This window comes from Bos javanicus, chromosome 23, assembly GCF_032452875.1.
Source record: "Bos javanicus breed banteng chromosome 23, ARS-OSU_banteng_1.0, whole genome shotgun sequence".
Taxonomy (NCBI): Eukaryota; Metazoa; Chordata; class Mammalia; order Artiodactyla; family Bovidae; genus Bos; species Bos javanicus.
In genome coordinates this window covers 14,975,103-15,259,413 of record NC_083890.1, presented here as the reverse complement: position 1 = coordinate 15,259,413, position 284,311 = coordinate 14,975,103, and the positions used below count along the sequence as shown (strand labels likewise).

Here is a 284,311-nt window from a genome sequence, read left to right as displayed (position 1 = left end):
TTCCACTCCATTTCTTTATTTTTAACTCACTGTATTTTTTATGAGGACATATTTAAAAATAAATTGCAGATATCCTGACACTCCACCTTTAAATAATTCAGTAGGCAACTCTAAAAAAAGAGCCTCTTGCTACATAGGAAATTAATATTATCACAGCCAATGCAATTAAAAACCATTTCTCAATAGCCTGCATTCCCCAGTTGGTTTTCAGATTTTCCCAGTAAATTCAGCACTCTAACCTTGAGCAGGAACCCATCTGACTGAGACCTCTGGCTTCTCTAGAACCCCCTACCTTGGATCCGGAGGGGAGCCTGGTCCCCAGAGGAGCTCAGAAAGAAGGCGGAGAACTGGAAAGAAGAAGTGGAAGACTGGGGTTTCTGAGGAAAAGACCTCAAACCCGTGAGCCCAAATTGCCCCCTGGACACCTGGCCTGCTGCCAGACTCTTAGAGGTGAGTGTCAATGGAGTGGTGGGTTCGGCACCTTCCTGGGACTGTGTACCCTCTCTTGCAAACTGTTAAAAGAAAAAAGAGGCATATTAAAATGTTTAAGAGTTTATTTGTGCAAAAATCAATTTGAATTGGGTAGCATCCAATCTAGCAGACGATGAAAGACTTTCACAGAGGAGTGGAAACAAGGAAGTTATACTGGCAGAAAAGCAGGTTGGTTACTGCAAAGCTGCTTTCCTCTGGCAGGGGTCTATCAGGCAGATTGCTTAAATAGGGCTCATTGGATGACTCCTGATTGATTAGGTTAAGATTTCGTTTCTGGGAGAGCTGAAAATACAGATTAAGTCTCACTTTGGTGACATGGGGCTTAGCATAAGTGACTCATTTGGGGCCTGTGTCTTGTTTGTAACTGACCTCATGTGAAGTCATGGCTGCTCTGACTTATCTTCATCCCACCCATTTTCCAGAGAAAGAAACAGAGGTTCAGAGAGGGGCAGTGACCTGCCCAAGCCCACACATGGCTGAGCTAAGAAACTAGCCTGGGTCTTGGGTCCAGGCCTTGATCACCCTGGGCCCTTCTACTCACTGGGCTTATGTACAGAGTCCTTCCCGGCTCCCAACAGCACCCAAGGGGCTGGAAGTCTTCTGGTTGGTTGGCCAACAAGAGAACTGAGAATCCAAAAGGGGGATGATGGGAAAACAGAGGGCAAAGTGAAGAAGGTGGCCCCTTCAAAGAGCTCAAAGGTGGGAACGCAGGGCAGAGTTTTAGAGCCTGGAGGAAACGTGTTGTTCAGTCTCCAGGTCATGTCCAGCACTTTGCAACTCCTCAGACTGTAGCACACCAGGAAATGTAGGCAGCGATATATCAATATATTCATATAATTCTATAATTTACAAGGCTCGTTCATTTGCATTACTTATTATAACCCTCACAACAACAGTATGGAGGTAATATTCCTTTCCCTATGGGTGAGGAGGGCTTCCCAGGTGGCACAGTGGTAAAGAATCTGCCTGCCAATGCAGGAGATGTAGGATCCCTGGGTGGGAAAGATCCCCTGGAGAAGGGAATGGCAACCCACTCCAGTATTGTTGCCTGGAAAATTCCCTGGACAGAGGAGCCTGGCAGGCTACAGTCCATGGAGCTGCAAAGAGTCGGACATGACTGAGCACACACATACCACACACGTGGGTGAGGAAAGAGGTCCAGAGCAGGCCTGCTGAAAGTGGCAGGTGGCTTTGGACTGGTGTCCGGGGCTCCTGAGTTCCGTCAGGATTTTCCACTGTGTGTCTCCCTGCAGTCAGAGCGGTGCTAGTGGTAAAGAACCCGCCTGCCAATGCAGGAGACAAGGAGAGGAGGGTCAGGAAGATGCCTTGGAGGAGGAAATGGCAACACAACCCACTCCAGTATTCTTGCCTGGAAAATTCCATGGTCAGAGGAGCCTGGCGGGCTATAGTCCATGGGGTCGAAAAGAGCTGAACATGACTGAGCACACACACAGACACACAGACACACACACACAGACACACACACACACACAAACCCCTGCAGTCAGAACAGGAAGCCAGGAGGAGGTTGAGGTTGGGGCAGATTGGCACACAAATGCAGAGGCAACCCCATCCCCTTCCCACCGTGTAGCAGGTTGACAGCCACAGCCTCCTGGCAAGAAGGAAGGCTGCCCCTGGCTGCTGCGGGTCAGAAAGAGGTGTCAACAAGGATGTATGTGCTGTGGGCTCAGGTTGGTCCTCTTTCTCACCCTCATCCTTTCCTGTGTCCCGTCTGCTGTCCACGGAGAAGAGGAGCCAACTTCCCGTAGTTCTGGAGTTCACCGTCTGCCCACACATGATTGTCTGTCCCTCCGGCTGAGATCCGTCCCGAGTTGTCTGCTGTGTCACAGGCCAGTCCTCTCCTACATCTCACTCCCTCGGAAGCTCTGCATTCATTCTGTGTCCTCCAAGTGTCTGATGCTTATTGATGATCCTACTTATTAACAGTAATCCAGATAGCTTGGTAATGTGGATAGTATTAGTCCTGTTTTTAGCAGTGAGGAGATTGGAGGTGGACACCATAAGAACGGGGACAAGGTTCACTTAGCCAGGAGGTGAGGAGGAAAGGGGTCCTTGTCATGTGGTGGCAAAAATGTTGGCAGCATTGCCACCTTCAGTAATGTGAAAAGTGGGAAATGTGCCTGATGAACTGGGTGGTGTGGCCAAGATCTCCAGGCAAATCGTTAAGGGCGCTGCCTTGTTTCTCCCTGTGACTTATGCAATGTGAGCGAAAAGAAACTACAGGCAGTGCTATTAAATGTGAAGGGAGCTGGTACTTGATGGCTTTGAAAATTCCCAGCCTCTCCAGACAGTCAGTCAGTCAGTCAGTTCAGTCGCTCAGTCATGTCTGACTCTTTGTGACCCATGGACTGCAGCACACCAGGCCTCCCTGTCCATCACCAACTCCCAGAGCTTGCTCAAATTCATGTCTATCAAGTTGGTGAATTGGTCCATCCAACCATCTCATCCTCTGTCGTCCTCTTCTCCTCCTGCCCTCAATCTTTCCCAGTATCAGGGTCTTTTCCAATGAGTGAGCTCTTTGCATCAGGTGGCCAAAGTATTGGAGTTTCAACTTCAACATCAGTCCTTCCAATGAATATTCAGAACTGATCTCCTTTAGGATGGACTGGTTGGATCTCCTTGCAGTCCAAGGGACTCTCAAGAGTCTTCTCCAACACCACAGTTCAAAAGCATCAATTCTTCAGCACTCTGCTTTCTTTATAGTCCAAATCTCACATCCATACATGACTACTGGAAAAACCATAGCTTTGACTAGACAGACCTTTGTTGGCAAAGTAACACCTCTGCTTTTTCATATGCTGGCTAGGTTTATATAGCTTTTCTTTCAAGAAGCAAGCATCGTTTAATTTCATGGGTGCATTCACCATCTGCAGTGATTTTGGAGCCCAAGAAAATAAGGTCTGTCATCACTGTTTCCATTGTTTCCCTCTCTAATTGCCATGAAATGATGGGACCGGATGCCATGATGTTCAATTTTTGAATGTTGAGTTTTAAAGCCAGCTTTTTCACTCTTTCACTTTCATCAAGAGGCTCCTTAAATGATGCTAAAATCAAATCCAGAGCACTCTCAGGAAAATCTGGTCTAAAGATGAAACCAAGGGTGTGACTATAAATCCCTTGTGAAGACCTCAGAAAGATGAAAGATAGTGCCTCAGACCAAAGGACTTTAATGAGTTTAAGGGCTCTTGCCTCACAGATTCGTTCAATCAAACATGAGGTCTCCTAAGAAGCTTAAACACAGTCTGGATGGTTCTAAGAAGCTAAAAATAGAATTACCATATGACTCATCAATTCCACTTCTGGGTAAACATCTGAAAAAACAGAACCAAACCACGAATTTGACAAGATACATCACACCAATGTTCATAGCAGCAGTTTTTAGAGTTGCCAAGGTAAGGAAATGGCCTAAGCTTCTATCAACAGATAAACCGAGAAAGAAGATGTGATTAATACATACATACAAACATACAATGGAATACTACTTAGCCTTAAAAAGAAGGAATTTTGCTATTTACAACAGTATGGAGGGTTTGGAGGTATGGTTAGTAAAATAAGTCAGACAGAGAAAGAAAAATACTTTGTAACATCACTTATATGTGGAAGCTGAAAAATACAACAACCTAGTAAGTGTAACAAAAAAGAAGCATAATATATAGAGAACAAACCAGTGGCTACTGCTGGGGAGAGGGAAGGGTAGAGGGGCACCACAGGGGTAGGAGAGTAAGAGCTACAAATTATTCTGTACAAAATAAGCTACAAGGATACTGTATAAAATCGGGAATAGAGCCAATATTTCAAAGTAACTATCAATGGAGTATAACCTTAAAAAATTGTGAATCACTGTGTTGTATGCCTGTAACTTATATAAATTATATATCAACTATACTTCAATTTAAAATAGAGGGGAAAAAGCATTATGACTCAGCAGCAGAATCCCAAGGTATAGAAGAGATCCTGTCTTGAAGAGATTTGTGGGAGTGGCTTTTGCCTAATTGAGTGAATCCCAATAAGATACACAGGAGACCCACACTGTTTTGTTTTGTTTTTTTTTTTTTTAAAGAGAAATGACATTCACAAACACTGCCAGCTTGACTGAAAGGAACAAGGGGGCACAGAATTTTAAAAGGCATTTGTAGCTCCCAAGGAGGGGCAGGAAGCAGGCTGAGAAAAGGTTATACTACACCTGTAGTATTCCTTTGCTATACTACAAAGGAATAAGCATGGGTTGCCTTTCATGGAAAGTGAAGGATGACTCAGAGGGCAGGACTGAGAGCCCGAAAAGAGAAGCCAAGAGCCATGGGGAATTATTTTCAGGTAGGAGCAGGGCAGAGTCCTCATGTAGGAATTTCCAACACTTGTCCAGCTGATTTTCAGCTTTTCTGGACTGGAAGAAACACAAACTGGAATCAAGATTGCCGGGAGAAATATCAATAACCTCAGGTATGCAGATGACACCACCCTTATGGCAGAAAGTGAAGAGGAACTCAAAAGCCTCTTGATGAAAGTGAAAGTGGAGAGTGAAAAAGTTGGCTTAAAGCTCAACATTCAGAAAACGAAGATCGTGGCATCCAGTCCTATCACTTCATGGGAAATAGATGTGGAAACAACGTCAGATTTTATTTTTCTGGGCTCCAAAATCACTGCAGATGGTGACTGCAGCCATGAAATTAAAAGACGCTTACTCCTTGGAAGGAAAGTTATGACCAACCTAGACAGCATATTCAAAAGCAGAGACATTACTTTGCCACAAAGGTCCATCTAGTCAAGGCTATGGTTTTTCCTGTGGTCATGTATGGATGTGAGAGTTGGACTGTGAAGAAGGCTGAGCGCCAAAGAATTGATGCTTTTGAACTGTGGTGTTGGAGAAGACTCTTGAGAGTCCCTTGGACTGCAAGGAGATCCAACCAGTCCATTCTGAAGGAGATCAGCCCTGGGATTTCTTTGGAGGGAATGATGCTAAAGCTGAAACTCCAGTACTTTGGCCACCTCATGTGAAGAGTTGACTCATTGGAAAAGACTCTGATGCTGGGAGGGATTGGGGGCAGGAGGAGAAGGGGACGACAGAGGATGAGATGGCTGGATGGCATCACCGACTGAATGGACGTGAGTCTGGGTGAACTCCGGGAGATGGTGATGGACAGGGAGGCCTGGCGTGCTGTGAGTCATGGGGTCGCAAAGAGTCGGACATGACTGAGCGACTGATCTGATCTGATCTGATGGATCTGTGGTTCCTTTTGCCTCCTATTTCCCATATATATATATATACACTTTTTTTTTTCTTTTTTGATGGCACTGCATCTTCTTTGTGGCTCGTAGTCTTTTTGCTGAAGCATGAGGGGCTTCTCTAGTTGCAGGGCATGGGCTCTAAAGCATGAGGGCTCTCTAGTTGCAGGGCGTGGGCTCTAAAGCATGAGGGCTCTCTAGTTGCAGGGCGTGGGCTCTAAAGCATGAGGGCTCTCTAGTTGCAGTGAGCAGGTTTAGCTGCCCCACAGCATGTGGAATCTTAGTTCCCTGACCAGGGATCAAACCCACATCCTCTGCATTGGAAGGCAGATTCTTAACCACTGGACTACCAAGAAAGTCCTTTTTTCTAGGATCTCACTCTATTGAATAAGCACTTCTATCAGGGTTATCCCATGCCTGAAGCACCTTTGTCTGTTGGCTGTATGTCTGATAACTTATCTCTCTAGGTCACAGGTCTGCATATTCGGAACTGTACCTGAGGAGTTTCATCCACACCTGGGCCTGATTCAAATGGCAATTTCCTGGATCTCATTCTGATGAAATTTTTGATGGCCTTTTGAAGGCATGAGCATATTTTGCATGTGGGAGAAGCATAAATATCTTGTGGCCAGAGTATGCATTGTGGCAGTTTCTGAGCAGTCCACAGAATCTTTAATATACCTTTCTTCAAGAGATGGAGCCGAATCCCTCTCCTTTTGAGTGTGGGCTGGACCCAGTGACCAGCTTCTAATGAACAGAATACAGCAGAAGTAGTGGTGTGTGACTTCAGAGATTAGGTTGTACAAGGCACTGGAAATTCATCTCCACCCTCTCCGGCATCGATCATTCTGGATAAGGTCCTTGGTCCTACATCCACATGGGGAGCTGCCTGCCAAGTGGTCCTCCAGGGATGGCCAGGCTCTCAGGTGACTGCAGCTCATGCTGACACCCCGACTGCCACCACAGGAGAGAGTCTGAACCGGGAACACCCAGTTATGATGGACGTCCCCAGGGTGCTCTGTGAGTTAATACATGTGTCATTTGTTGTTTTGACTTTCTAAATTTGGGGGCAACTTATCATGCAGCCTCAAATGAGTTAGGAAGGAAACCACGAGTCTTTTTTCTTTTCATTAGAAGCCAATGGACGATTGCATTTCAAGAAGGAAGGAGAGGTGAGCTGTACCCACTGCTGCTTATTTGTCCGATATGATGATGTTTGAGCATTGGCCAGTGGATTTAGCAATGTGGAAGCTGCTGGAGACTGACGAGATGTTTCAGGGAGTGAGCCATGAAATTAAATGACACTTGCTCCTTGAAGAAAAGCTATGACCAACCTAGACAGCATATTAAAAAGCAGAGACATTACTTTGCCAACAAAGGTACGTCTAGTCAAAACTATGGTTTTTCCAGTGGTCATGTATGGATGTGAGAGTTGGACCATAAAGAAAGCTGAGTGCCAAAGGATTGATGCTTTTGAACTGTGATGTTGGAGAAGACTCTTAAGAGTCCCTTGGACTGCAAGTAAATCCAACCAGTTCATCCTTAAGGAAATCAGTCCTGAATATTCATTGGAAGGACTGATGCTGAAGCTGAAACTCCAATACTTTGGCCACCTGATGCAAAGAACTGACTCATTTGAAAAGACCCTGATGCTGGGAAAGATTGAAGGCGAGAGAAGAAGGGGATGACAGAGGATGAGATGGTTGGATGGCATCACTGACTCAATGGACATGAGTCTGAGTAAACTCCAGGAGTTGGTGATGGATAGGGAGGCCTAGCATGCTGCGGTCCATGGGGTGGCAAAGAGTCTGACACAACTGAGTGACTGAGCTGAACTGAACTGAAACAAATTGGAGTGGGTTCAAGAGAGAACAGAAAGACAAATACCACAGGCTGAGAGTGTATTCAGTCTTTATGAGGGAGTTGCTGGATTTTACTATGTCTGTAGCCCATTGTATCATAATTGTTACAACATGTGAGAGAGGGAGAAAAAATGTTGCAGAAGAGAGGGGAGAACTTCTGGAGTAATTTTTTTCCAGAAAGAGGGGATTTAGGGCTGATGTGGCTACATCACCTGAGATGCGAGCAGGAGAGTAACGGGAAGAAGAGCTTGTGTTGATGACTCTGGGCTTCAGAAGGCACAGTGAGAAGACCTGGGGATTTGGGGACGGGGTTAGTTTAATGAATCTGTAAGGCCTTATGGAGACGTGATTCTGGGTGATGAGGAAGGACCAGGGAACCCTGGGCATCTTGTCCTGACTGGAGGAGACGGATGGATGTAGGTGTGAAGAGGCTGGTCTGGGGGTCCCAGAGTTTTCACAGGAACAACTGGAGATCTGAGGTCTTGCTTACTCCTGCCCTTGGTGGTGGGTGGTGGGAGGGGTGGTTTGATGGAAAACCTGGGGTCCCTCTCTGCTCCTTCTAAGAAGGTGTGGAAGCTGTGTGAGGTAGGTGGCAGTAAATGGGTAAAAATTGCCTGAATCCATCCTGAAGGATAAAGAGAGAGCTCCATAAATGTTTTTCGTTGCTTTAATTTTTATTTATGCATTTATTAATTATTTGTTTGGGGACTGAGCTGGGTTGGGTCTTCGTTGCTGTGTGTGGGCTTTTCTCGAGTTGCAGTGAGTGGAGGGCAAGCTTCAGTCCCACTTACGCCTCATGTTGATGGTTCCTTTCTGGAGCTAGACGCATGTTCCCATCTTTGAAAATTTGCAACGTGAAGGTTTGTATGTAGGGAACTCACTGTATTGATTTCCTATTGAGGCTTAAACAACCAACATCTATTGTTTACAGTTCTGGAGGCCAGGAAGTCCAAGATCAAAGCAGAGGGAAATTCCATGTCAGGGAGGGCTTCCTGGTTCATAGAGGGTGGTCCACACGCTATGTCCCCACGTGGCAGAAGGGGCAAGGGTGCTTTGTAGGGTCTCTTTTATAAGAGTGCTAATTCCATTCACGAGGGCTCCACTCTCAGGACCCAGTCACTCCCAAAGGCCCCACCTCCTAATACCATCAACTTGGGGGTTAGGATTTCAGTATACAAATTTTTGGTGGAGACATTCAGTCTAATCCACACACCTCTGTAACACACTGTCAGAGTTTCTCAATATGGACAGGCTGCTGAGAAGTAGCAGAGGTTTCCAGAAAGTTCTGAGGAAAGACAGAGGCCAGTGAACACAAGACACCAAAGGGCACTTGGAAGAAACAGAAAGCACACAAGCTTGGGGGAAAAAAACCCCCAAACTTTCAAAGTGAAAAGTTTCCTATTGCCAGAGGAGAGAGGGCATCTCAAATAAAACAGGCATGCTGTGTAAGTGGTGCTGGTGGTAAAGAACCCGTCTGCCAATGCAGGAGACATAAGAGACTCGGGTTCGATCCCTGGGTCAGGAAGATCCAATGGAGGAGGGCATGTTAACCCACTCCAGTATTCTTGCCTGGAGAATCCCATGGACAGAGGAGCCTCACGGGCTAGAGTCCACCAGGTTGCAAAGAGTCAGACACGACTGAGCGACTAAGCACACACACAGACACATACAGACACACACAGACACACACAGACACACACACACACACAGAGTGTTCCTCAGCTCTAGTCAGAGAGTGAAATGCGTGAGAAGGAAGCTTGGCTTTGAAGATGGAGGAAGGGAGCCATGAGCCAAGGAGTGTGGCAGACTCTAGAAGTCAGCAAGAAAACAGCACTGCAGTTGTACAGCTACAAGGAATTGAATTCTGCCCAAGAAGCTAATGAGCAATAAAATAATTTTCTCTAAGAGCCTCCAGAAAGGAACACTGCTGACTGGCTCTTTGATTTTAGTCCAGTGAGACCCATACTGAACTTCTGATCTACATAACTCAGGTCATAAACGTCTGTCATTTTAAGCCACTGTGTTTGTGGCAGTTTGTTGTTGCAGCAGTAGGTAACGATGGCACTCAGAGTGAGTGAGTTTTGTAATTATACTTGATGGTGCAGTACTAAAACCCAGTGAGTTATTTGTTAAGTTGTAGTGAAGCAAACATGAACTGTGAACTTCCTGATGTTCAAGCTGGTTTTAGAAAAGGCAGAGGAACCAGAAATCAAATTGCCAACATCCGCTGGATCATCGAAAAAGCAAGAGAGTTCTAGAAAAACATCTACTTCTGCTTTATTGACTATGCCAAAGCCTTTGACTGTGTGGATCACAATAAACTGTGGAAAATTCTGAAAGAAGTGGAAATACCATACCACATGACCTGCCTCTTGAGAAACCTATATGCAGGTCAGGAAGCAATAGTTAGAACTGGACATGGAACAACAGACTGATTCCAAATAGGAAAAGGAGTACGTCAAGGCTGTATATTGTCACCCTGCTCACTTAACTTCTATGCGGAGTACATTATGAGAAACGCTGGGCTGGAAGAAGCACAAGCTGGAATCAAGATTGCCAGGAGAAATATCAATAACCTCAGATATTCAGATGACACCACCCTTATGGAAGAAAGTGAAGAACTAAAGAGCCTCTTGATGAAAGTGAAAGAGGAGAGTGAAAAAGTTGGCTTAAAGCTCAACATTCAGAAAACTAAGATCATGGCATCTGGTCCCATCACCTCATGGCAAATAGATGGGGAAACAGTGGCTGACTTTATTTTTCTGGGCTCCAAAATCACTGCAGATGGTGATTGCAGCCATGAAATTAAAAGATGCTTACTCCTTGGAAGGAAAGTTATGACCAACCTAGATAGCATATTCAAAAGCAGAGATATTACTTTGCCAACAAAGGTCTGTCTAGTCAAGGCTATGGTTTTTCTGGTGGTCATGTATGGATGTGAGAGTTGGACTATAAAGAAAGCTGAGAGCTGAAGAACTGATGCTTTTGAACTGTGGTGTTGGAGAAGACTGTTGAGAGTCCCTTGGACTGCAAGGAGATCCAACCAGTCCATCCTAAAGGAGATCAGTCCTGGGTGTTCATTGGAAGGACTGATGTTGAAGCTGAAACTCCAATAGTTTGGCCACGTGATGCGAAGAGCTGACTCATTTGAAAAGACCCTGATGCTGGGAAAGATTGAGGGCAGGAGGAGAAGGGGATGACAGAAGATGAGATGGTTGGATGGCATCATTGATTCAATGGACATGGGTTTGGGTAGATTCCGGGAGTTGGTGATGGACAGGGAGGCCTGGCGTGCTGTGGTTCATGGGGTCGCAAAGAGTCGGACACGACTGAGCACTGAACGGAACTGAATAAAGCAAATATATCATAAAACAAGTGGCATGTAAGACATGCAAAGAATAAAAACACAAGTTCAAAACATACTTATTTTTAAAAAAGCATATTGAATTAAAAAGCTCTTGAACACATAAATTCTAGTGTTTTGTGAGCTTCTTGTGAAGTAACACTTTCTGTTGCTAAGACTAAAAATCTGTCTGCAGTTGCTAAACATGACTGAAAGACTGAAACAGACAAGTTTGGTCCACAATACTGGGTTAATCCATGGCAAAGAAGGGAGCTTAAGCATCACTCTCCATTGATCTTTAGTTCCATGTATTCAGGAATTGGCTGTTATAGAAGACCAACTCTGAAAATAAATAAACCTAGCACAGTGTTTTTGGAGTAACTTGGAAAAGGCATACATATTGCCAACATATCTCTTCTTTCACTACAGGTGCAACTTGAACACAATGATATGAAGGAATTCTTTTATATTTACTTTAAGCTTCATTGCCTAAAACACAACTAACCCTGACCTTTATAAAACTATGAAGAGTTACATTGCTGACAAGTGGTTTGGGGTTTAAGTTTTATGTGGGAGTATGATCTGATGGCTGTGGCTGCTGTTAACAGGAAAACATCCTGGAATCAACATTCAGATTAAGGAGCTTTGGGCCACAGTGTAATGCAATGCACTGCTTCCTTCATCGAGAAACTCTTGCTATGAAAAAAGCCATCAGCACAACTGAACAGGGTCTTTGCCAAAGTGGTAAAAACTGTGAATTGCATAAAGATGAGTGTTTGGCTCTGTTTGAGCATCTTTGAGAAGGCTTGTAAACCATGGAGACAGTGTGTGAAGTGTGTGTGTGTGTGTGTGTGTGCGCGCGCGCGTGCACACATGAGAGTCCCCAGGGCACGTGTTCCCTACAACGTCCCCAGTTGACCCAGCTAGGGGAGGGCAGCCTGGCTTCCATGCCTCGGTAATCAGGAGAAACCAAAAGGGAGCGAGGGGATCCCAGGGAAGGGGCTCACTTAGTGATACCCCCGGATAGAACTGCACGGACTTGGAGACAGAGCGGCCGGAAGCATGGTAGATGCGATACCAGTAGTGGCCCGAGTCTTCCTCCCTCAGACCAGTCATGGTGACTGGTCGTCTGTGTGCACAGGTTGGGAAAGAATTTCCAGACACAGAGTATTTCAGCAAGGAGTGAGTTTACCAAGAACAGAGAGCAGAGATAATGAGGGCGCTGCAAGCACAGCGGGTTGACCTCCTGACAGACCAGGGAGAGCAGACTGGATGCTGTTAGAACATTGGGTCGGCTCAAGGGAGCGCGGATGCTTTTTGTGGGTTAGTAGCCAATTTTTATAGAAAAAGGAAATTCCTGCCATAGGGTAAGCATTAGGTGGTTGATTAGGGTCCTATAGGGTGAGTACCAGGGTAGGCATTTTTACCTAATACCCTGGCCAGTTTAGATCAGGGGGGCTCATAGCAACAGTTGCCATGGGGCTCAGTCAGTTCTGGAGATGATGCAGGGCTCAGCATCTGTGGCCTTGGTACTTGTGACCTTGGTATAGGGCTCCACATTGACAAGAAGCCAGAGCTCGGATTGTCCCAGATGGAGAACCAAGAGCCCTGGGCACAGAGCTAGTGACCAGCCTGGTGCACAAGAGCTTGGACGCCTTACACTAGCCCGTCGTCTCATAGGGCCTGGCCTTGTGTGGGTACTGGCACCTCACCAAGAGGGCCTGCCCTGATACTTTTTGAAGGTGCTGACCCTTTGAGAGCTCCCACTGGTGGAGAAAAGGCCACTGGTTAGGGCCACGTGGCCTACCCACAGCCCCCTGCCCATCCAGCCCCCTGCTCTGCATTCTCTCCTCTCCTCCCCTAGTTCCCTGCTCCCTCCTCTCCTGGGAAGAGCAGCGCAGCAGCAATTGCGGGGCCGGGGGTGGGGGGTGGTCTCCGGGCCACATGGCCCTTCTCCAGCGTGCTAGCGGGAGGCAACACGTGGGGTCTCTGGGGAACTGGAAGCTGGGCTGGATTCTACTTGGCTCTTTTAGCGCCTCTGAGATGGACAGAATGAAAGAGATAAGGGCTGGCCTGGGGAGAGGGAGACGTGGGGGGTCAGATCCTGAGGGCAGAGGGAAGGGGGGCCCCTTGGCCGCAACCGTGGCTCTGAACCTAGAGGCTGAAGCCCGCTTAGCACGCAGCCCCCAGCCTCTGTAGAGGCTGCTCCTCTCCTCTGTACTCACCTGCCCCTTCCCCACCATGATCTGCCCCTGGGGGAGGAGCTGAGGAGGCCAGGAGGAAACTGGTCAGGTGATGGGCTGTGCCCTCTTTCTCTTCTTCCTCTCTCTGCACCCTGCGGGCTCCTGGTTCTACCCTCCTCTCTGGGGTGAGTCATGCTGAAGGCAGGTAACAGCCTCCACAGGCCCTCAGGGGACTGAGCAGGAGCTGTTAGCTCCACAGACCTCCAGGGTGGTCAGAATCTTCATGCCTGGTCAGGGAAGGCCTGTCTTGTGGGTCAAGAAGGTTTTATGGGTGCTGAAGGGGACAGGAGAGAGGAGGCAGAGATTGAATTCCAGCAAGGAAGTACAGGGAGGGCCCCTGGCAAAGGAGCAGGAGAGGGAAGCTGAGAGTAAAGAGATCAGGAGTCCTCAGTGGGGCTGTGGGGGACAAGGATCAGTGGTCACAGATAAGGAGGGAAGGGAACACAGGAGCTGGGGGACTTGGCGTCATCTCTGCACCCTCACCTGTCTACCTGTGGACACCAGAGAAACATTGGTGTAACTGATACATAAAGACCCTAATATCTTTTCCTTTAGCAAGTGTTAGCACTTTTAAGATTTATTTATCCTAATTAATTAATTATTTTGACCATGCTGCACGGCTTGTGGGATCTTAGTTCCCAGACCAGGGATTGAAACTGGATCCTTGGCGTAAAAGTGCAGAGTCCTAACCACTGGACCACCAGGGAATTCCCTAGGATTTAATTATAAAAAGATGCAATTTAGGAACTTCCTTGGTGGTGCAGTGGTTAAGACTCTGTGCTCCCAACGCAAGGGGCCTGGTCCGAGAACTAGATCTCAGATGCTGCAACTAAAGCCCAGTGCAGCCAAATAAATAAAATGTCTTTGAAAATAAAATTTACAAAGAAAGAGAAAGAGAGAAGAGAGACGGAGAGTTTGAGATTTATTAGGACGCTGGCCTGTGCTTCCCAGGTGGCTCAGAGGTAAAGAATCCACCTGCCTATGCGGGAGATTCAGGAGCCTCGGGTTCGATCCCTGGGTGGGGAAGATCCCCAGAGAAGGAAATGGCAACCCACTCCAGTATTCTTGAAAAATCTCATGCCCAGAGGAGCCAGCAGGCTGCAGTCCATAGGGTCGTAAAGAGTCAAGATAGCATTGACCAGACCAAGTATGCACCCACCCACCCACGGCTTGTGCTTTATGGGCGTGTAATTTCAGTTGTGGCCACTAGGGGCTCTGCAGCCTAACACCTGTGCCGGGAACCCTGTACAGTTAATGACTGACCTGGGAATTGGAACCTATCAAGGGGACTTGGCTCTAAGTCCACTGCTTTGCCTCCCCCGCCTCTCCCCTGACTCCCGCTCCTCCTTTGTGCAGTGGCCTCCTCCTTGCAGTAGGAATGAGCTGAGACCGAGGATAAGAGCAAAGGGACAGACAAAAGATGCACACATTAGGAACTTGGCCTGTGAGGGCCCGTGGATCCACAGGTGGGAAAGCAGGATGGAGCTTCAGAGCGAGGAGAAACCAAGGAGCAGCGCCAGCCCTCTCACACAGTGCTACTTTCCGAAGCGTTTTCCTGTCCCCGCAATAGGTTTGCGATGGAAGTGTTGCTTTTCTCTCTCACACACGTCTGCCCAGAAACACCAGTGACCTGCTGAAAGTCGGACAGTGAGGGACGGATGGAACCAGACCAGGCCCCCTGACTTCCGACCGCACCTGACTCTCAGCTGAAGTCGGGCCCACAGACGGGACGGGAGACAGAATTCCATGGCACAGGAGTAGTAGCGCCCCCTCCAGGAACCTAATGACACGCCACACGGGGAGGCACCCTCCTGAGGGGAGGAAGGGGAAACTGGCTGATATAAAGGAGGGTCATCGTGTGTCAGGGTGTGTAGCCGCTCCTTCCCACGCAATATTCCCCTTGTCTGGCCACTGTGAACACTGGCAGGGCCACCCATCTGGTGTAAGAAAAAGGATCGAAATGCCTTCAGTTAGTCTATACTCCCAAGCCCACGAAATGGGTCAAATACTCTCACTATGCAATCTGGGATGACCCTGGCTCTGGCTTCACTAATGTCACCATGGCTGGGCTGAAAGAGGAGGATTCAGGAACTTACCAGGGTGAAGCCAAGGACTCCAAAGGTGGCACTATTCCGTACAAGAAAATCCTCCTGCAGGTTTGCCCAGGTGAGCTCTTTGCTGAGGGACGGGACCTTCCTGGGGTGTCCAGGGACATAAGGCCACTCAGGCCCTTTGCCAGCCTCCGTCACCCCAGATCCCAGCAGCTCCCTGCTCCCTCCCACACTGACTGTGGGCAGTTGGGTCCCCAGTCCCCAGACACAGGCTGACACTTGCATCTTTGGGTGTCCTAACTCAACAGCTAGAAGCTGCACCGGAGGCCCACTGGGGATCCACACAGTGACTCAGACACAAGCTCACCCTGCCTGGAGCTGGCCACCCCGTGTGAGCAAGGAGGCCTGGGTGAGTCCTGGGGTCTAGGGTCTCCTGCAGGCTGTTTTGGCCCCGGGTCTGAGGATCAGAAGGAGCGGGGCCTTGGGGACGAGTGCCTGTGCTGTCTGCCTCCACAGGAGCCTCTGGCTCTCCCCTCCATTGCGACGAGCTCAGCGTCAGGCTCTCTCCCCAGCCCCGTCTCTCTCTTCCCACCAGCTCTGGGGAGGCGCCTTCCCCTGGGGCCCCAGTCAGCTCTAGCCTGAAGGACCCTGAGGGGCTGGCTCTTGCCCCTCCCCCTCTTCCTCTTAGGACTTTGGGGTCTGGCCACTCTCCTGGGGACCCTGGGTGGTCATCGCCTTCTCTGTGTTGTCATCAGTCGCATTTGCTGTTCTGGTGATATCCAGGCCAATCCCCATCAGTGTCTCTGAGCACAGGTAGGTCTGGGGGTCTCATTGGAAGGGAAGGGTCTGGGAAGGGCTGGACAGGTGACTGTGTGGCCTCTGATTCAGGAAGGGGGAGACTGGGGGTGGGCGTAGAGGTCTGAATGGGGTCCCAGGTCTCATCTCAGAGCTGGGTTGGCAGGGGAGAAGGAGGGGTTAAACTTCACGTATGATGATGCTGAGAGATGGCTGTTAATACATGTCAGGAGTGACAGGACTTCCGTGAGTGCTGGTTTCACATGTGAGGGACGTGAGGTCTGTCTTCAGTCACGTGGCTACTTCCGGGAGATTCTCGGCAGGCACCTCTGGGTAGTGCCCCTCCCCTTCTGTCTATTGCAGATCTAGGGTCTTTTGCAATAGGCAGATCTGGTACCCCAACTGGTCTGTTTGTACCTCTGGCCCCAGTGGCTCTCTGCTCTCACTCCAGCCCAGTCTCTCTGCCACCACCCCTCTTGGCAGGGTCATTCTTGTCTCCATGACCAACGGGCTCTGGTCCCTTCCTGGTCCCTTGGAAGCCTCTGACTCTCTTGGGGTGTCAGCTTCCCCCAGACTTGGGCTCAGAGCAGGTAATTCCCCACGAGTCAGAGGAACTGTAGGTATTGCTCCATGTCCTGGCGGCGTGAGCCCATGGCTCCTTGGCAGTGGTTTGGGTGGATCAGGTACAGAATTAGGCTCCAGTTCCACGAGTCCCAGGGCCTGGACTTGGGGAGTACCCAAGGCAGCGATCACCTCAGCCTGGGCCCTGCCAGCTTCTTCTCCCTCTTCTCTCCATGGATCCAAAGCTCTGTCTCCTCTGGCTTGGCTGCCCCTGGACACCTGGTCAACTTGCTGTGTGGCCACATCATGGCCAAGGGCCTGCTGCTGCCAGACCTGAAGACAGACCTCACGTCCCTCACATGTGAAACCAGCACTCACGGAAGTCCTGTCACTCCTGACATGTATTAACAGCCATCTCCCACACACAGCACGTGTGTTCCTGTGCTCTGGCCGTTGGGTAGGTGGGTGGGTTTGGCTTGGGCACAGGGGGCAGGGGCAGAAGGAGATGGTGACGGCTCTGCTGGGAAAGATGATAAGGGGGCAAGGCGGCAGGCACAGAGGTGAGGTTTCCAATCTATTTGAGGTTTCCAATCTATTTGATCCTGATTTGAACACCCTGAGGCTCTGCCCATCTCTGGCTACTTCTTGGCTTCTCATAAGCCACCAAGATCCTCTACCTCCAAACTCGCAGGTCTCTTGTCTAAACATTGCCACACTCACACAGATGCACACTCATCTCGCATTCACTCATTCAATATGACATCTGTTGAGCTGGAGTCAGTCTCTTAAGAGAATGACTGGCACCTGGAGAGGCGGGGCAGACTTGGGAAAGGAGTAGGACCAGGCAGTGTCTGTACTTCACTTGGAGAAATTCCTTCTCACTCCCCAGGGCTGGAAGAACACTTTGGGGACAGCAGCAGTGAAGGTTTCTGATGGCCCCACTAACGCAGTCCAGGGCCCTGGAGTGACACCCACTCACCCACATCTACTCTCAACCCTCCCTGTTCACTGTGATCCTTCCTGAGCAAAGACTGTTCTGCGCTCGGAGAAGACAGCTCCCAGCCCAGGATCCACTGTGTTGCAGCGCAGACCCACCCTCGCTGGACCACTCCAGGTGGGCATCCGCTCCCATGTCCCAGCCTCTTTCTCCCCAACCCTAGAATCTTTCTCCTCCAGGGCTCCTCCTCCTGCTTTGGGGTTCAGAAACCACCCAGACCATCACCTCCATCAGCACTGGCTCCCTCCTCCCTCCCCCTCCTCCCTCCTGTATCTCCACCCAATTCAGGCCATTCTACCTCACAGCCTATCCGGGTGTCTCTCCCTTACCGGTCCTTTACTCTCAGCCTCTACCTCCCCAGGGGCTCAATAGATGGTGAATCATTCCTGGGCAGAGCCTGACATTGCTTGCACCTGTTAGGGTTTCTATTCTACAGGAAATTCATTCCAGCTTCCTCGAGGCCTGCCGCCTCCAGCCCGAATGAGCCTCTGCAAACACAGAGAAAACCTCAGTCTCAAAAAGACAGGTGGTGTGTGTTTCCCATGCATCCACTCATGCGGGGAAGAAAGGACTAGGCTCACTGGTGTTTCTCTCTTCTCACCCCCAATCTTTGAGAATGGCAGAAAACAAATAGAAAAAGAAGGTAAATCCAAATTAAGAAAACTGACCATCAACAGATTCGATTTCTGAGGGTTAAAAATTGAGATCAGCAAAATTAGAATGTTCAGAGCAGAAAGCTCAACAGCCTGAGATACAAGTGGGAGAATATTCCCTTCATTCCACTTGAGGAAAATCTGGAGCATTGTTAACAAGTCCAGGCTCAGTCTGCTCGCCTCACAGAAAAGGTATTGGGGTAAGAAATAATCATTTTATTTGGAAAGCTGGGAGTCTGGGAAGATGGCAGACTAATGTCCTAGAGAACCAGCTTGCAGGCTAAGCTGCTTTAGTTTTTGTCTGATTCTTTGTGACTCTACGGACTGTAGCTCCCCAGGCTGCTCTGTCAATGGGATTCTCCAGGCAAGAATACTGGAGTGGGATGCCATGCCCTCCTCAGGGGACCTTCCTCATGCATGGATCCAACCCATGTTTCTTAGGTCTTCTGCATTGACAGGTGGGTTCTTTACCATTAGCTGCATCTGGGAAGCCCATAGAACCATCTTACCCAAGCAGAATTCAAGCTTCTTTTACACTAAAAAAGGCGGTGGGTGGCTGGTTACTGTGAACTCTTAGGTGTTGGACTCCTTTGTTCTTGCAGCTGTCCCCATGGTCAGGTCACCATATTCCTGCAAATCTCCAATAAGACAAATGTTATTCTCTGTTCTGCAAATGTTTATATGAATGGGAAAGTGTTACAGCTTTAAAGGTCAGAGCCTTGTTCTGTGACAATCGAGAAGGATGGGATGGGGAGGGATGTTTGGGAGGGAGGGGACATGGGTATACCTATGGCTGATTCTTGGTGATGTATAACAAAAAACCACAAAATTCTGTAAAGCAATTATCCTTCAATTAAAAAAAAAAAAAGGTTGGAGCCTTGAGAATGGCTATCCTGTATATTTCAGGCTGTAGGCAACATTCTTAACTTGAAACAAAAGCAATAGAATACACAGGTTAAAGTAAAAGAAACTAATCCCATATATACTTTCCTACTACACACAGAGGTAAAGATTTAACACAAGCATACAGAATGTTTGAATTTAGAATTAATGGCAATAATTCATGGGACAGAAGAGAAACTTCAAATAACTGGAATAAATATCCTCACAGACATCGTACCTTTTTACTAGTCAGGCATTGACAAAATAAAGCAAATGGCAATATTACTTTAATTTATTAATTTGACAAATCGTTAAAAAGATTTTCATATCAGTGCTGGCGAGGGTCTTGCGAAGTAGGTGTTATCTGCGTTCATGGCAGAATATAAGTTGATCAGCATTTTTTAAGGTGAATAGGGAGGATCTATGAAGTTTAACATGTATACTTTTTGACTTGTCAGTTCTACTTGTAGGTCCTCAGCTCTGAGACACACACACACACACACACACACACAGGAGCGTGCTCAGAAAGACAAAAATGCTCATCACACATTGTTTGTAATTGTGAGCCCTTGTCAAGGGTTTAGCTAAGCTCTTCTGGGATCTTGATGCCTAGACATCCATGTTTGGCCAGGAGGCTTGCCGGGGTCTTAAACTGACACTAACCCCCTCCTAGAGAGCAGCCCTTGGAGTCACAAAAATAAGTTCCTGATTGACTTCTCCAGTAGCCCTGCGGTCAAGAGCCTTCTCTGCGGCCCAGAGCCTTCCCTTCACCAAAACCCCGCTCATTTTGGTTTGAAGTGACCAATTTGGTCTCAGCCCAGGTACCCCAAAGCACTCCATCCATGGGCCCTAACAAAAGCTTGGGCCCCAGGTCCTGACTCTGTGCTCTGCCTTGACCTCCCCACGTGGCCTCTTGAGGCACCTGAGTGATAACTTCACTATTTGTATTTCCCTTGTCATCTTCTTGTTGAACCCTATCCAGCACTCTTAACATGTGTTAATCTAACAAAGTCACAGCAGCCCCGTGGGGCAGTAATAAGGTAATGGCGCATCTCTTCTGTTCGGTACCACAGAGCAGTTCAAAAAGAATGGGGCTCATCCTTACGGTTGCCAGTGGAAAGGATGGGGGGAGGGACAGTTAGGGAGTGTGGGATGGACATGTACCCACTGCTATATTTAAAATGGATAACCAACAAGGACCTACTGTATAGCACAAGGAACTCTGCTCAATGCTATGTGGCAGCTTGGATGGGAGTGGCGTTTGGGGGAGAATGGATACATGTATATGTGTGGCTGAGTCCCTTTGCTATTCACCTGAAGCTATCACAACATTGTTTATTAATCAGCTATACCCCAATACAAAATAAAAAGTTTTTTTAAAAAAAATAAGGAAAGAAAAAGAATGGGGCTCATCTTAGATGTGAACATAGCTTCGGGTCCAGACTTCATATTGGATGTAATTGTTAGTGCAGAATGGCATGGGCTTCCCTGGTGGCTCAGTGGTAAAGAATCTGCCTGCAATGCAGGAGATGCTGGTTGGATCCCCGGGTCAGTAAAATCTCCTGGAGGAGGGTACGACAACCCATTCCAGTATTCTTGCCTGGAGAATCCCATGGACAGAGGAGCCTGGTGGGCTACATACAGTCCATAGGGTCACAAAGAGTTGGACACAGCTGAAGCGACTGAGCACGCATGCATGCAGAGTGGCATGGAGTGTATAATCTCATCTCTGCAAAGAAGGATCAACTCAGACGGTACATTTGTTTGCTCACGTAAGCCTACAGTTATTGAAACCCAGGAACTGCCTAAAAATCTACACATCCATCAAACAACAGGGCTACCTATTGAGGGGAGGAGCCTGGTTAGTGTTGGGGGAAGGAGTGGAGAAGGGAACTTCATCTGTTAACCAGTGTGGTGCTTGTTTTTAAGAAAGAATCTTTATGAACACAATTGCATGTGTTGCTGCGTAATGAAGATAATATTTTAAATATTATATTGTGCTATATTTTAAATGGTCAAGGAGGTGGGGTGGGGAAAATGGGCATCCAGAGAAACCAGCATCTGTGTTCCCAAGGCCAGTGCAGGAGGGGCGGGTGGTGACAGCCCTGGGTCTGCACACCCTGCCGAGGTGAGGGGCTCGTCTGAAGGTCGAGAGGAAGGTATATATGGAATGAAAGCACAGGAGACCCAGAGAGAACACAGTACTCAGGAGATGGCCTGGGGAGAGCGGCTTCAGGTGACCTTGGGGCCAGGAAATGCCACGGGGACAGGAATTCTTGGTGACAGGCAGGAGGGCTGGTGAAGGGTGTGGTCAGTGGTGATGGGGTTAGCACTGGCTGCCCCCAAATATGCCACTTTGGCTTACTGGTTATTTTGAATGAAAGTTGCTTGGAAAACAGCTGGCATGGGAACACTCTGACCCACCTTTGTCCCCCTGAAAGCAGGAAATTAATATCCCATGTGATGGTATTCTCCATGCACGAGGAGGGTAGGAAGCATGCTTATCACCGGAGACAGGGAGTTCAAGGCCGAGAAAGCTGTGGAAACAACTTTTGTTACTTCTTCTTTGATTTGCGATCCCAAGCCCAAACCCCTTTGTTCTGTCAAACCTTCACAGGTAATTGTTGTTGTTGTTATTGTTTTTTGTCTGAAAGGTATAAAAGGTGCCTACTTTGGTCACTTCTTTGAGTCTCGAATCTTTGGAGTTCCCATACGTATGAAATTAAATTTATTTTCTCCTGTTGATCCGGCTTCTGTCAATTCAATTATTGGACCAGCCAAAAAGAACCTAGAAGGGTAGAAGAAAATCCTTCCCCTACTACGGTGGCCTGCTGGATTCTACCTGGCAGAGGCAGAGAAATCTGCAGAAAGGATGCCCACAGAGGAGCCGAAGCGTTAGCAGGCCCTGCCCCAGGCCGCGGGGACTCTTTCCAAGCATGTTGGAGAGCCTCTGACTTGAGCCTGGGCTTGTCCAGACTCTTCAGATGCGTCCTGTGTTGTTCAGACATCCTGAGTGAGAGGAAGTGAGAGCGGAGGCCAGATGAGGGGTGGGCACAAGCTCCGAGATCTGGGACTAGAGGGGACAGGGCTCTCTGCAGATGGCAGCCTGAGAGAGAAAGAGGGAAGAGAGAGCAGTGGAAGCCTGGGCTGGTGTTATGCCAGAGTGACCATCCCTTATTCTGCCTGTGTCTGACTTGTCTTGGTCATTTCACAGACAAGGAATTCATGTGCTTGTTGGAGTCAAAGTTAGAGGCAAGTTCAGTTCTTAAATGATTGCTTGAGGTTCCCCATGCAAATGTTTAATTAATTAATTTTTGGCCCCACGCATGACTCGCAGAATCTTAGTTCCCAGGCTAAGGATTGAACCTGGACCACAGAAGTGACACAGGCCAAGTCTTAACCCCTGGGCTGCTGAGAAATTCCCCCCTGCCCTACCACATAAGTTTTAAACCCTTGCAATGGTCAAGATGGAACAAAAATAATAAAGTTCTATAAATAAGGAAGAACCCCTCCAAGTACTTGTATTTTTCTCTATTGTAGAATATTGTAAAACTTTGATAAATATGTAACTTGAGTCAACTGTGTTAGAACTTCAGGTCTGTCCCAGTCTGTGTTGAACATCAACATTATAAGGGCTTCTCTGGTGGCTCAGATGGTAAAGAATCTGCCTGCGATGAGGAGACCCAGATTTGATCACTGGGTCAGGAAGATCCCCTGGAGAAGGGAAGGGCAACACACTCCAGTATTCTTGTCTGGAGAATTTCAGGGACAGAGGAGCCTGGTGGGCTACAGTCAATGGGGTCGCAAAGAGTCGGACATGACTGAGCAATTAATACAACAGGCAACTCAACATTATAAATGGCTTTTAAATATGTGATTTCCTTAGGGACATCTTTTTCAATTTCTAGAACCCTTTTTCCTGCCTCAGAGTTTCTGGAATCCTTGCTGTCTCTGCCCAGATCTTACTCCTTCCACCTGGCTGATGGGCAGAGTCACTCCACTGGAATCCCTTCCTTTGGGGTTTCCACCTGCAGTTCCAGCTGGGCCTCCTCTACTTGCTCTCTGGAGGTCACCGAATTCATGCTGAGCTTTAGAAGGAGTGTGGAGGAGTGGAAAAAGTCCTGATTCAGTCTGATCCTGTGTGTGTGTTTGGGGGTTGGAGGGAGTGGTAGGAGGTATTCGGAAAGAAGTTCAGAAGATCTGGCCCTAAGCATACTTTTCTGCAGGAGACCAGAGCAGAGCGCCCCAGGCAGGAAGACTTTAGAAAAAAAATCTCAGGGAAGGCCATTGGAAGTCTAGCCAGAGCTGTCGACCTCATAGACTTGATGGGAGAGAAGGTGTAATATTCCCATTTGACAGACAGGGAGACTGAGTCCCCTCTGTCCCTGCAGTCACGCAGAGAGGAGGAGCAGGCAGATGGAGCTGCCTTTCCTCACCCTTCCTGGGACTACTGTGGTCTCAGCTTCTCCCAGATACTTCTCATGTCCTGAATCTTGGGGTTGAGGGGTGGGGAAGAAGACAGGTACCCCCTAGAAGGTCAACAGAGTAATGGGGGCCATCCCGCGCTGTTTTCTGTAACAGGGCCACAGACTATGCCATTGCCTGAGCACAGTTCCCAGAGCCATCTGCCCCCAGCTCCTCCTGGGAGAGCTCGTGTGAAGACGAGATGGGACTCAGGACTGGGGACAGAGACTGACCTGGGGCGTGAGCGTTCTCTCGGCAGGTTCTGTTCCCCGAGGTCCCACTGAGCTCTCCACAAAGGTCCAGATTCTCAGCAAAGACTGCACCATGGGAGCTCCGAGACCCCCAGCTCTGCACGGAAGATGCTCACCCAACGACATGGAGAAACGGCAGTGAAGGGAAACGGTGATTCCACTGTCGGCGGCGAAGGGAGGGCCCCTTTTCAAACAGCAAAGCGCAAGTCCGGAGGACGGAGGGCTGCGGAGAGTAAGTGTGGGCAGAACGCGATCTTGGAAGGAATCGGAGGGGAGCTGCGGCGCGGTTCACACACAAGCGCAGCCTGGAGGGCCTATAGCGCACTTTGGCCAGCAGGGGGCGGGGCAGCCCGTCCATCACCCGAGCACGCTCCCGGCTCCCGGCCCTGCCCTGCTCCTCCGCGGACCAGCGTGGCTGCGCTCCCTGATTAGCCGCGGCTCGACTCCGGCAGAAGGAGCTCTGAGCCTGGAGTCCTGTGGGCCCCCGTGATGCCACTAATTCACGGGGGAACCTTAAGAGAATCACGAGACTCCCCGTGCCTCGGTTTCCTCAGTGTGAAAGAGGAGAGTGACGACTGCTTCACTTTTTAGGCCAGTGATTTGCAGGCTTACCTGCATCCGGGGATCGCCAGGGGATCTTCAAACACACTGATGCCTGGTCCCACCCCAGGGGGATCTTTTCATTGGTCTGTGTCTGGCGTGGGCCTTGGCATCTTCTCATACCTTCCAGATGATTCTAAGGTGCCGACAAGTTTGAGAATTCCAGAGATAGGTACTCTGGTGACAAGGCCTCGGAAACTAAGTCGCAGGTGTGTTTTTAACTCTTTCTCCTAAGGCAATGGCACCCCACTCCAGTACTCTTGCCTGGAAAATCCCATGGACGGAGGAGCCTGGTAGGCTGCAGTCCGTAAGGTCGCACAGAGTCGGACACGACTGAAGCGACTTAGCAGCAGCAGCAGCAGCCTAAGGTCCCCTTTTTACTGTCTTGTTTTCTTAAAATTGAAATTGGGTCTCCTTTCTGTGTCTTCCTAGCTCCTGTATAACCTGTATAAGTGGAAAATGTAGATTTCCCTCACAATCTGAACTAAAAAGACCCAAATATTCACTTCTCTCACCTATGATGTAAATAAACCTGTGATGCAAAAACCCATGCAATCTGAGTAAGCTTGAGCTGAGGGCATCTTTCCTAGGCTTCTGGGTGGTGTGGGCTGTGCAGGGGCAGAGAGTTGTGAAATATCCGTGCTTCTCCCAGGAAGACGAGTATAAGAACAAAACCTGGGTTAAAGAAGTGGCTCCAGGTTAGTCACCAGCTCCAGGCCCCAGGAAATGGCTCAGAAGCCTCCACATTTTATCTGGGACGACCATAAATCTGATGAGGATGACAGACTTCAGTGGGAAGGAGAGATTTCAAGAAATGAAAAGGGACCTGGGCCAGGAAGCAGGTCTGATGGAGGGGAAGGCATGGAACAGAACTTCCCATTCCTGAATTCCCTCCCACTGCCTGCCCCGGACTCCTCACTTCTCAGGGCTGTGCCAATACTGGGGGAGAGGAGTATTGCCGCGGCTCCCAGCGGGGCCTGTGGGAACTCCTCCCTGAACCCGGGGTCCCCCACTTCCTCCTGCTCCTTTATGAGCCTGAGATCTGGGGCCTCGCAGGAAACGGCACTCCCGTGTCTCTGGAAGAGGCTTCTCAGCATCTGAGCGCAATGCTATGGGGATGCTTCTCCCCTCCCAGAGCTGAGGACCCCCAGATTGCCTTCTCTCAATACAATTCCAAGTCTCCAAAGCGTGGGTCTCCCACCTGTGGGACTCTCCCTGAGCATCTAGGCCACCCCCTCCCACCCAGCTCACCTCAGTGGGACCAAACACAACTGACAGGCATTCTCCCCTCCCCTGCCCCTCTCCCCCTCTCTCCCACTCCCCTCCCCTCCCCCTCTCCCCCTCTCTCCCTCTTCCCAACCCTCCCCCTCTCCTTCTCCATCACCCAGCAGATCCGGTTGGTCCCCATTGCCCACTGCAGTCAGCTTTGACTCCCCTTTTTCTAGTTAAAGGACATATCTTATTTCATACCACATAAAAATGGTATTTTATATACCATATAAAAATGTAATATTTGATATTTCCAAAAAGCACATGCATTTTAAAAGCCTATGGCAATGAAAGAAAGTTATTCCCATCCTATATGCCAGATAAAGGGTTAATAGCTTTTGTACATAAACATCTTTTTTTAAATAAATAATTTTTAAAAAAGTAAATAAGAATCAAACACTTCCATTTTTAAAAAGGCTTAGGATATGAACAAGTGATTCATTAAAGAATAAAGAAGAAACAATATGAATACATGTATGAACGTGTTCAAAACGGCTGATAAAGAAACATGAAATGAATGCTCTCACGCTTGGTCCATCCACTCAAAGACGATGAAAATAAATGGTAATCACCTTCTGTGCTAGAGAGGAGTAGGGCAAAGGGAATTCTGGTGAATTGTTGGGAGGACAAAATTGATAGCCTCTTCCTGGAGTGAATTAAAAGGCAGAGAAAATCATTCATTCATTCATTCCATCATTTGGGTTGTTTCTAAGATTTGGCTGCTGTGAATAAACCTGTTGTGAACAGTTTTGTTCAGAGGCAGCAAAAGGAAAACAAAAGAAGCAGCTACTTAGTGAAGCAGTTTGTGAAATTTTTTCTAAATAACTTGACATGTGTGATGATTGCTGTTTAAAAAGACACAGGGCTTTCCTGATAGCTCAATTGGTAAAAGAATCCACGTGCAATGTAGGAGGCCCCGGTTCGATTCCTAGGTCGGAAGATCCCCTGGAGAAGGGAACGGCTACCCACTCCAGTATTCTGGCCTGGAGAATTCCATGGATTGTATAGTCCATGGGGTCGCAAAGAGCTGAACATGACTGAGCGACTTTCACAGCTCACATCTCAAAAAGACACAAAATTGTACAAGATTCAAAAAGCCAAAAAGACTCCTCTTCTCCATCATTCTAAGCCTCAGTTTCCATTCCCCTGAAGGAATCACTTAAAATCTCTTATCTATTTATTCAGATGTTTACTTCTATATTCTGGGGAAAGAAAATATAGAAGAGAGAGAAACGTAAAGTTTATAGTGTTATTTATTGATTTTCCAGTTTTACATATTATCTGTTAATCTATTAATGAAGATGATAATTGAATCATTTAATGCATCACTATCCCTCCCAATCCCACTTCCTCTACCTGTAAACCCACAGTCAATCACAACTGCCCATAAAAGATGGATATTCAGATTTTACATTTTCTGATCCTGTAAATATTTTTTATAGCCTAGCCATGGAAACAACATACTATGATCATGTTTTCTTTTCAGTAAAAGTCATTCCCCCCTCCCCCAATGAATCTTCTAACATTCCTATCTGGCGTGGGGGAAGGGTATATGCCTGTCTTCTAATCCTCTTGAATCCTAGTTGCTGCTGTGGTAAGTCATTATTGAAATGGGATAATAACTATCTTCCAGAATGTAGAGAGAAAAAGGAATTTGATTTTAAAATGCTGATTTACAGGGCTTCCCTGGCGGCTTAGATGGTCAAGAATCCACTGCCAAGGCAGGGGGCACAGTCTCAACCCCCGGTCTGGGAAGATTCCCACTCAAGTCCGTGGGCCAATCTACTGAGCCCAGGTGCTGCAGCTACTGCAGCTCTCAATTCTAGAGCCCGAGCTCCACAGCAGAAGCCGCTGCAGTGAGAAGCCGGTGCACCACCCCGAGAGAGCAGCCCCGCGCTCCACAACTAGAGAAAGCCCGCTGGAGCAACAAAGGCTCAGCACAGCCACAAACAAACGAAGCAGTGTGCACATGCCAAAAAAATAGGTGATTTACAAAGCCATCAGGAAGAGGGAAACAACTTGGTGTTTTTCCCGAAGGACAGAAGAATAAGAAAAGAACTTTCTTAAGCTGGTTTTAGAAAAGGCAGAGGAACCAGAGATCAAATTGCCAACATATGCTGGATCATCGGAAAAGTAAGAGCGTTCCAGAAAAACATCTATTTCTGCTTTATTGACTATGCCAAAGCCTTTGACTGTGTGGAACACAATAAACTGTAGGAAATTCTGAAAGAGATGGGAATACCAGACCACCTGACCTGCCTCCTGAGAAACCTGTATGCAGGTCAGGAAGCAACAGTTAGAACTGGACATGGAACAACAGACTGCTTCCAAATAGGAAAAGGAGTACGTCAAGGCTGTATATTGTCACCCTGCTTATTTAACTTATATGCAGAGTACATCATGAGAAATGCTGGGCTGGATGAAGCACAAGCTGGAATCAAGATTGCTGGGAGAAATATCAATAACCTCAGATATGCAGATGACACCACCCTTACGGCAGAAAGCAAAGAAGAACTAAAGAGCCTCTTGATGAAAGTGAAAGAGGAGAGTGAAAAAGCTTAAAGCTTAAAGCTTTAAAGGCTTAAAGCTCAACATTCAGAAAACAAAGATCATGGCATCTGGTCCCGTCACTTCATGGCAAATAAATGGGGAAACAGTGGAAACAGTGGAAACGGCTCCAAAATCACTGCAGATGGTGATTGCAGCCATGAAATTAAAAGACGCTTAAAAAATAAAATAAAAAAAAATAAAAGACACTTACTCCTTGGAAGGAAAGTTATGACCAACCTAGATAGCATATTCAAAAGCAGAGACATTGCTTTGCCAACAAAGGTCTGTCTAGTCAAGGCTATGGTTTTTCTGGTAGTCATGTATGGATGTGAGAGTTGGACTATAAAGAAAGCTGAGTGCCAAAGAATTGATGCTTTTAAACTGTGGTGTTGGAGAAGACTCTTGAGAGTCCCTTGGATGGCAAGGAGATCCAACCAGTCAGTTGGATCAGTCCAACTCTCTAAAGGAGATCAGTCCTGGGTGTTCATTGGAAGGACTGATGCTAAAGTTGAAACTCCAATACTTTGGCCACCTGATGCAAAGAGCTGACTCATTTGAAAAGATCCTGATGCTAGGAAAGATTGAGGGCAGGAGAAGGGGATGACAGAGGATGAGATGGTTGGATGGCATCACCGGCTCAATGGACATGAGTTTGGGTGGACTCCGGGAGTTGATGATGGACAGGGAGGTCTGGCATGCTGCAGGTTCATGGGGTTGCAAAGAGTTGGACACTACTGAGTGACTGAACTGAACTGGACTGAAAATGGAGAAGAAAATTTTGTTGAAGTGAAGGGAAACGGAGAGTGCTGATTAAAAGGGCTTCCTGTATTCCAGACAGAATTAATGAAAAGAGAGCTATGTTCTGTCTGTCAGGATCAGCTCATTTATGCTGGAGTCATAAACATCCTCTACCCTTCAGCGGCTTTGCAGGACAAATTTTGACTTCTCTCCAGTACGCTGAGTGTCCCTGGTGAACTTTCAAGGCATTGTCCTTGGAGACTGCCTCCGAGTTCCAGGCTGCTTCAGTCTGATGGCCTGTCCAAATCAACAAGTACCTCTCTAGCAGAAGAAAGTGCCAGAAAGAGAAGCAATGAAATGTTCTCACCCGGAACTGACAAAGTACAGTTCTTTCGACAAAACCAATATAATATTGCCTTGCGCAATCTCAAGGGAGCTGAAAATGATGATTCTCCCAATGTCTAGAAATAAAAATAAACAATACCACCAAGCAGTTGTAATGTCAACCATACACCTGTATGCCAAAAAAAAAAAAAAAAGTTTATCTACAATAACTAAGAGAAAATTCTTACAATAACTAAGAGAAAATCAGTGTTGGAGGGAAGAAAGGGTTACTTCTAAAGCACTTAATAAAAACAATCTTGGCTTCAGAGTTTTCTGCTGCAGCATGAATGCCAGAAGACAACAAATTACTTTTTCTTGAGAATAGAGGGAAATATTGTGATCCAGTAATTTCATGCCTCATTAAATTGTCCTCATTGTGTAAAGACAACCCAGAGTTTTCATGTGAAAGAAACTAGGTACCTTTCTTTGAAAATATAGATTGAAAGTTTACTGGGTTCACTGAGATAGAAAGTAAAAAACAAGATGACAAATGAGGAAGCTGTGGTTTACAAATACGTTTAATCAGAAACCAGTCAGGCTGAAGATAAGCTAACTGCTGTAATTCTGTCTTAAAGGTAAACAAAACTTAACGTTTGTAACTGTTGCTAGCTAGGGCATAGAAATGTAATTGAGTTTTACATTTTGATTTTCTATTTAGTGACTTGATAATTTCTCCTATTAACTCTAGTCATATACGTTTGGAATTTCTAACACAGATAATCATATCACTGCAAACAATGTTAGTTTCATCACCTGCTTCGGATACTTATGGCTTCCTTTTTTTCCCTAGTCTTAAGGCATTGCCTTGGCTTTTCAGTAGGATGATGGCTAGAAGAGATGAATGTGTGCATGCCTGTCTTGCTCCTGGATTTGGAGGGAAAGCATTCCCTTTTCCAAAGTCAGGATTCCCATCATACGCTACATTGCTCTGAACACTGGTAATTTTGTGACACGTGCATGCTCAGTCACTCAGTCTTGTCTGACTGGTTACGACCCCATGGACTGTAGCCCACCAGGCTCTTCTGTCCATGGGATTCTCCAGGCAAGAATAGTGGAGCGGGTTACCATTTCCTACTCCAGGGGATCTTCCCGACCCAGGGATCGAACCTGTGTCTCCTGCATTGGCAGGCAGATTCTTTACCACTAGTGCCACCTGGGAAGCCCTCAGGTCTATAATAGGTACATTTCTAGCAGTGGAGCTGCTGGGTTGATGGGAACATGCATTTCTACTGAAGTTGTCAAAATTGCCTTCATCAGAGGTTACGCTTGGGCCTCCGAGGGTAAGCCTGTAGTCCCAATGAGCAACAGTGAGTGAGGGTGCCCACAGCTAATGCTAGGTCAGTGTCAGTGACTGTTCGCTTTCTGTCAATCTGTGGGGTCCGGGTTACATCTTGTTGTTTTGTTTTGTGCCTTGTCAGTGATAAGGAAGGGTGATCGGTTTTTTGAGCACTGATGCACTGTTTGCATTGCTGGTTTTCTGTGACCTGCCTGTTCCTGTGCATTTTTCTTTAGGTTACTGGCCCTTTTCTTACTGATCTCTTTGAACCACAAATGGTTTCCTAAAGCTAAGCAATGCAAACAGACGTGCTTCAGGAAGAATGGCCTGAGAACTGTGAGCAGAAAGAACATGAAGAAGGATCAGCTCCCAGCGGTGCCAATGGTGACCTGGTGAGAACTGGCAGTGTGGGGAGAGGGAGGTGGGACCTGGGGGTGGTGTGAGGTGGAAGAGCATTAGGTTGAGAGGGAACTGACTGTTGTTGATGGCAGAGAGAGGATGTAGGAGGTGAGGGAGAGAGCAGCTGGGATGCCTGGCAGATGCGTGGGGCCAGTGACAGAAGGAGAGCCCGGGGAGGGAGGGGTTGGCCTGAGGAGGAGGTCTGAGAACCACCCCCGCCCCCGTGGGGTGAGGAATGCACCCCAGGTGCTAGGCGTCGTTCTTCATGAATATAAGGTCAAAGACTTTCTTTCAGGAAGTGTATGGTTCACTGGTTGTGGGGCTTGCCAGCATAACCAAAAGTGGGGTCTGGCTGCTCACCACTCAAAAAGCTAAGAGGCAAGGTTGATGGAAAAGGAAAGTTTGTTTTATCTTGGATGCTGGCAACTGTGGGGAGCGAGGGTGGACACCTGTCCAAAGGCTGACTCCCCCGACCTGACAATCAGGGGGCAAGAGCTTTTATAGACAGAAGGAGGGGGCTACAGAAAGAAACAGCAGTCAGGTCTGATAGTCACCTTGACATTGGTCATCTGTGGTCTGACCAGTGTCATCTTGATTGTTTTAAGTGCAATTAATCTTAGGTTTTGTTTTCATTTCTTGAGTCTAGCTCTTGGAATTGGGCAGCTTAAGTCATGGCTTCAGTTTGTCCATCACGTAGTTAACTTCTCCCCATGATGGGTGTTTCAGTATGTGTCAGACAGCTCACAGGATATGGCTCAGAGTATTATCTGTAGCCCTTGTAGAGCAACTAAAGGTCCTTGATTATGCTTAAGGACTACATCATTATTATTTGGTTTCCTTTGACTGTTTTCCTTTTTATTCTGCATTTTCTCACTTGTTTAACTTATCCTTTGGCCAAAGTCTTTGCACAGACAGAAGGCAGACAGAGGACCCAAGGGGCAAGGACTATAGGGTCCTGCTCCGTTTCACCAGTGGACGTGCAGGGAAGGGAGTGAGTGTGCCTCCTGGGTGTCCAGGCTGGCTGAAGATGCTCATGCACTCTGCGGTCCAGACTGAACGGGAAGCAGTTCCATTGATGTTCTCTTTTATTTCTGTATGACCTGGGGAGAAAGGAGGGGGAGGAAGTTCTGAACTGGAGTGAATCCACTCCCTGACTCTCTCTGAGGCCCTCGCCGGCCTCCCCAGCTCCACCAAGCCTGCACCTTTCCTCCGTCCCTTCTCCCTCCTGTTCTTGCCTGCTTACTGGGGCCCAGGAGCAGAGACAATGAGAAGATGTCTATTTTCCTGTGACCAGCCTCTGCATCGCCCTCCCAGTACCCTGGTCACTCTCTCTTGTGTTTTCAGGGCCCCTGCCCACAGTCCAGAGACCCTCCTGAGAACACCAGTCATAACGACATGTAAGAGCATCCCTGACCCTTGTTTCAGAATGGGTCTGGTGGTGGGAGGCTGGGGAAGCCCCCAGAAGTCAGCCCTTGAGAGCAGTGGGAGCTCCTTTTGGTCTGTGATGAGGACTTGTCTTCGGGTGAACTCTGGAGGAGACAAATGAGGAGCATCCAGGGAGGAAGGCTTTGTGTGAGTTTAGAAGGATGGAAGGCACTGACGGCAGCTGGAATAGTGTCTCCAAGCCTGGGGAGATCAACAGGCAACGACTGCTCTGTGAACCTCTCAGATGCGCTGCAGTCTATAGGGAAGGAGGGTGAAGGTCCCTGGTTCTACTCCCACCACCACCAGGATGTAAGTTCAAGGTTAGATCATTCCTCTAGACTTTGAACCACAACTCCCAGCAGTGTGTCAGACCAACAGCATTTGATAAAATCTGTTACATGCTGACACAAGCCCCAGTTTTTATTTTATAAAAAGATTGCTTCCTTGTTCCATGACTGTCATTTTCTTTAGAGAGAAGGCACTTTTTTATTGCCTTGGATCAGGAGTGTAAGGACCACATCTGGCAACGGCAGGACGCAGAGGGAGGAAACCGGGGGCCCGAGAGCATCATGCAGCCCAGCCCCCCGCCCAGCCCTTAGACTGCAGAGCTTGGTTTTACACGAGATGGAAATAAACCCCTAAGCTGTGTTAAGCACCGTCATTTGGAGCTTTTCTGTTCTTTAGAACTGAACCCAGTGCCAACGAATACAGCTGTCTGTGGAGAGTTTTGTTAGGTGAATGGTTTCAGTTCAGCAGTTTTTCCTCCTAAGCATTTTGATGATGTTGATTCCACTGCCTCCTGGCTGGTGTTGTTGCAGGTGAGAAGTCTGCTATTTAAAATCCTTCATCAGTGAAGACTGCTTCCTCTCAGTTTTATGTTCTGCAATTTCTCGACAATATGCCAAGCTGAGGGTTTCTTTTTGTTTATGTTGCTTGGTTTGTGATAGCTTGTGTCTGTGGCTTAAAGACTTTTCATAACTCTGGAAAATTCTCAGTCTCTTCACATATTGCCTCTTCAGTTACGCCCAGGATGCAGAGACCTGCTCCCATCCGGACAAGAAGAAAGAGCCAGGTAAACTACAGAGTCACAAATTTTCCTGGATCTCCAAGGAGTTGAGGTTGTAAGACAACTGAATAAACTATAACCCAAAGGAAGAGAGGCCACTCCACATAGACAAGACGTTGTCACTGGCTCACCTGTCCTCAGCAGGGGAGGAAAAGATGCAGAATACCAAACAAGTGGGTCAGAACAATTCAGCTGTTTTACCAAATTATCAAAGATTAAGTGCAGGCTAGCATGACAGTATAGAACTCCTGGGATCCCAAGACCCAGGAGGAGTGTTCGCACCAACTTGTGACTTCTCGTCTAGGTGCTCATGGGAAGGATGGAAGACGGAAAGTCTCCCTCAGTGGGGAGGACCTGGAGCAAGGGAGTGGGAAAATAGATCCCTATTCTCTATGGAACAAAAGGATCAAGCAGCTGGGGTAGGGGCAACAAGTCTTGTCATCCCCAGGGAAGAGGTGGAGACCCACTGAAGCTAAGGAAGTGTACAGAAAATACTGTCTGGCTGCCAAGAGCACAAATGTGAGGGCTGGAGCTCCAGCAGTCATTTTGGCCACAAGATGATAGACTTTGGAGGCCGTGAATAGGATGGTGGGGCAGAGAGAAGGAACCAAATTCCCTGATGATGATCAGCCCAGCCCTAGGTGTCTATCTCTGAACTTTTTAGCAAAAGATAATAAACTCTTATTGGAATTTTCTATGGTATTCAGTATGCTAATTTTGAATGAATATGTACAGGATGAATTTATTCATGTACATGAATAAGTACAACTCATTTAGCAAGGACCTGCATCTTTCTGGGACTTCCCTAGATCATAAACCCTACCCGTAAACAAGGATTCAGCCAGGCTACAAGGTAACCTTGTTTTCATGGGTAGACCTCCTTGCAAACTTCAGCAACTATTAAAAAAAATTCTAGGTTAAAATTATTTTAGTGTGAAACACATTACTAGGATAACACCTTTTAAGTATTGAGGGCTGAGGACACAGAGTCTAAAATCTACTGCCGCTTAGAATGCTACCTCCACATAATTGGTGAGAAGTTACAGAAGCACATCCAAAGATAAACTGAGTAAATTGCTCCCTCTAGTGGTGCCTTTGCATTTATACATGACTGAGATGACTGCAGCCATGAAAGTAAAAGCCGCTTACTCCTTGGAGATGGAGAAGGCAATGGTAACCCACTCCAGTACTCTTGCCTTGAAAATCCCATGGACGGAGGAGCCTGGTAGGCTGCAGTCCAGGGGGTCTCGAAGAGTCGGACACGACTGAGCGACTTCACTTTCACTTTTCACTTTCATGCATTGGAGAAGGAAATGGCAACCCACTCCAGTGTTCTTGCCTGGAGAATCCCAGGGACGCGGGAGCCTGGTGGGCTGCCGTCTATGGGGTCGCACAGAATCAGACATGACTGAAGTGACTTAGCAGTACTCCTTGGAAGAAAAGTTATGACCAACCTAGATAGCATATTCAAAAGCAGAGACATTATTTTGCCAACAAAGGTCTGTCTAGTCAAGACTATGGTTTTTCCAGTAGTCATGTATGGATGTGAGAGTTGGACTGTAAAGAGAGCTGAGCGCCGAAGAATTGATGCTTTTGAACTGTGGTGTTGGAGAAGACTCTTGAGAGTCCCTTGGACTGCAAGGAGATCCAACCAGTCCATTCTGAAGAAGATCAGTCCTGGGTGTTTTTTTGAAGGAATGATGCTAAAGCTGAAACTCCAGTACTTTGGCCACCTCATGCAAAGAGTTGACTCTTTGGAAAAGACTGATGCTGGGAGGGATTGGGGGCAGGAGGAAAAGGGGACAACAGAGGATGAGATGGCTGGATGGCATCACCGACTCGATGGACGTGAGTTTTGAGTGAACTCCGGGAGTTGGTGATGGACAGGGAGGCCTGATGTGCTGCAGTTCATGGAGTCACAAAGAGTCGGACACGACTGATCGACTGAATTGACTGAACTGAACTGAGATGACTGGATTTATTGTTTTGTTTTGTGATCCAAAAAAAAAAATAGTCTGAGTTTGGAAATTTTTAAATTGATTTTTTTAACTTTTTTTTTTCTTGAAAAAATGAGTTTGTGTTTTTTCTATTTGAAAATAGTGCAGTTACTGTGGAATGAATGGCATTTTCCCCCATTAAAACTTACATGATTAAGGGTTTCTAACATAATTATTTTATGACAGGTCTGCCATTAACAGACTGGTTATTGTACAAATAGCTGGTGTCTATGTAAACTGGCTTTTGCAATCCATATGAAATTTAAAATCGTGAGAACCTGTGCTATCATTCCACTAGCACATTTTGAAAAAGTATTAAAAGCATAACATTTTGATAATAATTCTTCACATAATTGAATCATTAATAGTACTATAATCATTTTATGAGCTTATTAATAAACTCTGGACTAATACAATACTGATGAGGCAGGAGATAAATGGGCTCCAGGTCAGACTTTTACAGTTGGCCTCCTGTTTGCATTTCATGGGGCAGGAAGCAGTGGGCTTCAGGCTGGATACTTACAACTGTTCACATTTCCTGAGACAAGAGATAGATGGGCTCCAGTTGAGGAATTTACAATCAGCCTCCTGTTTGCCCTCCAAAATGGAAGTAACAACAGAAGCAGGGTAAGTAACCAGTCTTTGTCTCTTGTAGACACTAAGAGTCATGGCAATAGTCAAGGTAGAAGTCATGGCAAGGATAAAGAGGGGCAAAATTCTGTTTGAGTAAAGGATTAAGGGATCTCCGCTCTCACCTTTTTGGGACAAAGGAGACACTACACGAGCACAAAAAGGCCCCTTGTGGGTCAGAAGTCAGGGGATAATGCCAGGCCATAATGAATGAGTCTTGTACCTCCCAGAAGCCTTCACTTTGAGATGGATCTTGGCTGAGGTCTGCGTGTGTGTGCCCAGGGGAGGGCCTCAGGGGAGGTCATGTGTGGACAAAGAGACCAGATAATTGGCTAAAGGTAAACAAAGACCCAGAAGAACTGACCTATATACATGACTCAACTGCCTCTTTACTGAGCTCCTCCTCACTAAGAAGGCTGCCCACACCCTTTCTCTGCGGGTGTGAATCCCCGTTTTGCTGCTGTCTTAACTAAAACTGTCACCCTGTATGCTCTCCCACTTGTTGTCGTGCTATGTCTTCAGTAATAAACTTTGTATTCCTGCATTTACAGTTTTTGTCTCTACGATAAATGCATTTTTCACTGGGGGCAAAGATCCAGGGCAAAATAGCTTCTAGCCTCTAGTGCTTGCTGGGATTCTTGGTTCTCATCCAGGCTACCTAGGTCTAATTTCTGGGCAGGGAATTAAGATCTTGCTTCATGCCACTATTTACTGCTGCCAAGCCAAAATCGGACAATGAATGTTTCTATCTAAATATTTTTGAGAAACTAGAGTTCAAAATGTAAGCAAACTACGGTCAAAGGAAATGCTAGTATATATCATGGACTGAATCTAAATTAAAGATCTAATATATATCATTCATATATGAATATAAGTAATGCACATGTACACAGACTCATACCTATATGGTTTTGAGCAATGAAATAAAGAACTTAGTGGATTTTAGGTAAGGCTTCAAAAACTTGTACTTGTCTGTATTATCTTTTTCATTTATCATATGAAATTCTCCCTAAAATTATTAGATACTCTCCCTAATCTCTTCCTGAGGTTAGAATGGAAGTGATTCTCTACAGTTCATTGACATCTGCCAAGGTCATACAGTTAATATCAGGAGGATACTCTGGACAAGGCTTCCAGGTGCCGCCAGTGGCAAAGACTCCTCCTGCCAGAGCAGGAGACAAAGAGATGCTGGTTCGATCCTTGAGTTGGGAAGATCTCTTGGAGGACCGCATGGGAACCCACTCCAGTATTCTTCCCAGGAGAATCCCATGGACAGAGGAGCCTGACGAGCTAAAATCCATAGGATCACAAAGGGTCGGACAGGACTGAAGCAGCTTAGCACTCATCCACTCTGGACAGTCAGTTCAGTTCAGTCGCTCAGTCGTGTCCGACTCTTTGCAACCCTATGGTCTGCAACACGTCAGTCCTCCCTGTTCATCACCAACTCCCAGAGCTTGCTCAAACTCATGTCCATCGAGTCAGTGATGCCATCCAACCTTCTCATCCTCTGTTGTGCTCTTCTCCTCCTGCCTTCAATCTTTCCCAGCATCAGGGTCTTTTCCAATGAGTCAGTTCTTCCATCAGGTGGCCAAAGTATTGGAGTTTCAGCTTTAGCATCAGTCCTTCCAATGAATATTCAGGACTGATTTCCTTTAGGATGGATTGGTTGGATCTCCTTGCAGTCCAAGGGACTCTCAAGAGTCTTCTCCAACACCATAGTGCAAAAGCATCAATTCTTTGGCATTCAGCTTTCTTTACAGTCCAACTCTCACATCTATACATGACCAGTGGAAAAACCATAGCCTTGACTAGATGGACCTTTGTTGGCAAAGTAATATCTCTGCTTTTTAATATGTTGTCAAGGTTGGTCATACCTCTTCTTCCAAGGAGCAAGCTTATTTTAATTTCATGGATGCAGTCACCATCTGCAGTGATTTTGGAGCCCCCAAAAATAAAGTCTGACACTGTTTCCATTGTTTCCCCATCTATTTGCCATGAAGTGATGGGACCAGATGCCATGATGTTTGTTTTCTGAATGTTGAGCTTTAAGCCAACTTTTTCACTCTCCTCTTTCACTTTCATCAAGAGGCTCTTTGGTTCTTCTTCACTTTCTGCCATAACGGTGGTGTCATCTGCATATTTGAGGTTATTGATATTTCTCCCGGCAATCTTGACTCCAGCTTGTGCTTTATCCAGCTTGGCATTTTGTATGATGTACACTGCATATAAGTTAAATAAGCAGGATAACAATAAACAGCCTTGACATACTCCTTTCCCAATTTGGAACCAGTCTGTTGTTCCATGTCCAGTTCTAACTGTTGCTCCTTGACCTGCATACAGATTTCTCAGGAGGCAGGTCAGGTGGTCTGGTATTCCCATCTCTTCCAGAATTTCCCACAGTTTATTGTGATCCACACAGTCAAAGGCTTTGGCATAGTCAATAAAGCAGAAGTAAATGTTTTTCTGGAACTCTCTTGCTTTTTCGATGATCTAGCGTATGTTGGCAATTTGATCTCTTGTTCCTCTGCCTTTTTTAAATCCAGCTTGAACATCTGGAAGTTCTTGGTTCACATACTGTTGAAGTCTGACTTGGAGAATTTTGAGCATTACTTTGCTAGCGTGTGAAATGAGTGAAATTGTGTGGTAGTTTGAACATTATTTGACATTGCCTTTCTTTGGGATTGGAATGAAAATTGACCTTTTCCAGTCCTGTGGCCACTGCTGAGTTTTCCAAATTTGCTGGCATATTGACTGCAGCACTTTCACAGCTTCATCTTTTAGGATTTGAAATAGCTCAACTGGAATTCCATCACCTCCATTAGCTTTGTTCCTAGTGATGCTTCAACTGATTCAATAATCATTCATTTCTCCCACCTGGAGGGGGTTTCAGTATTTGTAAAACAACTCAAAACTATTGTGTGTATCCGTTGATGGGGAACCAGGACATTGCCCCAAGGCTACTCTCTTATTTCTCTAGGCTGTCTCTCCCTGGTCTGACAGTGCCTCCCTTTCCTAAACTGCAAGTGCTCAAATCTCCCTGTTAGGGCTCAGGGAAGGTTGTGGAGGCTGAGTGCAGACTGTTTCCTGTAATTAAAGAAATGAAAGTCACAGAAAGGCCGTGTGCCCAGGAGCACCCGGGGCCCTGTACTCCCTGTTTTCCCTGTACTCCCATTTCTTGTCTTTTTTAACTTTTTATTCCATATTGGAGTATAGACAATTAACAATGTTGGGATAGTTTGTACTCCCGTGTCTGATGCAAATGAACCATCAAAGCTCTGCTCACTGAAGCTTTAGAGACGTGGCTGATAGAAGCTTCTACAGCCACGTTAGAGAAAGGAGAAATGTGAATTCTGTGCTGACTCTTAAAGCCTCAGTCTACATGGTATGCATGAAATATTCATTTCATGAGTGACTGAACTGAACTGAAGGCTAAGAAACTGATTTTGACAAGAAAGGAAAAGTTAATAAAAGAAGGAAATCTAAATAATATGCTTTCATGTTAAGATTCAATAGGAAATGATAGACAGCGGTGTTAAAATTGAATTGGGAACCTTTAAAAGTCCATTTGAAGAGTGTATATTCAATTTTTTGTTTTGTTTTGCCCTTAACCGGGATGCCAATTTGCGTTTGTGTCAAAGTTAATACCAGTGATTTTGAAGGTTCACTTATAAATTTATATTTCAGTCTTACTGCTAGGATTCCAGTTGCCTTGGATAGTCAATGCAAAAAGAGTGTGTACAGCAAGGCATTTTGTTGCCGTTGAGTGAGGAAGCATTTAATAATCTTGTGGGATAGTGAAAAAACATGGGGCCCAGCTGAAAAGACTCTCATAGCCAAAATGGGATTAGTGAGCATCAGAAATGAAACAGCAGGGGATTCCCTGGTGGTCCAGTGGTTACAACTCCGGGCTACTGCAGGGGGTGCAGGCTCCATTGCTGGGGGTGTGAGTTTGATCCTTGGTCGGAGAACTCAGATCCCACATGCTGCAACATGTGGTGTTAATAGTGTTAGTCGCTGCGTAGTATCCGACTCTTTGTGACCTCATAGACCGTAGCCCTCCAGGCTCCTCTGTCCATGGGATTCTCCAGGAGAGAACACCGGAGTGGGTCGCCATTCCCTTCTCCAGGGGATCTTTCAGACCCAGAGACTGAACCTGGGTCTCCCCACTGCTTCCCCCTCAAAATAGCAGCCTGTCTATCAAGACAAATTGATAGACAAATATAATTATATTCAAAATGGAAGAACAGAATATCTTTTTCTTTATGGATAGTAAGTGCTATATATAGGTTGGGTTTTTTACCCTGATTAAAAAAAAAGGTTCATATTTAACTGCATGGATGTTTGAAGCGTGGGTAGAAGTGTTCTCATGCCCAAAGGCTAGTATAGTCACTGTCAGCAAGGCTGATAAAGCTACCCCCACCCCCCATTATCAGGATGGCTTTGTCGGGCTATTCAGGCGGCTGGCGCTCTGATGAGCACTTCTCTACCCTGGTCTGAGTTGAGATGCTGCAGCCAGATTTCTCCTTTGTGCTCTGTCAACAGGGGGACAAGAGGGGACCAGGCGCTGGAGGAAGGGACAGGGTTGCGTCTTCCTGTTTGCTTCTGTTCCTGTGAGTGTTGCCCAAACAATGCATTTCAACTGGGGCAAGGGCAGTTGTTCCAGTGTGCAGTTTTTCCTGCTCCTGGTAACAGTCTTGTTGAGGCATTCTGAGGTTGGAAAAGAATTTCCAAATACAGAGCATTTCAGAGGGGAGTGAGTTTATTAAGAACAAAGAGCAGAGATACTGTGGGCACTGCGAGCGCAGCGGGCCAACCTCCTGACAGACAGGGGAGAGCCGACCATTTCCATTGGTTAGTAGATGATTTTTATAGCCTCAAGACAAAATTCCTGCTGGAAGGATGGCATTAGGTGACTCTTTAGGGCAAAGTCGGACACGACTTAAGCGACTGAACACGCATGCACATAGGGTGCTTTAGGGTAACTACCCGGGTGAGCATTTTTGCCTAATTTGGGGTCAGGAAGCCTGTTGATGATGATCAGGGGGGCTTTTGGCAGTGGTTACGAAGGGGCTAAGTCAGCCTTGGAGGTGACCTCGCTTCTGGGCTCTACTTCTGTGGCCTTGGTACAAGGTCTCACGCCTGTGGCCTTGGGGTGTGCGTGCATGCTAAGTTGCTTCAGTCATGTCCGACTCTTTGTGACCGTATGGACTATAGCCTGCCAGGCTCCTCTGTCCAAGGGATTCTGCAAGCAAGAATATTGGAGTAGGTTGTCGTGCCCTCCTTCAGGGGGTCTTCCTGACCCAGGGATTGAACCCAGTCTCCAGCAACTCCTGCGTTGCAGGCAGATTCTTTACCATCTGAGCCACCAGGGAAGGCCTTGGGGGCAGGACTCAACAAGTCTCATTGGGCTTCTTCAGAAACACCAGCACCAGAATTCAGAGATCTGGGTCCTGGACCCATAAGGCCCTCCTTTGAGCCAAAAAGAAGACATGCACATTCTCATTGTTAAAAGATGTCACACATATATTCTAGCTAGATTAGAACAGATATGTGATTAACCAATCCATGTTAAGAAAGAAACTGTTACCAATCTTATTGTGAAGATTGGAACCTATTGACATGGGCCAGTGACTTACTTACTAAAGTAGAAAAAGAACCCAACCAGAATCATATTTACACAGGCTTTCATAATAGTACTAAAAATAATGTTTGAAGAATAAAACCAAAAAGACTCATGGTACCTTAAAAATAAACCCTCCTGGTGCTGGGGCCTCTGAAGGAGGAACTTTGAACTGAACCTTAATAAAATGAAAAGAGATCCTAGGTCACAAGTCCCAAGACTATTTAATGAGAAGCCATAAGAGACAGTAGCTTGTTGGGAGAAGTAGTTTGAGAATTTAAAATCCTGGCTGCAGTAAAGTTAGGACTCCACACTGCAGGGGGCCCAGGTTTCATCCCTGGTCAGGGAACTAAGATCTTGCAAGCCATACGATGAAGCTTCACCCATGGCCTCCCAAAAAAAAGAAAGAAAAAATAATGGATGGGTCACTGAACTCTTCAGAAAAACAGTGGGTTAAAAAATGAGAGGATACTTTACGTTCTGTTTACCTCAAGTACACAAAGCGATCAGACAGGTAGAGAAAGCCTTCTCTCATTTAAATGCACTCAGGTGCTGCCTCTGGTTAGGACATCATGAAGGAGCCATCACTTCCCTGTGATACTCAAGTTAAGTTAGAAATCCTTCTCGGGCTATTTAATGAAAAGTTCCCAAGAGAGAAACAGAGAAATGAGAACCAGAGGACAGAAACAAAACCAGCAATAAGATAGTAAAGTGCTAACCCATCAATATTTACCTTAGATGTAAATCATTGTCACACCCTTACAAAAGACACAAAGTGGATAAAACACCACAATCCAGGTAGATACTGCTTGTAAGAATCTCACTTCAAAGACAACGACTAGGTAAGTTGAAGGGAAAAGGATGGAACAAGATATAGAAACATGAATTTTTTAAAAAGCAGAAGTGGCCACATTAACAGGGCTTCCCTGGTGGCTCAGGCAGTAAAGAATCTGCCTGCACTGGAGGAGACCTGGGTTTGATCCCTGGGTTGGGAAGCTCCCCAGGAAAAGGGAACGGCTACCTATTCCAGTATTCTTGCCCAGAGAATTCCATAGACAGAGGAGCCTGGCTATATCAATGTCTGATTAGACTGCAGAGCAAAGAAAAGAGCTAGAGACAAAGAGAGGCATTCTATATGATAAAAGCATCAATCAACCTGGAAGACTTAATGATCTTGTAAGAATATACAGCTAATAACAGAACTTCAAAGGACATGAAGCAAAAACTAGTGGAAAAAAAAAGGTTTCTCTTAATCTTCCAGGGATATGACCCTGAACACTGACCCTGAACCCTGAAAGTAGGCAAAGACACAAAAAATTGGCATGTGTTGTAGTATTCATTTAGGTCTGGAAGACATATCTTGTAAGGAGAGGGATCTGTTAAATTAACTGTGCAAATCTGACTCATCCTTGGAAAAATCAAATAGACGCCTCACTGAGTCAGAAAATTTCAAAACCTCTCTTTCTCCTTCCCCTCCCTGTGGGCCAGACAAATACGACAATAGTGCTTCTGGCAGATTTCAATCCGAGTGCAGTTGCAAGCCTGGTTTCTGATATCATTTATAGAACCAAGAAGAGAACAAAATTTTAGTAAAATCTTACCTACAATGATCTCTGCAGGGTGTAATAGTAGGATTTAAATTTCTTCATAATTGTTGATGTCTTAGAAGTTGCTGCATTCAACAGATTTAATTTAAAATGTTAAAGTTAACCTTAGAGGGTTTTTTTTTTTTTTCTTTTTTAATTTGCAGACATGATAGTACTTTTTTGCTGCTTTCATACTTGAATAGCAATCAGCTTTTGTATACAATTCTAGAGGCAGATTTTCTTTACACATCATCCCACTGTGTCTCAGTATTTGTTACTCGGTGGAAGAAATTCGAGTCCCACTCAGTTCAATCCTTTTGAAGGAATCAAGTTGTCTTTTCCTGTTTGTTTAGCAGCAGGAGCTTTTATTTAAAATTGAAATTTCTCACCTGGAAACTGTCCAGTCTTGATTTTTTCTTCATGCATTTTTCCTTGCCAATGTTAAAAATTCTCTCAACTTCCAATTTCAGATATCTTTCAGATCTCAAGAGTAGGTCTTTTTGTTTCTAATTTTTATGGAAGTGTAGTTGATTTACAATGCTGTGTTAGTTTCTTGTATACAGTGAAGTGATCCATGATCCAGTGTATATATAATTTTTCAGATATGTGTATATATATTTTCAGATTCTTTTCTGTTAAAGTTTATTGCAAAATATTGAATGTAGTTCCCTATACTATACAGTAAGACCTTCTCTTAAAAAATTTATTTTATATATAGTAGTTTGTATCTACTAATCCCAAACTCCTAATTTATCCCTCCCTCCCCTATTTTCCCCTTTGGTAACTGTAAGTTTGTTTTCTATGTCTGCAAGTCTATTTTTTGTTTTGTAAATAAGTTCATTTGTATCATATTTTAGATTTCACATATAAGTGAGATCATATGGTATTTGTCTTTGTCTGACTACTTCAGTTAGTATGATAATCTCTAGGCCCATTCCAGTTGCTGCAAATAGCATTATTTCATTCTTTATTATGGCTGAATAGTATTCCTATATATTTGCATATATACCACATTTTCTTTATCCATTCATCTGTTCGTGAACATTTAGGTTATTTCCATATTTTGGGCATTGTAATTGCGCTGCTCTGAACATTAGGGTACTTGTATCTTGGAAAGTGTTTTTACTTAAAATACACTTTTAATCTTGTTTGTGATCCACTGTCCCATGTTAATCTTCAAGGACATTTCTTATTTGTAGATGATGTTTAGATTGGATTTCTATGCTTTGTCCTCTAGTATATTTCTGAGCTCTTTAATGTGTTCTATTCATTTTACATTTGGGATTATTTCTGAAGTGAATCTTTTCTGTTATTGACTTTTCACATTGTCAAATCTGCCTTTCATTGCTTCTATCTAGTAAGGAACCTTTTGGATTTCTTTCTTCTTTTTTTAATGTTTTGTACTATATCATCCTGCATCTTTTCTGGTCTATGAATGAGCCCAGTCTTGGATCCTTATGTTGTCCTTGACGTCTGGAGCCAAGATAACCAGTGATGAAACGCAGCATCAGACTCAGCACCTCTCAGCGATGGCATAACATCCTGTTGTGCAACTTTCTGGAGCCTCTGGGGTAGAGTGTCCCTCTGTAGCTGTGCCAGGAGCCACAGAACAGTTGGAGTCAGTGCACATGAAGGATGAGGAAGGCCAGGCTCTGGGGGCTGCTCTGGATGCTCTTCATCGCAGGTAAGATGCGGAGGAGGCGTGAGCAGGTGAGCTCTTTGCCCAGGACCTGGGGTTGGGGCCAAGCCTTCCACAAGAAAGGTCTCCCTTTTCCTCTGAAGCTCCAGGGGATGTGGCCACCCAAGACAGAACCATCCAGTAGATATGCCACACTGGGTTTCTCCACCCAAACTTAAAAGAATCAGGAGAACACACAGGGCCTGAGAACAGAACTAAAGGGGGTGGGTTAGGGAAGCAAGATGCCTGGGCCTTTTGATGTTGTCAGGGACATGCAAAACCCTGAGTGGGAAACTAATGGTAGAGAAAAACCTCACCTTGACATGATCTAAAGGAATTTTGTTTTTGAGTTTGACATTTTTTCCCCTTTATATTCCATCACGGTGCTTTGGATGTTGAAAGAAGTGTTGGTCACTCAGTTGTGTCCAACTCTTTGTGACCCCATGTCTATCCATGGAATTCTCCAGGCAAGAATACTGGAATGGGTTGCCATTTCCTTCTCCAGGGGATCTTCCCCACCCAGGGATCGAACCTGGGTCTCTCACATTGAAGGCAGACTTTTTACCAACTGAGCCACCAGGGAAGCCTAAACCCCAAAGACATAGTCCATTCAATATATATCTCCCAGTGGCCAAGCTTGGGCCAGGAAACCTGCTATTGCTGAAGACACAGAAGTGCACGGAGAAAAGTGCCTGTTTAAACAGAGGCCGTGATCCCAGGGCCCTGAGGCTCTGCTGCTCGGGCTCCGCAGTGTTGCCGGGACCCTTCGCTCCTCTTCCTGCCCAGCTCAACCTTCACTAAAAGTGGAAGCACTTGGAGCTTTTGTTGTTCCTGCTCCCAGTCCTCATGAATACATTGAGAAAATAAGCAGAGAAGGGGAACATATCAACAAGGAGTTAAAAGAAAGGTTTGCTTTGGAAAGACAGAAAGGATTCCAGGGAGAGGATGTTTTCCAGGGACCCACTGCCTTGAGCAAAGTCCTGGATAATCACCTCGTAGAGCCTGCACACCAGGGTTACTCTGGGATTCCTTGGAGCTGGGGTAATGATCTGGATGGGGTACATGGGAGTGTGGTTTCCATGGACCACCGCATTTCCTTGTGTCTTTTCCTTTTTTCTTTTTTTTTTTAAACCTGTTTTCATTTTGCAGTGGAGACTGTTTATTTATTGATTTATTTTTAGTTTTATTCATTGATTTGCCTGCACTGGGTCCTCATGGTGGGGCATGGGCTTTCTCTAGTTGGGGTGAGTGGCGGCTCCTCTCTAGTTGCAGTGCATCGGCTTCTCATTGCGGTGGCCTCTCGTTGCAGCTCACGGGTTCTGGAGCACAGGTTCAGTAGTTGCGGTGCCTAGGCTTAGTTGCCCCTTGGCATGTGGGATCTCCCTGAAACAGGGATGGAACCTGTGTCCCTGCATTGGCAGACGATTCCCAACCCCACTGGACCACCAGGAAAATCCCTCCTTGTGTCTTATTCATGTTTTTCCAAAGGAGAATGGGAGAAGATGGAAGGTTGAAGACTGAGAGGAAACCAGTGGTTTTTTTCCACTGGGTCCCATCAGGGTAGATTAGGATGTAACATAAAAGCTCCTTCTAGACCCTGTATCCTGGGGAATAGAATTGTTAGTCAGCTATTCTCACTTGGGTTGGGGTTGGCTCTAATCCCAACCAGACAGCTGCTTTGGGCAATCTAGCTCAGAGGTTTAGAGCTGATTCTAGAGTCTTCCCTGGTGGCTCCGACGGTAAAGAGTCTGCCTGCAGTGCCGGGGACCCAGGTTCAATCCATGGGTCGGGAAGATGCCCTGGAGAAGGGAACAGCAGCCCATACCAGTATTCTTGCCTGGAAAATTCCCATAGATGGAGGAGCCTGGCAGGCTCCAGTCCATGGGGTCACAGTTACTGCTGAGTGTTTAAGACACTCTCATTTCATCTTTATAACTTATAAGTTGATACTACTATTATTCCTAGTTTCGAGACTAGGGTCACCAAGAGTCGGACGCTTTCTAGAGTCTGACTATGAGGGTCTGAATCCTGACTTCACACATTTCTCCTATGGGACCTTGGGCAAATTACACAATGTGTGTGTGTGCTCAGTCGTATCTGATGCTTTGCAACCCCGTGCGCTGTAGCCCGCCAAGCTCCTGTGTCCATGGGATTCTCCAGGTAAGAATACTGGAATGGGCTGCCATTCCCACTCCAGGGGAGCTTCCCAATCCAGGGATCAAACTCGTGTCTCTTGCATTGACAAGCAGATTCTTTACCACTAGGCCACCTGGGGAGCCCAAATCACATAATAAGTTCTGGGTTATTAAATACACTTTCTGTCCTCCACTTACCTTGTCTTCAAACTAGGAAAAATAGCAGTGTCAACTGACATGTTATAAAGATTAAATGAGACAGTGTCTTAAACACTTGGCAGTAAAAGGTATTTGTTATTCTTTTTTACATTAATAATATAAAGAAGTCCTTTCTTGAAATGGCGCGAAAAGTGATGTACAGACTTCACTTCTGCGTTAGTTTCTTACTATCTGCTTTCAAAGGCACCTGGCAGGTTTGTGAGCAATCTGTCTCCTGTGACTCCTACTGTCTTGACCCATCCGGGCAGTTATAACAAAATACCACAGACTGGGTGGCTTATAAACAACAGAAATTTACTTCTCCCAGTTCTGGAGGCTGGAAATTCAAGGTCATGGTACCAGTATGCTTGGGTTCTGGGGAAGGTCCTCTTCTGAGTTGCAGACTGACTACCAATTTCCCACTGTATCCTCATGTGGGGGAAGGGGCAAGGGAGCTCCCTGGAGCCTCATTACTAAAGGCACTAATCCTATTCCTGAGGGCAGAGCCCTTATGACCTAACTATCTCCACCTTGAAGTTTAAGATTTCAAAATATGAATTTTAGGGGGACACTAACATTTAGATTAATAAAAGCAGCGATAATTGTAGGTAGTGGTAGCCTGACCTTAGTAATGGTAGGTGGATTGACCCACCACTATCCAGCCCATTATTTGGTTTTCCATGAAGGAAGGTATCTCAGGCCTGGATGGATAAACTGTAGTCCCTCAGTAAAGGGAGCCCTGCTGTGTCCAGTGGAAAACACAGACCTGGATCTTCTTACTTCAACTCTACTTGGCCCTCCCATCAGCAAGGATCCCTTGGACCAGACCAGAAATTCATGCCAATTCTAAGTTCAACATTCAAGAGTGTGATTGAAACTTTTGTCCCTGTAATCCAAGGGTTCTCAGCCTTAGCACTATTGACATTATGGGTGGGTTAATTTTTTCTCATGGGGGCCAGCCTGTGCACTGAAGGATGTTTAACAACATCTCTGGCTTCTGCCCATTAGATTCTAGAGCACCTCCTTGCTCCCAGTGATGGGGCTTCCCTGGTAGCTCAGCTGGTAAAGAATCCACCTGCAATGCAGGAGACCCCAGTTCTATTCCTGGGTTGGGAAGATTCCCTGGAGAAGGGATAGGCTACCTACTCCTGTATTCTTGGGCTTCTCTGGTGGCTCAAACAGTAAAGAATCCACCTGCAATGTGGGAGACTTGGGTTTTATCCTTGGGTTGGGAAGATCCCCTGGAGAAGGGAATGGCAACTCACTCTAGTATTCTTGCCTGGAGAATCCCATGGACAGAGGAGCCTGGTGGGCTACAGTCCATGGGGTTTCAAAGAGTTGGACATGACTGAGTGACTAAGCACAGCACAGCATAACTCCCAATCATAACAACCAAAAATATCTGCAGTCATTGCCCAATGTCCCCAGAGGGAAAATTGTCCCCACTGGAGGACCACTGCTGTGACTCCTTGACATTCTGTAATATTTAGAACTCTTTTGGATGCAAGCAACATCCTATAGACCAATCAACACAGTAAGAAAGAGCAGCAGTCTCAGAGAGGATTCTGATTGGCCCAACCTTAGTCATGTGCCCATTTCTAGGCCAATCAGCATGGCCAGTGTGGTGAGATTCTTTGGCTAAGCCTGTGTCTCTATGTCCATCCTGGAGAATATGGGCAGCCCCATCAGTAAAGGTACATAGGATGAGAAAGATGAGCAGCCTGAGAAAGAGGTGATCTGCTACCCAAGGAAGGGAGAGATGAAGACCACACCACCAGACATCAATGTCCACCATGTCCTTGAGAGGGCTTCCTCGCCATTTTTCCAATAGTCTCTTGAACTGGTCTCTCTCCTTCTTAGATGAAGTTCCTCTAGCTGTTCAGTGGAGTCACTTTCTGAAAGTAACATTTCTTCACATCCACTTTGCACCGTGTCCCTGGTGGTCTAGTGGTTAGGATTCAGCAGTCTCATTCTGCACCCTGTACATCCTTCTCTATAATCTTTCCCTCCCGTCATGCCCTTGTCACTCATGGTCTTAGCATGTGTCCCACGCTCTGTCTCTATTCAGACAGTTTCTTCCTCCCAAAAACAGTCATTTATGAAAGTTGATTTGCACAAATCATACACAGTCTAACTTTTGTGGTCAAAATCAAACAAACAAACCAAACGAACCCCCATCCCCCAAAGCTACTTGCAGTGATAAGATCTGGGGTCTAATGCTAACTTGCAGGGAAAGCTGCATCTTCTCTGGAGACCTTGAGGATCTTGTCTGAAAATTAGGTGATTTAACAAGAAAGAAATGTGGCTCCTCTCTCTTTCTTTTTTTTTTCCAAAGAGAAGGAAGCTATTCCTCACAAAGCCTAACTCAAATTCTCTGCTTACAGAAATCCAAGCTGCTGCTGAAGTATTCGAGGAGAAGTGTACTCTAGCAGAGGGGCAGACCTTGAAAGTGAGCTGTCCTACCAATACCAACATATATTCCAACAGCCAGAAGGCTTGGCAGAGGCTGAAAGATAACGGGGAGGTCCAGACACTGGCTATCACAGAGGGGTCCAGTCAAGTCCGGGTGGGGAAGTACTTCCTAGAAGACATCCCCAGTGAAGGCATGCTGCAAATCCAAATGGCCAACCTTCAAGTGGAGGACTCAGGACTGTACTGATGTGTGATCTTGGGACCCAGCGATCCCATCATCCTGTTCCACCCTGTCCGCCTGGTGGTGACCAAGAGTGAGTGACCTGGGGGTGGGTGGTATAGTGTGGGAGAGCCATATCAGGTCGGCTGGGACAGTGGTGGGAGCACCAGTAGGGCTGTGGCTCAGGATTTCTAGAAGCTTATGATCTTGCTCCTTGTTTCTAGAAGCTCCTTGTTTCTCATTTGAGGTCCTTGAGAGACATTTGGTCCAATGGTAAGAAGGGATTGCATCTCATTCTTTGTATGGGATTCCTCTTTGGAAGCAGAACCTAACATGCTGTGCTATTGTAGGAAGTGGGATATGGGGAAAGGTGAATGATGGACTTGGGACAATTTAGTCTCATGCTTCAGGTCTGCATGTAGAAGTCATTTCCTTGGGAAGCCTCTGTGAGTCACCCTCCCTTCCTAAGGATGCATCTGAGGTCCCTCCTGTGTGCTTCCAAAGCAGTCCTCCTCAGACCTTAAGTGGGCACCAACCAGCTGGGGGTCTTATTTTAAATGTAATACGTCTAGGATGGGACCTAGACTCTGCATTTCCAGCCTCTTCACAGACAGTGCTGGCGCTGCTGGTCCATGGCTTCTGTTTTGAGTAGCAAAGCACCAGGGCTCACTTGGTACCCTCTTCATAGACAGCTCAGTCTCACTGGATGAAGTAGTGGCCAGTTCCCTTAACTGTCTCCCCTATTCATCTTTGAGAACCTTGAGGAAATCATCTGCCTTATTCGACTCTATATCTCTAGCAACTGATGAAGTGCCTGGCATATAGTAGGGCCTCCACAGATGTTGACTGGATGAATTAAGGAAAGCAGATTAGAACGGGGGCAGATTCAAGTTCCTAGCCCCTGTGGAGCCCATATCTAAGGAAGACAAGACACATCTGCAGTGTATTAATGAAAGATAACTTGCAAAGCAATAAGCCACAGGTACAAGTGAGTGCAAGGCAGAGAGAATGGTATAAGATAATCAGGGAATTATTCTTGAAGAAGGGCACATATGGATTGGTGAACAATAGCAGGCAAGTGCATTTCCAATAACATGAATAGCCTGGAAATACCTTCCTGCTTCCTTATCTCCCTCCTTCTTTCCTTCCTTCTTTCCTTTTCCCCATCTCTGACCCAAGCAATGCCACACTATTTCTTTATTAAAATAAAAAGCAAAAGGAAACCTTGGTTCATGAGTGGCCATTCATTTCCCTCCGAAGTTCCATTTACTGTACCACTCATCCTTCCATCTATCCATCATCTGTCCAACCATCCAATGTGCTTTCTTGCAGATTCTTTGGGAACCCCTGCCTCAGATGAGTATCCTTGCCAGGTCTCTGTTCAGAATCCCACCCCACTTCCCGTCACCACCAAGCTCCGTCCCAGGCCCAGGCCCAGGCCCAAGCCCGTGACCCAACCCATCCCCACATCAGCTGATAGGCTCTCCTCTCCTGGCTTCACAGTCACTCCCACAAATGTGACACACGTCAACAGGTATGGTTTCCAGGTCTCTGGGCCCTTGGATCGGACACCAAGTCCTTTGATTCCCAGTCCATGTGCTTAGAGGGTGTGGGGAGTGAGGGATGGGGGAGTGTAGAGGGCAGGGTGGGTTTGAGTCGTCTCTGTCGGGTGGATCTTCCCAGGGGAGGAAGGAGAGTGCTGGTGCTGGAGAGAGGAGGGGGCTTGAGGAGGGGGCTCTTGGAGGCAATGATGCGGCTGCCATTCTCCCCACCGTTTCCCTCTGTGTTTGCTTCTTGCCTGTCAGAGGGGTAAGGAGAGGAAAATGGCATCTGTGCTGAATTCCAAGGGCTCAGCAAACCCCTAAGTGTAGTGGGAAAAGAGACCCTGGATTCTAATGCCAGCTAGATCGACTGAAAGTGTAACTTCAGGCCACTCAGGAGCCTTCTCTGGCTTCAGTTTCCTTGTTTCTATGGTTGGGGTTGGAGGGGGTAGGGGAGGGTAGAAAAAAATCAGAGCTGGAAGCCATAATCTAGCCCAACAGCTCTGAGCAACTGAGGTGTGTTAGGGTATCCTGGAGTGTTAGCTTTTATTTGGCTTGTTTTATTTATTTATTAAAACTTTTTTTTGAATGCACCCTGCAGCATGTGGGATTTCAGTTTCCTAAACAGGGATGGAACTGGCGTCCCCTCCACTGCAAGGCAGAGTCTTGATCACTGGACTGGGGAAGTCCCTGGCTGGTTTTCAATGCTGATGCACGTGACCTCTGTAGACCAAAAGAATTAGAATTTCTGGAGGTGGGGCTGGTCTCAGTAATTTTTATAAGATCTTCAGGCCTCTTAAAATGTGCAGGCAAAGCTAAGAATCATGACCTTTTCATGCACACCCTTTTATACAGTTTATTATTAAATGTTGATTTATCTAAGCCTGTGTTTATCACTAAATGTTGACTTAGCAGAGAAAGAAATATTCTTCCGCATTCCTACCAATCTAATGTGTCTTTTTTTGTCCATCTTCTCTTCTAGTTTTTATTCATGCTTGGATATATTTTAATGTGGTGTTAATTCTAATTATACACATTTTCACTATTTTTCTTTTGGCTAAAACTATTCTTCAGTGTTGCTCCTTAGTCTTTGTTGTCAGAATTTCAGCATACTTTTCTATCAGTAGAAAGCCACTGCTCACATAATCCTTTGCCTGTTTTTAGACATTGAGATTATTTTCATTTTTTGTAGTATTGATAACTCTGAGATGAACATATATTTGTAGATGTCCTTTTCTTCTTTTAAATTGTTCACTCAAAAGAAACTCTCTTAAAAGAAGCCGAACATTTGTACTGTCCTGTATGTGTCCTTGTATGCTCAGTCGTGTCCAGCTCTTTGTGACCACATGGACTGTAGCCTGCCAGGCTCCTCTGTCCATGGAATTCTCCAGGCAAGAATACTGGAGTGGGTTACCATTTCCTCCTCCAGGGAGTCTTCCTGACCCAGAGATTGAACCCGCATCTCCTGCATTGGCAGGTGGATTCTTTATCACAGAGCTACCTGGAAAGCCATTTTCCTCTACACATATTGCCAATTTGTTTTCCAAAGGTTGGAAACAATTTGCAGTGAGATCCACAATGCAGAAGAGAAGCAGCGTCACTGCAGGGCTCTGGTATCTAAACAATATATCTGTCAAAATAGATGTGATGCTGAAAGCTCGTATTCTAGGCATGCTGGTGCCAAATCAAATCTCAAAGATGGTTTTGGGTGAAGTAGAAAGGAGTAGCTTTGTTGTTTTGCTAAGCAAAGGGGGCCACTGTGGGCTAATGTTCTCAAAACTATGTGTTGCAACTTGGGGAAGATAGTGACAAGTTTTGCAGTAATTGTTCAGAGAGGGTGTGATCAGCTTGTGAACATTCTTCTGATGGGCTGGTGATGACATAAGTAGGAGACAGCATCCTCATCCTTCAGGTCCAACTGGTCTAGGGTCTACATGCTTGTGGGTGGCAGACCATCATTAATCTTCATTAACTTCTACCACCTGGAGGGGGTTTCAGTATCTGCAAAACAGCTCAAAGATATTGTCTCTATCCACTGATGAGGAATCACAAGCTGGAATCAAGACTGCCAGGAGAAATATCAACAACATCAGATATGCAGATGATATCACTCTAATGGCAGAAAGAGAAAGTAAAGAGCCTCTTGATAGGGGTAAAGAGGAGCGTGAAAAAGCTGGCTTAAAACTTAACACTCAAAAAACTAAGATCATGGCTTCCAGTCCCATCACTTGAAATGACAAATAGATGGGGAAAAAGTGAAAACAATGGCATATTTTATTTTCTTGGGATCCAAAATCACTGCAGATAGTGACTGCAGTCACAAAATTAAAAGACGCTTGCTCCTTGGAAGAAAAGCTATGACCCACCTAGACAGCACATTAAAAAGCAGAGACATCACTTTGCTGACAAAGGTCTGTATAGTCAAAGCTATGGTTTTTCCAGCAGTCATGTATAGATGTGAGAGTTGAACCATAAAGAAAGCTGAGCACCAAAGAATTGATGCTTTTGAACTGTGATGTTGGAGAAGACTCTTGAAAGTCCCTTGGACTGCAAGGAGATCAAACCAGTTCATCCTATAAGAAACCAACCCTGAGTATTCATTGGAAGGACTGATGCTGAAGCTGAAGCTCCAATGCTTTGGCCACCTGATACAAAGAGCTGACTCATTGGAAAAGACCATGATTCTGGGAAAGATTGAGGACAGGAGGAAGTGATGACAGAGAATGAGATGTTTGGGTGGCATCGTTGACTCAATGGACATCAGTCTGAGCAAACTCTGGGAGATAGTGAAAGACAGGGAAGCCTGGCATGCTGCAGTCCATGGGGTTGCAAAAAGTCAGACACAACTGAGTGACTGAACGACAACAACAATTGATGGGAAAACAGAACCTTGCCCGGAGGCTGCTCTTGACTTTTTCTCCCTGGTCTTGCATCCCCAGCTCAGTTCAGTTGCTTAGTTGTGTCTGAGTCCTTGCAGCACTATAACTGCAGCATGCCAGGCTTTCCTGTCCATAACCCATTCCTAGAGCTTGCTCAAACTCATGTTCATCAAGTTGGTGATGCCATTCAACCATCTCATCCTCTGATGTTCCCTTCTCCTCCCGCCTTCAATCTTTGCCAGCATCAGGGTCTTTTCCAGTGAGTCAGTTCGTCCCATCAGGTGGCTAAAGTATTGGAGTTTCAGCTTCAACATCAGTCCTTCCAATGAATATTCAGGACTGATTTCCTTTAGGATGAACTAGTTTGATCTCCTTGCAGTACAAGGGACTCTCAAGAGTCTTCTCCAACATCACAGTTCAAAAGCATCGATTCTTTGGTGCTCAGCTTTCTTTATGGCCCAACTCTCACATCCATACATGACTGCTGGAAAAATCATAGCTTTGACTAGACAGATCTTTGTTAGCAATGTAATGTCTCTGCTTTTTAATATGCTGTCTAGGTTGGTCACAGCTTTTCTTCCAAGGAGTAAGTGTCTTTTAATTTCATGGCTGCAGTCACCATCTGCAGTGATTTTGGAGCCCAAGAAAATTAAGTCTGTCACTGTTTCCATTGTTTCCCCATCTATTTGCCATGACGTGATGGGTGATGTTATCTCCATATCCTCACTGTAAAGAAAGCTGAGCACCAAAGAATTGATGCTTTTGAACTGTGGTGTTGGAGAAAACTCTTGAGAGTCCCTTGGACTGTAAGGAGATCCAACTGGTCCATTCTGAAGGAGATCAGCCCTGGGATTTCTTTGGAGGGAATGATGCTGAAGCTGAAACTCCAGTACTGTGGCCACCTCATGTGAAGAGTTGACTCATTGGAAAAGACTCTGATGCTGGGAGGGATTGGGGGCAGGAGGAGAAGGGGACGACAGAGGATGAGATGGCTGGATGGCATCACTGACTCGATGGACGTGAGTCTGGGTGAACTGGGAGATACTTCTCTGGGCAATCTTGATTTCAGCTTGTGCTTCATCCAGCCTGGCATTTCCCATGATGTTCTCTGCATAGAAATTAAATAAGCAGAGTGACAATAGACAGCCTTGATGTAGTTCTTTCTCAATTTGGAACCAGTCTGTTGTTTCATGTCTGGTTCTAACTGTTCCTTCTTGACCTACATACAGATTTCTCAGGAGGCAGGTAAAGTGTATTCTCATCTCTTGAAGAATTTTCCGCAGTTTGTTGTGATCCACACAGTCAAAGGCTTTAACATAGTCAATAAAGCAGAAGTAGATGTTTTCCTGGAACTCTCTTGCCTTTTCTATGATCCAACAGATGTTGGCAATTTGATCTCTATTCCTCTGCCTTTTCTAAATCCAGCTTGAATATCTGGAAGTTCTCGGTTCATGTACTGTTGAAGCCTCACTTGGAAAACTTTGAGCATTATTTTGCTAGCGTGTGAGATGAGTGCAATTGTGTGATAGTTTGAACATTCTTTGGCATTGCCTTTCTTTGGGATTGGAATGAAAATTGACCTTTTTCCGTCCTATGGTCACTGCTGAGTTTTCCAAATTTGTTGGCATATTGAGTTCAGCACTTTCACAGATGATGATCTTTTAGGATTTGCAATAGCTCAACTGGAATTCCATCAGTTACACTAGCTTTGTTCATAGTGATGCTTCCTCATGCCCACTTGAATTCAACACTCCAAGATGTCTGGCTCTAGGTGAGTCATCACACCATCATGGTTATCTGGGTTCAGTTCAGTTCGGTTCAGTTCAGTCGCTGTCGTGTCCGACTCTTTGCAACCCCATGAATCGCAGCATGCCAGGCCTCCCTGTCCATCACCAACTCCCAGTTCACCCAGACTCACGTCCATCGAGTCAGTGATGCCATCCAGCCATCTCATCCTCTGTCGTCCCCTTCTCCTCCTGCCCCCAATCCCTCCCAGCATCAGAGTCTTTTCCAGTGAGTCAACTCATTGCATGAGGTGGCCACAGTACTGGAGTTTCAGCTTCAGCATCATTCCCTCCAAAGAAATCCCAGGGCTGATCTCCTTCAGAATGGACTGGTTGGATCTCCTTGCAGTCCAAGGGACTCTCAAGAGTTTTCTCCAACACCACAGTTCAAAAGCATCAATTCTTCGGTGCTCAGCTTTCTTTACAGTCCAACTCTCACATCCATACATGACCAGTGGAAAAACCATAGCCTTGACTAGATGGACCTTTGTTGGCAAAGTAATGTCTCTGCTTTTCAATATGCTATCTAGGTTGGTCATATTAGGAAGGTCTTTTTTGTATACTTCTTCTGTGTATTCTTGCCACCTCTTCTTAATATCTTCTGCTTCTGTTAGGTCCATTCCATTTCTGTCCTTTATTGAGCCCATCTTCGCATGAAATGTTCCCTTGGTATCTCTAATTTTCTTGAAGAGATCTCTAGTCTTTCCCATTCTATTGTTTTCCTCTATTTATTTGCATTGACCACTGAAGAAGGCTTTCTTATCTCTATTCTTTGGAACTGTGCATTCAGATGGCTATATCTTTCCTTTCCTCCTTTGCTTTTAGCTTCTCCTCCCTTCCCTAATTAACAACTGCTTGAATCTGCCCCCTGGGGCTCAGGGAAAGCCATGGAGGCTGAATGAAGGTTGTTTCCTAAAATCAAAGAAATGGGGGATACAAGAACCTTGTGCCCAGGAGCCCCACAGGACCCTGCATGGTATCAGACATGAGCTGGGACTTGCTTTCATCTATTAACTGTGGACTTTGAGCTCCACAGGGTAGAGGCAGAGTGCCCTCTTCCCCTTCTGTTGTGCCTAAGTGTACAGTACATAGTAGGAGATCATTAAAATATTTAAAATAAAACACATCTTTACAATAAATGCTATTCTTTTTTTTTCCACTAATTTTCCAGAGTATAAACAGAGAGTGCAAACTTTCGCCCATATTCTTACTAAAGGCTATACCTCCTTCATGTATTGACTTTATGTGTTTTAATTAACACGAACCAGTCTATGTATCAGAGTCCAGTTGGGAAGGCAGAAGCCACTGAGCTGTTTGAAAAAGGGAATTTAGTGGAGGGAGCAGTTTGTCCAGGAAATGGAGGAGCAGAGGCGCCTATCTGGGGCTGGAGGGTGTGGCACCTCAGAGGAAGCCGCTGTCACCCTGTCTTCGGAGGGTTCCACGGAGGCAGGCTGTGGAGAAAATCTTGTGCAAATGTTTTAGGAAGGGATCCCAGGAAAAACCATTCCTGGGGAGTGGGACTGCGAGGGAAGGAAACCTAGCAAAGGGTGCCATAACCAAGGTGAGTCCCACAGGGACTAAAAGGGCTTCTGGGCATCACAGGAGTTGTCTGTATGGAGAGGGGGTTGGGGAGCTAGAGCATTTGTACTCCCAGCACCCGGTGAGGGGCACAGGAATTCCCCAGCACTGTGGCTGGAGTGGCTTGGGGTGGGGTGGGATGGGGGTGTCTGGCCGCCTGCATACAGCCTCAGAAAGGGATGCAATGCTTGCCCTTGAGAGTGGACATGTTCTAGGAGCTCTGTGCAAGAAAACATTCCAGGGCTTGGAAGGGATAAGGCAGGGCACTGGCAGGAGACCCTTGGAGAGGTTACAGTTTGTGGAGCCCAGAGCTGGAACCTCCCTGGGCGGTAGGGCTGGAACCGGGCACAGGCTTGCACTGCAGGGGGCATAGCTGCAAGCTTGAGGGTCTAGAGAGGCATTGCCTTCCAGCCCCAGCCAGAGCAGCCAGGGCTGAACTTGGCTGCCTCAGACATCTAGTTCCTGCAGGTCCAAGACAGTGCCGCAGGCTGGGGGTAGATTTTAGCACAAAAGGACCTGTGCTGCTTTTCTATGGCTGTTGTATCATTTCTCCCTTTGCAGGCTTGTTTATTTAGGTTTAAGTTTTGCATAGGCAAACGTGTTGATTTTTAAATTATTGCTTTGTTTTATTCCTTAATTGTGTTTATCCTACTTACTGGTGCCTTCTCTATTTTTTTCACTTTATTTTGATCTTAATCCATCAGCGGGGGTGTGGGGGTGGGGGGTGGGGTGGGGTGTTATTTTGCTCTATGCTGTAAATGATAGGAGCAAAGACTTTTTCTTACATTTTGCCATCCAGGTGTCACAAGACTGTTTATTTACTAGACAGTTCTTGCCTACCTTTTGGGCTGCCGATTTCCTTAGATATGAACTCTTAGCTATCCTTAGATCTATATCTGGACTTCTATTTGTTTCTCTGCTGTTTCTCTTTTCAACCCGGTGTCTCATCTCTATGAATTGGTTGTGCTATAACTTATTTTCACGGGCTTCCCAGGTGGCAGTAGTGGTAAAGAACCTCCCACTGCAGGAGACATAAGAGACATGGGTTGGATTCCTGGGTCAGGAAGATCCCCTGGAGGAGGGCATGGCAACCCACTCCAGGATTCTAGCCTGGAGAATCCCATGGACAGAGGAGCCTGGAGGGCTACAATCTATAGTGTTGCAAAGAGTCAGACACAACTGAAGCAACTGAACACACACACAACCTATTTCCACATCTGCTGAGTCTATACAAGCCAAGTTCCTCCATTCATTCGTGTCCTTTTCTTATAGTATCTACTGATGTTTACCCAGGACTTTTAGAATCATGTTGCTGAGGTCTATGAAAATTCATGATGGGATTTTGATGAGGACTGGAACCTCAGTTTATAAATGAGGCCAGAGAGGTGAGGTGACTCTCCCAGGATAGGTCCTGATGCTGAGAATGGAAGCCAGGCTTCCTTGCTCTGGGAGCCCTCGCTTTCTCTACCGCATCAAGGTAGGAGGGAGCCTTGTCCGCCTGTCCTTTCTCCCTGATGCCTCTTCTGAACGTGGACTCTGTGCTGTCTACTAAGTATATTTCTAATCAGTAGTTTTAGGTGATGGGACAAACTAGATGCACACGACAGAGCCAGTCAATATGGGGAAAGGAGGGATTGGGAGCAGATGAGCCAAGGGGTCTGAAAGCCCGTGACACACACACACGTGTGTGGGAGCATCCATGTTCACAGCAGCGCCCACTCTTCTGTCTCCCCCAGGGCTCCTGGCGTCAGCATCATCCTTCCTGCAGCATGTGGGCTCCTGAGTAAGACCCTGGTCTTCATCGGTCTGTTTGCTGTCACGCATAGGTCATTTGCATCTTAGCCACAGGAATCCACAAGAATGACCTCCAACCTCCACCCTGTCCACCCAGCAGTTGTGCCTGAAGAGGGCTGTAAGGGGAAGAGGCGGGGGTCAGTGATATGAGCTGATCTGTAACTCAGGTGACTTCTAAGGCTCAGGATCCCACCTTCTTGGCCCTGCTAACTCCCTTTATTTAACTGATAATCTTGGATGTGCTTTGTCCCCTCACAAGAGAAGATACAGCCCCACACCTGCTCATTCCACTGGCGGCTCAGGGTTTGCATTAAATACAGACACTTCCTGGGACTTCCCTGGTGGCCCAGTGGCTAAGTCCGAGTTCCCAATGCAGGGGGTCCCCTGGGTTCCATCCCTGTCAGGGAACTAGATCCTGCTTGCTGCAACGAAGGTCAAAGATCCCTTGTGCTGCAACTAAGACCCGGCACAGCCAAATAAATAAATAAGTAAATAAATAAATATTAAAAAATGAAGACACTGCCTGATGCTTTTCACTGTCAAGGTCTGTGGAATTCGTGAGGCACAGAGGCTACGGTTGCTAATTCTGCCCTGGTCCTCACCCTGGACTACAACATTTTGGCTTAAACTGGACAGAGTTCCAAGTACAGAAGCATCTTGTTCTCTCAGCTGCCAGGGCTGTCCTCTCCTCTAGAATCAGATGTTTCAGTTTCTCCCCTTCATTTATGGCCTTTTCCAATACTCCCTGAAGATTATTGAAAACCATGGAGCAAAGAGAAGATGAGATGTCATGGTAAGAATTCCATATTTGGGAGAGGGGAACTGAGCTCACCAGAAGGGTGTATCCTGGGACAATACTGGGAGGATGAGATAGGATCCATGGCTTAGGACTGGTAAAGCAATATCATTTGTCTATGGTGTGCATTTATTGTGGGCATCAGCTGGGATGCATCTGGATCCTCAGAACAACCCCACAAAGGCAGAGATCCATGCCTGAAATGAGACCACATGAGAAGTGCATCACCACTTACTGGAAGGGACAAAAACTACAGCTCCTTTACTGAAGACCAAGCGCCTCAAAGCCATATAGACCAGAACAACAGGGAGCCCGCTCTATCTAAGTGCCTCTTCCTTGTATCACACGAGGGGCAGGGGTGGTGGTGACCAGCTCTCACCAGTTAGGCTCCTAGAGGTTGTCTCCCACGTGCCCTGCTGGCACCACCCCCTGCCTTCCTCTGCCTCTCTCTCTGCCCCTACAGCTCCCTCTTCACTCTCAAGCTCATCCATGAAATAGGTATCCAAGCCCACCAACAGATTTAAATCAGTACTTTCGGATTTTCTACTCTTCTAACTCTAAAGGGGAAGGGACCCCACTAGTGGTGAAGAGATGATGAGTCCTTCCATTCCCATTCAGGAATGGCCAAGGCCAAAGTTGTCTTAAATTCCCTAAGAGCAAACATACTCTACCACCCACGATCATATTCTTACCATCAGGATGCCCTTCCCCTCCCTTTCTGAAACAGGTACTCTGAGAGCTAAGATACAGTCCTCCCCTCCCTGAGCCCCCTGCCATCCTGTGAGGACTTCCTCACCAACCTGGGGACTGACCCCTCTGAGAATCATGCATTTGGCCACTTAGGTCAAGTCACATGTCTGTACCATAGATGCCAGGGAGAAGGGGCAGGAGAAATATCTTTCTCCATGCTCAATAGAAGGGAAAGTGGAGTTCTGTGCCCCGTGAGACCCACACCTTGGGGCATATCCCCAAACGGAAAGAGTATTGGGTGCTGGAGAGCCAAAAGACGATGAATATCTATTACACAATTCCAAAGCTGGTAGAATTAAATGAGACAACCTGAGTAAAACATCTGGCACACAGCAGGACTTCAATCCTTGGAGTCACTCCATTAAAACTGTGATTTCTATGCTCCCGTCTGGACTGGAGCTCAGGGAAGCACATACCTTAGATTCAGGCAGAGCACCTGAGGAACACTTCAGGGGCTACCTGACTCATACAGGACTTTTAGATGTGGATGAACTCTGATTCATCCTCTATTTGGACCACTTGCTTCAGAATTACCTGATTTGCTTGTTAAAATGCAGGTTCCTAGGCTCTCCCCAGACTTATCAAATCAGTGTGTCTGGGGTGAAGCCCAGACAGGTGTATGTTCACCAAGCTTCCCGAGTGACTCAGCCACATACATGCCCATCCTTGGGAATCACGGTGTGGAGTAAGATGGAAGAAGGTGGGGCATCGGGAAGGCTTGACTCAGGCCTCAAAAGGCAAGTCAAAGCTGGATACGCAGTGTCAGGCAGGCGGGGAGATTGGTAGGAGGGGTTGTGGGATGTAGTGGTCAGTGGCCAGTGATAAGAAGGTCTTGGTGGCTGGAGGCAGTCTTGGTGGCAGAGAGGTGGGACATCAGATGGATGGGCCTAGACTTGCTCTGGTGGAGAATGGGGAACTGCTGAGTGTTGCCCCATTGGGTTGTGACATGATGAAAGCAGGAAGGAAGATGTCACAAGGGTAGTGACCTCTCTTTTCTCTTTCTTCTGCATTTTCCTGAGCTGCCCTGTCTTGTCACATTTTCCTCAGGGTTTCTCAACTGCAAACTGACAACCAAGCCTCCTCAGGGAAGATGGAAAACACCCAAGTGAGGCAACATCTTCCAGTAAATGGAAAAGATGCTGAAGCGGCCGATAAAGATGTTGAAGTGACCGATGCACAGTGGATCCAGGGAGTGGGATGAAGTGGAGGGGAAGGGCTCTGGGGGTGGCCATGGCAACTACTGCTGCTGCTCTGGGTCTCAGGTAAGGAGAGGCAGGGAGAGGGATGTAGGTGGCTAAGGGGAGGTACCTACTAAGAAGAGGGGTTTTCTCTCATTTCTTAGGGAGGGATTGAAGTGGGATCAGGGCACCTGTGTGTTAGAGATGGAGAAGCAGGAAAGGAAGATCATGAATCCATACTGTCCTGCTTGAACCTGTCCCAGCAGGGACTAGATGATGAAATAGAAGCTGGAGGTTCTTCTCCTGCACCTTGAGGTTGAGAAAACTATGTGAAGTCAACCAAATGATCTCTCCTTGATCTACTGATATGTAGAGGGCAGTCCCCCTCTAAAGGAATCAGGTACTAAGATAGAGGAACATTAATAGAGGAAAGGGCAAATAACAACAAAAGGGCCAAGAAGCAACATGGAGGCAAAATTACAGTGGAAGTCCCCTTAGCAAGGCACAGAGAGGGGGTGGAAAGAAGGTAAGGGCTCTAGAATCAGACAGAGCTGTGTTCAAATCCTATCTCTGCCACTTTCTAAATATGTGACCTTAGGAAGTCTTCTATCCTCCCTGAGCCTCTTTTTCCTCATTTGAGTCCCTACTCAGAAGTATTCATTTGTAAATGGTACCTACTTCAGAAGGTTGTTCCAAGAGTTTAAAAGCAGACAGATGGACGTCCCTGGTGGTCCAGTGGTTAAGAATCTGCCTATCTGTGCAGGAGATATGGATTCGATCCCTGGTTGGGGACTCCACCTACCTCAGGGCAACTAAGCCTGTGTAGCCCAACTACTGAGGCCTGTGTGCCCCAGACTCCATTGCTCTTCAATAAGAGAAGCCACTGCAATAAGAAGTCCAGGCGCTGCAACTGGGGAGTAGCCCTCACCTGCCTCAAATAAAGAGAAGCCCAAGCACAGCAATGAAGACCCAGCACAGCTATAATTATTAATACACAAATAAAAGCAGACTGATGTAAATTCTTGGCTCAGGGTTTATGGCATGGTAGGTGCTAGGTAAAAGTTATGGTGGATGGTGGTGATGTAACCAGGTGTAGGGTCATCACTGGTATTGAGGGTTGAGAAGAGAAATGTTAGTACCAGCTGGATCTGTTCACATAGACCCCCTATGTCTTTCTTTTGTTTGTAACTCAAGATGGTATTTAAGCCAGAGTTCTAAACCACCTTGTAGAGTTCCTCATTTTACCCTGGGCATCTCCCACCTTTACATGAGGTATGCATGTTTAAAAGCTTGTTTGTTTTTCTCTTATTAATCTTCTTTAAAAAAAAAACAAACCCAAGCTAGTTATTTTTATTTATCTATTTTTACTATTATTTTATTTTGGCTCTGCTGGGTCTTTGTCATGGCACGTGGGCTTAGTTGACCCATGGCATGTGGGCTCTTCGTGGACCAGAGATGAAACCCATGTCTTGGGCATAGGAAGGCAGATTCTTAACCCCTGGATCACCAGAAAAGTCCTTAATCTTCTTTTATTATAGGGGTCTCAGCCAAGAACTCCAGAGAAGGCAATGGCACCCCACTCCAGTACTCTTGCCTGGAAAATCCCATGGGTGGAGGAGCCTGGTAGGCTGCAGTCCATGGGGTCCCTAGGAGTTGGACATGACTGAGTGACTTCACTTTTTCTTTTCACTTCATGCACTGGAGAAGGAAATGGCAACCCACTCTAATATTCTTGCCTGGAGAATCCCAGGGACAAGGGAGCCTGGTGGGCTGCCATCTCTGGGCTCGCACAGAGTCAGACATGACTGAAGCGACTTAGCAGCAGCAGCAGCCAAGAACTCAGAAGGGTAGAAGGAAAATGATTTTTCCTCCCTTATACCTATCGACCTCTAACTTCCTTCCTCCCCTGAGGTCTCCCCAGCTCCAGGCAGCTATTTGGGACCAGACCTATTAAACTTTTGCTGAAAGTTTCACATGTGTGAAGCTCACATCTGATCAATGGGACATACCCACTTTACTCATTCCAGCAAACTGGAGCTTCCAGCAAACTGGAGCTCTGGTGGATCCCTTTACAGTCATCTTTCCTTCACTCTGCCATGGAGACAGGGAGCCATCAGCAGTCTTTGCCTGTTGTAGTTCTCAAGTTTGAGTCAAACACCAGTCTGCTGTGTCCTCCAAACTCCAGGGGACACTTGACAAGCTCTCCAAGTTGTGACCTTGAAGCCCCTCTCCTTAGACTTGAGGTAGGGGGCAGGCATCCCCTCCCTTCTGCCCTTAGGGTCATAGGACACCAAAACTGTCTCGCCACATCCTCTCCTAATCTTCACAATCCCCACAACTTTATATCCTCGATGTGGGTAAGGTTTGGATAGCTTTCTGCATGTATTATACTGGTCTCCCAGCTCACTCACAATGTGGGATCTTTCCTTTGAACTTATATTAGTCGAGGTTCAGTTGCAGACAACAAAATCCAATGTATCTATTTTAAGTACAATAGAAATGCACTCTTGAAAAATAGAATATTAAGTTGTTGTTGCTAAGTCATGTCTGATTCTTTGTTACCCCATGAACTGCAGCACGCCAGGCTTCCCTGTTCTTCACTATCTCCTAGAGTTTGGTCAAACTCATGTTCATTGAGTCAGTGAGGCCATCCAACCATCTTATCCTCTGTCACCCCCTTCTCCTCTTACCCTCAATCTTTCCCAGCAATAGGGCCTTTTCCAGTGAGTTGGCTTTTCAGATCAGATGGCCAAAGTATTGGAGCTTCAGCGTCAGCATCAGTCCTTCCAATGAATATTCAGGGTTGATTTCCTTTAGGATTGACTGGTTTGATCTCCTTGCTGTCCAAAGGACTCTCAAGAGTCTTGTCTAGCACCACAGTTGGAAAGCATCAATTCTTCAGCACTCAGCCTTCTATATGGTCCAACTCTCACATCCACACATGACTACTAGAAAAACCAGAGCTTTGACTATACAGACCTTTGTCAGCAAAGTGATGTCTCTGCCTTTTAATACATCATCTAGGTTTTTTTTAAAGCTAGCTTTTCTTCCAAGGAGCAAGCATCTTTTAATTTATAGTCCTGAGTTTCTTGGAATGACTGTCAAAGCCACATACATGGTGGGGTGATTAAGGGGCCACTGCTTGTCCCACAGTCAGGACTCTGAGGAATCAGTAAACTTTCCAAATCAGGAAGCTACAGCATTGTGTCTGGTCCCATACTTACCCCATGTCAGCCACACTCTATACCAGCAAAATGGATGCCTTTCTTCCTACTCAACTCAGTTCCAAATTTAAGTTTCATACAGATGCTTTTGATTGGTGGAGCCCAAATGATCTCTGGAGCCATGGCTGCCAGAAAGCCTGAGAAGTGATTTTGCAGACCTTTCATTACATGAGGCCCAAGAGAGGGAGGTGGGAATGGAAGCCAATTCCACAGCATCTGCCCAAACAACCTCAGCCAAAACTGAGATGCAAATAGTTCAAATTTTAAAGACTTTTCCCCCCTTGCTGTCAATGAAAGATAAACTGAGTAGAAAACAAACATCCCCTCTTTGTTATGTTATGGCAAATACATTCTCTTATCTATCATAAAGTCATGTTATAATAGCAACTCCCTATTTCCCCCAAACAATATTTTGGATATTATTATGTGCTATATATCACCCTGAAGCCATAACAAGATATAGACCCAGAAAATAAATTCCAAAACTTGTGGTACTTTTCTTGGAAACTTCAGTGTGTTTTAAAAATGACTGTTTCTCATCAGTCTCTTCTGTTACTGGGATACCGACATGATCATTCATTGCACAGTGACATCTGGAAAATTCAGCTTCCTTGGCAGCCACATAAGTAAAAGCTGTTCCTTGTAAGTTGAGAGTTTTCAGAACATCATAAAATCAGAAATGATTACTTTAGGAACCAAGGGCAGGTCTTCTGGGATAGGGGCTGCTCTTTCTACCAATCCTGGGCTGCTGTACTGTGATCCTTCCCCAGGCTTAATCCCACCCCTTCTTTGAAAGACTTGCCTTGAACCGAACTTCCCACTGCATTCTGACCTTGCCTTATGTAAGATGCTCGCACAGCCCTGCTGAGGCTGAGTTCTCCTTGATTTCTGTGAACAATAAACTCATCTTTCTCTTTTCAAGAGGTTGTGTCGGTGATATTCAAGAAGCCAGCATTTCGATAATGTAATTAAACCCACCCATTTCTCCCTTATGACTTAGGTTCTGGGATCTTATCCAAGATGTCCTTCTCAACCTGAAGCACTGTAATATCCTGAATATTGTCTTTTACATCATGCTTGAAGATATTCTCATACATTGACTTTGTTAGCTTTACAGTTTTGACACAAACAGGACACAACAAAGCAATCTGTCCCTTAGGAGGAGGGGGGCAGGATCTCATGAATGTCCATCTCTACCATCTAGACCTGTGCTAATACTCTAGCCATTAATCACATGTGCCTGTGTGCATTTAAATGAATTAAAATTAAATGAAAAATAAGAGTCAGTTCCTCAGTCACACGTGTCACATGTCAGAGCCGAACAGCCACACGTGGGAGTGGCTACTGTGTTGGCTGGGAAGGCATGGAACACATCGCTGTGGGGAACTTTCTTGGACAGCACGGTTTTCTCTATTTCTGTTTCAACAAAACTGACTGGCTGAGAAAGCTTTCGGTTTCTTGTTATAATTTTAGCATCTTATTAATACACATTACAACTTTTTATAGCAGACTGTACACTGTATTTCCATAACCGGGCAGTTTGATTAAGAGTTTCCATTTCACTAAAGCAGATTTTTTTTCCCCTTAGAGAATCAAACTTCTGAATTTTAATTTTCCTGCCTCAAAGAAAGGGTTTGTGTGCTATTGTGGTGCCTCAATCCTTTTGCCCTATTCCCCTCAAGTCTACTCCAAAGCCATCTTGTGCTAGCTCAACGCGAGTGCAAGTGCAGCCCATCTGGGTAGATAATGAGGCTACGCTGGAGACTCGGGTGCATGGGGGCTGCTCGGCGGTGAGCAAAGAGTTGTGGTGAGGGGGTGCAGGGTTGGAGGGCAGGGTTCAAATGCCCAACTCAGGCATCTCTCTGTGAAGTCTGTGAAATGTGGGCAAGTCACTGGCCTGCTGTGCTGCACAGCCTCTGCAAGGAAAAAGGCAGGAGGCTTGAGACCCGCTCTGCAGTCCCCTCCTCATGTGAACAAGGCACTTGCGAGAATAGTGATGCAGGGTTGAGCAAAGCCGGCCTCACAGAAGTAAGTGAGAGGCTGCTTGGCCCTTGGCGGACTCGCAGGCTATCTAGAGAGGATGGAAGCATGTCCACTGCAGGATGGTGACAGAACACAGCACAGAATCAGCCAGGATGTGTGGCCAGATGCTACGTGCTCAGGGCAGGGTGGGGTGGCGGCAGCAGCCTGGAGTTCTCTGCACCGGCGTCTTGCGAGAGGGGCCCCTTGTGGCCCTCTGGCGAGTGAGGTGAGTGGGGAGCAGCCCTTGGAGGCATTGCAGGGGCTGGAGAAGTGGGCAAGCTCCAGGACAGCCTGAGGCAGGACCAGCATGGAGTGGGCCCACAAGGGGAGTAGACACAGGGGGCTAGAGATCTGGGGGTCTTAATGCAGGCGCAGGCCTCTAACTGAGCCGAGGAGTCCAGTTAACATGGCACAGCTGAGCACTCGCATGAGATCAGTGGTGAGGTCACAGAGTCATGGACAAAGTCGATACAGACCCTCCCCACTTTGTCTCCGTTAGCAAAAATTGATGTACTGTGTATGTGGGCCTATTTCTGGATCCTCTAGTTTATTCTATTGATCTATTTGTCTTTACACTAATTTCACACTGTCTTATTTACTGTACCTTCACAGCAAATATATCTATCAGATAATGTAAGTACTTCAACTTTGTTTTTCAAGATTGTTTTGGCTATTCTATGACCTTTGAATCTCCATATAAATTTTAGGACCATCTAGTCAGTTTCAATAGATAAAATGTCCATTGACTGGTGAGTGAATAAACAAAATGTATATCCCTACAGTGGAATGCTGTTCAGCTATTTAAAGGAATGAAGTACCGATACAACTTATTGCAGAAAGTACTGCTACAACATGGACGAATCTCAAAAACACTATGCTAAAGGAGCCAGTCACAAAGCAGCACGTATTGTATAATTTTGTTTTCCTGAAATTTCCAGAATAGAGAAATCTATAAAGGAAGAAAGTAGATTAGCGGTGGCCTGGGGCTGCAGTGCTGAGACAGGCAGGAACAGGGAGAATAATAAGTAGGAAAATGGTCTCCCAAAAGATCTCCATGTGCTAATCCCTGGAACCTGTGAATGATACTTATATGATTAAAAAAAGGAGGAGTTCTTTCAGATGTAGTTATGGATTTTGAGATGGGGAGATTATTATGGACTAGGTGGTTAGTCAGTGGCACCCCACTCCAGTACTCTTGCCTGGAAAATCCCATGGATGGAGGAGCCTGGTAGGCTGCAGTCTATGGGGTCGCTAAGAGTCGGACACGACTGAGCGACTTCACTTTCACTTTCACTTTTCACTTTTCACTTTCATGCATTGGAGAAGGAAATGGCAACCCACTCCAGTGTTCTTGCCTGGAGAATCCCAGGGACAGTGGAGCCTGTTGGGCTGCCGGTCTATGGGGTCGCACAGAGTCGGACACAACTGAAGCGACTTAGCAGCAGCAGCAGGTGGTTAGTACTAAATGCAATCATGTATATCCTTCTAACAGGGAGGTGAAGGAGATTTGCACACACACAGAAAATGTTCCGAGAAGGTGGTGAGAAGATGAAGCAGAGATTTGAAGATGCTGACTTTGTTTTTGTACTTTTTTAAAAAGGGAAATCTGAAGATCCTTTTGTTTTTTAATTTTTATGGAGTATAGTTGCTTTACAATGCTGTGTTGGTTTCTACCATACAGCAAAGTGAATCAGCTATGCTGCTGCTGCTGCTAAGTCGCTTCAGTCGTGTCTGACTCTGTGCGACCCCATAGACGGCAGCCCACCAGGCTCTCCCGTCCCTGGGATTCTCCAGGCAAAAACACTGGAGTGGGGTGCCATTGCCTTCTCTGCTATATGTATGCATATGTCCTCTTTGGATTTCCTTTCCATTTAGGTCACCACAGAGCACTATGTAAGAGTTCCTGTGCTATGCAGTCGTTCTCATTAGTTATCTATTTTATGCATAGTGTCAATAGGGTATATATGTCAATTCCAAGGGCTTCCCAGGTGGTGCTAATGGAAAAGAACCTGCCTGCCAATGCAGGAGACATAAGAGACATGGGTTAGATCTCTGGGTCAGGAAGATCTCCTGGAGGAGGGCGTGGTAACCCACTCAAAGCATTCTTGCCTGGAGAATCTCATGAACAGAGGAGCCTGACCGGCTATAGTTCATAAGGGTTGCAAAGAGACATGACTGAAGCGACTTAGCAGGCATGTCAATCCTAATCTCCCAATTCATCTTACCTTTTCCCCTTTGGTATCCATACATTTGTTCTCTGTGTCTATGCCTTTATTTCTGCTTTGTAAATAAAATTGTCTATACCAATTTTCTCAGATTTCACATATATGCGTTAATATATATTTGTTTTTCTCTTTCTGATTTACTTTGCCTCTGTATGACAGCCTCTAGGTCCATCCACACCTCTACAAATGACAATTTCATTCCTTTTTATTAAAGATGCTGACTTTGAAGACTTGAGTGATACAGTCACTAGCTGCAGGATGTTGGCACCACCAGAAGCTGAAGGAGGCATGGACCAGCTTCTTTCCTATAGTCTCTGAAGATGCTGTAGCCCTGCTAATACCTTGATCTTGGTTCAGTGATACTGACTTCAGACTCCTGGCCTCCAGGACTGCGAGAGAATACAAGTCTACTGTTTTAAGTCACCACATTTGCAGTAATAGGAGTAATAGGAAACTTTTTCAGGGTGTGACTGCTCATGGCCATGGGTGATGAAATGTTCTGAAACTGGATTGTGGTGATGGTTGCACAACTCAGTGAATATCCCTAAAACCACTGGAGTGCACACTCTAAGTGTGTCAATTTTATACTGTGTGAATTATATCTCAATAAGACTGTTAAAAAATCTTTGTGACCTTGGGTTAAGCAAAGATTTCTTAGATATAACACCAAGGTATGATACATAAAAAGTGATATATTGGAGACTCCATAAAAATTGACAACCCTTGCTCTTGAAAGACACTATTAAGAAAATAAGAACCACAGATTGGGAAAAATATTTGCAAAACACATGTTTGATACAAGACCTATCAGGCTATATGAAGAGTCCTCAAACTCAATAAGAAGAAAACAAACAAATAAAAAATGAAGATTTGAACAGACTCTATCTCAAAGCAGATATATTGATGGCAAATAGGTACAACAAAAGATACTCAATATCATTAGTTATTAGAGAAATGCAAAATAAAACCACAACAAATACTACTACATGCTATTAGAATGGGGCGCGGGGAGAACAACACTTGATTATATCATAATGCTATGAAGGATAGGGGAGCAACTGGAAGATCACCGGTAGAAATGCAGAATGGTGCAGCCACATTGGGAAACAATTAGTTTTTTTAAAAATTAAATACAATCTTACAATAGAACCCAGGAATCCTGCTCTAGGTATTTGCCCAATTGAAACATAAGCCCTATTTCACAAAACCCTGTGTGTAAATATTTGTAGTAGTTTTATTTGGAATAATCCCAAACTGGAAACCAAATCTTATTATCCCTGAACTGGGAGGGATATGCATAAACAATTATGATACATCCATACAGTAGGATCCTGCTTTGCAATAAAAAGAAACAAAGTATTGATATGTTCAACAACACACAACATCTCAAGTGCCTTATACGAAGTGAAAGAAGCCAACTAATAGGCTACACATTGGAGGAAAAGAAACCCTCCAACTCTGTTGGTGGGAATGTAAGTTGGTGCAGCCACAATGGAAAATGGTATGGAAGTTCCTCAGAAAACTAAATATAGAGTTGTTATATGATCCAGCAATGCCACTCCTAGGCATATATGTGGACAAAGCTGTAATTCAAAAAGATACACGCACTCCTATGTTCATGAGCATCCCTATTCACAATAGCCAAGACATGGAAGCAACCTAAATGTCAATTACCAGATGAATGGATAAAGGAGATGAGATACATATATAAATAGAATACTACTCAATTTAAAAAGAATGAAATAACGCCATTTTCAGGAACACGGATGGAACCAGAGATTATTATGCTAAGTGAAATCAATCAGAAAGAGAAAGATGAATACCATGCGATATCATTTGTATGTGGAATCTACAATATGACAGAAATTAACTTATCAACAAAATAGAAACAGATTCACAGACATGGAGAATAGACTTGTGGTTGCCAAGGGAGAGAGGCTGGGGGAGGGAAGGGATTTGGAGTTTGGGATTAGCTGATGCTAACTGTTGGCTTCCTGGGTGGTGCAGTGATAAAGAAGCCACCTGCCAATGCAGGAGATGCAGAGGACACAGATTTGATCTCTGAGTTGGGAAGATCCCTTAGAGTAGGAAATGGCAACCCACTCCAGTATTCTTGCCTGGAAAATTCTATGGACAGAGGAGCCCAGTGGGCTATGGTCTGTGGGGTCACAGAGAGTTGGACACGACGGAGCACGAAGCAAACTAATATGTATTGAGTGGATGAACCACAAGGCCTTCGTGTATAGCACAGGAAACTATATTCAGTATCCTGTGATAAACCATAATGGGAAAGAATGTAAAAAAGAATGTATGTACGTATAACCAAATCACTTTGCTCTATAGCAGAAATTAACTTCAATAAAAAAATATGCTAGACGCTGAACCATTCCATTTTATAACATTCCGGAAAGGGCAGAACTATAGAGGGAAAAACACCAGATCAGTTTGCTAGGAACTGAGGGTGGGGTGAGGGGAAGTCTACAGAAAGACACTAGGAACCTTTGGGGGGTAATGAAACACTTCTGTACAAGTCCCCACGGGTTTAGCAGACTCCCAGAACTTTCTACTGAAAAGGGTGAATTTTACCTATGTAAATTAGATCTTAATTTTTTAATCCAAAATAGAAAGACACAAAAATATCTTGCTGTGTTAAATTATTTTGTACATGAGTCTAATTAATGTGTACACATTTTTACACATAAATACAAATAAATCTTTCCAAATTTTCCTCAGAAACATTGAATCCAATTTATACTTCCTCTGCTGAGTGGAATGAGAGCATGTGGGTTTTAATTTTCTTGTCAACGCAGCTGTCACAGTGAATGCATTTTTCACAAGGCCTCACTCAGGGCTAGGGGCACAGAGGGGGTTAATAGAAGCATAGACTCTAAGCACATGTGGTCGCCACAAGAGAGAAATGAGATGCCCTGAGTTCCGAAGCCATTTACTGTTTGGACGCAGGAAAGAAAGGAAGATACCTTTTGTGTTGGGAGGAGAGACAGTCTCTGAACTCAGGGGTCTGGGGAGCAGCGTTAAACCGGGGGAGAAAATGAAAAAGGGTGAATGAGGAAAGCACATTGAAAGGTCTAAAGTGACAACCACACCTCATTTCTACCTCAAGTGCCTAGTGCCACGTGTGCACATAAGACTGAAATAACCAATAAATGAATGAATGGATGTTGAGACTGAAATTTGCGATCAACAAAAATAAAACTTCCTTGCTTTGGGATTTGGGGATTCAAGCTCATTTTAAGGCTGTGGCCATGCAGACTTGAGGATGTTTTACTCTGAGTCCCATCTAAGGAGAAAGTTGGCATAGGTGAGGAGGGGAGGACGCATAGTCATAGGGGTCCACCTGGGTCCCTACACGCCCAGGAGCCTATGACGCAGCTCCTGGGTGTCAGAAGTCCCTTCTCATTCTCAGCCCTGAGGACTAAGTGAAGGGTGGAGTCTTGAGCCAGATGCTGTGTCATTTTAGCTGGAGCCAGACAGCTGTATAGCAGAGATAGGGTGGGCTGAGAGGAAGTTGAGGAAGCATGCCTGTGTGCTGGCTGGGGGCCAGAGCAGGGGAAGGGGCCCTGGGGGGTGTGGTTTCTGGAGTGGAGATGGGGGAAGGGAAACACTGGGGTGCTTTAGGAAGGCTGCAGCAGGGAGCAGGAGTCTGGACGGAGCTGGTGGGTGATTAGAGATGATGGTAGGAGAGGCAGAGAGAGGGATAAAGATAAGGAGACATGTGAGTATGGAAAAGGAGAGGCAGCTTCTGTGTGTGTGTCTATGTGAGTGTGTATGTGAGTGTGAGAGTGTTAGTGTGTACATAGTGTAACAGCATGTGAGTGTATATGTGAGTATGAGAGTGTGTGAGTGTGTGTATGTATGAGAGTTAGTGTATGTGAGTGTGTGTGTATGAGTGTTTGAGTGTGTGAATGAGAGTGTGTGTGTAGGTATGTATGAGAGTGTGTTAGTATATGTGAGTTTTCCCCTTCTCCAAAGAGATACTGCAGTTATATCACATACCCAATAGGCACCAGGACGTGTGTATGTGTGTGTGAGTATGTACGAGAGTGTGTTAGTGTATGTGAGTGTGTATGAGTGTGTGTATGTATGAGAATGTGTTAGTGTATGTGAGAGTGTGTGAGTGTGTGTGTATGTGTGCCCACATGTGAGAGCACAGGTGCTCCTCCCTGAACCCAAACTTTATACTCCAAGTCTTACAATTTGCATCTTCTTTTTTCTTGTCACTGTGCTGTGTGCTTAGTCACTCAGTCGTGTCCGACTCTGCAACCCCATGGACTGTAGCCCACCAGGCCCCTCGGTCCACAGAGATTTTCCAGGCAAGAATACTGGAGTGGGTTGCCACACTCTAACAGTGACAAAAATAAGGCTACATCTGGGCATGTAAAGGGTTACCTGCAAGTGTGAGCATGAGTGACTGCTCGGACTAGCCAGGAGCCTGGGAGAGAGAAAGGCAGTGCCAGAATGAACGCGTGCATTTAGGAATGAGTGAATGAAACAATGAATGGGAGTTTACAGGAAGCTCCATGTGAATATGGGTGTGTGAAAAATGGGTCTGAGATGCCCTGCTGAAGCCCCGTAGCCTATACCCATGGTCTCTGAGCCAGAGGATTCCAGAGAAGTCTGTACCTGAGGTTCTAGAAACATCACACTCTCCCTCTAGGTGAATAACGGGCTTCAGAGGTCAGCACTCATATTGCACCAGATTCTGGGAGGGAGCCTGAAGAGGGTGAGGAGTCTTCTGACCCTGAGAGCCCTCCCTGGGCGGGGAGGCCCCAGACTGGGTGGAGCAGCCACACCTGCCTGAGGTTTCGAGGAAGAGGGGGCGGAAACTGCCCGGGCACCGCCCTCTCGTAGGCTCTGCGGGCTCCCGCGGGCTGCTGGTCACAGTGGGTCTCACAACTTCCTCACTTCCCTAAATGGGCAACTTCACATTTAGAACCCCAGGTCTTCCCTGGCAGACCCAAATGGCCCGGCCAGGATAGGCCTGGGCCCCTAACCTTGGATCCCTGCCCCGCACTGGGCTGTGCCCATCCCCACTGCATGGAGCCATGCCTCCCGCCTTCCTGCTGCTGTTGCTGCTGCTGCTGTGGCTCCAGGGCCCTGTCTCAGGTGAGAGGGTGGGTGGGTGGTTAGCAGGGAGGGAACGGTCTGTCCCTGGACCCCCTTCCTGCTTCTTTTGCCCAGTGATCTTGTGGGGTTGGAGGAGGAGGAGAAGGTTTGGCAGATCTAGTCGCCCCTTACCAGAGACCAGTGAGAAGTTTCCAGCCGAATAGCTGGCCCTGGGGAAAGCTAACCCAGGCCTCACCAACTAAGATAAAGCCCTGGACCCTCTCTGCACGGGCCCCTTTATCTGCCTGGCTTCCTCAGGATCTCTGGCCAGGGCCACTCCCTTTCCTCACACAACAAGCCCTCCTCCCTTGGGCCTCTGTCAGGAAAGCCCTGTTGGTTCTTTATAAGAAGCATTACCTTATGGATGTGAATGCTGAACTTGCTTTTTCTTGGAACATTGGGGCCACAACACCCATCCCTACCCCCTGTCCTTGGCAGGGAGGGAAGCAATCCTTGAAGCCTTCTCTCCCACCCAACAGCTACTAAATGCTCTTTGAGGGGACCTCACCCAGTTCTGCCTCCCTTGCTGCCATGGCAACCAAGTTACCATTTCCTGTTCAGTTCTGGGCACCGCCTGTGAAAGGGCTGAAAGGTGGGCACACACGATCACAGTGCCCTGGAGATCCTTTGCAAGGTTGTCCCATCTGCACACCTCTCCCAGAAAGGCCCCCCCTGCCAGGGCAGAAGAGTGTCTCCTTGGGTCCCCCAAACCTGTCACCTGCCAAATAATTGAGTGGGATTATTCTGTTTAATTTGCATGGTACAAAGTGATACGAGAGAAGGCGTTATCTTACTCCAAGCCTCAACTCTAGCGGCAGCTGGGTTGGAAACTAAGGTGGACGTCTTGGATCCTGGGCTCTTTCTTGGCCATCACAGCTCTGGGCTCCGTTGGGAAAGCCTGGAGCAACCTGCATTGGGGAAAAGGAGGCGTGGATTGCACACGCACCACGTCTAAGGCGCTGTCCAGGGGCGGTCCTCACAGCCAACCAGAGACAGATGAGAAGACCTTACACGGTCTGCTCACACAGTCAGTGATGGAATTGAGTTTTACCCTATGTTTATTTAGACTCCAAAACGTCTGTTCTCTACTCTGTGTGTGTGTTTGCAGAAGACTCTGAGGGTGTTAGAGGAGTAACTGCTGAGCGGAAGGTGGGTAGAGGGGCGGAGGGCCCCCACCGCAGCCTTCTCCTTCTTCCTGTCCCCTGGCTCGCCATCCTCTCCCTAGTTCTACCTCATCAGACTGTGGATTATGAAGCTCATGTACCGCATCTGCTTCCTAGATGTGGGCATAAGAGGGCAACTTATAAGCAGTGAAGAACTGTAGAGTTCTTTGGTTTAAACACAAACGGGAGTTGATACACATGTTTGGACATACTGAATCTATGGGTTTTAGGAAACTAGAATATTTTAAAATTAAACATCAGCTAGAGTGAACTCAGACAACTTGTTATCTAAAAGATGACTAGAATGAAACTGTTTGTGAAACAAATAACTGCTGTTAATATTCTCCAAGCCTGAATTTTCTTACCTACCTAAGTTCACTGGGCTCTGGAATTTCAGAATGATGGCTTGAGTTTGTGTCTATATCTCATTGAGGGCGGGATAAAACCCTGAAGATGGGGCTTATCACTCTCTCATGGGACTAGAAAATGCCACAAAGAAAAGGGCTGTGTCTGCTAAAGTTCCCTAAATGTAAGGGCTAAGCTTCCTTTGTTAAACTAGGGGCTCCCTGTGGGCTATGCCTGTGTCTCCACCATTATACTGGGAGTTCCCCTGTGTGTATCTAGCTAGCCCTGTATCTTCCTCATCATTTTAGGATTTCTCCAAGGGCACAGGACTACTGTCTTCCCCATCAGTCTGGGAACTCCTAGTGGGCAGGGCTAGTGTCTCCTCCAACAGACCGAGAGCTCCCTGGGGGAGGGGGCCTATGTCCCCCTCCATCAGAGTTGGGCTGTATTTCTCCTTTGAGTTCCATGAGAGCAGAGCAATAGCCACCTGCCTCTACACCACAAGTTTCGAGTTTCGAGATGCTTCCTTTCTCCTTCCTCAACCAGTCGTGTCTCCCCAGGTGCCCCCATGGAGCATGTGTACTCAAAATTGCAGCACTTCGAAGGGGAGACTCTGTCTGTGCAGTGCTCCTACAAGAGCCGCAAAAACCACCTGGAGGGTAAGGTTTGGTGCAAAATCAGGAGGAGGAAGTGCGAGACTGGGTTCACCCGTGTGGGGGTGCAGGGGCCACGCTACTTGCTGCAGGATGATACCCAGGCCAAGGTGGTCAACGTCACCATGGCGGCCCTCAGGCTCCAGGACTCGGGCCGGTACTGGTGCATGCGCAACAGCTCCGGCATCCTCTACCCTCTGATGGGCTTCCTGCTGGAAGTGTCTCCAGGTGAGCAGGCCTGCTGGGGCGCTGGGATGCTGGGGGGTGTCTTCCCGCCCTGTAGTCCACTGACATCAAAGATAACAAGGATGATAATAATCCCTCAGTGGGCATGATGGACAGTGGGATTTTCACAGTTCTCTCACAGACACCTTCATGGGCATTTTACAGATGAAGAAAATTAGATGTAAAAAGTCCTTTGTGGCTCTGACCTTGTTCAGGATCACAGAGCTAGCAAGTGGACGGGATGAGATTCGAACTCAGGACTCTTTGTATTTTGTTTTAGTCAATCATTTGTTCAGTATTTATTCACTGTGCCCTGATTCTCTGCCAGGCACGATTCTAGGCTCTGAGGACACAGTGGTGAGTAAAACCAGACACATTCCTGTCCTATGGGAGGTGATAGGCAATAACACATCATCCGACAAACAGTTGCAGATAGCAGTGAATGTTCTTAAGCAAATAAAACAATGGGATGTACTAGGAAGTTCTGTGGTGGGGGGAGCGACTGAGTTAGTGGGGAGTCAAAGAAGACTTCCCTGAGCAGATGACATCATGCAGAACCTGTGTGGGATGAGAGTTTTCTAGTCCTGTTGAAAGTGGGTGGTTCAAAGGGCTTTCCAGGTGGGGAGAACTACATATGCAAAGGCCCTGAGGTGAGAAGAAGCTGGTGCGTATTGAGTATTGGGCAGAGCAATAGAAGATGAGGTTGGAGAGGCAAACAGCAGCCCTGATGCCCATGATATGGGGGTCTGAGTTTTATTCTAGGTACAAGAGGAAGCTATTGGAGAGTTTTAGAGGGTGATATTGTGCCTTGACCTTAAGATGATCAAAGCTCTCTCTTTAGTATGGAAAAGAGAGGAGGTCCAAGAACGAAGCCTGCACTCTTTCTACATTTACAAGATAGGAAAGGGTGAGGAGCCAGACAGAGAGCCTGCAGAAAGCTGCCAGTGACTGTGAAAATGACTTTCCACCCTTCCCGGTTCCTCTAACCCAACTGCATCCCCATCTTGTGTTGGGTCTGAACTTGGGCAGCTGCCATCTCTAAGATGCAGAGCAAATCTCATGCTTTCCTTCTCCAGTTCTGCTTTAGCCCCAGGGAAGTAGTCAAAACCAGTTTACTGAAGTCTTCATTTGTAGGGACACAAACATGAAATTGAGGGTGGGAGGAGAAGGGGACGACAGAGGATGAGATGGTTGGATGGCCTCACTGACTCAATGGACATGAGTTTGAGTAGACTCCAGGAGCTGGTGATGGACAGGGAAACCTGGCATGCTGCAGTTCATGGGGTCACAAAGAGTCAGACACGACTGAGCGACTGAATGGACAGTAAACATGAAATGGCTTTCCCCTTAGTGTATCTTCCCGCTGCACTGTTGGGTCTCACTTTCCTTCTCTGGACCACACTTTGGGGAGATTCCAACTTTGCATACCTTACTAGGAAATGAAAAATCTGCAAAACTTCTACTCTTCCACTGCATCTTGAAAACTGAGCTTTCTGGCCCCAGGCACCTGAGGTGGGAAAGGGGGACAGCTGCTGTCCAACCTCCCTCCTTCATCACAGGAGGTAGGGGAGGAGGGTTCCTCTCCATCATCTTCTCCTGGTCCTGTACCTCCCGACCCGTTGGCGTACTGAGGTAGGGATGAAGGTGAGGGAAACGGTTGCGTGACCTCACTGACCCTGCAGGAGGTCTCTCTCTCTGTGGACGTTACTCCTTTTCTGCCCTACTGTTAGATCCTCTGTGGCCAAGTGCTGGCTCTCCCAGGGCAGCTGTGTGTGTTCTTTGAACGGGTCCTTTGGGGGTCTTCACACTGCTCACCAGGATGATTTGGGAGATCTGGCTCCAGGTTGGCCTTTTCCCCTATCCCTACCTCACCAATTCTGCTTGTTCCGGTTCCCTCACCTAGAAAAATGGGCACCTTCCTTGGGGAGGCCCTCAGAGAGCGTCCGTGCATGCATGGCAGTGGCATGCAGCCACAGCCCTCTCCCCACCACAGCACCCCTTTGTCTCTGTTCTCCTGTTTCCTGATGAGATCGGCTCAACATTGCTCCCTAGACTGAGCCCTCACAGCTCCTGCCTGCTCCCCTTCCACCAACCAAACTCCAGCCTTCTTCTAGAAAAGGGGATGGTGAAGGCCTGCCCTGATGCATGGGGTGGTGGGACCAGTTCGGGTGTCTCTTAATAAGCCCCCAAGGAAGTCATTTGACCTCACTGCTCATAGTGTACTTGGGAATCGAGGTCTTTGATGCGTCCTCATCCTCATCTCCGGATCCCAGTTACCAACTGTGGAGCAACTGGGAAAGGTCACATTCAACGTCAGAGCAGAGAAATCTCTGACTTACAGGAATGAGGAAGGTCCAGAGAGTGACAAGAGAGGTGGGGGTAGGGAGGGAAGTGTCCTCTCGTCCCCGTGGCCAGACAGGGGACACTGAGAAACTTGGGAAATACTCTTCCTTCTTTGCTGTGCCTACTTCCTCCTCCTTGACCTCACCCTCTGGACACACACACACATGGTCCCTCAGCAAAGCAGGGTCCTAGGTCCAAGGGACAGCCTCCCCACCACCCCAGTCCCCAGACAAGCGTGTGGGCTGCCGTCAGCTGCTTCCAGAACCAAGACCCCAACCCAGTCTCACCTTCCTCCCTTTCTGGTCCCTCAGCCTCCATAACCAAGGGAAACACTCCTCTCACGAAGCTGCCCAGCATTTTCCAGAGTGAAACAGTCGTTGCCACAGGCCCAGCGCCCACCTCAGGCCCTGGGAGCCCTTTCATCAGCCGAGGGACAGTGTTCACAGCTGGACTCCTCACCTTGGCCAGACCTCTGCCTTCTCCCACCTCAAGGAGCACCAGACTGACTTCTGTGATGGGCTCCAGTTTCTCCAGCACTAGCCTGTCCACCACGGGGCCTGGGAGGGCCACCGGGTCCCAGACTGCGACTGTGTCTCCCAGCAACACCCGAGCCTCCGCTGCAGCCCTAGGCTACACCTCCACTAAGGCCGCGCACCTCTGCACCGTGGGAGCCCCCACCATGGGAATGTGCCCCACCAGCAGAACTCTCCTCAACCACTTATTCCCCAGCAGGTACCTGGCGCGGGGGCTGGCATCGAATGCCGTTTTCCCAGACATGGGAACAGACTGCCTGAGCAGACCGCAAGGTGCAAATGTCACAGCAGAGCAGCCCCTGTCGCACTCACCACCCTACTGGGAATCCAGTCTGGGCTGCTGCTGAATGGGTGATGGGAAGCTGGGACGGACAAGGGACAGAAAGGATGGCGGCGGGAAATGAGGGTGGGGCTGGGTCAGCGCGGAGTCTGAGGATGAAGAGGAGAGGGTCAGGACTGCACAAGGGGAGCATCTCGGAGAGTAGGAAATGGGGACACTTTAATGTGGATTCCCCCAGGTGTGGACTTGGAGACCAGGATACATGTTGTACTTGGAACACGGGACAGAGCAAGGGGAAGTGAGTCAGGGAAGGGAAGGCAGCAGACGGAGCACTTGCACAGGCTGGTCATCACCGTGGGCAGCAAGGGCTCAGCCCCACTGGGGAGAGTCCGGAATCCAGTGTCAGGCAGCCGTGTGGAGGGCGAGGAGGCCGGGGCCTTTATGTCCCACTGTTGGTGGTCGATGGGGGGCTGCCTGCTATGCATGGCATGGAGGGCACCAGCGACAAGAGAAAGCCGTCAGACCAAAAGTTTTTTTAACGGAGGTGCTGATGACTGGTGTAGATGGAAGTGACGTAGCAAAGGGGGATACAGGCAGGTAACCACAGCATGTGTTCTGGAGGACAGAGATGGGAAGTGCCATCCTCGGTCACCCTGGGGAGAGTAAGACTCTTGGCCTCTTCTGTCACAAATGGGTGTCTCTTAGAGCCCCCGCCCTCAGCAGAGAGGACTCCCCCCAATACTGGAGAGACGCATGCCTTTGCTGGGGGCTGGGGGCTTCGTCCCCCTGACCTTTGAGCACCTCACTTCCTTCTCCCGCAGCTCGGTCCCCAAGGAAGAGAGGCCGTCTCTCCCCGTGGGGACTGGCGGGTCCCACTCTTCTTGCGTGGGATGTGGGAAGATGTGGGCCCGGGTGGGGTGCCCAGTACTCATCTTCTCCTGGCCCTGTCCTGTCTCCCCAGATACCTTGACTTTTATCCCATGGTGCTCGTCGGGGTGCTGGCACTGCTCCCCATGCTTGTGATGCTGATCGTGGTCTACGGCTTCTGGAAGAAGAGACACATGGGAAGTGAGTAGAACCCAACCCTCGCAGCCCCCCAAGGACAGAGCGCTGGGGAGTCTGACACCCTTTCCAAAGCCCGACTGCCCCCAGTCTCCAGGCGGTCGGTCCTCACCTGCGTCCACTCAGGAGGACCATTCGACACCCAGGAGAGGGGGAGGGTGGGCAGGCAGTGACCGCTCAGTGGAACCTTCTGGGGCCCAGCCACTTGGAAGCGGAGGCAGAGGCAGAGCGGCTGGCCTGGGAGCTTCGGGGGCTGAGCAGGACTGCCCTTTGCATCTCTCCCCGTCCTCGCAGGCTACAGCGTGTGCCGTGACCCTGCCAGATCCTGCAAGGACTCGCCTGCAAGACCGGAACCTCCCTGGAGGTCCGCTTGGTCTGAAGCCACTCAACTGTGGGGTGGGGAGGAGCTTCTCCCAGAGGGGCCCCGGGATACCCCCAGAAGACTCCTCAGAGGAGGAGCGAAGACGGGGACGTGTCTGGGTTGGAGCCGGGCTGGGGGTGAGGACTGTGCAACCTGGACTCAGGTCTTCCTGGAACCAGAGGCTGTGCCGCATCTACTCGGTTCCCCTGGGCTGCTGGGAACCTGGCGGGGGTGGGAGTCAGAGCACGTGGCACTAGGCAAGAAGTCTCTGAGGGTTTGGGGCGCCACTGAGATGGTTCTCCTGGGAGCCACAGATCCCAGGGGCCCCAGCTAGGTGGCAGACAAGCCCCGAGGGTGCTGTTTGCAGACAGAGAACCTCTGCTACATTCAGCCTCGGAACCTCTTACTACAGAGCTGAGGGGGGAGGGGTGGACAGCTGGGGCCACTGTCTCCCGACCCAGGGCCCTGTCCTCAGTTTCCCTCTGCTCCCCTCAAGCGTCCCTATGCTCCTGGGGGAAGAAAGAGTCCCAGAAGCAGCTTATGTCACAAGGGTCCCACCCCAGAGGAGAAACAGTGACTAAGAGGTGGGGGTCGATAGAGGCCCTGGGGACCCCAGAGCTATCTAAGCCTCCCAACGCCCTGGGCCGAGCATCCTCTACCGGGCCTCCGTGTGCCCCCTGGCCTGACCACAGCTGCTTGTCCCTCAGGTCCCAGGTGCCAGTGGAGCCCACGCCCCCACTGCTGCCTGCTCTGAGAGCCCTTGCCTGCGGGGCAAGCCTGTCCCTAGACCTGCATGCAGAGGCTGACCAAGGCTCTTTCCCCCAGTTCCCACACCCTAGCTCTGGGTCTGTACTCCTGGAAGGGATGCAAGGGAGGCCTGGGGTCCACTGGAGGGGAAGTCTTAGCTCAGAGAAAGGAAGGATCACTTCCCTCCAGGGGACTCATTGTTCCCTGGGAAAAGAGGACCCAACGGTGATACAGCAAAGACAACTCAGAGCTGCCCGCAGCCTGGAGGAATTCCCTGAGCTGGGAGGGGGCAGGGAGGGGGGATGGAGCCAAGGAGCCTGGGTCAGGGGCGCAGTGGCCAGAGGAGTCTCTCCTGCCCCCCTTCACCCCCCGCAGCCCGCCCTCCAGCTCATGGCTCAGATTCAGCCTCTTCAGCAGCAAAGGCTAAAGAATAGGGGCTGGATTCCTTCCCTAGGGAGGGGTGTCCACCAGCCTGGGGCCACTGGATGAGAGCCTTGGGGTGGATGTAGCCTCTCTGCTCTCAGCCCTGGGTCATAGCCCTCCTTGGTAGGACAGCAAACATCAGTGTCAGGGGAGTGGCACAGAGGGGCCTTGGTGGGCAGCCAGCCCAGGGTCTCCACTCTAGGGTGGAGACGGGGAGAGAGGAAGGGGCAGGGGGCAATCCCGGCGGGGGGGACAGTAGGGAGGCAGCCCCTCTGCCCTGTGTCCAGGAGAAGACACTAGAGGGGAGACTCAGACTGAGGAACTGACAGGCCTGGTGCGGGACACACACGCGTGCGCACTGATAACCAGCCTCCTTATCAGGAGGGTGTGGCCCACACCTGGTGTATAACCAAGAGGGGGTTAATTTTCCCCCCGAAAAGCGCACACCTATGGCCCTGCCCCAGTTGAGAGCAGGATGTCGGGGAGAGTACTGCAGGGGCTCAGGACCGGGACCCAGGGGTGCACCTGTCACATGGGACCCTGGGCAAGTCACTGACCCTATCGGGCCTCACGTTTCCTGTCTTGTGAAAGGGGACACTAATTCCTACCTCTCAAGACTGTATTCAGGATAAAACGGAATAACACACGAACCTCACACAACTGACAGAAAGACTAATGCTTGGTCCTCCAGTTCTTTTCCAGGTCTGATGCTTGTCACATTCTACCTTTAAGACCGTCGGACCCTAAGTCTCTGTTTTGTCCTTGACTGCAAAGGGGTAGAGAGGGAAGAGGGCCACATGGTCTGGTCCCAGGAGGTGGGGCTGGACGCAGGCAGAGGCCTCTGTGCCCTGATGTTATATAGGGGAGTTGTTAGGGGGACCAACCATCCCTGTTTGCCCAGGATGAGGGGCTCCTGGAACCAGGTGGACCTGCCTGAGCTGCCCACCCCTGGAGCCAGCTCTCACATGGACTCGAGCTAAGGACAGACACACAGCGCTGGGGAGGTGCAGACCATGTCCCCAGCTCCCCAGCCCTTAGGGGCCTGGGTGGTGTTTTTGGACCTCTAGGCCTCCAGGACATTTTCCTTGAAACCCTGGCCTCTCACTTCCTGCTACCTGTTGGCCCTTCTCCCTGGAGCTCCAGGAAGACCCACATCCTCAGCAGATCCAGGGCAGGCCAGTGCAGGGCAGGGGAGGTATCAGGCAGGCCAGGGTTACTGCTGCCTTTGGTGGACGAGATGAGGGACTTTCTGAGCAGTGGGTGAGGCGACAGGACACACCTGTGAAGGGTTTCCTGTCATGGCTAAGGGAAGGAGCAAATAAAGAAAGCCCAGCACCCACGGGATGTTTGCTCTGTGAGCCCTGATCTGAGCCCAGGGGACACACGTGTTCTTGCTGCGGGGCCAGCAGGCGAGCCTGGGGTTCACAGTCCCCCGTGGCTGCAAATGGGCTTCTCACTCTGCATCAGCCTGGACACAGCTGTGCTGTGTGGCCGGGCTCCTTCTTCAGGCTACGGGGCTTCCTGCCCCGGGGCTGGGAGTTGTGAGGGCAGAAGGTGGCCTCGAGTCTGTCTGGAGCAGACCCCTCTCAGGGCAACCCGTTTCCCTCCATCCACTGACACAGGGAGTCTGAAGCCCTGGCAACCCTTGCCTTCTTGGCGATCCTGAAGGGTGGCCTGTCTCCAGAACTGCTCCTCAAGTGGCCCAGGGAGGTCTGACATCTGCCCATTCTGTTTCCCACCTTTTGCTTCCCCAGCCTCGTCCCTGAGCGTATAAACCTCCCTGCCAGTTGCTGCTCCCCATAAGCCCGATCTGCTCTGCGGCTTGTTTACGGACTTCTCTCTTCTTTGTTGTTTATTAACCATGAACAGCCTGTGACAATTGTTTTTCTGTAGCTCATCTACTGACCATTATTTTTTTAATGTGTTTGATTAGTGTGGCCTTTCAACAACCACTATGGACTGACAATGGCCAGCTGGGGGCTGGGGTACAGGCAGGACCTGTGGGGCGGAGATCCTTTCCCCTTCTCTCTCCCTCCCCATTCTTTTGCACCCATCTCCCTCTCCCCACCTGTCCCCTCTGGTGTTCACACCCTCAACTTTGCTCTCTCCTACCCTTGCCAGGGACCCTCCCTGCACCTCCATTCCTGGAAATGACTCTCCATCTCCCCCTACCCCCTTCTTCAGTCCCCATGGAATGTGCCAATCCCCAAGCAAGCCTGGATGGGAAGTCTCTGACCTCTGGGGACCTCAGAAGTGTTGCTGAACTCTCTCACTCACCTTCGGCCCCTTGCTTTTTTTCAGTGGAGAGGAGAAAGTTGAGGCTTGGGAGGAAGAGGTCGGATCGAGAAGGGAGAAAGGAGGAGGAAAAATAGGTTCTTAATTTGTTAACAAGTCCAAGTTTGCACTGCTTGCCGCACAACAGGAAAATAAATGGGACATGGAAGAGCAACTTCATTTGGAAAGCCAGCAGAACGGGCTCAAAGAAATGTCTTACCCGAGTCAGAATTCAGGCTTGTTTTATACTAAAAGTCTGGGTATTGCAGACTTTTTATACTAAAAGTCTGGGTACTGCAGACTTCTTGGTGTCAGCCAGATGCTGGAGGGGAGGTGAAAATGCTTTGTTTTGGTAGTTCCTGTAAACTTCCAATAAGACAAATGTTATTCTCCATTCTGCAACTTTTTATCTCTGCATGAATGGAAAAGCATTGTACCTTTAAAGTTCAGAGCCCAAAATGGGCTGTTATGTGTCTTTCAGGCTATAAACAACATTCTCAACCAGAAGCAAAAGCAATCCCTGGTGGTCCAGTGGTTAAGAATCTACACTTCCATCATAGGGGGAAGGAACTCAGATCCTGCATGATGCGTGGTTCAGCCAAAAAAAAAAAAAAGGTTAAAATAAAAGAAACCTGGAAACAGTGTCAGACTTTATTTTTTTGGGCTCCAAAATCACTGCAGATGGTGACTGCAGCCATGAAATTAAAAGACGCTTACTCCTTGGAAGGAAAGTTATGGCCAACCTAGATAGCATATTCAAAAGCAGAGACATTGCCAACAAAGGTCCGTATAGTCAAGACTATGGTTTTTCCTTTGGTCGTGTATGGATGTGAGAGTTGGACTGTGAAGAAGGCTGAGTGCCAAAGAATTGATGCTTTTGAACTGTGGTGTTGGAGAAGACTCTTGAGAGTCCCTTAGACTGCAAGGAGATCCAACCAGTCCATTCTGAAGGAGATCAGCCCTGGGATTTCTTTGGAAGGAATGATGCTAAAGCTGAAACTCCAGTACTTTGTCCACCTTATGCGAAGAGTTGACTCATTGGAAAAGACTCTGATGCTGGGAGGGATTTGGAGCAGGAGGAGAAAGGGACGACAGAGGATGAGATGGCTCGATGGCATCACTGACTCGATGGACGTGAGTCTGGGTGAAGTCTGAGAGTTGGTGATGGACAGGGAGGCCTGGTGTGCTGCAATTCATGGGGTCGCAAAGAGTTGGCCATGACTGAGCGACTGAATTGAACTGAACTGAACTGATCCCATATGGAAAGGCAGGGAGACAGGCTGATGGGGAAAAGGCTGGGCAGAGAGAGTCAGAGTTCCCCGGAGCCTCAAGCAAGGCTCAGATGTAGCACCTGCAGCTGAGGGTCCTGCCTATAGGCTGAGGCCTCCCCTTCCTCTCCAGGCTGCCACTTCCCAGGCCGGCTTTGGTGGCTGAGCTGAATCCCCCGGACTCTGGCTCTCTCCTCTCAGGGGCTTGGTGCTGTCTCACTTCCTTCCCCTCGCCTGAAGTCAGGAAGAGGGCCCATGGCCTGGGAAGACAGATACCGGCTGCGCCTGTCCTGCTGGTGCTCTGGGCTCAGGTGAGGGGCAAGGAGTGAGGGCAGAGGGAACAGGACAGGAGGAGAGGGAGACGGACGTGGAGGAGGCTGTGAGGAGGAGGGGCAGGGGACAGTGGCGCTGCGGCGGGGGGCAGCTCTGGGGCTCATTCTGTGTAAGCACGAAGAGGGTGGCTCCTGTAGGGGGAGGCCCTCATCTCACAGCCCTGCATTGGTGGCTGGGGGGCTTCCTGACCGGAGGGTTTATTCTCAGGCTGCCGGGAACAGAAGCCAGAGTTGCCGCATAAACCGCAGGATGAGACAGTCTCTGTGAGATGCTGATACCCACCCCAGCAAGGCTTAAAGTTGAAAACCCATGCAGGGAAGCATCCGCATATTATTGTGGTGGTTGTTCAGCTGCTCAATCGTGTCCCACTCTGTGGTCCCATGGACTTCAGCACGTCAGACTTCCCTGTCCTTCACTATCTCCCAGAGTTTGCTCAGACTCACGTCCATGGAGCTGATGATGCCATCCAACCATCTCATTCTCTATCGCCCCCTTCTCCTTTTGCCCTCAGTCTTTCCCAGCTTCAGGGTCTTTGCCAAAGAGTCGACTCTTTGCATCAGATGGCCAAAGTATTGGAGCTTCAGCTACAACATCAGTCCTTCTGCCTCAACATCAGTCGTTACAATGAATATTCAGGGTTGATTTCCTTTAGGATTGACTGGTTTGATCTCCTTGTAGTGCAACGGACTCTGAAGAGTCTTCTCCAGCATCACATTTCAAAAGCATCAGTTCTGAGCACTGAGCACCAGTGTTCAGCCTTGTTTATGGTCCAACTCTCACATCTTACTGGAAAAACCATAGCTTTGACTAGATGGACCTTTGTTGGCAAAGTGATGTCTTTGCTTTTTAATACACTGTCTAGGTTGGTCATAGCTTTTCTTCTAAGGAGCAAGCATCTTTTAATTTCACGACTGCAGTCACTGTTTGCAGTGATTTTGGACCCCAAGAAAATAAACTGTCTCACATTTCCATTGTATCCCCACCTATTTGCCTTGAAGCGATGGGACCAGATGCCACGAGGTGCATTTTTTGAATGTTGAGTTTTGAGTCAGCTTTTCACTCCTCTTTGACCTTCATCAAGAGACTCTTTAGTTCCTCTTCAGTTTCCGGCATGAGGGTGGCGTCATCTGCATATCTGGTGTTATTGATATTTCTCCTGGCAATCTTGACTCCAGCTTATGCTTCATCCAGTCTGGCATTTCACATGATGTACTCTGCATAAAAGTTAAATAAACCAGGGTGACAATACAGAGCTTTGACATACTCCTTTCCCAATTTTGAACCAGTCCATTGTTCCATGTCTGGTTCTAACTGTTGCTTCTTGATCTGCATATAGATTTCTTAGGAGGCAGATAAGGTGGTCTGGTATTTCCAACTCTTAAATAATTTTCCACAATTTACTGTGATCCACACAGTCAAAGGCTTGAGTGTGGTCAGTGAAGCAGAAGTAGATGTTTTTCTGGAATTCCCTTGCTTTTTCCATGATCCAACGGATGAGGACAATTTGATCTCTGCACATGGTTGTACTGTGTTAGTCACTGGCCCAGGCTCTAGATAATCCCCGGGAGCCTCGATCTTCCAGTCAGGCTGACCTCAGTTTGGGCTCCTTCATCGTGACTTTGCTGATCTCAGGGCAAAGGACTCGGGATTCTATTGGTGTGGAAGCCACGAGTCTTCCAGGAGCTCTGGTCGCAGAACCATCTGTCTGGTGTGTCCCAGGCATCTTCCTTTCCTCCTTTTGTGCCTCTCAGACTTCCTGAATCACAAGATGTTAGAGCCAGAAAGGAGTCTAAAAATCACTTCTGGCCACTCTTTCACGGATGAAAACTGGGGCCCCTTCCTCAAGGTCTCTGGCTCGTCAGGGCTAGAACCAGCCCCAGACCTCAGACCTGCTGGCTTTTGGTGGGCTCTGCTTTCCCCATCACATACATTTTTTCGAACATTTATGTTGCTACCCACAGGACTCCTCCATCGACATGTGATGTTCGCAGAGCTTCCTCAGGCTTGAACAAGACTGACTTCTTGGTCCATTACCAGGCATCCCTGATCCCCAACTTCTCCTAAAGGGCTCTGCTCAAGATAGGTCACAGGTAACCGGGTGGGGGTCACGAAATGTGGATAGAAAGGAGACAGTCAGGCATGAGGCAGGCATGAGGCCCTAGGGGGTGGGGATGAGCAGCCAAGAGCTCAGAGAGCCTGAAATTGCCCCTAATAGTAAGAAACCTTATGTGTCAGAGTGGGAAGTCTAGGGTCATCCCTAGCCAGAGGCCCTCAAACACTTCTCCTAAAAATTTCAGAGTTGCAAAGCATCCCCTGTGTTCTTTAGGTTGGTCAGGGCTTGAAAGGTAACTTCCAAGACTCCCACCCTGTGTGAGCCTGTCCAGCCATTTGGAAGCCTGAGGACCCAGATCAGCTGCTGGCTCATTTACTGTCTAAGCCTTGACTCACTTTTATCCATGGAGGGCATGGGGCTAAGCTCTGGGAGGGAAATCAAAAACTTTGAGACCCCATCCTTAGCTGGAGAAGCCCATAGCCCAACCAGGAAGTCAAACATGTAAATAAAGGATTATTTACATGTCTGTATGATGTTACGTGTCATACATGTAGACATCATAGAAGCATGTTGGGTGGAGGTCCAGTGAAGGGAGGACCAGGTTGTTGGAGAAAGCCAGAGGTATAGACTCTCTGGAGGACTCCCCAGAGGAGGTGACACGACCTGGGTCTGTTGGATGAGCAGGAATTTATCCAGGGGTGACAACACAGGTTGGGGGGAAGGAGGGAAGCATAACACCTCCATGTGTCTGCAGGACCATATGTGTGTGCTCCTCTTGCCCAGGACTGGGGGCCAGAAGTGGGGAGTCCTAGAGTGTGGGGCAGCTAGATAGGGATGTTCCCCTCTCAGTCACCCTTCCAGTTTCAGCACCATCCACCATCAGGAGCACCAGGAGGACCACTGGCACCTCCCACCCTGTCACTGACAGCTACTGTCGCCTCACCCCGGTCCTCGCAGCCCTTCATTTGCTCCCACCCACTGTTGACGCCAACTACCATGTTCCCCTGGATACCTGGCTCTCAGGGGATGAAATGGAGTCAGATGGTTTGCTTCTGGTCATTTCACCTCTTTGTACCTCAGTTTTTTCATCTGCAAAATGGGACCAATAACATTCCCACCTAATATCCAGGTTTCTTACCCTTTGCACTACTGAGATTTGGATATTATTCTGAACATTTCCTTGTTTTGAGGGGCTGGACTGTAGGTTGTAGGATATTTAGCAGCATCCTTGGCCTCTACCTGTTAGATAACAATAGCACAAATACCCTCCAGACTGCACAGTCGTGACAACCAAAAATGTCTCCAGGAATCACCAAATTTGCCTTGGTGGACACAACCACCCCAGTTGGGAACCACCATTTTACAGGGTTGTTGTGGGGATAAAATGAGATCAGGGACTTAAAGGGCTCAGTGCCAGGGACATGACCAGAGCTCCTTCTTTTTCCTTCTCCCCACTCCAGCTTTTCTCTATAAGTACAGGCAGGGGGCCATTCCAAGCTGCAAGGGTCTAGGGGACTAACACTCTGTGGCGACTACCACGTGTGGCCTGATTTCTCCTCTACCCCGCCTGATGGTTCTCAGGTGGCTGATGACGGTGGAGGAGGCACAAGTGACAGGCAATCACCCCACCTTCCTCCTGGAGGAAGGCCTTATCCTCACATACCTGCCCACCAGACCTCAGACCACCCTCCCTTCTCCTCTCCAACTCTCCATTCCATTTCCGGCCGTGTCACAGCCTAACTCTCAGGTCCTGTGGGCAAGGCGGACATCTCCTTGTGACTGAGGGCAAGCAAGGTCATAACAAAAACATTCTCAAATGAGCTACTGAGCAGGAGGAGGTGAGATGACAGAAGAGGCTGCGTGACTCAATGGGATTTTGCCCAGGGGCCTCTGCTCTGGTTGTCAGTGGGATTCGATGACCCTGAGAAGTGATGAATCTGCAGTTCTGAGTAATCTTCCCCAGAATGTGGCAGGATATCCCCCTTCTGCCCACACGGCCTGGATTTTCCAGAGTTATGAGTCATTCCCTGGGAGGGGGGCACTTCTGTCTCTGTGAATGACCATAGAAAAAAGATGAGGTGAGCATACACCAAAATAGTACTATAGTTCTTCCTGGAGAATGGGGTTAGAGGAGGGGAGGAAAACTCCACTCAATATAATGAAGAGGATTGACTCTGAACACAGATTGTATTGTGTCTGTCGCTCAGTTGGGTCCAACTCTTTGCTGCCCTATGGACTGTAGCACACCAGGCTCTTCTGTCCATGGTATTCTCTAGGCAAGAATACTGGAAGGGGTAACCATTTGCTTCTCCAGCTGATCTTTCCGACCCAGGAATTGAACCCAGGTCTCCTGCATTGCAGGCGGATTCTTTACCATCTGAGCTACCGGGGAGGTCAGATTATGTTGATCTAAATCTAACTTCTATCTTATATGAGCTGTGTGAGCCTATGCAGGTTGTTTAATTTCTCTGGATCTCAGTTATCTGGAACAATAATATTATCAACTTGATGGGTAATGATGCAACATATAAATTGTTCAGACCAATGCCTAACACATGGTAAGCACTCAATAAATATTAGTGTGATTTAAGTGGTGGGATTATGGACCCCTTTTACCTTTTTAGAGAAAACTTTTATATATTTTTCCCCATAAAAATTATTTGAACGTAGCTTTTAAAAGATTTTACAAATGCTAACTACATTTTATATAGCTATTCATGTTAATAGGCACAACTTCCCTTTAAAGCTGGGCCCCACCTAAATGTGGCAGCTGATACTGGGGAAAATTGCATGCAGTTTGAAGTTATGATGTTTCAACTGCACAAGAAGTATTCCAAATAAATGTTGATATCATTTGTTGTATGTCATCTACTTAGTAAACATGGTTAAATCTCGATTCTTACAATTTCAATACTAGGTCTTTACAAATTATCTATTTTTTCTAAATTGAGATTTTTTTAAATTCTAAAAAAATTTTTTTGGAAACAAGCAAATTTTGTAGCAACTAATCTGTCTTTAGGACTAGTTTTGGTTTCTATGCTAATCCAGCCCCTTTCTAATCTAATCTAATCTAGCTCTACTCTTTCTACTTTAACTCCGGGGTTCTGGCAGATGTCTCAACATTGAGAGTAGATTTAAAAGCATCTCATGGCTGGATAATGTTAGAAAGGGCTGTTCCACATGCACACTGGTGTCAATATTTATTTCCTTGTTGATCCCTGATTGCCCAGTGTGCTCTGGGGGTGGAGGGAAGGCCTTGTGACCTAGCTCAGGCCAAAACATTACAGGGAAACAGTGCCACCATGTGGAGTCCGGTTGGTGCTAGAGGTGGGAATCAGCCCCTCTGTGGGGGAACTTTCCTTTCTTTTCAGGAAGGCTGCAATTCTCTAATAATTCTCTTTTATTTTTAAGGCTTTGTGCATCTAAGACAAGGCCACTCTTCAGTTGGCAGAGATCTGTGGTCAAAGCCTGGTCTTATTTCTACCTTGACAGGCATCCTGACTTCTCAGGATCTCGATCTTAGACCAGAAGTCCAAAGTTGCCTTTCTGAATGAGATGGCCAGATATGCCTCAGACTTTCTCAGATGACTCATTTGAAGGCCTCCTTTCACTCCCCAAACCCAGGTGTTCACAGTCTAGAATTTGGCATCTACAGATTTACAGCATCAACACCACTTCCACACCGAGCAACGAAGAGGCACTGCCTCTTGTTTACTGCACCTCGCTAGCACCTGGCCTGGTGCTTGGCACATGGTGGTAATGTTTAGTCACTAAATTGTGTCTGATTCTTGCGACCCCATGAACTGTAGCTCACCAGGCACGTCTGTCCACAGGATTCTCCAGGCAGGAATACTGGAGTGGGTTACCATTTCCTTCTTCAGGGGATCTTCCCAACCCAGGGGTCAATCCCAGGTCTTCTGCACTGCAGGCAGATTCTTTACTGACTGAACTACCAGGGAAGCCCTGGCACATGGTAGGTGCTTGGAAAATATTTGTGGAATAAATGAGTGTGCCCCTGAGAAGAATGCTCCAGGCTCTCCTGTTCCCTTCTATAAAAAGGACAGGAACATCAAGAAGGAGAGGGCATTTGTAGGCGAAGTTCCCTGCCAGGAACAGATGTCTTTTACACAAAATGGTTGAATTATCAATCATTCTGGGGCTTCTCCAGTGGCTCAGCAGTAAAGAATCCACCTACAATGCAGGAGATGTGGGTTCGATTCCTGGATTAGGAAGATCCCCTGGAGAAGGAAATGGCAACCCACTCCAGTATCCTTGCCTGGAAAATCCCATTGACAGAGGAGCCTGGTGGGCCACAATCCAAGGGGTCACAAAAGAGTCAGACACAGCTTAGTGACTAAGCCACAAAAACAACATCAACCATTTTAACAATGTTCTTTACAGAGGAGTGGTCAAGGATAAGGGAAGGGGTCATGATGCACTGAAAGACAGGGAGCTGTTAACACCCCCAGACTTGAAAGAGCAGGGAGAGAAAATTGTGTTATTGGAACTGAGTGAGCACCAGAGCCACAGAAGAGGGACCACCAATGGGAGCTGTTGCTACAGAGGAAAGCAGACCCTTTCAAACCATAGAACACATGGAGGGAATAGGGGAAAGTAAAGACCCTAACCTATTTCTTCTCTTGACCTCCAAACTCCTGCCAATATCTTCCTTTGACTTAACCCAGGAGTAGGCTGGTGGGCTGGAATCCTGGGTGATGCAGTCCAGAGGGGTCAGTCTCCTAGGAACAGAGCAGGTCTGAACAGAAAGAACATGGGTTGGTGGAGGGGGCAGGAGGGAAGAATGACAGGCCCAGTGGTCAAGGATGTCAAAGGCAGCAGAAAAGTCAAGAAGGGGAAGACTGGGACAAGGCCGCTGTGACTTGTAGGGGTCAGACTCAAAGAAGCAGTTGAAAAGCATGAACAGCAAAGCCGTCTCTAAATTTTTCAAAAAATAAAATATATATACAAGATAATAAAAGGGCAGCGATTGAAGAGGAAGCAGAGACAAATGAGGGCCTTTCAGGACAGTTGAGACTGTGCCCATGTGATCATGGAGGAAAAGGCCCTGGGGGTTGGAGGCCGGTAGAGCTTGAAGATACTGGAAGAAAGAGGACATAGGTGAGAAAGCAGGTTCCTGGGGATTGGCAAGGGCAAAGAGAGAGAGGGGGAGGAAAGGTAATCTTGGAAAAGTAAAATGGAAATGGAAATCTGGGATGGACATAGACAGGAAGAAGAAAGGAAGAATTTAGAGAAAAATATAATGAAGAGGAAGGAAAATACTGTCAGCTACTTTTTTGAGCACTTCACAATTGATCATATACATTTACATACCCAGATACTGAAGTTGCTGGTGAGTTAGAAAACCTGCCCAATAACTAGTAAATAATAGAGCAGGACCTGCTCACTGTAAGAAGCAGACCCTGTATGCTTAACCCCTAGTCTGTAGTTTCAGTTTCTGTCCCACCCAGGCTTCCAGTTCCCACACTCTGCCCACATTCAGGCTAGACATCCTCCTCCAGCCCTGCCAGATCTGGCCCAGTTCTGATCCAATCAAGCAGCAATTAAGACTCCCATCACCTAAGATGCCCTTCACCAGGCTCAGTGCATGGGTCTTTGCCTCTAAGCTCCTGTGTTCTCGACCAGATCTTCCCTTTGACCTGATGTCCTGCATCACTATGGCCCCTGGACAGAGGTTGAGATCCTTAGCTCAGAAATATGAGGTCTTAATAAAGGGAGAATTGCCTCAGTCAGAAGTGGCAGGGAGTGACAATGTAAATATTAATACAAAGAGACAGATGGGAGCAGGCCACATCTGAGGGATCAGATGTGAGTTTGAGGCTGGAAGGAAGGGGTGTGGACCCAGAAAGGCAAGATCAAGTAAAAGCAGAACAAGACCACAAAAGGAAGTGTTAAGTGGCTGCTTATCAGTCAGTGATGTTTATAGGCTCTAATGTCTGTGGTTGGTGGACCCAATCAAGAGCTTTCTCAAGCTCACTTCCCAGGCAGGGCTGGGCAGGGGATTTCCCAGGCTGGGTTACTGGTATGCCTGGATAGAATTTGAGTTGTTCCAGGTTTGAGAAGCCTGTTTCCCTGACAGCTGTTGGCAACCACACCCTTCCCCAGCCCAGGACGGGTGCTGGCCATGGTCCTGACCGGACTCTGGTGCTTCTCTGGCTGCCCAGGTTGGTGAAAGTGGTGACAGGAGGGTAACAGAGAATCTGAAAGAGGGTGAGGATGTTCACACATGATGGTCCTGATTTATTCCTAGGGACAGAGATGGAGTTGAAGTGTGTGTCTGAAGACACTGATGATTTGGGAGACCTGCTATAAGCAGTTTGCTAGGAAATCTTCATGTATTTTGTTTGTTTAAAAATTTTTTAAATTTATTTATTTTAATTGGAGGCTAATTACTTTACAATATTGTAGTGTTTTTGCGATACATTGACATGAATCAGCCATGGGTGTACATGTGTTCCCCATCCTGAACCCCTCCCTCACCTCCCTCCCCATTCCATCCCTCTGGGTCATCCCAATTTACCAGCCCTAAGCACCCTGTCTCATGCATTGAACCTGGACTGGAGATTTGTTTCACATACGATAATATACATGTTTCAGTGCTATTCTCTCAAATCATCCCACCCTCGCCTTCTCCCACAGAGTACAAAAGACTGTTCTATACATCTGTGTCTCTTTTACTGTCTCACATATAGGGTTATTGTTACCATCTTTCTAAATGCCTTATATATGCGTTAGTATACTGTATTGGTGTTTTTCTTTCTGGCTTATTTCACTCTGTATAATAGGCTCCAGTTTCATCCACCTCATTAGAACTGATTCAAATATATTCTTTTTAATGGCTGAGTAATATTCCATTATGTATATGTACCACAGCTTTCTTATCCATTGGTCTGATGATGGACATGTAAGTTGCTTCCATGTCCTGGCTATTATAAACAGTGCTGCGATGAACACTGAGGTACACGTGTCTCTCAGTTCTGGTTTCTTTGGTGTGTATGCCCAGCAGTGGGATTTCTGGGTCATATGGCACTTCTATTGCTAGTTTTTAAAGGAATCTCCACACTGTTCTCCATAGTGGCTGTACTAGTTTGCATTCCCACCAACAGTGTAAGAGGGTTCCCTTTTCTCCACACCCTCTCCAGCGTTTATTGTTTGTAGACTTTTGGATAGCAGCCATTCTGACTGGTGTGAGATGGTACCTCATTGTGGTTTTGATTTGCAGTTCTCTGATAATAAGTGATGTTGAGCATCTTTTTATGTGTTTGTTAGACATCTGTATGTCTTCTTTAAAGAAATGTCTGTTTAGTTATTTGGCCTATTTTTTGATTGGGTCATTTATTTTTCTGGAATTGAGCTGCAGGAGTTGATTGTATATTTTGGAGATTAATTCTTTGTCAGTTGCTTCATTTGCTATTATTTTCTCCTATTCTGAAGGCTGTCTTTTCACCTTGCTTATATTTTCCTTCATTGTGCAAAAGCTTTTAAGTTTAATTAGGTCCCATTTGTTTATTTTTGCTTTTATTTTTATTACTCTGGGAGGTGGGTCATAGAGGATCCTGCTGTGATTTATGTCAGAGACTGTTTTGCCTATGTTTTCCTCTAGGAGTTTTAGTTTCTGGTCTTATGTTTAGATCTTTAATCCATTTTGAATTTATTTTTGTGTATGGTGTTAGAAAGTATTCTAGTTTCATTCGTTTACAAGTGGTTGACCAGTTTTCCCGAACCACTTGTTAAAGAGATTGTCTTTTCTCCATTGTATATTCTTGCCTCCTTTGTCAAAGATAAGGTGTCCATAGATGTGTGGATTTATCTATGGGCTTTCTATTTTGTTCCATTGATCTATATTTCTGTCTTTGTGCCAATACCATACTGTCTTGATGACTGTAGCTTTGTAGTATAGCCTGAAGTCAGGCAGGTTGACTCCTCCAGTTCCATTTTTCTTTCTCAAGATTGCTTTGGCTATTGAAGGTTTTTTGTATTTCCATACAAATTTGAAATTATTTATTCTAGTTCTGTGAAAAATACCATTGGTAGCTTGATGGGGCAGAGAAGGCAATGGCACCCCACTCCAGTACTCTTGCCTGGAAAATCCCATGGATGGAGGAGCCTGGTGGGCTGCAGTCCATGGGGTTGCTGACAGTCGGACACGACTGAGCGACTTCACTTTCACTTTTCACTTTCATGCATTGGAGAAGGAAATGGCAACCCACTCCAGTAGTCTTGCCTGGAGAACCCCAGGGACAGGGGAGCCTGGTGGGCTGCCCTCTATGGGGTCGCACAGAGTCGGACATGACTGAAGTGACTTAGCAGCAGCAGCAGCTTGATGGGGATTGCATTGAATCTATAGATTGCTTTGGGTAGTATACTCATTTTCACTATATTGATTCTTCCAATTCATGAACATGGTATATTTCTCCATCTATTTGTGTCCTCTTTGATTTCTTTCACCAGTGTTTTATAGTTTTCTGTATATAGGTCTTTTGTTTCTTTAGGTAGATATATTCCTAAGTATTTTATTCTTTTTGTTGCAATGATGAATGGAATTGTTTCCTTAATTTCTCTTTCTGTTTTCTCATTGTTAGTGTATAGGAATGCAAGGGATTTCTGTGTGCTAATTTTATATCCTGCAACTTTACTATATTCATTGATTAGCTCTAGTAATTTTCTGGTGGAATCTTTAGGGTTTTCTATGTAGAGGATCATGTCATCTGCAACAGTGAGAGTTTTACTTCTTCTTTTCCAATCTGGATTCCTTTTATTTCTTTTTCTGCTCCGATTGCTGTGGCCAAAACTTCCAAAACTATGTTGAATAGTAATGGTGAGAGTGGGCACCCTTGTCTTGTTCCTGACTTTAAGGGAAATGCTTTCAATTTTTCACTGTTGAGGATAATGTTTGCTGTGGGTTTGTCATATATAGCTTTTATTGTGTTGAGGTATGTTCCTTCTATTCTTGCTTTCTGGAGGGTTTTTTTTTTTTTTCATCATAAATGGATGTTGAATTTTGTCAAAGGCTTTCTCTGCATCTATTGAGATAATCATATGGTTTTTATCTTTCAATTTGTTAATGTGGTGTATTACATTGATTGATTTGCAGATATTGAAGAATCCTTGCATCCCTGGGATAAAGCCCACTTGGTCATGATGTATGATCTTTTTAATATGTTGTTGGATTCTGTTTGCTAGAATTTTATTAAGGATTTTTGCATCTATGTTCATCAGTGATATTGGCCTGTAGTTTTCTTTTTTTGTGGCATCTTTGTCTGGTTTTGGTATTAGGGTGATGGTAGCCTCATAGAATGAGTTTGGAAGTTTACCTTCCTCTGCAGTTTTCTGGAAGAGTTTGAGTAGGATGGGTGTTAGCTCTTCTCTAAATTTTTGGTAGAATTCAGCTGTGAAGCTGTCTGATCCTGCATTTTTGTTTGCTGGAAGATTTCTGATTATAGTTTCAATTTCCATGCTTGTGATGGGTCTGTTAAGATTTTCTGTTTATTCCTGGTTCAGTTTTGGAAAGTTATACTTTTCTAAGAATTTGTCCATTTCTTCCAAGTTGTCCATTTTATTGGCATACAGTTGCTGATAATAGTCTCTTATGATCCTTTGTATTTCTGTGTTGTCTGTTGTGATTTCTCCATTTTCATTTCTAATTTTGTTGATTTGATTCTTCTCCATTTGTTTCTTGATGAGTCTGGCTAATGGTTTGTCAATTTTATTTATCTTCTCAAAGAGCCAGCTTTTAGCTTTGTTGATTTTTGCTATGGTCTCTTCTGTTTATTTTGCATTTATTTCTGCCCTAATTTTAAAGATTTCTTTCCTTCTACTAACCCTGGGGTTCTTCATTTCTTCCTTTTCTAGTTGCTTGAAGTGTAGAGTTAGGTTATTTATTTGACTTTTTTATTGTTTCTTGAGGTAAGCCTGTGCTGTTATGAACCTTCCCCTTAGCACTGCTTTTACAGTGTCCCATAAGTTTGGGGTTGCTATGTTTTCATTTTCATTCATTTCTATGCATATTTTGATTTCTTTTTTGATTTCTTCTGTAATTTGTTGGTTATTTAGAAGTGTGTTGTTCAGCCTCCTTATGTTGGAATTTTTAATAGTTTTTCTCCTGTAATTGATATCTAATCTTACTGCACTGTGGTCAGAAAAAATGCTTGGAATGATTTCACTTTTTTTGAATTTACCAAGGCTAGATTTATGGCCCAGGATGTGATCCATCCTCGAGAAGGTTCCATTTCCACCTGAGAAAAAGGTGAAATTCATTGTTTTGGGGTGAATGTCCTATAGATATTAATTCGGTCTAACTGCTCCATTGTATCATTTAAAGTTTGTGTTTCCTTGTTAATTTTCTGTTTAGTTGATCTATGCATAGGTGTGAGTGGGGTATTAAAGTCTCCCACTATTATTGTGTTATTGTTAATTTCCCCTTTCATACTTGTTAGCATTTGCCTTATATACTGCAGTGCTCCTATGTTGGGTGTATATATATTTATAATTGTTATATCTTCTTCTTGGATTGATCCTTTGATCATTATGTAGTGTCCTTCTTTGTCTCTTTTCACAGCCTTTATTTTAAAGTCTATTTTATCTGATATGAGTATTGCTATTCCTGCTTTCTTTTGGTCTCTATTTGCATGGAATATCTTTTTCCAGCCCTTCACTTTCAGTCTGTATGTGTCCCTTGTTTTGAGGTGGGTCTCTTGTAGACAATGTATATAGGGGTCTTGTTTTTGTATCCATTCAGCCAGTCTTTGTCTCTTGGTTGGGGCATTCAACCCGTTTACATTTAAGGTAATTATTGATAAGTATGATCCTGTTGCCATCTACTTTGTTGTTTTGGGTTTGAGTTTATACACTCTTTCTGTGTTTCCTGTCTAGAGAAGATCCTTTAGCATTTGTTGAAGAGCTGGTTTGGTGGTGCTGAATTCTCTGAGCTTTTGCTTGTCTGTAAAGCTTTTGATTTCTCCTTCATATTTGAATGAGATCCTTGCTGGGTACAGTAATCTGGGTTGTAGGTTTTTCTCTTCCATCACTAAGTATGTCCTGCCATTACCTTCTGGCCTGAAGAGTTTCTATTGAAAGATCAGCTGTTATCCTTATGGGAATCCTCTTGTGTGTTATTTGTTGTTTTTACCTTGCTACTTTTAATATTTGTTCTTTGTGTTTGATCTTTGTTAATTTGATTACTATGTATCTTGGGGTGTTTCACCTTGGGTTTATCCTGTTTGGAACTCTCTGGGTTTCTTGGACTTGGGTGACTATTTCCTTCCCCATTTTAGGGAAGTTTTCATCTATTATCTCAAGTATTTTCTCATGGCCTTTCTTTTTGTCTTCTTCTTCTTCTGGGACTCCTATGATTCGAATGTTGGGGCATTTAACATTGTCCCAGAGGTCTCTGAGGTTGTCTTCATTTCTTTTATTTATTCTTTTTTCCTTGCTGCTTCATTTATTTCTATCATTCTATCTTCTAACTCACTTATCCTATCTTCTGCCTCCATTATTATACTGTTGGTTCCCTCTAGACTGTTTTTGATCTCATTTATTGCATTATTCATTACTGATTGACTTTTAAAAATTTCTTCTAGGTCCTTGTTAAACATTTCTTGCATTTTCTCAATCCTTTTCTCCAGGCTGTTTATCTGTAACTCCATTTTGTTTTCAAGATTTTTGGATCATTTTTATTATCATTATTCTGACTTCTTTTTCAGTTAGACTCCCTATCTCATCTTTTGTTTGGTTTGGTGGGCATTTATCATGTTCCTTTACTTGCTGAGTATTTCTCTGCCTTTTCATCTTGTTTAAATTGCTGTGTTTGGGGTGGCCTTTCTGTATTCTGGCAGTTTGTGGTTCCTTTTTATTGTGGAGGTTCCTCACTGTGGGTGGGGTTGGACGGGTGGGTTGTCAAGGTTTCCTGGTTAGGGAAGCTTGCATTGGTGTTCTGGTGGGTGGAGCTGGATTTCTTCTCTCTGGAGTGCAATAAAGTGTCCAGTAGTGAGTTTTGAGATGTCTGTGGGTTTGGTGTGACTTTGGGCAGCCTGTATATTGAAGCTCTGGGCTATGTTCCTGCATTGCTGGAGAATTTGCATGGTATGTCTTGCTCTGGAACTTGTTGGCTCTTGGGTTGCTTGGTTTCAGTGTAGGTATGGAGGCTTTTGGATGAGTTTTTATTGATTAGTGTTCCCTGGAGTCAGGAGTTCTTTGGTGTTCTCAGGTTTTGGACTTAAGACTCTGGTTTTCAGTCTTATTCTGACAGTAGCCTCAAGACTTCTCCATCTATACAGCATCAATGATAAAACATCTAGGTTAATGATGAAAAGCTTCTCCACAGTGAGGGACATCTGAGGGTTACATGGAGAAGAGAAGAGGGAGGAGGGAGATAGAGGTGACCAGGAGGAGAAGAGAGGGAATCAAAAGGGGAGAGAGCAAGCTAGCCAGTAATCAATTCCCTATGTGGTCTCCACAGTCTGGACCCCTCAGAGAGGTTCACGGAGTTGCTCAGAGAAAAGAAGAGGGAGGAAGGAGACAGAGGTGACCAGCAAGAGAAAAGGAGGAATCAAAAGGAGAGAGACAGATCCAGCCAGTAATCAGTTCCCTACGTGTTCTCCACAGCCCGGAACACACAGAGATTCAGAGTTGGGTAGAGAAGAGGAGGGAGGAGATAGAGGTGACCTGGTGGAGAAAAATGAAAGTCAAAAGGGGGAGAAAGCAATCAAGCCAGTAATCACATTCCCAAGTAAAAATGGGTACTGAAGGTTGGTTTCTTCAGTTCAGTTCAGTCACTCAGTCGTGTCTGACTCTTTCAACCCCATGAATTGCAGCATGCCAGGCCTCCCTGCCCATCACCAACTCCTGGAGTTCACTCAAACTCACGTCCATCAAGTCGGTGATGCCATCAAGCCATCTCATCCTCTGTCGTCCCCTTCTCCTCCTGCCCCCAATCCCTCCCAGCATCAGAGTCTTTTCCAATGAGTCAACTCTTCGCATGAGGTGGCCAAAGTACTGGAGTTTCAGCTTTAGCATCATTCCTTCCAATGAACACCCAGGACTGATCTCCTTTAGAATGGACTGGTTGGATCTCCTTGCAGTCCAAGGGACTCTCAAGAGTCTTCTCCAACACCACAGTTCAAAAGCATCAATTCTTCAGTGCTCAGCTTTCTTCACCGTCCAACTCTCACATCCATACATGACTACTGGAAAAACTATAGCCTTGACTAGATGGATCTTTGTTGGCAAAGTAATGTCTCTGCTTTTGAATATGCTATCTAGGTTGGTCATAACTTTCTTTCCAAGGAGTAAGCGTCTTTTAATTTCATGGCTGCAATCACCATCTGCAGTGATTTTGGAGCCCCCAAAAATAAAGTCTGACACTGTTTCCACTGTTTCGCCATCTATTTGCCATGAAATGATGGGACCAGATGCCATGATCTTATTTTTCTGAATGTTGAGCTTTAAGCCAAGTTTTTCACTCTCCACTTCCACTTTCATCAAGAAGCTTTTGAGTTCCTCTTCACTTTCTGCCATAAGGGTGGTGTCATCTGCATATCTGAGGTTATTGATATTTCTCCCAGCAATCTTGATTCCAGCTTGTGCTTCTTCCAGCCCGGCATTTCTCATGATGTACTGTGCATAGAAGTTAAATAAGCAGGGTGACAATACACAGCCTTGACGTACTCCTTTTCCTATTTGGAACCAGTCTGTTGTTCCATGTCCTGTTCTAACTGTTGCTTCCTGACTTAACAGAAGCAGAAGATATTAAGAGGTGGCAAGAAATCACCGAAAAACTGTACAAAAAAGATCTTCATGACCAAATTAATCACGATGGTGTGATCACTCACCTAGAGCCAGACATCCTGGAATGTGAAGTCAAGTTGGCCTTAGAAAGCATCACTATGAACAAAGCTAGTGGAGGTGATGGAATTCCAGTTGAGCTATTTCAAATCCTGAAAGTTGATGCTGTGGAAGTGCTGCACTCAATATGCCAGCAAATATGGAAAACTCAGCAGTGGCCACAGGACTGGAAAAGGTCAGTTTTCATTCCAATCCCAAAGAAAGGCAATGCCAAAGAATGCTCAAACTACTGCACAATTGCACTCATCTCACATGCTAATAAAGTAATGCTCAAAATTTTCCAAGCCAGGCTTCAGCAATACATGAACCATGGACTTCCAGATGTTTGAGCTGGTTTTAGAAAAGGCTGAGGAACCAGAGATCAAATTGCCAACATCTGCTGGATCATGAAAAAAGCAAGAGAGTTCCAGAAAAACATCTATTTCTGCTTTATTGACTATGCCAAAGCCTTTGACTGTGTGGATCACAATAAACTTTGGAAAATTGGTTTCTTAAAGGTACAAAATTGATAACAAATACCAAAAAGCAAAGATTAAATATCTAGAGTAGAGGTTAGACTCTCAAAAATACAATATTAAAAAAATAAAACAAAGTCACAATAATTATAAAATATATATATGAAGTTTGCTTTAAAAATAGGGTCTTTTTTTTTTTTGCAAGGTAATAGTAGGTTATAAAAACAAAAATTAAAGGAGTAATAGACTTAAAAATTTAAAAAAATTAATTATAATAGTAAAAATATATCTAGGACTTTCTCTGGTGTTGTTGTGGGAAGTGTGGGGTCAGTTCAGTTTCAGATAGTTCCTTGATCCAGCTTATACTTCTCAAGATCTATAGGCCCCTTCCAATGTAGTCGGTGCTAACTACAAGATTTTAATCTATTGCACCTGTCACTTCCAAAGCGGTTCCCTCTGTTTATTTTAGCTTCTTTTGTTTGCTGGTCTCTTCAGTGTCTAATTTCCACACTGACACAAGAGGGAGAAGGTGGTCACTTATTTAGGCTCACTTGTTCAGTCATGCTGTGAGGAGGGAGGAACACTGCAAACAAATATCACTGGTGTGTGTGGGGAGTGCTCCCAGTGTCTCGGCTGCACTGGTTTTGCCCCCGCTCATGGCGTGTGTGCTTTCTTGGTCTACACTTCTCAGGCTCCAGGTTGCTCTGCCAGGCAACTCTCTGAAGCAGGCCCTGGGTTGCGTGCATTTCCCAGGTCTAAGCTGCTCAGGTTCAGGTTCTCTGGTACTCCACAAAAGCGCAGTCTTGGTTGGGCCTGCATTTTGTGCCCTTCCCAGGTCCAAGCAGCTCAGGTGACCAGGTGCTTGGTGAGCGCAGTCTCCCCAGGTAGGGAGTGCGTCTTATCACCTCCCCGGTCCCAGCCGCTCAGTTTCCTGGGTGGCAGCGGGCACACCCGTCTCAGGTGTGCCGTGTGTCTCTTCTGGGGAGCTGATCTCTGGCTGCGACCCTCCCAGCAGATGTCAACTGTCCAGAATCCCCAGAAGTCTTGGTTAGCGACTGGGAGCCTGCTTGCAGTTTGGTAGAGGATGACTCTCTGGGGCCGAGGTTGCCCCTTTCCAGCTCTGGCTGCCCGCCACCTGCTTCCCTGTCTCCAGCAGGGGATGGGCTGGTCTGTAGCCGGCTAGCTCTCTTCTGGTATTCACTCAGTCCTTTGTTCTGTGAGCAGGCCTGGTAGTGCCTTAGGTTAGGGCTTTTCCTGGGATAGTTCTCTCTCTCTCTCTCTCTGGCTATTCCACAGTTTGGGTTGCTATCTCAGGTTAGTTCCCTCAGATTGCTCTCAGAGCATTCAGGCCTGGTCCTTACCCTAAGCAATGCAGCCCGCGCCTCCCTGTTCAGCCCCGGCTTGCTGGTGGAGGATGCGAGCCCTGGGAGTTGCCGTTAGGCACATAATCTGTGGGTTTTATTTATTTATTTTCCTTCCTGGTTATGTTGCCTCTACATATAGACATCACCAGATGTCCATTTTGGTCAACACTGAAATCAGATTGATTATATTCTTTGCAGCCAAAGATGGAGAAGCTCTATATAGTCAGCAAAAACAAGACCAGGAGCTGACTGTGGCTCAGATCAGCTCCTTATTGTGAACTCCTTATTGCCAAATTCAGACTTAAATTGAAGAAAGTAGGGAAAACCACTAGACCATTCAGGTATGACCTAAATCAAATCCCTTATGATTATACAGTGGAAGTGAGAAATAGATTTAAGGGACTAGATCTGATAGACAGAGTGCCTGATGAACTATGGATGGAGGTTCATGATACTGTACAGGAGACAGGGATCAAGACCATCCCCATGGAAAAGAAATGCAAAAAAGCAAAATGGCTGTCTGGGGAGGCCTAACAAATATCTGTGAAAAGAAGAGAAGTGAAAAGCAAAGGAGAAAAGGAAAGATATAAGCATCTGAATGCAGAGTTTCAAAGAATAGCAAAGAGAGATAAGAAAGCTTTCCTCAGCAATCAGTGCAAAGAAATAGAGGAAAACAACAGAATGGGAAAAACTAGAGATCTCTTCAAAAAAATTAGAGATACCAAGGGAACATTTCATGCAAAGATGGGCACAATAAAGGACAGAAATGGTATGGATCTAACAGAAGCAGAAGATATTAAGAAGAGGTGGCAGGAATACACAGAAGAACTATACAAAAAAGATCTTCATGACCCAGATAATCACGACGGTGTGATCACTCACCTAGAGCCAGACATCCTGGAATGTGAAGTCAAGTGGGCCTTAGAAAGCATCACTACAAACAAAGCTAGTGGAGGTGATGGAATTCCAGTTGAGCTATTTCAAATCCTGAAAGATGATGCTGTGAAAGTGCTGCACTCAATATACCAGCAAATATGGAAAACTCAGCAGGGCCACAGGACTGGAAAAGGTCAGTTTTCATTCCAATCCCAAAGAAAGGCAATGCCAAAGAATGCTCAAACTACTGCACAATTGCACTCATCTCACATGCTAGTAAGGTAATGCTAAAAATTCTCCAAGCCAGGCTTCAGCAGTACAAGAACTGTGAACTTCCAGATGTTTGAGCTGGTTTTAGAAAAGGCAGAGGAACCAGAGATCAAATTAGCAACATCTGCTGGATCATGGAAAAAGCAAGAGAGTTCCAGAAAAACATCTATTTCTGCTTTATTGACTATGCCAAAGCCTTTGACTGTGTGGATCACAATAAACTGTGGAAAATTCTGAAAGAGATGGGACTACCAGACCACCTGACCTGCCTCCTGAGAAACCTATATGCAGGTCAGGAAGCAACAGTTAGAATTGGACATGGAACAACAGACTGGTTCCAAATAGGAAAAGGAGTACATCAAGGCTGTGTATTGTCACCCTGCTTATTTAACTTCTATGCACAGTACATCATGAGAAATGCCGGGCTGGAAGAAGCACAAGCTGGAATCAAGATTGCTGGGAGAAATATCAATAACCTCAGATATGCAGATGACACCACCCTTATGGCAGAAAGTGAAGAGGAACTAAAAAGCCTCTGGATGAAAGTGAAAGAGGAGAGTGAAAAAGTTGCTTAAAGCTCAACATTCAGAAAACGAAGATCATGGCATCTGGTCCCATCACTTCATGGGAAATAGATGGAGAAACAGTGGAAACAGTGTCAGACTTAATTTTTGGGGCTCCAAAATCACTGCAGATGGTGACTGCAGCCATGAAATTAAAAGACGCTTACTCCTTGGAAGGAAAGTTATGACCAACCTAGATAGCATATTCAAAAGCAGAGACATTGCCAACAAAGAAAGGTCCATCTAGTCAAGGCTATGGTTTTTCCAGTGGTCATGTATGGATGCGAGAATTGGATTGTGAAGAAAGCTGAGTGCCGAAGAATTGATGCTTTTGAACTGGAGAGTTCAAAAGAGTTGGAGAAGACTCTTGAGAGTCCCTTGGACTGCAAGGAGATCTAACCAGTCCATCCTAAAGGAAATCAGTCCTGGGTGTTCATTGGAAGGAATGATGCTAAAGCTGAAACTCCAGTACTTTGGCCACCTCATGCGAAGAGTTGACTCATTGGAAAAGACTCTGATGCTGGGAGGGATTGGGGGCAGGAGGAGAAGGGGATGACAGAGGATGAGATGGCTGGATGGCACCACCGACATATGGACATGAGTTTGGGTGAACTCCGGGAGTTGGTGATGGACATGGAGGCCTGGCATTCTGCGATTCATGAGGTCACAAAGAGTTGGACACGACTGCGTGACTGAACTGAATTGATGTTGCCCTCTGGAATTCCAAAACTCCCCACAGATCCTCCGGTGAGAATGTTTCCTGGTGTTTGGAAACTTCTCCTCTTTTAAAACTCCCTTCCCAGGATGGATCTCTGCCCCTACCTCTTTTGTCTCTCTTTTTATCTTTTATACTTTGTCCTACCTCCTTTTGAAGACAATGGGCTCCCTTTCTGGGTGCCTGATGTCCTCTGCCAGCTTTCAGAAGTTGTTTTGTGGAATTTGCTCAGTGTTCAAATATTCTTTCAATGAATTTGTGTGGAGAAAGTGGTCTTCCCATCCTATTCCTCCACTATCTTAGGACCGCCCCCCATCTCCATGCATTTTAAAACGTGGCTCAGCAGCTGTGAAGTCTCAGTCAAAGTTAGACATCAGTTCCTCCAAGTCATGTTTTTGGTTCTAGGGCTTCCCTCAGCTATGTTGTCATTGTATCTAAGAACCCCGAGGCTTCAAGAGACCTGAGTTCTCCAGCACATACATGGCAAGTGAATAAATGCATGCATGCAATCACTGTTGCAAAAGTCCTAGAGCCACAACAGATTTCCCAACCTGGGGATCCAGCAAAAGGACTGAGAACCCCCAGTGAAATGGACTCTTGGAAGCACAAACAAAACCTTGTGTGCACTAGGACCCAGGAGAAAGGAGCAGCGATCCACAACAGGCTGAGCTAGACTTGCCTGTGAGGGCTCTGGAGTCTCCAGCAGAGGCATAGGTCAAACAGTGGCCTGCACGGAATCAGGGGCACTGACTACAACAGTCCTGGGAGCCGAAGCATGCTCGAATAAGGCCTTTTGAAGGAGGTCACCATTACCTCCATTACCCCTACCATAGTTTGACCTCAGGCCAAACTACAGGGAGGCAACACAGCTCCACCCATCAGCAGAAAATTGGATTAAAGATGTATTGAGTATGGCCTTGACCACCAGAGCAAGACCCAGTTTTACCCACAGCCAGTCCCTCCCACCAGGAAGCTTCCACAAACCTCTTATTCTCATCCTTCAGAGGGCAGACAAAAGGAAAACCACAGTCACAGAAAACTAAGCAAACTGATAACATGGATCACAACCTTGTTTAACTCAGTGACACTATGAGCTGTGCTGTGCAGGGCCACCCAAGACAGACGGGTCATGGTGGAGAGTTCGTACAAAACGTGGTCCACTGGAGAAGGGAATGGCAAACCATTTTATCATTCTTGCCTTGAGAGCCCCATGAACAGTATGAGAAGGCAAAAATATAGGACACTGAAAGACTAACTCCCCAGGTCGGTAGGTGCCCAATATGGCTACTGGAAAAGAGTGGAGAAATAGCTCCAGAAAGAATGAAGAGGCTGAGCCAAAGCAGAAACGACACCCATTGTGGATGTGTCCAGTGGTGAAGGTAAAGTCTGAGGCTGTAAAGAACTGGAACCTAGGCCTAGGATCCTGGAATGTTAGGCCCATGAATCTAGGTAAATTGGAAGTGGTCAAACAGGAGATGGCAAGAGTAAACATTGACATTTTAGGAGTCAGTGAACTAAAATGGATGGGAATGGGTGAATTTAATTCACATGACCATTATATCTACTACCATGGGCAAGAATCTCTTAGAAGAAATGGAGTACCCCTCATAGTCAACACAACAGTCTGAAATGCAGTACTTGGGTGAGATCTCAAAAATGACAGAATGATCTCTGTTTATTTCCCAGGCAAACCATTCAATGTCATAGTAATTCAAGTCTATCCCCCAACCACTAATGCCAAAGAAGCTGAGGTTGACTGGTTCTATGAAGACCTACAAGACCTTCTAGAACTAACACCCAAAAAAGATGTCTTTTTCATCATAGGGGACTGGAATGCAAAAGTAGGAAGTCAAGAGATACCTGAAGTAACAGGCAAGTTTGGCATTGGAGTACAAAATGAAGCAGGGCAAAGGCTAACAGAGTTTTGCCAAGAGAATGAACTGGCCATAGCAAATACCCTTTTCCAACAACCCAAGAGATGACTCTACACATGGACATCACCAGATGGTCAATACTGAAATCATGTTGATTATATTCTTTGCAGCAGAAGATGGAGAAGCTCTATACAGTCAGCAAAAACAAGACCGGGAGCCGACTATGGCTCAGATCATGAACTTCTTATTGCAAAATTCAGACTTAAATTGAAGAAAGTAGGGAAAACCCCTAGGCTATTCAGGTATTGACCTAAATCAAATCTCTTATGATTACATAGTGGAAGTAACAAATAAAGTCAAGGGATTAGATCTGATAGAGTGCCTGAAGAACTATGGATAGAGGTTCAAGACATTGTACAGGAGGTGGTGATCAAAACCATCCTCAAGAAAAAGGCAAAATGGTTGTCTGAGGAGGGCTTACAAATAGCTGACAGAAGAAGAGAAGCCAGAGGCAAGGGAGAAAAGGAAAGATATACCCATCTGAATGCAGAGTTCCAAAGAATAGCATGGAGAGTTAAGAAAGCCTTCCTGAGTAAACAATGCAAAGAAATAGAGGGAAACAATAGAATGGGAAATCTGGTCAACCACTTGTAAAAGAATGAAACTAGAACATTTTCTAACACCATATACAAAAATAAACTCAAAATGGATTAAAGATCTCAACGTAAGACCAGAAACTATAAAACTCCTAGAGGAGAACATAGGCAAAACACTCTCTGACATACATCACAGCAGGATCCTCTATGACCCACCTCCCAGAATATTGGAAATAAAAGCAAAAATAAACAAATGGGACCTAATTAAACTTAAAAGCTTCTGCACATCAAAGGAAACTATTAGCAAGGTGAAAAGACAGCCCTCAGAATGGGAGAAAATAATAGCAAATGAAGCAACCGACAAACAACTAATCTCAAAAATATACAAGCAACTCCTACAGCTCAACTCCAGAAAAATAAATGACCCAATCAAAAAATGGGCCAAAGATCTAAATAGACATTTCTCCAAAGAAGACATACAGATGGCTAACAAACACATGAAAAGATGCTCAACATCACTCATTACCAGAGAAATGCAAATCAAAACCACTATGAGGTACCATTTCACACCAGTCAGAATGGCTGCGATCCAAAAGTCTACAAATAATAAATGCTGGAGAGGGTGTGGAGAAAAGGGAACCCTCTTACACTGTTGGTGGGAATGCAAACTAGTACAGCCACTATGGAGAACAGTGTGGAGATTCCTTAAAAAACTGGAAATAGAACTGCCTTATGATCCAGCAATCCCACTGCTGGGCATACACACTGAGGAAACCAGAAGGGAAAGAGACACGTGTACCCCAGTGTTCATCGCAGCACTGTTTATAATAGCCAGGACATGGAAGCAACCTAGATGTCCATCAGCAGATGAATGGATAAGAAAGCTGTGGTACATATACACAATGGAGTATTACTCAGCCATTAAAAAGAATACATTTGAATCAGTTCTAATGAGGTGGGTGAAACTGGAGCCTATTATACAGAGTGAAGTAAGCCAGAAGGAAAAACACCAATACAGTATACTAACGCATATATATGGAATTTAGAAAGATGGTAACGATAACCCTGTATACGAGACAGCAAAAGAGACACTGATGTATAGATCAGTCTTATGGACTCTGTGGGAGAGGGAGAGGGTGGGAAGATTTGGGAGAATGGCATTGAAACATGTGAAATGTCATGTATGAAATGAGATGCCAGTCCAGGTTCAATGCACGATGCTGGATGCTTGGGGCTGGTGCACTGGGACGACCCAGAGGGATGGTATGGGGAGGGAGGAGGGAGGAGGGTTCAGGATGGGGGACACATGTATACCTGTGGTGGATTCATTTTGATATTTGGCAAAACTAATACAATTATGTAAGGTTTAAAAATAAAATAAAATTAATTAAAAAAAAAAAAAACAATAGAATGGGAAAGACCAGAGATCTCTTCAAGAAAATTAGATACCAAGGGAACATTTCATGCAAAGATGGGCTCAATAAAGGACAGAAATGGTATGGACCTAACAGAAGCAGAAGATATTAAGAAGAGGTGGCAAGAATACACAGAAGAACTATACAAAAAAGATCTTCATGACCCAGATAACCACGATGGTGTGATCACTCACCTAGAGCCAGACATCTTGGAGTGGGAAGTCAAGTGGGCCTTAGGAAGCAACACTACGAACCAAGCTAGTGGAACTGATGGAATTCTAGCTGAGCTATGTCAAATCCTAAACGATGATGCTGTTAAAGTGCTGCACTCAATATGCCAGCAAATATGGAAAACTCAGCAGTGGCCACAGGACTGGAAAAGGTCAGTTTTCATTCCAATCCCAAAGAAGGGCAATGCCAAAGAATGTTGACTGCACACTTGCACTCATTTCACATGCTAGTAAAGTAATGCTCAAAATTCTCGATGCCAGGCTTCAACAGTATGTGAACCGAGAACTTGAAGATGTACAAGCTGGATTTAGAAAAGGCAGAAGAATCAGAGATCAAATTGCCAACATCCATTGGATCATAGGAAAAAAAAAGGAATTCCAGAAAAACATCTACTTCTGCTTTACTGACTATGCTAAAGCCTTTGACTGTGTGGATCACAACAAACCGTGGAAAATTCTTAGAGTTGGGAATAACAGACCACCTTACCTGCCTCCTGCGAAACCTGTATGCAGGTCAAGAAGCAACAGTTAGAACTGGACATGGAACAATGGACTGGTTCCAAATTGGGAAAGGAGTATGTCAAGGCTGTCTATTGTCATCCTGCTTATTTAACTTCTATGCAGAGTACATCATGTGAAATGTCGGGCTGGATGAAGTACAAGCTGGAATTAAGATTGCCAGGAGAAATATTAATAACCTCAGATATGCAGATGATAACACCCTTATGGCAGAAAACAAAGAGGAACTGAAGAGCCTCTTGATGAAAGTTAAAGTGGAGAGTAAAAAGGCTGGCTTAAAATTCAACAATCAAAAAACCAAGATCATGGCATCCAGTCCCATCACTTCATGGCAAATAGATGGGGAAACAGTGGAAACAGTAAGAGACTTTATTTTCTTGGGCTCCAAAATCACTGCAGATGATGACTGCAGCCATGAAATTAAAAGACGCTTGCTCCTTGGAAGAAAAGCTATGACAAACCTAGACTGTGTATTAAAAAGCAGAGACATCACTTTGCCAACAAAAGTCCATCTAGTCAAAGCTATGGTTTTTCCAGTAGTCGTATGGATGTGAGAGTTGGACCATAAAGAAGGCTGAGCATCGAAGAATTGATGCTTTTGCACTGTGATGTTGGAGAACACTCTTGAGAGTCCCTTGGACTGCAAGGAGATCAAACCAGTCAATTCTAAAGGAAATCAACCCTGAATGTTCATTGGAAGGACTGATGCTGAAGCTGAAACTCCAATACTTTGGCCACATGATGTGAAGAGTTGAATCATTAGAAAAGATTCTGATGCTGGGAAAGACTGAAGGCAGGAGGAGAAGGGGATGACAGGATGAGATGGTGGATGGCATCAGTGACTCAATGAACACGAGTTTGAGCAAGCTTCGGGAGATCGTGAAGGACAGAGAAGCCTGGAGTGCTGCAGTCCATGGGGTCAGAGTCAGACATGACTGAGCAATTGAATAACCACAATAATCAGAGAATGATGGCATTCAGAGTGAATGATGTATTAGAGAGGGAGAGATCTGTGACCAGGTATGAGGTCCTGGGTATCTTTGAATGCAGATTTAGCAAATGGAAAGGAAGGATTCTGTGCTTGGAAGTGGGGTCATGTAGAATGTTCCTGTGCTCAGATATGAGAATCAGGGGATTGAATCAGCACAAGCTTAGAGAAGAAAGAGTTTGATATGCACATGCTGTGAATTCAAGTACATGAATTGGCAGAGATTTCTTGGTGCCTGTCCTTTGCTATGAGGCTTAGAGGAACAAAAATCATACCCTTTTCTCAGGTAGGAAGGATGTGGGCAGAAGAGGTCAGAATACAGCATAAATGGAACTGGAAGTAAGGTAAAGATTCATGGGATTTCAGAGTTTGGTTTCGGCCTAAGATACAGGAAGCTAGAAACACTTTTAAAATAGCACCAAAATCATGGACCAAGAGAAATTTAACAAAATATGTGAAAGATTTGTATGCTGAAAACCATAAAACATTGGTGACAGAAGCCACAGAAGTAAATAAATGGTGAGCTAAAATGTGTCCATGGATCGAAAGACTCAGCAGTGTTACGATGTCTGTCATTTAGTTGCTAAGTCATGTCTGACTCTCTTGCAACCCCATGCATTGTAGCCTGTCAGGCTCCTCTGTCCATGGGATTTTGGGGGCAATAATACTGGAGTGGGTAGCCATTTCCTTCTCCGGGGTATCTTCCTGACCCAGGGATCGAACCTGCATCTCCTGCATTGCAGTTGGATGGATTCTTTACTGCTGAGCCACCAGGGAGGTCCATTAAGATGTCTAGGTCCTCCCAAATTAATCTATAGAGTCAATGAAATCCCATCAAAAGCCTGATCGGCTTTGGAGAGAGTAGAAATTGACAGGCAGATTCTAAAATATACATTCCAAAGCAAAGTTACTAAAGCCATTAAAACCATTTTGAGAAGGAACAGTGTAGTTGGATTACATCATCTGATTTTAAGACTTGTTATAAAGTTACAATGAATATGACCCAGCCATCCCACTAGGGCATATACCCTGAGAAAACCATAATTCAAAAAGACACATAATTTAAAAAGTACTCCAATGTTCACAGCAGCACTATTTACAGTAGCCAGGACATGGAAGCAACCTAAATGTCCACTGACAGATGAATGGATAAAGAAGAAGTGGTATATGTGCACAATGGAATATTACTCAGCCATAAAAAGGAATGAAACTGAGTCATTTGTAGTGATGTGGATGGGCCTAGAGTCTGTCATACGGAGTGAAGTGTCAGAAAGAGAGAAACAAATATTGCATATTAACGCATATGTATGGAATCTAGAAAAATGGTATTGATGAAGCTATTTGCAGGGCAGGAATAGAGATATAAATGTAGAGATGTGGACTAAGAGAAAGAAGGAGAGGGTGGAATGAGTTGGGAAAGTAGCACTGGCATATGCACACTACCATGTGTAAAATAGCTAGCTAGTGGGAAGCTGCCGCATAGCACAGGGAGTTCAGCTCAGCGCTCTGTGATGACCTAGAGGGTTGGCATTGGGGGCAGGGGTTGGAGGGAGGCTCAAGAGGGAGGGCATATATGTATACAAACAGCTGATTCACTTTGTTAGTACAGCAGAAACACAACATCGTAAAGCAATTGTACTCCAATAAAAAAAAGTAAAGCCCCAGTGAGTAGTCAGGATGGGGTGTAATTGGTAAAAGATCAACACATAGATCAATGGAACAGAATGGACAGTCAAGATGGAGACTACATGTCAAATGACTTTCAATGAAGATACTAAGGCAACCGAGTGGAGAAAGGATCATCTTCTCAACCAATGAGAAGGCTGGTACAGGCTGGACAGTGGGCTGCCCTCTCAGAGGTCTGGGATCCACAGCGCCCCCTGCTGGGCTGCAGCGGTGGCTCCTCCTCTCCCGTCTTCACCTCCCCCGCTCTGCTCCCCCTCCCTGAATCATGAAGCCAGATCCCAGTCCTGACGATTGCTCAACCTCCAGGAGCCAGTTCCTGTGGGCAGTGTCTGGGGAGCCTGACCCTCGTGAAAAGACGAGCTCTTGCACAAGGCACCCTGCGTCTGTCCTCCACAAGGGAAGGGTGACATGGAGCCTGTTGTGCTGCTCATCCTGCTCGCTGTCACAGGTAGGAGTCCCTCCCTCCGCTGTCGACACTCCCTCCCCTTCCTTGAGTATGTGGCAAGTGGGTGGGTGGGGAGCACTGAGCCACACTCTAAAGATGACTGGAATCCTCCGCATGTCCTGCACCACCGCTTCCCACTGTGCCCCGTATTCTCCACGCTTTCCCTCCCTCCCCAGTATCAGCTCTTCATGCTGGTGCAGGCATCAGAGGCTGGTGGATTTGGACACCTAGAAAGGGAAGGACTTCTGATGGTGGCATCTCAGGCACTAGCTAGTAGGTGGGGGAAATCTGGGGAGCATTGGTAAGAGCCCCTAAAATTTTGAACCACTTGAGCATAAAAGTAGTCCCAGAGGAGTAGCAGGGTGGGAGGGAGAAAAGAACCCAGCACTGGGAATCTGCATCTTTGGGGTACTCCTCCTGGGCTCTGAAGGTCCTCCTGTCCTCAGCCCTGGGGGTGAAGATTCTGTGATTGAGCTGCAGGGATGAGCAGTATCTTGCACATCACAGCCTTTTCTTATTGGGGGATGCCTCTTGCTCCCTCCAGAGGAAAAGTCACATGTGGGTGAGAGGAGAGAATGTTCCAGTGAAGCTGGAGTTTCTTAGCTGGAGGTGGAGCAGGGAAAGTGGGGGCATGTTGGTCTGCCTGGAGGCAGATGGACTGGGTGGTATGGGGGATATTGCTTCTCAGGTCTCTCTGGTTCCAAAAGGCAGGCCACCAGCTCCCTATTCCTGGCAAGTTTCTGTCACCCATGTGGTTGACAAAGTGATTGAAGAGAAGGGAGGCTGAGGCAGAGGGTGCTGGGTGATTCTCTTTCATCCCCTGCCCTGGCACCAGACTGGCGCTCCCCCACCCCAAGGAGGGTCCCTAAAATAGCAGCCTCATGTCTCCCCCAAAATAGCTCTGAGATGCATCCCTCCTGAAAAGGGAACAAAGCCACAGAAATAGGGAAGCTGGAAGCTAAAGGTCACAAAGAGGAGAATGTGGGGCTGGGACTGGCGTGGGCAGCTGCAGAGTTAGCAAGCATGCCGGGCTTGGGGAGGGAGCGTTCAGCTCCCCGTGGGACCAGCCCCAGGCCTGAGAGGCCACTGGCCTTGCTCTCTTGAGATGGAAGGGGAGAGAGGAGGGCATGATTCCATGTAACAGGAAGAACACGTGTGGACTAGGACCAGAGGGAACTTCAAGACCAAATGTCTCTGGAAATAGGCTCAGAGGGGGTCAGTTACTTCTCTAAAGAAGTCCAACAAGTCCAGTGGTGATAAAGCCAGACCCAGGACCCAGGTTTCCTCATTTCCTATAAACACGTACTTGGGCTGTGCCACCTTCTCCCAACTTATGTAGACCTGAGTTCCTTAAGGGCAGGATTTCTGTCTCTTCTGTTCAGTGAACATAGTAGGCGTTCAATAAACACGTGGTGCAGTGAAGGAACGTCTCGTCCCCAGAGCTGTCCTGGGCGCACAACACCACGGTGTTCCAGGGCATGATGGGCCGCTCCCTGCGGGTCTCCTGCCCCTACAACTCCTTGAAGCACTGGGGGAGACGCAAAGCCTGGTGCCGCCAGCTGGGTGAAGAAGGCCTGTGCCAGCAAGTGGTCAGCACCCACCCCTCGTGGCTGCTGTCCTTCCTGAAGAGGCGCAACGGGAGCACGGCCATCACGGACGACGCCCTGGGGGGCACACTCACCATCACGCTGCGGAATCTTCAAACCCACGACGCTGGGCTCTACCAGTGCCAGAGCCTCCATGGCAGCGAGGCTGACACCCTCAGGAAGGTCCTGGTGGAGGTGCTGGCTGGTGAGTGGGCGGCTGACTGCACCCCGCATCTGAGGCTGGGGCTCTGAGTATAGGACCGACCACCCTCGGGGCTTTTGGGGGTCCTGGAAGATCCCACGGTGTGGATTTTGTCCCCCTGCTCAACTGAGGGCCACTGTGGCTGGTTGTGCAGATTGCTGACTGCAGGAGGAGGGTCACCATCCAGCCCTGTGCCCCGCTGCAGGCTGCGCCCCCTGGTGGAGGACTGCATCGCTTGCAGGAAGGGTACAGTCCTTCCTTTACACACTTAGGAGCTAGCTGTGGTCCTGCTCCCCTCCAAACAGCTTTATCCATCTGGCATCCCGTTGGGATGTGAGCACTGAGGTGGTCCTTAAGGAGTAGGAGGACATTCACTCATTCCCTCACCCAACCACCCAATGCACCTACCGATGTAGATTAAGCACCAACTTGGTACAGATAAACAGGCCCAGAAAGGAACACTGCTGTGACCCGGGGCAACTGCTTCTCTCTGGGCCTCCATTTCCCCATCTTTAAATGGTGGTGATGGAGTCTGTGCCACTGACCCCGTATGGCTCCTGTGAGAAACAAGCGACAGAGTTTTACAGTGCTTGGGGTCAGTGACAGCCCTCGCCCCAGTCTTCTGCTGCTAACTGCTTGGGATCGTCATTCCTGGTTTAACTAGGTGAGATAGGGAGTGGTGGGGTCCTTCTCACCCCTGAGCTTGCACAGGGGGTGCCCTCCAGAAAAGCCTTCTGTCTGTCTCCTGTGTCCCAAAGAAGAACAAATCTGAGGTTAGAGATCCCTTTTCTGACTCTTTGTCCAACTCTTCCCCCTAACATGGCCCCTTATCATGGAAATGAAGGTCAAAAACTTGTCTAAGATGGGGAGGGTAGGTGAGACCATCTGCCTTAGACTCCAAACCCTGCCTCCATGGGAGTAGGTGGCGAGGAAACACTGCGATCCTATCAGAGTCTAAGGCTCAGCTGACTCCCACAGATACAGCAGGAAACAAATAATAAGAATAACAACAACAATAATAATCTGTAGCTGGTATAGACAGCTTCACAGTCCACACCAGACTTTCAGAAACACCCACCATCTCATTTGCTCTTCCCAAAGACCCCGTGTGACAGGAGGGTGGGGGGTGCAGTCACTGAGCTCCTATGAAGTGATGGGCACTACACAGGATGTTCTCGCTGAATCCTGCAACACTATTATTAAGAAGGGATTCCTAATTGCTCCACTCTACAGGTGAGGAAACTGAGGCTCAGAGTCGTTAACAACTTGATCCACACAGGGTGAGGTCTCAGAGAGCTTCACCCCACCCAGAGGGGTTCTCTCCACTGTGGCTTCAAGAAGGGGACTAGCAGCTCACAGGCTCTGTCTCCCACAGACCCCCGTGATTACCAGGACCCTGGAGATCTCTGGATCCCTGAGGGGTCCGAGAGCTTCGAGAATGCCCAGGTGGAGCACAGCATCTCCAGGTATAGTGACAAGTCTTTGCTAAGATCCCTGGGTAGACCTCCACCCTGCAGAGCCCAGGCATGGGGTGGCAGCTGGGGGGTGGCGGGTGCCAGAAGTACAGATTCCAAGGCAACTGGAACAAGAAGGTATCTGTATATGATCTTGTCTAAACACCCCTCCAACCAGCCAGTGTGTGTTGGTGTGACTGTACCAGTTGTTAAAATATTGCAAAACTTCCCTAACAGTTTATAAATAGCTGATGCTCCAAGACTCTTGAATGACTGGCCTCTCACCCCTTCCCCTGGCAGCCCTCAGACAGAATCCTCACAATTTAGCAACAATGAACGTTTTAGGATTAATATTTCAGCACAAAATTGGTACCCCCAGATTCCTGCTTCCCTGATGGGACCAGAATCAGTTCTGACTGGTTCTTGACTAGGTACTGGTGTTTAAACACTGTTAGTATAACCATGAAGTGCACATGTGTGTGCACACACACACAAAAACACACCACACATCATACCATCACGAAAGCAGAAGACCGCTCAATGAGGGAGGTGGTTGTTTAAAAGCACTCAGCAGGCAGATCCGTGCCTGGAACTCCTGACTACAGGCTCCCTCTAGCCCCATAAAGCCTCATCCAGGGCTGTGGTGGGTGGGGGAGGTGTCCCCAGCCCTTCGACCTCCCAGGGTCTCCCTATTCCTTCTCTGAGGACAGATTCCAGCGTGTGTGTCCCCTCATGGCCTCCCACATGCCCTCTTTGTTTCTCCAAGGAGCCTTTCGGAAGAGGAGAGCCCCTTCCCACCCACTTCCATCCTCTTCCTCCTGGCCTGCATCTTTCTCAGCAAGCTTCTAGCAGCCAGCGCCCTCTGGGCTGCAGCCTGGCATGGGCAGAAACAACGGCCACCCCAGGCCAGTGGACCGGACTGTGGCCACAACCCAGGTTACCAGCTCCAAACTCTGACAGGTGAGCTTGGAGAGCACAGTGGTGGCCAGGGGCGGAGAGGTGGGGCAGAGAGGCGCTGAGTGAGTACCCTGTCTGTTGCAGAGCTGAGAGACGTATGAGAGAGGAGGACCCTCAGTGGAGGAGAGGTTCAGGAGAGGTCTGCACGGATCACCCCAGCCTGCTGCACACTCGCCCCTTGGCCGCCAAGTCTCCTGGCTCTGCTTTGGCAAAAGGCTGCTCTGCCTCTACCCTTCTTCCTTCGGCCCGTGGAAGCGCGTGCGCATATGTGTGTGCACGCATGCATGTGCATGCATGGGAGGTGGGAAGGATACCTCCAACTTCTGGACATTGGCCATTAAACACTCTCACAAATAAACCCAAGACTTCCTGTTTATTTGATGGTTTAGGGTGTCATGAAGATCTTCTCTTTTGCTACAAAGCTAGGAGAGTGAATACCGATGAGGAGAAGACAGGTCTGGCTCCTTAGGGTCCACGGTCTTAGCCTACCATGTCCCTCCATTTCCACAGGCTCCAAACTGGCCAAACGTTTAAAGTCTTCTTTCTCCCTCCCAGAGATCTGATTACCAAGCCCTGCCTCCCTCCGTGGAATTTCTCTACCATCTTCTCTCATCCTCCTGCCTCCTGTCCACTGGTTCCCTGTGATTATTGCTGGGCCCCTTCCTCCCTCTGCCTGTCTCAAGCCCCGCCCCCCCCCCCCCAAGTCCATCCAGTTCCCAGCTGACTCATCCATTCATCCCTAGAGGTTTGTTTTTATCATGTTATGCTCCCTCCAGAGAAATGGCAAGGGCTTGGGTTGTCAGCGCAGCGTACCAGAGCTAGGGACTACTGGTCCAAGCCCCAGGCCTTTCATCATATAGAAGGGAAACTGAGGCTCAAAGGGAAAAGATTTACCCAGAGTCCCCTGTGCAGCCGGGAAATCCTACTTTCACTTGACTTTCCAGGTGCCCTTCCCTCTAGCTCAACCCTACTTATTTATTAAAAATAACTCCCCCCACTGTTTTTTTAGCCATGCTGCATAGCTTGCAGCATCTTAGCTCCCCAACCAGGGATCGAATCTGGGCCCCAGCAGTGGAAGTGTGGAGTCCTAACCACAGGACTGCCAGGGAAGTCCCAATCCTACTTATTTATTCATGTACTTATTCAATAAAAACTGATATTCTGTGCCAGGTACCAGTCTAGGCATTGGAGACACAACAGTGAACAAGACAGGCCAAGATTTCTGCCCACACAGAGCCTCGTTCTAATGGGAAGAAGGCAGACAGACAAATACAATGTCAGTCAATCAGCTGGTTGGGAGTATGGGGAGGGCAGAAGGCCCGGGGAATGATGCAATTCTAAAGGGTAGTCAGGAGGCACCACTTGAGAAGCACCTCAAGGAAGCAAGACAGGAAGAGTGTTCGAGACACAGGGAACAACCAAGGCAGCTCAGGGAACCTCATCTCTCTCTTCGACACACACACGCCTCCTGGACCAAGAATGAGGGGGAAACTAGATGGAAGCTACCCTGAAGTTGGGCTGTCCTTGAGGAGGAAGTGGGTTGCCCATATCCACAGGTTCTCTGTCCTGGCCTCAGAGCTGAAGGCCAGGAGCCCCTCTCCACAGCCACATGTGGCTGCATTGCTCCCTAACCTGGGTGTGGGTCCCTGGGGTTTTGAATCACTGGGAAAGAGCCCCCGGTGCAGCCCTGTGTATCAGCCTCATGTTAACAGGTCACTCCCCTCGTCACAGCCCTGCCCCACCCACTCCCGAGGCTGCTCTGCTGGCCTCTGCCCCCAGCTCCAGGTCCCTGGTCCAGTCTGTGCTTCCCTGGCCTCCCTAACTCAACTGCACTTCAGTGAAACTTCCCCATCGGGTCCTGGAGCAGTCGTCTTCTTCCTGCAGACACAGGCACGGTCTAGGAGCCAAGACGGAGCCCAAACTGAGCCCATGCCAGCGCCCTCCCGCCCACGCTGCCTGGGCACCGGGGGTGACCGGATGGAAGGGGAGGCTCTGGGGATGTGCCTGGTGGAGGGGCGCTGCTGGAACTTTCCTGCTCTTGGGAGCTCAGCCTTTGCTCCTTCCTGCTCGGCCAGGTCAGAGACATCCACCCTGGGATCCCCCGCCTTTCACTCTCTGGAGTGCACACTGAATGGAAAGCGTTTTCCAATGTCAAGTTCTTGCCTCCTTAAGAAACCTTAAGTTCCTTAACTGCTCCAAGCCTCAGGCTCCTTGAACGTAAAGACAAACAAAAATCCCAACACCAAACCAAACCCCAACAACCCTACTTTGGTGGGTTTTTATGAGATTGAAAGAAATAACATTAAGTTCCTGGCCAGCTGTCTGGCACATAGTAGGTCCTGCATAAGCACTGGCTTTCTTTCTATTCTCAAACGCCTGGTGAGAGGACACCTCTTTGGATCCTGGCCACTTCTGTCCCAGGCACCCAGTGGGGGACTGTGTCTGTTTTATGCACTCAATACATATTGAAGACAGGTCTCCTCCTCACACAAATCTCCCAGGTTGGCTTATTAGAGCAAAAATAATTTTCTGTAAGGAAATCAAAGAAAGCCTGATACGCCTTGGCAGGACAGACATACTTCCTTCCATATCACTCACAAGGGAGACCCAGGTGTCCAGTCGGCTGGAGACTGCCAGTGTTAGCACCAAGAGTCCTGTGTTCCCAGAAAACCCTCACGCCAGGTGAACAGGAACAGCTGGTCTCCCTATCACCGTGTCCATGAGACTCAGCTAAACACGGCTTTCTCAGGCTCCTGGTCCCTGTTTTCCATTCTCAACTCCCTTGCTCCTGGAGGCAGGAGGAGGCAGGGATGGGGAGGAGGAGGGCAGGGAGGACAGGAGGAGGGAGGGTGGTTTTTCCAGGGCCCTTACCAGGCGTGAGCATCTAGGTCAGAGCGGTGTGTCCTCCCAGGCATTCCCACCTGGCCTGCTCCAGTCTGAGCACTGGCGCATCCCTGGTGTCAGCAGGCTTACCCCTCACATTCTGTGCGGGATCCCCAGCCCCAGTTCTGCACAGGGTGATGCAAATGGGGACCAGATGGACCCTGTGCAGGGAGTTGGTTTGTGTCATGGGAGAGGAACCCCAAATTATGAGACTTGGAGCTGATATAGAGCATCTGGCACGTTGAGCATTGGCCCATCTTCCTCGCTGGTGGGAGAGAGAGACATCTTAACTTCGGAATAGAAACTGATCATTTCCAGGGAGGAAGGGAAGGATGGAAGCAAATCTCTCTGGAGCTGACACACTGTCTCTAACTCCCCAGGCACGTTTGCTCTTCAGTCTCCCTGGAACAAAGCTCGCTCAGTGCCCTTTCCTGGGAAGGCCCCGATCATGCAGAAACATGAACATATTCACAGAGAACTGAGAGGACAGTGCATTCATGAAATAAAAATAATATATGAGAAATGCTTGGAGAATTAAAAATACCGTAAACTAAAAGCACTAAGGGATAAAAATTTGAAGGACAAGGATAGAAGGGATGGAAGAAAAAATATGAGGATATCTTCCAGGAATCAGAACACAATGGACAAAAAAAAAAAAAAAAAAAAAGGAAAGAAACCTAGACAGAAAAGCTATGAAAATGAGATGAGTACAGGTGATTCAATATCCAATTAATTATCAAAGCAATAGTGCACTTCCTGGACGTGGAGAACGTGGCCCACACCGGAAGTGTCTAGGGAGCACTCAGCACAGGGCGTGAAGACAGGTAGACCAGGGTGCACCATCGAGAGGGGGCTTCCTGGATGATCTCCAGAGAGCTCGGGTAGGGCACTCACATAGAATTTAAAATTAAGATGGACTCAGGCCCTGGGGAGGACACTTTACTTCCCTCCTTCACAGCTCTGCATCATCAGATTCTATATTTGGAATACCCTGAAGATCATCTTCCCCCTTTCTCTAATGCTCCCTGGTTGCCATAATCCTCCTCCCTGACTTCACTCCTTAGGGGCGCCCAGGATCCCAGGCTTCTGTATTTCCGTGGGTCTTCTCATTCTACCTCGCCCACTCCTATCTGGAGCACTGAGCCAACCAGAGCTTGGAACAGCTCCTTCTCCCCACCCATGGCGAGGCCCACCAGTGCCTGCTTCCCAACCCCATGGTCACTGAGAGCCCCACGTGAGTGTCTGAGGCCAAATTTCCTGCCCCCAGGGGAATGCTGTGTCAGTGCTCAGACGAGCCTCAGAGCTGACATCTCCCTGCCCAGCCATGGGCCCCAAACTGCTTCTGCTGCTGCTCCTGGGACTAGTAGGTAAGGTTTAGAAGGAGCTGCACTCTGGGCCCCATGTACCCTGCTCCATGCCCAGGGATAATTGGCATTGCCCTGGAAACAACTACATGTGTAGGCCCAGAAGTGGACCTCTAGACCCCTGACCCCCTGGGCAGTGGGTGGACCTGGAGGTGCCCTGCCTGACATTCCCTCAACTTTCCTTCCCTAGGCCAGGGCTCGGCCGGCAGCCTCCCGGAGCTGCTGCAGGCGCCCGTGGGGAGCTCCATCCTGGTGCAGTGCCACTACCGACTCCAGGACGTCAAGGCACGAAAGGTGTGGTGCCAGGTCCTGCCAGAGGGATGCCAGCCCTTGGTTACATCAACCGTGAATCGCGGGGTCCCAGCTGGCAGCCGCATATTTCTCACAGACCTGGGGGGCGGCCTGCTCCAGGTGGAGATGCTTGCCCTGCGGGAGGAGGATGCTGGCGAGTATGCCTGTGTGGTGGAGGGCCTCTCGGGAACCCAGACTGTGCACAGGGTCACTCTGGATGTGCTTCCTGCAGGTGAGCTATCCCAGCCTGGCCAGCAGCCCTGGCCTACCCTCCTGCCCAAACCTGCCGCTCTTGGGTCCCTGGTGGGTGGGAGCCCTTGTGGGTGAGGAATATGGGCCAAATGCCCAATATTCTTTTGACAGCTCTGCAGGGAACGGAAGCCAAACCGGGTGAGAAGTCCGAGATAAATCAGCCAAAGAGCAGTCCCCTTTCCGCTCCTGCATGGGTGGGTCTCCCCACAGGAAGTCATATCCTTCTTCCCCCATTCAGGGCCTCATCCAGCATTTTCAACACACTCTATGCTGTTTTTTTCCCCTTAGAAATGTTTTAAACAAAGTTTTGATTCAGACATATCAACCGGAATTAATTTTTTGGTATATGTTCCAGGCTTAAGATTAATGGCTTAAAAACTACTGAATTTATACCTTATTTTATAAGTCTTCACTGAGCATCTAGTATGTGTCTTATGTAACAGGCAGGGTACATTCAATGGCTGGATTCCTTTGACTTATTCAGTTTTAAAAACAGAAAGAGTCTCATCAATATACAGTCGATATTCTAGACCCTATTTCAGTTTAGAAAGTACTCTTCACAGGATTCATTTTTACAGTCTATAACTTTCTCATGTCTAAATATTTACTAAAAGAACATTTAAAAGTATTAAATATTCCTCAGAAAAGTACAATATTGTAAAAAATAATTGTTCTGTTGGGAACATGGTCAGCTACCTGAGGAAGCAGACTGTTCTGCCTTCCTCTTACGGATGTTGACATCTTTTTCATTTTCAAGTATTCCTTTCTTAAGTAATTCATGCCAAAGGCCCAAAATAATGAAATCAAGACATTTTTCCTTCTGTTTTTCTCCATCTGTTATGAGGAGGGACTAAGCTGTCATTAGAAATCTCTCTTGTGTCCACAATTATTACTCATATTATAAACATACTCCTGTTCGCTCTGGTTATCCTTTGTCCTCCCGCTTCCTTGACACTCTAAGGTCTAATACCTCAAGGTTAGAACTTCCTAAATGGCAAATGGTCACAAGACAATGCACTGGGAAAGGGTGGCAGGGAGATGGGTACCCTCAGTGGAACATCTGAGGTGTGGGGACCCCAAGAGCTGTAGAGGATGGATATTCAGGCAAATGGGTAGAGCACAGTATCCAGGGAGGATATAGTGGTTTTAAAAACCAGATAAGGACATATGCCGCAAGACTGGGGTCAATGGTGTCTCAGTTCCTGGTTTAGCGTTGGGTGGGGAGTGGGAATGGTAAATGTCTAAGGACCAGGCAAGACAAGATCTCAGAGGATCTAGGAGGACTGCCGGGTTCCCAAGGCAGATCCTCAGGCTGACAGAAACAAACCCTGAGTCCCACAGACAGAAGCTGAGCACATTGTTGGAATGACAAAAAACTTGTCACAAAACTGAATCTCAGGGTCTAAGCCAAAGCTCTCAGCAAGTGTCAGTTGGCACTGTCATTTCAGGATTGACCCTATGTTCCTTACCTCCAGAGCTTGGGATGGGGCTCAGCCAACCTGCAGGGTTGGTCACAAGGCTGCAGGTATGCAGAGAGGTCTAGTAGGCTGGGCCAAAGCCCCTTTAGAGACCAAGTGATGAGAGCTGGGAGCAAGGTCTCCAAGGAGGTCAGAGTAGAGAGGCCTATTCTGGGGTGGGGTAGGGAAGTGGGCACAGATAACACAGTGGGGTTTCTGCATAGTCTGAGCAGCCTGATTGAGATAAGGCACAGGGTGGGCAGGTAAAGGAGAAGAAATTCAGAGGGAGAGGTTGGGAGCTGGCGGCAGAGGGGAAGTGAGCATATTCACAATCAGATAAAGACTTAGACCTCTCGAATTAGAGGCCCCTTAAGGAATATCCAAAGCACCCCTTTGTGTTTCTTACTCCCAACCTCCCTCGGTTCTCCTCCCCCAGTCCCTCAGCTCTCAGCAAGCCCTTGAACCCTGCTCTCAGTGGGTATGTGCTCAGTAACAACTTCCTTCTGCCTCAGCTCCTGCCCTGAAAGAGGAGGAGATCCATCAGGATGCGACTCTGGGTGAGAGCTCCTCTTTGGACTCTGTAGACAGCGACAGCCCTTTGGATACCAGCCAGGACAAGAAGAGGTATGACAAGAATTGTATGTGGGTGGCTAGGAAAGGATGATGGTGCAGATACAGCTTGTTTAGAGCCCCAGACTAAATTGAAAGGAAACCTTACAATTCTCTTCACTCCTGGGGAACTGCTCAACAGGTAGGCAGGTAGGTAGACAGACAGGCATACCTCTCTATTCCAGTTCAGCACTGAGCCCTTTATTCCAGTAGATCTCTAGTCAGGATACCCTGATAACGTGTCTCTCTTCTTCCCTGCTTGAGTCTGCCTGCCTCATTCCATTAAAAAAAAAGCTCTTTCTCCCGACCATGGCACACCAAGAATGGTGCCTCTGTGCCACTTCTCCAGGATTCCTGCCAAGCAGCTCCCTACCAGGTTCAGGGCTAAGCTCACTTCCTTCTTTGTGTGTCTCAGCAGAGCCTGGATTTGGGGTGCTGTGTTCCTGCTGGGCCTGCTGGTGATGGTGGCGGTGATGCTGCTTGCTGTGATGGCCAAAAGGAAAGGTGGGTAGCTCTCCACCTGTGTATCCCAGCAGGGGTCTTCCGGCCCTGTATCAGCCACTCCTGCATTTGAGGCTGGGAATCTAGGTCTGCTCCCCCTACAGATGGGCTTTGGCAAGTGCCCCCAGGCCCTACAATTCCCATGGTTGAAAGGTGGAGGAGAGCGAGGAGATTCCGTGGGAGGTGGCCTGGGGAGAGACAGGAATTGTAGAGGGTGAGACAGTGGCGCTGGGGACAGGTGGCTGGAAGAGGTGGGGGATTTCAGGAGATGGCTTGAGTGTTGAGACAGGATGAAGGGAGCTGTGGAAGCAGTAAGTGGGGGCGTTAGGGCTGGCTGGGGGTGGGGGCTGGGCAGATGGAAGGGGAAGACTTTGCTGGTGGGAGCGGGGATGTTTGAGTATGGGCTAGAACAGAGGTTGCCAAGGGTTCTGGAGAGTGCATGTGTGGAAGGCACTGAGTCGGCACAAGGAGCAGTCTGTGCTTCTGTTCTACCAGGAAACAGGTTTGCTGTTGGTGGACAATTTCAGAGCAGTGGAATCTCAAACACGGTAAGAAACCTCTGCAGGCCCCCAGCCAAATTCCCTAGACCCTCCCTCTACCATACTCACTGACAAGTCCTGGGATGATCGGGTGGAGAAAAGACTGGGAACCCACATGAGGTCCAAAGCCACTTCTTAAATGCAGTAAACTTGCCAACTATAGTCTTCCACCTTCCCACTTTGCCATCCACTTGCCCAGATTTAGGGAGATACTTGGGGCCTGAAAATCTTCACAGTGAAGCCATCTTGCCCACAGACATACTCAGGATTCTGGAGACAGTCCAGTGTGAACCTGGACTTCCCACCTCAAGGAACCGGGGCAGAGGGAGGCATTTTCTCTTTGCCTAACCGGCCTGCTTTTGTTATAGGCTCCCTCCTCAGTGGTCCAGCACGTCAGTGACTCTGGACTGGCTGTTGATCTGCCATCAGATGTACCATATGTCAAGCTTGACTCACCACCTTCCTTTGATGACACCACTTACACCAGCCTTCCTCCTGATCCCCTGTCAGGGAAACTCCTACCCCTAGACCCCCTCTGTGTGCCCCCTCTGCCTCCTAAGGTTGAGATCAGCTCCAAGCCTGTGACATACGCTACAGTCATCTTCCCTGGAATGGGCAAGAGTGGAGGAGCCTCCTGTGAGCCAGCCCAGGAGCCGCCTAACAGTCAGGCTCCACCCAGCTGAGCTGTTCACCATCCTGTATACCCGCAGATTAGCCCCAGGGTTTTGTGTAGCCATCCATGCAACCCATGCTCTAGATCCTTAGGCTCTCAGATCTTTAGGATCTAATGTCTTGACTTTTCTGACCTGGTCAGTGATACTTGGAATGACTGAGGTGTCCTGGGAAGCCAAGCCATGTCCTGGGAAACTAGCCATGTTAGTTCCTCTGCCATTACACCAAAGAACTAAATAAACTCTAAATGATAATATATGAGCTCTTGATGCTTGGGAGGGGATGAAAGGGCCCAGGTTTGACTGCTCGTGAACTGAAAAGACTGGTCCAGAGTTTGTGCTGTAATGCTCTCCTGCCAGCGGGGAAGTGATTTCCCTCCCTGGTCAGACTCCTACAATGCAGTCTGATTTAACGGGCGTGAAGGGGTATTTCTTCAAAAGCATTTCCTGCCTTTATCATGACACTTGAGAGTATAGATTCATTTGCTTGAGATAGAAATCTCCTGTTTTCTGCTTTATACCTTGTAAACAAGTGACATCTTACGATGTGACACATATGATGGGAGAAGGAGGACAATTCATCAGTGCCAGGTGCTGCTAGTGGTAAAGAACCCGCCCGCCAATGCAGGAGATGTAAGAGACATGGGTTCAACCCCTGGGTCAGGAAGATCCCCCAGGAGCAGGAAATGGCAACCCACTCTAGTCTTCTTGCCTGGAGAATCCCACGGACAGAGAAGGCTGGTGGGGTCGCACAGAGTCGGACAAGACTGAAGTGACTTAGCAGAGCACAAAAGGAGCTCAGGACAGACAGGGTAGGAGAGATGGGGTTAAAAGGAAACAGGAGTAAGGCCAAAAACTGAAATAGATACCAAGCCTATTCCTTGGTAGAACAAAGGGTTTTCAAGCACCAGGAGATAAAAGATCTTCATCAGTTTTATCAGAGTTGGCTCTTTCTCAACTGTGTGGTCTTCTGGTAGCTCTGTTCCCTTAACTCTGAGCCTGGGAAGAGCCCAGTGAAGAAAAGGCATGCAGGTGGGGGAATAAGGAATAAATGGTAAATGTGTGGCCACAGTTAAGTGTAAATGAAAGCTAATCCAGGCTGGGTATAGGAAGGCCTTTAAGGTTTCTGCCATGACTTCTTCTCAAACTGTTTGAAAATATTTGTCCATATTGAGATGAGAGACTTAGATGGAGAAGAGGAGGTGCTCAGGAATCCAGTCTTTTACAATCATGAAGAACTGGGCAAAAAGAGGTTTTCACGGTCTGAACCATCTGGAAGGGCCCTAAGCTTAGTCTAGGTACATGAGGTGAAGAGACAGGCAGGGGCTGTGTAAGCCTAGTAATGCTATTTTCAGGGAGCTCTGGCAGGATGTTCTGGGCTTCCTTTGATAGAGTCTCAGCCTGTGACAGAACCTAAATTTACTCTGTCCCTTGTGGAGGCAGCAGCTCCCCACCAATCAACTAAGCCCTCATTTACCCTGGCTAAGATGACTGGGGACGTTCCTGGTGGGAAGGCAAGATGAGGGGAGGGCAGAATAAAGTCTAAAAAGCACCCCTCTGGGAGAAATGACTATAATTGGTCTGAATGTAACTTTTCAGAATGTGACAGAAGTAGAAGTATATTTAACAATGCAAAGGAAAATACTAAGATAATCAGTTGACTGGTAGAGAAGACTGAAGGAGGAAAGGGAAAGATATTAATTCCATCAATGCCTATGATAGCAAGTCTATGAATTATAGTCACAGAGTCACAGTTATAAAAGTAACTTCTAAAATGAAAATACTAAAATAAATTTCATTTATTTTATAAAAACAAAGTAAATGCAAATGACATGGTGAGATGACTGCTTCACATTAGAACCTTTGGAACTCAGTTAAAGAAGCTCTCAGAGAAAAATAAACACCTTTAACAAGAATTAAGCATCTTATTCAAACAGCTAATTAATTTTAAAGGAGAAAAATGACATAACTAACACATAAATAAAAGAGTTTATTCTTTGAAGTAAACTGAAATAAAGTGTTAGCTAACTTACTCAAGAAGATGGATGAAATAAACAACAAGGGGGAAATAACCGCAGATAAAAAGACAATAACAAAAAAATAAGAATATTTTGTGCTAGTGGTGGAGGAGTGGGAATGACTGTAAAGGGGCCTGGAAGAACTTTTGGGTGTAATTAAATGTTCTCCATCATGATTGTGGTAGTTACACAGTATATACATTTGTCCAAACCTATCCAATAGGCGTACCTTACTGCATATAAATTATATTTTGATAAAATTTACTTTATAAAGTATTTGAAAGGTCATTGGGGAATAGTTGGAACAATCTTAGAGAGAAAAGCTCTTTAAAGTATTATACAAAACTCAGAAGCCATAAAAGTATTCATAGATACATTACAACTGACACATTAAGATAAATTAAGATACTTTTCCCTCTATGACAAAACACCATAAATGAAAGTCAAAAGACAAAATAAGGAAAAATTTTGCAACCCATATAAAGGCAGAGGGCTCAATTCCCTAAAAAGGCAGAGGGCTCATTTCCCTGACTCCTACATATCAATTAGAAAACAAATACTTAATAGAATATGGTCACAGGATATATACCTACAGCTCATACAAAAAGAAATATAGACATAATAAAGATATTTAACTTCATCTAAGGAAAATACAAGTTAAAAGTACATTGAGAGTAATTTTAAAAGAAAATGGTTAAAGAACTCTGAAAATTCTTGCCTTCAAAAAGAAACAAGAAAACTGGCAAAAATACTGTCAACTTTTTTGGAACTCTGGAAATTAACCAATGACTTGCATCAATCCAAGGAGTGTTTACTCAAGAAAAATGGCTTCCCCTTACCCCTATTTAAGAGATAACTTCATAAAGCAATAATTATATACTTGTGCTGATGGGCATACCATTTATTAAGATGTAACTTTTATGACAGTAACAATATGAAGAGGGAGAAAGAAGGAATGGGGCTATATAGAATCAAATTTTTGTATTAATATATTATTGAAATTAAGTTATATTAATCTGAACTAGATTATTTTAAATTAAAATGCTAACTATAATCTCTACAGTAAGAAAATAGTGCAAAATTATACAGTAAAAGAAATGACAAGGGAATTAAATTATCTAATATGACAAAAGACAGTGGTGAAATAAAGGAGAAAAAAGACATAAAACAAGTAGAAAACAAACTGGAAGACATAAATCTTACCTTATCAGTAACTATACTGAATGTAAATAGATCAAACATCCTAATTAAAAGGCAGATATTGGCAAAATTGATTTAAAAAATATATGACTCCACTATATGCTGCTTCTAGAAGACAAACGTTAGATTGAAAAACACAAGTCTGCTGAAAGTAAAAGAATGGAAAAGCATATCATGCAAACTAGTTACAGAGCACTAGAGTAGCTATACTAATATCAGACAAAATAGGCTTTAGGGCAAAAATTGTTACTAGTGACAAAGGACATTTTATAATGATAAAAGAATAAATCCACTAAGAAGATATAACAATTATAAATATATGTGTACCTAACAACAGAGTTTCAAAATACCTGAGGCAAAAACTGACAGAACTGAAGGGATAAATAAATTGTAATGGTTGTAGACTTCAATATTCTACTTTCAAAAACAATATAGCAAGGAGGTGGAAGAGCAACAACAAAAGAGTAGACATGAGTAACACTATAAACCAATAGGACCTCTCAGATATCTGCAGAACACACCACCCAACAAAGCAGAATACACATTCTCCTCAAATATACATGCAACAGTCTCTAGGATAGACCACATGCTTGACCATAATTAAGTCTAAATAAATTTAGAAGGACTGAAATTATATAAAGTATTTTTTCTGACCATAATGGTTTGAAACTAGAAGTCAATAACAGAAGCAAAATTTGGAAAGTCACAAATATGTGGAAATCAAACAACTCACTCACTCCTAAATAACAAATAGGAAAAAAGAAGAAATCACAACAGAAATTAGAAGTGAATGAATGCTTTGAAATGAATGAATATAATTATGCAACATACCAAAAGTTAGGTGATTCAACAAAGACAGTGCTTAGAGGGAAATTTATAGTTGTAAACACCTATGTTAGAAAAAAAAAGAGAAGATTTCAAATTAATAACCTAATTTTCCACCTGAAGAAACTAGAAATAAAAGAGCAAACTAAACTCAAAGCAAGCAGAAGGAAGAAAATAACAAAACTCAGAGCAGAAATAAATGAAATGGAGAACAGAAAAACAACAGAAAAAAAATCAACAAAACCAAAAGTTGGTTCTTTGACCAGATCACCAAAATTGACAAATCTTGGTTAGACTGGATAAGAAATAAAGGGAAGATGACTCAAATTACTAAATCAGAAATGAAAAGGGAAGAACTACTGACCTTATGAAATAAAAAGGATAAGAAATATTATGAACAATTGCATACCTTAGATAACTTAGATGAAATGGACAAATTCCTAGAAAGATGTAAACTACTGAAAATGACTTAAAGAGAAATAGAAAATCTATACTATGTAAAGAGGTTTAATTAGTAATCAAAAAACTTCCCACAAAGAGATGCTTAGGACCAGATGGCTTTTCTGGTGAGTTCGATCAAATACTGAATGAATTTTAAAACCAATCCTTCACAAACTCTTCAAAAAAAAAAAAAAAAAAAACGAAGAGAGGAAGGAATACTTACCAACTCATTTCTATGAGAGCAGTTTTACTTAGATACAAAAACCAGACAAAGAGATTACAAGAAAACTATAGGCCAACATTATTTATGAATGTAGATGCAAAAAATCTTCAGTGAAACAGTGGCAGATAGGACCTGGGAACAAATAGAAAGGATTACAGACCATGACAAAGCAAGACTTATTCTAGAAGTGAATGCCAGGTTGGTTCTACATTTGAAAATCAGTATGATACATCATATTAATAGAAACTCCTTCTGCCAAACCACATGATCATTTCAATGGGTGACAGAAAAAGTGTTTGATAAAACCCAACACTCTATCATGATAAAAACACTCAACAAACTAGGAATAGCACAGGACTTCATCAACCTGATAAAGAACATCTATAAATAATTCACAGCTAACATCATACTTAAAGGTGAAAAACTAAAAAGTTTTCCCCAATAGTTGAGAACAAGACAAAGATGTCCTCTCTTGTCACTTTTATTCAACATTATACTATAGGTTCTAGCAAGTGCAATTAAACAAGAAAAATAAAAGCCATCTAGATTGGAAAGGAAGAAGCAAAATTATCTCCATTTGCAGATGACATGATCTTGTATATAAAAAAGGCTAAGAAATCCACTCATCCCCCAAAAATTTAGAGTTAACAAATTAGTTCAGTAAATTTGTATCCTGAAAAAAAGTTTCAGGATACAAAACCAATACGTGAAAATCAGTTTTATCTCTATATTCTAGCAATGAACAACTCAAAATGAAATTAAGAAAACAACTCTATATACAATAGTATCAAGAATAATAAAATTATTTAGGCATAAATTTCACAAAATAGGAGTAAGGCTGGTGCATTAAAAACTACAAAACATTACTGAAAGAAATTAAGGAAGAAATTAAGGAATATATGGAAAAGATATGTCACTTTCATGGATTAGAAAACTTGGTGCCCACTCTCACCACTTCTATTCAACATAGTTTTGGAAGTCCCAGTCACAGCAATCAGAAGAAAAAGAAATAAAAGGAATCCAGATTGGAAATGAAGAAGTAAAATTCTCACTATCTACAGATGACATGATCCTCTACACAGAAAACCCTAAAGACACCACCAGAAAATTACTAGAGCTAATTAATGAACATAGTAAAGCTTCAGGATATAAAATTAATACACAGAAATCCCTTGCATTCCTATACACTAACAATGAAAAAACAGAAGGAGAAATTAAGGAAACAATCCCATTCACTGTTGCAATGAAAAGAATAAAATGCTTAGGAATAAATTTACCTAAAGAAACAAAAGTCCCATATATAGAGAAAACTATAAAACACTGATGAAAGAAATCAAAGATGACACAAATAGATGGAGAAACACATCATGTTTGTGGATTGGAAGAATCTAAATATAGTGAAAATGAGTACACTACCCAAAGCAATCTATAGATTCAACGCAATCCCTAGCAACCTACCAATGGTATTTTTCACAGAACTATAACAAATCATTTCACAATGTGTATGGAAACACACACAAAAAACTCAAATAGCCAAAGCAATCTTGAGAAAGAATGGAACTGGAGGAAACAACCTTCCTGACTTCATATTCTACTACAAAGCTGCAGTCATCCAGACAGTATGGTACTGGCACAAAGACAGAAATATAGATCAATGGAACAAAAAAAGCCCCGGGATAAATCCATGCACCTATGGACACCTTATCTTTGACAAAGGAGGCAAAAATATACAATGGAGAAAACACAATCTCTTTGACAAGTGGTGCTGGGAAAACTGGTCAACCACATGTAAAAGAATGAAAGTAGAACACGTTTTAACACCATACACAAAAATAAACTCAAAATGGATTAAAGATCTAAATGTAAGACCAGAAACTATAAAACTCTTAAATGAAAACATACGCAGAACGCTCTATGACATAAATCACAGCAAGATCCTCTATGATCCACCTTCCAGAGTAACAGAAATAAAAACAAAAATAAACAAATGGGACATAATTAAACTTAAAAAGCTTTTGCACAGTGAAGGAAACAATAAGCAAGGCGAAATGGCAGCCTTCAGAATGGGAGAAAATAATAGCAAACGAAGCAACTGACAAAGAATTAATCTCCAAAATATACAAGTAGCTTATGCAGCACAATACCAGAAAAATGAACCCAATCAAAAAGTCAGCCCAAGAACTAAACAGACATTTTTCCAAAGAAGACATACAGATGGCTAATAAACACATGAAAAGATGCTCAACATCACTCATTATCAGGGAAATGCAAATCAAAACCACAATGAGGTACCATCTCACACTGGTCAGAATGACCACCATCAAAAAATCTATAAACAATAAATGCTGGAGAGGGTGTGGAGAAAAGGGGACCTTCTTACACTGTTGGTGGGAATGGAGAACAGTGTGGAGATTCCTTAAAAAACTGGAAATAGAACTGCCATACGACCCAGCAATTTCACTGCTGAGCATACACACCAAGGAAAGCAGAATTGAAAGACACACATGTACCACAATGTTCATTGCAGCACTGTTTACAATAGCTAGGACATGGAAGCAAACTAGATGTCCATTGGCAGACAAATGGAAAAGGAAGCTGTGGTACGTATACACAATGGAATATTACTCAGCTATAAAGAAGAACACATTTGAGTCAGTTCTAATGAGGTGGATGAAACTGGAGCCTATTATACAGAGTGAAGTAAGCCAGAGAAAGAAACACCAATACAGTATATTATGCTTATATATGGAATTTATGGTGACAATGATCCTATAAGCAAGACAGCAAAAGAGACACAGATGTAAAGAACAGACTTTCGGACTCTGTGGGAGAAGGTAAGGGTGGGATGATTTGAGAGAATAGCATTGAAACATGTATATTACCATATGTGAAATAGATGACCACTGCAAGTTTGATGCATGAAGCAGGGCACTCAAAACCAGTGCTCTGGGACAACCCGGAGGGATGGGGTGAGAGGGAGAGGGGATTCAGGATGGTGGGGACACATGTGCAGCCATGGCTGATTCACGTTGATGTATGGCAAAAACCACCACAATATTGTAAAGTAATTATCTTACAATCAAATAAGTAAAATTTTTAAAAAGAAAACTTAATAATGCTGATAGCAGTTCTCTGCAAATTGATTTACAGAGTCAACATATTCTATCAAAATTACAGCTGTCCTTTTTGTAGAAACTGGCAAGCTGATAGTGATATGGAAATACAAGGGACCCAGAACAGTCAAAACAATCTTGAAAAAGAATAATAAAGTTGGAAGACTCACATTTCCTGATTTTAAAACTTACTACAAAGCTGCAATAATCAGGACTGTGTGGCTTGCCATAAGGATAGCTATATAGGCCAGTGCAACAGAATTGAGAGTTCAGAAATAAACCCATATGTCTAATAAAACCATACATCAACAAGAGTACTTGGGGACTCCCCTGGTGATCCAGTGGTTAAGACTCTAAGCTTCCACAGCAGGGAACCTGGGTTTGAACCCTGGTCAGGGAACTAAAGATCCCTGCCATGCCATGCAGTGCAGCCAAAACAAAACCAATAAATAAATCTTATTAAAACATAAAAATGACAGTATTTACTTAAATGGGGGAGGAATAGTCTTTTTAACAAATGGTGCTTTTTAACAAATGCAGCAGCTGAGATAGTGTATATCCACATGCAAAAGAATGAGGGAAACTTAACTTTCACTATATGCAAAAATGAACTCAAAATAATCAAAGACCTAAATAAAAGCTAGAACTATAAAACTCTTAGAAGAAAACAGAGAAAAAAATCTTTGTGACTTAAGATGAGCAATGGTTTCTAAGATATGACACCAAAGCTGCTGCTGCTGCTGCTGCTAAGTCGCTTCAGTCGTGTCCGACTCTGTGCGACCCCAGAGACGGCAGCCCACAAGCAGCCAAAAAACAAAAATAGATAAATTGGACTTCATCAAAACAAAACACTCTTGTGCTATAAAACAATACCACCATGAATGTGAAAAGACAACTTACAGAATAAGAGAAAATATTTATAAATCAAATCTGATAAGGGTTTAGCATCCAGAATATATAAGAAATTCTTCAAGCTCAATGATAAAAAGGCAAATATTCCAATAACAAATGGGCAGAGGATCTGAATAGACATTTCTCCAAGAAGACATACAAATGGCCAATAAGCTTATAAAAAATGAACATCATTAGTCATTAAGGAAATGCAACTCAACACCACAATGAGATATCACTTCACAATCACAAGAATGGCTATATAAAAAAACAAGCAAATAACAATTGTTTGTGAAGATGTGAAAAACTGGAACCCTTACACATTGTTGCTGGAAATATAAGTGGTATAGCAACTTAGGAGAAAATATGACAGTTCCTTGAAGAGCTAAACAGAGAGCATCTGCATGACCTAACAATTCCTTTCCTGGGTATATACCGAAAAGAACTGAAACATATGTTTAAACCAAAACCTGCACACAAATGTTTATAGTGGCTTTATTCATAATAACCAAAAAGCAGAACCAAGCCAATATCCATTAGTGCATGAACAGATAAGCAAAATGTGGCATGTCCATATAATGGAATGTTATCCAGCCACAAAAGGAAATGCTGCAGCACGGAAGAATTACCTGTTAACAGACTCACCTTATATAAGATGGAATCAGCTTAATCCCAAAGCTTCTCTAGCCTCTGGCCTAGCTCTGGTTCTAGTAATAATTTCTGCCCCAGTTGCATTAATGAAGAGAGTTAAGAAAGATCTAAATTTCATGCTTTAGAAACACATGCTTTTATTTTTATGAAGATATACAGATAGTGGCGAATGTAAAAGGCTAGCATATTTAATATGTACATATATAGCATCTTAAAAAGGAGACTTGGTGGCATATCTTTGTGTTACATGTTATAAAAGAATCATGGTCCCTTCAGAGGATTTTTGTTTGATTAACAGATACATTCTTGAATTTCTTCTTTATCCTTCTTGTTGACATCAGCCTCTCTGACAAATCCTGAAAATAGGAACATAAAGAGTAATACAAACACAAAGAATTTCCTTGGCTATTACAAATTTAACTCATGGCCTGGAAAAAGGAGATTTGCTGGGTCCTAAAGTAAGAAACTATATTCTCTCCTTTTTCTTGCTCATTTCTTATCATTCACCTTCACAGACATTACACTGTGATTTCTAAGGCCTTCTTTCTCCCTTAGTGATCATCCAGCTACTCCATGGAAACAACTTATTTGTTTGCGCTTGGACCAAAGGGGAATTTCCTATGCCTAAGAGTTACACATGCTGAAGCAAAGGGCTGACAGAGGCTCTTACACGCCTTATATAAAGGGGTCTCTGTTGAGGCGGAGGCTGGCACAGTGAGAGAATGACAACTACCTCTAAAGCAAGGACTAATCCTCATATCTGCACGTCCCTTCTTATTTGGACATGGCTTTTAACTGCTTATGAGTAAGAATCTGAGACTGTTCTTTATGTCTCTCAGACAAGAGTTCCAGAAAGGAATGCTTACTCTGTATTTCCAAATTTTGTTCAAAGGAGTTATTTTCCTCCAGGAATTCTCCCTCTATCCAAATCCTGGTCAGGCAGGTGTCAAAAGGTCTGATGATGTTGGTCAAGGACATCTTTCCATTTCTCATTACAAAGGCTTTAAGCTCAGAGACCCACTGGTGATAGACAGGGCAGGTCACACATCGAGAGAAAAACTCCTTAAAGTACTGAAAGGAAAGGAAGGTCCATTAGCTCAGGGATTAGTACTTTCTTTCCTCCACTCCACTCCATCAGAACTTACTGCAGTTCCCACCCAGCACACTCACTCAGGGCTGGGGGAACAGGAAGGAGTTACTGATGGTCAAGGAGGGCCAGAAAGTCTATTCTCAGATACAGAGGACCTGGAATGTTTTAGATTCAGAAGGAAAGGATGTAGGGAAATGTGTCAAACTATAGACAAAGCCAGAGTGATCTACTGAGAAGGGCTAAGTGTCAACATTTTAATGGCATTGGGTAGTAGCTTTTGCAAATCCAGTAAGAAATCCAGTCCTGATCTACATGCAAGAATATCTGGGAGGATACATGAGATAGGTGGACAGAGTCCAAACCTGGGTTCAAGGAGGAAAAAGAGACCAAGGCAGCAAGGAGAAGAGTAAGGGAGAGAGGCAGGTGGCAGAAAGAGTACCATGCCTTAGGTGTTAGTTGAGGATAACGGAGACAGGTACCGTGAGGGTTTGGCAGCGAGTCTCCGCGAGAGTTTGCAGGAAGACATCTTCTGGCATTTTCTGTAAAATTAGCACCTGGCACTCTAGGAATCGGACAAAGCCATGGGAACCAAACAGTGAGGCATTGGTTTTTTTCACCAACTGGCGAGCCTTGGAGAAGTGGTACTGAAACTGATTCCACTGTAAGTCCTGGGCAAACCTGAAGGGAAAGAACCACAGTTCTCAGCTATCTCCCCTAACTGCCCACTATGGGTCCTCCACAGAACTGTCACTACTCTAAGGCTCTAAGACCTCCTTCAGTCAGATTTGTGATTCTGGTAAGGGGCCAAGGCTACACAGCTCATGTGTAAGGAGGTTCAAAAGAAAATCAATGATATACAGCTTTGCCATGGATTATCTCACACTTAAATGTAACTCTAAACTGAACCCTTAATCTATGAACCCAAACCTCTTAAGGGACAAGAACAACCCTTCCAATAATGTGGGGGGAAATGGGAGGTGAATGGTCTTTAGAAATGGGTTGGAGATGTGGAACCATCCTGCCTTGTAAGGCAAAGGCAATAGCTTAAATGAGTTCATGGTGTCTTCAAACTTACCCTTTCCCACAGCCCTGAGTAAGACTCTGATACGCTACATTACCACATGGCCAGAGAGGAGTGGACCCCCAGCATGACACTGCTCTGAGAATTTAGAATGCAGCTGTGCTCATAGCGTTGAATGAAATGCAGACATTCCCCAAAGGGCCGACACAGCCACCCTGTGGACAGAGAGAGTAACCAGGCTAGTAGTATAAGTTGTCAACTATAAAGTGGTATATAAGGTGCGTGGTCCAGGGGAGGAGACACCACCTCAAAAGCAGGCACCCTGAATCACAATGTGGTTCCTAGACTTTAAGGAACAAGGGCCAGGAGCAGAGGCCATGCCCAAAGGACAGGCCCATGAGTGCCTGTGTGCCAAACCCAGGGCCCCACCTGAAGTCTGAATCCCTCAGGAATACAGCAGAGCCCTGCACAAGATTTACCTTTTCCGTAGAGCAGCAGATCTAAGCAAGCAGAATAGAAGCAGGCCCGGCCAAGGACATCATGACTCTGGGAAATGAGCACCCATTGACTCTCCAGCACGTGGACACACAGATCAAACCTGCCGAGAGACAGAGCCACTGGGACCAGCTGGAGAATGGGAAGGGCTGTACAGGAGAGGAAGGGATCTTACACTTTCAAGGTGGCCTAACAGCCCCTAGATCTCCATCCCGTAATTCTATTTATATAGAGAGCATCTGTGCCTGGGATCAGACCTATCTCTAAGCAAAGGAAGTGGGAAAATGACTCTGAAACAACTCCCACGGTCTTGAGCTATTGCAATTACCGACCTCCCTGCAGTAAAACGCGTGCGGGGGATGGAGGGAAGGGGGTGGAATATCTAGTGCCCAGACTCTGAATTTCTACTCCTGACCCCTCAAACTTAAGACAATGTTTCTGGAGGACTACCAGAGACAGTCCTGGCTGTGGAGACAAGACAGCTTCTCCCTCTGCACTCTAAACTGCTCTGGTAGGTCATAATCTCCCCTCTGAGGCAACAACTACAAAGGACAGAAAAGGATCTTAATACTTCTTCTTCAGAAATGCAGATCTGAAGAGAACTGAGAGAACCAGGTTCTCCAGAGCTGGTTTCTTGAGGTGTCTGCATATCTCATGAGCTTGAAAACCTAAGGAGGTTAAAGAGCATCGTGAGGTCTAGAGGTGCGCCTGGCCTCTCTAAAAGCCCCAGGCCCACCAGCCCCAGGCCCCATTACCCAGCTTGATGGAGAAGTCGAGATGCCCAAGGCAGAGTTTGGTGTAGGCCAAGGCCTGCATGAGCTGGGCTGTGGCCAACAGTCCCTCCCTGGAGAACCAGCACAGGCTGCTTTTCCGAATGGCCAGCTGCTCATGGTACAGCCACTTCTCCTTGTCACCCACGTTCTGGGAGAACTGGGAGAGGGCCACATAGGTAGAGACAACCTGTGGGACAACAAACATGGGGTGAATATCCAGACTGCACAGTCAGGCTGCAGCTCCAGCTCGTCCCTTTTCTGGTTAAGAGCCCCCGCGTGCCTGCTATTCACTCTGTGTAGCACTCCTGGGAGCCACTGCTCACCTCAACTCCAGCTGTGAAAACACGCTCCTTCCCACCCCTACGTTTTTGATTTGACCATTGTCACTGCTTGTTCTTTAAACAGCTTCCTCCATCTGCCCCTTTTCTTTTCCCCAATCCTAGACTTTCCCCTTCAAAATGCTGCTCAGACTGCACCTCTTCTGTTTTCTCTAAACGAAGCCTCTAATTGCTCCTTAGAACTCTACAGAACTGCCGCCTAGATCTCTGTCATCAGTTGTATATTTAACATCATTTGATGACACTCTTCTAAGTAGACTCTGTCACTCCTCCTCTAAGAATTTTCCAACAGCTTCTCATCTTCTTTGGAGTAAAAGCCAAAACTCCCACAGTGGCCACAAGGCCTGCACCATCTGCCACCCCCTCCCTGGCCTCTCTGACTCACCTCCTGGCTCTTTCTCTTCTCACTCCCCTCCAGTCACACTGGCCCCTGCACTACTCCTCAACACAGAGGGCAGGCCTTGTGCATTCACTCTGCCTTCCTCCTGCCCACTCTTCTCCCAGGTGGCCTCTTCTCCCACGTGGCCTACTTTCTCATCTCCTTCAGATAGTTGCCCAAATGCTACCTGCTCGGTGAGGCTTTCCCTACAACCTTATTAAAACTGCACCCCTAGTTCCCAGAACTCTATGTCCTCTGGCCTCTGCTTAATTTATTTCATTGCATTTATTATCACCTAACATACTTAAAGCTCAACATTCAGAAAACGAAGATCATGGCATCCGGTCCCATCACTTCATGGGAAATAGATGGGGAAACAGTGTCAGACTTTATCTTTTTGAGCTCCAAAATCACTGCAGATGGTGACTGCAGCCATGAAATTAAAAGATGCTTAGTCCTTGGAAGGAAAGTTATGACCAACCTAGATAGCATATTCAAAAGCAGAGACATTACTTTGCCAACAAAGGTCCGTCTAGTCAAGGCTATGGTTTTTCCAGTGGTCATGTATGGATGTGAGACTTGGACCGTGAAGAGAGCTGAACACCGAAGAATTGATGCTTTTGAACTATGGTGTTGGAGAAGACTCTTGAGAGTCCCTTGGACTGCAAGGAGATCCAACCAGTCCATTCTAAAGGAGATCAGTCCTGGGTGTTCTTTGGAAGGAATGATGCTAAAGCTGAAACTCTAGTACTTTGGCCACCTCATGCGAAGAGTTGACTCATTGGAAAAGACTCTGATTCTAGGAGGGATTGGGGGCAGGAGGAAAAGGGGATGACAGAGGATGAGATGGCTGGATGGCATCACTGACTCGATGGATGTGAGTTTGAGTGAACTCTGGGAGTTGGTGATAGACAGGGAGGCCTGCCGTGCTGTGATTCATGGGGTCGCAAAGAGTCGGACATGACTGAGCGACTGAACTGAACTGAACTGAACTGAACATATCAAATATTTCACTTATGTTTCCCTGGAACTAAGATCCAGTGTCTGGTACAGAGTAAGTAAAAGTCGTTCAGTTGTGTTTGACTCTTTGTGACCCCACGGACTATACAGTCCATGAATTCTCTAGTCCAGAATACTGAAGCGGGTAGCCTTTCCCTTCTCCAGGGGATCTTCCCAACCCAGGGATTGAACCCACATTGCAGGCGGGTTCTTTACCAACTGAGCTATCAGGGAAATCTGGTATAGAATAGGTGTTCATCAAATATTTGTTGAGCAAATGGGTATATATATATATAGACACTAAAATTAGGAAGACATATTTCCCTTTCTTCTTTTTCCCTAAGTCAGCAAATCTTATCCTTATTTGTGGACGACTGGCTTGAGAATCTGATGGAAGCTATGACCCCTTCCCTACTTCTGATCACTCCTTAAATACTCTTTTGTACACACAAATACACACTAAGGTCAACATTCAGTTCAGAGGGTACACAGATAGTATCATACATGAAAGCCTCCCTATAAACTGCAAAATGAGAACCCTGCTCAAACACACAATCAGCAACGTCCTGTTAAGTCTGGGTTACCGTGGAACCATGCTTCACCAGGGACTTGACAGGGTCTCTCCCCTGAGCATCTTAGGTTTCTGAGTGAGGTCCAGAGATAAAGCAAGGGCTTGCCTACCTGGGCTTCACCAGGAAGCTCCTTGACTGAATTCTTCTGCATAAGAGTGGCCAGGCAGGCAAACCTGCGGCTGCTGGCTGTGGCCTCCAGGCTGTAGAGCTGCCGGAGCAGGGAGAGACAGTGCATCTGCTGCTGCAGGACTGCCAGCTTCTTCTTCCTGGTGGGAAGCAAAGGGTGGTTAGCACGCCCTTATCCTTTACCACTGTCCACCAGCCTTCCCCAAAAGAAATCGGAGTCTACTCACCCACAGACTTCCAGACTCAGAAAGACTCCTGGGAGCCCACTACTTCTAACCTCATATGCTTTTCAAATTCATCCCTCTTGACCAAAAAGAAGTTTTCAGAGAGGTTTTTTAAAAAAGGTTCATTCTTTGAATTGTTCTTTTGGTTGAACAGATTTCCTATAAATGATTACATCTCGATAACTAGGCAGTGTTTAATATTATGTGTATACCTATCAGAGAAATAACATTAAATTCCATATATGTGTATGTGGACACACAGTGCACATATATGTATCTTTATTTGAAAAAGACAGGATAATACCATACTTCAAAGACAAAAGATGTACTCATTCTGCTACACTGAAATGGCCCAGAGTAAGGTAAATGAATGAGAACTGTTCATATGCTTGAAAAGAGGAGCCTTAGAGTCAAATAGGCAAAACTCCAGCCTAGGTCCAACTTTAGCTCTCTGTGACCCTAAATGGAACCAGGACAAGTTGGCAAAGCTTCTCACTTCTCACTAGGGTTGTTTCGAGGTTGACTCAGGGAACAGGAATACCAGCATTTTTCTAGAAATGTTTGGAAAATGACACCAAGCCAGGTCCAGGGAAAACTCCTTTTCAGCAGACGAAGGGCTTGCCTAGCCAGTTTTTTGGCCAGGGTGATCTGTCCCATGTTGAAACAGACCTGGAGACAGTAAAGTGAGAAACAGTAATGTAAACATGAGAAGAGTACTAAGGACAAGGTTCTGGATGCAACACACCGGCTCTTATTTTGGAATGCAAACCTGGGGCCCGAGGTGCCAGAGGGAGCAGAGTTAGAGCAGAGCCTGGCCATGCTAACAAGCACCCGTAGGGCCATGAGCAAGCAAAGGAGTGAGAAAATGTAATTATGGAGAAAGCACTCTCCTTTCTCATCTCCCACACGTTTGTCAGTAGTAGAGAAAGACTGTGATTTACAAAGCAATGCTGGGAGACTCACATGGGACTGTCTTTAGCTTCAGATGCCACGGAAAGCATCTGCGATATCACCAAATCTCATCATTCTCTTCATAAACAAGTTGTACCACCACAGTGTACGAGGATAGGAGCTGAGGAACTACCCTGAGGTTATCATATACCTTCATGCTCTGTGGCTAAATCTATGGCTAAGAAAGGGATCAAGTCTATGGTAATCTCTGAACAATCTTAAGAAGACTGCACAATGGAAAGAAATAATTATTTAAAACTTTGCTTCCCTGGTGGCTCAGATGGTAAAGAATCTGCCTGTGGTGCAAGAGACCTGGGTTTGATCCCTGGGTCAGGAAGATGCCCTGGAGGAGGGCACGGCAACCCACTCCAGTATTCTTGCCTGGAGAATCCCATGGACAGAGCAGCCGGGCAGGCTACAGTCCATGGGGTCTGAAAGAGTCGGACATGACTGAGCAACTAACACTTTCAAAGACCTTTTGGTTGAAACACAAATAATACAACACTGTGGACTACTGTAATATCCCCTTTGGTGTTCAAAGGCTTTATCCACATTAGGTTTATTCTCCTAACCAAAGTATCTTAAGGTTTACACTGAAATTAATTTTTACTTACTTTTTAAAAATTTTAAACTTTGGCTCTCCAACAAAAATCCCCCATAGTTTTATGGAGTCATTATTTATAAACTGATAATAATTCCAACACATTTTGTTCTGTTGGATTTAATAGCAAGGAGGCTGGAAGAAGTTGCTGAGCTGTCCTGAGTTATTCATACAGAATAAATAGGTTTACTCCTATTTGTCATTTGACAATGGAATGTCTCATGCTGTGCTTTCCCCGGAGTTTTTATTTGTCATACAAATCTTATGCCTTCAGGAAAATTTGTCATAAATGATACAGAATGATCTACAAGGTACATTATTTATTTATTTTTTGGCTGCAGTACAGCCAAAGATCTTAGTTTCTTGACCAGGGGCTGAACCCTCCCGCCCACTTGCCGCTGGAGTGGAAGCGTGGAGTCTCAACCACTGGACCACCAGGGAGGTTTTATTTACTGTTAAAGCAAGATGTGGAATGGAGTACAGAGAGCTCCTATTTGTATTTAACAAAGGAAGTGGGTAGATTGTATATATTTATGTATGCTGAGCCCCTCTGGCAAAATACATACAGATATATAACACTGGAGGGGGGACCCAGCAGCTGAGTGGTATAGGGTTGAGCGGGGAGAGTTTGAAAAGCAAGCTCTTTTCCTTCTAGCTTTATTGAGATATCTTTCACACATAACATTGTGTTAGTTTAAGGTGTACAACGTGATGATTTCTTTAATTGAAGGACAGTGACATATAATGTTAGTTTTAGGTGTACAGTATAATGTTTCAATATATGTATACATTGGGAAATGATCACTACAACAAGTTTAACATTTATCACCACATATAATTACAATTTTTTTTCTTGTGATAAGAACTTTTAAGATCTACTCTCTTAGCAACTTTCAAATATACAGTACAGTATTGTTAACTACAGTCACAAGCTGTACATCACATTTCCAGGACTTATAACTGCAAGTTTATATCTTTTGATCACTTTCACCAACTTATGAACTATGCTGGGGGTGACAAGGGATTAGGAAGTGCTCTTTCACTTTCTACATGTATTTCTATGTTTTGAATTTAAATCACATTTATAATTGCTCACAAAAGGCAAAGAGACTTTAAAGGAAATAATAGGGTAATCCTTAAGGAGAAATACCGCAAAGTTCAAGGTTAATCCCTGCCCTCACCTCTGACTGGAGACGACGGAAAGTGGCTTCTTCAAACTGACAGATCTTCACCTTGTGCTTTTTAAAAAACGAGAATGCGGAGGGTTGGCCCAGAAGACTGCTTGCCTTTCTCAAATAAAAGAAGGCCTCCAAACAAGAGAAGGGGAAGAGAAACTGGATTAGGATTCGGATGCTGCTAAGCGTGTGATTAGGACAGTGGCTGGACCAAGGCTAGGAAGAATCTGAATTGTGGCAGGATTTAACTGGAAACGGGGAGCTGGACTGGCAGGAGGTGTCAAGGCAGCTTCGGCAGCACACGCTCTTCACTGCCACGCTTCCGCTTCGCGCTTTCTCCTAGACCCCTTACAGCTCCTTCCTCTCTCCCACTTTCCTCCATTTTTTCATACTTGTGGTAAGAAATCCCAATCAAATCCCCCCAAGTCATAGGGCTCAGCTCAGGGGTAGAGAGCAGAGCTTGCTTACCATGTAATTATCTGACAGATCCAAGGAGGCAGCGGCAGATTCCAGCAGGTAATAAAATGCACACGTGGTTTCTCCAATGACCAGGCAGTGCTGGGTGAGGGGCGAGAGCACTAACTTCAGGACTTCCCTACAGTGGCAGGGCTTCGTGGTCAACATGCCTTTCTTGGGGTTGGTCTGAGCCAGTTTCCTGTTCACTTTATCCAGGAATTCTTCTTCTGTTCTTTGTGGAGAGAAGACGAAGAGCTAACAGTGGCCATACAGCACCAACTTTGGCTGAGGCATTACCAGGTCCGAAAGCCACTTTGGGAGGCTTTCCTTTATGATTCATTAATCCTATGTCAATCCTTCTCCTCCACTGGTCCACAAGGTTTTGAAAGACAGGGACTTTGTTATTAATGGCAAAGCCCTATTAGGGAGTTTTAAAAACCTAAAGCCAAACTAAGTACCTCACAAATGAAATGGGGAAAAGACCACATCTCAAGAGTAAACTAACACTGTGCTCCATGAAAACATAAAAATGATACAAAGCAATAAGTAATAATAAATTTATCTATCAGCCCATTTGAACTCTATCATGGCACATGTGAATATATTTTATGAAATAACACCATCTTATTCCATAAAAACCCTGCCATTCAGGTAGGCAAAATTACCTCCCTTTTACAGATGAAGAAATTGAAGCTCTGGGAGGTTAAATGACTTACATATGACCTCGCAGCTACTGATGTGTGTGCTGTGCTTAGTTGCTCAGTCATGTCCAACTCTTTGTGACCCCATGGATTGTAGCCCCCCAGAATCCTCTGGAATTCTCCAGGCAGGAATACTGGAGTAGGTTGCCATGCCCTCCTCCAAGGGGTCTTCCAACCCAGGGATCAAACCCAGGTCTCTCACATTACAGGTGGCTTCTTTACCATCTGAGCCACCAGGGAAGCCCAAGAATACTGGAGTGGATAGCCTATCCCTTCTCCAGGGGATCTTCCCAACCCAGGAATCGAACTAGGGTCTCCTCCAGTGCCAGCAGATTCTGAGCTTCTAAGTAAAACCAAAACTAGAGTTCACCTTTCTGAACTACTAGTCCAGTGCATTTTTCACAGGCACCACAAGTTCAAAAGAGTTCTGATTTCTCTGAGACAGAATGACTGAAAAAGTGAGAACTGAGGATGGCTTTGGATAGTGAACATTCTGATAAGTAGAAGGAGGCAGACATCACTGAGTATTTTTAAAAGGGAGAATTGTGTGAGCAAAGACACATTAAGGATGGGGGTGATTAATGTAGAATATAGATTTTTGTTTGAAAACTGTAGGAAATCAGGCTGAATAAATGATAGGAAACTTGAGAGTTGCTGGTGAATTCAAGGTAGGAACTTGCAAAATTGGTAAGATACACATTAGAAAGCCAGGAAGTACATGGTTATGAAATATAAAATCATTTTAATATCATCTGGGTTCAAAAGTAATTGAGCAGGCAAATTTATAGCTGAAAAAAATCTGTTATGTGTATAATACATTTGAGAGAAATTAAAGTTTTTCTTAATCACTAAGAAATAATTTCCCTATAAACAATCAAACAAAACCTTTCCGATTCACTGTTAACTTGCATTTTGGGCTGAGAACAGAAGTCACTATTCCTGGGTGGTCAGATGCCTTCCCTGTCTGTAGGTAAGGTGAGTGTCCTAGTTTAATGATCAGCTGTGTCTTACTTTCTGGCCCCCTCCACATCCACTCTCAGCATCTCCACCTACCTGTAGTATTCCCTTGTGAAGGCCTCCTGACTTCTGGATGATTCTGTCTGGAACTGAAAAGTGTCTGTAGGGAGGAAAAGATGACTGTCCTTAATCGTCTGTGTTTGTATTAACTGAGAACATTTAAAAATTCCTGACTACCTTTCATGAAAATTGCTTCCCCCATTATAAAAATGGTAAATTTAGGTTTAATAGTAACCTTACATGCAAGATTAGGGTACTAATTCTTTTTTCCTTAAACGCAATTACTTGTGATTTAAATAGTAATTCCTTTCATTCTCAAACCTCCCAAACCAATTCCTAATTCTGTTTGCTAAAGAAATGAATAAAGAATGTCCCTCTGGTTTGATGACTAATTCTGATAGTAGAAATCTATGAACATATCTGGATCAGATTTATAACTAGATGGGAGAGAACACAGAAGAAGTGACCTAGTGAAGGAAAACATGAGGGCACAAGATGTCACATCCCACCAGGGTCACAATAGCCAGAAGAGGTTTTCAGCTTTACTTGGTTGATTCTGCTGCTGCTGCTGCTGCTGCTAAGTTGCTTCAGTCGTGTCCGACTCTGTGCGACCCTATAGACGGCAGCCCACCAGGCTCCCCCATCCCTGGGATTCTCCAAGCAAGAACACTGGAGTGGGTTGCCATTTCCTTCTCCAATGCATGAAAGTGAAAAGTGCAAGTGAAGTCGTGTCTGACTCTTAGCGACCCCATGGACGCAGCCCACCAGGCTCCTCCGTCCATGGGATTTTCCAGGCAAGAGTATTGAAGTGGGGTGACCTGGTTGATCCTAAATAGCCTCTATCCTCCAGATTTGCCTCTTCCTCTGCAGCTGTCTTCTGCTCAAAAGGCAAAGACTTGAAAATGCTGTGGAGATGTTACCTATTTGGGCTCAGGAGCACAGGTGGTGGGATTGAAAAGGAGTCTAAGGGAACGATTACAGGGAGGGTTTGTGTCAAGTAAAAGGACTGGCTCGCTGATTATTTAATGATGTCATATAAGGTAAAGTAGGTCTAAGGAAACTGGAATTTGGCAGCACTGCTGTGATGCACAGTTCTCAGGCACCACCGGATTGCAGCCTGAGAGAGCAGCATGCTTTGTTCTGCGTGTCTGTGCACAGAGACCCAGGGTCTGGGAAGCCTCTGTAAGAGTTCGGCTGTGCTGGAAAGGTCCTGAGCCTTGCTCACGCCTAGATTGACCAAGCGGCCTCATCTAAAGGTCAATATTGACCTCTCAAAAACAAAAGGCTGAAAGGCAATTACGAATGATAGTGTGATTTTTCCATAATACCAACCAGGACATTCCCTGTTTTTTTTCCTCTTCCCCTCAGCAAGTACAAAAGTGCAAATTACCATAGACCTCATCAGCCAGAGACCAATTTCTCCAAGTCACTGGTCCACCTTCAGAGTCATAAGAATGTTACAGCCAAAGGAGGTATTAAGATCATAGATCAAAATCTTCATTTTAGTCTTTTACCACCACCAATTCGCCATATCCCTTTCCCCCGCCAATATCAACACCAACTTCTCTTTTATTAAAGTAGAGAAAAAGAAGATACTCCTGGGTCTTGACAGCTGTCTTCAAATATGAAAGAAGGCACAAAGCTGAAAAATGAGTGAAAAATTTGCAGGAAGGTAGAGTTCACCTGGGTGAGAGAAGTTTTCTAACAGCTACTGAGAATGAAATGAGCTGTCCTACAAGGCAAGCTAACTGAAAATGTTAAAACAAAGAGGTGAATTGTGGGCCCTCTGCAGTGAAATCTCAGAGTCCTAACCACTGGACCACCAGAGAATTCCAAGGGTGAAGTCTTATCTGGGTTGTGGTAGAGGGCTATAGGTTTGGGGGAACATCTATCCACTAAAACTTCTTTAAGTAGCTAACTCCTACATAACGCTCAGATCTCACTTCTGGAATTATCTCCTTCAAGGAAAAACCTTATTCATTTCTCAGGCTGGGCTAACAGCCATTTCTCTAGGTATCCAAACCCTTAGGTAGTCCATTTTATCACCTTTACCAGGCCATACTGGAATTCTCTATTTATATGCCTGTGACTATGCCAAAGCCTTTGACTGTGTGGATCACAATAAACTGTGGAAAATTCTGAAAGAGATGGGAATACCAGACCACCTGACCTGCCTCTTGAGAAACCTATATGCAGGTTAGGAAGCAACAGTTAGAACTCGAAATGGAACAACAGACTGGTTCCAAATAGGAAAAGGAGTACATCAAGGCTGTATATTGTCACCCTGCTTATTTAACTTCTATGCAGAGTACATCATGAGAAACGCTGGGCTGGATGAAGCACAAGCTGGAATCAAGACTGCTGGGAGAAATATCAATAACCTCAGATATGCAGATGACACCACCCTTATGGCAGAAAGTGAAGAGGAACTAAAACGCCTCTTGATGAAAGTTAAAGTGGAGAGTGAAAAAGTTGGCTTACAGCTCAACATTCAGAAAACAAAGATCATGGCATCCGGTCCCATCACTTCATGGGAAATAGATGGGGAAACAGTGGAAACAGTGTCCGACTTTATTTTTTGGGGCTCCAAAATCACTGCAGATGGTGACTGCAGCCATGAAATTAAAAGATGCTTACTCTTTGGAAGAAAAGTTATGACCATCCTAGATAGCATATTGAAAAGCAGAGACATTACTTTTGCCAACAAATGTCCGTCTAGTCAAGGTTATGGTTTTTTCCTGTGGTGATGTATGGATGTGAGAGTTGGACTGTGAAGAAAGCTGAGTGCTGAAGAATTGATGCTTTTGAACTGAGGTGTTGGAGAAGACTCTTGAGAGTCCCTTGGACTGCAAGGAGATCCAACCAGTCCACTCTAAAGGAGATCAGCCCTGGGATTTCTTTGGAGGGAATGATGCTGAAGCTGAAACTCCAGTACTCTGGCCACCTCATGTGAAGAGTTGACTCATTGGAAAAGACTCTGATGCCAGGAGGGATTGGGGGCAGGAGGAGAAGGGAATGACGGAGGATGAGATGGCTGGATGGCATCACTGACTCGATGCACGTGAGTCTGAGTGAACTCCGGGAGTTGGTGATGGACAGGGAGGCCGGGCGTGCTGCGATTCATGGGGTTGCAAAGAGTTGGACACGACTGAGCGACTGAACTGAACTGAACTGAACCACCACCCCCCAGAAAACCTGATAATTTCACTTTGTATTCTTAACACCTACTTGAAACATCTGATACACATAAGGACTCTGTATATGTGTACTGAACTGAAAACTTATAATAAAAACAATAATTAAATGTATTGAGCACTAACCATATGCCTGGTACTATTCAAAGCACATTATATATTTTAACTCACTTAATCCTCACAACTACCCTATGAAATGTATACTGTTATTCTCTTTAGTTAACTGAGGTTAAGTAACTTGCCCAAGGGGCTTCCCCAAGTGGCTCAGTGATAAAGAATCTTCCTGCCAATGCAAGGAGACATAGGAGACTTTGATCTTTGGGTCAGGAAGATCCCCTGGCAGAGGAAATGGCAATCCACTCCAGTGTTCTTGCCTGGAGAATCCCATGAACAGAGAAGCTTAGCAGGAGTCCCTGGGTTTGCAAGAGGGTCGGACATGACTGAGCAACTGAGCACACACCCACAGCTTGCCCAATATTGCCAACCAAAACAAGTATGACCTCTAAAGTTCCTTTTAACTCTGAGATCACACTTTTTTTTTTTTTTTAAATTTCTGGTACTTCAGTGATAAATGACTCTCCACCTATTTTTCTCTCTTAATCTAATTTCATCTTTTGAATGAAGAGTTCCAAGTACACAAATAAAGAGAAGTGATGCCCACATATCTTCTTTCTGCTCCCTGATTTACCTTGGGGAGAAGGCAGCTGCAATCTGTCTGTGATCACTTGTGTTAGTATCGAGCCAGTGTCTTTGTAGCTACAGAATCGGGCGGTCCTGCTGGAGCTCTTAGTGGAACAGATGGCGAAACGGTGGAAGGGGACAAAGTCTCCCCCATGACAGCTCCCACAGCGGCAGGCCAGATCTCGAAGAAAGCAGGCACATTCAAGGTGTAGGGCTGTTTGCTGTGCCTTGGGCCACAGCTCCCAAGCCCCTTCCCGCAAAAGAGGCACTCCAAATTCAAGCACCTCCATCTGAGGTAGGGATAGTTCCTCTTGTAGCTTTAGAGGAGAGTCAGCATCTGAAACATAGGAAATGCTAAATGAGAGCCTCCCTTAAGGTAGTAAACTCCCAAGCACATGCTACTAGTTTATAAGAAAATTTTATTGATAATTCTTGTTTGGTATTATTGCCTCCTTTGTATAAAGAATTGTATACCAGTGATATTGACCATATTTAGGATAAAGTACAACAGGGAATAAATGATCAGGAGACAGATTTCTTAGTTATTCCTCCTAAATTGAGCTTTTTTACTATTAATATAAATTATTATAAACATCAAGTAACCAGAAAGGCTCTGCTCAAATATAAAACTCAACTCAAAGTCAAAGGGAAACTATTTGTGGATTATATGTGCTTTGGGTACGGAGAAGACAATGGCACCCCACTCCAGTACTCTTGCCTGGAAAATCCCATGGACAGAAGAGCCTGGTAGGCTGCAGTCCATGGGGTGGCTAAGGGTCGGACACGACTGAGCGACTTCACTTTCACTTTTCACTTTCATGCATTGGAGAAGGAAATGGCAACCCACTCCAGTGTTCTTGCCTGGAGAATCCCAGGGACGGGGGAGCCTGGTGGGCTGCCGTCTATGGGGTCGCACAGAGTCGGACACGACTGAAGCGACTTAGCAGCAGCAGCAGTGCTTTGGGTAGCCTATGTCACAATTTTATTCTTTCATGTGGAGAATATGAGACTGCAGCTATTTAATGCATATCTTGCTTTGTTCATGTCTGTTTCAATATCATGCTTAACTCCCTTGTGAATTTCTAAAATCAGAAATAATTTACCCACTTTTCTTCTTATTTATCCCAAGAAGCCAATAAAAGACTACAGCAATATTTTCTAAACCCAAAATCAAGATACAAATACTTAATGCACAGGGTTTAACATGGAGCTAGAATTCTTCAAATTAAGACAATTTTGAAAAATAAAAGCTATTCATTCACTATAAACATGGCTCTTCCATGATTAAAACAATAATTTCCCCAATTTTTTAGACATAAGCTTTAAGAGACTGGGGCCCATGACACAATATTGATGTTCTTTTTGAACAAACACACCTTCTCCCAAAGCTCTCTGTTTGGGCCTGAGAACAAGGCACCAGCTCACCTGACTTTGTCGTCTCTTTGGTATGCTCAGTCTCGACAGAGGAAGGCACTAATATTGGCTCAGCAGGAAGCTCTTGGCCCTTATGGCACCAGCGGAGCACGTGCATATCCACAAGATCCTTCAGTACCTCAAGTAGCTTATTCTTACTCCAGCCAGGCAGGAGGTGCTGCAGCAGATCTATGTGGAAGAAGTGACCAATGACTGCAGCACATTTAACCAGCGACTGTTCCTCTGGGCTCAGTTGATCTATTTGGTTCACTGCTATTTCTGAAGAAAAAGAAATTAGCAATGAATGAGTTTTCTACCAACACAGAATATACCATGTTAATAATCTGCTCATTAAAAAAAAAAGGCTTGCTTTTTCTTTCACCTGTTCTCCACTCAGCTAAATCTCTTGAAAGAACCTTATCTCCATGTCTTCTTTTGTCCCCGTTGCTCATTCATTATTTATCCAACAATCGGGTTTTCACCACGACACTGAAGCTATTTCTTGCGGTCACCAAAACCTTTTGCTGGTAGACCCGTTTTGTTTTTACTTTCTCAACTAAACATGAAAGCTGGGCTTCCTGGTCCCAGAACTCCAATTAGTGTAAAGAGCTCAAAACTCCAAGCATTTTAGTAAATCTCTCCAAATTCTGATCTATATATTAAAGCAGTTGTTATTAAACCAATTATATCACCAAACCCCAAATCTTGGAATAATTCTAAACTTTTTCCTCTCTCTCACAACCAACTGGCCACCCACTCATTCTCTTTCTGAAAGTTCTTGAGTGTATTTCCTTCCAAACAATTCTAGTCTAAGTAGTCATTTTCACCTGGATCACTGTACTACCATTTTGAACATCACCAGTCTTCTCTTCTCTTCTTATCCCAATAACACATTAACTAGTGGTAGAACCGTACACTTAAAGTACAAATATAATGTCAGCCCCCTTCTTAAATATTTTTATAACTTATATGGCTTTTTACAATGCAGCTTTGGCTTTTCATTTAGACTTGCTGACTGAACTATTCATTTTAGCTTATGAGTTAACAAATCCTTTTTCCTTCCCTGTGGACAATACTGACCTTGGGTTAACTTTCTAGCCATTGCCTAGGATCCCCATAAAATTAGAGTGTCAGCTGAGTTGCCAGGTAACACTGCTTATGCAAAGAGTGATCCTTGACTGGAAACTGAATTTGGACTAGGAAAACTGTGAATAAGCTACAGCTACCTGGTGGTAAGCCACAGCTTTGTGGGGGTTCCTCGGGTGTAGTGATTCCTGTAATAGGGTCACAGTGCCTAGAAGCTATGCCTACAGGACTATTCTAAGAGATATCAGTTTCTTGTTGGGAAATGGGGCATCTAAGGACCCATCCATCATAGTCTCATTCCATCATATCTAAGTTATTCCCTGAGGTTCCAGAGGATAGCAGTAGGAACTGTTGTGAGGATCCCCACTGAAGGAAACTACTGGCTACGTTCTCCTAGAGTGCTGTGTTTCCTGACCTGTATGCTTCTCAGTTAGTAAAGCCAAAGCTAAGTGTGGCCCATCACAGTTGGAGGAATATGAACTGTCCAGATGAACCTAAAACCACCAGAGTGAACAGCTTATGACAGCTAATAGTCACTGACTGTTTATTATATACCATGATTTATTTCATTTAATCTTCACCTAACCCCATAAGGTTGGGACTATTATTATCCTCTCTTGACTGATGAGAAGACTAAGGCTTAGATAAGTTTATCTAACATTTCACATCCAGTAAGTGGGGGAACCAATGGTACCCAGGTTTTTCTGATGCCAGAGTCCTGGCTCTTAATTACCAAGGCATTCTGTATTGCTGTTTCACATACCTGTCTATATTCTCAGTAAGACCATAGTTGACTTGAAGGTATGCTTAATCATAATATTCCTGAAAAGGGGTTAATAAAGTACCCTGGCCACTATACTTTTGAATAGAACTTTAAAACCTTCATGTATAAAAAGAGCACTCCCTGCCTAATTATGCCTACCCAATTCTGAGGGCTTTATTCTTCATCTCATCAGTCATTATAACCTTATACTTTGCACTCTTTTTGTTAAACTCCTGCTAGGTCCCTAACACTGTCTATTCACTAGCACCATGGATTTTCTTAAACCTCAGCAACATTTTCTCCTTTGATTACTGTCTCCTCCAGCACAGAAATACGCACAAAGGGAAACTCAGGTCATAATATTTATTAAATAACTAGAAAACTTTTCCAAGTCAGCCTCAAAGAGAACAGTGGGCTCAGTTATGTAAAACATAACTCAAGTAGCATTACAAGTCTTTAACAACTCTTTGGGCAGTGCCAGAATTTATTTCTGAAAGGCAGGTTTCCTTTTGGAAGAAATGAAGCTAGTGTGATAATGAGGGTTCTATACTCAATCACCCACCAAATTACTAAGTGCAATGACATCCGTAATTGATTCACATGAGGTCTTCAAGGGACCTGCCTTTTAATAACGGTGGAAGAAGCACTGTATCCAAGTTCACATCATCCTTGACTGTGCAGACATAAAGTTCCTGGTCTTCAGAGCTGGCAGGAGAAACACTGTACATGGTGGATTTCATGGCATTGGCTGTAGGGAAAGAAGACTATGATTGAGGAAAATGCCACGCTCAGTCGCTGTAGTTTTAAAGACACAAGATTACAAGAATGTACTCAAGACACTGAAAGGTTTGGGTGAATGAAGCACACACCTTTAAAGTGGTTTACCCCACCCATCCTGCCTGCTCTCTCATTTCTCTTAGAAACTAACAACATTTTCTGAAATACACAATACCTAACATTCTTACGCTTCCTGTTTACCTCCCAACATCCCTCTCTGCTACTGCATTACAGCTTGAGGATGCCTTTCTGGATTTATACCTCTTTCTTTTTCCCTTCTCCCATTCTCCATTCAAACCCTCAAGTCATCCTTCTCATCACTAATGTGCAATTCTCTACTAGACTCTCATATTTATCAATCCTCTTTGATGTTTATAAATCCTATTTTTAAATCCCCACTTCTGCTCAAAAAAAGAACTAAAGTAGATGGACTCAATTACTTTATCTGAGGCAGGTATTCAGTGTTTTCAACATGAAAAGTAGAAGAAGTGTTAGTTGCTCAGTTGTATCCGACTCTTTGTGACCCCATGGACTGTAGCCCGCCAGGCTTCCCTGTCCATGGAATTCTCCAGGCAAGAACACTGCAGTGGGTAGCCCTTCCCTTCTCCAGGAGATCTTCCTGACTCAGGGGTGGAACCCAGGTTTCCTGCATTGCAGACAGATTCTTTACGGTCTCAGCCACCAGACGGTAAACATAGCTGCATATTATTTGTATGGTTCACTTAGCCAGGAAGGCCTAATCCAGTTTAAAATGTCAGCAGGGAATAGGCATATGCCTAATAAGGGCCAGGTGATGCCATGTTCAGAAATGAACTCCAGCAGCGGGACCAGGGTAGAATCTTGGGAAGCTCAGCTTACCTGAGAGGGTCTCCCACTTGCTGTTCTCCACTTCCTCCTTTTGGAGGTCATGAAAGCACAATACGTTTTTAGAGAGAAGATCCTGGCATAAGACCTCACAATAAAGGGGGTTTCCAAAGCACCTGCGGAGAAGGTAGCTGTAGAGAGGTAAGCAGGGGATTGCTGACTAAAGAGGCCCACTTGAAGCGAGCCAAGCATAATGGTATTTCATAATGAGGAATACTTCTTTTGTTAAAGTCAGTCCCTGATGATATACACTAACAGAGGGAAGCAGCAGCACAGAAATGTAAAAAGACGTTTCTGACTGGTTTTGTAATGTATTTGGGCAGTAACTTTTCTCTCAACTATTTTGCTTGAAATACTTTGCTTGCTTAGCTATTTTGTTGAAAAGGAACTTATATCCCCTTGCTGAAGGGTCTGGAAGAAATTGGCCTGGCCACACATAATGGAAAAATTAAGCAAGCCATCCAAGTCCTAACTGTCCTATGAAAACCTGGGTGAATGGTTCGGGGAGGTAGCCCTTTTACTGGGTTACTAGGAGACTGTCTACTCTTAAATCCACTTTTGGGCTTCATCATGGTTTCTAATGCCCTTCTCTCCCCCAACTCTGGTGTGAGACCTGAGCCTTCTCTTATATTATGGCACTGGCTCCGCCCTTAATCAAGTGCCCGGCTAGTCCTAGCCACTCACGTCTGCAGCTCTTGGGGGATGCTCACCACCCCCAGTTCCCAAAATGCCATTCTCAACAGTGAGGTCGCTGCCAACTTTGAAATGGGCACCAGGACAGCTGGAGGGCTCTGCAGGAAGTGCTGGGCCTGGCCACACAGGGTGGAGGTAGTGGTCAACGTCATCACCATGATGATAGGCACACCGGAGAGCAATGTTCCCAAAAATTCCCAGGAAGCTGCATCTATATACTGGGCCTCGTCAATGAGGAAAATCAGTGGTGTTTCCCTTACTGCCTGGAAATAACAGTAGAGAAACAATGATAACCTCTGATTAGAAATGAAGTCACCTGATTTTCAAATCTACCATGAACTTCCCATCAACACCTTAAATGTCAGTACAGGCTGGTATTTTCAGAGTAAAATGTAAACTAAGCCCAGGTAATATTTTACTTTATAAATATAAAATAGAGCCTGTATATCTAATTCCTAAAGAAATGTACTGAGCTTCTTTGAACATGAAAATACTCTAATTGAAATATGAAACAAACATCAAAATGTTCTCCAAATCAAACCTGAAGCTTTCAAATATTTCATTTTGGCAAAAGCTTCAAACTGTGTGGGAATGCATAGTATTTTTTATACAGTAACTTCCAAGCCAGGCTGCACATCAGAATTACCTGGGAGTGCTAGCTAAAACCACCAATTATCATGTTCCACTCATGTAGACTTTTAAAAAAGTATTCTCTTTAATCCACATTCTCCGCCCACCTTCCATTCCCCACTGCCACAGGTAATCATGCTAGTATACTTATCATACCACCTTCTGCTTGTACTGCATTCCTATAAAATGTGCATTGCTGTTTTGTCAAGTAAAGTGTTTTTATGTAAATGGTACTGTATTACAGGTCTCATTATTTCTCTTTTTACTCAGGGTTTCAAAAACTGGTTTATAACATTATATGTTTTATGTGTACAATATTATATTTTAACTTCTGTACACATCACACCGTGCTCACCACCGAAGGTATAGTTTCCATCCATCACCATACAGTTGACCTCCTACCCTCTGGTAACCAATACTCAGTTCTCTGTATCTCTGTGTTTGCTTTTGCTCATTTATTAATATTCAACATGAATGAAGTTATATGGTATTTGTCTTTCTCCATCTGATTTATTTCACTTAGTATGGTGCCCTCAAGTTCCATCCATGTTGTCAGAAATGGCAAGAAATTATCTTTTTTATTCAGCCATTCATTTGGATAGATACATGCATCCCTATGTTCACTGCAGCATTACTTACGAAAGCCAAGATGCAGAAACAACTGAAGTGCTGGCCGATGGATAAATGGATGAAGAATATGTGGTGTATAAATACGTATATGTATATATACACACTCAGCCATAAGAAAAGATAAAATATTCAGGATTATTTTTAGATCACTCTGTGTTGCTATGTTTTCACTTTCTGCCTTACTTCTAATATCGGCACTATATATACTCCAAGTTTCATCTGTAAATTCATGCCAACACCTCCCTAACCTTCACAAACAAAACACTGTAATGAACCAGCTACCTGGGATTTATATCCAGAAGTAGAACTGCTGGGTATAGACGATGGTTTTATTAAAAATTTGACTGGTTACTTCAACATAGCTTTCCAGAATGGATATATCAGTTTCTTCTTATACAGATCCTTGACTCTGGAATCCTAGACTGGGGACTGAGTATCTGTATTTTTGATAAATAGGAGGTAAAGTAGCTATCCACTTGCATCTAGAAATCACTGTTTTAAGTTACTAAAATTTCATTAAGAAACAGGATCAGGAAAGACCAAACACCTTTTCTTGTATGCTGTGCTGTAGGATGGATTCAATGTTAAAATAAATATAACAATGAAGATATCAATACATATGTAGGCCAAGAAATGTCTAAGTCCAGGTAATATGTGGATAGATTAAAATGAGCATAAACCATTTCCACCTATTAAAATTAATGGTATGTAGCAAAAATACCCACCTTCTCAAGCACTTCAAAAAAACATGCTTTAATCTTCTGTTGTCTGGCCAGGTCATCCATGCGTGAAACTTTGAAGGATAAGGGAAACTGACCAGGAAAATTAACCATATATTATCATTCAAAATGACAATCTAATAAAAATATACAGGTTCTCAAAAGCAAAGAGAAAATGATTCTATTTTGAGTGAGAATGGGTTTCTACAGGAGTGGGCATAGGGTTACAAATACCAATCAATATATAGTTCAGAGGGTGAGACTGAAAGTTCACTGGTGGTTGGAGAGAGACATCTCCTTTTCATGCTGACCTTTGGCAAACCCTTAAAGGATCAAGACTGAGGAATAAAGTGACAGGTCAGACTTAGCAATACCATTCTGGACAATTCTAGTACCCTGGTTATTCTAAATATACCAAAATGAATGTAGCATGAGACCTGTGAGAAAGACTTGCAATGGACATCCTCAACATTGTGCTAGGCTGAAGCACATGAGCTACCAAGCTACCATGGGCCCGAGAGCCCAAGTGAGACTGCTCCTTGACGACTTCAGGCAAGGCCTGTCTTAAGACAGCAGTCTGCTGAGGGACTGGAAAGACTTTTGTTTTCTCTATTTTTTCATTAGATACAATGCCCTGCATGCTGGGTAGATTAGGAGAAGTGATGGAAGATGAATAAATGGAATTGTGGACCAGGGAATTCTTAGTCTACTTGCTATTGGGTACTACATAAATCCTAGATCACTGGAAGCTTTTGTGATTCAGATGCTGGTTCAAGTGACATACTCCCTGATGCAGGAATGGAAAGGGAAAGTTAAAGAACAAGATGCTGCAACCAACTCAAGAACACATGGATACAATTGCTGGGTATCCTCAACTGGTCAGTATCACCTTTTTAGCACTTTCACATTTATAATGTACTCCACATCCTCTAAAATTCATACAAAAACCATATAAAGTACTACAACTGTCATTTTGCAGGTGCCAAAACTGAGGGTCAGAAAGGCTAAGTGATTTGTGCCAAGACATACAACTAGCACATTTCAGAGTTGGTCCTAGAATCCATTCTCCTCAAAAAGGAAAAAGTCTGGGTTCTGGTGTCAAAGACTTTTCAAATCTCAATCCTGCCATTGCTAACTCTGTGTCCTTAGGATATATGTACATATATGTACATATGGCTAAAGGGTTTTAGATTAGAAGACAATACTGGGTCCAATTATCCACCAAAAATATCAGTAATATCAGTAATCCAGTTCACACAGCTATCGCCTTCGTTACCTTCACAAAGAAGAGGTCATTAAAAAGGCAGTGAAGTGGCTCCTCCACTATTCCACTGAGCTGTTTGTGGAGGCGCTCTTGCCGGTAATGGGCTGGGCATGTATCAATCTCGAAGAAGATGGCCATGAGGGTCTGGATGGCATAGAAGCACTGCTTGGAATCCGCTTTCTTCAGCTTCAACGGCAACACCCTGGTGAAGGTTACTATGGTCACTGGGAGTCCCCTGACGCACATAGAGGCCTCACTCCAGCAGCCCAAGGACGCTGAATCTAATGATACAAGAGTCTCACCAGCGAGGGAAAGAAGCCCCAAGAGAAATACACGCTAACTCAGAAATCAAGACTCTTTACCTGTGCCCTTCCTTCTGGGCCAGGTAGTTTATTTCAGCCAAGAGCTGACTTTTTCCACTGCCTTTTCCACCTTCATATAGAACTGCCTGTCCCTTCTTCTGGTGCAAACATTCCTGCTGTGCCATTCGGAAAGCTTCCAGTTCTTTCTCCCGGTCTGTTAAAGAGACAAGGAGCACATAACATACCTGTACTTCTCAGCAGATACTTATTTATTTGAATTAATTTGTGAAGGTAATTCTCAGAATGGCTTTTTGCCCCAGAATCCTTGACAGAATTCCATTACTTGATAAACCTTCAGATCTTTTTTTCCAGAAAATCAACTCTGGACTATATATAAATGTGTGTTGGGCTTACAGGCTTGCTCCAGAGCCTAAGTAATAATATTGAGGACAACGAGGCACCATATGGACATGGGAGCTACTATATCTTCTCAGCTTTTTGTAAAAAAAAATTTCCATTATAACTATTGAGTGTTCAGACTCTGTCACTGCTATGTGAAAATAATGGTCTAGTGGATATAGATAAAACAGATATAAAGACAGGGAATACACAGTATGGGTGAAACAGTCTTGGTGCTATCATCACTATCTCAGGATGAGGAATTTCCCTCGAAAGATTCCTCTCTAAAGATGAGAATCCTTACAAAGATTCTTACTAAATGTTGGAACTTGAAATGTAAACATCCAGCATGGAAAAGAAATGGCAAGTCCGCCTCAAAATTAACATTAATTCACTAAGAAGGTTGCTCTCTATTTTCTATTACAAGTTTAGGTGCATTTAGTCTCTTTTTGCTTCTTAAATCACATTTTGCTTTTTAAATCACATTTAACCACCTACAAAATTATGACTTAAGGTAAAAAGGGAAACTTACCTAGCAAAGAGTGATTTTTATTTCTCTCTGTGGCCAAATGTCTCTTCCCAAACATTCTGGGGAAAAGGGCAAAGGGAAATGTGTTGATTAAAAACAGATTGAGATAGACAATATACTTTTAAATAGAGAAAAAAAAATAGAGGACAAGTTGTTCTTATAAACAAATATTTTCAAACCATCAAAGAGGTCCAGAGTTCTGTATAAATGTTTTTAAAAAACTAAAAACATTTGGAAGGGGAGAAAAACTATTAATTTTTCCAGGCTTAGGGAAGTAAACAGTGAAAGTACACAAAGAAAAAAGAACATCTAGACTAGTGACCTGCTACTACTGTTCTCTTCATGTTGGACAGAAGAAGTTCACTGAGGAACGAGCTAAGAGCTAAACATAAAAGCTAAAGATCGCAGAAACCCTCCTCTTATGTCTCTTATTCCATCAGGCCAGTATTAGAAGCATCGTTCTCTCTAATTTCATACAATCAAGCACTGATTATTTCTATGCCCTGATTCTATAAAACAGATGGGAGTGAATTATCGCATAATGACACTCACATACATCTTCTATGGCCAACGTATTCATACATCTTCCCTGGGTTAGAGATATTTTTCATCATTTTCTCTGGGAGTTTCTTGAAGTTGTAAGCAGGTAGCATAGATCTCAGATATGTTACCTCATCACAGGACACCAAACCTGGATAAGCAGTTATCATTCTTGCCACGAGGCTTACTTTTGGGCCAATAACTGTATTGCAGAGACAATAAAAAAAAGGATGGAGACTTTTTGATCACCTCCTCCATCTTTGCCCTCTAAATCACAGACCTAACAGTCCAATATCCTTTCCTACCTGTATATTCGTGTCTTGAAACTGCCCCAACCATGCCACAGAATACTGGTCCATTGGTGATACTGATGGAAACAAGCCTGGGGATGAGAAAAATAATAGTTGGTAACTATGCACTCAGAAGCCTCTGCTTCAGGCACCAGACTGCCACTCCCCTAGATCCAGAAGTCTAGTTTTAGAGCTCAGAATGCACAGGGCCAGAGGCTGCTGTCAGACAGCACCACATGGTGGGTACAAAGTACTGAATATTGGGGAAATAGTCAAAAGGAACAAAATGTTTCTCCTTCTCAGGAATGGCAGTTGAAGAGCTATTAGTAGTAAAAACACTAAAAATACCTTGTATCTATCAGATACTTTATGTGTGCTCTTTGAAGTACTTTCAAATTCATTATCTCATCTGATCCTTTGAGGGATAATTAGCAACAAACATGTGAGGCATGCAGGGCAAATATTTAAAATCCATTTGACAGAAGAAAAAAAAAAACAAAAAACTGAACCCATTAATTAACTTTCCCAGAGTTGTACGAGTTAATGTTAGAATCAGAATGAGAATCCAGGCCTCCTGACTCCCAGACCAATGTTATTTCCACTACACCGCACTACTTGACATAAAATCCCAAACTGAAAAGTAGATCAATAGAACTATACAGGATTAATGGAACAAATAATGCTAGAATGTGAGAGAAAAGGAATACTCAGAACATCAGGCTGCTGATGGAAGCATTTCCCAAAATATACTCCTTAGAACATTCATCCTTCTGGGTTTTTATATGTCTTGGTGTTTGGTGATCAAGTAAATTTGGGAAATGTTGAATAAAACAAAATACAGCAAATATCTTCATTGTGAGACTACTCAGAAACCTTGATGTTAATGTATATTGTGAACCTTCAAGAAGGAAATATAGTTGCATCAATTCCCAACATACATGACCATGAAGATATTTTCTTTCAGTATTTTTATAAGGACTAATGTTCTACCAAACACACTTTAGGAAATTACTGAATCAGTAATTATCTTTAAGGAAAAAAAAAAACAAAAAACACTGACCTGGAAACTAGATTTTAGAATCTATCACTGTCAAATTACTTGGCTTTCTAACATGACCTATGGGTCTTAGTTTACTTAAGTTAAGGAGGCCAAATGAGATGAACTCTAAGATCTTGTCTAGCTCTTAACATCTACAATGAAAGTGAAAGTGAAAGTCACTCAGTCACATCCGACTCTTTGCCATCCCATGGAATTCTCCAGGCCAGAATACTGGAGTGGGTAGCCTTTCCCTTCTCCAGTGTATCTTCCCAACCCAGGGATTGAACCCAGGTCGAACTAAGGATCAAACCAAGGATCAAACCAGGATCGAACCAAGAGCTAGACAAGATCTGGAGAGCTCATCTCAACATCTACAAGGTTCTAAACTAAAAAAGACTGAAAGGACCAAGTTATGGTCTAAGAGTCACAGAAGGCATGCTTAAAGGCATTGTAAGATGGTCTCTAATGACCAAAGAAATGACTATCTTATTCAACAGTAAGGGCTAACAGCAGGAGCCTTGAAGACCAGAAGTCAGTGCAAAATTTGGAAACAGAATAGACCGCACTGGAAGGAATGGCTTAGCATACTCATACTGGAGGTACGACTGGCAAGTAGGCTATAGTATCTGTGGATCTCAACAAGCCTGAAAGAACTGCCATCACATACCTGGTGGCTCAGATGGTAAAGAATCTGCCTGCAATGCAGGAGACCAAGGTTTGATCCCTGGGTCAGGAAGATCCCCTGGAGAAGGGAGTGGCTACCTACTCCAGTGTTCTTGCTTTGAGAATTGCATGGACAGAGGAGCCTGGTGGATTACAGTCCATGGGATCCCAAAGAATTGGACACAACTGAGTGACTAACACTTTCACTTTTCACTGAGTATCTATGAAGCAACTGTAGCATCTTATCTATAAAATACCAGGTTGGCCAAAAGGTTTGTTTGGATTTTTCTGTTACATCTTATTGATAAGCCTGAATGAACCTTTTGGCCAACCCAGTAAGAAGTTGAATGAGACAATCTCTAAGTTCTGTTTCAGTATGAAAAGGGAATATTTGTATTTTGTAAGAGGCAGCTATGAGGTAATGAAAATAACACAGGTTTGAGGACAGAAGATCTGGGTGTCATTACCAGTTCTTCTACATGCTAGTAACCCCTCTTCTGGGGCCTCAGTTTCCTCATGTGTAAAAGGATACAAATGTTCACACTGCTAGCACATACTAAAGTATTTTAAAAATGTTAAAATATTATGAAAGTATGTGATATAATTTTTATTCATCTTGAATAAGTATGGCAAGCGAACAAATCTTTGACTCAATGTTGACATTAGGAACGACTGTTTTTCAAATCTATTCATGTACACGCTTTCCTTATAGCTTTCTAGTGGGAAAAAAAAAAAAACAAACAAACCCAAAACGGTCATTTGAAAAATTCTAACCAATCATGTCATAGTTGCACAACTTCATTAGGACTAGGCTTTTGTAGGTGGGAGAGTGGTGTGGATATGGAGGCAGGAGATCAATTCAGTGTGAATTCCAGAAAAATCAACAGGACTGGGAAAGACCAAGAGTGAAAGCCAAGAAGAAGAGCGTTGACCAGCTGTGGTCCCTTCTTATCGAGGTAATTGCTCCACAACTTCTCTTCCTTCCCCTCCTCTCCCCAAAGACAGGCAGCCATCTCTTCACATACAGATATATTAGTTGCGTATTAATTTACACATTGGTTGTCCCTTTGCAGTGTTCTAGCATCTTGCTATGCATACTCTGCACCTTCCCCTCTCCCACCCTACTGGATGAAAACTTACACCCATTTCCCCTGGGAATCGAGCACACAGTTCTGTATCTAGTGATTTCTTAACATATCTTGTCTTCTGACTTCCCTTAGCATGCTCCCTCCCCTTTAGGCGGACTCTGGATGCTCTCAACCCCTGCTACTTGTTACCACCTCCTACCCTGCCTGCAGAACCCCACTGGGTCTGTGAAGCTCCTCTCTGCCCCACCTTCCTCCTCACTTGGTCTCAGCAAGATTCTCCCAGCAGAAGCTGAAGATGCTGAAGGAGCTCTCCAGGGCATGTGCACACTCGTCTGGCTTCTTATCCCCAGGTAGGCCGAAAACACAGAGGAACATGCAGCCCTGAGACAGGTGACAAAGAAAGAAAAGGGAAATTGACCAGGGGAAGAAATATAGCTTGCCTCAACTGAACCAGCTTCCCTGAGTGAAGCCAGACCTTCATGGCTGGGTTTTCTATTAGACATGAAGGAGTCTAGGATCTAGGATTCTAGGATCCTAGGTCACATCAACATGGAAATTGTTAAAGAAAGAATAGAAAAACTTCATTTAACTATATAAAGAACTGAAATTTAAAACACCAGAGAAATATGTTAAGAACTTTCAAAAATTCAATTTCTAGTCTCTATTTTTGAGAGAGAGTGTCTATCAGTGAGAGAGAAACTGGTCATAAGACTATTATTCCTTACTCACCATTAATGTTGATATGTCAAGTTCCCTTGTACTTACTGTCTCAAACATAAAGATCCGGCTCAGCTGGCCACCCCCTGTCTCTATCACTGTGGAGATGTATAACGCAGCCTCCTGGATAAGATGGCACAAATGCAACACCCATGCTGTCTTGTGGAACTCGAGGCTGACCAAAACCATAGTCACAGTGCGGAATTCGGATATATACTCCATAGGCTGGCCTTCATCAATCTACAAAGACACGGTGAGTCACCTTGCTGTACCTTCAACTTTCAGTATCATGGTTAGGCATTTAAGTTCTATATTCCATGGTAAACATGAGAAAATAACTTTCGGATATCAGACAAAAAACTTAAAATTCAGATTCAAGAGGCATCAGATCAGATCAGATCAGATCAGTCACTCAGTTGTGTCTGACTCTTTGTGACCCCATGAATTGCAGCACGCCAGGCCTCCCTGTCCCTCACCAACTCCCAGAGTTCACTCAAACTCACGTCCATCGAGTCAGTGATGCCATCCAGTCAAGAGGCATAGAGCATGTACCAACTAGTGCACTTGGAGTTAAAATCATTTGACTTTAAATCTAACTTACTGATGAAATTTGCCAAGCTTTTCTATTTTCCTCTCTAAGACATAGTTTGATATATCTATTAGTCTTTATATCACTTACTACAGGATTCACATATACAGAATCAATCAACACATATTTACCAAGCATATACTCTATACTTTATTTACAGAGTATTAGTTTCCAGAGGGACAAACAAAAACCAAATATGGTTTCTACTTTCCAGGACTGAGAAATCTAAACTCATAAGACCTGTCAGTAATTGGTGCAGATGGGAAAATCTGCTGGTATTACTATAGGGAGGAGATGAACTGGATCAACATGAATGGTTGTCACATATGTACATGTACACTTATTTATATAAACACACACACAGCCTACACACAATGACTCAAGAACTAGGAAACAACCTTCTTCAAAAGGTTTTTCATTATGTGCTTCCGCAGGGTTTGCTCAAGTGCAGAATCTGGATCCAACTCCAGGGCGGCTCTTAGAATGTCTGAGAGAAGGAAAACAAACAAAACGTCTCCAGCCATGCAGAAAATTAATCTTTGAAATGGGCATGGGTAGTATAATAAAGGACAAAGTCACTTACCAGCACTTGTCCGGTAATGTGGCAGATAATCGAGGCACTTGTAAAAATGCTCATCAAAATCAAATGGGTCAATGATCCGCATATCTCTTAACTATAGAAAGGGAACTGCTCAATTCGGTGTCCACCCACCAACTGGATTACCTTTGGTTCTTTAATAGAGGGCTGAGGATGGCATTTCCCTTGTTTATTGCTTATCTTTTCCGCCTTACTATTCTGCCTTATTTTCCTGGGAGAGTATCCCTCACCTCCCTCCAAAATAAAAGTTCCAGTGGCTACTGGGTTGGCCTGGTGTTGAGCACAGCCAGAGTACTACCCTGCACAGCAGGAAGTCCTTTTCAGGACTTTCAGTGGATGTGACCAGCCTCCTACCTTCACAGCTTCATCCTCCCGCATGATTTCCACTTCAAACATGTACTGCTCACAGAGCTTCCAGCAGTTCCAGGACAGGACAATCTCATTTGCTTGAGCCAACCGTTGAGCTAACTGCACACCATCTACATCCCGGCCAATCACCAAGAGGTACTGGCGCTGCTCATCTCCAACAATAACCTGGGAAATCCGACCTGCAGATAGACCTATCCAGAGAAAAGAAGACAACTGATGTCCAGACAAACTCAGCCGGCAAACTATGCAAAGAGTGGGGGTGGGGTTGGAATCCTCACATTGCTTTATACATCATACCAAACTCATTGCCCACAGCTGCAGAAGTATTAGGTGAGCTCACCCTCAAAAATTATACCTTGCCCCAGATTTCCTTCTGTGTTAAATACACCTACAGGCAGACATTCAAACAAGCCTGTGTTGTATGAGGGAAGAAACTCTTGGATCCTAGGCGTCCAAGAATCTTCTCTCTAAATTGTTCTTCTAATAGATAGCTAGGTCCTGATGGCAGAGACCAAATGGTTATGCTAAGGAACTTGGCCACTCTGTAACCACACCAGCTCTCCTCATACGTGACCAGGACTGAGAGAGTAGACAATCAGTATTTACCACGAATGGGCTTTGCCATACCCTTTTTTTCTGCCTCCTGTTTTTCTTGCTCTGGAGGATTTTTTTTATTGTTAATAACAGCTGAAAAACTGGCTTGCTTGCCAGGAAAGATATGACTATAACCACGAGAAGTATGCCCTTAGGTAAGTCACCAAATCCAACAAGGGAAAAGCAATTTTAAAAGAATGACAGAGGTATATACTTTTGGTATACAATTTTGGTTTTTACAAATGTCTGTAAATTTGAAAACACAGCAATGTAAACCATCTAAAATGAAATACAGGGAGGAAAAAAGAAACAATGAACATAGCAACAGCAAGCTGTGGGACAATTTCAAGTAGTCTCGTAGGTATATAACTGGACAGAGGAAGAGTTAAAAGTTATTTGAAGAAATAATGGCAGAATATTTTCTAAATGTTACAAAAACTAGAAACCTATAGAACCAAGAATCTCAGATTCCCAAGCAAAAGAAAAATTAAGAAAACTGTACCAAGGTACATCATTATCAGATTACCTAAAACCAGTGATAAAGAAAATATATTAAAAGCAGCTGAAGTGTAAGAGGAGACACAATATATACAAAGAAACAAAAATAAAGCTGAAAGTAGATTTTTTGTTGGAAACACTGCAAGCTAGAAGACAGCAGAACAGCTTTCATGTAAGAGGGGAAAACTCTGTCGATCTAGAATTCTATACCCAGGGGAAATACCCTTCGAAAACAGAGGTGAAGTATTTTTTTTTTTTTTTTGCAGACACAAAAACATATCTACAGCAAACCCATACTATGAGAAATGTTAAAGGAAGTTCTTCAACCTCAAACAGACAATAAAAAAGGTTGATTAGGACATGGAGAAATTGGAACTTTCATACATTGCTGGCGGAAATGTAAAATGGTACAACCACTTTGGTAAAAAAAAAAATTAACAATTTCTGAAGAAGGTAAACATGCATCTACCATTATGACCCAGCCCTTTCACTCCTACGTATTTAACCAAGAGAAGTAAATGCAAATGTCCATACAAAGACTTGTACAGAGATGTTCATGACAGCTTTACTTGTAATAGCCCCAAATGGATAACACTGAATGATGAATCTCAAATTATGCCGAATTAAAGTAGCCAAAAAGTACATACCGTATGATACCACTTATATAACATTATTTAAAAATTAAAAATAAACTCTAAGATAGAAAGGAGATCTGTGATTGTTTGGGGATGGGGAGAGAAGGGAGGGAAAGCTTATAAAGGGGCACAGAAAACTTTAGTGAGTGCTGAATATGTTCATTATTTTGATTGTAGTCATGGTTTCAAAAGTATATACATATGTCTATGTACAGTACCAATTATGAATTATCTACCAATAAAACAAAAACCAGAAGAACAAAAAAAGGATGGTAGGAGAGACGCCATATAACTCAGAATATCATTCTTCACTTCTGCTCCTCAAAATACCAATGAATAGCTGGAGCCAACCTTTGCCCTTACTTCAGAAACCCTTGGAGGTTGTGGACTCCTGTGAGGCAGTTTTTTGTATAGAGCTTCCCCTTCAGCCTTGACTCTGCCACTGTTGCAACTGTGGCCTGTGTTCAGTTTTTAAATTCGATGGCATTGTATTATATTTTTGATAATGTAATACAGTAACATAGTTCAAAAACCAAACTATATAAAGACTATACATTAAAGTCTTGATTCCAACTTATACATCTATCTATACTATTTTCCCCCAATAGGAAACTTTTATTAGTTTCTATCTTTCTAGTGTTTCTTTATACAAATATAAACAAATAAAAATTCTTAACTTTTCCTCCTTACTCAAAAGGTAGCATACTAAACACAGTGCTCTGCATCTTGCTTTTTCTCACCTATATTTTGGAGCTATTGCTATAGCAAAACATCTTTTTTTAAAGTTGCAGAGAATCTCAGTAGGTAGACATGTTATTGTTTATTTAACTCGTCTTCCATAGATGTATTATTTTTACACTTTTATCACAATTTATATTGCAGCCAATAATTTTACACATATGATATTTTATAAATATTCAGATGTACCTATAGGATAAATGGTATGGTTGAAGGATAAATGTTAGGATTGCTGGATTGAAGAAAAAAATGCATTTGCAATCTTGGTAGAGATTACTGAATCAGCCTCCATGGAAGCTGTACCACTGCTGACTCTCATCAGCACTGTGTGAGGTTTACTCTTCACAACCTCATCAACAGTGTGCTCAGCATCTGAACTTTTCCATATCTAGAGATAAGAAATGATCTAAATTGGTACTTTCAGTTGGTATTTTTCTTATTATGAAGTTGACCAGTTTTCTACAAGTTACTAGGGATGTTTTCTTTATGTTCTACTTGTTCTTTGCTCATTTCTCTCTTAGAATGTTAGTCTTTTCTTGATTTTTATGTGTTTTTTCTATATTAGAAAAATTCACCTGTCTACATAAGTTGCAAATGTTTTTTCTCTAGGTTGTCATTTATCTTTTGAATTTTTATAGTGGTTTATTATTTTTAACTGATCACTCTTTTAGTAGCTATTACCTATCTTTAGCTGCAGGTCCTGGCCTTCTCTGGTATGGTAGATCCCAAATTTCTCCTGTATCTCCAGACTGCATTTTGCCACCAGAGTAATGATGTCACTCAGTTGATTTTGTTCCACTGTCCAGAGTGCTAGGAGCACATTCCCTGCAGAGATAAAAAATAGGCTGACAGAGATCAAATACCCGAATTCACTCGCCAGGGCAAACCCACAGTAATGCAGATGTCATGCAAGGTGTTAGACAAGGTTTCTCGGCCCTATTTATCATGCCAGGTTAAAATACTGCTTTAGATCCTCAAAACTAATCAGCATATAAAAACATTACTAGGTAGAAGCTGAAATGTTCTTAAAACTAAGGCTATTTCTGGTAACCCTTTCTCTTTTTTCCATCAGTACATAAGGCTATTTCTGGTAACCCTTTCTCTTTTTTCCATCAGTACATTAACAGAAAGAGGAGAGGTACTAGCTAACAAGTTCATAAAATGTAGGATTACATTCAAGTTGAATTCTAAGTTTTTAAGCGGTTTTATTAAATTTAAGTGAAAGGATAGGCCAACTCTGTGGCAGATAGCTGTTAATGATCCTAAGAGTTCTCCAGAAAGGAGAGACAAGCTAGACTTCTCTCCCTATCGTATACTTAGCTTCTGCTATTAGTGACCAAGTTTTTCGTCAGTTTTCTCATGAATGCGTTATAGGTACTTATTTTTCTGTCATTCAATCTGAACAAAATGTAAAGGACATGGGAGCTTACTACCGACACGGCTTTTCCATTAAATTGAGAGATCCTCCGAGGCAGAGACTGTGCCTTCCTCATCTTTGCTTTCCCAGGGCCCAGTACATGTTAAATAACCAAACAATGCTATATGCCAAATTCCATCTAAATATTGTCTTCTTAACTTACAGTGCTGTAAATACTAAAAAACAAACTGAAAAATACCTGTGATATTTAGGATATCTCCTCCAAAACAGAGCACATCTGAAATCAAGTAAGGGAGAGAGAGGAAAACGAGTCATAAATCAGAGATATACCAGATCACGGGCAGAGTCATATATGATGAAAAGAATGGCCTACTGAGTTTTTCCTCCAATTTTTTTCTGGTTAATTTATTCTCTCTAAGGCTCAGACTCCTTCTTTCTTTCCTCTAAATTCTCCCGCAAATCCGTGGTTCCTATATCCGTAGTCTCTAAAAACGGGAATGTCCTCCTCAAAAACCCTTTGAAGTTATCTTCAAAGCCATTCTATTTGTTCTCTGGATCCTAGTCCCTTTCACCTTCTTAAAAACTTCACTCCCTTTCTTATCTTCTCTCTACTTCATCATTCCCATTAATATATATTAAAAAAAAAACAAACACCAAAGCACAACAAAATTAACCCATGTATTCTTGGCTGTTTTCTTCTCTAGTTATTAGCTCATTTTTGTTATATTCCCAGCAAAACAATTCTCAAGAGACTGGTGATACACAAGTTTTTCCTCCTATCCTAATCATGCTTATTTTCTTTACCATTCTCTTCTCAGTTTATTCCAATTTGGCCATTTCCACCAATTCACTAAAATTATCATCAACAGCATTCATCTTGCTAAATTCACTACTTTTCTGACATCATTGCACTTGATACCCTTTCATTTTCAACCCAGCTAGAACGGCCCTCTTCTAGAGACATTACTTCCACTTAGTCTTCAGAAATACCACAAAATCCTACCTGACTGGCTGATTTACAGTCTCTTTTGTAGGTTCTTTCTCGGTTATCAAAATCCTCCCCTGGAATTCCTTAAGGCTTAGTCTTAGGCTCTTTATTTACACTCGCCCCATGCAGACTCAATCATTTATTAACTGTAATATCTTCATGCCATCAATTCACTTTTCAACTCTAACAGATCTATTCTCTGAGCTCCATCTCAATCACAGCTACTAACTTCATTTCTCCCCTTGAATGACTGACTTATTAACTTATTAACATCTTTAAACTCAATCTATTAAAACAGAGCCCTTAATTTTCCTTCTCAAAGCCATCTTTCCCATCACGATTCAGTGATTCCACCATATAACTCAGTTACAAAAGTCAGAAAACTTGAGAATCCGTTTCCTCACTGCTTCCCACTGAAATCTGATACATTAGAAAATCCTGTCTGCTGAACTGCGAAATATTTGTATTTCAAATCATCTCCATATAGCTCCCTTCATTGCCATATATCTAGACCAATGGTTTCAACTTTTACCGCATACTGAACTTGCCTGTGAAACTTTAAAAATCCTCATTCATGGGCCTCACCCAAGACATTCTAATTTAACTGGTCTGGGGTGAAGTCTAGACAGGATTTTTAAAAGCTTCCTAAGTGGCATCCAATGTGCTGCCAAGGTTGAGAAACACTAACCTAGATAAAATCTCCATTATCTTGCTGCAACTGCTCCAAATGCCTCTTCCAGCTTCCATTCTTAACACCTATCCTCCATTAGTTCCCAATAATACAATCTCCACGGGGGGTAGGCAGGTACTGCAGCTTTTTTATTTTCCCATCTGTTTCCAATACCCAGCAGTTCTTGCTTATAATACAAACATGATACATGATTTCCATCTCCTCCTTTCGTCCAAACTTGAAGAAATCAACTGAAAGACTTTATTTTTAAATTAAAAAAAAATTTTGGCCACACCCCACAGCTTGCAGGATCTTAGTTCCTGGACCAGGGATTGAACCCGGACTCCAGTATTGGAAGCATGGAGTCCTAACCACTGGATTACCAGGGAATTCTCTAAAAATCTTTTATACTTGTTCCTCAGGGGTACAGGGGCAGTCAAATAGTCACTTTACATGGCTAAAGGAAATGCCACAAAGTAATTATTCTGGTGAATCTCAGAATAATGATATAACTCAACAGGATTCTGTCAGTAAAGGAAGGCAATGTTATATTAGTACTAAAGGGTATAGGGCCAGAGTAATTTATGTTAGGTAGACCTAATTAGACTCAAAGCTCTTTGAAGAGTAGATTTTTGCATGCCCTGCACTTATTACAACGTATGTCACAGAGATGGTACTCAGAACATGTTTATTGTACAAATGAAAAGTCCCTCTCCCTTCCAGATTAGGCAAATATCCACAAACTTAATAAACGGCAGAAAGTAAACACTCATTCCTACTTCAACAGATCAAAATGCAATAACAGAATGGGAAGGTGTTCTGTATGTTTTATCTGATATACACATGAGATACATATTACAGTTTGAAGAGACAACCTGAGGAATACTTTATTTTGAAATAAAATACAAATATATAAAGTAAAAAGCAGCACTTTCCTCCCCTTTCTGAACAGGATGAGTCAACATGATGTGAAACTGGGTATAATGGCAGATACAGGCAAAGATCTAGCTCATGAGTGGCAAAAGATATTAAGATATTAACCAAAAGATATTAAGGATGAATGACACTAAAAGGATGTCACTTTTAGTGTGCATTTTAAAGTACCCCAGGTCCCCTTCTGTTACAAACCCTCAGGGGCCCAGCACCACACCTCTTTCCTCCCCCACAATAGTCACTCACGCTCCACGATGTCACTAATGTAATAACTGAAGATGTGGGCCAGTCTGTCCATGTCATGTTCCAACTTGCAGCTCAGGCTGAACCTGTCCATTAATGCTGTAAACCCTGACCACCAAAGCAAAAATCACTATGTTAGCTGCAAATCCTAAACTTTTAGGCTCTATTCCCTCCACACATCAGGCCAGTAAAACCGAAGATCTCTTCAAGATGAAGTGAAGTGAAATGAAGTCGCTCAGTCGTGTCCAACTCTTTGCGACCCCATGGACTGTAGCCTACTAAGCTCCTCGGTCCATGGGATTTTCCAGGCAAGAGTACTGGAGTGGGTTGCCATTTCCTTCTCTTCAAGATGAGTCATTTCATTATCTTTTAACATGATGTTGCTTAGCAAGTACTCAAGGCCAGACTGGTTGCTGCTCCCTCTGGGAGTCCAGAGGGCCACCCTCCCCCATGTTTACAGGAGCTGCCCATGGTGAAGACTCATCCAAATCCAGCTAGTGCTTTCCCATTACACCTTCTTAAGGCTCCCTGGCCCAGGGAAACTGTGGCATTCCCCCCTGCCCCACGTGAGGGACAGAGAAACCACTGACAAGGAGAATGGATTAAAGCCTTATGGAAAACTCATGGAGAGCTTTTCTAGGACAGACACCCGAATCACTCATTTTCATATCAGTGACACACTTAGCTCCATAAATATGATATAAATAAATGACTCTCATAGCAGTTGTGCACGCATATGAAGTCACTTCAGTCCTGTCCAGCTCTTTGTAACCCTATGGGCTACAGCCCGCCAGGCTCCTCTGTCCATGGGCTTCTCCAGGCAACAACACTGGAGTGGGTTGCCATGCCCTCCTCATACGTATCTTTCCCACCCAGGGATCAAACTAAGGTCTCTTATATCTCCTGCATTGGCAAGCTGTACCACTAACGCCACCTGCGAATCCCCTCTGCTGGGTCTTAACTCCTAGAACAATGGCGGGCACTTACTTACAGACTCAAAATAGGAATTAACTGAGCAAATAGAATCACTGGATGAAGTAGAATGTTTAATGGAAAATGCTCAAGGTTGGGAATAACTTGGGTTCAAAGCCTGCCATATGACCCTGAAAAATCCTTTCCCCTTTCTGTGTCTCAATTACATCGTCGCTGAAGTGAATTCCAGGGCTACGCCAGGTCGTCCGAAAAGGCGTCCTCCTGCTCTGCAAATGGCCCTCTAGTTTTCGGCGGAGGCGGCGAGAAGTGTAGACACACTCCGCCTTAGCTCACCCCGCGGCCACGCCCGTAACCGCCGCGGCCCAGACGAGCTGAAGCCTAACGGCTACTCCTCCAGCAGGTCGGGAGAGCGACGCGTCTCCCTTCGCCCTCACCCGTCACGTGGACGCCAAGGAGGACGCCCTGGGCCGTGGCGAGCTCGGGTTCAGATCCCCTGGGATTCCTGAAGACCAGTAGGTCGGGAAGCAGCGCCGCCAACCTGGCCTCTACTGGCCATAGAGGCGGCGCCGCCAGCCGCTTGGCGGTTGCCATGGCGGCGGCGGGCTTGCCCGTCGAGTTACCGGAAACGGGGGTCCCTCCGCGTAGTAGCCAATCCTCAACGACGGCCCTGACTGGTCCCTCCCACCAACCAATCAGTGCGGACTCACTTGGGGCCATTCCCTAGTTTTTCAGCGCTTTAGCGCTAGCTCCGGCTTCCGGTGGGCGGGAAGGCGGAGCGGAAGGCGGACTGGGCGGTAGGCGGACTGGGCGGTGTCTTCGAAGGAGCAAAACTTGACGTTTTAAAATGTTTGAAACATGAAAATGCTTCTACAATAAAACTGATCAACTGGGACAAGTATCGAAAGGGCGGTCCTTTTCATTTCACCGGCATTGAAAGTTGGGTCATCTTAGTTTCTAAGGACGAATTCCATTTGGCATCTGACGAAAGCAAACTCAGAATGGTTTTTTAATACCGTTAGACTAAGGCTGTTTAACACAGGCAGTCCTTTTCTTCCGTTTTTGTTGTCTGCCAGGTCATTCGGTATCATGGGAGTATTTCCCGAGCTGTTTCTCTCGCACTTTTGTGTGAAAAGGTACTATTTGAGGTTGCCGGTCTGTGGGTCGTATTTGTTAAAATACTAAGCAATAAAAGGATGAGTATATTATAGATTTTTAACAATCACAGAAATGCATCTGTTTTCCTGCATAAAGAAATTAAAAACCACATCTTCACTGTTTAGTTCTACATGTGTCAATGCTGTTTTGGTGACAAAGGGCTAGTTTTACTCATGGAATTACTGCCTCTTAATGAACACGTCCAGTGAGAATATCAAATAAATGATCAACCACAGGGGACAGCAGTATCTCCTCAGTAGAGTGGGAGGGCCAAAGGGCAGAAAAAGAGGTGAAGGGGCAACACACAGCTCCTGGTTTCACACTGTCCACGGAGCACATGTGTTTACAAAGATTGCAATACATAATAAACACAATCCAGAACCTATGGGATGTAGACTCCTCAAAATTCAAGACACTTTTTAGCATTTTTATATTTATTTTAAAAAGTAACAACTGAAATGACATCAATGATCCATCACCTGTGCTTCTTCCACTGCTGAGGGGGAAAAAAACCCAAATCCTCCTATGTAGTTGAGTCCCGAAGGAAAATCAAGACATTATTACCAGACATCCATTAGCCAGAAGAATGCTCTAAAAATGCTCTTTTGGTCCAGTGGTATAGACACTGACATGTTCAATGTACCAGTGCAATTAAAATATATACATTTACAATTATCCTGCCAAAAAAAGCACTTAAAATAACTATGTATTAAACCAATTATTCACTCATCCATTCACTCTTTTTGCATCACTACAGTCACAAGGACAAATGAATAAAAGAACTTCTAGAGTATCTGAGGGGTGTGGGTGGGGGGAGAGGTGGGAGAGGATTAAAAAAAAAAAAAAAACTTCTAGTAACAAAGAAAAAAATCCAAACCTCACCCCCACTTTATGGGTTATTATGTGCTAAAATGACAATAAAAGGGTCATGAGCTGTCTGAAATGCAATAACAAAATGACAACTGAAGCATTCAAAAAAAAAACAAACCCAAATTTGTGAGAAAATAATCCACAACAGTATGAGGTTGGTAGTATATGTACAATCTTACAGACACAAATAAATAGCATTTTAGAACTGTTGTTGGCTTAAGTACTAGAAATTAGTTCTGAGGAATTTCTTCTGAACTCTGCATCTTGAAGACTCCTAAACAAAACCAAAGGATAAAAACTCCTCATTGTTTTTAGTAATCTGTCATCTGAAGATGGGGCTTACCAAATGAAGTCAACACCAAAGGGTCAGATGAGTAGACTCAAGGGAGTAGGGAGATACTTCACTTCCTGCTTTCTCTGCACAGCTCTGTACCTCTGTTTTGTACCATTACATTGATTTCCTTTTGTGATGTTTTCTTTGGTGGGTTTAATTTCTTTTCCCTCTTAATACAGCTAGAGTGATATCAAAGGAAGAGCCAATCCCTAGTCTTGGTATTGAAATTGAAACCAAATGTTCTTGGAAAGAATTACAAAGTTTTCCTTGTTTCTAAAAAAAAAAACCAAAAAACAAAAAAAACAAAACCCAAAAACTCTTCTGAAATCACCTTAGTTCTCCCAGGGTTCCACATCTAGAAAAGAAACATTTTTTTTTTCTGAGGCACAGCCTACTTTGGGGACTTCAGCCCTGCTCCTGACCCTGCAGGAATCTCTATCTCCAATCTGTACTTTACCCCCAGAACATGGATGCAAAGTGAAAGCCTTTCTGCACAAGACCTATGGAGAAAAGGGGAAACGAACGGAAACTGGTACCAAAGAATCAGCTGCCACGGGAAGAATGAGAATGTTCACTCTCTTGGGCCAGCACAAAGCACAGCAGGAGTGAAGCCAACATCCACCTCACACTCTAGCAGGCAACCTGGATTATGTCCCAGCTAGCTTGACTGAACAGTGCTTTCCAGAAGTTGTCAAGGGTCAAATCTCAGACTTCCCTTTCCATGCTTGTTAAAAGGTTATAGCATAAATTCTTCTCTTCATTATAATGATCCATCCCAGGCATCCATCCACTGGCGAATCATGCTATATGACATCACAAGGGATATATACTACTCTTTGTCCTTCTGGACTGAAACACATACGAACCTTTCTATTCCCCAAATGCTGTCACAAAGCCTATGATTGAAAATCTCTAGTTTTGCTGTTTTGGAGTTACTGTACATGTCCTCAGTACTTCAGCACAGAAGTTGTATAATTTTGTTTTCTACTAAGGAAAGGCAGTTTCAAGGTCCAGCACCCTCAAAATCATCTTACAAGTAGCCTCAGCAAGAACTATGGTCGATATGACCTGTCACCAGACAGACAAGTAGACCACACCTTGTGAAAGCTAAGAGATCCAGCAATTTATGTTTTTAGTGCTTGAATCTTTTATCAATCTATCCCCAGAGTTAGCTTTTTCTTGGCGGGAGTCCAAAAATCCCAATCTATCATCTGGGTAGAAGAGATTCTTATTATTACCACAGATTAGATGAATTATCTCAGAATTTATTGTTTCCATATCATGAGATGGAGCTTCCTTGCCTGGAAACCATCTCTGAATAGAAAAGGTCCATCAGTCAGCCTGAGATCCCCCATTAGAGGGATGGGTACTGTTCAGAATCTGTGGGAAGTAATGGGCTGCAGCTTCCCCAGTTGCAGTTAGGTTGAGAAGGTTGCTCTCCTCTGCTCAGATGGCTGGCTGGCGTCACCAGTCAACACAAGTGCTGTGTGTGTGCTGCTGGGCTGGCATGAGTCCCTTGCATCATCCCAATCCATGAAATGTCAATGTCAGCAACAGTCTGAGATAAGTCCTGACTGAAAGGGTGAGACAAGGCTTGCAACTTCAGTTTGCCAGACATCCTTGCAATTATAATACTGAGCCACTTACTAAAAACTAAGTGGTTTCTGTCCTGTAGAAAAGGGCAGAATGTGATCGTCAGTGTCCCATCGGCGAGTTGATCATTTTCCCTGGAACAGTGGGAAACTGTGAGGAATATGGCCTTGATCAGCTCCATCACATGGCCTGGGGTTAGGACACTCGGATGATCTGTGTCATAGCTTCTTCATCGGCTTGATTTGGATCCTACAAAAGAAAGCACAGTAAAAAAGTCCTTTGCAAAAGCAACTGGGAATTCATGGCTCTCACTACTTATCACCAAGGGGAAGTACACAAACACTATGTCTGCATACTTATTCTTAGAAAAAGATTTCAAGTCTGGCCTGGCACTCCATGACAGAACACTCCAGAGTTGAAGAGTATCTCACTTTTTTAACACCTGTGCTGTGCTCTACACACTTAAGGATTAAGGATCCCTAGGTGGCTAAAAGACCTAGAGAAACCAAGTGATATTGTATATTTTTATTATTTAAATACTGAGCCCTTGGCAGGGCTGGAAAGGACATTGGATTTTATTTACTTTAATCTACTCATTTTGCAGATAAATCTGAAGCCTGGACTAGAATCAAAAAGTTAGTGACAAGCCCAGCAAGAATTAATTCTCAAATCTCTTGGCTCCGACTTAATCTTCTTTCCACTAAAGTCTGCCTGCTGCCTGCCCTTTACAAAAAACCTGCACCGTCAAGACGAAGATCAGTCCTTGGGAGTTCACTGGCAGTCCAGTGGTGGGTCTGGTGCTTTCACTGCTGTGGCTTACATTCACTCCCTGGTCGGGGAACTAAGATCCTGCAAGCCATGCAGTGCTACCATGTACACAAAAACCCACTACATAACAACCACCTTCAGTTCCTCCACACCGAGGCTCTGAAGCCTCAACTGGCATGATCCAAGAAAAAGCTGAAACATTTCTAGGGGTGGTAGGACAAAAGGCTGAGTCTTGATCAAAGAGGAAGACCAATAACCAACATTTACTGAGTTCTCACCATGCACTAAGCACTGAGATTAAAAAAGCACTATCTTATAAAGACGGACTGGACAACAGTAAAGCTGGAATGTGATGGGTCTTCAGAATAAAGCTTCTGTATGGGAGGAACAGAATAATGGGAGGAGCCTAGTCAACAAAACTTTACTGGTGCTCATTCTTGAATGGGTATTATGCTAAATACAATGGGGAACAACAATTCTTGACTCTCTACACAGCTTATAGTCTAGAGTAGACAACCACTGCACAGTTACACAAATAAAATGATTATTACTACACTCAAAAGGAAGATGTGAGAAAATAATGGAGTAGAAGAGACCTCTGGATACAGCCTCAGATTGAAACCAAGACGTAAAAGATATGGAGACAGTCATGCAAAAGGATGGCATGAAAAGCTTTACAGACAAGCTATTTTAAAGACAGAGGTTCTTGAACAGTAGAGCAAGAGCATGAAGACCGAGAAGCAGGAGGAAATAAAGCCAAAGGTGGGCGGGAGCTAGGTCCTACAGGGAGGGCCGGGCTGGCCATGGTAAGCACTTTGGATTTCAGTACGTGCAAATGGAAAAGGGCAGGCGTGCAAGGCAGCAGGCTGGTGATGTGATGTGATACATACACTAAGATGTGGAGAGTGAACTAGAGGGGGCACCAGAGGGGAAGAAGGGAGACCAGACAGCTGTTGCCTTCACTGAAGCAGAGAGGGTTAGACTAGCCTGACCGCAGTTGGGAGGGAAAAAGTAAGCTGATTCAGAGAACAGAGTTAAAACCAAGAGGACTTCAAAAGTGGACAACTCTAGCTTTAATAATTGGGTGAAGGGACGTGCGACTTATTGAGAGGAATGTCTGGTTTAGGTTTAAAAATAAAATAAAAACCAAGAGTTCTACTTTGGACACACTGACTAGAAATGCCAATAAGATACAATCAGTGAAATTAGATGTAAGAACCAGTATGGCTATAGACTAAGTTCTGGAATTACACAGCCTAGGTATGAATTTCAGTTGTACCATTTTATTAGCTATTTTACTGTAGGCAAATGACTTAACCCCTCTAAACCTCAGATTCAAATGTAAAACAGAAACTATAATTCTTACCTCATGGGGGTCAAGGCTGTTGTAAAGATTCAACGATAAAATGCTTATGAAAGTGCTTAACATAATGGCTGGCACACAGCAGTTAAGTGTTAGCTGCTGCTACTACTACACTAGGGAATAAACTTGTTCTCTGAAAATCAAAAAAAGTGAGAATTTCAAGAAGGAATTAATAGTAGTAACTGGAAAAGACAGAGGAAAAAGGCCACTGGATCAAAGACCTTAGTTCTTTTAAAAACAAAGGGACTTTAAGATACACAATATTGCATCTAGTTTACAGACTGGTTAGATCCTAGTGTGAAAATAGCAAGAGGACACTGTGAAGGCTTCCACCCAAGAAGAGTCAAGGCAACAAAGCTAAGAATAAAAGGTATAAATCCTCTTACCTGCATATGAGGACTATCTTTTTCTTTCGGAGAGAAAAATCGTCCGCCTTCACCACGCTTCCGTGCCATGGCATGACGGTGCCGAGACTCATGCAAGTATTTCTAAAACAAGAAAAACCAAGTTACTAGCTAAAAGCAGCAGAGCTCTCCAATGCTCAAAAGTTTAGAATGGCTGTGATCAAAGCCACCAGGGGCAATTATGACCTTGTATTATGGAGAAATCTTGGAGAAAACACAAACAGCAGCTAATCGTAACTATCACAAGAATGTAAATGCCAAATGAGTAATAACTAAATACAGATTCCCCAAAGATATAGCAGTGATCACCACCTACCCCCCAATACATATCCTCCCTTTTGCTTCAGTAACAAACCAAATTTTAGCTGGTACAGTCTCATTAAAGAGACGGCATTTCCTAGCCTTATTTTCAGGTTAAGTGTGGCCATGTAATTAAATTTTGGCTAATGTGATTATGGAACTTTTTGAATGTTTCCCTGAAAGAAAGTCTCCTTATTCCTTTTGCTCCTTGGCTAGAGCCCAGTGGTCATCTTGGACTACGGACAGCACACTAAGCAATCAACACAGTAAGATGGGAGGGGAATGCTCCTGAGGGTTGCCACAGCCCAGGACAACAGTCTCTGCACTTTGTGTTGGTCACTCAGTCATGTCTAACTCTTTGCAACCTCACAGACTGTAGCCCACCAGGCTCCTCAGTCTATGGAATTCTCCACGCAAGAATACTGGAGTGGGTAACCACTTTTTCCTTCTCCAGGGGATCTTCCCAACCCAGAGGTCAAACCTGGGTCTCCTGTACTGGAGGCGGATTCTTTACTGTCTGAGCCACCAGGACAGAAAGTCCACATCTGGACTTTACGGAAGATTAAAAACAACAACAACAATAAAATGCTATTTATGTTGTAGTTATTTTTTAAATGTTATAGTTGCAGCTCCATATAGCAATAATAAGTACCATTACAAAAGGTAACAGCTATCTTATGTCAAAGTCTGGAAGGTACTCCAGGAAACTAACCACATAAAAGGTTATTTCAAAAGTAGAACCCTGCTGTTCTCATCCTGTATCCGTCCCAGTGTTATACATACCCTTCTTTCCTTTGGAATTTTCCCTTCTGCTTCTAATTTAGCCCGAGCTTGTCTCCTCTTAAGTATACGGTGGTACTGTTTGGCATTGACATAGAGAGGCTCTTCTTCAAGCATCTCCGCCCCAGGGAGAGGGATTCTCTGGATTGCAGGCACAGAGCCAGCACCAGGTACCATCTGTGTGAAGAGCAAAATCAGAGCTTATTAAGTAGTAACATGAAGTATGGACATGAGAAACAATTTCTTGGTCCCTGTTCTTCTGAATGCTATGATGAGTACCTTTATAGGGTACTTGTTGAATGCAGATTCCTGGAGAACATTTACACTTAAGGCCTGCATTTTAAACAAATGTTCCAGATGATTCTGTAATAGGGGGCCAAGGACCCACACTGAGAAACAATATAACCCTGTCCAGGTTTTTGTTCACGCACAGCTCCATTTTCTAAGAATGTCTGCTGCCATCTAATGGTCATGAACAGTAATCACAGGCAGTAAAAGAGCACAAGGGAACACAAAGGAAGGTAGGTTCAAATCCACCCAGTGATGCTAGCAGCGTTTAGTTACATAATTGTTAACTTACTATACAATTCAACCCACATTTTCCGGAACAAATCCGGTTCCACTACCTTCCCAATAACAACAACTTTAAATGGTTACATGGTTTCTTCTAGTGGACTCCTCCACTTGTGTGTAGGTTTCTAATACTTGTTCTTTCTTAGCTTACCCATTTTAGGTACTGTTCACTGACACACTATTTTGACATATGAGTTTACAGTCAACTCTCCTTCCCCTCTTCCCAATATATTTACATCATACCTTTTTTTTGGTTTCTCTATTGACTGCTGCTAAGTCGCTTCAGTCGTGTCCGACTCTGTGTGACCCCATAGACAGCAGCCCACCAGGCTCCCCCATCCCTGGGATTCTCCAGGCAAGAACACTGGAGTGGGTTGCCATTTCGTTCTCCAATGCATGAAAGTGAAAAGTCAAAGTGAAGTCGCTCAGTCGTGTCCAACTCTTAGCGACCCCATGGACTGCAGCCCACCAGGCTCCTCCGTCCATGGGATTTTCCAGGCAAGAGTACTGGAGTGGGGTGCCACTGCCTTCTCCATTGACTACACCTTTCTAATTCTGAACGTTGTTTCACCCACTTTGGGCCGTATATTTTCTACTTCCCAAAGATTAGCAGTCTATAACTCTCTTCATTTCACTTATGAATAAGATTTCAGAAAAGTGAATGTTTACATCTGCTTTTCTTCTGCTGTATCTCTAGCACGTAGAACAGTCTCTGGCACACAGTAGGTGCACAGAATGAGTTATGGTTTACTGTAATGTTTATTGTAAAAGTAGACCACTGTGTCTTAAGAATCTCAGTCTTAAGAGGTCAGGATTATACAAGAGCTTCATGAGAGATTTTAAAATACCAGCTGAAGAAATTTTCAAAGACAAAGATACGTGGAAAAATAAACTATAGACAATGAAATGAAAAAGCAGTTTTCTTACCATGACCATCCCGCCTGAATTGACCACGTTGCCTGCCACTGGCAGCGTCACAGTGACCGTCCCCTGGCCGCTGCTGGTTGTGTTGGTGTTGGCTCCCGTCTGAACAATCTGTGCTCCTGCCAGACTGGCTGCGGGGATGGTGATCATGCCTGAAACAGGGACTGTAACTTTAAGAAAATAAAACATAAAACAAACAAACAAAAAAACAGGTATACAGAAAGAAGGGAACAAAGTTAGTCCCTCTTCTATCTGGCACACATGTATTAATCCTGGAAAAACATGGGCTTTTAGCACAAGGGGAGAAAAGGCACTCTTCCATTCTCTGCCTTGCTTGCTGTATATAATCCAAGTAATCACAAGTTTAGAGATGTTAGTAACTATATAGGTTCTAGTTCTGATAAAACTACTCATACAGAGTTGAAAAAGTTTTCAATGGGTGACCAAATATTTTGGAGGCTTCCCTTTCTGTAAGTCAGTCTGACTTCAGCTATAGCCACTGTTCTTTTATAAATGACCTGCTTCAGGATGCAGATTTTTAAAAAACTGTTTACTCTGAACTGACAATGAGTCAGACAGCTACAGGACTAAATCTTAAATTAAACCAGGCATGCCAAGCCCCCAGACTTCAACAGCAGCACTTGAGGATGTGTGCATCATTCTCTGAGCGATCCCTGTTCTGGCTCTCTCTGGTCATAGGAGAGCACACTGCCTGCACTCACTGGATTTTGTCTACTGCCAAATTTTAATCCCAAGTCAAACCTGCAGTCACAGAAGACATACCACTAACAAGGGTTCTGCACGGCATTTATTTGGTCACATTCATGTCTCGCTTACTAGACTAGAGTGTCTTTGAGAAGAAAACTGTTTTCAGTAATGTGCTACATATACAGTGGTCATATAAGTCTTCTGGAATAAATTAATAATGAAGTGGCCAGGGGGAAAAACAAAAAAAGCAGCAGTGATATATTCTCTACCACGAAAGAAACTCCGTATTTCTAATCTTCCATTTAGAGAACAGTTATTAGAAAGAATAAAAATCTTATATAATCCCTAGGGTCATAGTGGCTGCCTTTAACAGCTACTGTAGTTTTCTCCTACAGATGGAGTCAACACTGGTCACATATTGGTGACAAGGAACTAACAATCAACGGACACTTAAAGGAAATCATTTTTGTTGTTGTTTTAAAAGTACGTTGTATAGAGGTCACCACAAAATTTCTAAAGCAGTCATTTGCTCAAGATGAACAGGATGCCCCCAAAAGTCCAACAGAAATGCGGGGCATTCGTACCTTGCTGGAGAATGGTGCCATCTGCATTAACTGGCTGATAGACGATGGTTTGCCCTTCAGCAGTCTGTGCCACTTGCTGCCCCTGGACAGCAATCTGCTGCTGTGTCTGGAGGAAACAAATCATGACACAATTTAATAATTCCAAAGACACCACAAGAAAAAAGGACCACGCAGTGCTTTTTAAGAAAAAGGCATTTTTGTGATAGTTTTCTTCCCCATTTCTACTACATGTGAAATACTCTACCCAGTTGTCTGACCTTCCCAAAGCAGCTGTGCTCCTCTGTTGATGCCGTGGAGAAACAGTGGAGTTACCTGCGTCTGGCCAGCAGTGACGGCTGTCTGGGGCTGCTGGATGATGATCTGCTGGGTCTGGCCCTGCTGGCCCTGCACTTGCACGGCCTGCCCACCCTGGATCTGGATCTGTCCCGGTGGGACCAACTGTATCTGCAGAAGAGAACACCAAGATTAGTGCCCTGCTGACACTGGTCTCCATTGGTCCTGGAGTGTTAGTTACTCAAATTCATCTAGAAGGCAGGAATTGCTCTGGAGAGGAAAAAAAACACAAGTCCTGTTCTGCTCTCTTATGAATTAGAGAGAGCTTGTTTTCCATTTATGAAACTGGGGAATTTTGATCACTGTCTGGATACTGGATGATATTAAAGATGATATTGCTGGCATTGGGAATATATTTCTAAAAGCTTATTCACTTAAAAATACACCCTGAAGTACTTTTGATAGATGAAATGGTAATGTATATATTCAAAATAATCCTTGAGTCAGGGAAAATAGATGAAAATAGATTTAAACAGTAAAATACTAGTTTGTGTGTTAAAATGGGTGATGAGGATTCACCGTATCATTCTCTTTGCTTGTGTCTATGTCTGATGTTTTTTATAACAAAATATTGAAAAAAATTATTAAGTAACTTTTAAACTTTCCAGCTGGAATTCTATAAATATACACACACATAAAATCCTTAAAAGATTTTGTACAGAAAGGGGTATTATCATATTACATACCTCTGCAGTCAACACTTAAATTTAACAAATTAAATTAGAAAATGTTGGTAAATAAACAAACAAGAAATTTCTCTGGTTATCTAGATCTATTTCTACCTATTTTGGATAGCAAGGAATACCTATTATTGGTCAATAGGGTTTCCTCTTCTATCTACTCATATTCTTTGCCCATTTTTCTATTCCACCGTAACTTTCATATCAACACATATAAAGAATTTTAAAAAATGTATTCTGGACACAAACCCCACTAAATGTTAAAAATATCTTCTCCAAATTATGTCTTCTACTTTTATTTTACCATATATTTTGACATACACCAAATTTTTAAGTTATAAAATTTTATGGTTTTTTTTTTTTTTGGTTTTTAAGAAATTCTTCTCTACCCCACATCATAAAGAAAATATTCCTATGAACAGAATATAAGTTTCCAAGTATGCTTTTTTTATAGTTAGATCTGTAATCTATCTAGCAAGTATTTTTGATATAGTATGAGGTAGAGATCAACTTTCCTTTTTGATACCATTCTTGAACCATTTCTTCACTGAAACTTTATATTATTTTTGTTATATACCAATTTCCAATACTCCTACATCTATTTCTTGGCTCTCTAGTCCCATTACTTGGCTCTCTACTCCATTGTCTATATCACGCCACGGATCTTAATCTAAGGAGAGAGCCTAGGTTTAACTGGAATTCTAAAACAGAAGGTACAATTCAAAAAAAGGTGAAGTACACTTCTAAAAGACATGGTTATTCAAAAAAACACACACTAAAGTAACCTCTAATAAAAATGGATTGAAATTTTAAGTGTTTTATGGAAGGCTATGGAATCATACCTAGAGCCATGTCATGCAACATTAACAGAAAATAATTTTTCCAAGATGGTTTGATTAGTTAACAGTGCTGCCTGGAGTGAGGAGAATAAGATAATCTTTTCAATGTCTTCTCTTAAAGGCCAAAAATCCTACAAAATCCACAGAATTTACAGCTGAAACGAACACTAGCAATCACCTGATATAAACTGCATTTTTCAAATGAGAAAACCAACAATCAAAGAACTTGGCCGAGAGCAAAAAGTCTGTCTAATGGCAGACCTGCAAATGAATTCAGGGCATTGCATTCCTGATACAGTCTTCCTAGCTCTGTATTCCACTGTTTCTATTCAACAGAGAAGAGGGCATGCCAAGTGGGGGGACTGGAGAGGAGGCACTGAGAGGAAGGACAGAAATGAAATAGCAGTGTGAAATTGAGGCAAGCATGCACGCTGAAGTGTATTTAAAGACTCATACATTTATGCATGGAGAAATGTAGAAACTATTTTTAATCCTGACTACAACTCTATCTTGGCAAAAATATGCTAATAGCCTTAAAAATGACCTTACCCTTTGCCCAACCAATTCCTCCACTCCCAAAAATATTCCCCTAAGATTAAATTCAAGTGAAAAAAATAAAGCTATAAAATTCAAATACATTTATAGTAACCTTACCTATAAAAGCAAAAAGCAAAAAAAACACAAAAAATCTCTAAGTACACAGTGAAAATTACAAATTCTGATTCATCAAAATGACTATTATGAAGGAATTTAAAAATAAAAGGAAGTAAAACAAAAATACAACAATAAAACTATATGCTTGTATACAACTATGCCCAAGAGGTGTGCACAAAACTAAAAGGGAATATGCAAAACTTAAAAGTTTGGTTATCAAGCATGGCTCAATTTTTTTTCAACTAGTGGCTCAGACAGTCTGCCTATAATGTGGGAGACCTGGGTTCGATCCCTGAGTGGGGAAGATCCTCTGGAGAAGGAAATGGCACCCCACTTCAGTACTCTTGCCTGGAAAATCCCATGGATGGAGGAGCCCGGTAGGCTACAGTCCATGGGGTCACAAAGAGTCAGATATGCCTGAGCAACTTCACTTCACTTCATATTACATTACTCCAGAAAAATGAAGATATTAATGAAATCACAGAAGATATAAGCAGCTATTGAAAATTTTAGTAAAAAGTTTATTAACATATATATATATACAAACACACACTCACTGGGATCTGGCTATTAGTTATTAATACAAAGGTGATATGACTTAAGCATATACTTCTCTGTAAATTATTTCTCACTAAAAATACTTCATTATTAACCCTTCCCCCCAAGTCAACAGTTCATCCTTTTTAACAAGGACATAATGTGTGCTGAGTCACTTCAGTCGTATCCGACTCTTTGTGACCCTATGGACTGTAGCCCACCAGGCTCCTCTGTCCATGAGATTCTCCAGGCAAAAACACTGGGGTGGATAGCTATTCCCTTCTCCAGGGGATCTTCCCAACCCAGGGACCGAACCCGAGTCTACTGTGCCTCCTGCATCGCAGGCAGATTCTTGACCACTGAGCCACCGAGGAAGTTCAAGGACATAATACACCATATGAATACAGTATGATGTACTCAATCGATTCTTTACCAACAGACACTCAGGCTACAATTTTTTTTTGCTAGTATAATGCTGCAATAAATGTCTCTGTATATTTCTTCCTACATATTTATATTTTCTTCCTACAGAATAGATTCTCCTAAGTGGGACAGGTACATCAAAAGGCTTAAATATTCAAGCGCGAGATACCTTCCAAAAGGACTTTACAATTCGAAAATCAACAAAAATAATGTACTTCATTTTCTTTACACCCATTCTAGCACTGGATATAATCAGTGTTTTAAATTTCTGCCAATGAGATAAAAATGCCTGTAATTTTACTTTTGTTTTCTGTTTCTGAATCAGTCTTTCCAGTGAATTTACCTAACTACTTTACATGTCTGTTTAAAGAATCAGCTTTTACTTAGTTTTTACATTTTTGTTTTCTACTTCATTAATTTTAACCTATCTTTTGCTCATTTTCTTCTTGTCCTAACTTCCTAAAAAAAAAAAATTATTATTTATTTCCAGTTCTTTTAAAATATTCAAGGTTATAAATTTTGCTCTAAGTATAGCTTGAGGTGTATGTGATAGGCTTAGACTGAAATATTTTCATCACTTGGCTAGATAAGTTATAAATAACATGGAAGGAAATGAAAAGGATAATATTTCTGACCCAAAACAACAATCTCCAAAGCAGACTATACATTTCCCCCCTCAGTGCCCAGAAGAGCCAACAAAGAACACATTGATGATGACTTTTATTAAACTAGATACTCTTTTTGTAAGTGCTTCCCAGATGGCACTAGTAAAGGTCCTGACTGCCAATGCAGAAGATATAAGAGATGTGGGTTTGATCCCTGGGTTGGGAAGATCCCCTAGAGGAGGGCATGGCAACCTGAAATGGAACAAGACTCTATAGTCCTTGCCCCTAACCATGTCCTCTGCCTGCCTGTTGTCTGTGGAAAACTTGAGTCAAACAGTAAGTTTAAATAGAGAAGTGAGAAATGTGGAAACAAAGGAAAACAGTCAAAGGAGACTAATAATAGTAATGTAGTCATTAAGCATAGTCAAGGACCTTTTGTTCTTTCTCAAGGTCTACAGGTAATATTCTGAGCTATATCCTGTGAGCTGTCTTATAGACAATAAAACACCAGGTGGAGAAGTTAACTACATGATGACCAGACTGTAACCAGGATATGAGCTGCCACAATTCTAAGAATTGGCCACAAAGAAATGGGAACAAACAGACCCTGGAGCTGAAGATTAACTACACCTAAAACAACGAAGATGATGGTGGTTGGGCCACTGAAGAGCAATCTGAAGATGACTGTCAGAGCTGACTGTGCTGTTCCTGCATGTAGACCCCTCCTGTTTATAAAAGCTCTTGCCTCACTGGTTGCCACTGGCAGGGAGGTGGGGAGAAAGTCGGACTTTGGACAGATGTCCACCACCCTTCCCCTCCCTGGTTGCCAGCATCTGAAACAAAGCAAACTTCCCTGTGTCCCTTCCAGCAACCTGGCCTGTTTACTGGCTTTTGAGTAGTGAGCAGCCAGACCCTCCATACTCTTTTGGTAACAAACCCACCCCAGTACTGATGCCTGGAGAAACCCATGGACAGAGGAGTCTGGGGGGCTACAGTCCTTAGGGTTGCAGAGCTGGACTTGACTGAAATGACTTAGCAAGCTCTCTTTTTATATTACCTACATTGATTCAAGATCATGTCTAATACTTAGTCCTTACCAGAAACGTCCTATTTCTCCATGGCTGTGCTTTCTATTACTGACACTACAAAGGTGGGAAACTGACTAAATGCAACTAAATGCAAAAGGAAGGTAAGAAGCAATTAAATACAATATCAATTTTCAATTTGTAACAACTTATTTCTTAAAACTTCTATCCTGATATTCTAAAATTCTTTTTTTTTGTTTTTTAATACCACTCACCTGCTGCAAACCCTGTGTCCCAGATACAGGTACTTGCATGATGGTTTGACCTTGTCCACCAGGAACAGCCTGGACCATGATGGGTTGGCCAGTTGATGTGATTAATTGACCTCCACTGACCTGTACCATTAATGGCTGCCCCTGGACCTAGAATAAAGTAAAATAAGAACAATGAAATAACATAAGACACAAAATGATTTTTACCTAAAGACAATCACTGCAACTACTCTGCTGTCTTTCTAGAGGAGGAAAAAGTAGGAGAGACACTAAGAAAATAATTTCAGGTCCTCATCCTCAAGCAGTCTTCTTCAAAAATACAGTATCTGTAACTAAGTGCCAAGCTGAATACTTAAAAGTCAGATAAAATGGGGTATAAGCAGAGTCTTTGGGAAGTCTCAATAGATATAAAGTGTTTATCATCAACTATAGGCTAAACTCATGAGAAGTATTTAATCAAATCATCAAGACTATTTGCCTTTTTAGTCCAATATCCAGGAATAGTCTCAGGTGAAGACTGGAGAGTAGGCAATGAAAGGGAGGGCTGATGGTGGTTGGACTGCAAATTCTTAGTAATTTGGAAGGAGTAAATCAAACTGTACCTGGCAATGACTTCAGGTGAGGTATCAAGCAGCTCCAAAAGCTTATATAGAATACCCTTCCTCCTTACAGTTTCTCAAGCATAAATGAAACACATACCTTTTACCCTCTACCTCACCACTGATAATTCTTGTCCTGTGGTTGTTTAAGGAGCCTACTAGTATAAATGCCTAGAAATATATTGGTCAATTTACAATTTTTGCGGCGGGACTGCTCACACTGGACCCTGCAGTATCTGCATAGTTCTTTTAGCTTTAAAAAGCATGAAAATTATACAGATTTTCAACAGTACCAAAAAACTCTCAACTTTCAATCTCTAATGAGTAAATGGATCATTCTAAAACCCAGGGCACTGAAAGTGCTGTAACATCTTGAGTCCCAATATAAAAATGTCTAGCTATCTGAATGCATTCTGAAAGTCAAAACCCAACCACTTTAGATGTGAATTGAAATGTTCAACAAAATCGCTGAAAATCCAAAACTTTCAGATTCTATCTTTGTTTTGAGGAACTATTTGTAACAGATCAAAATAAAATTTGTATATCTGAAATAATCATTCTCAATGTCAGTGAAAGTGTGTTCAAATAACAGTAATTAGTTAAAAGATCAATCTGTCCTAGATTAGTAGATTAGATATTAAGCCCTCCCCACCCCTATGAGCGTATTGGAATCTTTAGGAACATTCAAATTCTGTGTTTTGTTAAACTGCTCCTTGACAAATTCCACTTTACTTTTTAAAGACTTTACAATCTGATTCTCCTCTGCTTTTCTCCCCTCACTTCCCCATCCCAAATCAAATTCCCTTTGCTATACTAATGCTTCTACATGCTCTATTAGGAAAGATTTTTAAAAATATTTATTGCATAACTAACTGAAAGAAGTATTTAAAGTTCTCCACAAATAATCAGAGCCCTAGAGGAAAGGTTTCCATTATCTCCATAAAGTGCTTCCATTTCTTTAAAATCTGCATAAGAAGGAAACAAGTTTTAAGGCAATTATTTTGTAATTTTCTGGCTATCCATCATCTTCACTTTTCCCTTCACTGACAGGCTACATATGCACATGATGAACCATGTGAGACTCCAAGGAACCTGCTGTTCTTACAACATATGATGACACAAGGATACATGCATCAGACAAGAAGCCATACAGTTAGGAGCATGTCACATTCCCATGCCACAAGTGGTTAATGACAGTACTGTTTCATGTATCAATAAGATGAAGCAAGCATGAAAAACATGAGTATCAAGCTGCTGAACTCTGAGATTTGAATAGTTTGGGAGTACCTACAAACTCAGCTTATTTCAGCTTAATTTATGTTTAGAATTGGCTGTATATCATCAAACATTAAGAGTGGCAGGCGTGGGAGTAGGGCTGAAAGGGTAAAGTGAAATGACTACAAAAGGGAGTTCACTGCAGGATGCTTGCTAAGCAGCACTAACAGTAAAGTGAGATGCCAGTTCTACATTCTAGGTCCTACTCATTTCCATTCAGAGGAGGAAAAAAGGCAGGCTACTTGAACTTTGCCATGTTCTCAAAAATATGGTCATTTTAGTTAAAGTAACCTAATAAATACAGAAAAGAGTTTTGCTTCTTCTGTTTACATAGAACTGGCCCAAATTTAACCCCAATTTAGGTATTTAACTTGGTCATACATAATGTTAAGAAACTGCATTGTTTAAGCAGGAATTCTTACAGTGGCTATAATACCTAAGATTTACAGACAGCGTATCTCTCTTCTGTCCAACCAAGAGCTATGGGGCAATCTCTGCAGATCCAATAATAAGGTCACGACTTCCCCAAGAAAAGTAGTGAGAGGATAGCAGAGATTAACAAGATTCAGTGATTAGATCCATCTTGTCAAATGCAATCATTATTTTATATCTGAGTTGTCCTTTTAACAATGCACAATCTAGCCTAGTAAGATGTATACATTTTCTTCTCTATTATCGTAATACAAAGAAAATTTACCATGCAATCTTATTAGAGAATCTGAGCTCTAAATCAGTTCTAATGCCACTTGTAAGAATTTCTTCACTGATTTGTTCTCAGGTATCCCCCCAAAACATACTAGCCAGATGGCACTTTTCAGAAAACTGATACAGCGTCACTACATGATTTAGCACAACACATTAGGATACTGGCATCTTATAAGCCTCAAGGACAAGTTAGCAGCATCAAAGTCATGCAACTGGCTTTGCCGTTCCTCCGTGAGATCCGACGACAAACAGCACCAGACACGAGGAGAGAAGTCCATGCAGTGCTTACAGAGAGTCAGAGAGAGCACCACTACCTGCAGGGTCTGGACTTGCTGGCCTGAGGCGGATGCCACCTGGGCCTCAGTCTGCAACTGGACAGCAGTGACACCACCCTGCTGCTGACAACAGGAACAGGAAGAGCTTGAAATGTGTCAGGAAGGAAATGTATAGTTCAAGACATGAGATCACCTTACCTCTTGTGGGAGAGGAAGGGTCTTCTTTCAATAGCCCCACCCTACACAGGACTTTCAAACTGGAGACTCCCTATACTGAAGCTTTTTGTTGAAGGTAACAGATTACAGACTTCTGTCTTACAAATTACAGATTACAGTCTTCTGTCTCCAGAGCAGAACTCAAATACACTTCCATGACTCAAAAACATCGATGTACCTGACATTATTAACAAAAAATTTTTAATGCAGTCCTTCCCTCCAAAATTAAGCATTTGATCCTTTTGCATGCAGTTATTTTAATGTTCTTTTTATTTCCTCAAATGAGTTCACAAGAACAAAATAGTTCATCAGGTTTTAGCAGCCTAGAAGCTACAATGAAGAACTTCTGGAACTTGAATGCAATCACCAGAAAGGAAGAATAAAGCAATCACTATGAGACAAAAACATCTTCATGAGGTCACTGCTCTCATGTCCCCAAACTAGGATTACTCCTACTCAGTTGGACTACCTTAGAAGCAATGTATTCATAGACTCAACTTAATTTTTATTACCCCTAGTAGTAACTTCAGACAGAGCAAGAATTCACTCACTAGGGCACTGGTATGAATGAATGGAGGGTTCTCTGTGGAATCTCCCTTTCTATCAAGGCAGCTGAAAGAAGCTGTAGTTTTGTGGAAGGAAAAGCCAGCAAAGGAATTTTGACAATTAATCTCTTTTAATAAAAAGTAGCTCCTTCCTTTGGTCATTAGATAGAACAACTCACCATCAAAACCACCACTGCCCACCTACTCCCTCCCCCCGACTAATGACTTTTCTATATTATCTAGGTCCCATTTTGGAAACAAAACATTTCCAATTTTGGCCTACAGCCCAAATCAATGCACAATCAATTTATTTTCTTCTAGGGAGAAAAAACAAGAGAAGTTTTCCTAAAACAAACCCAGGTATGTATAATCAGAAAATGTAATCTGTGTATAAATTCAAGAAAGCAACCTATCTGAATTAGGAATAAAGCAGCAGCAGAAATCCTTTCTAATATGTGCTTATCCTTAAGTGTGGATACCTATTATCCTCATACTGAACTAAAAGTTTTCAAAATAAACACTGTGATGGATCAAATTAAATACTGCATTTCTTAGAAGCTATCTTGGTTTGTCTATCTGGTAAGGCCAAAGCCTTACCAGACCACAAGTTGGCTTAATCAATAAGAGAAACAACCAAATTTAATCCAGGAAAACAAAACCACCCTTCAAAGCTCCATCTGAAAACAGACTAAGTATTTTTGATTTCTACTAAGATAAAAGGGGGCAGTTTATTAAACCGGGAACCCATGACATCAAATTCTAAGTAGTTATGGACTGGATAGACTTCTGAACAGAGAAAATCAGAGAAATATCAATAAATCCAATCTTCAAAAAGTACTTCAGCACAAATCACCAGACCCACTAGAAGATCCGATGCCTCTCAAATCTAGAACTGAGAAGTGTTATCATCACCTCCATTGCTGTCATTTTGTTTAAAGCAGTTTTACCTCCATACCTGCTGCTGAATCTGTCCAGCCTGTACAACAATCTGCTCTGCTGAACTGTTGCTGTTTGCTGCATACTGTTCCATGGCCCCTCCAAATCAGAGTCCTATCCACAGTCAGCGTCACTCTGGAGACCCTAGAGGACTGCCAGATGCACTCCTATTAGAGAGGGAAGAAAAGAAAGTAGAGTGAGAGTGTTAGTTAAGGCCTCCGAGATATTCCATCGTTAATATGCATTAACATATTAACATTTAATATGTTAAATAGCATCTTGATAATGCTATTTAACATATTTAAAAATGCTTAGTCATTACTCATCAGCAACTTTCCCTTTCAGTACTACTAGAGCAACACTTGCACCTTAGAAATTCTCATTAAGCTACAGTATCACTTTCTTACAAGGCCCATTTAACACAGATTTCAGGCCTGCACATGTACTTTAGAGAACTGTGCTTTTAATTTGTAACACATTTGTACTACATGTGATATGCAATCTAAAATTTTAGAATTTATTAGTTAGTTCGTAATTACCCAGATCTGAAGTCCAACAGATTGCTTATCAGAAAGACACAGAGAAGGTTTAGGAGTTTGGGCTTTAATCCAGAGCAATAAATAAAAAGGAATTATAGAAATGGCATAAATGCTATTTGCAGATTAAAGAAAAAAATTTTACGTATCAAGGGTATTATTTTCTCTGAAAAGAATCTACATTTTCCTCAGCCATGAATCTGAATGCCTGATAATACCCCACCCTTTGTTACTTTTAACTTTTTTTAATGAAAATTTTCAAATATATACCCCAAATAGTGAGAACACTATAATGTTCCACCTACTCCCCATAGCAATCACCCAGCTTCAACAATCTTCAACCCATGGTCAATCTTATTTCACATATATCTCATCTATTTTTCCACCCACCCTCCCTCTGCATTGCTGTTGTTCAGTCGTCAAGTTGAGAGTCTGACTCTTCGTGACCCCATGGACTGCAATATTTTGAAGCAAATCCCAGACACCTTATTACTTCATAGCTCCATAAATACTTCAGCATCTGCCTCCAAAGAGTAAGGATTCTTTTGTCTTTATCATTTTATCACAATGATACTGTGTCTCTACAATTACTTCAAACATTAAAAATTTTGTAAAAAAAAGCAAGAGAATTCCGCCCCATTCCACCCCCCCCCACCAAAAAAAAAAAAAATCTACATCTGCTTCACTGACCACGCTAGAGTCTTTGTTTGGATCACAACTGTGGAATATTCTTAATGAGACAGGAATACCAGACCACATTACCTGTCTTCTGAGAAACCTGTATGCAGGACAAGAAGCAACAGAACTGGACATGGAAAAATGGACTGGTTCAAAATTGGGAAAGGAGTATGTCAAGGCTGTGTATTGTCACCCTGCTTCTTTAACTTATATACAGAGTACATATCATGTGACATGCCTGACTGGCTGAAGAACAAGCTGGAATCAAGATTGCCGGGAGAAATATCGACAATCTCCAATATGCCCATGATACCACTTTAATGGCAGAAAGTGAATAGGATCTAAAGAGCCTCTTGATGAAGGTGAAAGAGGAGAGTGAAAAAGCTGGCTTAAAGCTCAACATTCAAAACACGAAGATCATGGCATCTGGTCCTATCACTTCATGGCAAACAGACCGGGAAAATGTGGAGACAGTGTCATGTTTCATTTTCTTGGGCTCCACAATCATTGTGGACGGTGACTGCAGCCACAAAATTGAGACAGTGGCTCCTGGGAATAACAGCTATGACAAACCGAGACAGTGAATTAAAAAGCAGAGACATCACTTTGCCAACAAAGGTCCATATAAGTCAGTTATGGGTTTTCCAGCAGTCATGTATTGATATGAGAGTTGGACCATAAGGAAGGCTGAACACTGAAGAATTGACGCTTTTGAACTGTGGTGTTGGAGAAAACTCTTGAGAGTCCCTTGGACTGCAAGGAGATCCAAACAGTCAATCCTTAAGGAAGTCAACCCTGAATATTCATTGGAAGGACTGGTGCTAAAGCTGAAGCTCCAATACTCTGGCCACCTGATATGAAGAAATGACTCGCTGGAAAAGACTGATGCTGGGAAAGATTGAGGGCAAGAGGTGGCAATAGACGATGAGATGGTTGGATGGCATCACTGATTCAATGGACAGGAGCTGAGCAAACTCAGGAAAATAGTGAAGGTCAGGAAAGCCTGGCGTGCTGCAGTTCATGGAGTCACAGAGTTGGAAATGACTTAGCGACTGAATAACAGCAACAAATATCATTAAGTATGCAGTCAAGGCCCACATTTACTCTTCTCATACACTTTAACAGCTGAAAGCTCCTTTTTGAAATAAGGACACGATTAAATAAACTGAAGTAATAATGAGAACCCTGAATAAAGGCTTGATTTAAAAACTTTAAATCTTCTCCTAAACTTTTCTCCAGGCCTCCATAAATTCTAAAATTTGAGTGACAGTTACACTTGAGTTACATTGAATTACATGAGCTGCACATCATAGCAGCAAAGCAATGTACCTCTCCCCACAAATCCACACATGGTGGATGAGATGAATTACCCACCATGATTGTTAAGTGGCTCAGTATTTGTGAATGCCCAAATACTTAGGAAGAAGTGCACTGATGGGTGAAGTTAAGTTTAAACATAGATATATACAGATACCTCTCTAAAAAGGCAAGTACAGTACATTAAGAGCAGATTCTAGATGACGGGCACACAGGTGTTTATTATAAAACTCAACTTTATATCTAATACATTTTATACTAAATGTTGGGAGGAAAATCTAATAAAACTCAATCAAGTCTATTACTTCTAACAAATCGGTACAGAGTATAAAGAGTGTAAGAGCCGTGAGTGAGTGGCAGGGTGACCATGCCACTGAGCCCGACAGTATATATGGCCATGTGGTTCTTCATCTCACCACCCCTGCTCTAATGGAATGCTCACCAAACACGCATCTAGCTTTAATTTGGATTCATATACAGTAGCCAACAGGGAGCAGATATGATCAGTAACACAAATAAACCTAACAGTTAATTCTCACTGCATACGGACAAATCGGCCTTCTGGTTTTTATATGTCTCTTCTAAACTGGTTGACTGAGTTGGCTCCTCAGAGATTCTGGAAACAGAACAGAAAACCAGAATTTCAGCCAGATTAAGTGGCTTTTCCAGGGAAGTGAATGGTCTTTCCTAAATTCTATCTTGTCTCTAACTGCAATATACACAATGCATTTATGTTTCTAAACTAATAAAATTAAAAATTAAAGGTCATGAGTAGTGTGATTTCATTTATATGAAACCCTGAGATGGTAATAGTAATCCAGAGACGGAAGGCAGATCAGTAGTTTCCTGGAAATGGAAAAGGTGGAAGAGGGAAGTTGACTGGGATAGAGCATGTGGAACTTTCTGGGGTGATAAAATGTTTTATATTTTCATTATGGTGGTGGTTGCATTTGTGTATAAATTTATCAAAATCCATCAAAACGTACACTTAAAATGATTATCCTTTATGTCTAAACTATATCTCAAAAGAGTTGATTAATAAAATAAGGATCAGGAAGCAATGTCCTCTGTATTTTAAAAACCCACTCCACCTTCAGTCCCCTTCCTGTGTGAGATTTTTTCCCTTGACCCCTAATTTCCAGAAATTTACATCATACTGGAAGTGCAAAGAAATGATTGATAAAATGTCATGCAGGTTTTCTTTTTAACTAGTTTATCCTCATAATACAAATGCTACAACTTAAAAACATTTAAATCCACTATACTTTGATGGGTCAAAACAGAAGGGGTTTCAAGCTTAACAGCAATTTCTTGTCATATATTAATGAGGGAGTGATTCAGCTTGGAGCATGATATTTAGACTGCCAATGGTGAAGAACGGTCGCCACCAGCTTCTGTGAAGCCATATGTTCCCATTATTGTGGGCTTCAGTTAGCAGAACTGCAATATAACTGACATCGTCTTTCCTGAAGTGCTTTTCTGCCCACATTCTGACAGAATTAAGTCAGCCGGATTTAGTCTGTCTAGTTCTTGCTCCTAATTCAAAGTTTGAATGTCTTTTCCTCAAAGACAGAAAGAACATATGTTTATTCTGGTTAGCAAGAAAATCTCTTCCTCCTCACTTCAAGGTACAGAACCTGAAACGCAGCGAACTACTTAGAAATCCATTTGTTTTGGACCAACACACATTTTAACTCAACCAGAAACTCAATCTTAATAAACAAGTGAAAAATCCTGCAGAATTATCATATTTGATCATCACTACCAGGCAAAGACTGGAAGAGCAGTTTTTAAACTTTTTGACAGCTCACAGTAAGAAACACATTTTCTATCACAAATGCACTTAGAACATACTTTAAAAAAGTAACTAAAAGTTTCATGACTGATCTTTGTAAGTATAACTTAAGATGAATGGTGGTATTCTCTATTCTACTGTAAAAAATTACCAGCATTGGTCCACTAAATTGACTTCACAACTTAACAAACAGGTCCTGATCTATGTTTGATAGAAGACTAGAGAACAAAGAGCTATCTGGTATCCCCATCATCCAAAAGGTTTCTGGATTGCAGTTCCGAATTTGCGTAATCTCCACTAATGATGGACCACCTGTCAAACACTGTCTTGAAGGTTTTAGAAATAAAAGGAAAACTATATGTTTTTAACTTCAGATAGTCTTTAAATTTAGTAAAGGAGTAAAAATCTGTACGCAATCCCTAAAGGAAAAAAACAAACAAAAGAATTTAAAGGACAGAAATTGGGGACAGACATGAAGTCTTTAAAAAAATGTGGCATCTGACCTGGTCTTAAGCACAAGTAGGATCTACACGTGACCAAGTGGAAGGAAATGGAGTGCTCCAAATGAAGACATACCATAAAAACAAAGAGAAAAATTTCCACATATAAAACAGCAGGCTAAAAGGCCACATGTCAAGAGAAGCTAAAGGTCAGATTACTGTACTCAAAATTCCAGGCAAGGAAGTTCTTTTACAAATAAGTAGGGTTTCTAGAGGGGTTTAGCAATAATATGACCAGACAATAACTGTCTATTAGAAAGAAGTCTAGCAAAAATGTTTGCTGGTTTTAAAGTGACACATACTACCATTTTTAAGTCCCAAGGTATTTATCCTCTCCAAAGGCAAATGTAAACGTTCTAAAAAAAAAATCTAAATCACAGTGCCCCATCTATCAGATATTTTACAAATCAATTTTTTAAATGAGTTCAACAATAAAAAATTCATGGCAAAAAATGAAAACAAAAGTGTCCCCAATTTTTTAGTAGTGGAAAAAGCACTAAAGTAGCTTTCTGAAACTTACCAGTTATATGACTTCAGTAAATGTGATTATAAAAATAGGCATCATATACTAAAGGCTGACTGTATGTAACAAGGACTGCCGTACTGTGCTTCACCTGAGTAAAAAATTTTAAAGTCCTAGGAGAAAAATCTCCCTTCCTCCCCTCCAAAGTCAGTTGTTATTGTGGAGCAGAATCTCATAGGCCAGTAACTTATTTTTCCAAACTTGGGGGGAAAAAAAAAGTGCTTCTAGACTTCTTCTGAAATCTCCACAAAATAACTGCTTCCGAAAAATCCCTTAGCAAAATATACAAGTGGTTTTACCAACTGCGTTTCCCAACCTACTGAACTGTCACAAATGCCCACTGCCCTATACTTTCTTCTTCCCCCGAACACACAGCAAAGTTTGGCGCCTCAGCACATGCTCTTCTCTTTGTGAGCAATGCTCTTCCGTTCTTTCCTCCCCAAAGAAATCCATTATCCTTCAAGGCCAATTAAAAGTGTAGCAATGCTGGCCTTCCACCGAGGCTGTCGTTAGCTCACACATCACAGAATTGAACTTGGCCCCGTTACAGCACTAACCCTGACAGATGAATCACCTGTTCACCTGTCAATCTCCACCAGGCTGGGAAGGTTCTCATCGACCGCTAATCACTCTCCCCGCAGCAGATGGACGCCTGGTTTATACTAACTGTTCGATACTTGGCTGTCAAAGGAGATTTCTTCTCACCCTAATGAAAACCCCAGAAGACTGTTAAGTTTCTATAAATACCCAAGAAAACGTCAACATACTGGGAAAAAAAACAAACCAAGAGATGGCTGTGAACCAAGCTAACGAGTGAAGTCTGACATGTTCGAAATGACACAGAAAGGTGAAAGGAAAAGAAACTGTACATTCCTACAGAATCCACGAGATGAGCAACAACAGATAAGACTAATGAAAGCAAATTGTGCAGCCTCGGGGGAAAGGAATGCACAGAGCTCGCAATCTTCTAAGAGCGAGGTTCCAGGCACCGAACGGACAGGGGCTTACAGCCCGGGCAAGGAAGGGACACCGCCTGGATGGGCTCCAGGACGGAGGTGTGCGGTTCTGCCCGGCGATCGGGGCGGGGAAGAGAGGAAATGACGAGCCAAAAGGGGGTGGTAACGCCGTCGGGACCGGAGACCCGGGAGTGCGCTAGGAGGAGGGGCACAGCGGGGTCCGAGGAGGGGGCGCACTAACGTACCCCTTCCCCGCCCCCCACCCCTCCGGCAGAGGGACGGCGGGGGCGGGCCCGCAGAGTGCCGAGGCGGGGGCGGACCGGTCCCCTCTCCGCGCTGCACGCGGGGCCCGGTGGCCACGGCGCACGTCTTCCCCGGTCCTCCTTCCCCACCTAGGAGGGTTGCAGACAGGACAGACCCGCTCACGGAGGGGAGGGGTACGCGGGCCCCGCGGGGGGAAGACTTCCCGTCCCGGGGGCCGCCGCGTGTTGAGTGCAAGGGCAGGTTTAAGTTGTGAGGCCAGAAAGACCAGGAGGAAACTGCCTAGGCCCGAGTGGGTGTATACCTGAACGTAGGGGCCTTGTGGCAGGTAAACCCCACACCCCCTGGTCTGGGGCCCGAGAAACTGGGCCAAAGGGTCGGGGAGAACAGCGACGCATCCCCAACTGGCCCTGGCACCCGGCGCGGGTCTGGGTCCCGAAATGCCTGCTCCCGAGGGCGCCATCCCTTCGCGGGGCGGCCCCCTGCAGGCCTCGGTGGGGAGTGCCCCGGAGAGCTTCGCAGGCTCTGGTCCGGGGCAGCAGGTCACCCCGCTCGGCTAGACTCAGCTCGACTCCCGGGGCTCGACAGGCGCCTGGGCCTCTCCTGAGTGGTCAGCAAGACCCGCCAATCGGGGCGCTGGGGCCGGCTCTGGGCCGCTGGATATTGGCTCCTCACACTCACCGTGCCTCGCTCCCCCGGTTCGCTGCCCGCGCTGATTGGCTCCAGTACCGGACCCCGAAACCCAATCAGAGGCTCCAGCCGCCGCTGCCGCCGCCACTGCCGCTGCCTCGCAAAATGGCGAAGTCGAACAAAGGGGAATCGGGCCTCCCTCCAACTGCCTCCGCGCAGGCGCCTCTTAGGCCACGCCCCCTACCCCGAGCTTTGGGGACGCCCCACCACCGCAGAAGCAGCACTGCGCAGGCGTGTGCCTTAGCCACGCCCACTTTCCTGATTGGCTCCCATCCGGCCAAAGGAATACGCAGGCGCCTTCCAGGCGCGCCAGACCCTTCCACTCAAACGCCGCCCTGAACATTAGCACCACGCAGGCGCTAAGTAACTCCTTTGCCAACTGCCCTCCCTCTTCTTTGCGGCCCCTGGAGACACACCCCCTTGGGACTTAATGCGCAGGCGCCGCTCTACCCAACTTGCATTCGGCTGTCTCGTTACGCATGCCCGGGCGGCGGCGGCGGTCGGACTTCACCGCCGGAAGTTCAGCGGCCATCACCAAAGAGTGCAGGTTCGGCTAGCTAGCTAGAGGGGCTCTTTTCCGCCCGGCTCCCGGATGGTGGGCGGCCATCTTAGGTACGCGCAATTAAAGGCTGTGGTGGGATTGGCTTCGTATCGTGGGCTCGTCCGCTGTTACCCACCTACCAGAGCCCTTCCCCGCGGGGCGGGACCTCGTAACGGCCAACTCCTTTCCAGGTGAAGGGTAACGGGGGTACGTTGGGTCTTTGAGCGAGCCTCCTCGCTTCCTCCCACGGGATCCCGGGACAGGCCCTACGCCCTGGCTGATCACCCCTAGGGTAGGAGACAGAGAATGGGAGGCCTCTCTACTTCTTCCCCTAGTCCCCCCAACCCCCCAAAAAAGATGTGGGTGAGCCTTCCTTAAGGGGCCGCCTTCCCTCTCACCCCTGCCCGCGCCTTGGCAGTACACTCCGCCTGACCGGTACACTCTCTAGTTGGCGACTTGAGTGTGGCCAAGTCCCACCTTTTTGTCCCTTGGCCAGACCCAATGGGGAAGTACTCTTGCATCTTTCAGAGAAAAGACTGTCCTAAATCAGCCTTGCTCGGCGCGGGCTCGGGGAAAGGAGGAGGCGGGTCCTAGGACTGCCTTTCTTCCGCTCCTGGGAAGCGCGAAATGCAATCGGGTCACGGCCGCCTCCGAACCCAGGCATTATTCCTCTCCTTCTTGCCCCGAGGATTTTTGCGTTCCTTTCTAGAGAAGTCACACTCAGTAATAAACGGTGGGGGGGAAAAGTTAGTACGTGGGTGGTCAGGGCAGTCTGAATGTAATATATTTGGGCTGCCTAAGCATTTTTACTCTCTTTATAGCTGAAGAAACACTTAAGTTCTGGAAATAGCGACCCAGTATCATGGCTGGCAGCCCTAATGAAGATTCAGAAGGAAGCCGAGTGCGTAACAACTATTAACTTATTGGTGAACTGAAATTAAGAATGATTGAGGTCAAAGCACAGACACTTTTTAATTAAACTAGTAATTGCATTGTCTTTTTTTCTCTCCTGTTGATTTGTTTTAGAAAGGCTGATACAATCTTAGGCAGAGCCCACTCATTACTTTGTACATGCTTTAATTCGCTTTAGATAACTCATTAAGTTCTGAAAATTTGTCTTCTAAATGAAGGAGGGATGGGGGGGGAGAGGTAGTGGTGGTGGTGGTGGGCACAGTAAAGGAAAAGAAGTAGCTTAGTATATTTCTATATGTAACAGAAGTTTTCTTTGTCTTTGCACATTTTAGATTACTTACGTGAAAGGAGACCTATTTGCATGTCCCCAAACAGACTCTTTAGTGCATTGTATCAGTGAGGACTGTCGAATGGGCGCTGGGATAGCTGTCCTCTTCAAGAAGAAATTTGGAGGAGTGCAGGAACTGTTGAATCAACGTGAGTTTTGAAAGCAGCTGAACTCACGTGCCCTGATTAGACCATCTTTTGATGCTCCTTTTAAGCTTAATAATTTAAACAAGATATATATGCACAGATGGGGTTCCTAACTACCGAGCCCTTTTAACTCTGCAGATTAAGTTTTTTCTGCTACAGAGATGATCTCTAGTTTGGGTTGGCCCACCAAACCTGAGTTCTTGTAAAAGTTTTAAATTTCTTCTCCCTCTTTCATAAATGTTTCTTAATAATATGACTCCATTTGTCTGAAGCCTTTAATAACTCTGGCATGCTTAGCAAAGTCCACAGCTTTTAGCCTGGCATTCAGGCTTCCCTGTTAGCCCATACTGTGCTTATGCTTCAAAGAGTTTAAAACTTTTCCTTACAAACACTTCCCGTTGCTTGCTCCCAGTGATTGTAAAGCAGAAATGTGTACCAGAATCAGAGGTGGAGCTTCTGAAAACAGTTGTTTAGACCACAGTCCAGGCTTACTGAATCAGTCGCCACTGGTGATTCCACTCCCAGCATAAAGAAAGCAACTTCTTACTGCTTTGTATTGTATTTGTTTCAAAACACTACACAGTTCTCCTGACTGGAAACTGTTAAATAATTTAGTTTTTAATGTTAATACATCTATGTTCCCCCATAATGCTTAACACATTAGCTGTTTGTATGTAAAAATATAATTATTAAATACACATTTGGCAAGTGAAAAATGCTGTACATTCTAAAACATTTCAAGGCAGTAGACATTAACATTTTTTAAGAGAACAAGAAAGGATATTTGAAAATGTAGCAGGATTGAAGGTGGAATGTGAGGAAAACATGATTGAAAACATGATTTCCTAAAACAGTAGGAAAACTGGAAGTTAAGGAATATGGTATTTAAGAAGGCTGATAAGGATCAAAGGTTTCTTCAGAGTTGAAAATTAATTCTAGTTATGAAGTACTCAGATCTATAAAGATCTTTTAAAAATCTAAGAATGAAGATCACTGTTTTGGTATTTCTTTTTTTTACTATTAAATAACTGTTTTTCTTAGAGAAAAAGTCTGGAGAAGTGGCTGTTCTGAAGAGAGATGGGCGATATATATATTACCTGGTAAGATGGGGCCAATTCTCAGTAAGTTTTAAGTATTAGCAAACAGATGGGCTTTGCTGCATTTATGTTGATCACAGTGTTTCTTTATAGACAACCAAAAATGTCAAAAGCTGACCTCATGCCGACTCAGATCCAGAGGTGGTGGCTATTTGGTGCACTGGGTTAGAAACATGAGGCTGCATCCCAACTCCGTGGGAAAAAGTTGGATATTTACCAAAGACCTGTTACATGATGTGGGAAAGTTAGGGATACTTCCCTTGCTTTAATTCCTTCATTGTTGTAGTGAAATACAGACAATAAAGTCCCAAGAGACGATTGCTCAAAAGAGTTTTTCTCTCATCCTTCCTTACCAAATGCAGTGCCAGGTAATATTCTGCTCCTATCCTGCTTGCTTCCTCCATGTGGATTTCTTCCATTGTCCCAGTGGTCTTTGACCTGTGAAGGAGTGCAGCTTCTTGGTGATGCTGCTGGATGACTTAGAGCCAACTCACTACAAGCTTGATTTGGGTAGCACACAAAGTGGGGATGCTGTCCTTAAGGCTACTGTGACTTTCAGTCTTGTTTGGAATGCTACCAGTTTCTGTGCTTTTATAGGGAAATAAAAAGCAAGCACTGTTTGTAAATAAATAAGCCTAACAGGAAATTTTTAGGTGCTATGGGTTCTTCCTTGTTACAGATACATAGCTTATCTCTTGGAAGTGGCACAAGAACTTTCACCTACCTTGCTTAAAAACAATAGACAATAGGCACACCTGCTAATCTGGGTTTCTTAGGAGAACAGGCAGTGTCTGGGTCTCTGGCTCTCTTCAGTGGATTCCTGAGGGGCTCCCATAACTGGAAGAGACCGTATGACATTTGTTATCTAGACTAGTCTATAAAAGTATATTTATTTTAATTATCGTGATGTTGGGAGAACATGATGATGTTTTTTGCCCCTCATTTTGGTCTAATGGAAATTTGAATTTGTTCTTCGTACTCAGATTACAAAGAAAAGGGCTTCACACAAGCCAACTTATGAAAACTTACGGAAGAGTTTAGAGGCTATGAAGTCCCATTGTCTGAAGAATGGAGTCACCGACCTTTCCATGCCAAGGCAAGGAAATCCAAGGCCCTAAATGAAGACTTGATTGGTGGGGTTTACTGTCTTACCCAAAGAGAAATGACTTAAAAGCTTATCTTAACCCAAAATGTAGTCTTAAAGGTGGACAAATTTCAAAACATTTAAAAATCATCAGTAAACCAGTTGTCAGATCTTCACTCAAGGCATGCCCACCTTTTAGCTTGGGCTGAATGAATCAGGATGATTAAAACACAGGTCTTCCTCAGCCCGCCTAGTAGGGAGGAACTGTTGTTCACCACTATTTGTTGAATTCTAGGCATCCTCTAGTACAGCTCAAGAATCAAGACTGAGCAATTGTGATTTCTCTCTGAGCCACTTCAGGTGTCCCAAACCTGCTCATTCTATGTGAACAAAGTTGTAGGTTATCACTGCTTTGTAAACTGCATGCTTATTTATGTTCAGCATGGATAGTAGCCAGAGGGTCTGTTGCTGATGTAACGTCTTATACCCTAGATATTGGGAACTTAAGGGACTGATGTTGGGGGTTCAGTATCCTCTTTGTTTCTTTTTCAGGAATAGGCTTGGGATTCCTTCTCTTCCTGACAGACTAGTTCTGAGTCAGTACTGACCATGCATGCAGGTTTATTCCAAGCTCTGAGTTAGAAATGTGGCTACTTGATCCCTCATCTTACACTGGTCTGTAATATATTCACGACTTATGTACCAGAAACTTTTTTTTTTTAAATCACAGTTTTTTCAGGTACTTAACGCATTAATATAAAATTGTCAATTTTAAGCCTTTATTTTTTCCCTGTGGATATTGAGGATCAGTAAAGTAACATCTTGGAAGAAAGCTGCCAGGTAGTAGTTTTGTGGGCAGATTGAGGTTTCTCACCAGGGTGTCAGGAAGATTGGAATTACAATCAGCTTGGCATTTCCCAGTTATCTTCCTTAACATTCCGTTATCATAAGTGTATTTTTAAAATGGGCTTTCCTGGTGGCTCAGTTGGCAAAGAATCTGCCTGCAGTGTGGGAGACCCAGGCTCGATCCCTAGGTCAGGAAGATCCTCTGGAGAAGGGTATGGCAACCCACTCCAATATTGTTACCTGGAGAATCCCCATGGACAGAGGAGCCTGGCAGGTTATAGTCCATGGGGTCACAAAGGGTCAAACACGACTGAGTGACTAACACAGTTTAAAAATACCAACCTTTTCCCATCCACCCACGGCTAGTTTTCACTAGTAGAAACAGTGAGTTCTTCTGTCTCACGGCAGAGTTACACGTATTTCTAAATGTACCCTGAACTAACTGGGAATTGGTACTTTATTTGGCAAAAGAGAAGTGACAGCTATTGGATGTTAGGGCCGTCTAGGAAACAGCCTTAGGTGACTCACAATAGGCGTTAACTTCTAAACTCCCACCATAGTTGCCTATAGGTGTGAGACCAGATGCTATCTTTGGCTTTGGGTGGATGCAGCCTAGGGAAAGAGGGAAGGAGCCTTTTCCTCAATCACAACCAGTGGAGATATTTTGTCTTTTTCAGGATCGGATGTGGTCTTGATCGTCTGCAATGGGAAAATGTATCCGCAATAATTGAGGAGGTCTTTGAGGCAACAGACATCAGAATTACTGTGTACACACTCTGAACAGAAGAGCATTTTGGATGTGTCTACCTTCTGCATCACCTGGGCCACAGGACTGAGCAAACTGACCTTAAAATGGTCAGAGGACCGTTTCTTGTGAAGTAGTCTGTGTTACAGGCCAGACCTGGGTTGCTGTATTCTCAGGATTGAATGGGACTCTGGAGGAGGGGTTTCTTGTTGCTAGGAATTTTTCTTTTTCAGGAAGGTAAGGGGAGGGACCAAATGTTGGGCCTAGGACCCATTTTGCTGGGGATGCCATGTGATTGGTTTGGGTTGCCACTAGGTGGCAGCATTGCTTTCCCCTGCTGTTTTAAGAGAAATTTCTGGAAGGATGACCGTTTTCAGTTAATTTTGCATCTTGTGTCATTTGTGCACTTACTTAGTATTATCCTTATGGCATCAAATTGATCCTAGGAGAGAATCATGGGTTTGGTTTTTGTTTAAATTACCAAAGTTTTATGTTTACAAGGAATTTGTGGTGACAAAAATGGAAAAATAAATATCTTTTTTTGAGCGGGGGGGGGGCTCCAGTGAGGTTCTTTGCACATGTCTGTGTTGTTCTGTGCTTGGCTAATGGAGGATTCACGTGTAACTTAATCTGAAAGAGGGCCCAGTAGGAAGAGTGGCAAGGTGAGAAGACATCAGAATGTGCAAGAACACTGGAAAGGCAGGCTTTTAGAATCTCCTTGTGCTGAACTCTTTCTCTCCTGTCCACCATATAGTTTCTGTGACTAAACCTGTCTGAATTCAGTCATAAAACAGAATAACATGTGAAATACCTGGCAAAGTTCTTAGTGTGAACTAATGAATGACTCAATCTACAGTTATCAACAAAATCCATACACATCACTTTAAAATAAAGGTCCACTCCCTCTTAAACAGGAATTCTAATTTGATAGGTAGGGGTGAGGGAGAATGGCTGGTTTTGTGTTTTTGAGCTCCAGAGGATTCTGATGTGTGTCCAGCTAGGATGGAAAAGAGTAAATTTGTTCCCTTCTAAGTTCAGAGCAGCACTATGTCCACTCTTGATTTCCATGGTGGAAGAATAAGGCTCATGGATTTTAGCCAGTGGTTCAGTATCAGGCTTCCCTGGTGGTTCAGAGGTTAAAGCGTCTGCCTGCAATGTGGGAGACCTGGGTTCGACCTCTGGGTCGGGAACATCCCTTGGAGAAGGAAATGGCAACCCATTCCAGTATTCTTGCCTGGAGAATCCCTTGGACGGAGGAGCCTGGTGGGCTACAGTCCACGGGGTCGCAAAGAGTCGGACACGACTGAGTGACTTCACTTGGAGTATCAGAGGTGTGGGGAAACAAGGAGACTATTTCCATCCTCTGTTCTCTTACTGTGGTATTGAGATCAGACAGGCCTATTGATTTTCTTCATAGAATGAATTCTTGGTCTGTCAGAGGACTTGATGCTTTCCCAATTGTAAAAGAACCGGATTTTAGAAGGGGCTTGTTGAAACACCAGGAGAGCACTGGTTAAATGTAATCTTTGTACTTTAGACTTGTGTTGTTATTGCGTGGCAGCCTGATATGAGGCAGCAGTTTCAAAAAGTATTTGACTTCTTCTGTATCTCTGTGTAACAGATAAGTTCTCTATGTTGTTGGGGTAGGGGCAGTGCTGGGAGCAAGTTCACTGTCAAACTTTTAGACTAAGGTTTTTCTTGAAGCTTTGTTTCTGTCCACAGACACACAGTGAGGTTGAAAGGGAAGAAAATGTACAAAAAAGGAGAGTGGGGTGGTAAGAGGAAACTTAGAATTAAAGTATTTTGCTTAACTCTGCAAATAAATGTTATCACTGGGTCGAAACATTGGTTTTCTAGGATTAGGGTTAATTTGTATGAGCCTCGTTCACATTTCTCTTAACAAAACCTAGTCTTGTGAAGGTCTGGCTGTAAGTGGAATTCCGCAGGGATGTGATAAAGTGCCCTGTCATTTGCAGATAGTCTTGGGGTCAGATTCCAGTGACTTATCACACTTGAAGCCTGGGGAAAGGAGGTATGACCTGATAATCAGAATGGACACATTATTCCTGGAAACCTAGTTAGAGTTTGGCAAACACCCAGAAATTCACATGTGAAATTTTGCTTTTACATAGGACTCAGACAAGAAATGAGACTTCAGACACCATCCTGCCCTCGCCATCAAGTATGATGCACAGACTATCCCTACATTATGTGTATCCAAACATTTAAATCTTACTTCTCGCCCTTTCCTCTTTAATCAAGGAGCTAATTGCTTATGGATTGGCAATTGGGATGTTTATATTCCTTAGGAACAGGTTTCCTGTGCCTTTTGTTTCATCCTCTGCCATACTCCTTGTTTTCAGAGGAGAGAAAAGCCACTCATTTAGAAGTAATCTTGAGACAGTATTTTCTGAAGGTCAAGACAAATGTGTGAAGTCTGCATGGGAGTTGGTACATTCTGTGTAGCCCTGGCAAGTTCTGGTTTAAGCCTTTCTTCCACTTTATAAAACGTGGCTTGGTTCATAACCTGGGACATCCCTGTTTCTGGAATTTGCTCACCGTCTATAATTTCTGAATGTTCTAGTTCCTTAAAAAACCTGGTCACAGAAAGACCATGCCACCTCTTTTATTAATGTTGCTGTTTAAAAAAAAAAAAATCCCAACTTAACATGAGATGCATTTCTAGACATGTTTCAAAGATCTGTTCAGACTTTGGGTCTGAGGCTCTCTGCCCTAAGCCCAACTAGGGGAATAATACGGACCTTCAGTCCCACGGAGCCTGGTGCCACTTCTCTCTTCACAACTCACTTTCCTGTTTCCCAAGAGCAGCCTTAGAGAGAGAGGTACAGCTTAAGGGATTTACAGCATAAGTGTATTTTGAGTCCTCAGAGGGCCTTCGGCAGTGTGATTGGTTGGTGTCGAATGTTGTCCAGCTCCAAGCGGTATTAGGAAGTCGGGCATGTTCCAGGTGACCACGTGTGTCATTGCTGTCTCTCAGTGGCAGCAGGCAGACCTTTGTGAGGAAACAAAGCAATGTTACTGAGAGCCCTGCTGGCCCCAAACGACGAAGAGTGTTCTTTTTGAGTTAGGGTTTCTTTGTTCCTTCCTCAATGAATGCCTGAATTTCTCCATAGTCACCTGTGATTTCTGTTTTACTCAGGATTGGATTTGTTTCATTTATATTTTGGTGTGGTTCACACAGAGAAAGCCCCAGAAGAGATCTGCTTCAGCTATGTTGTAGCTGCTGCTGTTTAGTCATCAAGTCGTGTCTGACTCTGCAACTCCATGGACTAGCCAGCCAGGCTGCTCTGTCCATGGGATTTCCCAGGCAAGAATCCTGGAGTGGATTGCCATTTCCTTCTCCAGGGGATCTTCCCGACCCAGGGATTGAACCCATATCTCCTGCTTGGTGGGTGGTTTCTTTACCACTGAGCCACCTGGGAAGCTTAACTATGTTATCTTGCTTTAACTATATGGTTAAATCCTATTCTGTCATTTTTTCAAAAGATGGAAGAAGACATATGAGACACATTTTCTTTAACAAATGCTCATTTCTTGAGAGTATTTTAATTAAGCAAAGTTCTTTGGGGCTTTTAGATGACAACTTGATTTCATGCCAGTGTTTTTTTTTTTTTTTTAAACTTGGTACATTTTCACCTCTCCAGGAATATGAGCAACTCAAACAGTACAGGGAAGCATGTTAATGGGTCCAGATAATACAATTATGTACACTAATGGAAGGAGGCTTAGAATGTGGAACATGTCCAGTAATATTTTATTAAAAAATAATTTGACTTAGAAGTGGATTTTTCTCTCAAACTGATTTATCTGTTTATGTTGATTTAGATCAGCATAAGAGGCAACTCTCAATTATCCAAAATTAAAAGCTTTTTAATCCTTGAAATGCTTAATTTTTATAGCAGATTTAGCTATTTAATTATTTGACTTAATAGGTAAGACAAACTCATCTCAGGTCTTGCTAGTTTGGCAGCTGGAAAAAGTGGCCTGTGACTACAAGATCTTTAAGAAGAAAGTATACTAGAGTTAAAATTAGGCTGTCAGTCGTCATTCTACACAATTTATGTAGGGTTTATGAGTGCTAGTCCCTACACTAATAAAATCTTCAAGGAATTTTTGTATTTTCAGAGGTCACCTTTAGAAATCTTTGTATTATTACTATCCACCGCTCTTGAGTGGTGTCTTATTTTAGGTGAGCAAGGTATCACATGGCACTGTCTGACCTTGGTCTCACTGAATTCAGTGAATGGGTCCTGCTTTTTTTTGTAAGAAATGGCTGAGAACTGTGACTTCATGGATTGGCGAATGCTCAGCTGGAGAATGATCCAACACCCTGTGTGCACAGACCTGCCAACATCAGGCTCTGAAACATTGATGTTTCCAGAACATGTCCATGAAGCAACATCTCTGTATTAAGACTGACAGGCACTACCTTCATGGAAGCATGCTGCTTTCATGTTTTATTAATCTGTGAGGTGTCCAGAATTAAAGCTGGATAAGAGGGTGTGAAGACCCTTTATTCTCTGGTAAGGGAAATTTTTGATCAGTAACTCAGGTCTTGTAAAGGGACTTAGTCATACATAGCACTTCGGTGGGAGCAAACTAGATCAGACCAAATTCAAAAGGAGACAGTAGGAGATCCTGTACCCTCTTTTCCTGAGGGCAATTGGCCTGTTTCTCTCAAAGAGTCTAATTTACCCTCAGCAAGAGGTCGAATTGGCCTTAATTGTGTCCTAATTATTTGCTTAAGTAGCTAATCTTTACTTCCAGTTCTATCCCGTCTTGATACCTGTTAGGAGGCTACTTCTGAGCTGTTGCCTAATTTGCACACATCTTTTTAACCCTTTAAACATTCCTTTATAGCAGAACTTGCTGCTTTATTATCTCCATTCCTGAATTCATCGTTTTTCTGCAAGTTCTGCTGAGGTCTTCTCAACATAAGAGAAGTGTTCTTGCATTGTATGTTCACACAGCAATTCCTGGTCTCCCTCGAAGCAGAACCATTTGTTTGAAAACATGAGTTTCTCTGCCTCCCTTCTCCTCACAAAGAGTTCAATACAAATTCATTCAAGGACATTCAAAAGTACCAAAAATGAGGGGAAAAAATGCCCCTGTAGGAATGAAAAACCAGCATTAAAGGAAAAATAGAATGGTAAGATTGCAAATGGGGTGGGGGCAGAGTGTCTAGAAGGTGTCTAGAGTTTATAGGTTTGGACAGGTGGACATGGGGACTTGTCAGAGGACTGAAATATCTTTGCTGTTCAGTAACAGGTCCTTGTGGGCGTCCCAGCTGGTGAAGTAGTAAAGAATCCACCTGCTAAATGCAGGAGATGCAAGAGTCGTCGAGGGTTCGATCCTTGTGTTGGAAAGATCCACTGGAGTAGGAAATTGCAATCAGCTCCAGTATTCTTACCTGAAAATTCCATGCACAGAGGAGCCTGACAGGCTATAGCCCATGGGGCCGCAAAGATGTGGACATGACTAAGCGATTGAGCATGCGTGTGTGCGCGCGCACACACACACACGTGCAGGTTCTTGTACCATCCTCATCTTAGAAAGTTACTGAGTCTAATCAAAGCTTTTGGATTTCTATCACCCTTGAGCACTCTAAGTTATGGAGAAAGTCAGTTTGATATAAAAGGGTAGGAGAGAAAGGATTTAGGAAGAGGAATTTAGAGGAAAGAGAAAAGGAAGGATCTAAGAATGTTATCACCAACCAGAAAAAAAAAACCAAAAAAACGAAATCCTTTCAAAGGAAAATCAAAGAGACCACTCATTCCACCTGACCTACCCAAGTTGACAGTGAACAGACTCACGTGAGGCTGAACCTAGCTGCCTACTTCAGGATGTCCGCCAACTTCTCCTCATAGTACAGGAAGTTCTCCTGAATGTCCTCCCAGGGCTCAAAGGCCTTGGATTCACCCTCTTCTTGCTCCACGAAATTCTGCCAGATGTACTCGAAGTCCTGGGGCTTCATGATGCGAAGTCTGCAGCCGGCTTCCTTCAGCTTCCTGAGAGCGGCCTGTATCTCAGGCTCTTCCCACATGAACAGCCGCCCCACCAGGATGAGCAGGCGCAGGTTCTTGGTCTTATTGAGGGTCTTGACGATGCGATCCGCGCAGGCCGCGCAGGGACTGGAGGACACGTACCAGGTGACCATGTAGCGCAGGGCGGGGTCGAAGGTCGGCATGATGCTGTTGAAGAAGGCTTCCTCCGCGTGGTTAGTGGCGTGCTCATCCTCCAGGTACCCCCGAGAGGCCTGCACTTGGCCTCCCTTGCTCTGCGCTTCCACCACATAGCAGAGGAAGGTCTTGTTCCTGCCGGAGCTGTACTCCACATTCCGGAACTGAAACTTAAAGTAGTGGGCAGGCAGTCGCTCCCTATGGGTCAAGGAGACAAAGGCACAGGGAAAGAGAGTGGGTAATGAGTTCTTGTTCTAGGACTCGCCTGGAGTAGGTGGCTTTCCAAGATCAATCCCCCCGGGGACAGGTTCATTCTCCCCACTGAAACAGGCCTTGCCTATACGCTAACGGTGGTGACAAAGGCATGAAAGAATTCAAATGGTGTATCTAAAGGAGAAGAGAAAATGTGGAGTGAGGTGTGCATCCTGGACACCACACTAGCACAGATCTTCAAACACACCTTCACTCCCAACACACGGCATATGTTCAGAGTTCTAAATCAGTGACTCTCTAACCTGACTACATTAGAATCCACTGGAGGAGCTACAAATGCCGTGCTGGTGTCCCACACCAATAAATGAGAACATGTGGAGGAGGCCTGGGCATCAGTATTGAAAAAAAATGCTCCAGATGATTCAAATAAGTAGCCAGGTTTGAGAAGCAGTGTCCAAATAGTATTACAAAGTAGCAAGCATGTAAAAATTCTCATGACAGAGCAAGGCAAAGATTGTGCAGAGTATTTCATGCTTTCATAATCTCTCCTTGTCACTCAGGGATATTGCATCTCAGGTAAGGGGTGGCCTAAAATGTGCGGTCCCAGGCTTTCCCAAGGACTTTCTCATGTCATCTTTTCCCTCAGGTGAAAGAATGGTTGTCATGTAAGTGTCCAAGAAGGTTTATTTTTGAGGCTAGGCTATCTCAGGGTACTTTGATATGAATTAACTTGTGTAGTATTGACACACTTCAAAACCATAAAAGACTTAGCCTCTGTCCTTTAGATGCTTATAATCTACCAGCTAGATTCTAGCTGGGAAGAAAAGGTGTAAATAAGACAGCTGAGAACAGTAGAAGACTGCTGAAAATGACGAGGTGGAGTAAGGACCCATGGTGAAGTTTCTTGAAAGTTTAGCCTTGACTCGGAAGTCAATAGACCATTGTTACAGGTTCCTGAGGAAAGAAAAGTATAAGGAAACAGGTCCATGGAAGAGTTACAGGGGTGACTTTAGGGAGAGAGAGTGAAGCTGGGGAAAAGTCTGAAATTTGGGAAGCCCACTTGATGACTTAGGGCACCAGACTTGGTGAGGAATATGTCCAGTGGCTTCCAGGGGAGGTGGATGATTAGCAAATGAAAGCAGCAGAAAAAGGCCAGGTGTTTCAAAAAGTTTGGTAATAATAAAGTAAGAAAAAAAGGAGAGAAGCTAAAGAAGCAAGCATCAGAATTGAAGATTGTCTTGTTTGTATGTGCATATTTTTCTAAAATAGGGAAGATTTGTGCAGGTTTGAAAGCCAGATGGTGATTTCAGCCATGAAATTAAAAGACACTTACTCCTTGGAAGGAAAGTTATGACCAACCTAGATAGCATATTCAAAAGCAGAGACATTACTTTGCCAACAAAGGTCTGTCTAGTCAAGGCTATGGTTTTTCCAGTGGTCATGTATGGATGTGAGAGTTGGACTGTGAAGAAAGCTGAGCACCAAAGAATTGATGCCTTTCAACTGTGGTGCTGGAGAAGACTCTTGAGAGTCCCTTGGACTGCAAGGAGATCCAACCAGTCTATCCTAAAGGAGATCAGTCCTGGGTGTTCTTTGGAAGGACTGATACTAAAGCTGAAACTCCAATACTTTGGCCACCTCATGCGAAGAGTTGACTCATTGGAAAAGACCCTGATCCTGGGAGGGATTGGGGGCAGGAGAAGAAGGGGATGACAGAGGATGAGATGGCTGGATGGCATCACCAACTCGAAGGACATGAGTTTGGGTAAATTCCGGGAGTTGGTGATGGACAGGGAGGCCTGGCATGCTGCGATTCATGGGGTCGCAGAGTCGGACACAACTGAGTGACTGAACTGAACTGAACTGAACTGAACTGAAGGCCAAGGAGAATGAAGAGGCTGTAAGAAGAGAGACTGAAAAGGTCAGAAGGAGAGGAGGGGATGAGTACCAGCTGGAGAGGCTGAATGTTTTCTTTTAAAAAATGTAATCTCAGATTTCCTGGTGGTCTACCAGTTAAGAATCAGCCTTCCAATGCAGAGGACATGGGTTCGATCCCTGCTCCAGGAAGATTCCACATGCCGAGGAGCAGCTAAGCCCTCATGATGTGACTATTGTGCCCTGCTCCCTAGAGCCTGTGCTCCACAACAAGAGAAGCCTCCGAAATGAGAAGCCCTGCTTGCTGCAACTAGAGAAAGCCCACATGCATTGATGAAGACCCAGTGCAGACAAAAATAAAACAAAAACCTTTAAAAAATGTGATCTCTGTGGTTGCCCCAGGGGATCCCCAACTAGTAGCTCTGCTCTTTCTTCCCTACACTCCTTCCCTCCCCCCAGAGAGGTCACCCAACTCCCTGGGCTGCAGGGGGATCCCTGGTATCCCAGGGCCTTGGCTTCTTAGTGATAAGTAGCAGGTGCCAAAGAGCTGAGTAAATGTGAGCTGTTTCCCTGCAGCTGTCCCCTCCCCCATCACCAAATTTTCCCCACCCAGGTTTCCATGTGCCTTGCTGTCAGGTTAAGTTTCCACTGTGGAGATGGATGTGTTTGGGGCCCCAGCCCCGGGATTCCTTCGGGTACTATCTTTAGCTCTCTTAAGTCCCTCTGTCCCTGGTTGAATGTGTTTATTATTTACTTAACATTTGGGGAGAAAGGATGGCCTGATGATTCCCCTCTCCTCTTTCAGTCCCTGCTGGGAAGTCACTTACACTGAGCTCTTCCCTGGTAAACTCACCCCAGAAGACCACTCCTCAACTTAGCAAGTTGCTAAATGATCCTTTCACTTCCTAGAGTGGCTTTTTTTCCTCCTGAGAAGCACGGAGCCTACCTTTCTTGCTGAAATGTTTTTTTCCCCCCTCTCTAATCAGTGCCAGACCACCCCCAATCCCACCCCCACCCCTGCTAACCATCCCCAAGTCCAATCCAGAGCCACCTGTAGGATGGATTCACAGGTAAAGGTTTTGGAAGGATTCATAGCTGCTTGGTTGGCTTGGGGGCTTCAGCAGTAGCTTCCTATGTGGTCCCTTAGGTTTCCTTTCGGAAACTGAAAAGTATTGCTCCAACTTTGCCAAGTACAGCCCAGTCAAGAAGACATGTGTGGCCCAGTGTGAGGTTGCATGTTGGCTGGATGGTCTACAATTGATGCTTCTCTCAGTCTGTCCTCCTCTTCTTTAGGCAAGAGGAAAGGACCCAGAGAAATGGGAAGGCCAATGGAGAGGAAGAACATTCACCTCTCCATAAATATCGGTTTCCAACTCCTGGGGCCAGCAGCCTCATGGTCTGCCCTGTCACTCAGCAGGGCTTTCTGGACCCAGTACCTCAGAAAGGGAAGTGCATTTAAGGGGCAAAGGAAAGTCATGGAAGATCTCGGCTCCCAGTCTTTCTTGGGATTTGTTCAGAGACTGAGCCTGCTTGGCTTCTCAGTGGAATTCTTGGTTTTTCTAGAAGGAGCATACAGGTTGAATGAGGTTCTTTGGGCTTTTCAGACTGCAACAGCCAGGTCCTGGAGGGCCACCAGGAGAGCAGAAGTGGTCTGAAATTTCTCCAGAGAGCTAGCCAACGTGGTCATCTTGGGTTATGTTATAGAATCACAAAGTAAGTCAACACTATTATGCCCACTAGGCTTCCCTGGTGGCTCAATAGTAAAGAATCCATCTGCCAAAGCAGGAGACATGGGTTCGATCCCTGGGTCAGGAAGATCCCCTGGAGAAGGAAATGGCAACCCATTCCAGTGTTCTTGCTTGTGAAATCCGATGGACAGAGGAGCTTGGCGGGCTACAGTCCATGAGGTCGCAAAAGAGTCGGACATGACAGAGTGACTAAATAACCTTATACCCACTAGTGGAAAGACAGAAATAGTGACAGTGACTTTGTAGATAATCACACACATCTTTTATTTCCTAGTAGCATGACATGCTCCAGTACCATATTTACATATACCTCTTTGCTATCAACCCCAGCAGATATTTTCCTGCTAAAGTGTGAGTGTGTATGTGTGTTTGAGTGTGTGTGTGTGAGTGTATGTTGGAGTGGTGGCCAGGAGACAGATGCTGATAATAGATTTCTTCACCTGGGCCCAGTCCCTTCTTCAAGCACAGAAACTAACAGCATAACTCCTACTCCCTCCTGCCAACTTCAGCACCTCCTTAGGAACCATTTCCTCATACTTTCTGCAAACAAGGCTATTCACACTTCATCTCCTTAGACTTGGGTTTCTGGACATTGCAGTTCTCTAGGCTGGAAACCAAGAATCCTTATATCTAGAAAAAGAGGGACAGCTGCTTGATGGAGAAGATATGTGACTCAATGTAATATATATATATATTATTCCCCCCCCCTCACTTTTACATTAAAAAACATTTGCATTTCCTAAATCTAGACAGTGAAGGCAAGCAACTTGAAGGGCAATGGAAGCTCCTCTGAGATTAGACATTTGCCCCCCAAATAATCCATGGAGCAGTAAACCTACTCACAAGTAATTAAGTGATGACTCATTTCCACTTTGCTCACTAGACCTCTTCATGACCTACTTGAAAGAGGCAGAATTGCCAATCTGAGTTTCCTTTCCCCTTTCTCAGACCACTTTTCGAAGTGGATGCTACAGAGCAGGCATCGTCAGAAGGAGGAATGTGGGGAAACAGAGTTCTAACAGCCAGACTTCCTGGAGCTAAGAAGGTGTTTGATGGGCTGCTGGCTCCTGACTGGCAGTTCTGGACGGGATTCCGCAAGCCCTGGGCCCGCCCTTTTTCTTGGGTCCGTCCTGTTTCTCAGAGGAATGCCATCCTGCACATAGGCTTCCACCTTCCCTTGACCCTCAGAGGAGACCAGAGTCCGTGACCATCTTCTGTCCTTTATGAAACAAGCCTTTGCAGTCTGCTCAGGAGTCCAGGTGAGGGGCGAGCAGTCACAGCATTAATAGTGGCATTGAAGGCCCCCGACTCCTGGCCCAGCCCTTCTCTGAACCCTGCTTCTCCTCTCTCTCCTCACGTGGGTGGAGTAAACGACTGGTGGCTAAAGAAGTGGTTGAAAGGAGACTCACTGCCTGTGCCATTTATCTCTGTTCCAGAATAACCCCTTTGATAGCAGGTTCAGCTTCATGTAAAATCATACAGAACATAACTAGAGATAAAGACAAACACACAGCAAGGGGTGCTGCTAGGCAGAGCTGCAGCTGAGATGGAGGGATGGGGAACCGACCCATTCAGGTGCCCCAGAGCTTCCCTCAAGCAAGCTGAGTTCAGAAGCAAAAGAGAACCAGAGGAATTCTCTTGTGAGCCTAGTGCTGTTGGATCTTTGTATATATATTACTAATATATCTGGAACTTCTCCCCTCAAGAAGCTCTCCCTGATGGTTAGGGAGTTTGGGGTCGATGTGTACACACTGCTATATTTAAAATGGATAATCAACAAGGACCTACAGTATAGCACAGGGAACTCTGCTCAGTGTTATGTGGCAGCCTGGATGGGAGGGGGGTTGAGGGACCATGGATACATGTGTATGTATGGCTGAGTCCCTTTGCTGTCCACCTGAAACTCACAACATTGTTAATCAGCTATGAGGTGACAGTCATTCAGTTGTGTCCGACTCTTTACAATCCCATGGACTGTAGCCCACCAGGCTCCTCTGTCCATGAATTCTCCAGGCAAGAATACTGGAGTGGGTTGCCATGCCCTCCTCCAGGGGATCTTCCCAACCCAGGGATCGAACTCAAGTCTCTTGCATCTCCTGCATTGGCAGGCAGGTTCTTTACTACTAGCGCCACCTGGGAAGCCTGACTTCACCTACTAGCTTTGGGCAAATTATCTCTCCTTCTGAAGTTCGGTTTCCTTATCCAAAAGACAGACTGAGTAATCTCACCTCTCTTTGGACAATGGTCGACTTTTGAAAATTAAACCTGGTACTGAAGGATGGTGCCTTCTCTGGGCCTCAGTTCTTCCACTTTTAAGCACATCCCTCCTCTGCCCTTCCATTCCTGTTCAGAGGGTTCTCTCTCTCAGTGTTTTGTTTTTTTTTTTTGTAAAGCCCTGATTTCTAACATTTGCTGCTTTCCCGTATACACACCCACTGTGGAGATTTCAAGAAACCAACAGGAAGTCAGTGGACACAGATGTGGTAAGAGATGAGTCCAACGGGCCCTCAGCTGAGGCATGAACAGGCCTGGGCACACCACTGCTGCTATAGGCCTTTTGCTAGCATTTTCTATCACATCATTTTTAATGTTCTTAAGTCTGCTTTCTTTCTTTTTTTCTGACCGAGTCACGCAGCCTGTAGGATCTTAGTTCCCTGACCATGGATTAAACCTGGGCCCTCGGGAGGGAAAGTGCCCAGCCCTAACCCCTGGGCCACCTGGGAATTCCCTGCTTTCTATCCCGAGTGCCCTATTCCCACCAGAATCACGACAAGTGGGCACATTTCTCCTTATTCGTACCTGGTAGTGCCCCTGCTCTCAGACTGTTTGCTCAAAAGCCGTCTGCTGTTCTAGTCTGGGGCCCTGTTCTAAAGAGCAGTGTGATGAGACCCTCCCCCAGGGAGGCTGGGCTCTGCTGGCCCTTTGATGCCAGGACACCTGGAGAGCGGAGGAGAGGAGAGCTTTCCCTCGGCCTGTCCCCTCACAGACACAGCCGCACCTCAGGGCTATTTTAAGTTGTCTGTTTACCCGCAGGGGCCCAGGAGACAGATCATCACAGCTGTTCCTTGTGTCCGGGAAATATGAAGGGCTCCACCTCCCTCCTGAACTGCTCTCAGAGTGTCCAGAAAGTGGCCTCCTGTGCCTCACTAGGGAGCCTTGGCTCAGGAAGCCTTTGCACCTCACCACCTGGAGGATGGAGACAGGTGGGAGCTCTGTTCGGGAGACCAGTGAGAAGGACGCTAGGCTGGAGTCAGAAAGCGTGCTTCTTACAGTTCTGTGGTCTCGGAGCGTGCCTGGGCCTCCCTGACTCTCTTTCTCCAGCTGTAGTGTGATGGTGATACAGCTCCTCTCAGCCTCACAGTGAGGCTGGAATGAGCTCGGGTGTGCTGGCATCATAAACCCCCGGACGCTTGTCCGTGACATCAGAGGATTTAATCTCTCAAAACCCACTACCCTGAGCTCCCAAAGCATGTTCAACTCAGCAAACATACTCTAATTCTCTTCTGAACTGCCCCTGCCCCTGTGCCAGGGAGATTACAGCACAGCACAGAGTGGGTGTGCCTCTGTGTGTGTGAGAGAGACAGACCAAGGCCAGCATGGGCCAGCATACTTAGCTGTTAGAAAAAGGATCTCTTTCCATAAAAAGCCACTGGAATGGAGGACTCTCCTGGCCTGGCGGCCCCTAAGCTCTCCCTGTGTCTATATTAATCTGTGCCCTGTGGCTCCTTTAATCCTGGGATGAGGGTGACATTACTCGGTTGGCCACGGACAAGAGCAAGTTCAGGGGCTCTTGCCTCAGGAACTAGGATACATTTCCCTCAGGTTCTCTTAGAAACCGGAAAATGTCTCAGCCGGAAGGGGACTTGGGAATCAAGTAGCACAACTTCCTAAGGTTCCAAATGAAAAAACTGCAGCCAGGCCAGGACTGGAAAAACACTAGCCCAGCTTCAAACAGCAAGTCCCAATCACCTCCAGGGTTCCTTCTGCCCTTGAAGGCATCATGCCTCCATTCTTCCTGGAATTTCTCTTCCTGTGACCCCTCCTCTGCCTGTGGGCATTGCTGGAGACTCCCATGAAAGAATCCTTATGCCCCCACATACTCAGTCCCTGGGTCAGGACGATCCCCTGGAGGAGGAAATGGCAACCCACTCCAGTATTCTTGCCGGGAGAATCCCATGAACAGAGGAGCCTGGTGGGCTACAGTCCATGGGGTCGCAAAGACTCGGACATGACTTAATGACTAAACAACAACAACAACAACAACAACAAATTCCCTTCTTAGTCTTTGTTCAGGAATTTAGCAGAATCTTCTGCCAAAAGGACAGGGAGAGAAGAGGAGGCTGACTGCCTTGTTTCATTCCTGGAGGTGGCATCATCTAGACAAGGCAGGGGGACCCTCTTTGGAGCCTCAGCATTCTCTGCTCTAGGTCCTGCTCCCTCCAGGCTGTGGTGGAGCTCTGCCTAGAAGCTCCGGCCTGGCCTGTGTTGCCTGGCCTGTAACCTCTCTTTTTCCCTGGGGGTGGATGCGAATCTCAGCCCCTGGGGAGATTCAGAGATGATGCAGCAAGAAAAACAGACTGCTTCTCACTCTAGCTTGGGAAAGGATGGATCTGTCTTTCCTGCCTTAGGCTCTTCTACTTCAGGGAGAAGCTGTAAAGAAAGAGAGAGAGACATATGGGCAGAGGAGAGGCCCACTCAGAAGCAGGGACAGAAGTTGAAGGAGGAGGTTCTCTGGGACCGTATTGAAACGTGCTGGCGGTATCCCATGATCTCACCAAATTCGCCGGGACTAAACTGCTTTTACCCAGAGAGGAAGGTGACGCCTCAACACCAGGAAGCCCCAGGGCTGGTTTCCTTCTCAGGGTCCTCGATTCCCGAGTTCTACCTCCGCTGATCGGAGGTGTCACTCTGAGAAGCCCAGAGCGTGTTGCTTCTGCTTCCCGCGTGGTGCACACCAGTGGGCTCTCAAGGCTGTGGTGACCCTGACCCCTACTATTACCATCCTAGGTCCCCCAGCCTGTCCCGCCTGCTTCGTGCCAGGGAGCAGGAGCCCAGCCCACGCCCAGCTCTCACCCAGTGACGATCTCAAAGGGCGGCAGCTCAATCAGCTCCTTCAGCTTTTCGGGGTCCTCTAGGTTCTCCACCTCCTCGCCATTCTGGGAGGCGGGCTCCGCGGCCGCCGCGGCCTCTTCTTTCTGAGCCATGGAGGGGCTGAGGCTCTGGAGTCAATGAGAAAGAGGGGAGAGGCGGCGGGTCTGGGCCAAGGCCTGGCGGCAGAGTCCCAAGCAGCTGTCAGCAGCTAAATCTGCCTGGGGTGATGGGAAAAGGATGGGGCAGGCCAGGCGAGTGCGCTCAGCCCCTGGCCCGCAGGCTTTATAGCCAGAGGCCCCTCCCCCAGCTTCTCTCGCTCTATCTTTTTTTAATTGAGTGACGGCGGGTGAGGGGATGGGGGGGAATGGAAAATCTGGCCATCGGTGTCCCCTATTTATCAGAAGCAGAGACAGGAAGCTGGCAGGTGGGGATGGCTTGGCCTGCACCCCTGCCCCCTGCACCGGCTTACACAGGTCTTCACATTCTCTTTGTCTTCTCCCTAACCGTTTTCTCTTCTTTCTCCCCAACCCAGCTCGCCTGGGGAGATTGCGGAAGGGACCTAGGGTGGGTGAGTTTTCAGAGGGGAGCTCTCTCAGAGGTTTAAGCGGGACAAGGCTTGTGTCGAAAGGGACCCAGGCCAGGCTGACTGGGGGGACTTGGGTTCACGGAAGGAGGGTCCTGAGATGGGGTGAGGGGAATAAGTACTGCCAATGGGGAAGACACTGTGAACTGTTACCCAAAGGGAGTGCATGCTGATTTGCCTATAATGATGCCTAATGCAACATCACATCCACTGGGAGCCTCCAGAAATAACTATATTGCCATTGACTAAGCTTAGAGTTCTGGAAATAGCCCAGGCAGTGACTTTAGTGTTTTCTGTGTGACATCGGACTTAATGCGCTCAACCATCCTGGGAGGTCATGTGGATTATCCCCATTTTACACAGAAAGGTTAAGGGCCCTGTTTGGGGTCATCAGCCCCAAAGCGGCAGGGCCAGGATTAAAATGAGGACTTTTTGCTCCTGAGGCCAAACATTCAATTGCTGTGTGTGTTCCCTCTCATTTGGTCCTTTATTTGTTTAATAAATATTTATTGAGCATCTATTATATGCCAAGGGCTGATTCAGTTACTGGGGCATGGCAAAGAACAGAACAAAGGAAAATCCTTGCCCTCATGGAGTGAGGGGGTTGGCCAATATACAGGGTAAGTAATATACATGGTCTATTTGGTAGTGCTAGGAAGAAAAGGCAGAAAAGGGGGACAGAGTGACACTTTTTTTATAGGATGGCCAGAGAAGAACTTTGAAAAGGAAATAATTGAGAAAAGATCTGAAAAGGCTGAGGGAAATAATTCTAGGGATATCTAAGGGGGAAGTGTTCCAAGGAGCAGAAGAGCAGATGCAAAGGTCCTCAGGTGGGAGCATTCCTGGTGTGTTTCAGGACCAAGTAAGGACATTTGTGTGGCTTGGGAGTCTTAGGAGGTGAGGCCAGAGAGATAAACAAAGGCTAAGTAGGCTGGCATCACCGACTCAATGCGCACAAATTTGAGCAAGCTCCAGGAGATAGTGTAGGACAGGGAAGCCTGGTGTACTGCAGTCCATGGGGTCACAGAGAGTCAGCTCCGACTTAGCGACTGAACAAGTACGTTGGGGCCTTAGGGGCTGTTCTAAGGACCTTGGCTTTTTCTGAGTGAGATAGGAAGATATTGTCTTTGAACAGATGAGTCACATGGTCTGACAGATATTTGTAGGCTCACCCAGGCAGCTTTGTTGAGAACAGAGCAAAGGTGAGAAAGAGCAGAAGCAGAAGGACTGGTTAGAAGCCTATTGAAACTAATGAAAGCTGAATGGGGCCCCTGGAGCAGCCCCTGAGCTGGAGCAGTGTCAGGAGGGACTGGATGAATTTTGGTCCGCACATGGTGGGTGCTGAGCTGGGGCCATGGGTTTTTGTGTCTAGGGGAGTGCAAACATTCTCAGGGCAACAGAAGGTGGGGGTCAGAGTCACCAAGAGGCTGAAAATGAGGAACCTAAGAATGTTGGGGAACTAGTCTGAACATAGCTCCCGGAGCTAGTGCGGGGTGGTGATGAGAAGGTGGGGGACCCTTTCCATGGTCTAATTAGAGGATAGGAGTCAGCATGGTTGGGAGGATCTGGGGCTCTCTCCTCCAGAGAGTTCTGGGCAGCATGGCACCCTATGAGTAAGAGGCCCAAGCATTTTGATCTGTCATAGTTTATATCTGTTGTCCAGGTATAATTGTTACTGGCTCCCCAGTCACTCCCAAAGTGCCCCAGTACAGAGACTATTTGGTCACCTTCCTTATTAGGCTTGTTACTAATTCTGGCATTCTTATACAGAAGTTATTATTTTTTTTTCAGGCATTTTTCCAGGGGATGTAAGGCACAGGATAGTGATAGTAGTGCGAGTGTCCTCAGAGAAAAGGCGGTGATAGCTGATAAATAACAAACACACGTTATTATTATAATTAGCATCGCACAAACAACCAACATTTAAATGCAAAGAGATCACTTCGTCCTTTTATTTGATCAGCAATTATTGAGGGCTTCTAAGAGCCAGACACTCCTGGAGTAAACACCAAGACTACGGACATGAATGAGGTGCTGCCCCACGAGGGGCAGCTCCCAGTCTTAATAGCTTTGGGGGCATTCGGGCACTCAGGCTCTCATGATCACCTTTGGTCCTCACGCCTGTCTCACAGGGGTGTGTATTATTGTCTTCATTTTGCAGGTTAGAGCCCTGTACCTCAGAAAGGTGATTTGTATAAGATCACACGAGGATTTAAGTCCAGGTCTTCTGAGCTTATGTTCTTATTTCCAGGGCTGCGCCCAGCTAGCTCTGATGGATACGTCTCTAAAGCATCATCTCCCACTTCTGGCTGCAGCTACTGGACTAAGGAAGAGTAAAATGTCTTGCAGCAGGGAAGGTGGGGAGAGGGATCCTTTCAGCTCGCTGTTCCCTTGTGGGAAAGACTTCCTTCCTGAGGGTGAAAGTGAAAGTAAAAGTCACTCAGTCGTGTCTGACTCTTTGAGACCCCAGGACTGTATAGTCCATGCATTCTCTAGGCCAGAATACTGGAGTGGGTAGCCTTTCCCTTCTCCAGGGGATCTTCCCAACGCAGGGATTGAACCCAGGTCTCCCACATTGCAGGCGGATTCTTTACTAGCTGAGCCAAAAGGAAAGCCCAAGAATACTGGAGAGGGTAGCCTATCCCTTTTCTAGCAGATCTTCCTGACCCAAGAATCGAACTGGGGTCTCATGCATTGCGGGTGGATTCTTTACCAACTGATGAGCTATCATCTTATATTTTGGCTGTAGTGTATGCCCTAGGGGCTTCCCAGCAGGCACTAGTGGTAAAGAACCTGCCTGTCAATACAGGAGGCCTAAGAGACATAGGTTCAGTCCCTGGGCTGGGAAGATCCCCTGGAGGAGGGCATGGTAAGCCACTCCAGCATTCTTGCCCGGAGAATCCCATGGACAGAGGAACCTGGTGAGCTACAGTCCATAGGGTTGCAAAGAGTCAGACATGTCTGAAGCGACTTAGCACACACGCACGCACGCACGCATGTATGTCCTAGATTGGGAGGGGGGAAGATCCATGTTTATATCCCCGTCTCAGACCTCGATTCACTGTGTGATGATGTTGGCCAAATCACTTAGCATCTCTGGATGGTCCTCAGTGTCCCCACCTGTGACAAAGGCTGAGTTATTGCTCATATTCCAGGATGGCCAAAGGGATGAAAATGTGGAATCAGGGCTGCTCCCAAAGACCTGTAGCGTGGGGATGAACGTGTGGTGGAAATTTTCTGAGTGATGTTAGGAGGTGGTCCGTGTTCCTCTCTGAAGACGCGATCCCTCACCCCTGCCATATCTATACACTGGGGAGAGTGCCCTGCACCTCCCTGGGCTGATGACCGACAGTTTCCTTTCCCACTGCTCCTTCCCCCGCACCCCCTTCCCTGGAGGCCCTCTGACTCCCTCTGGCTATTTATGGCACCTCCTAGGGGCCCACATTCCTGCCTTGTCCCTGGCTTTCCTTTCCAAGCTGGTCCAGTTTCCCTGGCTGGCCCCAGAGTACAGCAGTTAATCTGGGGGGTCGGGTGCCAGGGGCCGGACCCCTCCTCCTGCAGCTGCCACTGTCCTCTTTTTAGTGTGGGCACTCCCCCAGCTCCCCCGTGTTAGCACTCTTGGGTATGTTTCTATCAATAAACCGCTTCTGTAGAGGAGGAAAATGAGAAACGAGTATTTATTTCAGTGGTGTCAGCAGGGTGTTGGGACTTGAACTCAAGTCTGTCAGCCTCCAGGTTCCATGCTTTTCCCACCATGTTATGCAGCCTGGAATTCAGTCGTGTGAGAGCTGACACCAGCCCAACCCTCCCTGGGGCTTGATGGGGTTCTAAGCAGGTCACATAAATGAACTCATTTACTCCTCGTAAGGATGTTGGGGTAGCTACTAGTATTTCTTTCATTTTATTGGGAGGGGGGGAAATTGAGATCAGAGAGGTTAAGTGACTTGCCCAAAGTCACACAGCTAGTGAGAACAGAGCTTTGGGCTTCTAGAGTCTTAAGTCCTTCACCTTTCAGTCCCGACTGCTACCAGGACCCCTGAGGCCAGGGTCTGAGGGAGGAGGGGCAAGAGGGGACCAGGGGGAGAAGGTGTTCTTGGAGGGAGACTGAGCTCTGGGAGCAACTTGTGTATGAGGTGTGTGTGTGTGTGTGTGTGTGTGTGAGTGTGTAGCGGGTATAGGTATAGAGACAGCAGACAGCAGGTGAGTGGGAATGGAAACCCCCGAGGGAATTCTCCCACGCTGTCTTGAGACACAGCTCCCCGTGTCTGGGAGGAGCTGGGTTAGGCCCCGGGCCTGCCTCTGGCCCTATTTCCCATGGTCGTTTCAGGAAACCTTCTGAGGTCCTAGGAGGCGCTGAGGAGGAGGTAGCAGGGTCAGGCACGGCTCTTCCTCGGGTCTCGGCCAGAAGCCGAGCTGCCCTCACTGGGAAGGGAGTAGAGAGGCCGCGAGGGGGCTAATGGAAAATAGCCACCTCACCAGGGGAAGGTTTAAATTCTCACTCTGTGAAAGCAGATACCTCGGGAGTCCGCTGATGGAATGGATGCTTTATGTGCAGGGACAGCTGGCACCCCAACAGCGCGTTGCCCCAGAGACGCAGCCTGGGTGTGCCCGCCCCTCGGTCACTACCGAGACGAGCTATACAAACAACGGGCCACGGGCACGAGGCACCCCCTGGTGGGCAGGAGCCTGCCCCCACTGGCAACTGCTCTGTTGACATAAACAACAGGGGGTGTCCGGAGCCTTGGCGGGGTGCAGCGAGGGGGCCCCGGTCTCCCAGAGTCTGAGGCTCCCTGGGAAGGGAGGAGGAACTCAAATCACACAGGGCAGGATGGAGTTTCCAGTCTTCTCCTGGGCAGAACACCATGCTCGGCTGGCCATGCAGGATGCATGGCCCTGGGGGAAAATAGTGACAACTGGGACTTTAGTCCTGGTCACCTCGGTCTTCCACTCCAGCGGCCACTCCTGGCACCACCCGGCCCCCAGGGCTGGCTGGCTCTTTGAGTCTTTGAGGAGAGCGATCTGATTAGAATCGTGCCCATTAGGTGACTAATAGTACTCCCCTTTGAAGGGGTGTTTGCAGGGCCACAAAACCTACTGGGAGAAAGCGATAAACTTAACAATCAACTTCTCAGAGGAGACTTTCAGCCCTTGGAAATGTGCTGGAGTAGGTGCAGGTGGGGCAGGAAGGAGCTCCCTGGGTGCTTCTCCACCCAGGTCATTTCTGGGCAGGCTGGGGGCACCTCAGGGATACAGACACCAGAGGGCCAAAAGAGGCTGATAGACAACCCCGAGGCTCCTGGTTTGACAAACAGGGCTTCTCCTAGCTTGCAGGCTAGAAGAGGGGGCCTTTGTTATGAAGGGTCCTTGAAAGCTAGGTTGGGGGAAGGGGTCTCGTTGGACTCTGCATGAGGGTGGAGGTCGGCGGTCCAGATTTGAGTTGATGCCTGCCAAAGTCAGGCTTTGTTTGGACGAGTAACTTCATCACTGATGAAGATCAGCAAGAAAGCTTTAAAACAAAAATATCTTGTGCTTGTTTTCTGAAACTACAAGAAAAGGGAACTCTGGAAAGACTCTGAAACAGGGGAACCCTGGGAGATAGAATGGGTGGAGCACAAAGGAAGCAAGACTTTGGAGCCCTGGCCTGATCTTGACCGTATTTGAGGGCCTTAGGCCTCCACTAGAGCATCACCTCTACCTGCCCGTAGGACAGGACCAACATTTGTCCACTGAACATACACCTACCAGCCTGCCCACCTCACCTGCCACTGTGTATCCCCATTCTGCAGACATTGGCAAAGGGAGGAAGGAGAAAGGGACTGGGGAGCAAAGAAAGGATGAAGATACAGCAGAGTGAGAGATCACCCCGCTTCCTGGGGTTGCCATTTCACCAGGAGCTGCTCCCCACCTCTCCAGACATTGGTGAAAAGCTTCTCTCTCCCCCACCCACCAAGTGAATCATTTTCAGACACCATGTTCTGCTCAGAGGCAAATGGGAAAACACTGCCCAAGGACACAGAAGCACACACACGTGGGTCGGACCGCGGAATCCCGGGACACATCTGCCAAAGGGAGAAAACAACTCCGACTCTATTTAGGCACAACGCTAGGTAACGAGAGAGGAGGGGCCAAGGGCAGTGTGTATTCCAGGCTGTTCTCAGAACTGGAAGGCAGGGTAGAGGAAGGGCGAGAGGCCAGGCAGGTGGGGAGGTGAGGGGGGCGGCAGGGATCAGAACTCCCGTTCAGAAACCAAGGAGCTAGTGCTGAGGAGGATATTAAGGACAACTTTGGGTCAGAGGATAAGTTTGAGGTTGGAGATCCTGCCCCTTCTGGCTGTTTTTGCACAAAGCCAGGAAGCCCTTTATTTGGCTCATGGCTTGCCAGGCAGTCAGGCTATTCCAGGGCTTGGGACACTGCCCAAGTTGAGCTTTCTTCTAGGACCAAAATCCAAAACTGGAGGCATCTAGACCCCTGGGCTTGCGGTGTCCACTTGTTCTGGGGTGGTTAGAATCACTTGAGCAGCACGGTGCATCTTCTTAGAGAACCAGTTTAATTTCTAGAATTAGTTGGCAACATCAATACAGTTGGTAGCAATTATCTATAATGCCTACATGAGATGGTGATGGTAAAGACAATGACAAATATCTCTGGAAGGTCCATATGTTGAAACGGATAAGAGCCCATGCAGTGTGGCCCCTGAGCATGTCTTTCATCATTGACAAATTTAAATAGTTACCTGGATAGATGGAGTTTTCAATTCAACTAAAAGCAGCTTTTAAAAAAATCTGTTTGAGGTGAAGTCAAAATCCATGTGTCATATTTATTGCACACATTTGTGCAATAAAGAGTTCACTATTTTGTGCGTGTAGCACCGGTCAGGCTGGTCCACAGACCCGTGGGGAAGGTCACTCAGCCTCCCAGCACTTAGGAAGTCTGGGAAATACTTTGGGGGTCTCAGGGCAGAGTGGGTCCCCATTGGCATGTGAGTCAGAACCACAGGTGCTCACTAAACAGGTGGCCTCCCGGGGTCTCCTCTTAGGGCAACATTTCCTCTGTGCCAGATGCATTCACTCTTTTCTCAGATTCTCTGAGGTCCCCATTTTACAGATGAAGAAAATGAAGCATAGACAATGCAGTTAGTTGTACCGGATTATCAGTTAATGAATGACAGAGCCAGTGTTCAAGCCCAGGTTGATCTGTCTCCAAGGTCGGACCTGCAAACCACTGCACCCTATCTGTGGGCCCTCATTCCTCAAGTTGATCTGAGTCTGTGAGTCTGGAGCAAGGCTGGAGTCCAGGCCATCAACCAGGGCTCCAGGAGGTCACTAGGCTGCACTTTGAGAGGCAACGCCCCCACAGCAGCTGTTCTCAATCTGCTCGCACATTAGAACCACCTGAGAAGTTTCAACAGCTATGAATGCCTTTGTGCGTGCTAAGTTGCTTTAGTCGTGTCCGACTCTTTGTGACCGTGTAGACCATAGCCCACCAGGCTCGTCTATCCATGGGGTTCTCCAGGCAAGAATACTGGAGTGGATTGCCATGCCCTTCTCCAATGAATGCCATTCCCTCCCCGCAAAGAGAGGCTTTTTCAGTTGGTCCAGGGTCAGGGGCAGGTGTTGGTGGGGGGCCGGTCAGCATTATCTTTTAATGGGACAATGTGTTCCTTTACTTAATCAATTAATCAATCAAAGATAAATGAATGCCTTCTCTGTGTCCTGTGCCACACTTGGGCTGGGGACACAAGGGCGGGTGGAACACAGGCGACCCACGGGCCTCGCTGGGCAGAGCATGCCCAGAAGAGGCGGGGAGGAGGAGATTCCTTCTCGCTTGTCCTTCCTTGGTGAGCTCCAGGAACAGCCTGTCTCCTTCTCAAATGATAATGTCCTCCGCCATTGTGGTCCGGAGGACGCAACGTTCCCCCTGTGTGGTCCTTGGCCCCCACCAAGGGGATACATTTTGTCCCAGACCCAGAACTCAACTCTCAGGATCTAAGGTTGTCACAGTAAAGAGAGCCCTGAAAGACCATCCGTGCTTGGAGCTCTCTAATTTCAGTGAGCAGCTGATAGAAGTGCTGAGCATTTTTATTTTTTTTATTTTTTGGCTGCATGTGGGATCTTAGTTCCCTGACCAGGGATTGAACCCATGCCCTCTGCATTGGGAGCATGGAGTCTTAACCACTGGACCACCAGGGAAGTCCCTAGGCATTTTTAATAAGCTTCCAGGTGGCTCTGGAACACCCTCAGTGGTGGTTCTCAGGTGGGCTACACATGAGGAAGTCCTGGCAGTTTTAAAAACACCAGTGCCCAGGCGCATCCCTAAAGAGTCTGGTTGATATTTTTAAAAGCTCCTTACACAAGGCACCTGGGCCTTCCAGCTGGCCTTGTTTAAGATTTAGGGAGGCAGCCCTGGGGCCGTCACTTCTTGCCACCATCAGGGCTTTGAGACAACAGGGGAAGAAAGCAAGAGGACGGAAGAGAGGAAAATTTTAAAAAGCCATTAGGAAGGTTTAGAAAGAGAAGTAAGAGACAAGGCTGGACAAAAACCTCCTCCTCAATTCACTGGTCAGCACTGAGGCTTACATCTTTTTTCAACATGTTTTCTTATTAATAATGATTAATTGATGTAAAAACCTAATAGTATAAGAAGGCAAAAATAAAAAAGGTCTATAATCTTATCAGATATAATGACTTAAGGTCTTAGTATGACATATATAATGCATAATGTATTGTATTACTGTATTATATATTATATTGTTATTAGTGTAATTAATATAATTAATTAAGATTAATTATAGAAATGGAAAGAGTAGTATGACATATATAATGCATATTGTATCATATAACTATTATATATTATATTATCAGTGTAATTAATACAATTAAATTAAAATAAATTAATTATAGAAATTGAAAAAGTGTAGATACATATATATGTATAAGTGAGTCACTTTGCTGAGCACTTGAAACTAATACAATATTGTTAATCAACTATATGCCAATATAAAAAATTAAAATAAATTAAATAAGGTTAATATAGTATAGAATATATTATTTTATAGGTGGTACATAATATATATTTATATATTATGATACATAATATAAAATAAGCAATAAATATATTGTTTGACAAGATAATTGGTATCCTTTCTTACTTTATCTTTCTGTGGCTTTTCAAAAACTTTGTTTTTCAAGTAATTAAAAATCTAAGTCCCAAATTTTGAGTGAGGCTTGGCAGGGCATTCACACCTTCATTCATGTGCGCTCACGCGTGTGCGCACACACACACACACAGACACACAGACACACACACACACACACACACACACACATGTCCATTCCCACCCAGCTGTCCTGAACCTCACACACTTCACATCATACCCAGAAAGTTAGTTAGGATTTTATTGACTGATGTTATCACTACTAAATTAATTCTTATTAGTACAGGATTTATTACCTTACATTAAATGTGAACTGTTTCCCCCTCTCCCATGTCTCTGAATCCCAGTGGAAAGTGACACCAGGGGACCCAGGACAGTGGCCACATTGGGTCAAGTCACCTTCAGGGACTCAGCAACCTCTGGCCACCACCCTCCCCTCCACAGCCCTGCCTGTGGTCTCCTCTGCCCTACCCCCGCCTCCCTCCTCTCCCCTGATCCTGGCCTCAATCACTACTCTCCCCTTGGGGGCCGGTCCTCGGGACAAAGGCTGTCCCTCCACAAGTGACAGCTGATGGAAACGCCCATGGTGAGCCAGGCCAGGTAGGCCAGCAGCAGCAGGGTGGCCAGCTTGTTGATGGGGTGCCAGATCAGGGCCGTGCTCATCACCAGCCCAAAGAGCAGCAGCAGGTGCAGCAGGGCCTGGGCGGGGCAGGGCGGTCAGGTGGGCTGCCCTGGGAATTGCCCTTGACCTTTCTGCAGCACCCTGGAGCCAGCGAGCCAAGTTCTGGGTGCTCTGCGCGCGCCGCGGAAGCTCAGGGCAGCCCTCCTCACCGCTACCTGCTGGCACCTGACGGCCGTGCCTCGCTCCCTGCTTCGGAGGCGGCATACCTGTGGATAGACGGTGGCAGAAATGCTCAGAGGAGGCTGATTCATGGTAAATGGGGCCTTGTGGTTGCCAAAAAAAAAATCCTTTGTGGGCTGAAACGGGGTAAGTGGGTCTAGATATCCTTTGAGGGCAGGGAGGAGGTAAGGGAGGGTGGGCTGGAATCCTAGGCAGGTACAGAGGAGACATCCTGAAAGAGGCAAGATGAGGTCCCATCCCTTTAGAGACCAGCGTGTGGCAGCAATTCAGGGATGGGAGACTTGCTCCCAGCCCAGGCATGAGAAGTGGGTGCTCACCCTGTGATGGAGTAGATGGTTGTCCACACCAACAGCAAGACTCTGTGAGGTGGGCACCAGGGCAGCTTTCTCAGGCTGTCACACCAGTCAGACATTGAGTGATGGATGAGCAGCCAGACAAGGGTGGGCCCCAGGAGGGGCAGGGCCACAAAGATGGCCCCTTGAGGCCACATTCTCCTGGAGGAGGTGCGATCTGGGGAGGCAGAGAACACGCTGATGGTAGCGTTCCCCGCATCTGCCTGTCTGTCTCCTCCTACCTGACATTCTTCCCCGGCCTGAGCCTCCCATAGGAGGTCTAGTCCTGGACACCCCCTGGGGTCTTCTCCCATCCCCCTCCTCTGAGCCAACGCTGCCTTCGCCCTTTTCCACATTCCATGGACTTAGTTTCTCCACACTACTCATGTGGCACTCAAGAGTGTCCCGTCTAGGACTGACAACTGCTTCTTAATGAAAGACTCCTCTCCCCCAGTGTTTGTCTGACTCCTGGATCTCAGGTCCAGGATCGCCCATCTTTTCTGCCTCCCACAATGGATGGCACTTGGCCAGGTACATAGCAGGCCCTTGATGGAGGGCAGTGTCTAAGATCAAACTCAACCAAGCCAACTTGGAAGAACCACGTTTGGAAGACAGGAGCCAGAGAACCCTGGGCTTCCTTTCCAGTCCAGAACCAACCAGCGCATCTGCCCCAGGCTTATCTCACTATACCAGACTGGGAAAACCCCAGGGGTCCACTTTGCCGGAGCTCCCACCCAAATTCAGACTCAGCTGAATAACACTATGGATTCCTTTCTCTGAAGTTCTCATCTACCCCGAGGGGCTGGGGGAGGTTCCCCCTCCATCTCGCCACTTCCAGAGGGTCGGGGCCACACAAGGGGCACCCTGACCTCTCAAGGGAACAACTGCTTGGTCTCTGATTAAAACACTGCCATGCTCACTTGTATTTTGTTCCGCATCTTCCTTTGCAAGCAGGGTGAGGCACAGACCGTCCTCCAACGGAAGTTATTGTTTAGTTGCTAAGTCGTGCCTTACTCTTGTAAACCCACAGACTGTAGCCCACCAGGCTCCTCTGTCCATGGGATTTCCTAGGCAAGAGTGCCAGAGTGGGTAGCCACGCTCTTCTCCAGGGGATCTTCCCAACCCAGCATTGGAATCCGAGTCTCCTGCATCGCAGGTGGATTCTTTACTTCTGAGCCACCTGGGTAGTCCCTCCAACCAAGATCCCCCACCCAATATCATGCTTCTCATTTGCCTGTGATATTTCAACTTCGTCCCCATGATTGACAGAATTTGAAGGGGAAAAAAGGTGATTTTTCTCAGTGTGTGGAGTGACAGTCTACACCACCCTCTCCTGTCAAGGGCCCATGAACATGTCCTGGAGGTTCTGGGGACAGGGCTGACCAGCCTGCTGGCCTGTGCGTCTTTCTATTTATTCTCTGCTTCTCACTGTCTGTTTCTTCACCTTCTGCCTCCTGTCTCTCTCTCATTTCCAGTTTTCTATCCAGTGTTGGAGGTCTCCCCGCTCCCACCACCCCCAATGCTTTTTTCCAGTTCTCCTCCAACTGCTGGTGCCTCCTTATTTATTCCCAGGCCTGTGTTTCCCCTTACCTCAGGCAGCACACCTCCCAGACTGAGTGCCAGTGATGTGTGATGTGAGGAAGGCAGAGGAGGGTGGGGACAGGGAGAAGGGTGGAGCGGGGCTCCCTCCTCCAGTGACAAGGTTGATGGCGTTAGCTGGGGAGTCCAGGTTGCTGCCTGCGTGGACCCTGCTCTCAGCAGAGGGTCCCCTGGTCTCCTAGACCCAGTCTCTGGAGGGGCCCGCCCCCTTGATGGAGCTATTGAGGCGTTGGTGCTGTGCAACCCGAACTTCCTGAGACAGCTGAGCCCCAGGCTGCCAGGCTTCTGATGCCTGGCATCGTGGTCTCTGCCTTGCACGAACCAGCTTTGTGTCCGTAGGGGTAGCAGGGACCCTCAGATGTAACTGGGGCTGTCCCCAGTGAAACAAGCCCCAGCTTTGGAAATGATCTCATAAGACATAGCCCCTCATTATTGACTGCTAGCTCGCATGGCCCATTCTGACTTGGAATTGAACTTGACAGATGTTTCACAAGCCCCTGGAATCTCATGACTCAGAGAAAAAGGCAGCCACCTGTGTGTCTCAGAGCTTTGTTCAGCAAAGACCAACCGCTCCCCTCTTCATCCCCCAAAGTCCCGAGCACCTCTTTCTTGCTCGTGCTTTAGACAGGCGGTCCTCTCCCCAGGTTGGCTACTCTCCACCCTTCCTTTGCCCCATCTCTCCACCCTGGGGACCTGGGTACCCCTGGGAGGTATCTATCCCCTCCTCCCAGGGAAGGCGGCGCAGGGGTGGGGGTTGCAGTTTGGCACAAGAAGCTAGAGAATCATTAGCTAAGATGAAAGCGGCAGGAGTTACTCATTTTCTACGGGCGATGATCAATGTGGGGCTGGGAAAGACCTCTGCTGCAGGAGGCCAGACCATGGCGACAAGTTACCACTTCTGAGTAACCATGCCGTGGTGTGCGCTTTATATTTATTAGCTTAATAATGACCATCTTTATCCCTCTCAAGGTAAATATTATCATGTGCTTTTGACGGGCCAGGAAGTGAGGCTCAGAAAGGTTGAACAACTGACCTGTGATTACACAGTCAGCAAGTGGGTCACCGGGTTCAGTGTTGGCAGTCTGGATCCAAAAATGCTTCCTCTTTCCTCTCAGGTGGCCCACTCTTTAGCCCAGGTCTTTTTTTTTTTTTTTTTAATTTTTACCGCGCCAGAGGGAGAGGGCAGGCGGGTGGACTGGCGGCGCAGCGCGCTAGCTGCTCGCGGCTCCGCTGCTCCGGGCTCGGCCGGCCGCCCCGCCCCGCTCTCCTCCGCTCCGCCCCGCCGCCGCCGTCGCCGCCGCCGCAAAACTCGCCCAGGTCTTTATTAAACATCTACTTTGGACTGATTGGGCTCTACCTAGAGCTGAAGATATGGAGCAGATGGCTGGAAAAACCTCCTTCTGTGAAGGGAGCTTTCATCCCAGTGGCAGAGTGACAAAGGAAGGACCAGGCTGGCAAACATCCAGAGTGGCAGCAACCCTGTAGGCAGTAGAAAGAGCCCTCGCTAGGGAGCGGATACGGTTGTGCCCCAATGCCACCAGCAACTGTCATATCTGTGCAGGAAGTGGTTAGAACTAGGCATTGTCTAAGCTCAGCAGTAAGGAATCCACCTGCAAAGCAGATGTGAGTTTGACCCCCGGGTTGGTAAGACCCCCCTGGAGAAGGAAATGGCACCCCACTCCAGTATTCTTGCCTGGGAAATCCCATGGACAGAGGAGCCTGGTGGGCTACAGTCCATGGGGTCACAAGAGTTGGGCACGACTCAGCAACTAAGACACTACGAAGCACCCTGGGCAGGCCCACAGTGCCATCACCTGGGGGCTTCTAAGATAGAGAATCCCAGGCCCCACCTTAGACCAATGGGATCAGAACCTGCATTCTAACAAGGTCCCTCAGACGGTTCATGTACACATTACAATTTGAGAAGCCCTGGTTAGGGTTCCTCCTACCTTGCACTGTTGCAGCAGCCACTGACCAGCAGAGGGCAGTCTAGAGAAGCCTCACCTTGTACCCAGGTTGTCTCCCTCTGTCCCTCCCTTCCAGATCTAGACGGTAAGTTCACGGACTTCTAGGATCCTCCCTCACCTCGTCTGGACTTTGCCAGCATACAGGACAGACTCCCCACCCCTCTTTGGGGCGGCCGGGAGGCAGGACTGCCAGGAAGTGGGAAGCGCCAGGCCACTCCTGCCTGAATTCCCCGCCCACCTGCACTTGTCTGCTGGCTTGGTGACTGAGTCTGGCTGACTTCTCTGTTTCTCAGAGAAGGAACTGCTGTTCCTGGACAAGCCGGCAGCCTCTGGGGTCACCTACACGGTAAGGTGAGCACCCCCTGGGGCAGCTGGGGGTGGGCTGAGCATTAAGATGGGGCTACCTGGGGCCCTGGGGAGGGGCCAGGCCAGCTCAGGTGAGGCTGGCAGGTGTGGACACCTGGTGCTGGAGGAGGGAGAAGGAAGGGGCTTGGCAGAGGGCCACAGCCCAGTGGGTGTGAGGACCGGGGGAGGCACTTGGTGAATGCAGCCCATGACTTAGTCTGGGACTCACTATCCTGGTACATGGTTTACGTATAATTGGAGATCTTTCAGCAGTAGACCCAATAAGAAGCAGTGATGTGGGAGAAGGGTTGAGAGTTTCCTTAAAGAATATGAGCAGAACTTTGCAGCAGGAGCCTGGATCCTTGTGCTGGAGGAAGCAACTCCCTAGGGACAGGTGATGGTGCATCCTAAAAGACTCTCATCTTGGGAAAGTGCTACCCAGGATGATCCAGAGTCTGGGGCAGGACATACTGGAGAGCTGGGTACCAAAGGGTCAGCCATGGGGTTGAGAGGGTCCAGTCTGCAGGTACCAGGCTGTTATGCTATATATTCGGGACCCTTTCTCTTCCTGGGGGCAAAGAGAAGGATGGGGTGAGGACCAACGCAGCCTGGAGAGCTGTCAGCCTGGCAGAAAGGGGGCTGAGAGGAGGGAGGAGTTACCTGCTCCAGGCCAGATAATGAATTGGCTCCTGTGAGAGGCCCTCTAGGTTAGAAGGTAGGACAAGGGGACTCTGCTGCACCACCCAATGGAGTGGAGGGGATTTGGACTCTGGTCTTTGGAGGCCCTGGAAAAGCTGTTGCTATAGAAACAGAGTGAGCCCCTCCTTTCTTTCCCTACAGCTGGCCCATCTCCTACTGCTGGTGCCTCGGTGAGCATCACTTGCTGCGGCACCAAGGATGTGCCTTTAGTTCCTTATGTTTGTTTTTCCTTCTATTTATTTTCATTTCTTTCTCTTTCAACTTCAACTCCTCTAGAAGTGAAAAGGAAGAGACCTCGGGGAAAAAGAAGGGGCAGGGAGAGAAAGGGAGTGTTTCTGGAAGCTCTTGTCATCCTTGCTCATTCTTCCCTTCTGCCTTCAGTTGTAGCTTAATAATCCATCCTCTGCCCTCACTGGGGGAGGAAACTTGGCTTCCTTATCTGGGAAATGAGATAAAAATAACAGCTAGCTCATAAAGCTGCTGTGAGGATCAAATGAGCTGGGCCACGTAGAGCGCTGTAATACTCTGGCTCTGTGGATGTTAGCTATTATTATTACAGTTATAATTCCAATTATCTTTACTGCGGAAGGACTGCAAGGATTGAACGGGATGTAAAGGGAAGCCTGTGGCTCTGATCCCCATCTCTGCCAGATTCAGGCATCGCCAGCTCACTTACTCCACTCATGTGCCCTGCCAGGGCCACCGTCTGCAGGTTAGATGTTAAGGCCGAGGGAGCAACGTCATGCCTTCCCTTCTTGTCTATAATTTCAATGAAGACATGGGGGAAATAGATCCTGCCCCAGGGCTTCATCCAAGGATACAGAGGACCTTTAGCCCCTGGCCAGGGGGAGCTGGGAAGGGGGCTTAGGTTTCACGGGTCTTGAGAAGGAAGAAAGAAGGTGGGTAAGGGTGGAGCAGGCGCTTAGGGGCACAGCCTCAGGTCGGGGTTAGGGATGTGAAGTGAAAGTGAAAGTTAAAGTTGCTCAGTCGTGTCCAACTCTTTGCAACCCCATGGACTATACAGTCCTTGGAATTCTCCAGGCCAGAACACTGGAGTGGGTAGCCTTTGCCTTTTCCAGGGCATCTTCCTAATCCAGAGATTGAACCCAGGTCTCCCACATTGCAGGTGGTTCTTTACCAGCTGAGCCATGAGGTGTGAGTGAGGGAATAATTCACCAGTGCAGATCCTAGTGGATCAACCACAGGGACCCTGGGGACTCAGAAGGAGGATGTGGTGTCTCACAGAACTCAACCTTGGAGTAAATGAATCCCATGCTCTCAGAAGCTCCTTGAGAGCCGAGGAAGATGTCATTGTGTCAGGACAATGCCTGGGCCACAGTGGGTGCTCAGAAATTGCTCATTTGAGTGGAAATCCACACGGAGAGCATGTGATCAAGAATTACTCAGTATGGACTTCCCTGGTGGTCCAGCGGTTAAGTCTCCGAGCTTTCAATGCGGGGGACGCGTATTCGATCCCTGGGACAGGGAACTAAGATACCACATGCTATGCGGAATGGCCAAGAAAAATAAAAAATAAACAGTTACTTAGTATGGTGGGAGGATGGTGGTCAGGGAGGGCGAAACAGTCAAGGGCTGGTGAGTGGGGGCTGGCAGGGGGCACTATTAAGCAAGAGTGGTCCAGGTGAGAGAAGGAGCAGAGGGGGACAGCGTGAAGCAGAGGATAGCAGGAACAAAGGCCGAAGCTTAGACTTCACCAGGTGTGCAGAGCCCAGTCTTGCCGAGGGTGGAAATTAAGGGAGGAAGAGGATAAGTCGGAGGAGAAGACCTGGGGAAGAGCTGGCATCTTTTAAAAAAATTATGTTTGTTTATTTGGCTGCATCAGGTCTTAGCTGCAGCATGTGCCTCTGTAGTTGGGGCACTCACGCGCTCCAGTTGGGGCACGCAGGCCTAGTGGGCTCAGTGGCATGTGGGATTTTAGTTTCCCCAACCAGGGATCGAACCCAAGCCCCTGCAGTGCAAGGCAGATTCTTAACCACTGGACCACGAGGGAAATCCCAAGAGCTGGTATCTTTAGGGGGACGCTGCCAGACAGAGCAGGCCCCCATCTGACTCTGGGAACCTGGTGGACCTCACCTGGAGACCCTCACTTTGGGTTTTCTTTTTTCTTTCTGCTTCCACTTTTAACTTTTGTTACTCTTGTAGAAAATATATATATATATATATAATATATCCCTGCGAGTTACCCTCTGACCTTTCTAGCAGAAGGAGGGGCATAAATAAAACACACATATTTGGACAGGGTTTATCATCTATAAGTGATTTTCACATGATCTCATGCCATCCTCATCATCAGTCTGAGAGCCTTTTTTTCACTTTTAATAGTTTTTAAAAAGAATTACAAGATTAATAGATAGACATGCTTGAATGTGAAAAATTCAAAGACTACAGAAAAAAGGGTTTAAGAAAATAGAAAGTCCTCTTTCACATCTTCCAGCTCCCCCAATTTCTCATCTCTTTCAGTAACAACCAATAGGAATAGTTTGGAGTGTGTCCTCCCAGACTTGTATGTCCAAGGCAGGAATCACTAGAACATGTTGCTGCTGAGTCCTTGAAGTAGACAGAATATCAGTTGCAGTGTGCTGTGAGTGTAAAATACACACGGACTTCAAAGACTTGTAATGAAAAAAGAATGTAAAATATTGCAATAAATTTACATTGATTACCTGTCAACATGATATTATTTTGAATATATTGGGTTACATAAAATATATTAAAAATTAATTTCTCCTGGCTCTTTTTACTTTATTTAAATGTAGACTGTAGAAAGTGTAAAAGCACATCTGTGGCTCACATTGTATTTTTTATTACACAGTTCTGCTCCAGACCTTTCTCTATCACTTATATGCATGCATGCATGCTGTTAAGTCACTTCAGTTGTGTCGGACTCTGTGCGACCCTATAGCCTGTAGCCTGCTACACTCTTCTGTCCATGGGATTCTTCAGGCAAGAACACTGGAGTGGGTTTCCATGCCCTCTTCCAGGGGATCTTCCCAACCCAGGGATCAAACTTGTGTCTCTTACGTCTCTTGCATTGGCAGGCAGGTTCTTTACCACCAGGGAAGCCCATCACTTACATATGCTGCTGCTGCTGCTAAGTCGCTTCAGTCATGTCCATGGCAGCCCACCAGGCTCCCCCGTCTCTGGGATTCTCCAGGCAAGAATACTGGAGTCGGTTGCCATTTCCTTCTCCAATGCATGAAAGTGGAAAGTGAAAGGGAAGTCGCTCAGTTGTGTCTGACTCTTTGCGACCCCATGGACTGCAGCCTACCAGGCTCCTCCGTCCATGGGATTTTCCAGGCAAGAGTACCGGAGTGGGGTGCCATTGCCTTCTCCTCACTTACATATGCACACTCATAAATATATACCTACACTTCATCTAGTTTTGCTATCTACATTAATGAGATCAGAGGATGTGTAGCCCTTTGTGACTTCATTTTCTATTAAAAAAATCCTTTTTGTATGTATATGTCTTTTTTGACATGTATACACTGCTCTATTTATTTTTTATTTATTCATGTATTTATTTCTGGCTGTGCTGGGTCTTCATTGCTGTGCTTGGGCTTTCGCTAGTTGTGGAGCCCGGGAGATACTCCAGCTGCTGTGCACAGGCTTCTCATTGCAGTGGCTTCTCTGGTTTCTGAGCACAGGCTGTAGGTGCACGGGCTTCAGTGGTTGTGGTGCAAGGGCTCATTCGTTGCAGCTGAGGGCTCTAGAGCTTGAGCTCAGGATCTTCTTGGATCAGGGATCAAACCCATGTCCCCTGCATTGGCAGGCAGATTCTTATCCACTGTGCCACCAGCAAAGTCCTTGCTTTTCTATTTTAAGACTTTCCTCCATCGGCCCATGGGCTTCCCTGGTGGCTCAGAGGGTAAAGCATCTGCCTGCAATGCAGGATACCTGGGTTTGATCCCTGAGTCAGGAAGATCCCCTGGAGAAGGAAATGGCACCCCACTCCAGCACTCTTGCCTGGAAAATCTCATGGACAGATAAGCCTGGTCGACTACAGTCCATGGGATTCCAAAGAGTCGGACACGACTGAGCAACTTCACTTTCTTTCTTTCACTTTCTGTCGGCCCATGGAGATCAAGGGCTCTATTTAGACAGAGGTAGAAACTGAGGTACATTAAACAATAGGACAAGCTCACTCAGGCAGTGACCAAGGTGGCATGTGAACTCACAACTCTTAACTCCAAACCCAAGGTCTTTCTGTCTAGTGAGAGGTGAAATTAATTAGGTCATGGGGAGTCATGGCAGGTTCTTGAGGGAGAGAGAGGGAAAGAGAGAGACAGAGGGAGGGAGGGAGAGATAGGTGAAGTTCTGTTTAGGAAATTGATCTGACCGGGGTGCGTGGGGTATGCTGGGATGAAGACAGTTTGCTCTCTCCTCACTGCAGTCACTTAGAAGCCAGGTCTTAGCCTCCGACGGCTCACCTGACACTGACTCTCTCCCCCAGGCCCTTGGCCTCGGGTGCAGGGCAACCGGCAGCATCAAGCGACCAGGCGGATGTGCTCCTATGAGAGTTCCTTCCAGCCCGCCCAGTTCCTACTGCTGGTGGGGGTTCCGCTGGCGAGCGCAGTGCTCCTGGTCCAGTGCCTTCGATGGCGCTGTCCTCGCCGGCTGCTGGGTTCCTGCTGGAAGCTGGAGAGCCAAGAGGAGCCAGCGCCCCCTCCCACTCCCCTACCGGAAGATGAGTCCTCCAGGGCAGGCCTGCCAGCCACGCTGCAGGAGGTGGCCACCTTCTATCAGGAACTGCACACACCCACCCAAGGCCAGACTGTCATCCGGCAGCTGATGCACAAACTGTTGGTGTTTTCCGCTCGAGAGGTGGACCACCGCGGCGGCTGCCTGATGCTCCAGGATACGGGCATTTCCCTGCTCATCCCGCCAGGTAACAGCACCCAGCTCCCTTCTCAGCCTACAGCTGTTCATGTTACGTATTAGACAGGGGCGCCAACCCCGAGAGAGCGCCATTCAGGTATACCTTCATAATTTTGAAAATTGTATGTTTCGTGTACGTCTTTCTTGACTCCAAAGATGGATATACGACACATTTTTATGACAGTTTCGTGGCAGGTGGAGGCAAAGAGCCTTGTTCTAATGAACAGTCTGTTACGACAGTTCTCCCCAAAAGGGAAGTAAAGTGTCTGGAGGAAGAGCCTCCAGACACTTGCAAATTCACACAAAGGCCTGAGTGAGCTCGCAGCATCCCTCAGAGGAGGGGGACGACTTGCTCGAGGTTCCATCCCAAGTCAGTCACCACCCTCTTGTTCTCCTCCACACTGCCCCCTGCCCCATGTGCCCTGCGGTGCCCCCTCTCCTGGGCTCCCGGCCCACCTCCTCTCCCTTTCTGGCTGGGCCTCCTCTGCAGCAGGGGTGTGCCTGCCTGCCAGGCCCCCCTCAGCTCTCCATCCTCCCCAGGTGCTGTGTCCATGGGCCGCCAGGAGCGGGTGTCGTTGACCCTGGTGTGGGACCTGACGGATGCCCCCTCGCTGTCCCGGGCTCAGGGGCTGGTGAGCCCCGTGGTGGCGTGTGGCCCCCACGGGGCCTCCTTCCTGAAGCCCTGCACCCTCACCTTCAAGCACTGTGCCCAGCAGCCCAGCCAGGCCCGCGCCTACAGCAGCAACACTGCCCTGCTGGACGCCAAGGCCTGGAAGCCGCTGGGGCGGCCGGGGGACCACACCTCCCGGGATGAATGTCGCATCCACCTCTCCCACTTCAGGTGGGCGCCCGCCCGTGGGCCTGGACTTCCCGCCCCCCTGTCTCTGCCTGCCTTGTCCTCACCTCTCTGCGGGGACTGCCTCTTATTCTGTCCAAGCTGGCCTGCAAAGCCCGTATCCCCCATCCTTCCCCACTTCCTCTGTCCCAGTGCCTATGGCTGCTTATCTTGCTCCCACCCATCCAGGACTGTGCATCCCCCCATGGTCCCTCTGTCTGTCTAGAAAGTCTGGCTCAGCCCCAGTCGTCTGTCTAGAGGGGCCTGTCCCATCTCCACCTCTGTCTCTAATATTGTCTGTCCCTTCCCTGTGCCCTGGCTCAGGACTGTCTCCCCGCCGTCTAGGGCATGTTGCCCCGCTCCAGTTCTCTAAGACTCCACCCCATGTCATGTCTGTCCTTAGCTCTGTCCTTCTAGGATCTTAGATCCTCTGCCTCCCAGTCTCCTTGCCACCCATGACCAGAGCAGGGCCATGCATGGTGGCCCGAAGCTCAGCTTCCATCTTTCCTACACTGACACAGTGACAGTCACTGACATGACTCACATTCCGTCCCTCTAGCCAACCCCTCCACCCTAGTTCTTCCCTACATGGCCTGGAATGTTCTCCTTTCCTCTCCGGAGGCCCCCACAGAGGCCCCTGGTGTGGTGGGAACCGGGTGGCAGGTGGGCTGGTGTCCCGGCCTCCCAGGTCCCATCGCACGTGGTCCCTGCCACCGTCTCTCTCTGTAGCCTCTACACCTGTGTGCTGGAGGCGCCGGTGGGCCGGGAAGCCCGAAAGTGGCTGCAGCTGGCCCTGTTCTGCTCGCCGCTGGCCCCGGGGCAGTCCCACCTGCAGCTGCGTGTCTACTTCCTCAACAACACGCCCTGTGCCCTGCAGTGGGCCGTGACCAATGAGCAGCCACACGGTGGACGCCTGCGCGGGCCCTGCCAGCTCTTTGACTTCACCGGGGCCCGAGGGGACCAGTGCCTGAAACTCAAATACATCTCAGAGGGTGAGGGACGCCGGGCCGGGGGACAGGGCATCTGGGAGCCCCATGGAGGGAGGGGTCTGGGCCTTCTCTGAGGTGGAAATCTGGGTGCCTCAGGTTTCTTTTTGAGACTTCTGGGCATGCAGCAGCCTTGGGGGGCCGGAGTGGGGTTTGCTTCTGGCTCCTCCTGCTGCCTCCTGGAGCCCCAGGCTTTGCTCAATACCTCCCTCTGCGGCACTCAGCCCTGGTCCCTCCGTGGGAGGGCAGATGATGCTAGTGGGCAGCAGGAGAAGATGTGTTGCCTCCACAGGGGCAGGGAGGGATGAGAAGGCTTCTATGGTCCTGCCTGGTTGAAGCCCACGTCAGAGGAGGAGGCCCAGTCTTTTCCACCTTCGTTCCTTTGTGCGTTGGCTGCAGGAATTGTCCATGGGGCCAAGGGTGTGGTTGTGTGGGTGTGGACAGGGTGCGCAATGGTGCTGCTTCTAGAGGATGGGAGGGTGTGGGTTGGATGGGAAGGTGGAGGGGCGGAGGGGTGGGTCTGTGTGCTGGTAGAAGGAAGACCACTCACAGGGTCCCCGCCCAGGCCCTGGGACCCGCCACCGACTGAGTCACCCTCCAGCCTTTGCTCCTGCCCTGCCCCTCCCCTCGGCTCCTGGCCTTACCTCCCCTTAAACGAAGGTCACCCTTCTGAGGCCCTTTCCTCTCTGCAGGTTGGGAGAACGTGGACGACAGCAGCTGTCAGCTCGTGCCACATCTGCACATCTGGCACGGGAAGTGCCCCTTCCGCTCCTTCTGCTTCCGCAGAAAAGCAGGTAGCCCGGGAGCCCCGTGTCCCCCTCCTTCCCTCCCCTCTCCCCTCCTGGTCACCCTGGAGCCCTGCAGCGCTTCATTCGGCCACGCGTGCAGAGATAGGGCCACAGCAGATCTTCGCAGAGAGAAAGATGGGGTGGCCGGCACAGCTGCTTCCGAGTTCCAAAGTCTTGCTGTGGAAGTCTATTTTGCTGTCCTCCTCTCCTCTTCTGGGCCTGTTCCTCCCTCACCTGCTACGTCTCCTTTTTTGTAGCCAAAGACAATGAGGACTGCTCTGCGCTGACCAATGAGATCATCGTCACGATGCACACCTTCCAGGATGTGGGTTGGAGCGGAGGGACTGAGGAAGGGCAGGGCTGGGGGAGTGGCAGACGAGGTAGGCCAGGGTCTGGTGTGCAGCAAGTATGGCTGTGATCACACAGTCAAGAGGTAAAGAGGGCATTCTTCCAGGGGCAGAGACTGTCTGGCCTCCAAGTGACGCTCCATCTTTGACTCTCCTGTCCATCCATGGGTGAATCCTTCCAGAGGGTAAAAGAACCAGACCCTACATGAACCCTGTGGGGGTTTCTTTCAACCTGGAGGAACTTGGGCATCAAAGAGAAGTGCTTTCTTTCTGGACAGATTGTCTGCATCTGGGAGACAGTGCTGTGTATCTTCAGGTGGAGAGTGACCCAGGAGGAAGAGGGGCTTGAGTAGGTGGGATGGAAATTAGAGATCCCGCCCTCCTGCGGGAAGACACGAAGAAATCAGGGGAATCTTTGGGGAACCATGTGGCATCTTATTGGAGACTAGGCAGATACCCCTCAAGGTATCCTTCGGGAAAGAGGAACCAAGGAGAAGAGCAATGGAGGAAGGGGGCACATATGCCTGAGTTCAGCATTTCTATTGTTAGATGACCTCCCCTGCCCTTGACCCCACTCAGCACTTCTCCTGGTGCCCTAGGATGTACCTCGTTTGGTCTTCATGTCCCAGGTCCCAAAGAGCTCAGTCAGCAAACTCAAGGCCGAAGCCTCTGGGGTCGGGGAAGCAGAGGGTAGAGGGTGTTGGTTAGGGTGGGGCTGTGTCTCCTGGCTGAAGCAGAGATGGGAGGAATGGAGGTGGGTGCCCTGGCTTTTTGCTCAAGGGACGTCTCATGATCCCTAAGTGTGTTCCCTGCCCCTCTGTTGGCTCAGGGCTTGGAGACCAAGTACACGGAAATCCTTAGGTTCCAGGCATCGGAGGAGGAATCCTGGACAGCCCCACCCCCAGTCACCCAGCCACCCGCCTGCAATAGGTGAGGTGGGGATTGCTTGGGCTGCTGTAGGGGGTGCGGGATGTTTGGGATTGCTGTTCCTGGGCTTGCAGGGTGAGCACGGCATTGAGGTGTCTGTGGATCCAGGCTGGGCCTTTTGATTCTCCCCTTCAAGGACACCATTTCCTCTACCTCAGGCTGCCCCCAGAGCTCTTTGAGCAGCTGCAGATGTTATTGGAGCCAAACAGCATCACTGGCAATGACTGGCGGCGACTGGCCTCCCACCTGGGGCTCTGCGGTATGAAAATCCGGTAAGAGGGATAAGGTCTGCACGTGGGAGCGGAGGGTGGACTGGTGGGGGTTCTCAGGACCCCTTGGAGACTGGACCATTCACATGAGAGTGACTTAAAAGTCAGAGAATGGCTACTCCCCACCCTACTTCCCAGAAGAGAATTGATTTCATTGGCAATGATCTCACTGGTTTGGGTCCAGCACTCCTTGTTGTCATGGCTTCAAAGAGAAGAGGACATGACAGGTGAGAGAGGAAAAAGCCAGGGGAGAGGACCAGGGGAAGTCAAAGGGACTCCATAGGAAGGTTCTGGACATCTTTCTGTTTATCACTGTATTATTGGTACCTAGAGTGATGCCTGGTTCATGGCCAGTGTTCAGTACATAAATATTGGCTCAGTAAATATTTAACAATGAATCAGTTCACATGTAAGTCACTGGTACATACTGAGTGCTTGACATGCTGTGCCCTGCGGGGCAGAATGGAAGACTACAGGATAATGTGTGTAAAGCCTGTAGCTGAGTGCATGGCACACGTTAATTTAATAAACATTGGCAAAACATGCGGTGCAGCTATGGTCTCTGTGAAGAGAGATGAGTAGACCAATTCTGAGCTGAGTCCAGCACTCAGATGATAACAGTGGTCAAAGACCGCACCCAGGAGATGGGATGAGAGCTGGATCCTTAAAACAAGGTAGATTTAAAAATCACCCACTTAAAAGACTTCCCTGGTGGTTCAGTGGTTAAGACTCTGTGCTTCCACTGCAGGGGGTGTGGGTTCAACCCCTGGCTAGGGAATTAAGATTCTGCATGCCATAGGGTGTGGCATAAATAAATAAATAAAAATTCTCCCTCAAAAGCAAAAAAATAAAACCACTCTTTTATTAAACATTTATCAAGTACCTACTAAGTCCTGGAAAAGCTATACTAAGCATTGGGATACAGAATGAATAAAATATGGTCCCAATACCAGGGAGGTAACTCTATACTAAGGGATACAGAGAGCTTAAAAAAATCAAGGTATGTGTTCCTTTGACATTATTTTTATGTACCCAATATTGTGAGGCAAGTTGAAAACAGGTATGAAATGGCTAAAGCGAGAATAATGAAGACTTAGGTCAATTACAGTTGACCTGCACAATGTAGAGGTTAGAGGGGTGACCCTCCATGCAGTTGAAATCCTAGTGTAACTTACAGCTCCCCTCCACGTCCACAGTTCAGCCTCCACAGATCCAACCAGGGACCATGTAGTACTGTAATATTTACTGTTGGAAAAAATCTGCATGTAAGTGGACTCACACAGCTCAAAGCGGTGATGTTCGAGAGTCAACTAAATATCTCAATTACATAAAAAAGAATAATAAAGCCTAATGGGAGTCTGGACTAAGGGGTGCAGAATGGTCTCCTCCACCTGAGGTGGGAACAAGGGCTTCAGGTGGTAGGGAAGTAGGGGATCAACTTGGGGAGGGGGGCAGAGGGTCAACTGCAGATCTGATATGCTTAAGGTGGGAAGGAAGGTTCAGGATGGGAGCCGGAGAAAGGTCAGAAAAACAGGGCAAGGCCAAATGGTGGGTGGGCAGGGAAGTCATGAGAGTGGGCTTGGTTAGCCGGTGAAAGAGACTCTGGAGGGGTTTTGAGCAGGGGAGGGCCATGGGTAGGAGGAACTATTTGCCTGGTGGTGGGCAGGATGTGGCCTGGGAGAGAGGGAGGGTGGGGAGTGTTCGCGGTGGGGGTAGGGCGCAGAGAAGGCAAACACAGAACATTGCAGCTGGATATTCTCAGAGGTCTTCTCATCCAAGCCCTGGTGTGAGAAAAGAGGAGACTGAAGCCTAGAGAGGAGCAGACTTTGAGCCAGTGCAATCTCAGATGTGACCCAGGCAATCTCTGATTTCAAAGTCCTGGGTCCTCCCACCACCTAGAGTGCCCTGAAAGAAGGCATGATGAGGGCCAGAGCGGGGGGGGGGGCGGGGGGGGGGGCGGTGGGTGGTGATCTCAACGCAGGGCCCCCTCCCTCCTCTCACCCTGGCCCCGCTCCCGGCCAGGTTCATGTCCTGTCAGCGCAGCCCCGCGGCAGCCATCCTGGAGCTATTTGAGGAGCAGAATGGCAGCCTCCAGGAGCTGCACTACCTCATGACCCTCATGGAGCGGCTGGACTGCGCCTCCGTTATCCAGAACTACCTGAACGGGACGCAAAGCGGCAGCCCACCGCGGCTGCGCGCTGGCGCCCAGGAGAACCAGGGCCTGGAGCTGGACGAGAAGCTCTGAGCGCCCCGCTACGGCGCAGGGTGCGGCTCTGTCCCCCGGGAGGCCGTGGATGATGTGCCCCGACACCCAGGAAGAAAAACAGCTGCTCTTCCTGGCTGGACCCACCGACCTCATCAGGACCCTCGGGTGGGTCCCCCGGGGCCACAGCGAGGCCGGACGCCACTGTGAGCCCGCGCCTTTCGGGACCGCCCTTCCGGCCCGCTTCGTCCTGTGTGCAGAGCCCTTCCTGGCCGGCAGGGGGCGCAGGAGCCCAGGAGATGGCCCCAGCTTGGCTGGCCTCGGGGAAGCTGTTTAATAGACCAGTGCGCTGTTAAGACTGCCCTGTTGGCACTCCTTGGGGACTGGTTAGTCCGCAGAGTATTCGCCGAGCACTTACGTGATACTCAGCATTGGACTGGGTATCATGGGAACTCCTGGAATAAATGAAGTCGGGTTTGGACCCTTGCAAAATCCCTCTGGGAAAGATTGAAGACCAGGAGAAGGGGACGACAGAGGATGAGATAGTTGGATGGCATCACCCACTCAATGGACATGAGTTTGAGTAAACTCCGGGAGCTGGTGATGGACAGGGAGGCCTGGCATATTACAGTCCATGAGGTCGCAAAGAGTCGGACACGACTGAGCAGCTGAACTGAACTGAACTGAAACGCCTCTTGGGGGAACCAAGATGCCCTCGTAGGAGCTGAGGGCAAACTCCCAGCGCTTGCCCTGTGGTTAGGGATATGAATGTCATATGAACTGTACCAGCATAAGGAGTTGGGAAGGGAGGGGGCCAGTATGGGCTGGAGCAGTGAGAAAGCCTTGTGGAGGATGTTGCAGAGATGGTTTGCAGAGTGGCTCAGAGACCTTCAGGTGGAGAAAGGCAGGGATGTGACTTACAGTAGGAGCCTAGCCTAATGCACGTGGGGTGCTGAGGCATCAAAGAGCCCAGCCTGGTGAGTGTGAGGCGAGGGCAGGACCAGAGTTCAAGGCCACATCTAGAGATGGGCAGTCACAGCAGCTGATCCACCTGTCTCCCCTGACTTCCTTTGTCTCTACCCTCTCATTCTTGCCTCGTCTTCCTCTCTCTCTGCCATCATCTCTGCCATGAAACAGTAAAGCTGGAAAGAAACTTTCAAGATTATTATTGTTACCCAACCTTTTAATCTCTTTATCTCGAACTATGTGCATTTTAAGTCTCTCTGACCTCATTTTGCTGTTGCTGGCCCCTGCAGTGGCTCCATCCCTGAATCTCTTGGTCACTGCTTGTCTGAGCATCTTTTTGTTTCTGCCTAGTTACTGCGCTTGCCCTTGTGTGTTTCTTTTTCTCTCTGAAACCCTCAGTCATTCCTCTCAGGCAAGTGTCTCGAGACCATGGTTAAGTATCAAGGCTACTGAAAGGCCCCTAACACCAGACTGCCCTAGGAATGGATGGGTGGGGGTTTTATCTTGCGAAAGAAGAAAGCGTTAGTCACTCGGTTGTATCTGGCTCTTTGAAACCCTATGGACTGTAGCTCCCCAGGCTCCTCTGTCCATGGAACTCTCCACACCAGAATACTGGAATGGGTTGCCATTCTCTTCTCCAGGGGATCTTCCAGACGCAGGGATCAAACCCAGGTCTTCCACATTGCAGCTGGATTTGTCACTGTCTGAGCCACCAGGGAAGTCCTTTATTGTGTGAGTCAGGATCCAGTTTAGGGTCAGGAGAGAGAGGATAGGGATTAAAGAACATCCCATTTAGTAAACTATTTATTCAGCACCTACTGTGTGTTAGACACTGTATAGAAAATAAATCAGTAGGCTGGGTCCTGAAAGGAGAACAAAGGATTTGACTCTATTCAAGCAATTCTTTGGTTGGCAAATAGGTGCTGTTAAATTTTTCAAAAGCAGGCAAATGATCTCTCTGGCAACACTAACAATTTGCTTCTGTATTTAATTAAAAAATATTACAGCTTTTTCTATGATGAACAATATTGTATAATAAAATATGAAAATTGCCTTTCTTTGTTACTAACTGTATTTTGCTTAGATTGGTAAATTCAGATGTGGATAGAAATGATTTTACATGGTAAAGCTGTACCAATGGAAGCAGACTGGAGAGAAGTGTTTTGTAGATTGTACTGCTAGTATGAATGTCGTCTGGGTCCGGAATGGTAGATAGGGAGGTTCGCTTTCCGTTCTGTTAGAAGATGCCTTCAGGTTGGGACTCTCCCACTGCCTACCACCCCACCGCCTCCCTCCTCCCCTAACCCCATCCATCCGGTTAGTCCTCCTACCCCATTGGGGGATGCCAGCTACTCCAGGCTGGTGCCTTGGCCTTCTCTGTCTTCATTTGGCTCAGGATTGACTAAGAGCGTCTTTCTCACATGGAGTCTGGTGCCCTTTCCCCCTCGTGTCCTTTCGTTTCTTCCTAGTTTTCTACACCAGCCGAAGGCATCTTTGTCTTGTGTTACTCCCTACCCTGGAACAAATCACTTTAGGGGTTGTAGGTCTTGTGGAATTGTGAATAAAGGCCATGGGGGATGTGGGGGAGGGTGGTTCTAGGATGGGGGAGACTGCCTTCTGGCCTCAGCCTTAATCCTTCAGGATGGGCTCACAGTGCTGGGAAATGGAGTCTTGGAAATCTTGAAGTAGGTGGCAAGCTGCCTGATGCCTGTAGGGTGGATCTTTCCTTTCTCAAATCAAACCCAGTTGGCACATATTTACCAATACCTAAAGCCAAGAGAAGGCATGTTCCGATGGCATTGGGACACTTAGCAATTCTAGTGCTAATTAGCTTGGCTCTTCCCTCTCTGGCTTCAGTCTCTGCACTGGGATGAAGCAACCATATTCAGGGCTCTCCAAGGGCCTCTTTGGGTTTTATGGTCCTGTGCAGAGATGGCACACGGGAGACCCAGGGAATATCCACTTGGGGATTCTTCTTTGTGTATTGCCTTTAAGTAGAGCAATTGGTCACTACTTGTGGCCTTACCTCCGGCCCTTTCCCAGTAGGTTACCTCTCTGGTCTCTAAAAATACCAAATTTGTGACTTCTCTTATGCATGTTGTAGAAGCCCATGCCTGAACTTTCACCTGTTGGGTTAAGAGTCAGGAGGGGAATGAACTAAAGGTCACGTCCACGTCTGCAGGGTTAGAGGCTGCAGTGCCCAGAAGTAACACGCATCGTTGGCTCCCTGTCTGCCTGCAGAATGACATTCATGCGAAGGTCAGATTCAAGATGCCCCTCAGAATACTGTGAAAGCCACATACTGTGAAGCCTACATTTCCTAGTAGTCATATCAAAAAAGGTAAAAAGAAACTGATGAAGTCAGGTTTGAATAATATATTTCGTTAAACCTGGGCTTCCCTGGTAGCTCAGATAAAGAATATGACTGCAATGCAGGACACCTGGATTCAATCCCTGGGTTGGGAAGATCACCGGGAAAAGGGAATGGCAACTACTTGAGTATTCTTGCCTGGAGAATCCTATGGGCAGAGGAACCTGGTGGGCTATAGTCCATGGGGTCACAAAGAGTCAGACACAACTGAGTGACTTTCACTTCACTTCATTTAACCTAATATATCTAGGATAGTATAATTTCCATGTGTAATCAATATAAAAATTATTAATAGAATATTTTCCATTTTTGTTTCACAAAGTATTTGGAAACTGGTATGTATTTTATATAAAATGTGCTAAATTTTCATTGGAAATATATGATCTGTATTTCAGTTCAGTTCAGTTGCTCAGTCGTGTCCAACTCTTTGCGACCCCATGAATTGGAAGCACGCCAGGCCTCCCTGTCCATCACCAACTCCCAGAGTTCACCCAAACTCATGTCCATCAAGTCGGTGATGCCATCCAACCGTCTCATCTTCTGTTGTCTCCTTCTCCTCTTGCCCTCAATCCCTCCCAGAATCAGAGTCTTTTCCAATGAGTCAACTCTTCGCATGAGGTGGCCAAAGTATTGGAGTTTCAGCTTTAGCATCAGTCCTTCTGATGAACACCCAGGACTGATCTCCTTTAGAATGGACTGGTTGAATCTCCTTGCAGTCCAAGGGACTCTCAAGAGTCTTCTCCAACACCACAGTTCAAAAGCATCAATTCTTCGGTGCTCAGCTTTCTTCACAGTCCAACTCTCACATCCATACATGACCACTGGAAAAACCATAACCTTGACTAGATGGACCTTTGTTGGCAAAGTAATGTCTCTGCTTTTGAATATGCTATCTAGGTTGGTCATAACTTTCCTTCCAAGGAGTAAGTGTCTTTTAACTTCATGGCTGCAATCACCATCTGCAGTGATTTTGGAGCCCCCCAAAATAAAGTCTGACACTGTTTCCACTGTTTCCCCATCTATTTCCCATGAAGTGATGGGACTAGATGTCATGATGTTAGTTTTCTGAATGTTGAGCTTTAAGCCAACTTTTTCACTCTCCACTTTCACTTTCATCCAGAGGCTTTTGAGTTCCTCTTCACTTTCTGCCATAAGGGTGGTGTCATCTGCATATCTGAGGTTATTGATATTTCTCCCAGCAATCTTGATTCCAGCTTGTGCTTCCTCCAGCCCAGCGTTTCTCATGATGTACTCTGCATATAAGTTAAATAAGCAGGGTGACAATATACAGCCTTGACGTACTCCTTTTCCTATTTGGAACCAGTCTGTTGTTCCTTGTCCAGTTCTAACTGTTGCTTCCTGACCTGCATATAGGTTTCTCAAGAGGCAGGTCTGTATTTAGCTTTCATAAAATTGCAGCTGAAAAAGTACATTTACATACGCAAGTTAAGTGAGCTGAAAGTTTTCCAAAAATGAAATGAAGTGTGAACTAAAAATTTTTAAACAATTAAAATAAAATGAAAATTCAGTTCTTCAGGGGCACTATCCAGATTTTTTTTTAAATTTTATTTTATTTTTAAACTTTACATAATTGTATTAGTTTTGCCAAATATGAAAATGAATCTGCCACCGGTATACATGTGTTCCCCATCCTGAACCCTCCTCCCTCCTCCCTCCCCATACCATCCCTCTGAGTCGTCCCATTGCTCTAGCCCCAAGCATCCAGTATCGTGCATTGAACCTGGACTGGCAACTCGTTTCATACATGATATTTTACATGTTTCAATGCCGTTCTCCCAAATCTTCCCACCCTCTCCCTCTCCCATAGAGTCCATAAGACTGTTCTATACATCAGTGTCTCTTTTGCTGTCTCGTACACAGGGTTATTGTTACCATCTTTCTAAATTCCATATATATGCGTTAGTATACTGTATTGGTGTTTTTCCTTCTGGCTTACTTCACTCTGTATAATAGGCTCCAGTTTCATCCACCTCATTAGAACTGATTCAAATGAATTCTTTTTAATGGCTGAGTAATACTCCATTGTGTATATGTACCATAGCTTTCTTATCCATTCATCTGCTGATGGACATCTAGGTTGCTTCCATGTCCTGGCTATTATAAACAGTGCTGCGATGAACATTGGGGTACACGTGTCTCTTTCCCTTCTGGTTTCCTCAGTGTGTATGCCCAGCAGTGGGATTGCTGGATCATAAGGCAGTTCTATTTCCAGTTTTTTAAGGAATCTCCACACTGTTCTCCATAGTGGCTGTACTAGTTTGCATTCCCACCAACAGTGTAAGAGGGTTCCCTTTTCTCCACACCCTCTCCAGCATTTATTATTTGTAGACTTTTGGATCGCAGCCATTCTGACTGGTGTGAAATGGTATCTCATAGTGGTTTTGATTTGCATTTCTCTGATAACTATCCAGATTTTAAGGGCTTGGTAGGCATGTCTGGCTAGTGGGAACCATGATGGACAGTGAAGATCTGGATTATGGATCCAGCTGGGAATAACTTTATAGTATACTTGCCTATTCATTAATTCATCAAACATTTGTTGACACCTGCCCTGTACAAAGTGTTGGTTATAAAAAAATCAATGAAGAAGAGCACTTTTTGTTTGTTAGAAGCTCCTGGGATGGTGGGAGTCAGAGATGAGCACTTGCCTTCTATCTCTCTCTGCACCTGACTCAAGAGGGAAGTAAGAGTTAGGTCCAGGCAGACACTGTGTTGTAAGAATGGCTCAGATGGCAGTGTGGTACTGAGGGATGGATTCAGAGTCAGGTATTCCTGGCTCACCAGCTCCAACACATCAGATTGGTTCTCAGTTGCCGACAACAAAATCCACTCTTACTGGGGATTACAGATGGGGCATTACCCTGAAGAATAAACGATCATTTGAAGGGCTGAGAAATATAATTGAAGTTAAGCTTCCATACTGTTGCCCTAAATGGTGTGGAAGCGTCAGCCAAAGAGGAGGAAACTGATGTTACTGTGGCTGCTGCTACTGAGCACTAGAGAGCAGAATTTCAACTTTATGCAACCTCTTCTGCCACCACTTCTGCTACTTCTGAGTCAGGAACCAGATCTTACCATCACCTCTGAAAGCTGAGGCCTCTGCTGCCATCCATGTCAGCAAAAACGGAAGCTCCATGCATTTCCCACCTTTTCTTGCTAACCATTTCTGAATCAGATCTCAGGTGTATGTGTGTCTGTATGTGTGTGTGTAGGGGGGCCATCAGGGAGTCAGAGCCCAGATCTCATGGTGAATCTTAGCTACAAAGGACTTTGGAAATTTGAATTCTGACTTTACTTTTGGGAAGAAGGGACTCCTTGTATGCAGATATCCCCAAATATGGAAAAAGCTACTCAAAGTTGATGGAAACTGTGAATCTGGCAGGTGTCCACAATAGCCAGGGTGTGGTTAATGCTGTGGCTCCAGGGAGCAAACTCTCCTCCTGAAAAGAGTCATGCCCTCAGCAGGTGTTAGCCTTATTCCCTGACTTGCAGAATCTTTTCAATAAAGCATGACTGCACACATCCCTCGGGGCATCTCTCTGATCCCTGCACAATCCAGGATCAGACTGGACACGGTTTATGAGCATGCAGCAAAAGCTTGCCAGCAATAGTGAACTGATCTACTCAACGACTTCTCCAGCCCCTCTTGCCTTCCTGTAATGCAGAGGCTGAAAACTAAACTTACGCTTCCCAGACTTGCTGCAAATAGGGATCTAGATGTGCTTGTATGTGTATGTTAGTTGCTCAGCCGTGTTCCACTCTTTGCAACTCCATGGACTGTAACCAGCTAGGCTCCTCTGTCCATGGAATTCTCCAGGCAAGAATGCTGGAGTGGGTTGCCATTCCCTTCTCCAGGGGATCTTCCTGACCCAGGGATTGAACCCAGGTCTCCTGCATTGTAGGCAGATTCATTACTGTTTGAGCAAAAGGGAAGTCCTTTAGATGTGCTTAAGTTCTGCCGATCAGCTGAACTCAGGTGGGGCTTTGACTTGGTGTTGAATAATGTAATGTAGGGTGTTGAATGGGGCAAGAGGGTGGTGATTATTTTGAGGAGTGGAAGTGGTCCAGGAACCAGCAGCTGTGGCTGCACCTTCCTGACTTGGCAGCTCTCTCAGTGGCCTGATGCTGAGATGGGGTTCGGGGACTCAGGACTAGAAGTCCTACTTATCTATTCCTTCAGCCTTTCCAATGATTCCATGGAGTCTCTAGACTCCATAATCTATTGCTTTCCACTTAAACTAGCTCGAGGGAGACTCTATCATGTACAACTAGGACCCCTATCCAAAATGCCCATGATTTTTTCTCTGTAAAGACTGCCTTTTATTCTGTGTTCATACCCTTTTTACTTTGCTGGTGTCAAAGGGCCTATTATCTCATGAAAGGATAATAGTGGAGATGATAGTTTTATTAAAATGTCCTTACCTGGCAAAATAAAAAGGTAGTGATCCTATGTTGATCTTCCCCTTCCCAATTTAAAAAAACAAAACAAATAAATTTATTGATCTTTGATATTCAAAAGCCGGGGAACATTCTTTTATGAGAACTGTCATCCTCGTTCATCCTTTTTAAAGCCTTGCACAGGTATGTTTATTCATCTACTCAGCACATATTTGACTACTTATTATTTGCTTAGAATCCTTCATTTATTTTCTTATCTTCAGGTAATCATTCTCACACTGGCTTTGTTCTAATCTATGCCAGTTTCTTGTAGGTAGACTGTTATGGCTGTTGACCAGAAAAAGTCTGTCATCAATACTAACTGGTTAGTGTTGTAAAGTCATAAAGACGTTAGCCTGAGGACAGGAATGTACTTTACACAAGCTTCAACCCTCAAGTGGGAATAGATTTGCTTTCCTTATTTGGAAAACATCTCCTTTATTTACTCGGAAAGATGCCATCTGAAAATTACAATAATCTGTAGGAAATGCTGAAGTGAGTATCGATGGGATTGTAAGAAAATTCCTTAGTTAGGTAGACAGGGAGATGGAAATTGCAAAGAGTCTAACACTTGATCCAGGGTGGGTAGCTGGCCATCCTGCCCCTGGGAATTCAAGAAAAATGTAAGGAGAGTGTGTGACAGAGAAGGGCACCCAGTGGCATTGGTCATCCTGAAGATCTGCCAGGAAAACCTCCATGTCTTGCTTGGGTCCTCTTGAGTTCTGGCTGAAGAAGCCACGTGTGGCTAGATGGCAGAAGCAGACCACTTTTGGTGCCACAGCCTGAGCCCTTGGGAAGTTTCAGTTTCTGGAAGCTCTCCTTCTTTGTGTGCCTATATTGTCCTTTCTTCCAAAGTGCCCTCTTCTTTCTGGGCCAAGATAGGTAGAGATGACTAAGGTACATTCCATCCTTGGGAGCAGATCGGGTGACCTCTTTACTGCAGCCTTTGTTTCGCTCCCTTGATGAGCCTTTACATTTATTAAATTTTATCAAAGCAGAATGTGGTTCCATTCCCTTGAGGCCCAATCTTGGAAGACTGGCAATATGACCTGAGCCTGCTGTTTACAAGTTGTGTGATCTTGAGTGAGGTGATTAATGTCTGTCTGCCTCTATTTCTGCATCTGGGAAATGGGACTAAGGGCAGTGCCACAGTAAGAACACCAGTCTGCAAGGTTGTCAAGGTTAAATGAGATAGTGTCTTGAAAACACTTAGCTTCGTATCTGGCACTCAGTAAGCTCTCACCAAATGTGAGCTGTTGTAATGAGCATTAGCTCTGACTAAACAGATGATATATTTTAGACATTTGTACAGTGGATTGGTTTGTCTCATTGTGAACACACTCATTGGCACTTGGAAGCAAGAAGCCTCTTGCTTCTCTAGTGTTTGCTCTGTCCTCCCCTTCTTCCTCAGTTATCGCTTGTACTATTCCAATTCTTGAAGAATGCGGGGTTGTAAAAATTTATAGGGTTCCTGTATAACATCCAATTTACAGCAGGCTTTCAGGAAACTGTGTTCAATAAGTACTTGTTAACTCAATCAAAAATGAAGTCATCCATGTGGATAAACGACTAGCTGCCCAGGTGGCTGAAGCAGCGTGCATGCACGTGCGTGCACACGCACACACACACACACACTCATTCACACACACACACACACACACACACACACACACCGAAGCACAGGCGTTCCTGCCACATTTCTCCAGGCTCACCTTTGGAAATCTACTCATCTGAAGCCCAGAGCTTGGACAGGGTTTCCCAAGGGCAGCTTTGGTGGTAGAATGCACAGGTCCCCTCCAACCAAAAATAATCCCAGACGTGTGACAGCACTTTTGAGTGTAATAGCCATGCGACATCTGTTGTATTCCTGGATTGTCTTCTATAGAGAACAGATGGCTGAGAGGTTCAGTGATTTTCTTTTCTTTTTTTAAAAATGTGTTTATTACTTATTTGGCCATGCCAAGTGGCATGTGAGATCTTAGTTCCCTGACCAGGGATCGAACCCATGCCCCCGGCAGTGGAAGTGCAGAGTCTTAACCGCATGACCGCCAGGGAAGTTCCCAGTGATTTTCCTCAGTGAAGGTCCTGGACTCAAACCCAAGCCTCTTCATTCTAAAACCTGGATTATAACACTGCTCAAAAAGGTCTGCCCAAATCCCCAACTTCTGTTAGGACTGTACTTCTGGGTTAAGTCTTGTGTTGCCATTAGATATTTGTTAATAAAACATACAAAACACACATATTCTCTGAAGGGGATCCAGCTCTACCTCAATGGCTAAAATTAGTTTGTCAGAGGGATGGCTGTTACCTGGGGCAAACATTTCTCCACATGAGCATCTCTGAGCATAACTGAGATGAGGTGGTTGACAGTTGTCTCTTAGAACACATTTCTCACTTCTTCGAGGTAAAGGAATTGCACTGGGCATACACTTCTTGGCCTCCCTGCAGTTAGGTGAGGCCAGGTGACAAAGTTCTCACCAGCAGACTGTGAGTAGGGGGTGTGGCAGGAGACTCCCAGGCCTGGGGCCTTCGGGCAATCAGCATGGCTCCCCCACACCCCCTTTCTCTTCCCTGCTGGCTGCAGACAGACCTGACGGTGACCCAGCTTCCCCTGGGAGGACAAGGACCCTATCTTGGGGGACGACAGAGAAACAAGATGGAAAGAGCCAGGGTCACTGACTCTCTGCCTGAAATAGAGCATCCCGCTGACCAGGAAGACTCCCTCAGATGTTACGTGAAAGAGAAATAAACTTCTAACGTTTTTAAGCCACTGAGTTATTGTTGAATGTCTTTGTCACAGCAGCCTACCTATCTGTCAGAATTAAATGTTTACCACATGAACTGGTTGGCACGGGGCCTGGAACGCAGTAAATGTTAGCTCTTTGACACTATTTGAGGGTCAAATCTTTGCATTTATCGCCAAGTTTCTCAGTGAAGTGGAGAAGGTGATGGCACCCCACTCCAGTACTCTTGCCTGGAAAATCCCATGGACGGAGGAGCCTGGTAGGCTGCAGTCCATGGGGCCGCTAAAAGAGTCAGACACGACTGAGCGACTTCACTTTCACTTTTCACTTTTATGCATTGGAGAAGGAAATGGCAACCCACTCCAGTGTTCTTGCCTAGAGAATCCCAGGGACGGGGGAGCCTGGTGGGCTGCCATCTATGGGGTCGCACAGAGTCGGACACGACTGAAGTGACTTAGCAGCAGCAGCAGCAGCTCTCAGTGGAGAATTCAGGAGCAGTTTTTCGAAAGGGCGCTGTTGGACCTGGGCTGGCCTGTGCTAGTGCCCAGGTGACCAAGCCTGGCCTGGAGCGGGCATCTGCCTGCCTGCCACATGGACCACTGAGAGGCTTTAGGCCAGAGGAGACCAGTGGACTTAGTTGGGTTTGTCGGTATCAGAAGGTAACTTCTTTTCTTCTTCTTCTTCTTTTTTTTTTAATAATTTTGTTTATTTTTATTTTTGGCCATGCTGGGTCTTCACTGCTGCATGGGCTTTTCTCTAGTTGTGGTGAGCGGGGGCTACTCTGTAGCTGTGGCTCCCAGGCTTCTCATTGCCTTGGCTCCTCTTCTTGTGGAGCACGGACGCTAGGGTGTGTGGGCTTCAGCAGTTGTGGCACGTGAGCACAGGCTCATCAGTGGTGGTGCACAGGCTTAGTCGCACCACGGCATGTGGGATCTTCCCAGATCAGGATTCGAACATGTGTCTCCTGCACTGGCAGGCGGATTCTTTCCACACCAGAGAAGCCCAGGAGGCAGCTTTTTGAAACTTGGTCCTGGTGACCTCCACCTGTGAGAGGGGCCCTGATGAGGCTCTTCTCTGGAGTGTCTGAGGGCAGAAGGCACCTGCAGATGGGATGAGAGCGGCAGAAGACAGTGCAAGACCTGCGGGCTCGTGGCAGAACCTTCAGAAGTCCCCAGTGATAACCGGGTGAGATGTGGGCTGGAGCAGAAGTTCTGAAAGAGCAGGTAGGGGCAAAAGCTGGTGAAACATGGGTGACATATGTAAATGTGAGCCCCTGTGTAGACAGGTAAGATGGGCAAACTTAGATTACCCTAAAATAAAGTTACCCTAAAATAAAAGAGTCTGCTCAGTCAAGGGAGAGCTGTCATGTTTCATACTTGTGTTTAGAATCAGGGCCACTTCAGTTCAGTTCAGTTCAGTTCAGTCTCTCAGTCGTGTCCGACTCTTTGCGACCCCGTGAATCGCAGCACGCCAGGCCTCCCTGTCCATCACCAACTCCCAGAGTTCACTCAAACCCATGTCCGTCGAGTCGGTGATGCCATCCAGCCATCTCATCCTCTGTCATCCCCTTCTCCTCCTGCCCTCAATCCCTCCGAGCATCAGGGTCTTTTCCAATGAGTCAACTCTTCGCATGAGGTGACCAAAGTATTGGAGTTTCAGCTTTAGCATCAGTCCTTCCAATGAACACCCAGGACTGATCTCCTTTAGAATGGACTGGTTGGATCTCCTTGTAGTCCAAGGGACTCTCAAGAGTCTTCTCCAACACCACAGTTCAAAAGCATCAATTCTTCGGTGCTCAGCTGTCTTCACAGTCCAACTCTCACATCCATACATGACCACTGGAAAAACCATAGCCTTGATTAGACGGACCTTTGTTGGCAAAGTAATGTCTCTGCTTTTTAATATGCTATCTAGGTTGGCCATAACTTTCCTTCCAAGGGGTAAGCGTCTTTTAATTTCATGGCTGCAGTCACCATCTGCAGTGATTTTGGAGCCCCCCAAAATAAAGTCTGACACTGTTTCCACTGTTTCCCCATCTATTTCCCATGAAGTGATGGAACCGGATGCCATGATCTCAGGGTCATTACTGCACCTTAAAATTCTTGGGCTGTTCTTGCCTTGCTTGTAACTATTTAGAACCTCCCCACCCCTACCCTGGCCCTATATTTTCAACAGGGTGTTTCTTTCCTTTCTTTTTTTAAAGATTTTTTTTTTCTGATGTGGACCATTTTTAAAAGGTCTTCATTGACTTTGTTACAATATTGCTTCTGTTTTGTGTTTTGGTTTTGTGGCCTCAAGCATGTGGGATCTTAGCTTCTTGACCAGGGTTGAACCCAAACTCCCTCCATTTGAAGGAGAAGTCTTAACCACTGGACCACCAGGAAAGTCCCAGGATGTTCATATACACATTTTTTTTTTCAGATTTTCACTGTTAACAAATCATAGACTTATCTGAAATTGCATAAAGAATCCAGAAACTATAATAAACTCATCACCCAATCCTCACAGTGGTGGCATGTTACTAATTATCAGGAATCATGAAAATTAGAAAAGTACCATTGGCACAATACAGTCAACAGGTGGATTAGATAACAGACCTTACTCAGATTTCAGTGGCTTTTGCAGGTGCTCATTTATGGGGTTTGTCTTTGGGCATAATTCTAGGCTCATTTATCACATGTATAGATTTCTAGACCACCACTGCCACATCTAAATACCTTTTTCTTCAGAGCAGGAATAAGTATGTTAAAAACCTACAGTGCAGGGAGGAAGAGCAGGAGTGTTGTCAACAAACAGACGTGGCTCCGAATCCTGGCTTCTCCACTGGGCAGCTGTGGGACCTTGGATAGGGAAGGTAACTCAGTTTTCCCGAGCCTGTTTCCCCATCTGTAGGATGGGGATGATAGAAATAGCACGTGCTCTCTGGATTGTCTCAAAGGTGAAATGAGATCATTCCCACCAGAGCACGTGCATGGTGTTCTGTATTATCAGTACCCTACTGTTACTGCCTTTTGACTTTATGACTCAGGGTTGTTGACTCAGCTTCTAGAATAATCAAGGTTCATAAGAAAGAAAAAAAAAAAAGGAGAACTTGCATGTGACATACTCAGCCTACTGGGGCTACACTTGTCAGCTCCCCTTCCCAAGGCGATGCCCTGTGACAAGCCTATGCCAGGGTCCCTGATCACCCACCCTGTTGTACCTTCTCCTCACAGATGCACTATAAGGGTAGCTCCTCAGAAGCCCTGTTTGACTCATCCTGACCTTCCTTTATCTTTCCAAGTATCTTTGCAAAACCTCATGTCTGTTTTGCATTTGCCTTACCACCTTCTCCTACTTCTTACCCTCACCTTCTTATTTCAAAATCATGGCCAGTGGGAGCAACTTACATGCACTTATGAGACCATCACATATAGGAATACACACGTGCAAACTAGGACTTTATTTAAGGGGAACTTGGATGGAGAGAGATGACTATACCCATATTGACACCTATTTCTTCTTTTCTCTCTCTCTTATTCTCATTAGACTGTGAGCTCTTGGAAGGCAGAGATTCTTTGAGTTGCTCAGGCCCATTTCTGGTGCCTATGAACACAAACCTTCCTCATAATAATCCCACACAAATCCCTCATTTGCTCACTTTAAAAAGAAATGGTACAAATGAACTTATTTATGAAAAGACTCACACTTAGAGAATGAACTTATGGTTGCCGGGGGGTGGGGGAAGGAAGGGGAGAAGGGTAGTTAGGGAGTTTGGAATTGACAGGTAACACCACTATATTTAAAATGAATAACCAACAAGGACCTAGTGTATAGCACAAGGAACTTTGTTCAATGTTATGTGGCAACCAGGATGGCAGAAAAGTTTGAGGGAGAATGGAAACATGCATATGTATGGCTGAGTCCCTTTGCTGTCCACCTGAAACTGTCACAACATTGTTAATCGGCTATACTCCAACATAAAATAAAAAGTTAAAAAATCCCACACAAATAATGGTGGGATTTCAGGGCTTCCCTGATAGTTCAGTTGGTAAAGAATCTGCCTGCAATGCAGGAGACCCTGGTTTGATCCCTGGGTTGGCAAGATCCCTGGGTTGGCTGGAGAAGGGATAGGCTACTCACTTCAGTATTCTTGGGCTTCCCTTGTGGCTCAGCAGGTAAAGAATCCACCTGCAATGCAGGAGACCTGGGTTCAATCCCTGGTTGGGAAGGTCCCTTGGCAAAGGGGAAGGCTACCCACTCTAGTATCCTGGCTTGGAGTATAGTCCATGTACAGTCCATGGGGTCGCAGAGTTGGATGCAACTTTCACTTTCACTTTACTCATTGAACTGCAACCATGTTTTTGTCATGGTGCTTAAATCTCTAATTCACTTTGTTTTTCAGTCTCTAGGTTGTGTCCAAATCTTTGCGACCCCATGGACTGCAGCACATGAGGCTCTCCTGTCCTTCACCATCTCCGGGAGTTTGCTCAAGTTCATGTATATTGAGTCAGTGATACTATCCAATCATCTCATCCTCTGCCACCCCTTTCTCCTTTTGCCTTCAATCTTTCCCAGCATCAGGCTTTTTTTCTAGTGAGCAAGTGAGTCAGCTCTTTGCAGCAGGTAGCCAAAGTATTGGAGCTTCAGCATCAGTCCTTCCAATGAATACTCAGCGTTGATTTCCTTTAGGATTGACTGGCTTGATCTCCTTGCAGTCCAAGGGACTCTCAAGAGTCTTCTCCAGCACCACAGTTCAAAAGCATCAATTCTTTGGTGCTCAGCCTTCTTCATGGTCCAACGCTCACATCCATACATGACCACTGGAAAACCATAGCTTTGACTATACAAACCTTTGTTGGCAAAGTGATGTCTCTGATTTTTAATATGCTGTCTAGGTTTGTCAAAGCTTTCCTTTCAAGGAGTAACTGTCTTTTAATTTTATGGCTACAGTCACCATCTGCAGTGATTTTGGAGCCCAAGAAATAAAATCTGTCACTGTTTCCACTTTTTCCCCATTGATTTGCCATGAAATCATGGGACTGGATGCCATGATCTTAGTTTTTTGAATGTTGAGTTTTAAGTTAGCTTTTCAACTCTCCTCTTTCACCTTTATCAAGGGTCTCTTACATTCCTCTTCACTTCTTTGCCATTAGAGTGGTATCATCTGTATATCTGAAGTTGTTGATATTTCTCAACAGTTGATTTCAGCAATCTTGATTCCAGCTTGTGCTTCATTCAGCCCGGCATTTTGTATCTAATTCATTTAACATTCTGCAAAGTAGGTATTGGGATAATTTCCATTCTGTGGATGCAGAAACTGAGGCTCAGCATGATTAGATGACCAGCCAGAACTTTTTCTGTTTTGTTCCCTAGAACGAACGCACTCTCAATTTTGACAGGCTGCCTCTCTCCGTGTCTGCTTGATTAATAACATGAAACTCCCTCTGCAGGTCCATGGGATAGTGGAGCTTGTAAAATGGTGCTATGCATCTCTGTCTTGTTTATGTCACAGGACCCTTAGGATCCAGTGACCGGTGTTGAGATGGTCCACTGCTGTGAACAGCACGCATGCGTGAAGGGACCTGCCGTCCTCCAGAACTTGTAGGAAAGACACTTCCTACACTTTTACATCTTTTATTCCATCTACTGTCCTTAACCTAGCCTACAATGCTCTCCTAGGCACATAGGAGGAAATACATTCAGATTCAGCTTACGTGATCAAAAGCCATCTTAGTTATAGCTACTTCCACATGTTTTTGTTTGTTTTTTTTGGCACAGTCTCAGTGAGTTTTCACAATAACTCTGCCATACAGGTGTGATTCCTATCCTTGTTTTACATATGGGGAAACCAAGGCTCAGAGATTGAAGTGACCTGCCCAACATCACAACCATTGGCTTTGGGTTTTGAACACAGGTCTATTCAATTCCAAGTCCAATGCTCTTAAACAAAAGTCTATATATTTTTAACAGTTTAAAATTCAAAATGTATAAAAGGCAACTCGGTGACTGTCTTGTCTTTTGGCCCCTTGGTTTTGCTTCCTTAGAGAAAATATTGCCATTTCTTGAGTTTTCTTTCAGAGTTAATTCTAAGCATATTAACTACATAGGGGAGTATATTACTTTTTTCACTTTCCCCGTATTCTTTTGTGCTCTGCTATTTTTTTTCACTTGACAATGGATCTTGAGATCTTTTCACAATCAATTTATAGACATTTCTTATTTTTCTACAGTTGCAGTTTACAAGCAATTCACTTCCAGAGCATCAGTGAACCCTAGGACCTTTGGCGGACTCCAAAGGAAGCTCACGGCTGGAGATACTGGTGGTGGAGATAGGCTACAGGCTTAAACATTAATAATAATATTAAACATTTACTGTGCCTTTATTCAGGGCTGGGAACTCTGGTTAAATACTTCATAGGATTGCTTCATTGAAGCCTCCAGAAAACCCTGTAAGATGGAACTGTCATTGTCCTTGTTTAAGGATAAACAAATGGAGATAATGACTGGGGCGTGTGAGGTTCTGGGTTTGTTCCCTGGATTTCCAAACATCTCCAAAGTTGGCGTGGGCTTCCCTGGTGGTGCACTGGTAAAGGATTCACCTGCCAATGCAGGAGACTCAAGAGACACAAGTTCGATCCCTGGGTCAGGAAGATCCCCTGGAGTAGGAAATAGCAACCCATTTCAGTGTTCTTGACTGGAAAATTCCATGGACAGAAGAGCCTTGTGGGGTTGCAAAAGAGTCAGACGTGATTGAGCACAGCAGAGCACACAGCAGATGAAGACAGTGGCATTGAGTAAGTTTCCCGAGACCACATAGTCAGCAATGACACCGCTGTGGTTTGAGCCCTGGCTGCTTGCTTTCACACTCAATCACTGCGCCAGACCACAGTGTGGGAGAGCAGAGGGTGGCCTTTCTGAGTCCTTCCCTGTTTGTGATTAGTTTGTTTCGCCTTTTCAAGAGACAACTCCCCTGCCATCCCTCAATCCTCCACCGAGGCTGCCTCTTCTCTGATAAGACTCAGCTTCCCGCCTCCCTCTCCCTCCCCCAGCGCAACTGACCTCTTTGTTCCAGACCCCCAGTGGTTAACTCCCAGCTTTCCAGAGGGGCCATGTGTATACTAATAAACAATAGCAACTACATAAATCTCCACTGGACCAAAGCCAGGGGAATTTCCGGGGCTGAGGTGAGCCAGTGGGGGAAGAGGTCATTTTGAGATTGTGTGTGTGTTTCCCCATCCTCTGAAATCACACTGAGCAGCCGCCACCATGAGAAGCTTGGCTGAGGGGCCGCTGACAAGGCCAGGTGTTAGTTCTGGAAGCCTCTGCCTCTGCAGCAGAGACCTGCGTGGAAGAGCTCTCGCCTCTGACAACGCTCTCCCAGCACAAAGTGGGGCTCTGATCCTTGGCAGGAGATGTCTGACTACCTTGGAGGCTGAGGGGCAGCAGGACTTTCCCAGGGAGGCAGTGCAGTGGAAGGGGGCTCGGGTCTGAGAGTCCTTGGTTTCAAATCCTGGCTGTGTAACCCTCGACACATCACTTCCAGTCCTGAACTGCACAGCTCCCAGGGAGGAGGTGTCTGGGCCTCAGCAGATTCTGGGTGTTATTCACTCAGAGAACCCAATGCAGACGCTGGCACCTTTTAGTCTTGAACAACATGAGGGAACACAATCAGCTTTATCTCAGAGTCCATTTGCTGAGCTTCCTCAATAGAAGGAGATGAGACCTACTTCATGGGGCTGCAGAGAGAACTCGACAAGATAATGAGTTTGCAGCTGCTTGATAAATATCAGTTCTTGTGTCCCTTCCCTTCAAGCCCCCATGTAGGCAGTAAGGGACAGCACAGTGGTTAAGGCTGTGGACTTTGGTCCCAGATTACTAGGGGTGAAGCTGTGTGATGTTGGACAAGTTAATTAACTTTTCTGAGCCTCATATTTCATGGCATAAAATGAGGAGGAGAGTAGTACCTGCCTTATGTGTGGTGGGGGCTGTTGGGTGGACTTCATGAGACATGGTGTGTACAGCACAGCTGTAGCATCTGTACCTAAAAAGGCTCCATGTGAGTGAGAGTGACCCAGCTCTCTGTAAAAGACTGTCTTCCTTCCCCCTTTCTCTCTCTTCTTTGATCTTTTGGCTCTAGGCTTTTCTGCTCAAACGGAAATCCTTTCTTTAAGATCATGCACTTTTTCTAAGAGAGAAATAGTTTCCTTCAACTTTCTGGTCCTTCTTGACGTGGACACTTTTGAAAAATCCATGTAATTTCTATTGTGGAGTTTCCCACAGTCTGGGTCTCTGCAGTTGTTGCCTCTGATTGAATTCAGGCAAAAATTTGGGTAAGAACACTGCACTGGTGAGGTGTGCTCCCCACTGTCGCACACTGGGGGCCGTTTCATGTCAGTTGAACCTGCTCTTCATCATGCTTAGATGATCCTTTGGTCAAGTGGTGGCCACCATATTTCTCCACTGTACCTGTCTAATTAATAAGTAATCTGGGGGGATTAAACTTGGATTGTCTGAATATCCTACCAATTCTTACCTAATTGTCAGAGTGCACTGATGATCCTTAGCGGAGGGGATTAGTACCGTTATAATATGGTACATGGTAATTTTCCTAATTCTATCATTCCTTCTACTTCATTAACAGACTTTCTTCTGTAGAGTTTCTCTACTCTTTTGAATATCACCATGAACTCAAGGACTTTAAAAAAAGATTCAATGTGTCATAATTCATTACAAATATTAAAGCTCAAATTGTCCCAAATTTGGCCAGTGGGAGCCCCTTCAGATTGGTTCTTGTGTTCCTGTGACACGTCTTAAATTAGAATTTAAGCACTTTCTTGATTTTTAGTATAACCTGATACCCTGGGCTCACCTTGCACTTTCTCTGCTGCAGAATTGAATTAGTCATTTCTCCAAGGGGCCCTGCCTGGTTCCTTTTAATGGAGAATGGTATTTGATAACCAAAATCTGGTGACTTGGTATGCTCATTATTGTTGGAGTATTGTTGTTTCTAGCCGTTTTCAGTGGACAGAGCTAAGAAATCCTCTTTTCAAATAAAACAAGTCTTGAATTCACTTTGATATTTCCAATCAAATCCAACACCACAGGCTCTTCCTCCCCTCCCCACATTCCATATTGATGCTTCCTTTCTCTCACAGTGAGAGCCGCTTCTAAGCAATGTCAATATATTTACTAATTTTCTCGATCCTAAAATACAAGCAAGTCATTTTAGAATTACTACAGCTGAAATCCTGCTAACAGCAGACCTATCAAATCAGGTCTGAGGCTTCTGTGTAGTTCTTTTTCTTTAGATTATGTCCACTATATATGTATAGTCAGGAAATAGTGTCCAAAATAATTGTTTTTCCTATATGTCTTAATACAGAGCTAGCTGTTGATTTAATTTTTGAAACAAGTAAAACGTCTAAATGCTTATAAAATAAAAAATGCATAAAAAGGTATAAATGTGGCTGTCTCATCATTACCGCTTCCACTGCATTTCTACCCACTTCCTGAAACTAACTATTTTCATTAGATTCTCATTTACTCTTCCTGGCATCGTTGTTTTAAAACAGCATTGATCTAGCTGAAGAGGAAAAAGGGACTTTAGCCAAAGAAGGAGGTGAATCTCTTAGTGTTTGTGTGTGCTCAGTTGCTTAGTCATGACTGTTTGCAACCCATGGACTGAAGCCTGCCAGGCTCCTCTGTCCACTGACTCTTCCAGGCAAGAATACGGGCCATTCCTTACTCTAGTCCAGGGGACCTACCTGACCCAGGGATCAAACTCACCAATCCAGGGATTGAACTCTAGTCTCCTGCATCTCTTACGTTTGCAGGTGAATTCTTTACCACTGAGCCAGCTGGGAAGCCCCCAATCTCTTAGGGTGTGGGTTTAAAAGAGAATAGTACAAAAATGGAAAGAAAAATACTTCCCTGGTGGTGCAGTGGTTAAGGTTCTGCACTTCCATCGGAGGGAGCACAGGTTCGATCCTTGGTTGGGGAGCTAAGTTTCCACGTGCTGCAACTAAGACTTGGTATGGCAAAAAACAAAACAAAACAAAACAAAAAAAACGGAAAGGAAACAGGGGGACATATAAAGCAGAAGCTGGGAACCAGGGGGTCACTAGGGCTAGAGCATCTCAAGCATTCAGATGACCCTAAAGACAACTGCATGCAGGCCACACTTGCAGGAAAGAGTGTTTCCTGGGGACAGATCACGTGGGTCCCCTCTCAAAGTGAAAGAAGAGGGTGATTTCATGAACTCTGCCCTCAGGAAAAAAAGCAAGGAAGATTGAAAGTATGGGCCAAGGAAGATGACTGAGAACCTTTTAGTCAGGCTCTTAAGGAGGGAGATGAGAAAGAATAAAGAAGAAGCAACAGCTGTCAGCAAAACAAGCAGCAGGCTGGGTCCCCAAACAGTTGGCCTGGGATTCAGACATGGAGGTTAGGTTTGTGCAAAAGGGCCCTGAATGAATGACACAAGCTAAGCGGAGTTCACCAGTGTGTCCCCATCTGTAAGAACCAAGGTAGGAAGTCTGATGCCTTGAAATAGCTAAGAGTTATGAACTCTAGGGAAGAATCTTATTTATCTTTGTGGAGCATGCAAAGATTAAGGGCAGGCATTGCTTAGAGAAAATGATTTAATGTTCGGGGCTGAAGACAAAGTGAGAGCATTGCTGCTCAATTACTGTTTTACCTCCTTCTTCTCCAGAGGGGGAAGTGGTCTTTCACTGGAGAGGGTGGGAAAAGCATTGCAAAGAGGAGATTGAAGTCAAGGGCAGGTGAGGAGGCAGGAGAGCCAGGCACAGCAGCTGTAATGAACTCGGGGCTCTGAGCCTGGTGAGTTATGTCCTGTCGTCCTGGAGGGACCTGACAAGCGATTTCAGAGCCACTTTCATTCATCTTTGATAAATTATAGAGGAGGAGATTTGTACTCAAAGACAAGAGATGGGCATATGCGCTCTTGACATTCAAAAAGTGGAAAAGAGAATTCTGGAAGTCACAGCACATGGGCTGGGATGTTCTCACCCCAGGATTACGAGAAGATGTGTGTGTCTTCAAGAGAGTTGGTTTTCAGTCCCAGCTCTGGTCCTTGACTAGGGCGGGGCTGGGGCAGATGTTTGGCAGATGTTCTCACTTTCAGAACCAGGATGGGGGAATTCCCTGGTGGTCCAGTGGTTAGAACTCCGTGCTTTCACTGCTGAGGGTGCAGGTACAATCCCTGGTTGGGGAACTAACATCCAGCAAACTATGCACAAAACTGGGAAGAGGAGAGAGAGCAGAACCAGGACTGTCTGGAAAAGGTCAAACCAGGGGGAAGGTGGACACTTCAGGGTTTTCTCATTCCTCCTTCTTTACCACTGTTGACCTCCGGCAGCCATGTCTGTCTGTCTCAGTCTGGGCTCCCCAGAAGCAGACCCTGAGATGAGGGTTTGTGTAAAAGTGTTAGGAAAGGGTTAAGAAGTGTCCCCAGGAAAAAAAATCAGTAAGGGCACGAGGAAGTGGATGGGGAAGAGAAGGGAGTTTAGCGCAAGTCCCAAGGTCACTGTGCACCGTGTAGGTCTCACTTTGGAACTGTCTTTATTGGGGAGGAGCAGCAGGATGTCTACTCATCGTATGGTCACTCAGTGATTAAGAGATGCCCCAGGAGGGAGTCTGAGATCAGCCCCTGGCAGAGGCTCAGACACTGGCGGACTCAGGGGGCTGCACCCCAGGAGCACAGCCTGACCCCGCAGCCTCGGCCGGGGAGGTCGAGCCTGGGCAAAGCATCCCATCCAAGGTCAGACAATCAGGTTCCCCTCCTGGGAACGTGCAGCGGAAGTGCAGGGTGGAGCCTGGGCTCTGGACAGCAGCCATACTCCAGGATTGGAGCTCCAGGTACATTTGTCAGGTTGTCTGATAGCTTGGTGCCTGTTGAACACTGTTCTAAGGCTTGTCGGAGTTCCCATGGCAGAACCCAGAGAACAGGAGTTTTTAGTTCCCTTTGTACCTGGGGCCAGGTGTGTGACTCGGGCTGCACCAGTCAGGAGAACCTACATGAGGCATCCACTCAGTAGCAAATGCAAAGCCCTGGACCAGGTATTGTTTCACTGGTGCTGCTGGCAGCCTAGTCTTCTGGCTTTGGGGATATGATATCAGATACTTAAGGCAGAGGTGGAAACAAGCGCAGTTGCAAGAGAGTTGAGTTCCTAGCATCCAGCGCCCATCCACTTCCTTAGTTTTTAAAAAAATATTTATTTAATTAATTTATTTGGCTGTGTGGGGCTTAGTTGCTGCACACGGGATTTTCAGTTGAGGTATGTGGCATCTAGTTTCCTGACCAGAGATCAAACCCAGGCCCGCCACGTTGGGAGCACTGAGTGTTAGCCACTGGACCACCCTGGAATCCCCTCATCTACTTCCTTTTGTTGGAAGGCATTATAGGTGACCGTGTGGGCAGAGGTTCTTTGGAGTCCAGAGAGGCATTTGATTAAGTCTCTTGGCTGTTCCAATGCACAGGTATCACAGGAATGTGATGGACTAACGGTTGATTCAACCACATCAAAGGAAAAAAGTAACTAATATGTGGAAGTGACTGGAGAGAGGTCTCTAGTGGCATTCCACAGGGGTCTGCATTGGCTCTGTGCACTCAACATTGTTATCAATGACTTGGATGAAAACAAAGAAGGTGTGCTTGACATTGTGGAAAACACAAAGCTGAAAGAGTGGAGAATGCATCAGGTCACAGAATCAGATTCCAAGAGGATCTTGATATCTAGAAAACTAGGATGAAAATCAAACTTACTGGAATACGTATCAGTTCTACCCTGAGTTAAGAAAATAATGCCAATGGGTGGAGAAAATGCTTTGGAAGAAGAGCGAAGAAGTATTCCTCTTTCTGTATTTGTACTTCACTTCCTCCACAAAGGATTTTAAGGGGCTTATAAAAAAACGTGAAGTGGAAAAGAGTTAAAACACAGCTGATAGAATTGTGGCAGAATTACAAGTAGAAAAATGCTAACAGCACAGTTAAGATGAAGTCCCAGACATGCAGATCACCCAGTTCTGTAAATCTTGCAAGAGCTGCCCTGAGCTCCCTTGTGGCTGAAGCAAAGAGGGAAACTTGACCTAATTTGAGTTTGCTTTTTTAGTATACATAAAAGACAAACCACTTATCCAGTAGGAGCACTGTTTTTCTTTAGAGTGAGACCTGAAAGAAAGTTCTCCTTTGGAGGCTTATGAGGCAGGAGATGAAGTCCTCAAAATGAAATATCAAAGCAAAGTCAGTGAAAACAATTCTATTTGGGGTCTGAAAAACATCTAAGCACCAACTCTAAATTGGGGTAGAACACGGCTGTTCTCTAGAACGCAATGTTTCTAAAACTTTTCCTCATTATCGCTCTCATAAGTACACAATTCCACCCTATTTCAGTTCATTAGACTCCCTTGGATAGCAAAGAGATCGAACCAGTCAATCCTAAAGGAAATCAGTCCTGAATATTCATTGGAAGGACTGATACTAAAGCTGAAGCTCCAATATTTTGACCACCTGGTTTGAAGAGCCGACTCATTGGGAAAGACCCTGATGCTGGAAAAGATTGAGGGCAGGAGGAGGAGGGAGCGACAGAGGATGAGATGGTTGGATGGCTTCACTGACTCAATGGACATGCGTTTGAGCAAACTCCAGGAGATAGTGAAGGACAGGGAAGCCTGCTGTGCTGTGGTACATGGGGTCGCAAAGAGAACACAACTGAACGACAACAAGACAAACTGATAGTATTTACTGGCTAGAGTTGACCCTTGGAGAATCATAAAACTTTGAAATATCTGGTTTTTTGGTCTTCCCCTCTAAGAGCCAATTTTCACCCCCTTGGGGGGCCCTACTGTTCCTGAGAATGCAGGCTTTAATGGGATGGAGGATGGCATGTTCTATGGCAGTTCTTCTCAACAATAATTGCTCAAGGAGAACATTTCTTTGTTTGGTGAACTTCCCCTCCTGGTGTTATTGTTGTTTTTACCAATTTGACTCACTGTGGACTCACAATCAGGAAATGGCTTTATTTCTTTATTTTTTTCTCCATCTCCCATTTTCAAGCTTTCCATTGCAGTTTCCTTCCTCTTTCCTTGATGTCTCAGGCAGAAGTTACAGTTTGGGGGCACTTTCAGCTCTAATGTGCCATAGTCATGTTCAACCCATTGCGACCCCATGGACTGCAGCCTGCCAGGCTCCTCTGTCCATGGAGTTTCCCAGGCATAAATACTGGAGTGGGTTGCCATTTCCTTCTCCAGGGGATCATCCCAATCCAGGGATTGAACCTGCATCTCTTGAGTCTCCTTCACCAGCAGGCGGATTCTTTATCATTTCTAATAACTATCCTTATTTTGGCTGTTTCATCTCTTTCAGGCATTGAAGGGTCCAACCCAGCCTACATTAAAATTTTGATCTCACACCCAACTCAAGGCTTCTCCTCTCCCCACCCCGCAGCTTGTTCCTGAGCTGGAGACCTGCCTTGGGGAGGAGGAATAACCTACTTTTTACCGCCCCCCACCTTCTGGGCTTCCCCTTTGGGTGGAGGACTTATCACACTCCTGTGGCCCAGGTGTCACTACAGCTGATCAGGGGAGAGCTGCCCCCATGTCCTTTCTGCATCTCTGCCATCACAGGCCATCACTTTATATTAATAGTTCTCTGGGAAAGCAGCAGCTGCCAGCCTCCCTGTTCTAGGGCTTGGAGGGCAAGGACGAGCAGGCTCCCAAGTCCTGTCCTGTGGGAACACTGTGTCAGTCTACTGGTTTCTGTGGCTCAGCCAGCTGGGTGTTGGACTCACTCTCTGGTTTGAAGGCCTCCTACCTTCTGAACTGATCTCGGACCCCCTTGCCTCCCCTGAAGGCTGGCAGAAGCCCCTCCCTGGGGAGGGGTGGGATGGGGAAACATCCCAGCCTTTCTCACTACTCGGCTATGACTCCCTACTCTTAGAAATGCCCCTAGTTCAGGGGACTACACTCCTCATCTTTCTCTTGGGGTGCTGGAAGTGGGGGTGGCAAGACTGTGTGATGCAGCTTTGAATAAATCCTGCAGGTTCGCCCAGATCACTTCCTCTTTAGAATGTGGGAGCACTTTTGCCTCCTGTCTGCCACTTTGGGGGTGTTAACAGAAATTCTGACTTGCTCAAAAAGTCCCATTCAAAACTCCATGAAGGGTTCAAGCTTTCTCTTTGGCCAGGACCCCTTCCCAGGACCTGTCTGCCAAGACACATCCAACCGGTGGCTCAGTACAGCTCCCTAAAGTGGCCACAGGAACCATATGAAGAGCTGTGGCCGTGCTTGCTCCCTGCCTTTCCACGGTTTCCCAGCAAGTATCTCTTGTCACTCCCTCTCTGCTGCTATTAAGGTTAATTTCTTACCTGGGTTTCCCTGTGGGAAGCAAAAGTTTGTTATAAACAAAATAGGAGAAGAATTCAGAGCTTTTCCTCTCTGGAGCTCTCTGAGGGGCATGTATGTTGGACAAGCCCGGTTTCTGCGACCTCACCTGCAGATTGGGATAATGAGTGAGGAAGATGGGAAGAATGTTTATCTAATAACATGTGGAAGAGAATGGCAGAAAGGAGTTGGGAAAATAGATGCTGGGGGTTTGAGACACAGGCTGGAGTTTGGGGGAAAGAGGGAGAAGAGAGAGCTTGGGGCAAAGAGCAGCACTGATGGGTGGGGTGTTGTGGGCTTTGGAGGGGTGAACAAGCTTTGAGGGGAAAATCCAAGTTTCTTCAATAAAACCTTATGTTATTTCCTTGTAAAAATTTTTTTTCATTTTGTATAGGAGTATAGACAATTAATAATGATGTGATGCTTTCAGGTGGACGGCAAAGGGACTCAGTCACACATACACATGTATACATTCTGCCCCAAACTCCCCTCCCATCCAGGCTGCCACATAACACTGAGCAGAGTTCCCTGTGCTATATAGTAAAAATGTCATGTTATTTCCTATGACTTTGGGAGCCAGACTTTTTTTTTTTAATCAAAAACCTCTAGAGTTCTAAAGGTTGACAAACAAGAAGGTGTAATTTTGTTGTTTTGTTTAGTTTTGTGTTAAACCAGAACTGGCGAGCCTGCTCCCATCTGCGTTTCGGATACATGAAGTTATGTTCTTCCCACTCGGCTCCACACACTGTTTTTGGGCTCTGTGTGGTTTCTGAGCTACGCTAAGCAGCAGGGCCTCAGAGCCTTCAGCCCTATTTTCCCAGAACATAGAATCAGCTGGGCACCACATGTGAATTCTAAGTGGGCTATTGGGAACATAATGACTATTTTTTTGGCCACACTGATCTTAGTTCCCTGACCAGGGATTGAACCTGCTGAAGACGTGGAGTCTTAACCACTGGACCTCTGGGAATTCCCAATGACTTTCCCCTCCTGGTGGACTGTGGCCAGGTAGGTGAGAAAGTCTGGGTGAGGATGATTTTGGCACATTTCAGTCCCAGGGGTGGCCCATTAGTCAGATAGGCTAGGTTTTGCTGGAATCACAGCACAGATAACCACAAATCTCTGCGGCTATGACAGAGCCTTATTTTTCACCTGGGCTACATGTCCATTGCAATCCAGTTGCAGCTGTGTGCCATGCATTCTCCTCTTGGGGACCCCTGCTGTTGGATAAGGCACTTTCTAGAACATTAATGGTCATTATGACAGCAGGGGAAAGGAAAGCCAGAAAGCCCGTGCTAGCTCTTAAAATTTACCCAGAAGTGACATGTGGGACTTACGCTCACATTTCATGGGCTACAAGTCACATGGTCACGTCTGTGAACAGGCAGGTTTCCCTGGTGGCTCAGCGGTGAAGAATCCGCCTGCCAATGTGGAAGATGCAGGTTTGATCTCCCAGCTGGGACGATCCCTTGGAGAAGGAAATGGTAACCCACTCCAGTATTCTTGCCTGGATCATCTCGTGGACAGGGGAGCCTGGTGGCTATAGTTCATGGGGTCACAAAGAGTCGGACATGACTTAGCAACTAGTGGAGGTGTGTGTTTCTCCCACAGGGAGGGACACAATATTTGGGATAATAATACAGTCTTTCATGGGTGGCTACCAATTCTGCCTGAAACAGCAGTTGCCTGCCATTTGAAATCTGGCAAAAAAGATTGTCAGAAAAGATCTGAAGGAGGCTGCCATGTGGAGAATTGTATTTTCTCCCCTAAAGATTATTTCATGCTTGTTGGATCCATCATAGTTTGAAATCCTTTTGCTGCTCAACAAGTATTGATGAGTAGAAACTGTATGGTCACATAGCTGTTAGCCACATCACTCCAGAACTCCCTGACATATACCTACTGGCTGGCTTAGTTTTCTCTTAATTCTTGTTTCTCTGATCCCCTACCTTTTTTTGCCCACTTCATTTCTTCTCTCAGTTCCAAAACCCAGGTGACTGTGACTCTTCTATGGTCATCTAAGATTTTCAAGCTCCTCTCTCAAAAGGCTGGTAATTTCCACTTATAAGATTTTTCTACTATTTGTCCAGCCGAACAGTGGGGTCTTAGGAAGTCTTTCTGCCTGAGGAGCTGAATTTCTGCCATAGCTAGGTTCACTGAGAGATTAGCATGCTATTTTCTTTTCACCATTACCAAGACATTTTAATATTTTATTAAATCATTTGGCTAGAAAAGCAATGACTAAAAAAACTATAGCTAGAACAGCACTTTAAGGAAAGAAATACCTGGGACCCATTGGGTATTTTTTTCTTTGAGCCAGTCCCAGCTAATGCTCGCCCTGGTCATATGCCCAGGTTGGATCCCCAAGTGTCTGTCCTACTCCTGGGGGGCCAGCACCCTGTGTTGTGGTTCTGGGACCCCTTACCAGCAGTGATCAGAAACCTTTCCTGGAGGGAGGTTTTTATTTTCTTGCAGGGATGTTTCTGGGCCACAGCCACAGGCATCTGGTTCACCCACCTGGCAAGCAGAGCTCATGAAAAAGGCAGCCTTATTCATGTTTTTTTTTTTTTTTCTGCCTCCTTATCAACTGGGACAGTTTGTTTTTCCCTCTGACTCAAGGATTCAGAATTTCAGGGCCAGAAAGGGGCTCCCCTGCTGCTTCCTTGAAGTGACAAACCACAAAGCGCATAGCTACCAACAGCGCATCATTACCTTTCAGCGTGAAGAATATTTATAATTGTCTTTTCCAATCAGACATTTTCCCAGCCGGTATATTTACCTTATTTTTGATTTTGAGGTGGCCTATTTCCTATTCTGTTTTGTTTTGTCTTACCGGCCTTAGCTACGTCTTTTGTGAGCTGGTAATTTGCTCTCTGGTCTCTTAGCAACCAGGAACTTTTCCAGTTTGCTGCTGAATCAGACCTTGGAGTGGCAAACTTTATAAGAGAACCTACTGAAGGACAGTATCTCTCCCAGAGCCAACAATTTTAAACCAATGTTTGAACAAGAAAATTAACCAGGGTTTCAGGGCATGTGCATTCATAAAGGCAACAACTGACAAAACGCGTCTGGCTCTCTGGAATGGCTGGCTCTCCCCTGGTCCCAGTCCCAGCTGACCGAGTTCTCTTTGTCCTCTGCTCCAGCACAAGGCTTTCCCCCTTCTCTGCTGCAGGGTTGATGTGAAGCAGAGGGAGCCCCCCTGAAGAGGAAAGGACTGCGCCCTCCCTGGAGGAGGACGAGGCGGAGGTCCGGAGCGTGATTGGTGGTGGTCCTTGCCAGTTTCACTCCACACGCCTTTGATTTCCTGCCCAGTATGTGTGAGGCACCGGCTGGGGAAATGTGCAGAACACAGCCGTGCCCTGTAGAGCTCACAGTGTAGAGAAGAGACATTAATAAATCACTTACTGTCCGGTGTGTTTGGTCTGACATGCACATGAACAAGGACTCCTGGAGGACAGAAGAGAACCTGGCCTGGCGAGTGGGGTGAAAGCCTGTGCGAGTGATTATGTTGGAGACAGGATCGGTCACTTGGGGCAGGGAGCCCCAAGCTCGGTCGTTAACCAGTGTGAGAGTTGAGCAGTTCTTGGCATTCTCTATGGCTATGTAAAAAACCCACTCCAAAGCTTAGGGGTAGCAAACAGCACCGTTTTATCGTGCTCTTGGACTCTGTGGGTCAGGAGTCAGAAGAGGGCAGGGGGAGGCTCTTCTTTGCTCTGTGGGGTCTGGAGTCTTGGAAGAGGACTTAAATGGTGAGGGCACCTTCAACTGGAGGGGCTGGACCACTTCAAATCTAGTTTCTTCACGCACACATCTGGCATTCGGGATGGGCTGGCTAATGTCTCCACGTGGCCTCTTGGGCATGGAGTTGTCAGGATTGCTGAACTGGAGGCTCAGGGATCAAAGAGCAAGTGAGAGATCTCTGAAGGCAAGGCAGAAGCTGCATGGCCATTTTAATCCTCACTTTGGAAATCACGTAGCATCACTTCCATACACCCTATGCGTCAGGATGAAGAGTGGGAACATAGACCCCACTCAATGGAAAGAGGGCAAAATCTTTGCAGTCATGCTGAAATCACCATCCAAGCAGCCAGGAGTCCTGACTTCTTGTCTGACTCTTCTCATGCTGTATGACCTTGGGTTAGCTGCTTCTCCTCTCAGGGCTCCGGCTTCTTCATCTGTACACAGGAAGAGGTTCAGGGGTTAATCTAAAGTCCCTCTTCCTGAAGAGCAGCAGCATAGCCAGTGTCCTTATTACCTACTGACTCCGAGTGAACTGAATTTCAACTATAGGGATGGATCTCCAATCGAATCATGTGGATCATTGGGTAGAAATGATGTGAGAATTTTCACCCTGCTGGAAACTTGAGGAAACTTGGTCTAACTCTCTTGTTTTACAGATGGGGAAACTGAGGTTTAGAGAGGCTAAAGGTCCAGGAGCGATGTAATGGTGGACATTAAGGAATAGAACCTGGGCCCCTGAACCAATCATCTTGTGTGTTGTCCACCTCCCTTATTATAATATTTGGAATTAAGTACGAAATTTCATTCAAACATCCACCTTCTGGAAGACATCACTTACATAAACTGAAGGATAACTGCAAGTAGCCATCTGGAAATTTTCCATCATGTCCAACCTAAGTAGTTGTTAATTGGGCTTGAGGGTTTGTCTAGCGGATCTGTGCTCACTGGTTGGCCCTTCTGGGGGCCTTGGCTCAGGCCTGGAGCAGAATGACAGTGAGTTTTGGAGGCAGGTTGAGAAGAGGTGAGTTTGCTTCTGGTTTGGATCCTAATTTTTTTTTCACTGCAGCCATATTCAGAAATGGTTCCTGTGCATATATAATGAGGTGACTGAGTTAAATAATAAATGACAAGAGAGGCCACGGGAGGTGGGGAAGCAAAAGCAAGGGAGAGGGAGTCTGATTTCAGCTTAAATTGGAAAGGACATTGAGCTGCTGAGAGAGGAGATGGGAGGGCAGAAGGGCCCATGGTAACAGGAACAAAAAAAGAACTGGCAAAAAGATCCATGTGGCTGTTTGCAGCCCAGGAAGGCTGAGAGAGCAGGGACAAAACTCAGCATGGAAATATGACAGGACACTGGGCATTTAAAAGTAGAGGGAGGCTGGAGTCATATTTAGTGTTGGGGAATAAAGCAAAAAAAAAAAAAAATATATATATATATATAGAGAGAGTGGGCCATTAAGCATTGAATCTTCATGATAAATGGGCTTTTCCAGAGCTGGATCCATCACAAACATGGCCTTACATAGAGTCAACCAGGCAGGACTGATTTTGTCACATCATTTGGACATTGACCTGGAATAAGGCTCATCTGTGCTTGGCTACCTGTCAGGATTCTGGGAGGATGGAGGAGAGGAAACACTGGGAAGCCCCACTTGGGCTTTTGGAAAGAGCCTGGCTTCCCTACTGTATCCATCCCATTCTCAGCATGTAAGAAGCCCATCCACCTCCTCTCTATCCCATCGCCCCCTGTGCCACAGTTCATGTGGATCTGACCTATCTCCATGCTCAGCCCCTCTCATCTATGTCACTGAGTCTGAACTCAGAACAACCTTTCATCACAATTTTCAACCAGCGCATTCATATCTGGACTCCTTCTTATTATCCTCTCTCATTTTGCTTACAAATCCCTTTATTTGGTGCTTATCCCTATGACAGTCTAAGCTTTTATAGGATCAAACTGACGACATTCGGCCCTAGGGGTCTAGGAATTTGACATCCCCAAAGGGGGCATTTCAGCCTCTTCTTTTCATGAAAACACAGAAAATGATATTTGTACTGCCCATTAGGGTCGAGAACTCCAGCCTGATCCAGGCCCCGCCTAAACATCCCAGGTCCGAGGTATCCAGGCAGAGTTAAAATCCATTCTCAGAACTCGGTTTTGGAGGCTCCGCAAATGACTACAGGATTTTGCACCCTCCCAATTAAACATGTTTTCCCGATAGAGTTGTGTGGTGCCGGTTTGCCCTTTGGCTGACTCAACGAACGACATTCACTCCAGTGACAGGAAAACCTCATTCTTATTCTGGCGTCTAAGGGAGCAGCAGAATAGAACAGCTAGGTGATGGTGCAGTTCACAGCAGGGCCAGCTCATTTGCCTTAGTCCGGAAAAAGCAGCCATGGTGTTCAAACACATTTGCGGGGGAAACCGTCATGCTAGTTACAGAGCAGGTAACAGGCCTCGGGTCTGAAAGGGAGACCAAAGGGAATCCCATGTGGTCCTCGCTTCTAGTAGCAGGGATCAGACAAGCCTGGGAGAAGGGTAACAGAAGGCTGGAAAGATGAGAACTGGAAGAGAGGTTCACAACCCTTGGAGGCTGGGTAGAGATGAAGCGTGTGTCCATCTGGGAGTGACTCCTACAGAGCCCCTGCCCGCGGGAGGGACAGCATTTCCCCAGGAGAAGAGTGGGCTGGAAGAGCACATTCCAGGCCCAGCGAGGAGTGTGAGGAAAAGGACAGAGGGGCAAAAACAAAAAACAGGGTGGAGAAAACCACAGAGGCCAGGGAACACGAAGACTGTGTAGACTGCCCAGGGAAAGTACAGGGAAGGAAGTCAGAGGCAGCTTGTGTACGGTGAACAGAGGGTTGAGATTAAGAAGCAATGGGGGAACTTCCCCGGGTGGTCTGCAGGGGTCCCAGGTTTGATTTCTGGTTGAGGAAGTTCCGCATGCCCTGTGGTACAGACAAAAAAGGAAAAAGAAGGGAAAAAAAAGAGAGAGAGAGAGAGAGAACCATTTGTTTGAACTCTCCTTCTGGACCCAGGGAAGCATTGGTATCTTTACAATGCTCTTGAGACTGCTGACCCAAATGATAAAGTTCAAACTTCTGTGTGTGGCATGCAGGCCTCTCCCTGCAAAGCTCCTGCTTATCTCTGCTGACTCCTCTCTCTCCACTTGCTCCCGGAGCTCAAGCTGTCTCCTCCTCGGCCAATCCCTGGACACTTCATGCAGTTTCATGCTTCTCAGATTTCACACCTGCTCTTCCTCTGCTCAGGAAACCCCTTCTGCTTGTTGGCTACGTGGATGTCTTTATTCCAGGCTCACTCAGCCTAAGCATCAGTCATCTCCATCTGGACGGTTTGCTTCGCCTTACGGGGCGGCGTAACCGCTTTCTCTTGGGCGCCCCCACCTGTTCATGTTCCGCCATTACAGCCCTCATCACCAAGGGGGACTTTGTTCACTTTGAGACTTTGGGCAGGCGGTTTCACTCCTGTGGGTCACTGCCTTATCTGTAATAGGGATAATGACCCCCACTGCATGAGTTTACTATGAGGGTTGAATAAAATGACTTGGGTCCGGTGTAGAGCATGGGTAGAGCATGCTACACACGTGATTGTTATTATCTGGCTCCTTACCTCTTAGACCAGCACCACCCACTGGAAATAAAACAGAAGCCACAGATATGAGCCACATAGGCAATTTTTAATTTCATTGTAGCCACATTAAATAGATAAAAAGTGAAGTTAATTTCAGTAGTGCTAAGTTGCTTCAGTTGTGTCCGACTCTGTGCGACCCCATAGACGGCAGCCCACCAGGCTCCCCCGTCCCTGGGATTCTCCAGGCAAGAACACTGGAGTGGGTTGCCATTTCCTTCTCCAATGCATGAAAGTGAAAAGTGAAAGTGAAGTCGCTCAGTCGTGTCTGACTCTTAGTGACCCCATGGACTGCAGCCCACCAGGCTCCTCCGTCCAAGGGATTTTCCAGGCAAGAGTACTGGAGTGGGTTGCCATTGCCTTCTCTGATTCCAGTAGTATGTTCTATTTAATTCAATATACTCAGAATGTCATCTATATTTAATCAATATAAGCATGATTAATGAGCTATACAGTGGAAGTGATATATAGATTTAAGGGACTAGATCTGATAGATAGAGTGTCTGATGAACTATGGACGGAGG

General features: G+C 45.6%; 10 protein-coding genes across 38 annotated transcripts; 6 read left to right on the top strand and 4 right to left on the bottom strand.

Annotated features, from left to right (window-relative positions):
* The first annotated feature begins 44,955 nt into the window (after positions 1-44,955).
* On the top strand, positions 44,956-60,108 carry TREM1 (triggering receptor expressed on myeloid cells 1). Its single transcript, XM_061398129.1, is given in 4 exon segments — positions 44,956-45,062; positions 49,774-50,115; positions 51,354-51,555; positions 59,540-60,108. Coding segments are annotated over 4 exon segments (699 nt in total). The 5' UTR covers positions 44,956-45,013; the 3' UTR covers positions 59,646-60,108.
* Positions 60,109-74,655: 14,547 nt separating this feature from the next.
* TREML2 (triggering receptor expressed on myeloid cells like 2) lies at positions 74,656-88,176 on the top strand. 5 transcript variants are annotated; one of them, XM_061398128.1, is made up of 6 exons: positions 74,662-74,916; positions 76,985-77,305; positions 79,957-80,377; positions 81,420-81,526; positions 81,815-81,884; positions 85,807-85,893. In XM_061398128.1, the coding sequence occupies exons 1-6, from the start codon at positions 74,856-74,858 to the stop codon at positions 85,811-85,813; spliced, it is 987 nt and encodes a 328-aa protein (XP_061254112.1). In that variant the 5' UTR covers positions 74,662-74,855; the 3' UTR covers positions 85,814-85,893. The 5 variants fall into 5 exon arrangements, with proteins under 5 accessions (XP_061254111.1, XP_061254108.1, XP_061254110.1 ...); XM_061398124.1 differs by having other exon boundaries at positions 74,657-74,916; positions 81,815-85,923; XM_061398126.1 differs by lacking the exon at positions 81,815-81,884 and having other exon boundaries at positions 74,658-74,916; positions 85,807-88,176.
* A 6,852-nt stretch (positions 88,177-95,028) lies between these two features.
* Positions 95,029-119,392, top strand: TREM2 (triggering receptor expressed on myeloid cells 2). Of its 2 annotated transcripts, XM_061398130.1 has the most exons (6): positions 95,029-95,161; positions 114,697-114,838; positions 116,276-116,626; positions 117,999-118,089; positions 118,844-119,037; positions 119,119-119,392. In XM_061398130.1, the coding sequence occupies exons 2-6, from the start codon at positions 114,799-114,801 to the stop codon at positions 119,133-119,135; spliced, it is 693 nt and encodes a 230-aa protein (XP_061254114.1). In that variant the 5' UTR covers positions 95,029-95,161; positions 114,697-114,798; the 3' UTR covers positions 119,136-119,392. The 2 variants fall into 2 exon arrangements, with proteins under 2 accessions (XP_061254114.1, XP_061254115.1); XM_061398131.1 differs by lacking the exon at positions 95,029-95,161 and having other exon boundaries at positions 114,692-114,838.
* A 3,347-nt stretch (positions 119,393-122,739) lies between these two features.
* Positions 122,740-127,858, top strand: TREML1 (triggering receptor expressed on myeloid cells like 1). Of its 2 annotated transcripts, none has more exons than XM_061398122.1 (6): positions 122,740-123,284; positions 123,472-123,804; positions 125,794-125,905; positions 126,306-126,394; positions 126,887-126,939; positions 127,299-127,858. In XM_061398122.1, exons 1-6 carry the CDS (start codon positions 123,242-123,244, stop codon positions 127,611-127,613), a joined length of 945 nt encoding a protein of 314 aa, XP_061254106.1. In that variant the 5' UTR covers positions 122,740-123,241; the 3' UTR covers positions 127,614-127,858. The 2 variants fall into 2 exon arrangements, with proteins under 2 accessions (XP_061254106.1, XP_061254107.1); XM_061398123.1 differs by having other exon boundaries at positions 122,741-123,284; positions 126,309-126,394.
* A 9,217-nt stretch (positions 127,859-137,075) lies between these two features.
* Positions 137,076-176,912, bottom strand: LOC133236227 (adenylate cyclase type 10-like). Of its 8 annotated transcripts, none has more exons than XM_061398099.1 (32): positions 175,763-176,912; positions 174,399-174,503; positions 171,800-171,838; positions 170,865-171,008; positions 167,704-167,909; positions 167,335-167,425; positions 167,150-167,238; positions 166,211-166,402; positions 165,705-165,826; positions 162,671-162,747; positions 162,378-162,567; positions 161,829-161,884; positions 160,958-161,111; positions 160,608-160,797; positions 159,338-159,424; positions 157,344-157,615; positions 156,654-156,790; positions 155,641-155,766; positions 153,182-153,448; positions 151,764-152,093; positions 147,918-147,981; positions 146,176-146,395; positions 145,714-145,839; positions 143,477-143,649; positions 142,740-142,896; positions 140,325-140,529; positions 140,141-140,237; positions 139,554-139,672; positions 139,172-139,289; positions 138,533-138,731; positions 137,830-138,034; positions 137,076-137,319 (listed from the first exon to the last, which is right to left on the bottom strand). In XM_061398099.1, exons 1-32 carry the CDS (start codon positions 176,043-176,045, stop codon positions 137,255-137,257), a joined length of 4,905 nt encoding a protein of 1,634 aa, XP_061254083.1. In that variant the 5' UTR covers positions 176,046-176,912; the 3' UTR covers positions 137,076-137,254. The 8 variants fall into 8 exon arrangements, 7 of the variants coding, with proteins under 7 accessions (XP_061254083.1, XP_061254084.1, XP_061254086.1 ...); XM_061398100.1 differs by having other exon boundaries at positions 145,714-145,770; XM_061398102.1 differs by having other exon boundaries at positions 175,535-175,855.
* A 2,019-nt stretch (positions 176,913-178,931) lies between these two features.
* Positions 178,932-202,939, bottom strand: NFYA (nuclear transcription factor Y subunit alpha). 9 transcript variants are annotated; one of them, XM_061398108.1, is made up of 11 exons: positions 202,474-202,559; positions 196,830-196,917; positions 195,623-195,770; positions 193,943-194,029; positions 191,056-191,202; positions 185,997-186,128; positions 185,685-185,790; positions 184,396-184,562; positions 182,899-183,072; positions 181,798-181,899; positions 178,932-179,529 (listed from the first exon to the last, which is right to left on the bottom strand). In XM_061398108.1, the coding sequence occupies exons 3-11, from the start codon at positions 195,695-195,697 to the stop codon at positions 179,476-179,478; spliced, it is 1,044 nt and encodes a 347-aa protein (XP_061254092.1). In that variant the 5' UTR covers positions 195,698-195,770; positions 196,830-196,917; positions 202,474-202,559; the 3' UTR covers positions 178,932-179,475. The 9 variants fall into 9 exon arrangements, with proteins under 9 accessions (XP_061254092.1, XP_061254090.1, XP_061254096.1 ...); XM_061398106.1 differs by lacking the exons at positions 196,830-196,917; positions 202,474-202,559 and adding an exon at positions 202,851-202,939; XM_061398112.1 differs by lacking the exons at positions 196,830-196,917; positions 202,474-202,559 and adding an exon at positions 202,851-202,939 and having other exon boundaries at positions 184,396-184,544.
* A 231-nt stretch (positions 202,940-203,170) lies between these two features.
* OARD1 (O-acyl-ADP-ribose deacylase 1) lies at positions 203,171-209,108 on the top strand. 6 transcript variants are annotated; one of them, XM_061398120.1, is made up of 6 exons: positions 203,171-203,406; positions 204,222-204,301; positions 204,645-204,789; positions 205,828-205,886; positions 206,867-206,979; positions 208,491-209,108. In XM_061398120.1, exons 2-6 carry the CDS (start codon positions 204,263-204,265, stop codon positions 208,591-208,593), a joined length of 459 nt encoding a protein of 152 aa, XP_061254104.1. In that variant the 5' UTR covers positions 203,171-203,406; positions 204,222-204,262; the 3' UTR covers positions 208,594-209,108. The 6 variants fall into 6 exon arrangements, with proteins under 6 accessions (XP_061254104.1, XP_061254101.1, XP_061254100.1 ...); XM_061398117.1 differs by having other exon boundaries at positions 203,172-203,471; XM_061398116.1 differs by having other exon boundaries at positions 203,322-203,591.
* Positions 209,109-211,168: 2,060 nt separating this feature from the next.
* On the bottom strand, positions 211,169-224,018 carry APOBEC2 (apolipoprotein B mRNA editing enzyme catalytic subunit 2). The gene is made up of 3 exons (XM_061398115.1): positions 223,668-224,018; positions 214,393-214,956; positions 211,169-211,571 (listed from the first exon to the last, which is right to left on the bottom strand). The coding sequence occupies exons 1-2, from the start codon at positions 223,796-223,798 to the stop codon at positions 214,413-214,415; spliced, it is 675 nt and encodes a 224-aa protein (XP_061254099.1). The 5' UTR covers positions 223,799-224,018; the 3' UTR covers positions 211,169-211,571; positions 214,393-214,412.
* Positions 224,019-233,932: 9,914 nt separating this feature from the next.
* On the bottom strand, positions 233,933-235,381 carry TSPO2 (translocator protein 2). Its single transcript, XM_061399384.1, has 3 exons — positions 234,602-235,381; positions 234,283-234,310; positions 233,933-234,121 (listed from the first exon to the last, which is right to left on the bottom strand). The coding sequence occupies exons 1-3, from the start codon at positions 234,970-234,972 to the stop codon at positions 233,933-233,935; spliced, it is 588 nt and encodes a 195-aa protein (XP_061255368.1). The 5' UTR covers positions 234,973-235,381.
* A 2,182-nt stretch (positions 235,382-237,563) lies between these two features.
* UNC5CL (unc-5 family C-terminal like) lies at positions 237,564-252,494 on the top strand. Of its 3 annotated transcripts, none has more exons than XM_061398097.1 (9): positions 237,564-238,528; positions 243,701-244,135; positions 244,666-244,966; positions 245,690-245,952; positions 246,639-246,740; positions 246,992-247,059; positions 247,911-248,011; positions 248,167-248,280; positions 250,300-252,494. In XM_061398097.1, exons 2-9 carry the CDS (start codon positions 243,751-243,753, stop codon positions 250,520-250,522), a joined length of 1,557 nt encoding a protein of 518 aa, XP_061254081.1. In that variant the 5' UTR covers positions 237,564-238,528; positions 243,701-243,750; the 3' UTR covers positions 250,523-252,494. The 3 variants fall into 3 exon arrangements, with proteins under 3 accessions (XP_061254081.1, XP_061254080.1, XP_061254082.1); XM_061398096.1 differs by having other exon boundaries at positions 237,564-238,533; XM_061398098.1 differs by lacking the exon at positions 237,564-238,528 and adding an exon at positions 239,405-239,938.
* The last annotated feature ends 31,817 nt before the right edge of the window (positions 252,495-284,311 follow it).

Bases quoted from the DNA above. Each gene is read 5' to 3' on its own strand.
- NFYA (XM_061398106.1), bottom strand. From the start codon at position 195,697: ATGGAACAGTATGCAGCAAACAGCAACAGTTCAGCAGAGCAGATTGTT. The intron at 191,203-193,942 runs GTGGTGCTCTCT...ACTTTATTCTAG, and splicing joins AAGTCCAGACCCTGCAGGTA to GTCCAGGGGCAGCCATTAAT. The intron at 183,073-184,395 runs GTAAGAAAACTG...CTCTTCACACAG, and splicing joins ATTCAGGCGGGATGGTCATG to ATGGTACCTGGTGCTGGCTC.
- LOC133236227 (XM_061398099.1), bottom strand. From the start codon at position 176,045: ATGGCCCCAAGTGAGTCCGCACTGATTGGTTGGTGGGAGGGACCAGTC. The intron at 161,885-162,377 runs GTGAGTGTCATT...CCTTTTCCCCAG, and splicing joins GTTGGCCATAGAAGATGTAT to AATGTTTGGGAAGAGACATT. The intron at 145,840-146,175 runs GTAAGCAAGCTC...TCTTGTTTGGAG, and splicing joins ATCTGTCAGATAATTACATG to GCCTTCTTTTATTTGAGAAA.
- UNC5CL (XM_061398097.1), top strand. From the start codon at position 243,751: ATGTGCTCCTATGAGAGTTCCTTCCAGCCCGCCCAGTTCCTACTGCTG. The intron at 244,136-244,665 runs GTAACAGCACCC...CATCCTCCCCAG, and splicing joins TTCCCTGCTCATCCCGCCAG to GTGCTGTGTCCATGGGCCGC. The intron at 246,741-246,991 runs GTAGCCCGGGAG...CCTTTTTTGTAG, and splicing joins CTGCTTCCGCAGAAAAGCAG to CCAAAGACAATGAGGACTGC.
- APOBEC2 (XM_061398115.1), bottom strand. From the start codon at position 223,798: ATGGCTCAGAAAGAAGAGGCCGCGGCGGCCGCGGAGCCCGCCTCCCAG. The intron at 214,957-223,667 runs GTGAGAGCTGGG...CTTGACCCATAG, and splicing joins CCCTTTGAGATCGTCACTGG to GGAGCGACTGCCTGCCCACT.
- TSPO2 (XM_061399384.1), bottom strand. From the start codon at position 234,972: ATGTGGAAAAGGGCGAAGGCAGCGTTGGCTCAGAGGAGGGGGATGGGA. The intron at 234,311-234,601 runs GTGAGCACCCAC...GTCTATCCACAG, and splicing joins ACCATCTACTCCATCACAGG to GTATGCCGCCTCCGAAGCAG. The intron at 234,122-234,282 runs GCACGGCCGTCA...TGCCCCGCCCAG, and splicing joins CCTCCGAAGCAGGGAGCGAG to GCCCTGCTGCACCTGCTGCT.
- TREM2 (XM_061398130.1), top strand. From the start codon at position 114,799: ATGGAGCCTGTTGTGCTGCTCATCCTGCTCGCTGTCACAG. The intron at 114,839-116,275 runs GTAGGAGTCCCT...TCTCGTCCCCAG, and splicing joins CATCCTGCTCGCTGTCACAG to AGCTGTCCTGGGCGCACAAC. The intron at 116,627-117,998 runs GTGAGTGGGCGG...TGTCTCCCACAG, and splicing joins CCTGGTGGAGGTGCTGGCTG to ACCCCCGTGATTACCAGGAC.
- TREML1 (XM_061398122.1), top strand. From the start codon at position 123,242: ATGGGCCCCAAACTGCTTCTGCTGCTGCTCCTGGGACTAGTAG. The intron at 123,285-123,471 runs GTAAGGTTTAGA...TTCCTTCCCTAG, and splicing joins GCTGCTCCTGGGACTAGTAG to GCCAGGGCTCGGCCGGCAGC. The intron at 123,805-125,793 runs GTGAGCTATCCC...CTTCTGCCTCAG, and splicing joins TCTGGATGTGCTTCCTGCAG to CTCCTGCCCTGAAAGAGGAG.
- OARD1 (XM_061398120.1), top strand. From the start codon at position 204,263: ATGGCTGGCAGCCCTAATGAAGATTCAGAAGGAAGCCGA. The intron at 204,302-204,644 runs GTGCGTAACAAC...TGCACATTTTAG, and splicing joins AAGATTCAGAAGGAAGCCGA to ATTACTTACGTGAAAGGAGA. The intron at 204,790-205,827 runs GTGAGTTTTGAA...TGTTTTTCTTAG, and splicing joins GCAGGAACTGTTGAATCAAC to AGAAAAAGTCTGGAGAAGTG.
- TREML2 (XM_061398124.1), top strand. From the start codon at position 74,856: ATGCCTCCCGCCTTCCTGCTGCTGTTGCTGCTGCTGCTGTGGCTCCAG. The intron at 74,917-76,984 runs GTGAGAGGGTGG...GTGTCTCCCCAG, and splicing joins GCTCCAGGGCCCTGTCTCAG to GTGCCCCCATGGAGCATGTG. The intron at 80,378-81,419 runs GTACCTGGCGCG...CTGTCTCCCCAG, and splicing joins AACCACTTATTCCCCAGCAG to ATACCTTGACTTTTATCCCA.